Here is a 233,025-nt window from a genome sequence, read left to right as displayed (position 1 = left end):
TTAAGTAATTGCTTGAAATGTAAAGCTGTATGAAAGGATGGAGAGCTTGAGGGTCGTTCACGTGTCAAGGTTCTGAATCAGCTTCAATTTAATAATTATACGCAGAGTGTTTAGGTTGCAAAGTCTCATTCCCCCTACAGTTAGGAAGTGTCTGAGCTGCGCTGCTTACACAATCTTTAATTCAGTGGCTATCCTGCTCTTACCTAGTGTGTCCCTGGCAAAGTCAGGGCTGGAACCCAGTTCTTCTGGGCCCCTTGTCACTGCCTGAAATTTAAGAGAGCATGCTTTTCTTCAGTATCAAATGATGTTCAATGATATAATTAAAGGCTCTTATGTAATGAAGATGATATTTAATCTCATTGAATACTGTCATCTCTCCATCATTCAGGGAAATGGAGACCTGGGGTATCCTGAAGATCAGGGAGCTCAGTGGGAGTAGATGAGTGATTAAATTAAGCCTGGCTCTGATAAGATCAATGCTGGCTGAGATTGCTCTCTCAGATGGCAGGTAGCCCCCTTCCAAGCCTGCTTCCTGCATTGCCTTCCTGGTGTCAGGCTTTAGAAGAACACTTGCTAGTTAATACGCTGGGCCCTGGCTGACTCCATAGGGGTTTTGCAGCCTATGTTCCTGCAAAGAGCAGTGGAAGAATACCTCTGAACCCAAGCTGGCTGTCCATGTGCAAGCTGAGGAGTTCCCTTGGAAACATAAGAATAGAGAGGCACATTGAAGGGAGGACAGGGAAAGAAAAGCTGGAGAACAAAGAAGAGGACAAGTAAAGTGGCTTTCAGTGGGGCTTGTTAGCACTCTGGTGCTACCTGGTGCTGTAGAGGAGGCTACAGATGGCCAGCGTCATGCAGGGTTCACCAGCCAGGTCTGTGTGGTGCAGTCCCTGCAGTATAAACCTGGTGGCACCCAAAGGTCCTCAGCACAGAACTAGCTCCACATGCCTCTGTCTCTGGAGTCAATCTGCTACCCCAACCCAGATAGCAGCTGCACTTCACCAGACCCAGAGCAGGAGGATGGTTCCCATTTGGTGCTGTGAAAGACACTGCATCCAACACCGTCTCCCAGGCCTCGTCAGCAGACTGTGTCAGTAGTCAGAGCAGCAGGCAGAAACCAAGACCTTGTTAACTCTGCATCGTGTTCACACGTGTAACTAAATGAGTTGTCATCCCCAGAGAGCTCATACGCCGAGCAGAGGAAGTAGCTCATTAGTCCAGTGTTCACTCATTCATTTATTCATACAGTTTTCTTCCAGCATTGTTTTTCTGTGACTAACAAGCAATTATTTGAACCCTTTCCTTGTATGAGAATCATGGCCCTTCAACTCATCTGCTGTTACAATCCACCTGCCTCTCTCATGGGTTTCATGATTAGGAGATGAGTTTAGATAGCAAGTTATGCAACCTTTATAAATAATGTGTTTTGAGCTTTGCATTTTCAGTTCTTTCAGAGTCATATAAAAAAAATGATGATTTATAAAGTTGCTTTCTCATGTTTGACTATTTGGAAAGTGATTTTGTCAATGCACGGTTAAAGAAAGTCATAGTAAACTTTTTAAGCAAAACAGAAAATTTTGTATTATTTTCACTTTGCAAGTTACTGTTGTGGGTGTTGATGGAGAACATCTGCTTAAGATCCTTTTTACAGAAGAAGGTGGACGTGAAAGGAACATTCTTGATTTTTTTTTTTAATAGATTTATAGAAAATACTTGATTCAATGGGTTCTGTTGAATCTGCAGAATTTAGTCCCCAAACTTAATTTAGGTAGTTTTATTTCTGATAGATGCCTGGTTGTCTATGCTTAAGAGGCAGAGACAAAAAACCTGTATGAGCTGATAGTAAGATACTAAGTTTTTCATGTTAACTCTAATGATTTGTACTGGGAAGGTGATTGTTGTCCCAGACTGCAATTTTAAAGCATTAGTTATACCGTATCAGTGGGAAACAGAAAATGAGTTGATTACTATAAGTTACACTGAAACCCCAGTTCTTAGATTTATAATTTATATTGTCAAGAAGGAAAAAAGAAAGGAAAATAACCCACTGTGAACAATTGAATCAGTGTTCTGACTCCTGAGGCTAAATAAAAAACTCAAGTATAGTTATTATTTTCATTGGCTAGTTTAATAAAAAATACAAGAATTATAAAACTGTGTGAAACATATGGCATACATGAATTCTATTTTCTCTAGTGATGGGTCCATCTATCTAGAACCAAAAACTTCGAAATCCCTTTCTAACAAACAATCTCACCTTCTAGAAGGTGAGATTCAGGCAACATTCTGAAATTTTAATCTATTTTAAGAAAAAATAATTTTAAAATAAGGAAAGAAGATATTTGTTTTAAGCATGAATAATTATTTTAGCCAAATTATGTCTGTGTGGAAATGAACTACAGAGCTGAAACTTGATTGGTTTTGCAGTTTTTGCAAATTGTCCTAAAATCTTATTAACTGCATTACAGTTTGAATATTGAATTGTATGTTACTTTCATAAGAACTTTGTAATATATATAATATATATAATATATATAATATATATAATATATATTATATATATATATTATAATAATGCTTTGTAATAGCATTAAAGGCTGAAGCAATTTTGTCCTATGCAGAGGAGTGAGACAGAGTACCAGGAAAGCAACTACCTTCCATCTTTGTCCACTTTGGCCCAGCCTGAAGTGGTAATCCTAGACCAACTCTTTCAGCATCTACCAGCCAACACAAGCTGACCCATCTCATTTCTTCTGGGTTTATATACAGCCCTGTGTAACAGGCTACTGCTTGCTGCTGACTCGGTTCTTCTTGTTGTTGTTCAATAGGAGTGAGATTGCCAAAGTTGTAGTTGTTTAGGTTTGTAAAAAATGAGCTGCTCAGTTCTGTGTGCCAACACAAAGTTGCCAACTCTGTTGTCACAAGAGCTGATTCCGACTGTCTGTCAAGCACAGTGGGGAGGAGCAGAGGTGGGAGAGCAGTAGGTCCTGAGCTGGCCAGCTCTGAGGTGGGAGACTTCCTAATTCAAAGACAGACCTAGTGTAATGTGTCCTGCTGGGATCTGTGACCTGGCACCAGATTAAGACTTGGCATTGCCTCAAAGGGAAATAAAAAAAAGAAAAAAGTGTAAGCTAATGAAGCCCCTGGCTCTGGTGACAAGAGCAGGGATATGGCATTTGACAGCTCCTGGCCTCCCAACGAGCAAATAGTCGTGCAGGGCCAGCCCAGAGGTCTAAGGGGCATGGTGTCCACTTTTGACAGGGACCAGCAATGGGTGTTTGGAGAAAGGCTGGTGAGCACAAAGCATGTCCAACACCACGTGCAGCATCTCCAGTTCTCTGAAGGGCAGGGTAAGGATTTCCTCATGCTGTGGTTGCCCTCGTGCCAGCAGCCACCCAGGACAGCTGCAAGCTGTGACATCCAGTACTGGATGGGATCTCCCACAGGTCTTCTGGTTTGGCAGGTGCACAGGCTGGATCCTTATGCAGGATGGCATCTGAAGGTAGATAAAGAGAAAATTATTGCCTTGACTCATGGGTGCCTCCTGTAATTTGAAATGGGAAGTTGAAATACAACCTGTTTTGATGCTCTGCTCCTGGAAGCTCACTGAACCAGAGACTTTCCAGATGACTCACAGCAAGATGGTTGTTTGCTGAGAACTGCTGTATCAAGGATTTGGCAGGATTATATAACAAGCAGTTGTCCTTCACCCCTGATAACATGTCTTCTCTGCAAGACTGATGCTTACAATTGACCAGTTTTGAGGAAGAGCAGTAAAACAACATGGCAAGTGCCTGGAGACATCTTCAGGATGCAGCTGAGCTCCTGCCTGGAACAGATCTATTATTTGTTTCTAGGCATTGCACTGCAGTTGTTCAGGAAAAGATAATAAAATTTCACTATTACCCTCATAATGCCACCCATTCCTTTGCAGTGGTCCTGTTTAAGTTGTGCTTGGCATGGTGTACCTCAGTCTATTTAGCAGAGGCACTAAAACTAGATTTGGAGAATATACCTGTTTCTTTGCTAAGGTTCGGAGAGTGATCTTTTTGGGAGCTGGAGCAAGGCTGGCTTATTCTGAGTGCTTGAATTTCACCGTGTCTCTTTACATGGTAAAAATTGCTAGTGTATGTAGGTGAAGGTTAAGAAGATCCTTTCTAGCCTGCGTTGTCCCAGTTCAGGGAAAAAAATAACAAACAACTCCACACAAAAACCCTCCATGAAACAAAAATGAACATAAACCAACCAATCAACCAACCCAAAAAAAAACCCAAAACAAAACAAACCAAACAAACAAACAAAACAAAACCCCAAAACCCCAGAAGAAACAGGAATGATCCTTTTTGTTACTGTCTGATATCAACTTTTGCAGAAGATAATTGATTTTGTCAGGGAATTCCAAGAGTATTTTCAGTCCTTGGAACTGTGTTTGAGACTAATTAACTCTACCCCAGCCAAAACCAGCACAAGACCCCAGCTGGGAAATGCATTTATTTGCTGATGTTCATGTAACAAGAGATGAAGTGACCATGATGATTTTATTAAAACTGTAAGAGGCTCACCAGGAGGTTTTGTTGGTTTGCCCACGATCGCTAGAAGGAATGAGAGAATTGGCTTCCTTCCTTCTTGTTTGTAATGGTTTAAAGCAGAAAGGTCTTACTCTGACTTAACGAAGAGAGAGCCAGTTTTGCCACATGTGAAGCTGGTAGCTGAATCTGACTAAATGCACATCTGTCTTTATCCACGAGGTTGATAATATCCAGCTTTGTTTCCATCACATCAAATATGAATGGCCTCTTAATAGGAATATAATTGTGTCAGAAGTAATCTGGGCAAGTCACTGAGGCATAACACAGTCAGACCCAAGATTTGGTACAGCCACAGAGGTCAGTATTTCTACTGCTTGTACAAGTGCCAAAACTGCAAGTGCAGGTTAGTTTGGATACACAGCAAAGTTTGTATCCAGAGATATCCCACCAAGGTATTTCTAAGGCCCTATAAACATAATTTGGATCTCACACTGGTGTTTCAGGATTACACCCTTCTGCTTTCAATAGAGTTATTCCAGATTTATCTGGAATCTGAATTATTTTAAGAAGCATTGTGTACTTGCAAAATAGTTCGAATACCTCAGGTTTGTTTCTAGTAAGCTTTCACTCTTGCTACTAATGCCTTGCATAGGATTTTATGAGAGAAACTCCATTTGTTTTAACCGTTAAGTTTTTATAGCTGGAAGCAATTTTCTTTAGTGTAACATTTCAGGAGCCCTTTATGGCTAGCGATATTTCATTGAATGCCTGAAGATTGAGACCTAGTGCATGACTTTATCATGTATAAAGCTTATTATCTGACATAATTTGGTGCATAGCAGGCTTATTTATTTAAAAGGTCACACAATCATATTTCACCCCTGGTAATGGCATTTTTATCCATTTAATAGGTTTATCCTAAAGCATATTTATTCCTAATGCATTTTATTCAGAAGCCAGTTAATAACTTTAACTGTTCAGGCTCTTAGCAGAACACAGAAACTAGCTTTTCAAAACAAGAATTTGACCAGTTGAGCCTAATCCAGCAGCACAAAAGATGCTATACAGTGTCCTGTGTGTCATCTCTTGATTCAACTCAGCACCTTGAAGCATTAGGTCTTAAGTTATCTTTGGGCCTCCAAGTTAGCCAGGGTGAGACAATGATAGGGAAAAAACCACTGTACTGTATAGAGTCTGAAGCTGCCTTGACCCTTGAACTGCCAGCTATCCTTTGGTTAGTTACAGGTAATAATTCTGGGGATCAAAATTTGTTTTGGTTTATCCCGCAGAGAATTTGTTCAGATTTCACTATTGTTGCCTTTGTTTTGCCTGTATGTGTAAAGGCAGTTCTCACTCCCTGGGCCAATGCACAGGGACCAATGGCACCTGTAATGAAAGCTGTTCATTTTCTAAAAACTTGTGCTTTAAGGGCCCAGGTGCAAGTGGTATTTGCCTTTCTTCAGGACTGAGCTGAGTTTACTCTGGAATGTTCCTTGTAAATTACACCAGTAATTGCAACAAGCTTGTGCTGCTGCAGAGGAGAGAAGCAAGGGTGACACACAAAACCTTGCAAGAGCTGGGGCTGTCATTTCTAACTATGTGTCCCCTCCATACAACCTGCAGAGTTTTCCCAAAACAAAGAGAAGATATCATTTGCATCTCTGCTCTGCCCAGGATGAGCTTTGTGTTTGTGTTACACTATATCCCCCCAAGAATTAACATAGCTTATTAAGAGAAAAAGCAAGCTGGGTTTATGTTTTGGTGGCCTGGAGGGTTCAGAAGGGAAATGGTTGGTCTGAGCTACATGACTTCTGAAGCAATGGTTTTGATCTGGTGACAGCAGTGACACCACACCAGGGATATCCTGGCCTGCACCATGTCACACAGTGCCAGCATGATTGCTGGCAGCCTGCAGCTTAGCTAACTTCCTAGAGAGCATTGGTGCTTTCAAATAAGGCACTCTGCAGGACACCATGATAGAATTTTAAAAAGGCAGAGGAAAATCCAAAAATCCAGTCTTAGAAGGATATATATTACAGAAGACAGTCTTAGAAGGATATTTATTACAGAAGACACCAGAGGGAGAAATGCAGTTATCTCTGGAGAGGTTGGGTTGCTGGGGAAAAGGGACTGGCAGCTCTCAGAACATAAGGCAGCAGTTGTCTGGTGACTGTGCCTTCAATACAACACTGCTGATGCCTTCTCCAAGACAGGACAATGTGTCAGAAATCACCTGTAGCTAAGTCGCATGTTTTAAGACTCTCAGTGTTTTAGCAAAAGTAAAGGGTAGGTCTTTGTACATCCTTTGCACTATCCATTCTGCTTCTCTATAAAAATCACATTTGGCCCAATCAAGCAGTATATATTCTCATCTTTGTTTCATCAGCTGATGATTTTATTTCAAGATAAATAGATGACATACTGACAGATTAAGTAACTTACAGCACAGAAAGGAAAAGGTGGGCAGTGATATTGCTGTCATATAAGATAGGCTTAATTAATGTAGAATTAATGCTTTGTCTTTCTGGACTAAAGGTCCAAGTCATCACCTTCCATTAAAATCTGCAGGGGCAGCTGAAGCTAGTTGTAATACCTCACTATTGCATGAGATTATTTCCCATCATTTTGACCAGCCTAGGCAACCAATTGTATTACCAATATATGCGAATAAAAAGCACACTTGCAATAACACTAGATAAGAGAAAAAAGTGGCAGTGTTATGTGCTTCAGGCCATAAACTGACTGCTGAAGAGCTTTATCAGGAAGAGAGTTACCCTATGGGCAAGTTAGTATATAGCTGTCTAATATAAGCTTTTATATCTTCCTCCAAGGCTTTGGTACCAAGAGACAGGATGTGAGTGCAAGGGGATGGCTTGTGAGCCACATCCTCTGTTTCGGTCATACTTAGCTCTGTGACTACACCACTCCCTGTACCTAAGCTGGTTGCATTTGTGTCATGTAGGCATGCCCTTAATGGGTAGGCTTTAAATTATTCTATATTTAGCTTTTGTTTCTTCCTCAAGCATTCTGCACACATTCAGCCTATGAAGGGATGTGATGACAAGCTAAAGACCTCTGGGACCTCCTTATCAGGATTTCTCTTCAACAGAGAGAAAAATGTGCAACAATTGAAAGAGTTAGATATATATGTGAAATAGAAATGGAGAAAAAGTAGGGCAAGAGATCAGAAAACACTGTGTAGGGCTTGACCTAAGCTGACTCTAATCGATAGAAAAATTTCCACTGGCTTCCAGAGGCTAAGATTAGTTAGATGAGTTGTGGCTATTTATATCATTTAATGCATGAAAGAAGTCACAGTTATAGCTATCTTTAAAAAGACTTTTAGAGGGTAATATTTAAGGTAGTCACTGAAGATAGCAAGTGAATCTTTGCTTTAAAGAAACTGGAAAGGCAAGGATAGGTTTGTTATCAGTTGCCTCACCTAAGAGAAATGTACTTGTACGAACAAGTTCCACCCGCAACTGTGGAGCACAAACTATTCAAGACAGATAGATTACTGAGGGTTTCAGAAGGATCTTTTCAAATAGACTGACCAGAGAAAAAAAGAGTGAAAGAATTTTATACAAGGGGGAAAAAATAACTTCTGTTATATGTAAACCATTATAAGCTGTAAATGACCAGGAAAGAGAATTTGGACTTACTGTAGATCTGTGCAAATGTCAGAGCTGTTCTGAGCATCAGTCAAAAAGACAAATAAGAGGTTAGGAATTTTTTTCCTGAGGTAATAAGTTAAAAAGAAATAGAAAACATCAGGAGCTGTTGGGGCATGAAAAAATGCTGTTTCTTGGCACTCTTCAAGTAAACATTGTTTTTCTGTTCACAAAGTCTGTGTCTGGGTATCAAGCTAATATTATTGTAAATGTGCCAGGCACTGAAGAAATCCAACTCATCCAAAAGCAGACATATGTCTGCTGAGGGAAACTCCTGCATTCCTGGCTGGTGTGTGGATGTTTACCGGGATTAGGAGGGCCTCTTCATGGGGACAGAAAGGTGCAGGCATTCTGCTCCAACCTGAGGAACCACCAGCACTTCAGGCCCGAGGAAAAAGAGTCATCAGCCTCTACATACCTCTGCTGAGGTGGCCGAAGTGCATCCTATCCCACCGTCCAGCTGTCAGCCGCACTTAACATTTCAGTCAGCATTAGTTGGTGCAACACCGTTGTGCCATCTCCCACCCAGAGGTAGAGGAGTTTGTAGCACAGTGGAAGTCACTCTGCAACTTCTGAAATTTAAACATGCAGTTTGACCTGCTCCACGTGTGTGGGCTGGGAGGAAAGAGGCAGAAATATTTGTGTTCCCTCTCAGGGGTGGGAAGGGGTTTGAAGAAGCTTTCTGTCCCATCTTCTGTGCTTTTTCCCCTCTTGCTTCAATGCCTCACTTCAGTCTCTTCCCAGAACCACAAGTGTTCTGCAGAGAGCAGCACCCTCAGTAAACAGAGGCTGAAGGAGTCTAAGGACTGACCAAACACGTGGATTCCCAATTGCTCTTCCATGGATCATTCTAGTGCCTGCCCAACCTTTGGGTTGGAGAAGTGCCATGCCACTGTGAATGCCAGAAGTACACTGCCTTTCCATAATAAAAAGGATTTGTTTTGCCCTTCTTGGAAAGCTGAACAACATGGAGGGAATCACAATCCCTTGTGGGGATCAGGGAATATCCACAGAGAAATACATCTTTAAGGGAATGTTACTTGCAGCTCAGCAAGTAACACCAGAGCTTTAGCAGCCAAGCTACAGTCAAAGAGCAGCCCCTCGAGAAGAAGCCCAGGTACCATGACTTGGCCAGCACCCAGAGCCACAAGTTATTATGCCAGTTGTTTGTTTGTGTGGGTTTGGAAGAGATAGGTGGAAGGAGGCTCCAAGAAAAATTTGACCCTCACATTGCATTGGCAGAGTGGAGTCTTCTTTGAGGATACAGGGCAGAATAAAAACCTTAATGCTATCTGAGACAGTTTTCTCCTCCAAACAATGAAGTGCCTCTCATGGACTACTGTTGCAGTCCATAGCTTAGTGCTGAGCAGCAGACCTACAGCACAGGAGTGGACAGGGCCATTTCTGAGACCTCTTCCATTAGGAACGCCAGGACAGGAGTTACACTGCTTGCACCATCCTATGGCTACCCACAGCAGGCTCTACCTGCTGGACCTTCTAAGGAAACACATCTTTTGGTGTCCTCTGATGTGGACAAGGATCCTGAGTGCTAGGCTGGGTGGTGGGCCCATTAATTGTCTTTTGCCATACTCTCTCTCTAAGAGAAGTGCTTGGCTCTTTCAAACCATGTGTATGTGTGGATCCACCTCAGGGAAGGAAGCAGAAAGACTGTAGTATGGGAGCACACAGAGCAGTCCAAGGTCACTAAGGAATGGGCTGATCTGAGATAGGAGAGAGAAGCAAAATAAATGCATTCTTGAAGATGGGTGGGGGTTGGCTCCAGGGCTGCAAAGAGGCAAGAGCAGGCTGAAACTGCTGTAATGATCTTCAAGAGTCTCAGAAGCAGATGGTAGAAGATATTAGAGGCTGGAATCTCTCTGGGAGTGACAAAATCATGTCCTGACAGTAAATAAGAGAGACTGAGATTGGGAGCAATAATGTGGTGGCCTCTCCCTATAGCATCCTACAAACCTGCGTACATTGCCTTTCCTATTTGTCCTGCCAGGCAGGAGCAACAGCATTTATCTTTGCCCACAAAGGAAGTGAATGAGCAGTCCTTCCCTTTATTGGCCCCTCTCAGGAATGGAGTCCATGCACCCAAAAAACCTGGAGCTTCCCTTGAGCACCACAGCCTGCCTGCAGGCCAGGTGGACCTTTGGTCTGAGTGCCAGTGCTTCCATACTCATCTCTGAGTGCTTCCATCACCACCTGCAAAGTCTCCTGCCTTATCCAACAGCAAGAGCTCGACTTCTGTAGTTCTTTTTTAGCAGACTCAGTGAATATCTAGGGTTGGTGACCTGCTGGTTAATAAATATTACTAAAACATCTGCTTTGCTAAAATCCAAAAATAACATTAAAAATCCCAGAGACAAAGAATGCACAGAGAGGACTTGCTCTGCTTTTGTTCCTGATGTTCACCTAAGTTTCCTAACAGCATTTGATTAATTTTCTATCTTTTCCTTTGAGTTTGTAGGCCAATTTCATTTGTTGAGAAGTTTGACATGTCCCAACAGGCTAATATCAAATACATCACTGTCCACAGAAGACCAGAAGCCAGGCAGAGGAGTGAGGCAGAAACCCAGCCAGGTGCCTTGAGCATAGGAAGGGAGGATGGGACATCGTGTCCCGTACCTGGCCATGCCAGGGCAGGCAGCACTGTTTGGTATCCAGCTGAGCGGGCAGGGACAGTACAAGAGCCAGAGGGACATGTCAGGGCTTAGGAAATGTAGTTTGGAGTCGGTATGAGGAGGAAAACTGGGAATAAGAGGAGGACAAAAAGCTTTTGCTGTAGGAAATTGGAGTTGGGGGATAGAGGGTCTGGAGATAGTGGTGGACATTGTCTGTGGACCAAGAAGAAAGCTGTATGCCTCCCAACCACTGGGCCACAGACAGAAAAATGGGAAAACTCACCTGCTTACCTTATTCGAGAAGAGAGAAAGCTCACCCAAACTGACCTGTTTACCTCATTTGAGAGGAGAGGAAATTCACCCAAATTAGGAGGCAGTAAACTACATTTAGCTCCCTTTAACCTCTGCTTGTTAACCTCAGTTAACCCCACTGCCTCCCTCTCAGCCTAGAGGTCAAAACGCTCCATGAAGCCATGCATCTGTCTCTGCCTCCCAGGGGTCAAGGAGGGATAGAGCTTCATTTTGGGCTCTGCATTCCCTTAGTGGAGAGCCTTCCCCAATTTCACGTTCCCTTTATTGTTGTGGTGCATTTTCTTTGCGGGTTCCCTTTCGGGAGTGGGAGATGGGGATCCCAGCAGGGACACCCTTGCTCAGGTCCTCTAGGGGCGCATCCCTCTCCCGTTGCTGCGGCGCTGTGAACCAGAGACATCACTGCATGGTAGAAGGTATTAGAGGCTGGAATCTCTCTGGGAGTGACAAAATCATGTCCTGGCTGTAAATAGGAGAGACTAAGATTGGAAGCAATAGCGTGATGGCCTCTCCCTATGACTGCATAGGGAGAGACTATGTCTGCAGCAGTGTGTGTGCACTGCCGAAGGGGGTCTCTCCCGGATTTTCCTTTTCCCCGGCAAAGGGAAAACATGCGGCTGAAGGGGTCTCTCCTAGATATTCCTTTTCCCCGGCAACGAGAAAACACGCGGCTGACGGGGGACGGAGTGCTGACGGTTGGAACTGGGAGCTGTCAGATGCTCGTGTCGGGATGGGAGCGAGCAGCTCGCCAGCTGCGGCAATCAGAGCGGTGGCATTTCCTGCCAGTGCTCGGCGGCGGAGCGGCTGACACACACCGCCGCCCCTCGCCGTGCCCCGCGGTGGGCGAGCGGAGCGCCGATTGCGGCGGCGGCGGTGACTCCAGCGGGGCTCCCCTGCCGCACCGCCCGGCCGGGGGAGGACAGCCCCGCTCGGTGCGCTCCCCGCCGCCGCCGCAGTGCCCCCCCTCCCGCACGCTCCCGCCGCACGTGAGCGCTGCCGCCGGCGCGGAAAGTGTGTCACTGGGTGAGGGGGGCGGCCGGGGGCGGGGCGGGGCGGCCGCCGGGGCGGGGCGTGGCCGGGGCGGGGCGGGCGGCGGTGCCGCACTCGCTCTGCGCGGCTCCCCGAGAGCGCTTTTGTTGTAAAGGGGAGGGCGCCGCGGCGGGGACGTGCACCCGCCGCTCTGACAGGCGACAGCGCGGCCGCCTCCCGCTCTCCCTCCCTCCCGCCGGCTGCATGTAGGGCTGCGGCAGCGGGGACACGGAGCTGGGAGGACAACGACCGAGCGGAGCCGCGCCGCGCCGACCGGAGCCGAGGCGGGTCCGGTGGAACCCAGCGCGGCGCCGCCCGTACCCCTGCGGGAGGTGGCCGCCATGGAAGTCAGCGCGGGTAAGCGGGGGGCGGCCGCCGCGGGGGCAGTCGGGCGGGCTGCTCGGGGTGGTCCCGCAGGGCCGGGCGGGCGCGGGGGCGCGGGCGGGGTCGGTCCGGGGTGCGGTGGGGCGGGGGGAGCGCGGCGGGCGGCGGCGCTGCCCGGCCCCGGCCCCGCTGGTGGCCGGGACGGCCCCGCGCCGCCTCACATGGACCCGCCGGGCGAGCCATGTGCGCGCTGTGTTTACGTTCCGCGCGGCGCGCCCGCTCATTGGCCGCGCGGGGCGGTGACGCGCGCATTGCATAATAGCGGCGGGGCGGCGGCGCGGGGCAGCGGGCGGCGCGGACACGTGAGGCGCGCGGGCGGCCGCTGTTTTGGTGACCTACATTCGGGGCGGCGGCGGCGGCGGGGGCGCGCCGGGGACACGTGGGGCCGCGCCGCCGCTGCGGCGCCGGGCAGCCCCGCCCCCGCGGCTCCCGCGGCTCCGCCCCCGCCGCGGCGGAGCGCGGGGGGGTGGCCGGGGTCGGCGGCGCGGGGGCGGGGGGAGCGCTCGGGGTCGCGGGGGGACACGCGGTGCGGCCGTGTGCGGCGGCGGCGGCACGCGGCCCGTCCCGGTGCGCGGGGGCGGCGTTGTGTAATGGGGAGGGGGCGGCCCGGGGGCAGCGCAGGGCGGGCCCGGCGCTTCCAGCCCCGGCGCCGCGTGACCGCGGCAGGGAAAAGCCGCAGCCCGGTGCGGTGGGATGGGATGGGATGGGGCGGGAGGGCAGCTGCGGGCACGGGGGCCGCGGTCCTCGCTCCCTTCTCGCGTGGCTAACGAGGGAGATCGGCGGTGTCGGGGGTGCCTGCCGGGGAGCCCCCGCTGCCGCAGCGTCCTGGGGCCGGTTCATCGCCCAGCCAGCGCGTCCCTGCGGCGGTGCAGCTTCCCGGATGGCTGTGCAAATGAAATGCCGGCACGGCGCGGTGCCCCCGCCTCCCTTCCCAAGTAAATCCCGCCAGGTAGAGCCCGAAGGGTCCTCGTCACTCAGCCGAAGGTGCCTCCGCAGCGACGTTAGCAGCGCGGCCCCACGTAGCCCCAAGGACTCCTTTCACCGCCCTCCATCGGGTTCTCGAGGCAAAGCCCGGGCAATTCCCAGTCCCCACGCTGCCTTCCCCGCCGAACACCCCGGTATCCCCGTTCTGCAGAGCAGCGGCGTGCGTGTGCACGTGTACGGGCACGCACAGAGGTCACTGTGTCTGTGCTCTTTGTTCTGAGATGTCACCCTGCGCTGTGTGAGAGATTCAACTTTTGACTGCTGACCAAACAAAACCAGAGTTCATAGGGAAGTGCAGCTTCTGAAATAAAAATACGGGGAACCTAGACTGTGACGCAGGCAAGACTGCCGGGCTCTCTAGGGCGCAGGAGCAGCCCAGCTATCTGGGGCTCCTCCGGCTTTCAGAAGGAGAGGGGTGAAACTATAGACACACTCATTCTGTGCTTCCGTATGACATTGGTGTTACCCCTGAGGAAAAAGAGAATCTCTTTTATGAGTAGGGTTTAAAGATAACGGGGCGCGGTGGCAGTGTGGAGAAATATGGAGTTCCCTGCAGGAACTGTGCTGTGCTTGCGTGTCCTGGTCTGCCCCTTGCAGATAAGGATGGCGCCTGCTGAGAAACCGGGTGCCTCCCATGGACCAGGTGGACTGTGAGCTTTGACCTGGCACCTGGCAGAGGCGCGTGCAGCACCGGGGGATGGCACAGACCTTTGTCAAACAGGTGGTGTCTTAGCCTAGCAGGGGTGTCTGAGGATGTCTCATTTCTCATGCTGTTGCTGAACCCGTGACTCCATTGCCAATCCTCCTTTCTCCGAAAACCTGATCCGGAATGCGTGCTATGCCGTGTGGAGGATTTCTTAAAAAATCTGTGCGAGAACAGCGGCTGTGGCAGGGTGTAGGGGCACCAGTGTCTGGAAACGTGAGCAGTAGTCTGTGTAGTGCACGTGTCACACGGCCCCTTAGTCTGACTTCTGCTGTGAGGCAGCTCTTCCAGGAGCTCCTGGGCTGCATGCTCTGTAGGGAACCTTTTCACCAAGGGCTTCCTTGGTAGAAAAAAAGTTAAATGTTAAAGAGGAAAAGTTGCTGCAGAGATGCTAAGAGGATCATTACAGCTGATAGAAGTATTTAAAATTTGTAAGTCAGAATTTCTCCCTGCAAGCAGTGATGTGTCCAGGGTTGTATAACACCACTGCCTTTATGTGTGGAAGTGATGGCTGATGTAAGGGGCTACAGCCCCAACCTGTAATGCCAATTCAGTTGATTGAGGACTCCACAGACACCAATGCTTTTTATCTCTAAAGGAAAGCAGTGCCTGACCCTTTTTAAGTTTTTAGTTCTTACTGGCATGTGGAGTTCCTTGCTGCAATGTCATGGGTTGTCTGTGAAGAGACTCTACAGAGCAATAGAGGCATAAAACATAGAAGATACCGAGTCTAATTTATTTAAACGGTTGCATGGCTATGGCTGTTGAAATTTTTGTGTGAAATATCAAATGATTTTATATTGACTTTTGAAATGCTGAGTCTTGGAGACAAACTCAAATGAAGTGCAAACAATGTCTCTTGCTTACAAGCAAGAAGAAGCCTGTGAAAGGCCAGAACTGCTCCCAGGTCTGCCTGAGGACAAAAAGCTGTTTCATCTGAGGGATTTTCAAGTACCTCAGATTGCAAGACATGGCAGGACAGAGACTGTTTGCAATAGCAGCCTAGCAGTTGGAGTTCAGCTGCTGTTAGAAACACTACAAAGGCTTGCAATCGGACAAATGGCGTTCAGTAGGTTAACCAGGCTACAGTGCTATTTCTTTCTCTTGCCCCCTTCCCTTCTGCATCATGAGCACCTCCCAGCCCTTCCTTTCTGTGCCTCTGGCGCATAGCCTGCATGAAGGCTTTCTCTCTGCCCTATTTCTGTTGCTAACCTAGCTTGTTTGCATTCTGGCTCCACGGCGCTCTAAGATCCTGTCTTTGCTGTGGCTCCAGATGAGCTCTGCTCAGAGGGTGCCCAGGGAAACCTTCCCTGGGCAATCCCGTGCTCTCTCCCTGCTGCCCCATCCTTACAGCACCGTGGCTTGTTGCTCCATCTGTTGGTTCTGCCATTTCATCTTGGCTTGGATCACAGAAGGCTGATAAGACGGGAGAAGGGAATGGGGCAGACTGGGAGGTCAGCCATTGAAAACGAATGGAGACAAACAGACTTGAGGGAGGGAGGGAGGAAGGGAGAGGAGTGCTCCCAGGAGCACGTAATGGCTGATCTGGTGGTGCTGGGTCACGGCATGGCTCACATGGCAGCGGTGCATGTCTGCTGGTTATGTCACTACGTGCCGCCTTTTTTTTCTTGCCTTAGGGGGTGTGATAGCTTACATCAGCTCTTCGAGCTCGGCATCTAGCCCAGCCTCATGTCACAGTGAGAGCTCAGACAGCGGTTTCCAGTCATCCTCTTCGCCTGTACCATCTTCTCCGAACAGCTCCTCCTCAGAAAGCGGATGCAATGGCCGGAGCAGCGAAGGCTCTGATGGGGCACCGAAGAACGATCGGCTGGAGGAGACTGTTAAAACAAACCAGTCCAGTGTTGCTGGTTTGACAAAAGGCCATAATGGAGTCACAAGTATGTTTGGTGCTGGTTCCTTAAAACACCATTTCCCCCTTATGTATTACAACCTCATATGTTACAACAAGGTCTTCCGTGTGGCTTGTGGTGAAGGCACATAGCAAAGCCTCCATTTTTATCTTTTGGCATTATGTGTGTGGTAATACAACTGGTGTTGCCATACAAATGCTAATAAGATGGAGGTCCCATTGCTGCTGACTTCAGACAGTCCATAAATACAATCCGGCTTTACTTCAAATTTTCGTGAGGACTGATCTTAGTAAAATCAAGCAATTAAAAGGAAGTAATGAAACAAAGGTAATAGTAATCAGAAATTGCCATCAAGAGTATTTATGGAGCGGTCTTGGAAATCTGGTTTATCTGTTTTTTCATATGCTCTCCCTTGCCTCTTCACCTTTCCGCCCCCCCCAGTTTTGAGGAACAAAATAAATAAATTACCCGAACGTAATATTTACATAGCTGCAGTTGGAACAGTTATCTTTTTGATTCCAAGTCTTAATTTGTGGATGTAAAAAACAAAATACTTGTAAACTGGAACTAAAGGATAACCTTTTAAAATACATTTAACAATCTAACTTCACCTATTCGCTTCACACTTTTTTTGGTAATTGGAGAAGATCAACGGTAGAGAAGTATATTTGTACAGTTTTGGAAGGGTAGAAATCAAACTGAGCACTGGAATGAGTGATTCAGCAAACACTCGTCTGGAATTTAGTCTTTTGGAGGCTCAATTCTTTTATTGGCAGAATTGTTTTATTCTTTTGGATTGATACAAAGCTAGAATAAGTATATAGCAGTTCTACCTTAAAAGGTTTTTTTTTTTTTTTTTAAGGTGTTCCTACCCTAAGTTCATCAAGAACCTTTACTTCTTCTTAAAAATTCCCTAGTAACTGGGTTTCTTGGTATCAGGGCAGAAGTTCCTGAGATGAAACCTCTGGTAAACTGTTCAAATGGATAGACAGATAGATAACACTTCTAGCTCAGTACTAGTTGTGTTAAAAAAAAAATAAAAATTTTGCTTTAGTTCTTTTTGAAAACCTTAATGTTTTAGTTCTTCTTTACAAATGAAACTCAAATGTCAAATAAGTTACTTTTCTGGTAGAGTAGTGGGAGTATTTCCAGTTTTCTCTTGTGTTAAGGTAACTTTGTGGTTACTGAAGTCACTAGTAAAATTCCTATTGGCTTTGGTGAAACCAGTGTTAGACCAGGACTTAGGACTTGCAATAAAATCTTTATTGACAAACTGAAATAAAAAAGGTGGGGGAAAACTTAAAAAAGTCAAACCATGAGCATATTTACAGGACTGAGAAGGTATTTTTGAGTTCAAGTGTGGAAGCATGCCATTCTGGATATGCATTCAAATGAGTGGTCTTTACATATGTAGATGTGGCTGAGTTACTAGTCCTAAATTGTTATCAAGTAGGTAGAGTGTATGGCTTGTTTTTAATATATAATAAAGTGTCCTTTAATATTTCTGGTTTTTAAGAAAAGATGTTTATTCTCTGTTGGGGAAACTCTAGCCTTTTATAGGCTTACTTGTCCTGATGGAAAAAACAGATTGAGCCTGAACTTTAGTGGCCTAGTTAACTGAATGGTCCTTTTAAAAGTGCTTAAATGTAAGCAGACTTTCTTTTTCTACAGTTGAGTGCAGTGCTACTGTGATTGAAAGCCCATTGAATATGTGCTTTCTACCTATTCTGTTGAGTGCTTCATGTTTGTCTTTTCCCCCCTCCTTTGCCCTAGTACCTTCTGAACTGTTCGGTTTGGTACATTCTTGGTGTCTGTTCTTCTGCTGTACTTTTTCATATGTTGAGCTGACCTGATGTGTTTTGATTTAAGTCCAGGTTTTAAAAGGTGGAAACATGTTTCTGCAGTTGTCATTGGTTTTCTATATCCTTGACTTTTTTGTTCTGATTCTAGAATTTAATGGCATGGTTCTTCTTTGCAAAGTCTGTGGAGATGTCGCTTCAGGATTTCATTATGGTGTTCATGCCTGTGAGGGCTGCAAGGTGAGCTATATTTCTGCTCACCTTTCTGCTGCTGAAATGCTCAAGTTCTCCCCATTGGGTAAAAGGGGTGATACTGCCAAAAAAAGTCTGTGTATTTATCTGTTAAATATGAGAAATTTCAGAAGTTGTAGGGAAAAGGCAAACCACTTAGCAATACACAGTATTTTCCAATACACAGTATTTTCCAACCTCTGCAGTACTTTCTGTTCTCACCCCTTTTCCAATCCTGCCTGACCTGGAGCGCATGGCAGAGAACAAGGACTGGAGGCAGAGGTGGTAAGGACCATGTCACGCAAGACATGTGCATGTTAATTGCATTAAGAGATAGTGGGTGTGGGTTGTCACCTGGGCTGTGGCACAGAACAAAATAGCTTTGGAAAAGCAATTCTTTACCACAGGGAAAGCCGGAACTGGGTGCTTCCATGTTCATGCATCACTAAATGTGTATTTTTCTGAATCTGTAACACTGCAAATGTTATGTGCTTTGAAGGAGTTTATCAGCTTAAGCGTTGTGTGAAAGAACCACCTTTGAAGGTCATATGGTGCAGCAGGATGGTTTTGTTGCCAAACTGCAGAGATTGGTGTCAAAAGATCTGATTTTTGACTCCCATATTTGTACTTGATGTCAGAGGCATTTGAGAGCATCTTACAAACTGTTATTATAGTCTTAGAGGTAATACTGGAGATACTCGGTGCTGACTATGCGGGGAACAACTTAGCATTTTCTGTAATTAGAAATCATAACTAGTTAGCATTATATACAGATCACACACAAAGGGGAAGTAAGTCTTGAGGAGTATCAAGTTCTTTAAAATCACTTGGGGCTGATGGCTCTGAAGCAGCTGATGAGAGACAGTGAGGTTTTCTGCGCTTGCAGAGAAGTGAATCTTGGCAGAAGAATTTGACATGTGCTGTAATGATAGTTGTGGGGCTTTTTTGTTTGTTTGTTTACAGGGTTTTTTCAGAAGAAGCATTCAGCAAAACATCCAGTATAAGAAGTGCTTGAAGAATAACAACTGCTCTATAATGAGAATGAATAGGAACAGATGCCAGCAGTGTCGTTTCAAAAAATGCCTGTCTGTTGGGATGTCAAGAGATGGTACGTTCCTGTACTGAGCAGGGATCCTCTGAGAGGGAATCTGCTGCCCACTTCAAAACTGATTGCTGAAGGTCTTAATGGCAGATAATGCAGCTAGCCCTGTTCTCAAGAGCAGGTTCACTGTCTGAGAACATTTAGATCAGCTTGCCTTCTTGCTCCATGACTCTCCTGGACTGGTAATGTAATACTGCGGACAGCCGCAGAGCTGTTCTCCTGCCTGTGGAGGCTGATGCAGTGGGATATGCTGCAGTGGTCTGTTAGGGGGATGGTTGTAACAAGTGCCTCAATTTTGTGTATCCTGCCTGAAGCTGAACAAGACTCATATTTTTTTTTCCCCTCTTTTCTTTTGTTACTGTTACTTTTTCAATGAAAGGGAATTCTGCCTAAGCTGACAGCTTTAGAGTAATTGCTACAGAGCCTAAAGAGTTAGGTTTGGGTGCATAGGATGAGCATGTATCTGCTCAGTTCTTTTTCTTTCTTTTTTTCTTTCTTTCTTTTCTTGGAGGAAGAGGAAAGACAAAGGAGGAAATAGTAGTGTTGAGCTGTGTCTCTGACCACCTTGCTGGCTGTCCACTCCTTGTGACTTTTTAATATGTAATGCTGAAAGTGTAATTCATTTGTCTGCTACAACTTACTGACACAAACCAGAACTCTTCCTTCTGTTTCACTTTTTAATTTTCTCTGGCTGTTTATTTCACAAGAACTAGGAATCTTGGGCTGTTAATAATTTAGTGGGTGGAGTGTTAAAACTTATTTTAAATAATTGTTCTGAGTTCTTGTCGTGCATAGGAGTTATTTCATCCCCTAGGCACTTATTTGCGCATAAGGTTGCACCTGCTTTAATGAAAGAGACTTAGTTACATTAATGATGGACTACTGCATGAACATAATTACATCAGTCGAAACTGGTTATAAGCCCTTGTGCAGCTGTGGTTGGACAGGGTGGTAGAGGCAGTTATAGATTCCCTAGGACAGGGTCAAAAGTGCTGCAGCCACAATGATGCCCGTCCCCTTGCCAGCAGAAAATGTCCTTGTCAAGGCAAAGTTATCAAGGAAATTTGCCAAGGTAAGCTTTGTTCAGCATTGATTCTATTGTTTTGACAAGTTATATAATTAGTCCTTGAGGACCTGTCTTGTAGGACTTCTATTCAAATATGATATGGACTGTGTTTACATTCAGCTAATTGTCAGCTCACAAAGTTGTGCTGATTTAATAGATCCAATCTTAAACTTAAAGCCCAACACTTCATCAATTAACACAACTGCATGTATGCTCCATAGCCAGGTTTGAGGCAAAAGGGGACAAGGCTTTAGAGACTCTGTGCTTTAGAGCTGCCTTCTGTTTGTATGCAAACAATAGCATGCATTTCATACCTCACACCAGTCCTGTGCACTGGAAGCTCCTTGATTTCACTGGAATATCCCTGCTGTAGTATTGGTGAGAGCAGTTAAAACCTTTCCTTAAAAGGCAAGATTTTTGGTTGGGGTGTGTGTTTTGTGTGTGTGTGTGTGCCAACACTTTCAGGATTGATTTTTTTTTTTTTCCCTTCCCACCACTTTCTGTTTCTCCACCTTGGTAGCTGTTCGATTTGGCCGTATTCCCAAACGTGAAAAACAGAGGATGCTGATTGAAATGCAGAGTGCCATGAAGTCCATGATGAACAGTCAGTTCAGTGGCCATTTACCCAACGAAGCATTAACAGAACATCAAGACCAAGCACCTCAAGAAGACCTTTCTTCCAAGCCCAAACAAGAGCGGGATACCATCAAAAGCCCTTCTCCCCCTCCTACTGCTGACATGGCTAAGGAAGAAGTGATCGGGATGGTCACTAGAGCCCACAAAGACACTTTCATGTACAACCAGGAACAGTCCCAAAACCCTGCAGAGATGATGCAGCCCCAGAGTGGGGAGAGAGTGTCGAAGAACAGCGAGCAGTACATCTTGAGCAGTGAGCACTGTGTTGGAGGCCTCAGTGGCCCTCAGTACCCTGAAAGGGAGCAGCACCTTGGTGGACAGTACAAAGGGAGAAGCACAATGCATTATCCAAGTGGGCATGCCATGTGCTTCACAAATGGCCACTGCATGAACTTCACCAGCGGTTATACTCAGCGAATGTGTGACAGGATCCCAGAAGATGGCTTTTCTCCAAACAAGAATACCACTTACTCCTGTAGCACTGGAGGAAGAATGCATCTGGTATATTGATATTAATTGCTTGATTTGATTTAGTGAAAGGCTTAGTGGTGGGTGTGGTACAGCTGTGTCTTAGTAGTCAATGTAGCTCCACACAGTTGACAAAACTTCTGAGATTTAAAATATTGACATAAACTTGATAGTGCACATTGTCACAAAGGAGGTAGTAGCTCAAGTTGTGTGGAGAATTTGAAATCATACAAGTGATGGGATTTCTTGGCTCATTTTTTAGCTCACTGAAAGTAAGTGAACATCAGAGAGCATTGGTTGAAAAAAAATCAGGTTTTTTTAAAGTGAATTGACTTTGAAAAGAAAATAACACTTTATAAATGCCCCTGTTCACTCAATCCTTTTGAAGACTTTAAAATAATCTACACAGTCAGATGTACTGTATTTTCATTAAATGTGTTCAGAGCAAATTTCTGGGGTGAAACCCCAGGGCGAGGATTTCAAGCCAGCATACATGCTTAGCTAGTGTGTTCTAAAGTCTGTCTTGCTGGGTAGGCTGTTTTTTTGATGTTGGGGTTTTTTTGTTTGTTTTGTTTTAATGGGGTGCACAGGCTATGCATCCTTTTCACCCTAGAACATCTTCAGATACGAACAGAGGCAGGAGGAAGATGTGCAGCTATACCACTTGAGAGAAGTTCAGGGTCTTTTCTGTAGGTCTTTTCTTGAGGACCTTAGATGACTTTACTAGAGCATTTTTTTCACTGAATTCTTAACAAGGATGTTCCCTGGTTTTTTGCATATGGTTGTCGGGTTTTTTGATTGTTTGGTTTTTTTTTTTAGTCTTTCCTTAACAGATCCCTCTCATTTGCCTTGCACCTGCTGTTTCTCTGCTATTCAGGCAACCAGTTCTGTAAGCCCCTTAAAATAGATTGTCCTTCTCTTTATCACTGCAACCGCCTGGGATGAGAGAACATAACATCCTCGTTCTCATCCTGCACTCCTGTTGTGAAGCGCGAGACCCTGACCTTTCTGAAGTACTTGAGCTGCTGGTGGTTTTCTTCCCCCTAGTTTATAAAGATCCTTCTCAGGTTCTTGAAGACCCCTGAAAGTTTCCACAGTGAAAGTGTTTATTTGTTGATTTTGCTGTATTTTCATGACGGTTTTTCTGTTGGGGTTTTTTTTGTGTGTGTGGTTTTTTTTTTTTCCCCTTTTTGGCTACTGCATATATAGACTCTGCCATCCCTAGGAGGGTCTGACCTTAATTGCAGACTCTGGGCACTACACCATGGCAAATAATAATAATTGCCAGCCTTTCTTCCTTGCAGGGAAAGTATGTGGTGTCACTACGATGGCATTCTTGGCACTCCTGAGAAGCAGAGGTTAAACCCATCAGTATGGGCGGGCAGGGAGTGGTGCTGCCTTGCAGAGGCTCAACCAGTCAGTTTGACCTGTGCATGGCAGCTGCAGGGAGGCTTTACACAGCCAACGATGAGGAAACAAAACTGAATCCAACAGAGCACTGCAGCTCTCCCTCCCTGTCCCACATCTCTGACATGAATAAGGGTTTTGCCTCAGAACTCAGTGAGATCAGGATCCAACCAAAATGAGTCAGTAGCAATAAGGGCATGTAATTAGGCTCTGAACCAGTATGGAGACAGATGTTCAGGGGTTTGATATTTTTTACTCAATACCCCTGTAAGCAGAAAAGCAGAACTTGTCGTTTCTGAAGATGTTCTTCTAAAGAGAGCTGGTGACTGTATATCTGACAACTGCTTCCATAGGAAGCCTGTCAGAGTTCAAGGAGCACCTGGCAACACTCTTAATCATATGGCTTAGTTTTAGGTAGTTCTGCAAGCAGCAGAGTGTTGGACTCAGTCTTTATGAGTCTCTTCTAACCTGAGATACTCTGTGACTCTTGGGCACAGGTCTGTCAAGACAGTGTAAACACAATGCACAGGGTGGAGAAGTGGTAGTTTCCCTTTGGGACTGAGTGCCTGTGGGTTAAGCTAAACGATCGTAGGATTAGAAGTTAAGGTGATTTTTGTGTCCAATGAGGTGCAGGAGATTCCTTATTTTCAGTGAGTACTGTATTTTTAACAATATCTATGTGGACCACTGCAGTATCACAAGCAGAGCAGTGATTAGCATCTACCATCCTTCTGTTTGTATGCCTAGGCCTTTCCTTTTGCCAAAATATTATATTCTTGTAGTCTTAGAACCTTCCACACAAAGATTTGCTAGGCAATTACCATATTCAAGATGCCCTGCCAAAACAGCACAGCTCTGAGGAATTGCTAATCTATTTCACAGTTTTTTCTTTGTTTTGCTGACATTATGTAGGATTACATACACCATTTAGGATACTTGTGAGGAATACTTAAAAGGAATTCTCATCCTTGATGGTGACAGGTGAAATGAATATTAAAAGGTTTAAACTTCATTAAAAGATGTGAATTTTAGAAAGCAGAACTGAAAATATCTCAGAGCTTCCGGTTGGGTCTTGCAGAGGGAATTTATTGGCAGTCAGCCTCGACTGATATGTCTGATCTCATTGTAATGGATTCAGACTTTCCTACTAAAAAATTACTGTATATTTGTATAAAAGAAAGAGCATTTTCTCATCCTGTGGCTGAGAAAAATTGCAATACCAGTTCCTTGGTCATCCTCCTTCAGTGATACAAGTAAAAGAAAACTTGTAAAGGAAGGTTATCCTTGTAATGAGGGTGTAAACCTGTGACTCAGGAAACCAAGGCTCGCTTTCTTGCTCTAGTGTTGACACCTTTGTCATCTTGACTGAAGCACTTCAGTTGCCTGCAAAACAAGACAGATAGGAGAATGAATGTAGTCATGACTATGAGATTGCAATCAATTGATTTTGAAATCGTGATTAACTGTGAAATTAAAGGGATAACACAAATAAGAGAAATCCAGCTGTCAGACATCAGTTGAGATCAGGGACGAATCGCATAACATGGGTTCAGTCAGATCTTTTGCAATAAACACTGTTGTAGTTTCCAAAGTCAGCAAATTTATGAACAACTTGCTGACAATCCACCATGGATTTTTTTTTTGTTGGTTGGTTGTTTTAAAGGAAGGGGGAGAAATCCCATTGCTTTGGGAGATGACTGAGGAATACTGATCTTTTTTTCTCTATATGTCGTTATCACTAAGTTTTGTAGAAGAATAAAATTGTTTCTTCCAAGTATTTGTCAGGATTCGGAGTGATATCTTTAAAAGTTGTTTTCTATGTTTTGTAAACATCAGGTCTGCCCAATGAGTAAGACTCCCCATGTGGACCCAAACAAATCTGGCCATGAAGTCTGGGAAGAGTTTTCCCTGAGTTTTACCCCTGCAGTGAAGGAAGTGGTGGAGTTTGCCAAGCGCATCCCAGGATTCCGAGATCTCTCCCAGCATGACCAGGTCAATCTTCTGAAAGCTGGGACCTTTGAGGTGAGACCACTGTGTGTATATTGTGAATCTGACAAGCTCTGCATCGGTCTGACCCTGTAAGAACAAAACCAAATAGAACTGGGTTACATCAGGTGAAACCAGCATGTTCATGAGTGGTAGCTCTGAGCTTTCCTTAAGGTGGTGTCGAAGGGATCTGTTTTGTCAGATCTTGGTGAACTGTCCCTCTTCCATCTAGCTCAAAACTGCTCAGCCCTTCTACCCATTCTTCTTCCCTGGACATTAATAAATGGGTAATTAGGGTTTTTTTGGTTTTGTATAGCAGTGGTTACACTGATAGCTACCTTTGCTTACTCTGAAGAACTGTACTGCATCCGGAAGGGTGGATAGGTTAGAAAGCTGTCTGTCGACTTACAAGTTTTGTTGAGAAATGTTTAACGCTCTCTGTGTCTTTCCTTGTGCCGCTCTGCTTCCTGCCAAAGCCAGAGTATCTATCCTGACCAGTCACCACTAGCCTTTGGTGGCAGCTGGGGGTGTCTGAAGCTTCCATGTCTAATGCAGTAACAGTAGGAACGAGCTGTACTGCTGCAGCTCTGGAGGTGCTGTGTGCCAGCTGCAGCCTGACTTACTCTAGACTAATCCCTCTAGGTCCTTGTGGTTAATTTCATCCACTTGTGGTCATGACGTATATGTGCATTAGTGGTGTTAATTTGGAAATGATACCACAGAGCTTGGTGCTGTTTTATAATTAGTGACCTTCACAAGATGACCTTTACTTAAGGCTTTAGTTGTTCTTCCAGACCCTTGTGTCTGTTGGAGATCATACACATTTTATAAATATTCAAATGTGAAATTTGAATTCAAATGTGCAATTTGAATATAGAGGGCCAGAGGAGCTGATGTTACTGTGCTTTCCTGGAGAGGGTAGAGTTAGTGATGTCTTTGCTCTTGTTTACTTGATTTATTCTTTCAAAGAGGTGTGCTGGATTTTGGTTTTACCCGAACTGAAGACATTTCTTGTGTAGTGTGTTGGGCATTTACACGGCCCAGTTCTAAGATGGATAATTGTTGGGTTGGAAGGTACAAGTTATACTGGAAGACTTGATGCCTGGAGTGTGTCAGTTTCTTTGTTGCTTTCATTTTGCTGTCCTGTATTTTTTTCTGTTGTATGTATTCTTGACCTTTTAATATTCATCTACAACTCCTGCGGCATAGAGGCTGTATTTTCACTTCTTCAGCTACAGTCTCTTACATGGCTGTTCACATTACAGAAAAATGTTAGTTTCTTCCTCTGCTGTCCAGTACCCTCAAGGAGGGTGGAAAATTGGGCTTGAACTGTTCTTATAAAGTGAAGCCAAATCTTTCTGTTTTGCAAGTAAAATGTTTTGTCTTGGCCTCTCTTCACCTCGAGCTTTTCTCAGGCTTCATTCCTATGCTTTTTTTGCCAGTTACAAGCAGTGCTGATAAGAAGGTTTCTATATCCAGGGGAATTTATAATAATGTATGGCTGCATGCTTGTCACTATTCACTTATTTATAAGAAACATTAATGATTTCTGTTAGTGAGCTGGTACTTGTAGTTAAAGGCCTATGTGGCCTCTTAGCAACAGAAAACAAAAAAAGTGATGCTGGAGAGCAGTGGGGAAAAAAAAAACCCACCACAGGATTAATGAATCCATTGCAATAGAGGCAAAAAGCATCTTGAAAGCCTGGTGCATACAAGGTCATTTCTGTTTTGTGGGTAACTGAACTGGGATGTTCCAATGTGTGCATGTTAATAGAAGAACCTGAGTAAAAGTGCTGCCTCCAAGCCTGGTGTGGTTGGCTTGGCACTGTGTTTCTTAGCAGCCCTTATTCAAGGAGCTGTTCATTTGAGGATAAGAAGACACATGGAGACAATGTTGGTGCAGAAGCTGCATAGCTATATATATTCACACACGTGTAAGCTAAAAAGGTTTTTAGAACTGGGAGTACTGGGGAGCTCAGTGTGTTGTGCTGGCATTTGCATGGCTTCTATGACAGCCAGCTCAGAAAAAGCAGTGAGTGTAAAATAAGGAACTTGACTGGTTTTCAGTGGGCCCCCCCCCACCTTCCCTCCAAATGTAGTTGATGGTAGAGCTAGCAAGTCACTACTCAAATAGATCCATTTGAGTAGTGACTCAGCTTCTTGGCAGACTCACAAACCTGGTCATTTAACTACAGGTGGTAGGGAAGTGAGCAAGCAACCTTCAGGTGTGGAGGTTTTTATGTGCTTATGTTGCTGTGATTGAGTGATAGGATTGATCAGGTATATCCTAAGCATGCACAAATAGGAGTCTGGCTTGAAGTGAAACGGAATGAATCAATCCTGTGCTATGCCACAGTCAATTCTTCCTTAGGTTAGAATGGTGACATTGAAATCTATAGGTGAGCTCTTTGCCTTAGTATAAGTCAACACAACTTTATGAGCTTCAGTTTTGAATACTAGTGTTAATACTGGCTGTTCATTATTTAAAGTTTGTTTCTAAAGCCCAGTTCTGTAGGGAGAGTACCATTTTGAACTGAAAGGTTGTTGAATACTGGTGGGTCTGTGCTAATGCACAAGTTCAGCTTTGTCTGTCTGCCCTTTGTCTTTCTTTGTTGTATTCTGAGGGCTTCTGCATCTAGGTTTCTGCACTCTGTAGTTAATGTCAGCACAGGACATATAGCTTAGCTGACAAAAGTGAATAGTGCATAGTGCTCATGTGTCCATCAAGGTTGCTGCATGCCATTTGGCTGTTAAAATTTAGGTGCAGGTCATGGGATGTGCATGAATGGTATTTGAATTCTCAAACATTTTCATTTGGTTTGAACATTCCTGTTTTTAAGCTTGTCAAAGACACTAGGCTTTGAAACCCTGGTTCTCCTCTCACCTGTAGTAAACATTTAAATTAATGCAGTTATGTAGGTTAAGTGAGAAGAGACAGCTGTCACACCAGGAGATTACAGTGAGTCTGAAGTTTTAACCAATGCCAGTTGGTTCATTTTCTCCAAATAAGAAGACTGTTCTGTGTAACTTAAATCTTGAAAATGTAAATAAGGTTGTTGAACATGAGCAAATGGAACTTTACAAGCCATTCCAGAGGGAAACTTTTCACAGTACGACTGACAAACCACAGGAGAAATTTCAGCCCAGAGGGGTAAGTTTAGCTCACATCAGCTGCTCCAGCCCTGGTGCTTGTAGCAAAGGGGTATTCCCAGCTGCTACAGACCAGGTGCCATCTCAAGCTGTGCTTCCCTAGCCTTTCTAAAGCTGAAAGCCACACATGTGGCTCCTTTCTACCAGAGCTCATTAGCATTCCTGTGGGTACAGTGATGCGGCATGGTACTTTCCCAAAGAATGCCTAGGGGGCCTGATCATGAGGTGGTGAAAATCAGCATTATTTCTGTATAGCTACTCCAATTTGTGCCAAGTGAGAATCTGGTTCGGTACCTTCATTTTGCTCCTCATAAGTGTGGCCAAAAAAATGTTTCTTTTAACGCTCTGTATGCCTTTGGCTGTTGAGTAGCTTAAGCAAGTTGTCCTACTGGCATATTTATGAATGACATGGTCTGTGTGGCTCAGACTGTCTGAGGTTTAAATTTTAATTTTCCTCCCTTTCATGTGCTGTATCCCCTCCCCTGCATCCACTCGCTAATTTTGCCACTTGTTTGTTTCTCTTAGATTACTGGGCCAGAGCTTGCACTGTGTTTTACAACTCAACAGCATGCTGACAGTTTCTGTATAGAATGCTCGTAGAGCAGTTAATGAGACAGTTTGAATGATGTTAAAAGGTTTAGTATTTTTCTTTGGCTTTTCCAGAAATGCACTTGCATTTATCTGTTTTTGTTGGTGTTTTTTTTTTCTTTCACCAGGTTTTAATGGTACGATTTGCATCTTTGTTTGATGCAAAGGAACGTACAGTCACCTTCCTGAGTGGAAAGAAGTACAGTGTGGATGACTTGCATTCAATGGGAGCTGGTGATCTGCTCAACTCAATGTTTGAATTTAGTGAGAAATTAAATGCCCTGCAACTTAGCGATGAGGAAATGAGTTTGTTTACAGCGGTTGTCCTGGTATCTGCTGGTAAGGAGAGAAAGTTAACTTGCATCTTTGTCAAGATTTGAATGTGGCTCTCTATTAAAAGTTTTCTGTAAAATGTATAGCCTGTTATTTCATGTCAAAGTGCAATTGAGTAGGTTTTAAGCTATTAGCAGCCTGTAATCTACTTTCTACATACCTAGTCTTTCTAATATTGCCTTTTGAAAAAATGTGACAATGGGGTTATGTTTTCCTGCTGCATTCTATAGAATGCAAAACCACATCTCATAACTGCCCTGTGGCCATTTAGATGCTATTTGTCTGACCCCTCTAAGCTTCACAGGACAGCATTGCTGAAATTACTCCTGACTTGCACAGCATAAGTCTTTAGATAAGGGGGTATTTTTACATCCAAGTATTGTCATTTAAGTTTACTGTGTATTTTACTTAAGTCTAAATCCAGCAGTTTGATCTCTGCCTATGTCAGCAAGAAAGCCCTGTCATCTGCATCATGACCTCTTACCACTAAAGGCCTGCCAATCCACTGACATCTTCACCGGCCTCCTATCTTGTTTCAGTCGCTGGATATACAGAACACTCTGGCCCAGATTCAAAGAAGGATTAAGCACCTACTTCTGTAGTATTATCTCAAGCCTCAAATTAGGCACATTAGCTCTGCATATAATGCCTGGAATACAAGATGCAGAATCCCTGCTTGCAGTTTAAGAAGCTTTCTAGAGGTAGGTAGCAGGAGTGCTCCTAGGGCCTATTTAGACAGCAAGCCAGCAGTTGGGGAGCACTCAAGTCCTTGAAAAAGTGCACCTCTTTCACATGAGTGATTCAGACCCATGTCTTTCTTATCAGGCAGGGGCACCCCAGGCATGGTGCTGTAGGCACTTGAAGCCTCTGTAAACAAGGTAGGACAGTTCAGTCTAACAGCTTTGTGCGTGGCTGAACTGAAATGTTACAGCACAGGAGGGGGCAGCTGTTGCCTCTTCAGTCTGTAAGCCATGATAATGAGCGAAGGGTGGCACAGAGCTTGAAGAGCCAGAACAAATGTCAGTGTGAAGGAGGCGCTGGACTATAATCTGTTAGTGAAAATGTTCAGGTAGCAGAGAGAAACCTGGAGTATTAGTTACTATTCCAGACTCTACAGATTTTATCCTTTTTTGACAAGAACTGGAGGCAACCTTTAAAATAAGGACTTTTCCCTTCTTATGCAATGTAACTAGGCTTACAGCCACTCTTCTTACTTGCTCAGCTACTGGGTCCTGGAATATCACAATCTCTGTGCCAACTGTTTTTAATGTAAATGGCTGTATTTGTTCTGTTAAATGTTCTTTTAGCACAGAGTCAGGACCCCTAGCCTTTTAAGTAGTGCTCTGATTGCTGGCTCCCAGTAGGGATTAGCTTATGGATGGTATGTAACGTACAGCATGTAATGTCAGAGCTGTGCAACAGGTATTCAGGCTTCTTGCACAGATGCAAGATCATATTTTTTTAGGACATTATTGCTACCTATCTTAGCTGCCTCGTGATCTGCAGTCTAATCACAACCTTCCTGGACATCTTCACTAAATACTTCTAGGGTTTTATAAAGTACAACTTCATTAGTCGATGTTGGAGCTGTATTCCCGACACAACAGTAACCTTGATGTTTACTGTGAGGTCAGAAATCTCAGGTGAACTTTACTCTGTAGCTCGTGACTGGATTGAAATGCTGCAGTCATTCCTTTGTGCAAGTAAGTGAGCAAGCTTCGTGCTCGAGCAGGTACCAAAGAAGAAAAGAAGTGCCCCCAACAGAGCTCCTGGGGAAGATGCTCTCAGTGTGAGTGCTTACTAGGAGGAGAAGGCGCCTGTAGAACTGAAGGATTGTGGGCATTTGTTGATTAAACAGATCTTGAAAGACAAATCCCCTGCACCCCACTCCTCAAGGAGGGATGTAACGCAAAGAGTCATTTCCCGTAAGGGGAGGTGCAGCACAGTTAGAGATGGAGGAAGAATTGAAGAACAGGATCAGAGAGAATGACATGGAGATACAGGCAAAGGCAAAATATACCATAAATGTAAGAAGAACTGAAGGTGGAAGAAAAAGGCCATTAAGACTTCTTCATTTCAGAATAAAAGTTATTTAAGAGGAGATTGAAAGGGAAGAGAGCAGTCAAGATTTATGTCAGTTCCAAAAGCAAACAGGAGTGTGACTGTTGAATACTGATTAGGTGATCCAGAATACAAAGTAGCATGGTGCACAACTTAAAAATCTTCTTAAGACTTTCAGTTGCTTAAAATTAAGAAAAAAACCAAAACCACCAATGGAAAAAAAAAGTCTCTAAGTAGTGCTAGTGGGGAGAATGCCTGTCAGAAACATTTCCACATAACACTGGATGAATAACCACTCTTACGAGGGATATTTAGAATATGCAGAAGAAGCAGGGACAGTAGCAAGGACTGCGTGTGACTCTGTACATCCTCTTGTTTTCACGTCCTATGGAAAAGAAAGAAAAGGCAGGGTCCTGTTTGGGTGGTGCTAAGGAATTACTTTGGTACCATTCTAAAACTGAAAGAATGCTTCGCCTCTGGCTTCAGTGAGCTTGGTGTAGTGAAGAGGGAGGGGAGATAGCAAGGTGGATCATGGGCAATGAAGAAGGAAAAAGCAAGGTAGAAGCGAAGCTGAAAGAATGTGGTTCATGTGGGTCTAGAGACTAGATAAAACCTTAACTAAGGGTGATGCACTGTGGTAGAAGAATATAAAATACACACCCTCTCCTATTCTCTCTTGCTGGAGTAGTACTAACAAACTCTTCTGCTGGCCACTGAGAGCAACTGGAAGAAGTCTGAGAGGGAGAAGAAAGACTTGGACTAATTGAAGGAGAGGAGACTACATTAACTTGCCTGAGGCAGCCAGGAAAGGTTGGACTGCATTCTTCCACCTTCAGAAGCAAGGCAGTACCATTGTCACTGTACAGAGCTCTTGAGAAACTCCATCGGACACATTCTGTGCAAATGTTGTCATACCTGCTTGGAATAGAGCAACCTTTTGTAGAGCACAGGGCAAGCAGAAACAATTGTTTAATCAATAAAGGCAGAGAGATGTCTCTTCACTCATGTTACCTTGAACAGCAGCTATCAAACCTAACAGACAATCTTCACAGAGTGGAATTGTTTGGTAGTAATCAGAGCTCCTAATTGTTACGGTAGAAGATTCTAGAACAGTTTTCCTAAGGGAACAAAACACATTAACTGCTTCAAGATGCATCCTTAAGTGGATTATGTAATAATTTTTCCCATAGCAGTTGGGAAGTGTACTGAATAGTCCAGGAGGACTTCCTAGGCTCTGTTCACCGGAGCAGTCTGATTGGATTGACACTGACAGCATAAGGAAGGGATTCCCATTCTGACTGTACGATCTGACTCAGTGTTACTCCAGAAAACTGTTGTCATTCCATGTCCCAGTTCTGCAAAGTGCTTAAGTACATGTACACATCAAAGCACATTTCTGTTCCTGTCCGTCACGTGGGTATGTACGTGCCCTACTGAATTTACATAGCATTTAAGAAAAGAGGCTACAGCTTGGAAAAAATCAGCTGCTGTTCATGGTTATTAGGTGAGATGTTTTACTTAAAAATTCATCCTTTTAAGCTGCTTACTTAGGTTCCACCTAAGGATACCAGGTGTGTTCTTAAATACAGCTCTCTTGAAAGAGATGCTTCAGGCGTGGGGTGAGTGCAGTATGTGAAAGCATAATATTTATCTTGATGTTGACATTCTTCTTTTCCTCAGTTGGGAGTTTTTGGGTGCCTCATGTTTCAATTTGTAAGTGCTTCAGAACATGCTTGGAAATAGTGCCCACTTGTATCAAGGCTTGTACTCCCTTTGTCCCTGAGGATCCCACTGTGCAGATATGAGTGTGGCTTGTCCCGAGTGGGAATTTCCTCCTCAAACCTCCAATTTAAGTTTAGGATTCTATGTCCAGCTTTGAGAAATGTTTGAAATTTTTACTTTCATGTGCCCTGTCTCTCTCCTTATGTTGAAAGTTGTGATTCAGCAACATATTTAAGCGTGTGCTTCAATCTGTCCTTTTCTGGACATACGGATATGGGATTACAGAAGTGGTGATTGAATGCTGCCAGTTTGGCATGAGCTTCCTTAACTTGCAAAGATAATGCTAAATAATGTTTGAAAGACTTTTCAGTATATGGATTTGAAACTTCTGGCTTAAATATCTAATTTTTCTTGTGCTTGTTAATTGATGAGTGATTCTTGCAATGCCTTTATGTTGCGAACTACATCTGTTCAGTCTTTTTTTTGTTTCTTTGTTTTTTACCCCCACCCTCCTGTTTTTTAATTTCTCTCTCTCCCTCTCTCCTCCTCACCCTGCCCTTCTGTATAGATCGCTCCGGAATAGAAAATGTCAATTCTGTGGAGGCACTTCAGGAAACACTAATCCGTGCATTAAGGACCTTAATTATGAAAAATCACCCAAACGAAGCCTCTATTTTCACAAAACTTCTTTTGAAATTACCCGACTTGCGTTCCTTAAACAACATGCACTCTGAAGAACTGTTGGCCTTTAAAGTTCACCCATAGGCCTTTAGGTCTCAATTTGTACTTGGACTTGCCTCGTGTTAAACTGTTTTGTGCTAAAATATGTATTTATACAGTTGTACCACTTGTTGGAGAGAGTTCACAGACTGTGAACAGTTGATAGCTGTCCCATAACCATGCAATAAAGCTTTGGCAGGTGCTTTCAGCTAACGATGGCACAGCATTCGGAGTCCTCCAAGGCATCCAGACCCAGCTGTGCCACACTTCTGCAGAAGAGGTTGCAACGAGCCCACGTAAATATGGACTGTTCTTTCATTTAGGAAAAAAAGAACCACCACTGCCCTCTCACATAAACTGAACGCAAAATAACTATGTGCTTACGGAGCATGGAATGGGGTGGGAGCAATCCTGTGCTAATAGGAAAAAGGAAGAGCTGATTTAATTGGTCTTTCACTTATCTAATAGATGTATGTCTGTGTCTCTTGATAACTCACTCATGGTTTCACTGCTGTTATTCCATTAAATGCAATGGAATGATTTCAGCCTGCACCAACTCTTCACCGAGTGTGTGTTCATGCCATGTGTATATAATATAAATAGTTAAGTAGTGAGTGTTTATGGCTATATAAAGTACAGAGTTGTGTGTATATATGTGTATGTATATAAATAGTTCTATACATAAAGTATACATATAATTTCTTCACAATATTTTAAACTGTGAAGGAATTTAAACTTAAAACAGAAGGTGATCTATGGAAAGAACCAAATAGATGCACTTTGCATATTGCTGAACTAATTATCTGAGCATTTTTTAGAAAACATCGAATTTGCATTAATATGCTGTGTTTGTTAATTTAAAAAAAAACAAAACCAACCAAGAGTGGCACTAAAGAGTCAGAGTCGGATTCAACTTCCAAAAGGGGCTTGTAGAGAATCTCAAGTGGAGATGGTTGGTTGCGGCACTAATGAGATTGATTGTCCATTGCCACTGAGGTTCTTGCGTTCTGATAAAGGTTAAAGAAGCACTAGATGCTCTTCAAAAACTTCAGCACAGCCAGAAAGAAATTATCAGATGAATAACAGCATGTATCAGAGAAAAAAAAATGGGAAAAATGTATCCATGGTTGCGTTTGGGTGTATGTGTGTTCTGTGACTGTTTATTTCTTGCAATACATCATTTTGCTGCTTCATTGCTAAATGAGAATTGAAAAAAAAAAAGTGAGATTTCCCCATGTCTTTTCACCATTTGGGCTTTGTGGTTCTCATGCTTGTTCTTCTGGAGCTCTCTATTGGTGCGTGTGCATGTGAGTGTGTGTGATGTGCACAGAAGGTGCAATGGATGGTCTGGATTTTTTTTCTTAAAAAAACACCACAAAAATCAACCAAACAAATGGGACTTTTTTTTGTTGTTTATGCCAGTAGCAAATTACAAAGCAGATTCTCAAGGCTTAAGATTCTGCTGCTTTTCCATCTAGGAAAGTGGCTCTCTGTGTTTTGTTTTTTTTTTTTTTTTTTTTTTTCATTTGTAGCAAGACCTGGCACCAGAAAAGAGAGATTAAAAGAAGTCAAAGCAGTTGTGTTAATTAGTTATGTTTCTGTTTTGCTAATGTGGGAAGAAGATGCAGCATCACCCTTGTGTTTAGTTAAGTTGCCTTAGAGGTAGCTCTCTGGGTCTGTAGTGTTTGGTAACACTACTCTGGAGGGAGGGACCTCTCCGTGTGTTACTGCATCGAGATGTACGTGGTCGACGCCAGGACCCAGAAAGCCACCAGGCTGCGGAAGCTCCTGTTTGCACCACAGTGGGTTGATGGGAGCCCTCATGCCTGCAGTAGAGCTGGAGCAGGAGCAGACCTCTGCCTGTCCCTGAGCATCGGGAGTTGGGATGGATAGAGGGGTGGCTTGCACTCTGCTGTGCTCAGGTTGTCTTTGGGCTGGAGGTTCCCCCTCAGAAAGGAGTAAGGGGATGAGAGCAGGAAGAGGGCAGGTGCTTGAGTAAGAGGTGGGCAAAATTCAGCTGTAGCCTTGACTAAGGAACAGAAGATCCCACCCTTTCCCTTCCTCTGCAGCTGCTGCAGGGAGAGCTGTCCTGCTTCAAACTGCTTTAACCACTGGATAATGGCCCCTTAATACATACAGTTTTGCTACCCAAATGTACTACTGGGGCATGTTGTCCTAATTTCTGTTAACAGTCTGCATCCTACCAGTATTATTTGTTTGAGAGCTTCACTGAATTATGCATTGAACCATTCAGACTTTAGAAAGGACACAGTCACATGTTTTATATTATTTAGGAGTTGAAATTACTTCTTTGTAGATCCTGTTTCACACATGGAAAGTACAGTTAACCCTTGGTTGTTTTGGGAGGGAAGGAGGCTTCATACAGAGATTGCCACCCTACAACTATGTTTTGTTGTGTTTTGTTTTATTTTTTTTTTTCTTCTTAAAACTGTATTATTAAGCCTTTAGGAATGTATAACCAGGACTGAGTAATTACTGCTTATTAAATTTTTTAGTTAGATTGACCATGTATGCCTATAAGTAGATATTCTAACTTGTGCAATTTCATTGAAAATAATCTTCCTGTACATAATGGAAAAACTCACATAACAGAAAAAAAAAAGCCCCAAACAGATTGACTGAACAAAAAGCTGATTAAAGAATGGTTCAAAAGTGACCCATGTGTTACAAACACTAGCTGGACTCTTAGAAGAAAATCTAAACTTATTGTGTTAGCTGTGTATTGTGAGCTCTTCTTTTACTGTGTCACTGGTTATACACTTGTTAAATGCTGAGATAATAGACTTCATGCCAGGCATTTGAGTACTGTAGATTGGGTCATTGCTGAAAGATTAATGTACTGTATGACTTAAATGAAATTTTTATTCTCGATTTTATTCTTGATTTTGTTCTTGTTTTAAAAGATTAAATATGGGCATTATGTCAGCAAGCTAAACTTGTGTTCCTGTGTCCTTTCTGTTTCTCTGAACGAAATCTGGTGGGGAGGACAGCACGCTGAGATGAACAGAGCAGAAGTAATGGATGAGAACATCAGCTGCTGTAAGGTCACAGAGGCTGCGCTGGTACACAGTGGCAGGGAGCCGGCACCTCGGTCTGCCTGTGATCCTGGTCTGGCTTGCCAGGTGGTTGGATGGGGTTTTCTGGTGCACTTCATTTGCTACAAGTTACAGGACTTTTTTGGGTATAATTACTTAAAACACTGCATTAATTTGGAGAATATAACTTTGTAACTGAAAAAAGGGTATGGTAGAGGATAAAAACCCCCAATACTGTTTGATTAAGACAAGTCTTTAGGTTTTGAGAGAGAGAGATGGAAAACATAACATGAAGGGCAAAGATCTGTTTGATTTTTCCAGCTTGATTTTGTAATTTGGAGTGTGCACTGTTTTAGGAGATAAGAGAAGCTTCTCCAAGTAGTGTGGTATTGGTGTTTAAATAAAAAGCACACGCACAAAAACCAAAGTTATGACTGGCCAGCACTGGAAAAAATAACAGCTCAAAAATGCTTTCTTTTTTTCTTGGCATATTTTCTCTAGTGGCATGTTTGCATATGGTTTTCCTTGTTGCCACAAAGTCTGAGCCCTCTGAACAGTGCTGTGAGCCACAGAGGTTTCAGGGCCTGGGAGGTCCTTGGTCCTCTTTCCAGCTTTTGCTGGGATCCTCTGGATGGGCCACAAGTAACTTTTCCCTGTTTGGCTGTAAGAGCCTTACCACAGCAAATGGGGGGGGAACGGGGGACAGAAGGGACACTTCCCAGCAAAAACATGATCCTGTTCCTGCCACTCTCCCACCCTCCCAGTTTGGCAAGATAATCTGAGGATGGGGACATGAAGCGTATGTGCTTGTTCATGAGAAACTTGCTGGGCTGTGAGTTGCAGTGCCAGCTTGAGTGTGAATGTGCTCACAGCAGCAGCCTGGCCTGGCTCTGTTCTCACTCCACCAGGAAATGGTGAATGTCACAAGGAAAACAGAGGTATGAGTGTTGCTGTGTGAAAGTGTAAACTGAAAAGGGTGTGGGCAGCCAGCTACCTCTGGTTCTGGCTCATGACTGAGGAGCTGCATTGGGCGGGAGGGAATCAGCATTCGCAGCTCAACCACAGAGCACTTTGATTACAGAAACAGTTCCTACAAGGAAGTATTTGGCACTTCCTCTTCTTTGATGAGTACAGCGAGCAGCTGCTAGAGCCTTCATCAGTGAATACCTCCTTTTTTTTTTCCCCTTCTATTTGATTTCTTTTAAGGTTGAAGTTTCGAGTGGGGAGGGAGGAGCATGCAGGTGTGAGGAGAGCCTGGAGACACCCACCCCTGGCAGCTGACTGAGCTCCAATGGGCAGCTTGTTAAAAGCACAGTGGAGGTTATGCTTGCTGGGCAAGAAAGTTGGTCAAGGACACAGCCACATCACCAGCAAGAGAGAGGGAGAGAGAAGAGCTGAGCAGGTGTGCGCAGAAGCTGCAAGGCTGCACATTCCTGATTATTTGGAACAAACATGCCCACCCACGCCAAAAAAACTTCACTCCGTGCAGACACTGCTCTGCCACGCCAGGTCCCTTCACAGAACAGTTTATACTTGCTGTAAATGCTCACCCTAGTTCTCTGTGAAGGCAGAGTTTGCGGTGACAGGGGGCTGAACTCTTCTGTCTCCTTCCTGGCCTGAATCCCTATGGCAGGCTGCATTGTTATCCTTGACAGTTGCTCCCCTGCATTGCGCTCCAGGACTGCCTTTGCCTCTGGCTGGAGGAACACCCTCAGGGGATTACTTGTGAAGTTACATGCTTAAAACTTGACAGGTGGGGGGGTATCTTCTCAAAGGGCCCTTCTCTCTGCCCACCCACCCCCCTCCTCCCCTTTACCCCAGCTTAAGGAGATTGTGGCTCAGATTATTCCATGCAACGCCATTGAGGTCGTACTAAGGCGGAGAAAAACACAACATGGTAAAAGCTCATCTGCCCCAGAAGCTGCAGCTGAAAACGAAGCACATCTAGAGAGGTCTGCTGCTAGACTGCTGCTGTACAACAGCTCTTCTCCATCGTGTGTGATACTCCACAGACCTCATGCAGGCAGCCGTGGATTAGCTGCAGTGGTAATGTTGTATAAAATGAGGCTGCCACTAATGCCCTCTTATATGCCTCTTTGGCAGGTTCAGTTGCCAGAGCACAGCTGAAGATTGTGTCTGACCTAGGCTGGAGACTGACTTGGTTCTTGCACAGTCCCAGAGTAAAAGAGGATCTTGAGAACTTCAAGTACCCTTTAGTCCCCTTCCCTCTGCTTATGCAGAAGCCCCAGGAAGCAACCCAGATCTGTGCACATATAGGGCATTCTGGTAGCTGACTTCTCTTCTGCACAACACTCCCAGATAGAGAAAACACATGGATAAATGGTCAACCCAACGTGCACCTGGATCCCCAGTGGCAGATGGCACAAATTATTTAACAATGCTGCATTCCCAAGATGTCTAAACTAGTACCTCTCTGGCTGGTTAAGGGTGCAGAGCTCAGTCCATGGTGCATGAAGAATTTTTTCCTTTCACCTTCTTATCCTTGCCCAATAGCAACCTCTCCAGCCTCCTCTCATACTGCTTAACAGTGTGTGTGGCTTGGCAGCCCTGGTTCCTACTATGCAGTGTGCATTTGCCCTCTGTGGGCCCATGCACAGGCTTCCCCTTGTTGCTAGTTTGGCACAGGGTCAAACTGACTCCCCTCCACACACATCTGCAGGGGAGCATCTGTCCTCTTAGTCCCTTTATAAGAGTATAAACAAAACTGCTGAGTTAATACATCATGAAACTAACGCTGGTTCTTACATTTCACAAGGAGAATTCAGTCATGATTTCCATAATTCATGGAATTTGTGGGAAGCTCCCAGGTGGAACAGGTCCTGGGGCTGTTGGTTGATGGCTGTCTCAGCATGAGCCAACAGTGTGCCCAGGTGGCCAAGAAGGCCAGTGGCATCCTGGCCTGTATCAAAAATAGTGTAGCCAGCAGGAAGTGATTGTTCCCCTCTACTTGGCACTGGTGAGGCCACACCTCGAACCTTGTGTTTAGTTTTGGGCCCCTCACTATAAAACATTGAGGTGCTGTAGTAAGTCCAGGCAATGAAGCTGGTGAAGGGTCTGGAGCACAAGTGTGATGAGGAGCAGCTGAGGGAACTGGCATTGCTTAACCTGGAAAAAAGGAGGCTCAGGAGAGACCTCATCGCAACCTGAAAGGAGGTTATAGTGATGTGGAAGTCAGTCTCTTCTCCCAAGTAACAAGCGACAGGACAAGAGAAAATGACTTCAAGTTGTGCCAAGGGAGGTTGGATTGGATATTAGGAAAAATTTCTTCACTGAAAGGGTAGTCAAGCATTGGGATAGACTGCCCATGGAATTGGTATGGATGTGGCATTTGGGGACATGGTTTAGTGGTGGACTTGGCAGTGTTGAACTTGATGATCTTGGAGGTCTTTTCCAACATAAATGATTCTTTGATTCTATGATTCTATAATTATTTACAGTCATTTGCCATGTGCCTCGCAGAAGCACTGTGCTACAATAACGATACATCAGGAAACCCACTTCTGTCACTCAGTGGCTGCTTGCTTTTAATTTATCTGCACATAGTGAATGCTGTGATAAATCTGGGCATAAAAGTACCATTCTTCATATAGGTGCTTCACCATAGGAGAGGTCATTCCAATGTTTTCTGAGGCAAAGTGGGGTGTCACTTTTTAACTTCACTGTAAACAAAACTTTATTGGTAGCTAGATTCATGTAAGCTCTGCAAAGGGTTGTTCTTGCACAGGAGCCTTGCTTGAGCATAGGTGGGCTGAATTAAAGCACTGTTATGAATGGCGAGAAGGATTGCCTGCCAGCAATACCAGGAATTACCTGGCACCTGTGGCCAAAATTCCTTGGCATAAACGAGCAGGTTAGCCTTTTCTGCTTTGCAGGGGGGTCAATGTCCCCCCAGCTGTCCCAGGCACCACAACTCCTGAGCCACACTCAGACTGAAAATCTGGCCCTGAAAAGTCTCCTAATGCACTGAAGCCAAGACAAGAGAGTGTCACGTTTGGAGATGGAGGAGAAGACAAACATGGGATGGTCAGGGATAATAAGGCTTAGCAACTACATTCACAGCTAATAATTATTTCAAATCATGGAGAAGGTCCCTGTGTTTACTCCTTCCCACCTGATAGGTGTCTGCAGGTCTGTAACCAGGTCAGGATCTTTAAAAATTGGTTTGGGCCTGAAGAGCAAAGTGCTTGCAGGCCCTGATGTCCATGCTGTGTACTTGTCCGTGGTCCGGCTCTCCAGTTGTGTCTTGGCCTTCAAACATGCTCAGCTCAAACCCCGTATGGCTGCCGTGGTAAGCATTTCCTTTGCCTCTTCACCCACCTTAGCCAACAAAATGGCCAGAAACAGTGCTGTCTGAGTTATGACAGAGCTAAGTTTGCTTTATTGCCACAACAGTTTCCTTATTTAGTCCTAGCATTTCATTAGAAATAAATAAAACTATAAGACTCTCAGAACTGGGATACCGCTTCGTGTGCCTATTCACATATGTCTGCAGACATGCATATGTGTACCCTTGCTCTCATGTAGTTACTGATTGCAGAATCATAGAATGATCTGGGTTGGAAGGGACTTTAAAGATCATCTCATTGCAGAGGCAGAGACACCTCCCTCTAGACCAGGTTGCTCAAAGCCCATCTAACCTTGCCTTGAACACTTCCAGGGATGGGACATCCTGTTCCCGTACCTTACCACCCTAAGTAAAGAATTTCTTCCTCAAATCTAATCTAAAGTTGCCCTCTTCCAGTTTGAGGCCATTAACCCTTGTCCTATCACCACATACTCTCTTAAAAAAATCCCTTAAGGCCCCCTTAAGGTACTGGAAGGTTGCTATAAGGTCTCCCTGGAGTTTTCTCTTCTCCAGTGCTTCTCTTCTCCAGCCCCTCTCAGCCTGTCTTTGTAGGAGGGGTGCCCCAGCTCTCTTACCACCTTCATAGCCCCCTTCTGGACTCACTCCAACAGGTCCACATCCTTCTTATGTTGGGGGACCCAGAGCTGGACACAGTACTCCAGATGGGGGTCTCATGAGTGCTGAGTAGAGGGGCAGAACCACGTCCCTTGGTCATTCTGCTTTTGATGCAGCCCTGACTGCAATGACTGCCTCTTGGCTTACAAACTGGCATAATTTAGGCTCAGTTGCTAGTTCAGTCCAGTGACCTAACCACAGTACTTTGTACTTTACAGATCACCTGATGTCTACCAACTTCTGAGGTTTCCACAGAGGAGAGATCAGCTTCAGCCTTGTCCTGCTGGGGTGCAGCCATATTTCCACGCCCGTGCTCTCCCGCCGCAGCACATGCGTTCATTCGTGTATGCTCAGAGTCAGCAGTCATGGGCCTGGCTCATGGATGGAAAGGTGCCCTCAGTCAGGAGTGTGCAGCCCTCAGGAATGTGCACCTCCACCTGAGGAGCAGCATCAGCACCTCAGAGCTGTGGTGCTGCTCTAGCTGGCCAGCCTGGCAGTGGAAAGACCCGGATGAGTGCAAGTGCATGGCTGTGGGTCACATTCCCAGTGTTATTGCAGCTATGGCTTAAAATCATAAAGTGGTGTAGTGAAGGCAAGGCCTAGAGAGGAACAGGTGGGGTAGTCTAGTCTGTCTTTGACTCACTGTGTGCTCTTGGACATGTCATGTCTGCTCGATCTGCCTGAGCTTCCCTTTCTGCATAGCACAGCACTTACGATGTGTGAATACCATGGGCTTCCGTTCCTCTTCCATTAGCTGGCTTCTGGGAGAGCCTTGACAGGAGCCTATGTGTTTCCCAAAGTGCTGAAGAGCTGCCATATATTAGCAAGGGACCTTCCTGCACGGGAGCTTAAACACATAAGTCCCAGGGTATCTTAAAAGATATAAGAAAGGGCAAGACTCCAGTGATTCAACATGCTGATGTGCTAAGACTTTATTAAAAGTCTAAATGGAGTGCCTTGAAGGAAAATGATGTTTCCTATATATCAATGGATTTTAATAACAATAAGAACATAATTTAAAAATGATTAACTTCACCTTAAACCTGGTGCCACAGTTATGAATGAACCATATGCGTTCGTACCTCCCTCGAATGAATCATGGACAGTGTGTTCCATTCATGTTTCCTCTTGATACAGGCATGACCACAGCCTCCCCTGTGCTGAGAATAGTTTTAAAATGAAGGTGTGTCTTTGTGCCTGTGTTCTAACTTTGAATGGCCAAATGTCTCCAATACAAGCACTTTAGAAAGGTCTGTGTACACAGGGCTGCTGGAGCGAACTGACACATCAAACCACAGCTCAAGGTCTCAGTCATTATTGGTACAGAAACCAAACCATCTGTGAGGACCTTGCTTCAGAGAATGGTGACACTATTCAACCAAAAAAAACCCCGCAGGTTAAGAGAGTATCATACTCCTCTTCCCACTCACCTCTCTACCCAGCAGCTATCCATCCTGAGTCTACCCCAGAGACACTGGTCTGGAGCTGCCTTCTGTGCCACCCTGCTTCTGCACAAAGGCCAACAACTCACTCAAAACCCACTTTCATCCATCCCTTTAAACTGAGCTGCCAGATGTTGCTCCACAGCAGCTGGAGATGAGGCCCCTGAATTCATGCCACCCTGCTGGTCATAGAGTCATAAGAATCATAGAATCATAGAACCATTAAGGTTGGCAAAGACCTCTAAGGTCATCAAGTTCAGCCATTAACCTAACTCTGCCGCGTCCACCACTAAACCATGTCCCCAAGTGCCACATCTACACTTTTGTGAACACTGATTCTACCACTTCCCTGGGCAGCCTGTTCCAATGCCTGATCATCCTTTCCCAGTATCCAATCTAAACCTCTCCTGTTGCAACCTGAATCCATTTCCCCTCATTCTGTTGCTTGTTACTTGGGAGAAGAGACAAACTCTCACTTGCCCACAACTTCTTTTCAGGTAGTTGCAGAGAGTAATAAGGTCCTCCCTGAGCTTCCTTTTCTCCAATGATGCTGCGAGAGGGGCTTTCTTCCATAAGGAGGACTGGCCAGCTCGAAGCAGTCATACAGAGGAAAATTTGTCAGTGCCTGACAAAGCTCAAAGCCCAAAACCTTGACCAAACAGAACCTAGCTGCTTGGGGTGGAATCAGCTGCTGCAATGGGAAAACGTGCCCTCCCGCAGGAGGGCTGCCTTTCTACACAGAACCTGAGCACACAGGAGGAGACCTCCTTCCCCAGCCCACTACCAGTGTAGAGCTTCCTCTGAGCTCTTAGCTCGAGGGATCAGAATGCAAGTGTGACAGAGGAAAAAACAAGCACCTGAAGGGGAGAGGGAAGCGCAAAATCCAGCAGATAAAGGGCATTCCCTAAATCTGGAAATGTACTTCAAAAAACTTCACTTCCTTACACACCATTTTCAGCAATATCCTTTTAGCTAGTCTCATCTAAGCATCTGGATATTAGCCTGTGGCTAGACAATGATCTGTGGAGTCCTGCCTGGCTTTGCTTCTTCCCTTAAGAGAAGCTGTGTTATTCCCCAGTATTTCTGGAAGGGGGCACTCTGGCTCCAGGATTGCAGCCCAGCACGCTGCTCTGCTGCTGGTTGCTGCTCAGCCCAAAAGGGAAGCTGTTAGCAAAAAATAAACAGTTTATATCCAGCTTTGAGACAGAGACATTAGAAAGAGAGGGATAAACTGCAGCTCTAGGGACAAAGATAATGTAGCAGTGAATTTATTGAAATGTCAGGGCAAATGGGAATGACATAACCAAATAATCAAAAGGGGAAAAGAAAAGAAATAACTGAGATGATAAAAAATTAAAATGGCAAACACAGCACGACAAGGAGCAATTACCCTGGGCTGGAAGCAAAGAAAATGTACAGCACAGAGATATACAGTGAGTAGTGGCAGAGCACAGCTCAAAATGAAAACAATAAAACAAAAATATAATTAAGAGCAATCCAAGCCACCCAGATGCATTTGTAGTTCAGCTCGGATGCCAAATTTAGTTAATAACTGCTTCCAGCTGCTCAGCGATGCACAACCATTTCTCACTGCAGCCTCTGCGTCGGAGCCGGGGAGAGCATCAGCCGCGCGAAGAGGCACTGCACTTATGGCACAGGCCCTGGAAGAGGGCAAGGCAGCAGGAGGGAATTAAAAAATAGAAAGAGCCCTAAATCACTGCTGCGCATAATCGGGGTGCAACATAGTCTACTGAATTCCTCTTGATGCTGAGCACTTGGCAGGGACGGGGGGAGGTGCTGCAGCATTAGAGCTGGTGTATCAAAGTGATTCTTTTGTAGGGCCTCTGCCTTCACCTGAGGCTCCTGTCCCACCTCTCCCCTCTTGGCTGCAGTTTCTTCCAGTCAGAGACAGATGAGGGCATGAGCCTTAAGAGCAAGCAGCCATTTACAAAATAGGGCTCAACACCATCTGCTATGCTTCCTCTGGGGCCTGGAAATAATAATACCAGACACCTTTAATTGTCCTCCTTTTTGGTTGTTGGTATTTTTTTAATCTGTGTATTAGGATTCACCTTTTTCTGATTTTCTTTTTTTTTTTCTTCCCAAATCAGGAGGGTTCACAACTCAACTTTCTGATGTTTAAACACAGAGATTCCACTTGCCCAGCCACTATGTGAATGCATGCACACACACACACACACACACACACACACACACACACGTGCGCACACGTGCACGTTCACAAACAAACATGGTTCCAGCACCTGGAACTTGATGGGGACCATCAACTGAAGGCATACAGGCATGAACTTGCAGCACGAGCATCTCCTGTTTCCCAGGGGATGATGTTTGTCCTGTAAGACAAAACAGTCCTTGTATAATCAAATAACCTGTAAATCACTGCTGGGAGGCAGGGCATGGAGACTGTCAGCAAAACTGAGAACAAAACAAAGAGAAGAGGCACAAGGGGGAGCTGGAAAATGTTTCATTTTTTCTCTCCAACCCTTTTTTAATTAACAGCAAGTCTAGTCTGTGATGCTCGAAATGGCCTGTGTTTGTTAATCACAGCTCATTTGATTGTGTAGGAAGATATAAACAGAGTTTCATGTGTGACTGGTGGGAGCTGTGAGCCAGCCCCCTGGGTTGTTTGTACTGCTCCCATGAACAGCTCTCTTAATGTGTTTATATGCCAGGCCCCAACTTCGGAGGATGCTGCTGGAGCCTGCTGCGGTTGGACTTCAGCTGAGAGAAAGGAATCCAGCTGTGTTGTGCCTCTTCTCAAGTCCCATCTCCGGTAATACCTCTGGTCCTTGCCAGATGAGGTAACTGTATTTGTGTCATATCTTCTACGGCTTACTTTGTTCCTGCTCTGCCCACTTGCTGGTCAAAAAGCAGAGTTGTCTGTTCTGATCTTCTAGCACTTCCAGTCATCCTGAGGGGCTCTCCTTCCCTGAGACTCTCTCCTCACCTCTAGTAGCCAGCTGACAGGTGTGCAACCAGCTTCAGACTCCCTCTCACATCCTGCTGTGTCCTGCCTGTCTTGTCTAGCTGCCTTTTTCAGTTCATATTGCCTGACTCGGGGCTGTTGGATCTTCCTCTCTCACTGGCATTTGCCTGCTTGAAGCTGATCCCCTCCACCTCCCCCTCCTTAATGAACATGTTCCCCTGCAGGCTCTCCCATCCCACCACCCCCTGACAACAGTGAGATTTGGCAAAAAAGACAATTTGTGTTTGCACTCAGAGTCTGGCTTGTGTCTGGGAAGCCCAATAGCAATTGATAGTATTTTATTAAAGACAAAGTGACCAATGAAGGGAAAAGAATCAAGGGATGACTTGTCACAAGACCAAAAAATGTTTGCCAAGCACTGAACTATATATGACTGACAGCTCTGTAATGCCATAGACCCAGATGCAGATTTTAGGCTATTCAAGTTGTCAACTATTTGAAGTATCTTGGTTTCTCTGCCAAAATACATTGACTCAACACCAGGGTTCTGTACTAGAGATCTCAGAGATCATCTGTTGAGGTGGGAGGGCAAGAACCCAGTTTCTTTCCCTGTAACTCGTGCCAAGACAGCGCCTCTGAATGATGGCAGGCTTTTAAAGAAAGGGTTTAAGCGCTTTTTCAGGACCAGTCTTGCATTTGAAATCTTCAGCCTACATTGATCTTTTGCTGTGGGGAAACCCAGTTTACTTCCTTGTTTACACATAATACTGATACAGCTTTGAGATGAACAGTAAGGGCAGATAGGAAAGTCTCTCCCTCAGACACCCCATAACTCCAATATTGCCTCCTGGGACTGATCTGCAGTTCAGAAATTACTTCCATGGCAAGACACCATGTGCCTGTCACAGGGCAATGCTGGTGCTGGTAGTTCTGGGTAACCACAGCCTTTTCCTTCATCTGGAAAATAACGTAAGCCAAGAGAGGCTTTCAACCCAAATTTCTCTGAGACCCTGCCATAATTTTTGCCCACTTTCACCCCACATACAGGGACCTCCTGCCATTTCCCATTACTTCTATCTCTCTGTGGTCTGCAGCTCTTGGCTACTCAAAAATTTCTGGTGTGTGTATCACGAGGTCGAGAAGATTGGTCTCCAGCCTTCCCACCCTTGGACATTCAGGGGACAATAAAGATGATTCAAAATATCTGAGCCCACAAGAAAAAGTGTGGCTGGTATGGGAGAGTTGGGGAGCAACCACTGAATGACCAGTAGGTTATGAGTTTAATGACACACAAGGCAGTCTTTGCTGAGAGCTTTGCTAGTTGCACTGTTCTCTGCTGGCATGAGATCTACATCCTTCACTGCTGTCTCCCTGTGACTGCAGAAGCCTTCATGGTCTCTTGGAACCTGGTGGCTGCTGTGTGGCCAGGGGGATAGCATCCCATGGTAAGCAATGTGAGTTGTTATTAGAGGTTAGAAAGAGGATTACTTAAATTCATGCTCATTGAATGGCTGCAGATGAGTATGAGAAGTCACCAAATGTTTTGAGCCTATGGATTCTCCAGCTGCACTCTGCTGATTCACAGCATCATTCCCTAACCCTGTGCCTGAGAGAGATTTTACATCAACAGGAAGGATTTTTTTCCCCATCATGCCAAAACTATTGTGGACTACCTCAGACATTTCAACGCCCTCAGTGATAGATGGCCAAGTCAAGGAGATGTTGCTCATCTATTTAGCAATATATGTATGTGGCAATAAAATAGAACAAAGCTAAGAATTCCTGCCATGTACTTTTCATCAGTGTAATAGAAAGAATTATGAAGTCAATCAAGTCTAATAGTGATTATGCATCTAATTTTTGTTCAGCCAAAACAAGATCAAGAACAAGATTTTCAAGAGCTCTTGAGTATGGCAAAGAAGTGCTGGCTCCTTTTTTTTTTTTTTGGCTGCTACTCTTGTTAATTAAAGTGATTTGTGCTTCCATTGTGATGAGAAACACTTCAGAAAGATACCAAATATAAAAATTAACAGCAAAGTGATATCAGGCTAGAAGACACTGGTTGACGGAGACACAGTTAAGTTTTCCCACACCATCATTTTCTTGTATTCCTTTTTTTAGTTGTCCCCTCTCTAGGGAGAGCATAAATTCCTCAGAGAAGAGTAAGCCTTACTGCTAATGTGCATAAAAATTACTGAATCATCCCCCAGCCTTCTTACCTTTCTGCAGAATATCTAAAATACTTTGAGGTCTGGGGCAAATTACGAAAAAAACCCAAAACCAACACACCTGACTGTTTGGTTTTAAGCCTCTTCAAAGTTATTCTGTTTCTCTGAACTTTCTGAAACCACAAAACTGTGCAGGAATAATGTTAAAACATGGTTCAAAAGCATCCAAATCCCTCTTCAGACTCCAAAGTCTACCACTTGCATACCATACATCCCTCAAAACCACTACACAGCTGCACGAGATCACATGCCCCTTGGCATACCCTAGGGCTAATAGTTTTAACCTTTGGAGCTGTAGTTCATCCATGAAGCCCTCTTTTTTCTCAGCCTTCCTGGCAGCCCTCGTGTGTGGCACCTCTGAGTAATGTAAACAACCCTTATTATCCTTATCAAGAAGGAACATAAATAACAAATTTAATATGTGGTCTAAAGTATTAAAATAGCTTGCTAATCGCCTTTTCCTCTTCTCATTCTCTTCCCCCTCCAGAAATTCATATCTTGACCTCCTCAGTCCAACAGCCTTAGAATTAAATTATGTACATTTTTCAGACCTTATTCATGGCTGCAAAAGAACATATTTCGTGTTTGATAGTAAGAATACAACATGGGATGTAAAAGTGTTGAGCATAATAACTATTAGCTGTGGCTTCATGTAATCTTGAAATGAAGCACTTCCACAATCTGGGTATTCATCCACTTTCTCCCTTTTTCTCTCTCTCCCATGTGGAAGCCTTTCTGTCGAATAAGCACTAAGATTCTCTTTTGCCACAGTAAGGGGAACAGAACCTCTCCTTTAACTTAAGGCCTCTTGACCAGCACTTCTGAGTTCTCAGTTCCTCTAGAAAACACTGAGTCAAACCTTATTGATGAGGGAGAAGGGTAAAATCAATAGGGGTACACAAAAACAGAGAGAAAGAAAGGGAGCATGATTGCAAACATTTTCAGAAACTGTCACTTTAAAAAAATTAGTTTCTGTAGGTTTCCTTGTCCATCTTCATTCAATCATGATGCTTTCTTCATCTTCCTGGTACTTGCAGAGCAGAATTAATTTTACTGTACTTTGCTAGACACTAGTAGAGATCAGAGAATGGCTCTGAGCTGACATACACTCAATTCTCATCAACACTCAACCTATAGTATTTTTGCTTTCCACCATCTCCATGTGTTATGTCTCACATCAAGCATGAAGGTACCAGTCTCTTGAGGAGGCTAATCATTTCCTGAGATAAACCTGTGATCAGAATTTATCCAAGCTCTTGAATGGTAGAATAATTTCAGAGTGAACTGTAGAGTTTATTTTGCAGACTCTCAGACATCAGTTACTATAATGAGAAGTACATTCTGAACCTACAGCTCGTAAGCATTTCTTCCTCAATGTTAATACATGCCCAGTAATGCAACAGCCCAAGAAATCACAGGGAAAATGTTGGTGGAATTTACGTTACTTGACCTGTGAAAGAAAACACTGAGTGTAGCAGAGCAGGAGCAAACGTTCTGTTCCACATGGCTCAGTCGTGGCATTGAGACATGCCAGTAAGGTTGGAGCATGAAAAAGTAAATGGAGAACGAGGACCAGGCCATTCTCTGTCTGGAAAACAACAGTCTCTTTTACTCCATTGCTTCTGTTCCTCTGTCAGAACAGCACATCCACTTGCACAGTACCTGTGCTTGCCAGAAGGAAAGGTCTTGCTCTCCCTGGGATTCTTTTCACTCTGTTCAATTAATTTTATTAACGTCCTATAGACTCAGTCCTCAAGACTTCAGGTGAAAATGTTTCATCATTTCGAGTGTTTCAAAATATGAGCCATGCAAAACCTACCAATGCTGCATATATGCTGCTATTAATTACCCTAGAAAGGCTAGGAAAGCCTGATAAAATAAGCTGCATTTAATCCACCATCCAGAGAAATTCATTCAAACAAACAAAGCTGACTCAGGCAATTGCAGGGAGACTTGTTAACAATGTTGCATAAAAAGGGTGACATTCAATGTGACACACATGGAAGAGCCCAGGCCCTCCTACTCTGCTCTTAAAGATGTAAATATGACATTACTGTGCTATTTCTATATCATCAGTGCTCTAGGAAGGCAGGATTATGTTATTTCCATTTTGCAGACAGTTTAGCTAAAGACCCATGCCCAGGATCACACAAAGAATCCTGGGCTAAGGTGGGAATATACTTTGGACCTCCCGAGTTTCAGTTCCCATCATCATCAACGCCCTTCTTATCTCATTCTCGATGGTGAACATGTTCTATACCCAAATGGCATTCGTAGTGCACTGCATAACCCAAGCCACAACTCAAAGGGAGACAAGGGACAAGTAAGGACAAGGGTAAGAGGTGATGTAGGCTTCACCCCTGAGTGTGCCTCAAGAACTGCAGGCACAGAAGCTGGAGGTCTGGGAGCAGAATTCACTTGGAGTGGTTGAGTCAAAGGAACTGAATGAGAAACACAAGAAGAAAGCCCTATTCAAGGCTCCTTCCACTGAACTACACTCCTAGATTCCCATTTACAAACAATATGTTTGAGACAGGACAGCTCTGTCCTCCCCCTCCAGTGCCCATTCTGTGACAAGCAGATAAGCAGGGCAATAAACAAGATCAGCTCTCTTGAAATGGAGTGCTTTAAGGAGAATGCATGATATGGGGTGCAATAATGAACACAATATGTTGTAAGACCCACGTGCTCAGCTGACATTCAAAGTCCTTGTGGTATAGGACTCTGAATTTTTCATAGCTGTCTCGTACTAAAAAGTACTAGAAAGATATAAAAAATGCCATGGGAAATAATTCACTATTTAATCTAGCAAAACTTGTGAAATCAAAAGCAGAGGGGTAAATGTGAACAGGTACTTTCTGAATCCTGTTCACTAAGTAGTCTGGCAAGTTTGTTATCCTGGGGTTTGCTGTAATTTAGATTAGCTGGAGTCATGAAGATCTGAAGGAAACAACATTAAAACTACCTCAGCTTCTCAGTGCATTTCTGTCTGGAGTCCTCAAAGGGACAACTGCAGGCTTCATCCCACAGCCCCTGCCTGGAGGCTGTTGTTGCTCTCCCCATTACATCTTGGCTGAGAAACAAGAAACTTCCCAGGGTGTGTCAGTAAAACATACACAACATTTTGAAGGAGGGCAGTCAATCTGTTATGAAGTACGCAGTCAACATTTGTGTCACGAATAATGATGTTGGGCTGACAGAGAGATGTTGATACCATCAGGCCTGGAACAGATACCAACACAGTGATGCCGGCATGCTCAATTTGTCCATCCTGGGTGTTCTCTTGCTGGCAACTGAATGCACAGTGGGCTCGCTGACTCTGGAAACAAGTTAGACATGCATGGTATGATCACAACAACAGGTTTCCCTAATTGTCCTGCTCCAGGCTGTAGTGATAAAGAGCAGGTACCCATGGACAACTGTGCTTACATCATTTATATAAATTATATTAGCTCTTTTCCCGTGTTTCAATCCTCCTTTCTTCACCCTAGTCTCCTCCCAAATAAACAAGACAACCCTAATTACTTTTTCCTTCTCAATCAAAGTCTGGCTACATCCAAATCCAAATTCTGTACTTCTTATTACTGTATGTAGATATTCTTGACCTTGTATGACTCACCTTGAGTACTGTATGCAGTTTTGGGCACCACAATATAAAAAAGGTATTAAGATATTAGAGAGAGTCCAAAGGAGGGCAATAAGGATGGTGAATGGTCTGGAGGGGAAGCTTTGTGAGGAGTGGCTGAGGTCACTTGGTCTGTTCAACCCAGAGAAGAGGAGATTGAAGGGACACCTCATTGTGGTCTTCAACATCCTCATGAGGGGAAAGAGAGGGGCAGGTACCAATCTCTTCAGTCTCATGACCAGTGACAGGACTTGAGGAAACAGCATGAAGTTGAGTTAGGGGAGGTTTAGGTTGGGTATCAGGAAGAAGTTTTTCACTCAGAGGGTGATTGAGCACTGGAACGGGTTCCCAGGGAAGTGATCACAGTACCAAGCCTGACAGAGTTCAAGAAATGTTTGGACTATGCTCTCAGGCACACGGTGTGACTCTTGGAGTGTCCTGCGCAGGGGAAGGAGTTGGACTCAATGATCCTGATGGGTCCCTTCCTATTCAGTATAATCTATGATATTATGATTACTGGTACTCTTATGTAGGCACTGTAGGTCTTGCAAGATTCCACTCCTCAGAACATTCCCAACTCTCTCTTACAGTTATCTGTGAAGTCTGGCTGTTGCACACTTCTAACCATCTGTGAAATCCATCCATTCCTCAAGGTGCTGTATGTAGCTTTTGTTGGAATCTCACTCACACTGGTATTCTGTCATGTCTGGCAATTGCTCATGTGGTTTCTTATGACCTGTTCAGTCAGCTCAAAGGCAGGTCAGGGCATAGTCATCTGCTGGCAGATGTAAAAAATACTACATGATTTTCAGGCAACCTACAATGTTGCCATACAACCAGCTGTATGCTGCAAGAACCATGGACCAGTACAAAAAAGTCTGGACAGAATTGGACTAATATCACCCTAGACCTTACAGAAGCTCTGACAAAAGCTCAGGTGCATTAGGACTCAAAGCCAGGTTGTATTTCTCAGCTGGGAGACTTTAGATGATAAATGGTTCCCTGCATCCATATATTGGCAGGTCTGTCACAAAAGCTATTGTTTATGCTACATAGATGCACAAAAGTATTCACAGCACAATGAGCCAACTATTTCACAGAGAAGAACATTTTGAATGGTGAAAGTGAAAATGTTCTGCCCCATTGCTGTTATGGTCTGACCAAGCATCCAGCCTTCTAAGCACAAATCACAGCATTGTGCCAAGGGCAAAGTCAGGCTTCTCTAATATCCATACTTCCTCTTCTTTTGGCTTTTTTGTAAAAGTGACAGACAAACTTTACTTGACAAAGAACACAAATTTTCGCTAGTGCAGTACTTTTAGAGTGAGGATGGTTTTCAGGAAGGACATCGACCTGTTGGTACGAGTCCAGAGGGGGACCGTTAAGTTGATTAGAGGGACGGAGCACCACTCCTATCAGGACAGGCTGAGAGAATTAGGATTGTTCAGCCTGGAAAAGAGAAGGCTTCAGGGTGACCTAATTGCAGCCTTCTAGTACCTGAAGTGAGCCTATGGGAAAGATGGAGAGGGACTTTTTACAAGGGCATGTAGTGACAGGACAAGGGGGAATGGCTTCAAACTTGAAGATTAGATAGATATTAGATATTAGATAGATTAGATATCTTTAGATTAGATATTAGGAAAAAATGCTTTGCTGTGAGGGTGGTGAGGCATTGGAAAATATTGCTGAGAGCAGTTGTGGATGCCCCATCCCTGGAAGTGTTTAAGGGCAGATTGGATGGAGCTCTGAGCAACCTGGTCTAGAGAAAGGTGCCCCTGGCCATGCCAGGGGGTTGGAAATAGATGATCTTTAAGGTTCCTTCCAACCCAGGCTATTCTCTTATTTTGTGATGGTTCTGTGGAGAGCACTGGCATACACACAGAACAACTCCCTCTCTTACGAAACCTTGGCACTAAACTCCAATCCAAATATGGGGGCTACTGCACTTTACTAAGAAAGGAAATGCCCAGGTCATGCATGTGCATAAGATGTGTGTAAGGAAGGCTAAATGTTCGGTGAGGAAATGTATCTTCCTTACAGATGAATCTCTGCATAACATCCACATGAAGCAAGAGGAGAGTGTTTCCTTTGCAACAGACATGTCACAGAAAGGGAGTTCTCCCTTCCCAGTGCTGACTATTGCAAACCCCAAGAGCTGCTAGGGGCTCACCATTCAAAGTCAAACATCATCTAAGTCTTTTCCGCAAAAAGAAAAAAAAGAAATATTCTTTACTTTCTTAGTACAATCAGGGGAATTGCAAAAGTAGTCAGTAGTGAAAGTGCAGCACTGTAGTTGCTGTGCTCTGCTCTGCTGACCAAGTCAGTCTTCAGAATGTCCCAAGCCTCACAACACTTGCTGATGTCCCAGATTGCCCTTGTGGTCAAAAGAATCAAGTCTGGGACAGGACTAATTCTACTGTAAAACCTGATATAGACAATCCAAGTGCTAGCTGTAGTTCTTCCCCCACACTTTTACCAACCATCTCAAGTGCCTTTTTTTGCACACTGGTCTCGCAGCCCTGCTCTGATATGCTCTGGAAGGCCCTGCAAACATCTCCACACTGTTTTTTCAAAAACACAAACTTCACTGCTACAAATGAAGTCTGAAAATGGCACAGCCAGAGCACTGGTGTCTGTGGAAGCAGAATTATTTCTTCACAATGAGTAAACAAGTTGTTACAAGCCAAATCAATTCCTTACTCCAGGGCTGGTCCTCCGTGCAACCCCAGCAGAGGCTTTGGCAAGGCTTCCCCACTAAGGTATCTGAACGAGAGTGCTCAAAGGGATTCCATTTAAGGCAGAGCAGGGATTTCATGCTTTTCCTCCAGCTCCTCAGACAGAACTCCTGCTTTTGAAGGCAGCCCCTATTCCCAGGGGCCACAGTGGGAACAAACCCTTGAGGAATGTGGTAACAGAGATAACATCTGAATGAGGAGACCTTCGCCAACAGATAATATACCAGGAAACACATTTGGCAACACTGGAAGTCTACCTCTACTTGAACTCTTTTGTATTGCCCTTACCCAATCCTTCTGTAAATGTTTTAATTAAGGATGTATTTTTCATATCTAAATATCTTCCTCCAAGACTGCATTTAAAGATACCTTGATGCACTTACTTTTCAGCTTAATTTCACTAAGTAGCTTCCTTCAAGACTTGCATCTTGAGGTAGCAAGTGCACAATTCACAAGCATTTTGGAGCTGCTGGATCTTCGTTTTCTGGGACAATTATATGCATTCACCATGCTGTGATGATGAAACACTTTTGACAACACCAGAAAATGGCTCAAAAGTTTCTTCTTATATTCAAAAACATAAGGAATGCTGGATCATTATGCATTTAGGATGATTCAGGCCAATGCAGATCTTAAAGGACTATGTCTGTGAAGGTGCCAGACAGGAACTCCCAGCTGTATGTCATAGAGGAAACTTTCAAGTAAGATTAAATAAACATTTACACTGATCCTCTTAAGATCTATCAATTTGTCCTTCTGATTGCTTTATCCTGGATATATCTTGGAGAAATACTGGAATTATATTTTCTACAGTGCACTTCTTTAGACTTTCATATCCAATTTTGTCTGAGTTACAAAACTCTCCTGTTGAATTGTCTCTTAATGGTCCAAGTCACACACACAGAGCACATCCTGAGTTCTGCCTTTGAATTGTAATGCCCAGTGGACATGGATTTTGGTAACATACTGTAAAATGGCCTCTATTCACTTCAAAAAAAAGCACCTTCCAGCTCTGACACTATTTTGTTCAGACAAAAATCTGATGTATGCCTTTATAAATGAAAACAAATGAACAAACAAACATATTTGGAGCTCTGATCATATTTGAAACCTTTAAACAACTAGACTGATAGGAGCTTTCTAGAAAGACTTGCATGACCCAGTATATAGTTACCAAATCATAGAATCGCAGAATCATAAAATCAACTGGGTTGGAAAAGACCTCTGAGATCACCAAGTCCAACCCTTAATCCAACACTGCCATGGTTACTAGACCATGACACTTAGTGCCACATCCAATCTCATCTTAAAAACCTCCAGGGATGGTGAATTCACCACCTCCCTGGGCAGCCCATTCCAATATCTAATCACTCTCTCTGTAAAAAATTTCTTCCTAATATCCAACCTAAACTTCCCCTGGCAGAGCTTAAGATCATGCTCTCTTGTGCTACTGCTGGTTGCCTGGGAGATGAGACCAACTTCCACCTGGCTACAACCTATTTTCAGGGAGCTGCAGAGAGTGATGAGGTCTCCCCTGAGCCTCCTCTTCTCCAGGCTGAACAACTCCAGCTTCCTCAGCCTCTCCTCATAGGAATTGTGCTCCAGTCCCTTCACCAGCCTCGTTGCTCTTCTCTGGACCTGCTCCAGCACCTCAATATCCTTCCTGAACTGAGGGGCCCAGAACTGGACACAGCACTCCAGGCGTGGCCTCACCAGTGCTGAGTACAGGGGAAGAATCACTTCCCTGGACCTGTTGACCACACTGTTCCTGATCCAGGCCAGGATGCCATTGGCCTTCTTGCCCACCTGGGCACACTGCTGGCTCATGTTCAGCTTTCAGGTCCCTTTCTGCCTGGTTGCTCTCCAGCCACTCTGTCCCCGGTCTGTAGCACTGCAGGGGGTTGTTGTGGCCAAAGTGCAGGACCCGGCACTTGGCCTTGTTGAACCTCATCCTGTTGGAGCCAGACCATCTCTCCAGCTTGTCCAGCTCCCTCTGCAGAGCCCTCCTGTCTTCCAGCAGATCAACACTTGGTGTCATCTGCAAGTTGATCTGCAAATAATCTCTGTTTAAGCCATTCTCCAGAAAGCAACTCATAAATGTACTACTGATTAAGAATTCCTCTAAACTACTGCAGTTTGGGAATTTTAGCTGCAGGCCACATCTGTTTTTCTAAATAGGTTTTTTAAATCTTTCACTTCATAACAGTTGTTGATTACATAACTACTAATCGCACAACCAAACAATAGTTGTCTCTGTTGAACTTCCAGGTAGATAACGAAAATAGGCAGATATAAGAAAGCCCATCTTCAAAGTCTTCTTTTCTACTAGGCATCTCCATTCAAAAGGTTTATCCTTTACTGACATTAATGTACTCTTTTTATGATAATAAGTGAAAATTGCTTCACAATTACTTCAAAAGCAGTAATTATGTTGTAGAAACAATGCCTAATTTCTACTTAGATTTGTTTACTTTCGTCTGGAGCCATTTTCATTATGGAAATGGTATTGTCAGACTGTTGGCAGACTTCTGAAATAAAATGAGAAGGCTCATTTCTGTTACTATCAACTTCCATTTCACTTCCAAATATTTCACCATCTCCAGCAGCACATCGTGGAATTTCTCCAAGGGAAAAAGGTAGAATTTAATGACCAACATCATTTTTAGACAGCAAACAATTCCTACTATGTTAGGTTCCTTCTCTTTTTCAATCAGAAGAGTAAGTGTACTGTATAGAATTTTCAAATATAATACAGGTTAAAAAAAGTACTTACACAGAACACAGGAATATGGAATCATGGAATTATTTCAGTTGGAAGGGACTTTTAAAGATCATCAAGTCCAACTCTGCCATGGGTATGGACGTCTTTCAAACTGGAGAAGCCTTTTATAGATTGAGAATGCTATGTATCCATTTATGCATACCCACTCCTTGGAATGCTCTGTATTTTTTTGTTTTTCTTCAACTCAAAATCACTGACTTTTCTACATAGCTTTTAAAATGGTGTAAATCCATTTATTTTATTTAATTGATTCTTTATTTACATCAAAAAGTTGGGATTCACTTTCCTTCTGTCAATTAAGTTGCTGTGTGAACATGTTTCACTAATCTAGTGTAAAGATCCCTCTTTGAAATACATGATACCATAAACAGTCACAATCTCTTAGGCTTCAATATGAAAAATTATGAGCAAATTAGTTAATTAAAGCCTCTGCTTTAGTTCATAATGTCACAGAGAGCCAAGTCAGCATTTTAGTTTCTCTTCTTCTTCCTCTTTCTTCCTTTGCACACTCTCCTTTATGTACCCCTGCTCATTCTTCCTAGCTCCTCCAAACACCTACCAACCTCCTCCCAAACACACCTCAAAAAGTCCCCAAGGCTTCACAAGCTTGGAGAGAAAAGGAATTCTACTGAATGTTAAGGAACAAGTGCCCAACGCAGTAAAGGTTTTATGATTTTGTACAATTATCTTCATCCTAACACTCCACAAACCTTCCTCTCCTTTTTATCCCGTGAGTTAGGCATATCCCTCCATACAACAGGCACAAAGATCTTCACATATCCCCTTGCAAACAGCTGCCTCTAAAATTGCCAAGTGGATTCACAATTCAAATAGACTAAGCATTCTAGTTTTTCCAGCCAAACAGCAGCTGGTCTAACCAAAATAATACTTTTCCTTGTAAACTTTGCCTCACTTATGGCTAACACATTTTGCATTTGGCCAGCTAGCAGTTAGTGGTGTCTAGCAATGTTGATAAGGTCTCCTAGCCATTAGTCATTCTTTTGCTTGACACAAGTACACTAACTACAATTAAATGAACTGTATTTGATTATTTTCCTCTTGGCTATTCATGGGCAGTCCTAGTTTTTTCTCACAAAGTATACATATCAAGAAAAAATATTTTCTCATAATTTTTTCTTACTTCTGATATTAGTTGTACTTACAAATGATCACCAACTTGTGCTCATTTGGAGATTACTCATATCTAAAAATATTTGTATTTCTTTGATACTGTATTAACCAACCTGCAAGTCACCTCCTCTGAATTATTTGGTACTTTCACAATGAAACCTTCCAAGTAGTCCATAGTTCTAGCTCAAGTGACTCTCTACTGTAAATTGATGTTTTTCTGTATGAATATGATGCTATATTGTGGCTGGATTCGTTTATTGTAAGTAAGTGTATTCATTGGCAAAACAGTTGTTACAGTGACTGGAGTTGGTGGAGCATTAAAATATATAACCTCAACTCTGGTTTGATCATGTGGATAGAGATGCATCATATTAAAGGAATCAGACCTGTGATCCTGGCAGTATTCCAGACACTTCTCATCAGTTTGAAACTCATGCTACATGCTGTTGTCTGACATGAGGTGCTAAAGGTCTGTGTAGAGTGCTTTTAAGTCAGAAAGTAACCCTTTAAACTTACAGAATATCATTGTAGTTCTTATGGCTGAAATTATTCAGTACATTTTTTTTTTTACTTTTTATGTTTCTTCAGTGACACACTTGAGCATATTGATGACTGAAACAGCATATACAAAATAGCAGCAAACATGCATGAGTTAATTTAGCATAAGAAAACATATGTCTCATTAAGGTAAAGAGCATATGCTTTAAATTATCATAGCCACATTAATTGTATCGGTCTTTTTGAGATCCAGATTTATTCTAAAATGTTTTTAGTTGTTCACCAATTCAGTGTAAATAAGTAGGTAAAAGATGAATTAACATTTTGATCTATTTATGGAAGAAATTAAAAATAAGAAAATACATACAGTGATTATTATACAGATCAGATGCAGTTGTTTCTTCTACTACAGACATAATTTATTATTAATACTTTAACATGTCCTGGTCTAAATTCAGAAAAAAAATATATAATGTCACAGATATATCCTCATCTCATAGTACTGTTACAAAATATATACACCAATTAGCAACATTGATATTGTTAGTAATACAATAGTAACAGGTATAATGTTACTATATATATATATATGTATCATGAAGAGGGAAACATAGACAATAAATGTATATTTGCACTTCACTTTTTCTGAACTCCTCCATGGAGTGCATATCTTTAAATTATTCATCACGGACTCACACAGAAACCCGGATGCTGGTGGCACAGTGCAGTGTAACCAAGAAGAAGAATATTAGTGACAGTGCTCTGTGTCCACATTGGCATCATATGAGAAAAACAGCCTTTCTTCTAGATCAGAATACTCGCTGCTATTTCCTCAACACACAGCTTTCAGTTTGGTATAGTAAGGATTTTTAACCCTAGGGCTGTTGTCTTGATGGGCCCACGGAATGTGATGTCTTACTGTACTGCCTGAAATCCCAAGCATTGCCTTTCCCACTGACCAGCACTCCACCAGTCTCTAATCAAAATCAAATTTAACACCAGAGCATGCCAAGGACATATTTCTGGACTGAGTCTTGTAAAGAAGCAGGATAATACTCTCTTGGTTCTTCAGAGGCACAAAAAAAAAAAAAAAAAAAAAAAAAAAGCCCAAACCTGAGAATCCTCAGGTCTTGTCCTCTTGTACACCATATCTTAGCAGATGTCACTCCAGACAACACAGTGACTTTCTGAGAGGCCAAGTTTTCTGCCTAGCCCTGCCTGGGAAGTTCTTACCATCCTTTCTGAAGGTAGCTTGTTTACTCTTTCTTGTGGTTCTTCTGACTTTCATATCCCCTGAGAGTGCTGAGCAATTTCCCCTTCTCTTTCAGCTTGTGCAGTCTTTGCAAAGGAATGTGTAGCTGAGAACACAGCATACATTCTGATAGTCTCTTCTGTAGTGAGTGAGCATGACAGAGAGAAAGAACTATAATACCCAAGATGTTAAATTAATCTGTAATAGCCTATACATCTTTTGAGTGTGTTAAATGCATGTTGCTGTGCACCCATGCAGATCTATATGCATGGGTATGAAACAATTCATCTTGCAGCTAGCCCACATGCCTGGGACCAGTGCTGCCTATCAGTTTTGTTTGTCTCTTTGCTAGCTGTTCACTGAAGGAGAACTCTAGACGGAAAAAACGTGACTTGCTTCAACTCCACCATGGTCTCCATAATCCAAAATGACAAAAATACAAATAATAACGATAGTAAAGGAGATCCTACTGTTTAAAATTCCTGAAATGAAAGGAAATGAAAATTTGATGTACTGGCTTGTTGTGGTACCGTACCAGATTTATATTATTTTAACTGCAGGTATAGACTAGCAATCACAACAGTTGTCACTTGGTGGAGCTAGTTTACTCTGCAAATGGAATATGCCTTCTGAGTGGCTTACCGAAAAGCTCACCAAGTCAGGATTTTTAAATAACAGATAGAAGAAAGAAAGATGGGAATCAGGGTACTTAAATATTTTGAGAAATCAAAATTTTTACAATTTTTCTCTTAGTTACTCTGGCATAGCCTTACCAGCTGAGGGAACAGTCATTACCTTTCACTGGAATAGGACAGAAATGTGGTAGAGATGCATTTGGTAATTTATGTGGAAACGTGTAAGGTGCAACCAAAAGCTGTCACTTTTTGGTTTTGCACAATTTAAAGAAGTTCAGATTGTTGATGCTAAACTGAGACATCTTTTTACTGATTATATATTTTTAAACATATCTACCATTTTTCCATCTCTCTCTTAATTTCTCTTAAGACAAGTGAGAAAGGACCAGAAGTACTTACCATTTAAAATACAGAACATCCTAAGAAGAAAAAATGAGAAGATGCTGAACTGTAAACACTTTCTCTACGCTATGCTGACATTAGCAATAATTTCCCGTGTTTCTTTCTTTTTCTGACCACGTGTATGAGGCAATTTAATCAAATAAATGTTATTAGTAAAAGCTCCTCTGGCTTCTGATTTTGTGTTACATTTATTATAATTGGTCTAACAGAGCTCAGGGAACTTGCATCACTCTCTGCCATCTTGATCTTCAGTGAGGGATCATAGAGTCATAGAATGGTCTGAGTCAAAAGGGGCCCCAAAGATCATTTATTTCCAACCCCCCTGACATGGCCAGGGACACCTTCCTCTAGACTGGGTTGTTCAGAACTCCATCCGTCCTGGCCTTAAACACTCACAGGGATGAGGCATTCATAACTTCTCTCAACAACCTTTTCCAAAGTATATGTCCTCTCTACCACTTTGGTATCTTCTCATTACATATTTTTTCTCTGTATTGAATTGCTCCAAACCAACAAGATAAGGCTAGATGACAGATCTACTTCTATGGATCTGTCCTGACTGGCATACAAACAAAGCCTTACCAGTTCTTTCCATACCTTTTTTAGACCTGTCAGATCTCACACATTGGGACTATCAATTGGCTCCAACCTACTATTTTTCTTCAAAGAATATTGAAAGGAAGAAGAGAGCTCTTGGTCAGTGACCTCACATGTCAGAAAAGGTTGTCTGGTTCCGTCTGCAGTCTGTTGGGTACATCTTACAAGCAAGATAGAGAAGTCAGAATCCCCCACCAGAGCACTAGGGGACTGCAATTTAGTGCCCACTTGGAAGGTCATCCTCTTCCATGACACACTGGATCAGATGATGGTCATGATTTTCATGTTCTTAAGATATTGGCAAGCCTGGCACACAGTCTGGTTGTAAAAGGTGCTATCCTATCGTTCAAAAAGGTGAGAAAGAACAGGAACTACTTGTGTTACAGCTTTTAGATATGAAGTTTAAGTACAAAAACATATTGGACATTATTAAGTTCTACATTTGATTTCCTAAACAGTTAATTTACCCAATTATTTCTGCATAAATCCCTCTCTTTTAAGGCAGATGAGCACATGATCATAAAAACAAATTATATGTGATGAGCAATTTAGTTTTTTAGTGTGGGGAGCAACAGGACTTTTATGGAGAATTATAAATGACAGCATTATACCTGTCAAGGAAAGTAAATATAACAAGTGAAAATTATATCCATATGTAAACAACACACCATATTCTATAGAAAAGCAGAATTAAGTTACGGATAAAAATCAGCAAATATCAAACAGGAAAAATGGGACTATGTGAAAAGGAGTGACTTTCCCATGCATTGAAGGACAGCATTGTCTCTCTTAATGCCAGAAGATGGAGTTGGGGCAAGATGAAAACAGATCATTGCTTCTGCATACCTGGAATAGCTGGAAATAGCTGTGATGGCCCAGGCTAGGTAGGAATTAGTATTTTCAACCAGCAAGCTGATGTCTTTATTCTCCTGTCATGTGTGGCTGGAGCTGAGAACAGGGTTGGGATCTCTGTCCAGGACAGAAGGAACAGCCCCACAGTTGGCCATGGAGGGCAGGAAGCTCATAGAGTTGCTGTTCAGGCTGGAGAGGTCTCCTATTTGTCCTAGGTCAGTTTAGGCTCTTCCACATTTCTGGGGAAGGTATTTGTGTCTTAGTGGCAATTTCAGAATTAAGTTTGTTAAAGGGGGAGTGGTGAACTATGTTCTCATGTGGTCCCATGGAGGTGAACACATCAGGACCTGGTTCAGACTGTCTCTGTGTCTCTTAGATGCAGTAATCGGATGGGGTCAGTGGTGTCAGGTTGTATTGAGTTTGGGGTTCAGGTGGGCTCATCTGTTGGACTTGATGATCTTAGAGGCCTTTTCCAGCCTCAGTGATCCTATGACCCTGTGTCACTCTCTTCTCCCAGGTAACAAACAACAACTCAACAGGAGATGGCTTCAAGTTGCACTAGGGGGGGATTAGACTGGACAATAGGTAAAATTTCTTCACTGAAAGGGTGGTCAGGCATTGGAACAAGCTGCCTGGGGAAGTGGAATCACCAAGCCTGGAGGAGGCAAAAACCATGTATATGTAGCACTTTGGGATATAGATTAGTGATGGACTTGGCAGTGCTGGGTTAACAGTTGGATTCAATGATCTTAGAGGTATTTTGCAACCTTAGTAATTCTAAGATCAAAGGGCAGGAGAGCTCAGAATGGCTGTGTGCACCAGACTTCAACCTGACTTTGGAAGTTCTCTAAAACCCATGAAATAACGAAATGTGGCAGCCACTCCTTTCCCTAACTCTCCTGATACACCTGCCCATACCAGTCATCTTGACCAAGTAGGCCAAGTGCAAACCTTGTTGGTCCCAGGAAGGGCACAAGGGTGTTTCTCCTAGTCAGTGTGCTGCCAGATCCTTGCCTCCAGGCTGTTCAGGAACTTAGTAGGAGCCTCAGCTCCTGGAAACCAGAGCCTGCATCCTGACCCAGGGCCAGCCTCCTACTGAGCAGCCAGGTGGGCACTGGCCTGGGGCTGAGAGAAGAGCTCACTGGTGCCCACCACAAACATCAACCCTCATCTTAGCTCTGAGGGACGACCAGAGAGGAGGCAGCAAATTCTGGGGCTGTGACAGGTATTTGAAGTCTATTCTTGTGTCCAAAGGGTCTATCTGGTATTTAGAAGATAGTAAATGAACATTTTATGATCTTTATGGCATGACTTCAGCATCCTTTCAGAAGATTTAGAGTCCACATTAAACCTAGTATTCAGTGGAGTTCCTTAGCTTGTGAAGTCTTAGACAGTTTTCCCAGGGTTTTTGCATAGTTACAAAATTTTAGACTTCCTCTCTCAAAGAAGTGCAAAACAAGATTTTTAGCTGGACTACCCCCCTTTTTTTTTTGGTTTTGTTTTGATGGCTCTCACACCCTCTTTTCTAAACGTTTATCATTGTTATTGCCCTCAAGACAGTATTTTGCATTTTCCAATCAGTGAATCCTCTTTAAACTGAACATTCAGGATTCCTGTGGCATAGAAGTTTCCTGTTTTTCACTTTAGGCTCTCCGGTACTTTTTGCTACTGGTTTGGGCAAAGCTGCTCTCTTTAATCTACAATCTCCCTAGCAAAACTTGTGAAATCAAATGACTGAGGAGGCAGAAGGATAAATATAAGTAGGTAATTTGTAAAGTCTGGCAAGCTCCTTGATTTGAGGTTTGCTGTTGTTTAGATTAGCTGGATTTTTCTTCTTTCTGTGACTTCTGCAGTTTTGACAAAGTACTTTGGGAAAGAAAGTAGTTGAAAGAGAAGCTTTCAGTTGAGCTCCTGTAGTTATTTTATCAGGAATGGCAGAGATAATGCTATGTGTCCCCATTCTGCTGCAGAGGTGGGGTCATTGGAGTTTGGAGCTTGTTTGACAGTTTCTGGTACAGAGGCCAGGTGACAAGGAAGGAGAGAGGGAGCCTTGCTAGGGAGATAAGCTTCATTAGATCCTGTGGTCGTATTTCCAAAACCAGTTTTCACTTTGTTCCAGCTGAAGGTGTTAGTTTCTAAGTTTTCATGCCTGTACTGTGGTCCCAGGATAAACTGCAACACTATATCTGAGGAATATAGCCTGAGTCGTAGAATCAGAAAAGTTGCTGGAAAGAAGAATGAAGGAATGTTCTTACAAAATATCTAATTTAGTTGGAAAACCATCTTTGTCTCTAAACCAGTTTGAAATGCAATCTTCCAAATGGCCCAATGTGCATTTGCAAATGAAGAGCCAAAGGAAACAACTACCTGAGCTCTCAATGCACTTCTCTGCCCAGACTCCTCAAAGGGACAAGCTCAGCCTGTCTGCATGGCTCAGTTACAGAGCTTGTAACTGACGCTTGTGTTGTGAATATGATACGATTTTCAGGCAGCAAAAATTCCTACCTCCCTCACCCATGTCCTCACCAGCTGGGTGCAGTTCACCAGGCAGTGCAGTTCAAGGTAGACCGTGCAGAACCAGGCTAAACCCACCCTGCCCCTTACAAGCAATCCTGGTGCATCCAGATTCACAGCCAGGCAGTATTTCTCAGCAGAGACATTTTAGACGACAAAGGGCTCCCTGCATCTATTCATCAGTGTGTCTGTCACACAAGCTACCACTTATTGCCTAGGTGCAAAATCAACATTCACAGCATAATACACCATCTTTTCCATGTGGGAAGAGTCCTGACATTTTAAACAACAGAGTTGCCAACACTCTGCCCTGCTTTACAGCTGGCAGGGTTTGACCAGGTACCCAGTGTGCTAGGCATGCAATATAGCCTGCTGTCACAAAATCGGGGCTCAGTAAAAACAACTTTATTTTGTATCTTCATTTGTGTCTGTGATTTGGGCTGGTTGGAACATGATGTTTCAAACTGGGTTAGCTAGAAAGTTGGTTTTCCAAAAAAATTAGGATGTTTGGAAAAAGCCAGTTCCTTTAAGGTTTTGCCCCCTTACCCCGGCTCTGTGCAGAGTAAAACTGGTGAAAAAGGCCAAAGTTCTCTCACTTTTTGTTAGACAAACATATCACTTCTCAATGCTGTTAATCTCACTTTAGTAAAAAAATAGATGTTTCACTCAGAAAGATCTCCACTGAAATATATTTTGGGGATGACTGGCTGATGCAAGTAAGACTTTTTTCTACATCCACTTGATTTTTGAACAGCTTTAAGGCCTGAACCCAAACACATCATCATCAGTTAGATCATTTCTTTAAACTAGACAAACCTTAAGCTATACCTTATCTCTCTGCTTAGTTGTAACTGGTTGTAGTTGTCATTTATTGGTTACCATATTTGCACTTAAAAATCACTAAAATACTGATGCTCCAATGCAGAAGCAGAAGGAAACACTTCTGTATTAGAGAAGGCATTTCACATGAGGATATACACAGAGAAAGGAAAGAGATATTTTTTTTTCAACCTCTCCTTTCAAGAAGTGGAATTACAGAAAGAGCTTCAAGTCGTGGGTCTTATTATTAGTCACCAGTTAGTTTGAATTATGCAAAAGTTATTTCACCCAGTGGGTGCTGACGCCTAAAGTCTGTTCTGACACAGTTTTGTCTCTGAGGCCTCTCACTGGGTAGCTGCCTCTGGCTCTCTAGCCTGCCCACCTGTTTGGTTTCCCACAAGTGGGCTTGAAGTGACAGAGTCAAAAAACCAGGGAAATTCAGTACAAATCACTCAGCACCCATTTCAGGCACATGATGGATGCTTAGAGGGAAGACAACAAGCAGATTTCCTAATACAACAATATTACATCAACTTCTAAAGTTAGTGTCAAGTGAATCAAAGCTCAGAACATGCTCTTATGTTCAGTGATAGACTACTTCAAATCTGGTCCAAGAATAATGCAGTCCTGAGCTATCCCACAGCTTGTAAAAGCAAAGAACACCAAGGTTTTCATAACTGACCCTTAACTCATGCAACAGGAAAAATCTGCACCCTCTCACAAAGAACATAAGTTTTTGCAGTACTTTTATAGTGACAGCAGTTTCCAGTCTATGGAGAGCACTGGCATCCACCCAGAACAACTCTCCTTCTTACAAGACCTTGGCACCTGACCTCCAATCCAAGGGCATCAGCTACCACCACTATCTGAAAAAGAAAATACCCAGGAGTCAGCGTGTGCATATAGGTGATGTATGGGAGTGAAAATCAAGTGGCTAGTGCAGACAGGTGTTCCGTCTTACTGATCAAACTCTCTGCTTAAAATACACTTCAGGAAGGAGGAGAGCTTCATCTGCAACGGACACAAACGTCAACAGTTGAGAGGGGCTCACTTTACTTTGCAGAAGTCAAACATCTTGACTCTGAGGAAGGCAAACATCTCCTAAGAACTCTTCTGAAGCCCAGAAAAAGGGGAAAAAAAATCCTACTTACTTCCTTTATGAAAATGAAAATATTACTGGGATCAGTCTCCCGGCGCTGTGGATGGATAAAAGTGCGGCATCACAGCTCATGAAAGGAATTCTGAAACCTGGCTTATTAGTCCAGCCTCTTGTCCTGGCCAAGACACCTCTGTTGTCTTGACATCTCCTTGTTAAAATCCTTATTACCACCTTATTTTTCACCATAAAAAAAGAAATGGATATTGTGAGGTTTATTTTGAAGTTGAAACACTGTCATCATGCCCAGTTCGGGAAAAAACATGTGTGGGAATAATGGAGCGTAGGTGCATTCAACTGTCTGGAGCCAAGGCTAGAGGCAAATCAGATCAGCTCAGCTAGAAATGTGACAAGGTGTAATTAACATTAGATGATTACTTAATTTCACTACTGATTTTATTAATAGAACTTGAAATAAAAATAAAATTAGGAAGAATCCCGCACCTCACACCCTGAATAGTCTCCGTGTGTCCTTTCTGCCCTGAGTTCAGACCTGCAGCAATACCACGGTGACAGAGTTGGAGACAGAGTGCCTCTCTAACAGCTCCAGGCTCATGGAGCTGCATGCCTGCTGGCTGCTAGAAGCATGTAGTTATTTCACCACAGATACTCCCAGCCCAATGTGTTCCCATGTCCTCAGTGCAGGGCAGCCCGGGACTTGAAGCTGTTCTTGGCTCCCAAAATGAACCGTCAGCCCCAAAAGACCTTTGATTCAAAGGGCAATCAGTGCTTCATTTTTCAGGGCTTTAAGGATATAGCCTGGAAATGGATCAACCTAGTTTGTTTTTTTAGCCCTGTGTTGAGTGCAAAGTTGTGCATATGCAAAGAGTCTGCAGGAAGCTCAAACCCCTCTACTTCTGGCCAAAACAGCTTCCTTCCCCCATAATCTCTCATTTCTTCTATGGATCTTGACAGCAATATTCACAGCTTACAAACTCTGGTGATAGGAGACAAGTGAATGTGATTTTAAGACCATCAGATGCTCATTTGAATACTACAGACTCCTGACAAAGAACACCTTGCTCCTGAGCTTTGTACACAGGCTTCAGAGGCAGCAGACCTGTCCCTATTGCTACTGCCCATTTCATTCAAGCAGACCTTTGTGGTCATCATACCATCTCTGTAGTTCCTGATCCAGTGAGTAGAAATCTGTTCTGGTGCCCTTCGTCCCATCTCTGGTGTCAGCAGAACTTCCAGGGAAGGCTCAGGCCTCTAGATTATATTCCTTCTCCATGCATGCTGCACGGGAATGTAGGACTAATGTCAGGACCTTCACAGAGCATTAACAGGAGCTGAGGGTCTGTTTGTCCTCCTGCACTGCAAGGGCTGGGGTACCGGAAAAGAGAGATGTTCATGGTTATGCATCTTGCAGGCTCTTCGCTGCTCACATTCATTGATTCTGACCTGCTTCACCAAGATGTGCTGTTTTTAAAGTGTGGATTATGTTTCTGTGTCATAATTGCCAAACACTTTCTTGTGCCTTTTGTGAAAGCAACTGACAGTACCTGTGATCTCTCCTACACTTCACCAAGATCATAGCCTGGAACTCACCTTTTGCCATTATCTATAGCTCTGACTTCAAGGGGCACAAGATTTGGCCTCTCAGACCCATTAATTATTTCCAGCTTTGTTTTTTAAATATGACTGCACAGAACTCAACTTACTTCACTTTTCATCAAGTAATGGTCCCAGAGCATGCTGCCTAAGCATGCAGTAGGTGGTCAGAACCACGATCTTTGGCAAAGCTGCAAAGCCCATTACCTGCAGCTCTCACAACTCCTGTCTTACACCTTTAGCAAGCACTGATCCAAAGTGCAAGGTTAGCTTACCCTTTGCCCTTTTCCAAGAAGGCTAATTCTGGAGAAAGAATTCTAATCTAAAGCCAGCATGCATTTTTTTCACCATGAGAAAACAAATCTAGGATTATCTGGACCATGAGAGCCTCTGTGCACGCTGTATTGTTCATGGGCACACATTTTTTCCTGATCTTTCTCTTCCTCCAATACTGTTGTTTTATTTTTCTTTCTTTTTTCCTTCTTTGTTTTCTTTTTCTTTCTTTCTTTCTTTTTTTTCTTCTTTGTTTTCTTTTTCTTTCTTTATTTTTCTTTCTTTCTTTTTCTTTCTTTTTCTTTCTTTTTTTCTCTCTTTTCTTTCTTTCTTTTTTCTTTTCTTCTTTCTTTCTTTCTCTTTCTCTCTTTCTTTTTTTTTCTTTCTTTTATTCTTTTTTTTCCAGCCCTAGCCAACTCCTACTGCAACTTTATATACACACTAAGGTATGCTAAGCTTTCATTTCCATTTTAAACATTACAACAGGCAGTGAAGCTTTCTGCCTCTATAGCTATCCCAGCAAAGACAACTTCTTCCCCTTTTTGCTCCTACCTCTGATCAGGGATATAAAGACCTTGCAGCTAATATAATATATCTTTTTTTCCCTTTAGATACTACTTTCATCTGGATTTTGCAAAACTGCTTTTATTTCTCGTAACTAGAGCATTTCTGTTCAGAGAGATACTGCTTAAAGCTACCCCCATACCAACTCAGGTAGTCTCTTGCAAATTCAAATTCCAGTGGCATTTGCGAAATGACTTATTTGGGGTTTTGCTTTTGATTTGCTGATGTCCTTCTCTAATATTTTACAGTGTTTTCCAAATACAGTCCAGTAGGAATTGTCTTGTTTTCCCTGCAGGAGGCCACCCCGGTTCTGCACAGCAGGGTACCAAACTTGGACCACTTTTCCAAGTTTTTCCAAGTTTCCAAGGCACCACAAGGACAGGATGACCTAGGAACCTTCCTACTTCTCCCTTTGGGACTTCTGATTCAGGGATCCCACCAGTCTTTCGGTATTCCTTGATGTTAGGGTGTCAAGGCTCTCCTAAATGATTCAAAGGGTCTTCCTCCATTTTTATAATTCTAAATCTTCAGGCACATCTTTGTGTGTACCAAGGGAGCTTTGTTTTGAAACTATTGATGCTATGGGAATACCATACAGCACACATGACTATAAGACATATATCTGTCTGTTTATTCCTAAGTCCACAGAGAAAATCCTTAAGACGTGGGTCAGTTTTCAAGTAGAGAAAACCTTCACCCACTGTCACCAAGAGGATGAATAGACTTCAGCTTTGTTCACCAGTAGGCTCACGATGCATGAGGTGGCCCACAGTGGGTTGAGAACACACTCCTGCTGCAGTGCAGAGCTCTGAGGGGAGAACTGACCTTCTCTTACATCCTTCTCTGCAGTGACAAATAGACACTGAAGCAAATTCATGCAGCTGTCAAAACACTGCTCCTCTCAACAGACCTCATTCTACTTTTTCAAAAATACAGACTTCATCGCTACAAATTAAGCCTGAAAATGTGACAGCCAGAGCGCTGGCATCTGTGGAGTAGAATTATTTCTTCACATCAAGTAAACAAGTTGTTATGCACCAAATCAATTCCTCACTCCAGAGCTGGTCCTGTAGGGCCTGAGCAGCCCACATTGCTGCTCACTCAGTTCAACCCCAGTAGAGGCTTTGGCAAGACTTCCCCACTAAGGTGGCTGGAGTGCTCAAAGGGATTCCATTTAAGGCAGGGCAGGGATTTCATGCTTTCCCTCCAGCTCTTCAGATGGAGATCCTGCCTTTGAAGACAGCCCCTATTCCCAGGGGCCAGTGGGAACAAACCCTTGAGGTGCCAGCACCGCACTCCCTAAGGACACCAAGCCTGGTGTCAGGAAGTCCCACCAATGCCAGGCAGAGTAAGGGAGCTCAGCATCCTTTTGAAGGCTCCCAGCACCTCATGTGGAAGGGGACCGGGATCAGGAGCTGGCAGTCAGCCAGCAAACGCCTGTGGAAATCACCACGAAACAACAGCCTGAAATAGGTTTCCATCTGAGACAGGCCAAGGAACAACTCTGGATCCAGGCACTAGGTCTTGCTTTTCTTTCTGATGGGAATGAACAGACTAGAGGAGAAATCAAAACTTCAGTGGAATAGGAGACTAGAGAAAATATTTGAAGAGAATATCTTCTCCAATAGGTAAGAGACTGAGGTATGCAACATATGAAAAGATGGGAAGCTTGTTGCTCCTGTCAACCATCCCTGTTTAGGCTGGTAGTGGAGAAGGAAAAAAAGGGCGTTCCCTTAAAAAATGTAATTGAGTGAGACATAAATCATGAGTCAGTTCACTTGGAGTGAATTAATTTTGGCTGCTGTGAAGAGTGAGGAAGTGAAAAACTCCAGTTGGGTGCCCAAGGGAGGGGAGGAGAGGAGATAAGATATGAGGTAGGTGATGAAAGGGATGCAGAAGGATAGAAATGTGAGCAGGTTAGAGTTGATAAAACATTGTGCTCTAGGTCCTAATTTTCCCATTCTGGTGGCTTGGAAGTGTGCGACAGAGTTGATGAAACAGCCCACAACAAAGAGACAGAGACACCAGGCCACTTTTCAGTTATAAGCTTTTTCTTTTTTAGAATTCAAGCTTACACAGTTATCTATGCCCACTATATTCATAATTACATTTTAATATCTGCATACAAAAGCTATGTAAAAATTATTTTCTTCCCCCAAATATACAAATTTTCTCTTTAGATAGTTTAAAACATTTGTGATCACAGATTTTTTTTTAATATATTTTAGGCTGAAAAAATATTACCAATCTAGCATAACTCTTAACACTGTTTGCAAAAAAATACATCATCCAAGGTACTTTGTTTTTTTACTGTACGGTGTAATGTTTGCCTTACCCTCAGGGCATGAAATTGATATTAAAAAAATAAACCAAATAAGCAAAACCCAGAAACCTCATAGACAAAATAATAAGTCCTCCCAACCAACTTAATAAAAACAAATAAACAACCCAAACCACCCTTCTCTTCAAAAAAATTATGAATTACTAATTTGATGTATTTATGAGCAAACTAAAACTGAAGAGTGCTAAGGAAGTAGGAAAAAAGAAATTACAGTATGTCAGCTAGTTCATGCCCTGATACTATCTTTACCGACATTAAATGTGTAATTAAATAAAGTGTCTTTTAATGTTTTACATTGTGCTCAGTAATTTACATAAATTTAATCCACACCCGGGTGCTGATGTAGATTTACATTTGATTGTCTTGTGCATAAACAAGGTTAGCTTTTAAAGAAGGTAAACTGTGCAATGGACAGTCACAAACAACTTATTACCTGCACAATATTGCTTTTTGAAGGCGACATCAGTCAATGTGGATACACACAAATAATGCATACTCTTTGCATTTGCTAACATCTATACTAAAACTCTGTGATAAGGCCAAACCTTTTTTTTTTTGTTTTTAATTTTAAAGCAAAAATATACCATAGTAAAAAAAAAAAAAACAAAACCAAAAACGTGCTCACACCGTTTTGAGTCTGTAAGTGGAAAATAAATCTCTATCGCACTAGAATAAAATTCTCTCTATAAAATTTAAATACAGATCACTTCATTACTATATCAAAAGGAAACGTCTGGCAATCATTTCCAGATGATCACAATAACAAGACACATTAAGAGGTTCTGATGCCTCTTCCTTTGTGAAAAGATAAATGTTGAACACTTTCAATTGCTCTCACAGTGAGAGGAAAACGTTCCTTGGTTGTGGATTTTGATTCTGTCAATGAAAAAGGTTTAGCCTTAGGAATGCTGGCTACATCTCAAAACCATAAGATTGATTTTTATAATTTATGATTCATGCAGCAAGAAGTCAATATGACACATACAGATTAGAGTTCCATAGCATAAAAATACATCACTAGCAATGACATGCTCCGCTTGTGATCAACAGCCCTCTCTTGGCAGATTTCTGATATAAATGGTCTTTCTGGATAGTTTTTATCTCTTTCTGATGCCTGCCTCTGAAGATGCAAGCAGTCTGCTCAAGGATGATTTTCAACCTTGGAGGTCTAACTCTAACGTCTACATTTTGGCAGAATGTAAACAAAAATCATTATCACACGCTATATATGTCATTATAAATATCATAACTTAACTGAGATTACACATGAAATGAGTGTCTAAATGCACATGTTACTCAGGGCGAAACCATGAACGGTGACAATCAGGTTTGACAGGAAAAATCTTCTGTGTAAGACCCACACATAGACCACAAAGCAAACATAAGAGCTACGTGGCACCATCAGAAACGAGACTCTGGACTGCACTAGAATGTGTGTGCTTGTTATTTCACTCAGAAGGCCAGTTACTACAAAGGGTGCTGACTACAGTACTGTTGTCTGCCACTGAGGTGGTCACTCGCAGTGGCTCAATGCCGCGATGGCTTGAGACCACTGATATTTAAAAGCATGTATGTCTTGGCAGAACTAAGGTCAGTATCCACTGGCAAGAGTCTGCAAGAGCATCCTCATGTGGTCTAGTTTTGCTCTCATGATCACACAAATCAGCAGTTGTACTGAGGAAGTAAATGAAGTCACACAAAGTAAGACTGGTAGGAGATTAGAGGCCATTAGATGTCAGTACATCAAATCTGTCCAACTAAGAGCTTCGTCTTAGTTTTCAATTAAGGAATACTACTATCTCACTGTTAATCAGTGTCAGACTCCAATTTAATCTAAAAAGCTAGAAAAGGATGTTGATGTATGTCCTTTCTGCTAAGAGCACTGCCGAACCTGTCAAAGTTGGTTGCCTGATTTTAGGCACTTCAGTCCATCTGCACTCACCTAAGGAAGGAGGCCTGATTTTTCTGAACCCTGATTAAGCACAGCTCCAAACTGCATCAGCTTTTTTGGAACTAAGAGAAATATGACGTTTTTTCTCCTGGGTCTCATCCGTGGCACAGTCAAAAGCTGGAACACTAAATCAAGCTCACATTGAGCAAACGGGTGAGGTAATTGCACTGGCTGCAGGAGGAACAACAAGCTCAGATCTGTGGCAGAAGAGAACTCCAAAAGACATGCACATTTCTCTTTCCTTTACAAGCATAGACACAAGTAAGGGATCAGCTTCTTTTCTACATTTCCTATATCCTATCGGTTCCCTATCAAATCACCCCAAATCAGCTATCCAAAAAGCTAGTTTCTGACTCTGTCTCCAAGACAGTGCTCTACAAGGAATTTGGATAGAGACTGGTGTTGCTTAGATGCATACTTCAAAATGGAGTAAGAGGTTCTTCAACCTCAGCAAATACGTAAGAATTAATCCCCACTGGCCTGTCTTCCCCGCTATCTGCAAAAAAACCCTAAACACCCCATTGTGTTTTATGTTCTGACAAAAACCCCCTAAGTGATAACATCAGTGCTCACAGCTCATCACAGGTGCATATAGTATCAAAGAACAGGGAGAACAAGATTCTGCATCCCTGCAAACATGGTCAATAGCACTCCAATGCCTTCTCAATGATGTAGGGAAAGGGGGGTGGAAAGAATTTAACCCCTGACACACATATACTGTGTTCCACCTATAAGTTTTCCTGAGTATCATGTTTTTGTGAAGGGATAAACACAAAACATATGGGTTGAGATTTGGGCCATGAGCTTTGAAAGTCAACACGTCCACCCTAACAATGCCCACTGACTTGCCAGGCAAATAGGTCAATAAATAGCAGAGAAAGAAACTGGTACAAATGAATGCACAACATGAAAGAACGTAGGGTATGAGGAAGTGCAAAATACGTGAGCTAAGTCTCTGGTTCCCAGGAAGAACAGAAGGAGGGTTTTGATGTATCATACAAATTCAGAGAATGGTTTAATATCAAGTTTATAAAACACAGGGATAACAACCCTGAATGGAGATGGATGACAGAGAGGAACCTCTACCTATAATGTCCTCACCACTGGCCTCCAAACATTCCAGGACTGTGAGTACTGGCTTGCGAATTTCGGCAGCAGGACATTTTGTCATTGCTCAGTTTGGTTCCTGCTAGTGCAGTTAGTGGAAATAAATTAAAAGAATCAAGAGAGCATCTAGCCAAACAAAACATGAACAGACACCAAGGAGGAAGAACCTAGCTGATCCACATGCATCCACACGCACACGCACACGCATGTAGAGAGTGAGAGAAGGGGAGAGAGAAGGTAAAAACATGGAAATATGTTTAAGACACCTGCTGAAGATTTGTAATTATATATATATAAAATTAAATATATATGTGCATATAAACTTTATATATATATATAAAACAAAGCATTACTGCTGAGCAACACTATTTGGATTACTGGGATAAAGCTGTACAGTCTTGAGTGTCGTTAATAACACAGTTGGCTTCTGTCCCATCTGAACGTCACCCAATATGTTTCATTCTCCTTTTCCTCATTTCGTGAGCCCTCATATCCCTGAATAACTCTGAGGAACTGCCTGCTATCCTGACAGAGAGTCTTCTCCCTCAGAGTGATGGATTTTCCATGCATCTCAGAAAAAGCAGATCTCTTCACTCTCAGAAAAAGTACCTCAGAGGATCAAATTCCCCTTCTTACTCCAACAGACCTTCCAGAGAAGTTACCTGGAGTTCAACTTTAGTAATTGAAGATCTTAATATCTTATACACATGGAAAAAAAATAGAGTCAGTCCCTTCTAAACATTCTGCATTATTTTAAGTAATTGGGGCACAGTTAAACTGTATCTGCTGGAACAATCCTCAAAGAATTATGGGATCATGATGATGATGAAGACCCTAGATCATAATGTTAATTGTTACAATAGCAATAATCATGAAAACTAGAAATTTCATATTACGAATTGGTCACCTGTACCCTGCAAAAGGGGGTAATACTAGACAGAATTGCCAGGGTCAAATTAACAATAGCTGTTTTAACTTGAAGGTCAATTTATTTTCTGCCACTTCAATTTCTCTCCCATATTTTTCAAGCAATGATGTGTGTGAGCTGGTGACCACACAAGTGCTGGTGAATGAGATTGGTCTGTTCGTATTTTCACTGTTAAGCTGTCAAAGCACTCACACCAAAGGACTGAAGAACAAATTGCAATAGTCACAAGTACCCGCATTAAAGGGATGTTTTCATCCATGTGTATACAACTGCCCCCTAGCAACCCAAAAAGAAAACCCAAACAAAAACCCAACCCCGTCTCAAGAAACAGAAGAGCATGAAAGAAGAACAGAGGTGAGAAGAGCTGGGCAACGGGATGAAATGACAGCCAGTAGTGCGACGGGGGTGCGGAGAACCGCTCCAGTCTCTCTAATCCTCAAACACTTCCAGGAACAACGGAGGGAACAGTTCTGTGGGGCACTCCACCTTCATGTGCAGGAAGCGGCTGGCATGGCAGGCTCCAATCATTCGCAGGTCTGTCACTTTCATCAGCAGTTTTGGCCAAAAGTGTGCAACATGGTGTTTTCTGTAATTGATGTAGTGTTCGAATGCCAGGAGGAATCCCTCTTGACACTTTTCTATTCTCTCGACGCAAACAAGGCCTGGGCGATCTGTGGATACAAAGCAGCAGAATTATCGTTACTACTTATCTGCTTTAACAAGGTCCTGATTATAAATCAGGAAAAATAGGATGATTCCATTGCTAGGAAAGAAAGAAGAGAGACCATGGACATTTGGCTCTGCCAACTTCTTTCACCCTGGACACCTCACTTATCAGTACTGTCCCCATTGAAACAAGGAGATAATCCTTCTTTTCTTCATCCTTTGCCTGTTTTGCCCTTTTAGAGTATAGATGTTTGGGATGTGTCGCCTTAACAGTGACTAGAGCAACAGATCCCTGATTTCAGCTAAGGCTTCTACCTATATATTTCAGTAAAACAACTGATAAAGAAACAAAAAAATTACTTATCAGTTACGTAAACTACAGTTCCCTTCTATCTGTTTCTCTACAGTCTGACCAATGCTTTGATCATGCTTTGATCCCAGGTGAGCTGCAAAGGAAACTGTTATGGAGCACCAAGGTACAACAAAGGCCAAATATTTGCCTAACTATCTCAGCTGGCACCCAGCCCCTTCACAAGTCACTTCTCCGGAGACAGTTCTGGAAAAGCAGGTCCTTTGAACTGCCTTCTGAAACCACTACTCATGTATCACTGTATATGGAACTAAAAAGAAATCAAAATGTTTTGATTGGCAAGATCAAGTGCTGTGTTGTAATTTATGTGGAAACCTTTTCTGTCTCAGATGCAGTTATGCTTGCAAATCACTGACTGTATATTGTTTTCAGTGCCCAATCTTCAAAGCGGTTTTAAAATCTTGCCAAATCTGCCACTGCCCAAGAATGGAATTTCCTCTTTGGGCTGGCACAATCAGTGGAAGCATATTTGAAAATATACCCAAATTGAGAAGGTTATAAACTCTTTGAAAATCATATGATGCTGCTTCTGTATTATGCCAGCAAGTGACCATTTGCAAATGGTCCCAGTGTAGGAAAACAGCACAACTCTCAAATGCCCATTAGGGCACAGTGGTGCTGCTAATTAGGGAAACCAGGACAGGTCAAACTAAACATATGAGACTGATGGAAATATATATAACTGCCCAGTGCATGACAGTATCCAGGGGAAAAGGGAACTAACTTATTGTAAGGACCAATGTTGCTAAATCATCTGTTTTTCATTCAAGACACACTGGCTCTGAACCAGAACTGAGTTCTTTCTGATGATCATCCCTGCCTAATCTGTAAGTACCAAATTGAGCAAGGTGTGTTACCAAAGCCACTTTATGTCCATGTTTTTGAATACCCTGAATTTTTTTCCTAGTGCTTACCAAACTAAGTCTAAGCTGCATTGGGATTCTGAGAGAAAATTTCTCCCACTTTAGGCAGCACTACAAGATCTAACATATCTTATTTCTTTTAAAAAGAGGCTTATGACAAAGGCCAAAGAGTTTAAAAATAATTAGGATCCCAATATATTTCTATTCTCACCTGATGACATGAGCAGAACAGCCTGAAGAAGGGCAACCTCGGTGTCATCCAAGTTAAATGAAGAAAGAGACATGCCCAGGTCAAAAATGGCATCAGACACTACGCCAAGACCCCCATTTTTCAGCTGGCCCCTTGTCACCGCCATCTCCCCATTTAGTGTTAAAGTCTCACTCTCGGGGTCATAGCGAACTGCTGCTCGGAGGGACATTATCTCCATACAGCAGCCTTTCAGAAGGATGATCTGGTCTTCACATGGCAGCTGCAGAAATTATAAATGGTAAAGAAAAATATATGTTTGTCAGACTGAGTTGCTTTTACAACTACAATAAATCCATGAGCATGAAGTTGCAATTCACACCCCAGAACACTACCTCTCATGGTGCAGCTATGCTCCAAACACACTGCTGACTGACTGCACCACAAAAACCTCAGAGATTTGCATTCTTGCCTTCAGGAACTGCCAGCAGGTTAACATCCCCTCTTGAGCTCCCTCAGCTTACAACTTATAACAGAATAAACTATAATTGGGGCTGGTACAGACCTTGGCCATCCCATTTAATTCATGCCAGCCATGCTTATTTCTTACCTGACCAGAGATAAAGAAAGACATTTGGGAGGGTCTGTGAGAGTGGACTGTGTTTTAAGTAAAAGGAATGAAATAAATGTTTATATGTAGAGGAGATACCTGAATAGGTGGGGTAGTAATTCTCACTGCCCATTTAAACAACAGAGAACTTACTAATCTATACTTAGCCTAGTAAGGCTGTTCTCCCTAGACTCCCTATATTATCTATGGTACAGATACAGCTTTTACACTGGTGTCTAAGCTGTGATCTTCAAGGTATGGGGCTAAACATGTCTTTTCCATGACATTAACAAAGGCAAGTTGTCCAGATTGTTGGAGGCAGGTTCTGTATTTACAGAGTATAACCAGAATGCTGACACATGGGCAGAATGTGTTTCTGTAAATCATGTCTTTATGTTTTCATAGGTAATTCAATGATAGCAAAAACCACAGGGACTATGTTGAGACTGTTCATATATGTGAGCAGCAAGGGTGACGCATAAGAAAAAGCAACTCACTTCTACTTGGCTTTAAAGGAGGCAAAAAGCCACCCGTATCTGATTCATATAAAATTACTATATTTACCTGTTTTGCAATTCAAAATGAAACCGCCATGAACTACAAGTCTACATGGCAACCGTGTGCTCGCAAAGTACATTGATTTGGTGCAAAATGATGCAGAGTGGATGCCAGACAGTTACCTAATGCAAGTGGAAAGCAGTTCCCTGTTAGAGTTTTAAGCACAAGCCAGCCATGGTCAGGAAAATGAGTTGAATCACGCAATCACTTTCCCAGCAATATCAGCTTCAGGTGTGAAGTGTTTGATACAGAAGAAAATTGACTCATCCTGTTCCGGGCAAATCACTTTCCCTGCTCGGCTCAGCGGCACCCTCAGCTCAGCAGCAGTGTGGGGAAGACTGCACAGGCACAGTGGCAGTCTCCCTACCCAATGACAATGCCACTGTTTGGCTGCCGAGATTGAAAAAGGGAAAGGCACAGAGTAAAAAAAAATTAAAAGAATAGATCTGTGAGAGGAATCGTGCAGAGATATCAGAATAAACAACTACAGTGAAAAAAGGGACATGAAAGAAAGGAAGAGAGAAGAGAAAAAAAGAGAAATTAAAAAAACCCAAACCTCTAAGGAGAAGGAAGAACAGTGGAAAAGAAAGAGATAACAGTAGAGGAGATATTGTGTGATGCTTTGCCTGTTTTATTATGAGCCATTAAACTAATGAGAAGTTCTCTTCCTACTTGAACTTTTTAAAAACTTTTTTCTGGTAGATGTGATTTGACTATGCCTGCCCTTCACTTGCTTCCTAATTCTGAAGGATACATGGGACATCCATTTCACAGATGCCAAGCCTCAGGTCTTATCTGCCAGTAGCAGGAGTTACCAAAGACAGGAGGCTGGAACGTCAGCTCTACTCTCAACTGTGCAGATTTTAACTCTACCTACACTCATCACTTGAGTGTTGCTACCAGAGCATCTTTCAGAAGTTGGGTCAACAAATATGACTGAATCTCTGTCACATGTTGACCCTTCCTCCTCTCTCTGCAGAGACAGGCAGGGAGAAAAAACAAAAGGCAGGAACCTGAGGTGCTCACCTCTAGAGGCAGGATGTGCAATGCAGCACCATGGAACTGAGCTGAGCTACCTTGAAGGGTATTGACATAGCTTCACCCACTGTGGAACCAGTGATGCCTGAGACACTTAAAACTCACATCACTAAATTCTCCTCAATCTTCATCTTCTAAGCAGAAGGAAATGCAAGAAGGAAACAACAGCAGAAATGCTGAAAAGTAAATGAAGTTTTCCTTATACTTCAATTACTCTGGGATGGGATTCTTGTTTTGAGGCAGGGGCCAATGGAGGTACACAAACTAAGCTGGGCACTCACAGTGCTTCTGCATGTGTCCAAAGATGAAATAAAGAAGGAAAAGCAGCCATGAATATATAAGTGGCTATGGATGTTCCCTGTCATGTCCCTCTTTCATAGAGATTTACTACATTCTCAGCCTTAGCCTCTGTAGAATTAAGAATTGACATAATGTATAAATGGTCTCCTATGGGAGAAAGGACGGTTTTTTTCTCATAAACAAATCCATAGCTCACACAGTGTTTCTTCTATGAAAAAGATATGGGTTAAAAACCATAACTGAAATAAAGTTAACGTGATGGTGCCCCTTCAAAAAGAAGCAAATATTTGTCATTTTCTTCATGCTGCAGCAAGAGCTATACAAACAACTCAGAGGACAACTGTCCCGTTCCTTTGTGTTCATGAGGAGTTGTCCCTCACTCTGCCATCAGACCTTGCCATCTATGGGTGTTAGGTTTACACAGGGGCTCAGCTGTAAACAAAGCTTGTCCAGCTGAGCCATGTAATGTACAAAGGTCATTCCCAATGATGCCTTGACTTCTTCATCCATGTTTCCTGCCTAGCTCTGACACAAGTGGGCCCATGGTAGTCAGGAGGGGTAGGAGATGTCAGATGGGCACGGACGTCTGTGTGTGACTGGCAAAGTTTTCCAAATTAAAAAGACTACCTTGGTATGTCACTGCAACTTCCCACCAACAAATGCCAAATTAGAGGAGACAGATTTCCTCAGACACTAAATGCTGCAGGGGCCTCTTGATCTATGGACACATTCCTCGTATTTTAGGATCTTCACGCTTGGCCACCATTTCATTCTTTCTTGACTGATGGAGCCAATGATGAGGCTAGCCAGGATAACCTATTTACACAATGACAACTATTGATATTTACCTCTTCTTGTTCTGTAGGTGCTAGAGGACATACATAGCTCTCCATGACTGACCTTAAGGAAAAGTTGCCAGCCTCAGAAGAGTAAAATGCTGTGGGGCTGCCTTGCATTTCCTTCCTGACTGAAGCTATTAGGACAAAACACTGTTCCTGAGTCAGGGAGCCCCATGAACTCACTGACCACAGTCACTCCCATTTTGAATGCCATTCACTTGGCATTTCAGCAGCAGAGTAAAGTGCTGCTTTGAAGTGTGGGTGAACAGGCAGGCATCCTTCCATGGCTGGATTGGGGATATTCCCATGTTAAAACTCCCATGACTGGGAATCCTAAGGGGCTCACAAGACTTAAAATTATTCAAATAACAATATATTACTCTTAACCATATTCTAATTAATTATACATTACTTTATATTATTATTTATTATTACATTATATTATATTATTATCATCCCTGCAGGGCCATGCCAACCCCCACCTGTAGAAAAGCCACCTCCAGTGAGTGCAAGCGACCAGGAGTGCAGTGATCAGTGTGGGTGAACAGTGCGTGGCACGTCAGCTGGGGCATGGCATGGCACTTCGTGCAGGCAGGGTGAGGATACACTACCAGCTCCAGAGCTCAACTGGCATCACTGCCCTCTTGGGGGGAGCTCAGGTATGGTACCCACTCAGCAAGGAGCCAAGTTGCCTACCTCGCCAAAAAGAACGTAGCGACCTAGACAGAGCTCCCCAAAAAAATCACATGGCTGGCCAGGTTTCAGGCTGTAGGGAGTGCCTAAGCCTTTCACTGGATTGTAGCAGAGACAGCATCTGCGTCAGATGTGATCACCATGCTGCTAGAAAACTATGACCTTGTTGCCATTATAGAAACTTGGTGGGATGAATCTCAGATTGGAGTGTGACTATTGATGGCTACAGGCTCTTCAGAAGTGGCAGGGGAGGAAGCAGAAGCAGAGTGATTGCTTTCTACATCAAGAGGTGGACTGAGTGTGAAGTGTTGTCTCTGAAGAACATCCATGAGCTGGTCGAAAGCCTTCTGGGTAGGAATCAGAGACCAAGGAAACAAAGGGAACCTCATGGCTGGTGTCTACTACAGGCCACCTGATCAAGGGGAGCCCACCGACAAAGCCTTCTTTCTCCAGCTACAGGAGGCATCATGCTGGCAGGGTCTTGTACTGCTGGGGGACTTCAATCATCCTGATATCTGCTGGAAAAATAGCACAGCAAACTGTAGGCAATCCAGAAGACTCCTGGAATGGAGGATAAATTCTTGAGCCAGCTAATAGACAGCCCTACCAGAGGGGATGTGATACTAGATCTGATGGTCAGCAACGTAGCGACCCAATTGGGGATGTCAAAATTGGAGGGAGCATGGGTTGCAGTGGTCATGCATTGGTGGAATTTAGAGTCCTGAGGTATATGGGTCAGTAAAGTTAGGCCACTGAACTTCAGGAAAGTGAAATTCCAGCTCTCCAAGGTGATGGTCAATAGGATCCCCTGGGAGACTTCCCTCAGGGACAAGGCAGTGGAACAGAGTTGGCAGATCTTTAAGAAAGTGTTCCACAGAGCATAAGAGCTAGCAAATCTCCAGAAGCAAGAAATTGGACAAGGAAGGCTAGTGGACAGCATGGCTGAGTAGGGAACTGGTGGTAACACTAAAGGGAAAGGTACTGGAAACAAGGACAGGTAACTGGGAAGAATATAGAGAGGAAGTTCAGTTGTGTAGGGATGGAGTGAGGAAGGCCAAGGTGAAGCTGGAACTGAACCTGGCAAGACATGCAAAGAATAACAAGAAGGGCTTCTACAGGTCTGTTAACCAGAAAAGGCAAAAAAGGAAGGTCAAAGAAGGTGCACCCCCCTCATAAACAATACTGGTAAACTCATAACAACGAATGAGGAGAAGGTTGAGGTGCTCAACAACTTTTTTGCCTGTCTTCAATGGCAACCTCTCTTGAATGGACAGCAGGATGGGGACTGAGGGACTAAAGTCCTCCCACTGTAAGTAAAGACCACCTGAGGAACCTGAACGCACATAAGCCTATGGGACTGTCAGAGTCCAAGCCACTCTCCATGATATTTGAAAAGTCATGGCAAAGTACCACGTGACTGGAAGAAGGAAAACATTGCACCCACCTTTAAAAAGGGTAGAAGGGAGGACTCTGGGAACTACTGGCCTGTCAGCCTCACTTCTGTGCCTGGGAAGATCATGGAACAGATCCTCCTAGAAGCTATGCTAAGGCAGATGGAGGCCAGGGACTGTGATTTCAGACAGCCAGCACAGCTTCACCAAGGGCAAGTCCTGCCTCACCAACTTAGTGGTCCTCTATGATGGAGTGACTACATCAGCAGACGAAGGAAGGGCTACAGATGTCATCTATCTGGACTTCTGTAAAGCCTTTGACACAATTCCCCACAACATCCCTTTCTTTAAATTGGAGAGAGATGGATTTGATGGGTGGACCGTTAGGTCCAGATGGAAGTGGTCAACAGCTCCATGGACACCAGTGACAAGTGGTGTCCCTCAGGGGTCTGTGCAGGACCAGTGCTATTTAATATATACATTAATGGCAAAGATGAAGGGATTGAGTGTACTCGCAGCAAATTTGCAGATGACACCAATTTGAGTGGTGTGGTTGACCCACCTGAACAACAGGATGCCACCCAGATGGATCTGGACAACTTTTAGAAGTGGGTGTGTGGGAATCTCATGAAGTTTAACAAGACCAAGTGCAAAAGTGCTGCACCTCGGTCAGGGCAACCCCCAGTATCAATACAGGCTGGGGGATGAAGATCGAGAGCAGCCCTACTGAGAAGGACTTGAGGGTGCTGGTGGATGAGAGGCTGGACACGAGCTGGCAACGGGGGCTTGCAGCCCAGAAAGCCAACCTTATCCTGGGCTGCATTCAAAGCAGCGTGGCCAGCAGGTCGAGGGACGTGATTCTGCCCCTCTACTCCACTCTGGTGACATCCATCTGGAGTGCTGAACCCAGTTCTGGGGTCCCCAGCACAGGAAAGACACGGATCTGTTGGACTGAGTCCAGAGGAGGGCCACCAAGATGATTAAAGAGATGGAACACCTCTCCTATCAGGAAAGGCTGAGACAAATGGGATTGTTCACTCTGGAAAAGAGAAGGCTTCAGGATGACCTAATTGAGGCCTTTCAGTACCTCAAGCGAGCCTACAAGAAAGATGGAGAGAGGGACCATTTAAAAGGGTATGTGGTGACAGGACAAGGGGTGATGGCTTCAATCTGAAAGACAGTAAGTTTAGATTAGATATTACGAAGAAATTATTTCCTGTGAGGGTGGTAAGGCACTGGAATAGGTTGCCCAGAGAATTTGTGGATGCCCCATCCCTGGAAGTGTTCAAGGCCACCCTGGATGGGGCTCTGAGCAAACTCCAAGTAGTGGAAGGTGTCCCTGCCAATGGCAGGAGGGTTGGAACTAGATGATCTTTAAGGTACCTTTCAACCCAAACCATTCTATGATTCTATGAAAATTATTTAGATTATTAAGACTGAAATATTATTTCAGGATGCAGCTCTGATAACATTTTTTAAATTAGGAAAAAAAATATAATTAGGCATTGCATCTAGTCCTTCAATAAAAATGATACCTCAGTGTAAATTAGATCAGCTTAGGACCTCTGCATTCCTAATGTGCAACCAAGTATATTTACTGTATATTTTTGCATGTGAGTATCTACCTAAAATGACAATCCATTACTTTTGTAGACTCTTTTATGCACAACCTCCCTGTTCAGGAAAAGCATGTCTAAGGAACCCAGTGAGGCAAGTGTCACTCCTGGATAGGGGTGCTTTCCTGAATTTGAAGAATTTTTTACTGTGTAGACCCAACTCTACAATACTGTACCTGCCAAGGAGCCAGAAGGACATAAGGAACTGTGTGCTGTAAGATTTTATTACACATATCAACAATGCTTCTAGACAGTCATTTTTTGTTCACTTGCTTTGTTCAAGGCCACCTCTAAAGACACATCTGAGTCCCTAATGAACCACAATAACCTCTAGAAAAAACCCTAATGAAATCAGGGTTTCAGTAATCATAAGAAAATGCATAAAATTCCAAATGATTCTAGTCCCATCTATTTTGAGTCTCTTTAATTTTAAACATACTGAGTTTTTTAATTTCATGCCAGAGTATTTTGAATAGTTTTTAACAACAGGTGTATAAATGAGGAGTGCAAGGAAGTCTTCTTACCTCACAAAACATAGGCAACTTTTTGGCAAAATCCACCACTCTTGTAATCGCTGGTGTGATAATTTTTGTAAACTGGCTGAAGGCTTCTAAATCCACTTTCCCACCTTCTGGGGCATTAACTATTGGTGCCTGCCCAATATCTTCTGGCTAAGAATATAAATAAAGATATTTAAAAGAACAATCTATCTTAGAGCAATTACTTTAAAATTAAAGTCCTGCTTGGTGGTGGAAGATATGCTAAAATAAAGAGTAACACTACTGGATTTATAAGTAATGTCCATTATATCACAAAATGTAATTTATTTGTAAGGCATTTGTGAAAGATGTGACTGCACAGAGAAATGGGTGACTGGTATGCTGCTACCCATCCTTTGTGGGCAGCTGCATTGTTGTGCACATGCAGTTTCTTCCTTGTGCTTGTATCTGAGTATTTTATGGGTGCAGCACATGTTACTTTTTCTTAAAAACATAGGTGTGTTGTTTCTTACAGCTGCTGAAAACTCTCAAGTTTCTCTAAAAGCAAAGAGAGTTGAGATGACGTGTTACCCCTCAGAAGATCCTGCGGGCTTTGCAGAATTGGGCACTTTCACCTATTCAAAGTCTCCACAAAACAGGTGGCCAGGTATCACAGAGCCCCAGGCAACTGCCAAGGCCAGTTTCCAAAACTGGGCTAAAACAAGTGATGAGCAGGAATGGGATAACACAAAGCTGGTCTGGATAATGTGACCAGAATTTGAACTCATCTGGGTAAAATTTTGGTTGAAAATCACCTGTTGCATGGCTTCAGCCCAAGGCTTCTCCAAATGAGAAAAAAAAAATCACATTTTGAGCATTTCAATAGGAATATGCAATGAAACAGTTTCAAGCAAAATCTGCAATGAGTGTGTTTTCATTCCAACAGCACTTGAACTTGTTTACCTGATTTTTATGACAGCTGGTCAACATCATCATGTATTTTAAAAACAGGCATATCAAAGCTTTTTTGGTTTCTAAGTGTGGCTTTGCAATAGTAAAAGACCTGTCAAGGTTTCATTTTGTTCATATTAGAGTCAAAAACTAAATAAAACTCAGTGAAGAAAACTTTTAAGACTGACAGACTCCATGACATTTACATAAGACACTTAAACAGGGGAGGTGCTGAAAGTGCTGTCTCTAATAAAAACATGTGCTCAGCCATTTTTTTAAAGTAACTCATAATAAAAGATCCTTCCACAGTTCTGTCACCAATCTGAATCCAAATCCAACTTCTTACAAGAAAAATCTCAGCAATGTGTTAATAAAGCAAGCACCAATTGTCAAGAAACAATGAAGAGGACTGGACTCAATTATCTGATGGTTTCTACTAAAAAACTCAAACCCAGTTCTAGGCTCCCTCCCTCCCTGAATCTTGGGTAACTAAACCACATTGTCTGTGTACTCATGATAAACAACCTTCATCACTTCCAAACAAGAAGACCAGATACTTAAAACCACACATAACTTTGTCAGGGAGAAAAAAAAAGAACACAGCATTTTCTTGGGAAAGGCAAAAGAAGCCAGGATCACTAGCTAAAGCTAACACACTGGAGAGCCCTTGCCACCTAACGCAACAGGAGAAGAGGTCCAGACCTCAAAGGAGCTCCTGTTGTCAAAGAACCAGCCTTAGCTACATAAGGACGGACCCACAGCTACTGGGGCATGCAATCAGCTTCTCTTGCTCTTCAATAGCTTGTGGCAGGGGCTTTCAAAGTCCTCCACCTGGGGTTGTCATGCCATCCCAGACCTTCCCTTCTGTGCTCACTGCAAAGTGTCGGTGAGCTTCCTATGCTTGCCTTGAAACCACCAGACTTCAGCATCAGGAGTGAAAGTCACAGCTGGTTCATGAACTACACCTTACAGCTGTCAGCCCTATTTCTGCCCCATCCCTCCCCTCTCCCAGTAGCCCTGTCATTACACCACCTCATGCCCTGTCTCTGGGCACCTTTTGCTGGAGCTTCTCCCTCCACAGAGACAGTTTCCAGAGCCTGAAGTCCTGCAATGACCACATTTTACATGGTCCAGCCTGCTCATTCCCAGCCCCAACCTCAAGCTCTCTATGCTTTATCCCAAACTTGGTGATACCCAAAGAACAGCACTCCTGTCTAAGCAACAAAAAGCACTATTGCAGCTGCTTCTTGGTCTGCTAAAACCAGTACCTCAAACTTTGCTCTGCAGCACCCCTAGAAAGTACCCTCTTGCTTCTTGCCAGTGACCACTGGCTGTGGTTTTTCTGACTACACACCAGTATGAACACAAGCCATTCATATAGAAATTTAGATGGTGTCACTGGAATCTTTAAAAAAAGTCATTATAAAAGAGATCAGTTGCTTTGAATACATAATTTCTCTTACCAATTCAACCATGAGTTGAAATTCCCATGGTGAATTATGCAGCAGGAGCCCAGGCTTGCAAAAAGATGAGTATTCTCTATCTGATTTGCTATACACAGACTGTTAAAGACCCCTGTGTATTCCTGAAATGCAGTCGATAATCTCTCTTTTGTGCTGTATAAGCATTCTGCATTCTGCATTTTTCCCTTAAAAATCCATTTAGAAAAATCAAATAAATCCTTTTTTAAGGTTGAGCATCACAAATCACCCTTTATTTTCTAATCCTTAGTTACAGGATGAAAATGAAAGTTGTTCTGTAGCCTGTAGTCCCAGTGCTATAGTGTATGTATCATCCTGTTCTCATTAATTTTTCTTTGCCTAATTTATTTTAATAATGTATTCACCATTAACAAAAAGAAGGAAAGCCCACAAGTCATTAACAAAAATTACCAGCTTTCACCTAAAACTTTACATTGTTTTAACACTTACAATACATTGTATGCTAGTCCATAATAAAGACAACTATTCCTAGATATAATATATTAAATAAAATACAGTATGCATTATAGACTGCTACTGTTCTTAATCAGGAGTGAAACAATTTTTCTACCTTTTCTTATCATCGCACAATAAAAGTATCCAGTTGAGTTAGGGTTAACTCAGCAACATGCTGTTAATCTTTTGAAATATGTGATCCGATCAAACCTGAGGTTCAGGCAAGAAAAAGCAAGTAGTAACTACACAAAAATCATCCCTTTATCATAAACATGAACACACTGGCAGATAAAATCTCTCTGGGGTTGCAAGGCTGGGAAGGCACTTCAGAAGAAAGAATGGAACCTGGTTCCAAGGCTACAGCCCTTACCAGAAATTTCCTTTTCTGCTTCCAGTGGCTTCCTTGTGCATTGGTGGCCACATGTGCTTCAGTAACAATTTTGATCAGCTCCCATTCCTCATCCGTTGGCTCTGGTTTGTGCCCAATGGTTTTCTGCAGCTCTTCCCGACGTCTCTTCTCTCGATTTTCTTCTATCAGCTTCCTCTTTGCCAACCGCTTGCTGTCATCCAACACCACTAGCAGGGGAAAAAACATACAAAAATGGCAGGAAGCTCTTAATGCTGTTTGAACTTTGGTCTTTTCTCTGCCTGAGGTACTAATTGATTACAAACACTGTAACTAATCAGTAAAGAAGTACCCTGGGAAGACCCACAGTTGAGACAGTTCTCTTATTTCTCCCTTCCAACTTCTCAGAAGTCTAGATGGCAAAGAATGACTTCCCCTCCTGGCAATGTTTTGTATACTGCCATTGTCTTCAGGGGGTTATTCCACCAACAAAATTAACATGTAAAAGCTTTGTGAGGTGTCAAAGTGCTCCTATAATGGACTTGGAGTAATCAATGTTGGGAAATATGCACTTCTGTTTTCTCTGAAGCAGTATCAGCATGCTCACTGCTCTGTAGTGTAGAATGTGTTCTTGGGAGCCAGCAGAAGGTAACATGGATTGAAGAAAGTGGGAGTATTTATTCACAGGAGGCTCAACTGCCTGTTGCATGACACAAGCAGAAAAAACGTGCCTATTGTTTTGTCTTTCTTTAATCCCTAGAAATGGTGTTGTTATGCAATGTTCCTGTAGAGTCTCATGACTTTCAGTGATGCCAGATAGGCAGGCCCTGAGGCTGCACATCTCTGATCACCATCTCCCTCCTGACCCAGGGAGATCCAGCCCCTCTCCTGCAGGTCTACCTGGCTACAATGAAATTGTCTCTTTTATTCTATTTCCCTTTGGACAGAAGGCACTGTTATGCACTACATTAACAATGAAAATACTGTTAGACTATTTTTCTGTTGTTTACTGGGCCTGTTTTCCTGTCAGTTCTTCTGCAAAGGATTACACTGGTGACAGCCATGAAGGCACAGGGGAATTTATGTGACTTCTGGGGGTTTTACATGACTTCTTCCCATTTGCACTAATTGAAGTTATTGGTGTAAATTCCTGTGCAACGGCAGGAAAAGAAGACCCCTAAGGGTTAATCTTACAGCCATATTTTCTAGTTCTTTAGAATGAGATTCGAATTCTTTGCAGCAGATAACTTCTTCAGGGCTAAAAATAAAACAAACAACTGCAGGATGACTCATACAATGACATTCAATTTCACATCCTCCAGAATTTTCTAAACAAGATGTTTTTATCTCAAGCAAAGTGTCCATCCAGATGCATTTCTCCCTCCTCTCCTCCAAAGAGTGAACATTCCTACTGTTACTCAGCTTGGTAAGGCCAGGAGAAGGTGGAGCCTTATGAAGGATAAACAAAAAATTACAGCCTTATGAAAGTGGCTTGATGCAATGAGTGCAATTCACTGCTACAAGTTATTAAAACCAGAAAAGTGCTGGCAGTTCTGTTCTACTTTAACGACCTTCATCAATCAACATACTTTAAGCAAACACAGACATTGAAAAAAAAGGTACAAGAAAGAAAACCAGAAAAATATACTTACAATCTGTTGCCATGCCAACAAAGATACATTTTTTGAAGCGACATTCCTGGCACTGATTTCTTGTTACTTTGTCTATCACACATTTTCCTTCATATTTACAGGAATAGGTTGGATGGAGGTTCTTCTGAATGGTTCTTCTAAAAAAACCCTAAGTGCAAAAAATTAATATATTAGAAAGTATTAGCATTGAGCAATTTTATCAAACTGGGAGCCATTTTGCTTTGTTAGGAATGTACCTAAGTATGCAAGATAACATATTTCATTCCATGAAGCTCTCAAAGGGGAAAAGAACAAATCAGTTTTATAGCGTATGGCATTTCTTTGAGTTAAATTAAAAATTAAAAACATATAGACATCTTAGGTAAATAAAGGTGTAAATAATGCTGTCTTGAGGCACAAATACTGTCTACCTTCTTCTTGTAGCCTTATGTTTTAATGTTTTAAATTTTTTTTGTATATAAAGTAGGATGTTTATTTTTGATCCCCTTTCCAAATTCTGTAATCGTTTTGAAGGATATTAGGAGGCATATACATACTTTTAATTGAAGAGCAGCTTCTGCAAATGATAAGAATGGTGGTGTGTATGTGCTAACAAAGGATGAAGAACAAAGAGTTCTACTCCTTTCTTTCCACAAAAGCCAAATAACCAACCAACCAACCAAATCTGGGCAAGACTAAGAATTTTGCAAATACAAACTACACAATCTCCGTGTTTGGCTCTAAATAGTGGATCCATAATTTATAAATTTAATTTGTATTTACCACACAATTAAAATAAAATCCCCATCACCACTAAAGATTCCTCTCTATATAAATCCATTCTATCTATCTATCTATCTATCTATCTATCTATCTATCTATCTATCTATCTATCTATCTATCTATCATAATCTAGACCTATACTGCCAATTGCAATAGATCCTAAGTTCGCGTGAACTAATGCAGTTCTGCCGAATTCACTGATTTATACATTACATAAAGCCTGGCCCTAGGTAAAGAAATCAGATAAAATTTATCTCTGAACATCATGTATATAATCCTGGTATTAATTTCAACATGACTTTTCTCACTGACTTCCAAAAGAGCTGGATAAACTCCCCAAGACTGCAAGACATTGACAAGATAGCCTGTAAAGCAAGAAATTCAGACTTCACTTTAATTTCAAGTTTCACCATTATTTGAGACTCTCTCATTCAGCAATGCAGCTTGGGATGACCTTGACATAGAGAACACACGGACACCCTGGTCCCGTTTGACTGAGGCTGCTGAGAATGGCTTTGGTTTCAGTCAAAACAATGGTAAAATTCAAGTGAGATTTTACCTAATGAATAGTCTCTTCAGCTGGGATTTTATCTAATGAATAGTCTCTTCACTTCAGTAGGTGAAAGGTCTGTTTTTAATCATGTTAAATAACACCCAGTAAAATCTTACAGCAGTACGCAATACCTTTTAACACAGAATGTTGAATTAATATGTACAGATAAGTCTGTATTTCAGCTTGAGCTCCTAACTCCTGTGAAGACAATAAAGAACCTTGTCCTCATTAGAGTTTTATCTTACAAGATTCAGGTTGAGCTAAGAGTACAACTCTTTATTCCATTATTACGTTAAGATTTGAAATGTTAATTAAACTGAACGGCATAAAGCTTGTGTGTGAGCCTTTGCAAGACCGGGACCAGTTCTGTTGAGACAAAATCCAGGAAATCACAGGCAAGATATCCTTATGTGGGGTTTGGAACAAGTCTCAAACTCTCATCTACACGACAATTGGTTTTAGTTCCATTCTCAACCCTGTGATGAATTCCTAGGATCTGCCACTCTCCTCCCTGAAGTCCAAAGATGGCTGTGGACAACCAGAGTCCCAGGGTTATCTCTGGTTACAGCAAGAGACAGAAAAGCCTCTGATGAATCTCAGCAAGTGGTACTGAACTTCTGTTTTCCAAACCTTGCACGAGACTTAATGTAGCTCTAGCTTCACAATGGCAAGGCTCTTCATCAGCTCTGTTGGGACCAGCTCATTTCATATTCTCGTTTCATTGCATTGATCAGAAACTTTTGCGAAAAAACTTCTTTGTCCATCCTTAGAAACATGTATTAAAGAAGCTGCTCTCTACATTTGCCCAAACAGTTCATCACAAGAGTGTTATTTTCATCAATAAAAGAAATCACATTTTATTGGTAGGCAACAACTCTTTCTAAATTTCTTTACTATGCACCTATATAGCAGTAGATGCAATGGGTAAAATCTGAAAAAACATTTCAGTGATGTCAGAACTTGCTGTTTGTTTATTTGGGTTTAAATTCCTTACACTTTACTCTTCAGAAATCACGGGTGAGGATGTTTTTTTCATGAAAGCACTTGCCAAAGCAAATCTTTGGCTGTCAGCCCTGATTAATCTTGTTACAAAACTAAGGTGACTTTGAGTGGAAGTAACTAGTAAATGTAAAATTAATTGGAAGTTGATTATATATATATAGTATATTGATATATATAACTTCGCTGATAAATCACACAACTTGAAATGCGTATGCAGCTCCTCACAGAATTTAAGTACTTTTTGCAAATTGTTAGCTCAGTTCCTTGTGCACACAAGCATTATTTTAAATTATGCGCCAGACAGAAGTACTGTATCTGAATATAAAAGTAGAGTTGTATGGTATGTCTCTAAAGTAGTTGGTAGGTATAAAAAGAAGTACTTCAGTTGGAGTAACAAAAACCTTAGTAGGAAAGCTGGCAAGAGGTACAGTTGTTCAGCTGGGAGCAAAAGATATGTCATAATGCCACAGTGCTGTTTACTTCCCATTATATCTGAATTAAATCATATCCATGTTATCATTTGTTATATGGAATGCAAATATGTAGGAATCACTTGTTAAGCTCCACAGTTCTTTTCAGATATAAATATTTTTTCATACCTAGTATGTATGTATAAAACCATTATGAATATTAACACCTATCTGCTATACATAGGATATTTAGGTCTCCGTGCATTTCATAAATGTAACTTAGGGCAATGCTATACAAACAGAGCAACTACTTCACCACAAGAGTTACTGCAATGAGGGGCTCTAAAATCAATCCAAGCCCAAAATCTCGGATCAAAATGTTCCAGACGTTGGGGATGAACAGAATGAGAGTTTTGTGGCTTAGTCTCATTACACTAGTCCAAGGCATGTGTGGTCCTATTTGTTCAGAAAAACAATAATTTTTTATTTTCTGCAGGAAAGAATAGCTTTCTTACAGGATCTCAAGCTATTCATGCAAATTGATGGCAGTGAAATCATGTGAGATGTGCCTGATTCTGTTACTCATTTTTTTTTATTTACTTGCCCAAAGCAATCTCTTTTTTAATTTAATTTTGCATGTAGTTTTGGAGATGCAATTTAGGGTTGAAAGCACATTTCAGTATGCTTATGTTAAAGAAGTCAAAATCTTTTTGAAACTATTTTAATTGGGTGTCAATGCTTTGATGGATGTTACTGTTGTATGAGCATGTGGAAGGGATTTTGATTTTTGCCTTTTCACAGTGATGGTGAGAGGCATTGGAACACTGTTAATTGCTACAGACTCTTCATGGCCATAGGCAGAACCTCAGCTATTGCATAAACAGTTTCAGTGGAGTTGCTGGGAGCATGCTGATGTACTCTGGCTGAGAACATGGCTAAAGGAACATTAAAAAATGGAAATTCAAAAGCTAACTGTTAAAACAGCAACAGCAACAATCTAAATTTCTTGTTTTCTTTTCAGAAGCAAACACGGCAAAAATCAACGATATTCCTTATGCATATGAAGAGCAGCAGCATAGCCAGATATGGCTTATCGGATACGGTACTGGATGTTCTTATTCGCTTCTAATCTGTCTTTTATTTGACAGCACAGTCCAGGAAGTCTGTATAATGGAGGAGCTGGAGAGCTATTTCTGATTCCCACTTTCCCACTGTGCCATTTACCTTGCAACCTTCGCAAGTGATGCAGCGATAATGATATCCGGTGGCTTTGTCCCCACATACTACACATAGCTCATCCTTGTCTAAGTAACTGGGTATATACCCTGCAAAGAAAAAGAGGATGTGGCATGTAAACTCGATATGATACATTTGATATAAAAAGCTTATATTAAAATCCACTGTAGATCTTGTCTACCAGTCCCATACTTCTGAACTCACTGAATTTCCTGAATAAAAGTTCATACTATGTTACAGACTTATTTAAACACAGTCTTTAGTATCTTCTACTCTTCAGGCTGTTTCAGCATCGACTGGTCAAGAGGGAGAAGTCAGAACATGATTGCTCTCTCCTGAGTGAAATACTACCTCAAAAAAATATTTATTGTTACCTCAAAAGGTTTGGTGTGAGATAATAAGGTAGCAGGGAGACATACAACATATTTCTCTTCTATATTTCAGAAAAAAACTGATATACTTTTACACTGCAGAAGAGATCCCAGGTTTCAGCATGACTCAGGGACTTGGTAGCAAGAAATATTTACTGACAGATTGTTTGTTTTAAAACAGAGGAGTACTAGCAACAGATAGCCCAAGCTGTATTGATCATGCCTGACCTGGACGTGTTCCACAGGAACATTTAATATAGTCTGAATTTAGGGCAAAATATGTGGGCTTTCAAATATATGTATGTGTGTATATGCATGTGTTAGAATGAAATCTTCTCTTCTGAAGTGGTTTACCAGATCCAGCAAGTGAAATCAAATATTACTACTGTGAAAAACATTGGCAATGCTTGGTTCTTTTCCCACAATGGCATTTGCTTTGATAACATAAACATATTTTCAATTTGAGTAAAAAACCAAAGCAATTCTGATGGCAACCAAAAAGTAATTTTAAACTAAACACAACTTTTAAACAGGGAAAAATACAAACCTTTCAAAATCAGTGTTCCTTTCAAAATCAGTGTTCATATGACTCATAACTAATGGAGTTACGGTACATAACTTTTTCTTCTGAAAAATCTCCCTGTGAAGATGTAACACAGAGATCTCAGATTCCCTTTGAGGGGAGAGAGGAAAGTGCAGCTATTTATATAACTGCATAAGATCACTGAAGTGTTGTAAACTTTTCACAGATTCCCAGAATGGCTGAGGTTGGAAGTCACCTCTGGAGGTCATCTAGTCCAACACCCCCGCTCAAGCAGGGCCACCTAGAGCCAGCTGTTCAGAGCCATGCTCAGATGGCTTTTGAGTACCTCTAAGGATGGAGACTCCACAAACTTTCTGGGTAATCCGTGCAGTGCTCTGTCACCCTCACAGTGAAAAGAAAATATTATTTTATTGTTCTCAGAAGGAATTCCTTGTATTTCTATTTGTGCTCATTGCCCCTTGTCCTGTCACTGGGTACCACTGAGAAGAGTCTGTCTCTGTCTTCTACTGTATGGGAGATCAGGTATTTACACAAACTGATATCCCCTGCCGAGCCTTCTCTGCTCCAGGCTGAACGGTCCCACCTCTCTTAGTCTCTCCTCCTAGAACAGATGCTCCAGTTCACCATCTCTGCGGCCCTTTGCTGGACTTGTTCCAATATGTCCACTGCAATGTATTCCACTAGAGCTGAACAGAAGGGAAGAATCACATCCCTCAACCTGCTGGTGATGATTTTCCTAATGCAGACCAGGATGCCGTTGACACTCCTTGCCTCCAGGGCACACTGCTGGCCCATGTTTAACTTGCTGCCACCCGGAGCCACCAAGTACTTCAACCAAAAGCACTTTCCTGCCAGTCAGGACCCAGCCTGTACTGCTGCGTTTATTATTCCTCCCCCAGTGCAGAATTTGGCATTTCCCTTTGATGGAACTTCAAAAGATTCGTCTCATTCCATTTCTCCAGCCCGCCTAGGTTGCTCTGAATGGCAGCACATCCATCTGGTGTCCCAGCCACTCCTCCCAGTTTTGCATCACCTGCCAACTGTCTGAGTGCAATTTATGAGTGCAATGAGGGAGACTCCTTTGGATGTGGCTGCTTGTAACACTATCCATTGCCACTGGTTTGCTGAACCCATCTGTAGCACCACACATTAGGCCAGACTTCAAGTTTGCTGTCTTTATGCAGCCCCCACACCAGTACAGTTCCATACAGCTTGGGGCCTTGCGACACCGGTCACAAGGAAGGCAACCAGCAACAAGACTCAGGGCAGCAGAAGGCTTTTGGAGGATGCTGCAAGAGGGGTGGCCATCATCTTCCTGCAACTAACATGCCAGAGCATCAGATCAGTAACAGACAGCTTAAATTAAAGTGCCTTCCTAAGACTATACTTCCAGAGGTTCTCCAGAAAGGAAAGCCCAAATCAGAGAGAAAACAGTTGAAATTAACTGAGCTTAAAACATTTAAACATTATGGAGGCTGGTGAATAGATTAGGCGAAAGTAAAGAAGGCAGAAAATATTTGTATGGCCTAGTTTGAGCATAATTATGAGAACCTCAAATTATAGAGGAACATATATCCCTCTTTTGTAAAGCCAGGAAGTAGTAGCACTCTGAAGCCATGCCTAGGTATGGGTTTCTCAGATCTGCCGATACTGGCATCTGAAAGGGGAGTGGGGGAATGAGCTTAGATCTTACTGATGTACCATAGCAGTCTACAATACAGCAAGAGATCAGATTTACATTCAGGTTGCATTTCTTCAGGATGAACAGGTTATGCTTGGATAGACTGGTGGCCATGTGGAGCTGGTTCTGTGACCTTGAGGGTTGAGAGACAGCAGGGTTTCGACTCCAATTTACATCACTGACTCCTAATGGACATTATGCCAGTGGGGGATTAGCAGAGGCTATTATCTTCATCCTGCCCCCACTTTGCTCACACCTGCCTCTGCACATGCAACACATACACATCATAGAGCTGATAGAGGAGGCAGAAGAGGCAGCAAAGGGATGCAGAATTTTCCCCTAAATTTCTCACAAAGATCGATGGCTTCTTGTTATTGCTGGCTACTGCTATTCATGAAATGCAGACTTTATGTAGCATAAACTATGTCATCCAAAATTCAGTATCCCTGGTTTGCTTTCTTAAGAATTGTTTCTGAATTAAATGTCTTGATATTCCATTAAGTATATGATCTGGTTAATACTGTTCATGTAATGGCAACTTTGTTCTGCTGGAGGAGCAGAAGACCACTTGTCTAAACCACTTCCTTAAATATATAGAGTAGCTCATGCACATGACCACTGCTGTCCACCTCCTTCTTGGAGTTTCAGGACTTTATCCAACCCAGGAAACAGTTTCCAGTCTGGCAGAAAAGACAATCTCCTATAAGCACTCCTAGTCAGAGATTAAAAATGGTATCCTCACATGAAACCACTCCCTGTTTTCCTGCATCAGAAGTGCTAAGTGCCACCTACTTAAGCTACTTAAATATTATGTTCAGTACTTCTGCAGGACTGCGCCCCTGTCACAAGGGAAGCACACATTTGGAACTCTTCTACCGATTCAACAGGAAACATGAATAGAAAAACCTTATCCCAAGAAATCACTGACAATAAAAGTGTGCAATACACATATCTTTTCTTTCTATTACAGATCTACACTTTTGTATATTTTTAACACTCTTTCCAACAGCTAATGGGGTCAGAAACAGCTAGAAAGCAGGAAAATTGAACCTTCAGTAGGTTCAATTTTTAAAAGATATAATTCAGACAAACAGATATCACTCTAAAAGGAATAAGGGGATTTATATTCAGTTCTTACAAACTGGAATGTCCACTGCAAATAATTTCTAGTAGTGGCAAATATTCTGTATAACCTCCGTATAAATTCTACGCAATTTCATTTGAAAGATGTGTAGATAAGCAGCCTCACTGCATTTTTGCTGCTTCTCAGAGTTAGAAACAGTCTCAGCAGGAAGAAATTCAACACTGTTTTTCTAAACATGGTACCAGCATGAAAGAAATGAATAGTGCAAATGGAGATTCTTGAGGAAGCTGTGGATGACAGCAGAGTTATCTGTTAAATGGTTTGAGGAAAAAGCAGAGCAACAGGCTTGTCTCACTCCTTGCACCACTAATAGGAACTTGTCTCTCACATTGGCAAGTACTTTTGCTTCATGTGTGCATAACTCTGAACCAAAAATAAAAAATCCTACATGGGAAAGCAGATGCTGGACAGAGTAACTCAGGTGTTCTCCTGCGAAAGAAGAATGTCTGATAAGAAATCTCATGGGAACATTGGGTAGGTTCCTACTTCTGGTGTTCATATTTCATCCTTTATTTCTTGGTCAAAACCTGCTAAGTAAATAGCTATGAGGAACCATTCAAGAGCAACATCAACCTCATTGAACTGTACAATAACAACCAACATCATTCCTTGCTCTTTCAAGCCTCTGTCTGCTGCATTTCAGCATCCTCATGGACCATCATTTGGAGCATCCTGTATGATCCTGAAAGTTAACTGTCTGTCAAGTCATACTTGACAATGTTTATCCCAATGCCCATCTTGGATCTTTGCTTTGAGTGGAGAATAACAATGAATGATCTTGATCTGCCGTGCCTGGTGTTTCCCCTGCAGCCTAAAGCAACATCTTTGCTCCCCAGACTCCCACCTGCCACTCTGCCTAATCTTACTGTCTTGGCAAAGCTAAGTACTCAGCAGGACCAGTTGAACCTATCTAGATGAGTATGTCATATAATCCACTATAGTCAATCATGATGGCGATTTACAATACCTTTTAAAATTGTAACTGTAGCTTTCTAGAGGTACAGCAAGGAACAATTCCCTTCGATAGGAAAACACGCAATGAGTTTGCCTCAAGCAGACATAAGAACAGAAGGAGATCTGCTAACCTACGCAGTCATCTGAGGTACTCTTTCATTAATACTGTATGGATACACTCTTGAATCACCATTTGCAGGAACGACACCTTAAAGCAGCATACGTGACCCTGCGCAGCGTAAGAGGTTAGAGAGACACAAATGAGACACTTGGTGGCTATTCATCCATGTAACAGGGCAAAGAAATCTATTTAAACTAAAACAAACCATGAAAAATTATAGTGGTTGGTTTTCTTTTTCCTCTGTACCTGGCACACATTACCAGAAAAAAAAAAAAAAAAAGGCAGCATGTTTTGAGAAAAGTAAAGAACCAATTTCAGTTTTGTTAAAGCATCATTGCACAGACTTTATATTGCCATGTCTCTGTCTGTACAGATAACGTGATATTGGGTTAGGGAATTAACTCACACCTTAAAAAAATATTAGAACCAAACCATACTTGACTGTTAAACAGGGATGTGAGTAACACTAATGCAAACAAATTATGCCTGTATACCAGATGTTCCTTACTAGCTTGTTCCTGATCCACCACAGACTTACACATTGTAGGCAGAAAACGCCATTTGCAGCTATTGCACAAAGACACTTGTGTTTTAAGACCATTATTCAGTATTTTAATTTCGCCCGTATACTACCAGAGTTATTAATTAAAATATATTCCCTGAAATCTTTCTTTCCCCCATCTGTTATGGTTTGCATGCCTACAGACCACACACTAAAATGAGGAGTTTAGGACTTATCAGTAAGCTGGTATTCACTTACTAGACACTGCAGTACAAAAATTAAAAAGATGAAAGTAATTACTACCTTGAGAATCCCCAGTTGTATTAAAACTGAAATGAAAATTCATATTGCTGTTTTACTGCTTCCATAGTCACCTTGAACTCTTTGCAAATTATAAAAAATTACAAGGACCATCCAGATATCATCCTTGACATACTTGTGTACAAAAAGCTTAAGTAGACTGATGGTGAAAGCATAGAGCTGAGAGAGAAAAAGCATACTCCACTCTTGTTTGTGCTCTTATCAGTATTGATCTGAAAGGCTGGGCTGATACACTGATCCTTGTTTCCCGCTTCCTTTAAATTACTCCCACTGAGAAAAATGGCTTATTTCTCTGAGAATATTGTTGAACAGGTTCATATACGTCTTGTTAGCTAGCTGGCTTGCTTTTCCTCAATTTTGATCTTTGTTGGCATTCTTTGATTTATGGAATTACTAAAATTTGGCAAGAGATTCTGCAAAGATCGAATCTGAAACATTTTTATAGCCCCTTTTCCCTTAATGACTTTTCAATGTACTAACTGTGTTCTTTGGGCTGATTCAGAAACCTTATCAGCAACAGTGCTTTTTGCATAGATGTGATGAAAACATTTTAGCTCAAACTGTGTTATCACTTAACTGCTGCAATCAGTACTGTACTTGCAGCCATTAACAACTACAGGTAAAAAATACACCACTGTAAGTCAGACCATGCCATTTCCCCCTGTCCCACCCAAATTTAAATGTTTTATCAACAAAGTTTTGTACTGCAAGAAAGCGATTTATTTAGAAATCTAAGTCTCACTGAACAAAGAGAAGTATGACTTAGTTCACTTTCCCATCCTTCATCTGTTTATGGAAAGGTACTGTAAAGTAGAAGAAAACATGTTCCCATCGACTTTATTACAAAAGAAACATATAATTCTAAACGCATAATGATTTGCTGAATTATTCAATTTTTCTTACCAGTGCTATCTCCTTAGAGTGGTGGTCAAGAGCAAAATTAACATTTTTAAGCTTCAAATAATTGTCAACATTCTTGGAGCTGCTCTGCCACAAAGGCCAAGACGACAAATGCTCAGTGTTTCTGTAAGTTGATTACATGTACACATACTCCCTGCACTGATGAAGTGACATTTTGACACAACCTCCGTGTTCCATTTTCTTAGCTATTCAGAAAGTACTCTAATATTTTCACACCGCTGAGAACGCAGTTTGGACTAAATTCAGGCACATACTCTAGCACTCACACAGTACGCATTCTCAGCTGCACATAAATTGCCTGAAAAAATATAAGGAGAAATAATTACGACAATTACAATTATAACAACAACAACAACAAAAATAACCTTAAAAGACCCTTTCTCCCACCATACCAACAGCCCTACAAAAGACGGCATTAACCCCACCTGGTATCTGGGAAGCAAAGTGAGACGCAGGGCTGAGGAGCCGGCGCTGCTACAGCCCGACTCGAGAATTCCCACCCGCAGACCCTCGGTGTGGGGAGCAGCCTTTGCTTACTGCTGTCCACTCCCACAGAACCCGAAGTTAAAACCTGACTTCATAGACACCTGCAGGCATCGTTCATTAACTTTGCCCGGGAAATGACCATTCAAAGGAAAGCAAAAGCCAACTCTCATCCTGTTTTAACTTTGCAGACCTGTTTCCCACGTTGTCCAAATGTCCAAAACACTGTGCACACACCAAATGTGGCGAGACTGAAGTTTCCGGACTCTTGTACATATTTCTTTTGCACTTTCCTAACTGCATTATCTCTGCCCTGTCACTGGGCACTTCTCCTCACAGTACGGGTGGTGTGAGGAGATCCAGGGACATTTTTGCCTCTCTGCTCAGCCTCTGCACAAGGGTGGGGTGGCACAGGCTCACCCAGAGCATCACCCACCCAGCATGCAGCACTGCAAGTCCACTGTGGCTAGAAGTACCGTAAGAGACGAAAAATATTCCAGTTTAAGCTCTCTGGGACAAAACTGAGAATAGCATCTCGTTCTCACCATGATGAGCCCTGTTCTGCTTATCAGATTTCACAGCATTATGCAGAAAACAGCAGAAAACAAAGTGTTTCTGGCTGCCTGTTTCCTAGGGTAGGATCAGGTCCAAAAGAGTTTCCTCAATAAAACAGTAAGCTCTTGCACAAATGTTGTGCTACCACCTTTTAACAGCATGCATTAGAGCACAAAAGGTAATGGAGCAACAAGCAGATGCAAAGCTAAAACTACACCTCCACCTCATGATTTTCTGGACTACAATTCTTTTCTTTCAAAGTCAATTCTTTCATCAGAATTTCTGACAGACAGTCAGGAAATAATAGTTTTTAATGTACTGTAATAACTGAAGTAGCTTTCTTATATTTTACAATAACTAGCTTTACTTTCTAAATACCTTTTTTTTCCTTTAGTGACACATTTTGGGGGTCTTGGTTTCTTGTTTTTCAAGTTATTTTCTGAATTCTTTTGAAGGAACATAAAGATAGAGAAGTAATTAAATACTCCTTCATAAATGAAAAGCTTTTCAGCATATAAAATGTTGATTTTTTTTTCTTCTCAGAGGGGAAACAAGACTTCAACCATTTAGTAACTTGCAAAAGTTTTGATAGAAGAGGAGTCCGTGTGCTGCTGTAAAGTACAATCTGATTTGAACAGCATATTATTGAGATTACGACAAATTTCAAGGGACTAACAAAAATACCAACTGCAACAATCAAGACTCCTCATGAACACCTGCTTTGGGACTTAATTTTGTTTTAATGGGCTATTACCAAGGCTTCTCTAACAAACTGCCTTGCCCCCCCAATCAATTCTGGATCAATACAGACACACATGCCCCGTGAAAAGCCTTCTGTTCTTAGGACAGGATTAAAAGATTCGTTAGTTTTACGATAGCTTGGTTAAAAGATGGAAATTAAAAAAAAAAAAAATGCACATGTTCCACGCAGTTTAGATCTCTTCTGCTTAACAAACTCAGCATTTGCAAAGGTTTGACAGAAGGGAGGCAACTTTTTATTGATTATCACAGTAATAAGGATCTAAAAAATCCCAAAGCACATTGTTCTGCCTCTGTGAATGATCAATTAAAAGCCTGCTTGAGATTCAGCTTCCTCCAAAATTCACCACCATTTCTTAGTGAAACGGAGGTGGTAGGAAACAAAGGTAGACACACAGTTTTTAAGAACAATTCTGTACTCTTTCAACCAAACAAGTACGAAAACTTTAAACAGAGCAGATGTCAGATGTCTGAGTACCGAAAAAACTTAAAGCTCTGACCTAAGTCTATCGATTATTATTTATAACCTTTAAACTTACGAAAAATATATTCCTTCACTGACTTTGCATTAACAAATCTTTATTTTTTCTAAGTTAATCCTGAGATAAACTTTTTCTTTAACTGAAAATAAGACATGGGAAAAGTCTACAAAGAGTCGTGAATTCATTTATACAAAACACAACAGCAGATAGACTTAAAAAGCACCTAAAATGTTGCAAAACATAAAAACATGCATTATCCACAACTACATTTAGTCTACAATTTGATGATGTTGTTACAGCTTCCCAGAAAACGATTTAAAAAACCATTTCCTTATTATGAAATATGATGCTGTTTGAAGTATAAAATTAAGACATTTTTCTACTGACCATACAGATTTATTGCACCAAGTACTAATTAATATTGCCTGCCCAAAGGAAAATATTTCAGTTTTCCATGTAGTTAATAAAATTACACAGTCTACTTTTCACTACAAAGCTACCTTAAAAGTAGTAAATGGTGTTTTCCCTATCCACCTAATTACATCAGATTCATCTGGTTTTTGGATAACTGCATGCAGAAAATCTGGTCTTAACAGAAAAAAAAGATTATTGTGGTATAATAGACTGTTTATTTTTATTCTTTAATAATGTGATTTTAAAGAAACACGGAGGACATATACTCTGTATGCGTCAGTTTGGCTGAGTTCAGAAAAAAACACACCGAAAACATTTCTAAGTGTTTGTTGGTATTTTGGGGCTCTTTTTAAATCCCCTTTACATACTTGAAGGCAAAAGAGTAAATTCCAAAACAATTTAACCCCGAGAGGGAGTAGACATTGCACTCTAATTGCCCTTCACAAACATATTGATTATATCAACTTTCTGGATGCAGAGTAGTCTTTCTTACACAGGCATATTCTTGAATTCTCAGTCTTTTTTGCTCTGCATAATCAGAAACTACATGGTTTTCACTTAGAAGACAGTAACTCATTTCCCCCTACATATTTACAGTTCTATTTTCAAAACCTTTTGCCTGAGTTGTTGAGTAAACAGAGTTCACATTTACTGAAAACGAGGACTTATACTATTTGTATGTAATCAGAAACACAGCTTTAAGACATAGAATATATAATGACGACATTTCAGAAGAGAAACTTTCTTATCTAGCTCACTGGTGAATAGCAAACAAACTTAATAGCCCCAGAAAGAAGAAAATAAGCAATGTATTTGCAAATGTCTCTTATAGATTAAGAAAAAGTGCTTGGAAATACTCATCGCTCACAGAAAACCTTACGATCACCTAGCAACCTACATTACTGCTGCTTTCAATTTTGAACAGGCAGCCTTCACATTCAAAGATGCATCTGAGCCAACTGATGCAACTGTAAGTTTAAAGCAAAACAAAAACAAAAACAGAGATTATTTTTTTTTTGTTATTTAAATAAAATGCCCCTACCTTTCTTCTGAGAGTACGATGGCGACTGCACTTGAGAAAAAGTAGGTTTTTCTTCTGTGAAATATTCAGGTTGGTTGTACTGATTCAGGGCCATGTCCATGTCAGAGTACTCGCTTTTAAACACGTTTCCAGGGTAACTACAGGTATAAGGCTGATTCACCGCCCAGGCCTGTTCCATATATATGTTGTTACTGTGCAGGACCTGAGCATCACAACTGCTGTAACCCTGATTCTCTTCAATATATGTGCAATAATCAGTGGACTGCATGTAGCAATTGCTACCAGCAGCTGGGTGCACTTCATATATTTCTTGCATACAGTAGTTCATTTTGTTAGCCTATCTCAGCTTCTACTTTACGTACACACACACATGCATACACACGCAGGCATGCATACACATGGGTCGGGAGAGGAGCGATGAATATACACCAACAAAGTCGACTGCAAAACAGCCCGTTTTACTTCGGAGCGGCACCTGATGTGCTAAAATCCTATTTATATTGGGACGGCTTGTGAACTCCCCTGCCAGTCAAACATATTGGGAAGCAGATTTATGACAGTCAAAGGTCTTAATCTGTGACTGTAAGTTAATTCCAAGGGAAGATGGCAGGCAGGTAGCAATGACCACCAGACAAAGAAGCGACATCCCGACAACCCTCCTGTTCCCCTGTTTGTCCGGAATAATCATTTTATAAACCATTTCCAGTCTTTTCCAATATGATTAGAAAATGATTACTAAGGCGAGGACACAGTTATGTCACTGTAGTTGTCAACTTAAGTGTGAAGAATTATAAAGACTGCTTAAGAACTCCCAGAGGGGATACGCTGAAAATCCTAAAATCAATAATCCTGTTTTTCAGCATTAAACCATAGAAAATCCAATAGTGCTGTGCTGATGACCCGAACAGTAGTCTAGTTTTACAAAATTTAGCAACTTAATCTGTCATCAGCTTTATTGATTTTGTTTTACAGAATTACACGCATGAATCTCCCCAGCCTTCCACACGTACACAATCCACCCCACTGCCTGGTAATGCATTTATGAGAAAGAAGCTTTGCTGAACTTCAGTCATTTCAAGAAGTAATTTCTATTGAGTTCAACAGGTGGGAAAATTCAAAATAATATAATCAGTAAAAAGAACACTGCTTATATATTATCAATAAGCTAATTGCTTTGCTATTTTGCTTTGTTATCTTTTCTGTTTCAGTAACAGAGTACTTTTAGAAGAGTATCTTTTTTGACAACAGACGCAGCAGAAGAAGGAGGGTTTCTGCTCAATTTGGCTCACCTATGAACAAGTCAATGCCACTACAACAAAAACTGTATGATCTTTTAATTGCTTAATGCACCCTAAACCTCAATATGGTCAATATACCTTCTTTAATAAGCCATTCTTTTTTGATCTAAAATAAATTATTTTATTTTTAACTTATATTAACTGCTATTTTTTTTCGAGGTAAAATGTGCTTTTTCTTTACAGCACAGCTAAAATACGGTAAAACTTCTGAAGTCAGTAACAAGATAGTAACCCTTTCTAATATCTGTTCTTATTACTGGGAAGCAGAATTATTACTGATTTCATAATGAGATCTTAGTTTTCTTATTTCACTCATTTTAAACTAAAGGACTGCCAAAATTACCACGTAACTTGGCCCTTTTTCTTCCAAGATCTTAAGTATACATCAAACAACTTTGATGAACATACACCTAAATGGTCCTAAAAAGTTCAGAGCAATAGGTAAGAACTGGGCATGACATGTACATACTTCTCCCTATCTGATATCATGAATATTTGAGACTAATGCAAAGAGCCAACAGAGAAACATTTTCCCTTCCAACGTACAACTGTAATTAACCTATCTGAATAAGAAGGTTGCCAATCAGTGCCTAATTATTACCAAATTCAGGACAAGTGCTTTCGAAGATCAGAGAAGTTTAAATTGCTGATTGGATTTTTTTCCCCCTCTAACTATAAAAGAAGCATCTTTAACACACATTTCTTATTAACTTGCTCAGAAAATAATAATATATTTGGTAAGTCAAAATGAACTCTACCAAGATCAATCCTACTGAAGTCAATAAAGTTGCTTCCAAACAAACTTATTCTTCTAAGACTCTAACAATTTAAAGTAACATTTTACTTCATTAAGAGCACTAATAGTTACTGAAATTCCAGAAGTAAAACCCAAATGAACCCTCATTCACTTACCATTATCTAACTCAACAAATACCACCATGAAATACAATGTGAAAAAGCAATGAAAAAGTTAATTTTTCATTTTAGCTCAGGCCCATCATCTAGATTTTACAAACAGTGACTTTGTGATAAAAAGCATGTCTCAGGCGGGATGTGATTTTTCACGAATGGATGTTCAACACTTCATAAAAAATGCCTGTGTTTCGTAAGAAATTCTGCAATAGTTGTTTGCACAGAAACCCCCAAACCATGCCCATTTAGGTGATCGGTTGGTAATAGCGTAGCACATACAAATGTAATGCACACAGTTTGCTGACCTTACTTCTCCACACTCCTCAGAGAGAAAACATTCTGCAAGTGCAAGTACATGGGTTGTTCCTTTACCACAAAACTATCTCCTGTGCAGCTAACAGGAATTTATGTTAGAGCTTGCACAGAGGTGAGGCTGTGTTTCACAGGTTGGCAGAGCAGAATACCTGAATATTTCTACACCACCCTGAAAAGCCTTAGGGAACTAGGCTTTAAATTTTTATTGGGAATTTCTCCCCCATGTAGACTTGTTTTGCCAGCAGAGTCAAAATTCCCACAAATTTTCTCTTCTCTTGGTTTTTTACCCCGATTTGATTTAGGTTTGTTACTGAAAAACTAAACAGAACTGAGACTGTGTGTTGGCAGAGCTGTTCCAGCCAGGATGGCACCTGAGGAAATAGTACATCAACATGGCACAGCCTGTGACTTACTCTCTGTTCCAAAATAAATCCCTCAAAAATTTCTTATTTTCTATTGCTATGTCAATAATGCTTAGAAATGTGTCATGTTCTATTTTTGTCAAGAGTTACTGTAATACTGCAAGGAAATTAAATTATATGAAACTGTGAAGGACAAGGAGAAAAAGAAAATGGATGGAAACCTTTTCCAACAACAAAAAAAAGAATGATAAACACTGTCAGGGAATGTGGGTTCCTTACCTGTAAAGTGCTAACATTATAGAGGTTTATAGCACTGCAGATTGTTGTTCTCTTGGAAACGAGTCAGTTCATTGATCATCCTTGCAAGAACTTTGCAAAGTCTTAACATCCTTATTAAAACTGAAATAATCCTAAAATATTTTAATTTCTTAGGGTCCAATCCTGCAGGTCCCTGTCATGTATTCCTTTGAATTGTCTGATAAAAGAGAGTCAGACAGGGTCTTTATCAAAAGTCTGAAAATGGAGTAGAATAATATTAACAGTTTTTCTTTGTCTTGTATTACAGTTTGAATATTAGAGTCTTCATGTCATGTTGAGCTTTCACTGCCTTCAGCAATATAGTATTGCACTTGGAATTTTATTAGTTCACAAGTGCCTGATTATGTGAACACATGGAAATTAATAACCATCAGAATAAAATCTTCAATTTAAGCAAACAGGCCAGTGATAAAACAGAAACTTTGATACTGTGACAGCAAAGGATCCAGAGCTCAAACTTCTCACAGTCTGAGATGTCAGCTCATTGTACTAAAAAAGGCAGAAATTACTTGTTAAACATGGGCCTTGAATGCTCCAAAGGTTTTTATATACTCACCCTGGTGTAAATCAGAAGTAAGTGCAGCGCAGTCAGTGATGTTACACTGGGTGGGCAGAAATCAGGCTGAGAATGCCTGAAAAGAGGTGTCTGCAGAAGAGACTACTTTACACTAGACCATTCAGCTCTTCATCAACTCCTGTTTTACAGTTATGACTAAGACTTTTAATTACAAACAATTAAACACCCCACTAAGCTGCAGTTCTCTTCTTAACTTGGTTACGAAACCCACCAAAATGAACCCATAGATATGTTAAGGAAAGCCAGCAATCCTGTGGAGGATCCTCTGGATGCTACAGCCCAAGCAACTGCCTGACACAGAAAAGAAGAACTGTTCAGTGAAATCCACTCCGCTGTGCACCTCAGCTACCTGTGTGATGCGCAGGTGGCATATTACCCGCAGGAGTCCTATTCTCCTGACCTTTTCCAAACTGTGCATCCCTGGGCCAGAGTCCTGAGTATCTCAGTGCAGCACTTAGGGCCCCTACATGCTACTTCTAAAAGATTTGGCAATGTCAGTACGTGGGAAGCATTGCAGAGCATTCAAATTAGTCAGGGCAGAGTGCCACTACTAAAGGACCAAAAGGAAGGCTCTTACATTGGTTGTGTTCACACTTCACGTGTGAATAGAGATAAATAAAAATCCAGTATTTGGTAAAAAAATTTTGCACATTTGAACATGTAGTTGCAAGGATTAAACATACCTTTCTGAACTCTTCACAGTTTTGTACACTTATATTATCAGCTCCTGGTTTTGTAATACAAATTTTTACACATTACAAAATAACTGTTATATTTCCTATTTATAGATTTTCTTGTTGCCTGCATTCTCTCAGCCACCTCTGATGATGGTTTTGGGAAAAAAAAATTAGACCACTGCTTTTCCCAGAGAACACAAATCTGTGCTTTCATAACATGGGCCACATCCTAGACAGGTCTTTTCACATTGTAAGGAAAATGTATTGAAAACTGTAACAACTTTTGAGCAGAAATACTAATGTAGCCTCTGCAACACACATAATTTGTCACATACATCTATCTCCATGCCCACACGAGTTACCATCTCTTTTAACATATGTATTTGCATCACCTTATTCATTCACTTTACATACTATGATCAAAGACTCAAAATGGTCCCTCAAAAATGTGACTATGCAAACTTATTGTTAGACATTAAACTAAGAAAACTTCAAACATCAGAATCAAAAGTAATAACAAGCATTTACAAAACCAGAAAATTAAGTCTTTATAGTGTTTATTTTAGTTTGAAAACGCTATTTGTGACTAAATCATAAAGCAGGTAGAATTATGGAATTCCAGCGTTGAAAAGTTATAACAGCAATTGACAGTTCCTGAAGTATGTCTCAGTGGAATTGAAGATATTATAAATCACCATTTTGTTTATGCTACAGTTATTATAGCAAGTGATACAATTGAAGGAAAAAGAACCAAATCCTTCCAGCATAAAATAATTTCTTTGGGTTTGTAACAGATGTGGCAAGATTCAAACTAGCTGCCCCTGGTATAAACCAAGGAAAACCTCACTTAGACAGCAGCACACCTCTCTTCTCCACATGTACTAAGTTACTTATTTCTCTAAAACTGCTCCTCTCACAAAACTCACTCACTGTACTTCGGTTATGACATGCCAATAAATTTGTATGTGACTCATAATGTGCCAGTGTGATGCACCTTTTAATGAAACACTTCAATAGTCTGTTTGGATAACAAAGAATGTCATAGTTTATATGTAAATGTTCAGATTCACTACAATTCCAGTTATCCCTCAAAATATTTTCGACATCTTGAATAAATTTGGTTAAAAGAGAAAGGAGATTGCTCTTTCCTTATCAGGACTCCTCGAGGCTTTGTGCTTGCTTTTTCTTGCAGTATTCACAACATGTAGGTAGCACATGGTCTTTCAGAAATTGTTTGCTCCTTGAGAGGTCTGCCGACATGCGGGCTAACGAAATTCTTGAATAGTGTTTGACAACTTTTGAGATGGTCTCTGAGCAAATATTACTAAGAGTAATTATAGACCTGTGACCCAGACAACCCAATTTGTTAAGCCTCCCCATATATCATAATTGGAAGACCCTGTTAGCAGACATCAGTTAATTACAGAGCTTATCTCCTGAGAAAGTAACCACCAATACTTATAACATGTACCTTTTCTGAGTCATTCCCTACCCCAACTCCTCCTGAAAACTTCAAGGTGAAAAGTTTTATTTGTTCAAAAATAAAACTAAGCAGAAAGCAGGCTAATTTAGCTTGACACAACATAATTAACAGACTCCTGGATGGGACTGTCTGGGTTTGGAAGCCTCCTGACAGCCCTTAGTAAGACGTTAAAGCGATCAACACCTGACATCTGTTAGCAAAGAGGCATTCTGAGGTAAAGCACAACTAAATCTAAAGAAATCAGGTACTTAGACCAGTTTAACTTTTTCATGAGGTGATATCCTGCCTGACACTGTAATCTTTCTTCCTGGAGTGACGCAAGACTTAAGTAAAAGAAAACAACTTGTAATCCCCCCCCCCCAATATGCAGTAATTATTTTTTAGGCAAAGAACAATGAAGAACTATTTATCCAAGTTTAAAAAGGAATAAAAATAACTTAAGCACTAAATTCGTGCTAATACCTAAGCAACTGTGATTCTGAAAAGGAATTCCTTCAATGCTGCACTGATGAGAACAAAACAACCTACATGAAAGAAAATGGTTTATTCTCCTGACTAGTAAGGCAAAGAATAATCCTAACAACAAGTTCCATTTAAGTTCTGTACATGCACTTATTGAGGTTTTGGGGATGGCTAATAATAAGAAAGACGGTAAACAACACAGTCACAGGTGAGAGATGAATACACTGAAAGTAGTAAAAGAATGCTTTCTTTTGCCTTTGCATTTTTCATGTATCAAAGATATGCTTCATTAAAAAAGGCCAGGTTCAGAAAAGATTTTTGATCAGCTTACCAAGACCATAAAGAGAAAGATGAATACTTTTTAAAAGCTCTAAAAGAACAGGTATTATTTTGTATTAGGTATCACACAGAAACCCCCAGTAAGTACTCATCACATTGTCATCAGGGCTCGTCACTAAGCTACTAAATTAAATAGAAAGGAAAACTAAAAATCACAATTATCCTGATGAAAAAAAAAAGTTGGTAACAAGAAAACACCCCTCCCCATAATAATGCTTTTACCAATGGCCAAATCCCTGATAATTAACAATGACATAACAACTTGGTTTTGCTTGAGGTTTTTGGATTTTTTTAATACAGCATTTGCTGTGCTCTGCATGATAATGCCAGTTACCTTTACACTTTTTTTCTTCTTTTTGGTAATCCTGGGCACTTGACATGACTTGAAAGTTTGCTTTTGTATGGCCTGGTTGTAAAATTGTGCTAGTCCAGGTTGAAGTACGTAGACATTGCGAAAGCTGCTGTCCATTCCTCTGGATTTCATAATTTTTGAAGTGTCTTTTCCTACAGAAACGGTTTTCTGCTATGCCCACTAAATTCCATTTTTGATTTCTGTCAGGAAGGTGAATCAGTCTGTCCCACAACAGGAGGCCACGTCCTGGATGTTTGGCAAATACTGCAGGACTACAAAGTGTTGGCTTTGCCAAAATCTTGCTCAGGTGTGGAGTTTTGGAAAGCAAGTGGTTCCCCAGCTCTCCTGATGCTGTGGTATTCCCGTGCATCTCCACTGGACTGCACTGATACGATGCAGAACCTTTCAGCCATGCCCATTCAGCCACCATTGTTCCCCTTCGGTACAAGTAAATATAAATTTTTCAGTCTGAGAAGCCTGAACAAGTAGGCAGATCTATGTGGACAGGCTAACACTAGATGCAACTTTCACAACATCACAACTACAACATGGGCCCCTGGGCAAGTTACCACCGATTTATTGCCTTGCTCATATGATCATTTGAGGTCTTGTAGGTCGAGGCTGGTCGTGAACAATTTTCAGATACTTAAAACACAAAACATCAAGGATTCAGCCTTGTTTGACTTTGCTCTTATCGTAGGCTGACCTGAGGGACACTCTGTTACCTAAGTGTGACATTCTTATGTGGGCATGCTTAGCAGTTCCGCTTTTGCTACCTACTGCCTTTCTCTACTTGTCGTTACAGCAGAGTATCAGAGATGCTAATTTTATCACAGGAGCATGGACACTCGGGTCTGGTGTAGATAATGAACAATACTAAAGCTGCATGATTTGGTCTAAGTGGTCATAATTTATTTATTCCTTGGTATAGAAGAAATGGAGATACCACTAGTTGATAAATTTGTAAAACTAAATATAGCCCACTTTCTCTTTCTTGGCAGCAAAACTAAATGCTGTAGAAATGATACATTACAGATCACATTCCATATTTATTTATATTATATGTAGCAAAATTCAAATACAAAATAGCTGTCTAACTTGCATATAGAAAATAGCAAATTCCAGACATTTGATGACTGATACCCACGGTGGTTTTAATCATAGCAAGATTCTGCTGTTTTAATCAACCTAAGAGTTAATTTTACATACATTTCACTCAGTAAAGTAACATATTAGTAAATAAGTGAATACTAAGTCAGTAATTTCTAGATAAAAATGATTCAAGATAACTTTGGATTTCAGTCTCCAGATCTATCATAATATTGCTGTTTCTGAAAGTTTTGTCCTAAGACTTCCATTAAGTGGAACATTTCCAACCAAGGACACATTCAGGAAACTTAATTATAGTTAGTACTAAATACTGTTATCCTGTGTTAGTCCCTGATAGCATTATAGCTTTTCTCAAGATGTTATTTAATTTTAAATGTAAATGCATACCTTTTTTTCTGCTGGGAATACAAGCTCACCTGATATTTGCAGTTACAAGTCCATTCCTTCTACTCACTGTATTCAGTTGGACATCAGTAACATGAATTTGTGTGAGAAACTACCTAGCATCATGGAATCAATGCACAGGGCAGGTAAGTTACCTACAGAATTTGCCCCTACTTACTTACTTCTGGCTTTATAGATCTACTCTAGTTCAGACTTGATTTTCTTGGTAAAATTAAAAACTAACTCTAAATGCAGGTAATACGGCAAGAGAATATCACTTGTAGGAGGATAATCAGGTTTAAAATAGAATAGTGAAAGTAACCCAGAGAACACTAGGCAATTAAAAAAAAAAGAACAGAATATGATTTTTTTTTTTATAAATCAAACACTTTTATATTCTCTTGACTTCATAAATTTAAGCCCAGAGGAAGAGACTGGATTGTTTTGACAAGACTCACTGGGAGCTGCACAGAACTGCTCTGTAAGATCTGAACTGAACTTATCCTCTTCACTCTTCATGCACGAAGAGGAACTGTGCACTATAACCCACCCTTCCTCTATACTTTGTATAATCTCAGACAATGTACCTGGTTCAGTACAAAGCTACTCTCCCTTGTCTTCCTTCACACGTCAGTTATCTCCCTTCATGGATAATATTGCATCTTTACATAAATGCAAAAGTCAAGCATGTGCAATATATGTGTTAAAAATACAGACATTTCTATAAGTCACTCATAAATAGATCCTTGCTTTGTTGGTTTCTTGAGCAGACCACTGACACCACGCAATTCTTGACCTCATTTAAAAAAGTTATATCCTCAGTTACTCAGGTCTTGCTATTAGTCCTTGAGATCAGTAATTCATAATCCAGGTTGTTCAATTTCATTAGGCAAAAATTTCTATACTTTTTCACCTAAATTTATCTTTGATATTAAAGGTCATCTTTGCCGTCTTTTAGCCTATAAGGACTTGTTTTACCTCTCATTTTAATCAAAAACCATACATTCACTACAATGGTAAAACTTGTTTCCCAAGGATTCAGATAGGGTGTCGCACAGGGCTTACAGATTTTTAACTTTAACAAAGAACTCTAAACCCCTTCATAACTTAAAAAAAAAAAATTAAAACATATTTTCCAATTTCTGTGTTTGCAAAGCATCTGTGGGATTTTGAAATATGATTCTAGACACATTTAAACTATGAGAAGAAACTGATTCTATTACCTCTTCCATCATTTGGAATTTGCCCAGGTAGAGTTCACAAAGGCTAACCCAGCACCCTCTCTTTTCCTTTCAGTTCCCTCTGAAATTTGTCTCACTATTCTGACTCTCATGTTAGCTACAGTTTATTTAATTTAACAAGTTTGCACTTTATTTCACAAATTCTCTTCAGTCACCAGGGACATTTCACATTCAAATTTTTCTAGACAAGGATTAAGTTGTAAGGAACTACCACTGAGAGGTCTCATATTTTGTCTCCTTTTCTTGTACTTTCTACACTGTGGCACAGCAGATATGTCTTAAATTACCATTCACCTTTTTATGTTAAATTTATTCAACTCCATTTTTTCTAACATATCTTGCCTGGATTTCTCAAAGGCTTTTTTTTCTTTTTTTTCTCCCCCCAACAAAGAACACAGTTGAAATCTCCTACATCTACTCTTGATCTTGTCAAACCAAAATCTTTGATAAAGGATGATAATGTAATTTTGTCTGAGGTCCCTACTTGTAAGAGAAGCACCTCTCTCTCCCTCCAGCTACTGCTAAAATGGCTATAATTAAGGCAGGAAGCAGTACAGCCTACTGGGATGAACCATGACTGAAAACACAGGCCCTATTTCAGAGTCAAGAGTGACTAATAAGCAGGGCCTAGAGCTCTTCTTGTCAACATAAGCAAAGGAATCATCGAGAATTTCATAAAGCACATCGTAGCAATAACTGGCATTTGAGCAGTCAACAAGTCAAAAGACTTCCTCAGAAGCTCTTTAAAGGTTTGTTTTATAGAAGTAGAAAAAGTTTTAGCAAATGAACTGCTCACTGAGCTAAACTATAAGCATAGGCAAGGAGAATCCCTCCAAATTTTTTTATTATGGGCCCAGACAAAGACTCCTAATGGGTGATTGTGAAGGTAAACCTGTTCTCAGATATGCAGTGTTATCTGAATGTCAGTATATAAAGAACTATAAAAACAATGGGACAATTTATTTGTTTTCATCTCAGTTCTATGGGTTTTTTCCTACTTCTCCACTAGTATCCACCAACAGTAGTCAAGGAAGGGATACAAAAAACCTCTCCTTTTTTTAGTACAACTGAAGAGAGTCATAAGTTGTTTCTTCCAGAAAGACTGGAGATGGTAGCCAGCCAGCCAGGCGGGAGGATAGTGTTTCCTGCTGCAACGAGCTGTATACAAATCGTGACAGAATCTCAGAGTGACAGCATAGGACCACAAAACACACTGAAAGAGTGCCTGTTCTCTGTACTCACAACAACCTTAGAGGCACTGCATTAAATTCCCCCAGCTGTGCCCTGAGAATTACTCTATTTTTCCTAGCTTGGGATCTTCCCTGTTACACTCAAGGCTGGCATTTGCATTCCTGTTATTACTATTAGTGCTTTATACCACAGTAGCTCCGGCTGATGGCTAGATCCATTGGTGATGAAAGCTGCTATGACCACACAGGCAATCAGTCCTTGCTCCTCAGAGGCTGATTACATTGCTCACACTCTTTTGGGGAGTGTAAACATTTATTTTTCACCCTCAGCAACAGGTTGTCGCTTAGTTGCAAGGCAAAAGGTAAATCAGCAGTTCTAGGATGTCAGAGGATTGCTGTTTCTACAGTTACAAAGACACTTCCTCTCATGACAAAAAGTTATTTTACATTCCGAAACTGCTCAGAGGAGAATCTCTCAGAAAATTTTCTCTACACAATATTTCACTGTGCAGCTAATCAAAATAGTAGCAGTAGGAGAACATCTTAGCAATCTCTGAATTGTCATTAACTTACTTGGTTGCAAAAATTTTATATGTCTTGCCTTTTCTCATACTTCATGTTTATTGAAAACAGAGCAGCAAGGGAACAGCACTTCATTGGTTTGGGGTTTTTTTTTGACATTGAAGTATGCAAGCATCTAAGGACACTGAAGTGGGTTGGCTTCAGAGAGATCAACTAAGGCAAATGCATCAGGATTAGGACTGACAGGTGCACAGTAGGTTGATGAAGTAGCCTAGCTTTGTATGGACCCAGTCTGATAACACTAGATGATTTTTACTTGATGACTTGAGATAAAAAAAAAGCAACCAAGTTACAATTAAAGGACACTTCCCTGACAAAATTAACACCCAATTCGTATTTTGTTCAAGCATTTTAAACCACACAAAATAACTACAAGTAAAAGCATGTAAAGTTTTCATGCATGTTTGTGCCAGGAAAGATAAAACTATCTGTGCCATACAAGGCTTAGGTTTCATTTCTTCTCATTAATCTTGCTGTCAGTTCACAGTATTTTATTTTCCCTCCTTTATTTTGCTTCTCCTCTTTCCTTTTCTTTTCTTGTCCTTCCCTCTTCTTCCAAATAATACAATGGCATTTTCTTCTTATGCTTCCTTATAAAATAGGGAAACACTTCACAATTGAGTTTCTCAACTTTTAAACTAGGTTCATGTGATCGTTGAATAAGCAGAAGGATGGAGCACAGATAACATAGACTAGTCAGACTCTTTTTCATAAACATGTAAATCCTGCCTATGTGCTAAATAAAATCTTTGAGAACATGTCATTTCTTTCCTAAATTTTAAAATATAAAAGTGACAATGCTTATAAGAAAAAATTTGTAGAGTGAGAGAAAGGGACTAACAGATAGAAGTAGTGATGTCTACTGAAACCATCATGTGGTTTTCAGTATTTCAGAAACATGTGTATGTATGTTTCTGGAAGTACACAGAGTCAGGATTATTTAATCCAGGACTGTTGTACTGTTACGTGCTTTAACAGTGGTAATATTATAAAATATTTAAGTATTACATTTTAAAATATGAATTTCAAGACACATTAAATTTCAATATTTTCAATCTTTTGGACAAAGATTACATCACCATGAAAGAAGAGTGCGCAGATAATTACAATAAAGTTATAAAAGTCTCTGATGTGTAAGAAAAGGCAACATTAAGAAACTCATAATATACAGTGTAATATCTTTATCCTTGTTCTTGATGTATTTTAACGAGCTCCTCTGTGAATCAATGCAATCACTTTTCAAAAACACACTGAATTTCTATTAACTATTAAAGTAATATTACACATATATTTATCTCATCAAGAATCTGAGCTTGACATTATGTGCAAATTTCTAAACATGAGAAAAAATTAATCAGAGAAAAAGAATATTCAGAAGAACATGACAGCTCATCTGTAAATTAATCTGTAAGAGGCAGATTCTGAGCACAGAGAAGCAAATGGTTCAGGGTTCGGGGTTTTGGTATGTAATAAAGAGCTGTCTGAAATCCTGTCCTTTGAGAAATGAACAGGACTTGTGTACACCAATATGGAATCTTGTAACAGCTACAGATAAAACAAACATACAGAAAGAAATGAATGACCAAAGCTATAATGGAAAAAGCAGTAAGATATCAGGATACGCAATGGAACTAGAAACGTGGTGCTAACCAATACAGCCACGTAGATGCTACATGCATTTTCCCCTCTCATAGCTCTGTACGACACATGGAAGTTTTTCTGAGAAGATGGTATATCTGAGTACAACAGTTCTGTTCAAACCACAGGGCTCACCTGGCTGCTGTTCTCCAGCAGGAGCCATAAGTGGATACCCAGGGAAGAGTAAGAACAAAGCAAGTATATCTGAGAATTTCCACCAAGTCTCACAATCCCCACCTACTTGTCAGCCCAAAGGATTGCTTGAGCCTTTCTAAAATGTAGCAACACCCAATGGATGTCTCTTTCAAGTGCAGCCCAGTCTCCCCTTGTGTACACTTGCATTCAAAACACACTCTGGCAAGGAGTCCCAGTGTCTGTCTCTAACGTGCACAACCACCTCCCTGTTTGTTTTAAAGCAAGACTGATTTAATGCCCAACAGGCAGCGATCCACCTCTCCCGGACTCATTTTGCAGACTACTGTTTGTGTGAATATGGGGATGTTAATGGATGTTTACTCTCTTGATATTGTGTTAGATAATTCTTTTAATGCCTGGGAATCTACCAAAGTAAAAGTGAGAAGCCAAAACACCATTTTCAGACTATGGATCAAAATACATAAAATAGATCTTTAAAAACATATAAGTTACAGTGAAGCCATTTAGAAAATCACTTAAATCACTTCCACAAATCACTTCAGATCACTATCACCTTTTTCTAAAATCCAGAGTACTGCTTTCCTTGAGCTTTTTTCTTGAGCTTTCAAATCAGTTCACATGCTCTTTCCCCAGTCCCCATCAGATCTTCCACTCCTTCCCACTGGAGAATGGACAGTAGATTTGGTGATTGCTTACTAACAGCAAAGCCTGTGGAAATGTGCACATAATTGAAGCTCTTTCTTTTTTCAAGATCATAAAACAGTTCAAGTTATTTTAGTTCTAGAATTCCTTAAAGAGATACCAGGTATCTTGAAATAACACCTCCTGTTGAAGGACTGAGGTTTGAGCAATGGTCAGGTAAAAAAAACAGAAGTACTAAAACTAGCGGTCTTGACAAATATGTAATTTGTCAAAGGAAAAAAAAAAAATAAATCAAGTTTGCCCAAGCAATGGAGTCAAAGGTTTCTTCAGTAAGAAAGACAGACTGGGATGTAAGGAGAAAATTCTTCAAAACTTGAAATAAACTCAAGCTTGGTACAAGTCTAAACCATTTTCAGACGCAGAACAAAGCAGAAGTGAAAGTCTGGCCTTCATATGCTGCAACATTTACGCACTTCCTTGAACATTCATTTTCTTTTATGGTAAGTAGTGTAGAAATTCTGATGCTTTTAAAGAACACAATTAGAAGTGCAGTAAGGGAATGTCAATGGTATTTTGTTTATATGGAAATAACTGAACAGTGCCTGATTGCATCGATCCTGTAGTTTACCAACAGCTTTACAATTGGCACAAAAAATTACAGTTCCCTCTCTCTCTCTAGAACTCAATATAAAGGAGAAGCAGTGTAAGTTCATTGCTCTGACATACAGTTATCAGAAGAACTAAACAGCAGTCTGTGGTCAGACTTTTGAAGATCATAAAATGGCAGGCTGCAACTCCTGTGGCAGGGAGTGAAGAAGACTTAAAAAACATAGAAGGACATTTTGTGTCCTTTTATTAACTACTTTAAAAGGTTTTTGCCTGCAAAATTAACAGTTATGTTTTTATATTGACACTATGCACTCCTTCTAAAGTGATGGTAGTTGTGAAACAGAGTAACACAGTCTAAGAATTATACTCAAAATTTCAAACACAGCAATCTGCTTCCACTAGAAATAAGTTTCAGAAAGATGAGTTAGCACAAGAAACAGTTGTGGTTTAAATAAAATTGCTATAGAAAGGGACCGAGTATACTGATCGATTATTAAAAACAAAATAGAAAAGGAAAAAAATAGCAGCATTAACATAATGAAATGTATTTCAGAAAATGACTAGCAAATGCTGCAAAACTAAAAAAAATAACACATTTGTTTTCTCTGTTCCTCATGAAATCTAAACCAATCTTGGTTTTTTTTAACCCTCTTGAAAACATCTTATCTGGAAAAAACAGCAGGTATTCCTAAGTTGAAAATACCAAATTTAAACACGTTTAGAAACACAGAGACATAAGATCTTCATGTTTCTCCAAAGAAAAAACCCACTGTTTAGAGAACCTTTTCTTCCCCCATGACGAAAAAGAAAACACCAACATATAGAACTGCATAAAAAATTGAAACATTGCAAAATGTTTTACAGACTACTTGGCTTTTGTATTGATATAGCACTTTTAAAAACATTAAAATTTAAACAAAGAAGGTAAAATTACACCAGAGTGTCTGCAACCTAGAACTTATGAAGTGTGATATTTTTAACTGCATATTCAAAAATATGCTTCTAAGTAATAAGAGCCATCATGGAGTGATTCATAGCTTCATGCAAAAACATCCCACAATATAAATCTTGTTAACCTTTTGAAAATCCCCAAAAGCTCATTACAAAGCTGCTGAATCCTAGTGTAACAAAACCTTATATTAAAGTATTTACTGTCCTTCTAAAATGTCCATTACTTAAAAGAAATAATACACTTGAGTTGTTGGATTTTATAGTGGTCTGGCAGGCAAAGAAGTGTCAGACAGTGATGTATGTCAAATTAAATTATCCTAGAAAAACCATAATAGAAATTCAGGATAAATAATTTCTCAGTTGATGTTAAACAATAAACTATTCTCCATCTGAATTAATATCAAGTTTATAGGGTAATGAGCATTACAGTGAAAAGACTCATGAAGAAAATGTGGTACCTTTCCTATCCTATTACTTTTCCCAGTTCTTGGAAACTACATGCAACACCCTTGGACACACTGGTTTTCAAATGGATTTGTTGCACGAAAGCTGATTAAATTTCTTCTCCAAATGAGAGACCTGTTACAAGAAATGTTGCATATTAAATTCTACTTACTGAAAATATGCATTTATGACATTTAAATTATATTCCCCAATGTAAGCACTTAATTTCATTATAATTCCTATCTTGATCTAACTTTACAGTCATTACCGAATAGAACAGTGTTGAGCATAGAAGCACAATGACTGAGTTGATTATGAAACCCTTGAGTAAAAGCAGAGTAAAACGCTGGCCTTGCTGAAGTCAGAGAAAGAGCTGCTGCAGATTTCACTGGCACTACTATTATATTCTTTACATTCACTCTTCATCTGCCATGAAGGTGAAAATAATGAGATTTACTGCATTCTACAAATATTTTCTAGGTTTTAAAAGCCACTTTTTAATTTCTTCTTCAGTTCTCACTCCAGTAAATAAAGTAAGATGAAGACACGCCTCAGAGGTTGTCCTGCATTTTGGGAGAAAATGTACACAAGGAAGCCTTCAACATTAGATTATTGCCAGTGAATAGTGATGCTAAAGCCAGAAGCTTCACTACAGTATTAACACAGAAAGAATGTTTTCAATTTACTATGTTACATATTTATTTGAAAGTACTATCTTCTCAATGAGAAAATAATACTTTCCAACTTTTTAATTTTTCTATTCTATCGTGCAAATGTATGACAGAAAGACTTGCAGTTATTGCTAAGATAGTACTGATTTTTAAAATGCTTATATCATTTTCTTTCCCATATATTACTCTGTGGGCAGTAATTGTTGGTGCCAACCGTAAAGCTGCGGATGAACAGCTGTTGTTAGAGCCCAGAAAGCCAATCATACCCTGGGCTGCACCAAAAGCAGTGTTACCAGCAGGTTGAGGGAGATGATTCTGCCCCTCTACTCTGCTCTCATGAGACCCCACCCGGAGTGCTGCATCTAGCTCTGGGGTCCTCAGCACAGGAAAGACCCAGACCTGTTGGAGTGAGTCCAGAGGAGGACCACCAAGATGATCACAGGGATTGAACACCTCTCCTATGAGGAAAGTTTGAGAATTGAGATTGTTCAGCCTGGAGAAGGGAAAGCTCTGTGGAGACTTTATTGCGGCCTTTCAGCACCTAAAGGGGGCCTATAAGAAAGATGGGAACAAACTTTTTAGCCTGTTGCAATAGGCTAAAAGGGGTAATGGTTTTAAGCTGAAAGAGGGTCGAATTACATTAGATGTAAGGAAGAAGATTTTACAATGAGGGTGTTAAACACTGGAACAGCTTGTCCAGAGAAGTTGTGGATGCCCCATCCCTGGAAGCATTAACGATGAGGTTGGACGGGGCTCTGAGAAACCTAATCTAGTTGATGTCCCTGCTTATTGCAGGGGGGTTAGACAAGATAACCTTTAAAGGTCCCTTCCAACCCAAACCATTCTGTGATTTTGTGATTCTATAGAAGACAACGCATACTTAAAAAAATCGTGTTTCAAAACAGGAAAGTTAAACTTTCAGGTTTGTTATGTAACATTTTTTGTGTGATCCCTCATCTGAAAACTATTTATTTTATCAAGCTTCAGTTAATGGGAACAGAATGCATCTATCTCAGACATAGTACCCAAAGATATGCTATGTCCAGCTCTCCACCTCCTGAAGAATCCCTTTATCTCAATGTTTGGTCATCATCTGAGTTATGTGTAAATAAAACTGGTTAGGCAAGTTTTGACACCTAGAGTAGCAAAAGTATACTAACAAACACTGTTTACAAAACCTGCAGATCCAGCTTTTCACTTGTCAGCTTCTAATGGCACCAAGTACCCAATATTAGGTGTTAATTAACTCCATCTGTATTGCTGGGTAAACTCTGCATTCTAAGGAAAAGGAAGAGTAGTTTGGACTTCACTTTGAACATCAGCTTTTCAGTTTATCTTTTTGCATGCAAATATTTTACCTGGTACATTAATTTTGCTTTTTATTTTTAATTTTATTCACTCTTAAGTAAGGGCTTCTACACTTCTGAAATCCTTAGATGATACTAATAACTTTGAAGTTCCCAAATAATTTTGACAAACTTGAACTCTCTCTATTAAAAGCAATAACTACATAAAATAATCACACTAGTATGTGTTTTTAAAGCTGAGATGCCAAAATATTTGAAATATTTTTCTTATGGAAACTGCAAATGTAGTACAGCCTAGCTTTACTGTCAAGGCCAAATTCTACAACCTTCTGTCAGAAAAACTTCTCTAGATTGCACTAAAACCTGAAGGCTTTTGGGCAGTGCCTACAACAGGAAAATACATACTGCAGTAAAAATATAACATATGGGCAGAGAAATTAGCTATCAAAAATTCAGAATACAGCCCATTATTTTAGTCAAATGGTTTGGTTTTGGATTAGATTCTGTTCTTATTCCAGTGACTCAGTAACAGAATCTAAAATTCCATTTTCATTCATTAGGAAAGGACACCTGTCTGGCTCTGGATGGTGGCATTTATGAAGTTTTTATAGAGTTTGAAAGATTTTCATTTCATCCATGCTTCTTTTCACATTCAGACTCATGTAGGGAATGTCATTCCTATAGTCAGAAACAGAAAATAAGAACTGCTCATAAAGAAAAGTGATGGACATCTACAGCTGTACCAATAGTCATCTTATGATTATTTTCTTTGCACGTTATTTGCTCTGCCCACTTCTTTCAAAAGAAATGTAGAAAATGTAGGTCCTTCCAATTAGGCTTTGTGTTTCACTGAGCTTAGCTGAGCTGCCCTGCCAGGGACAAGTCCAGTGAGACAGGGCTGGTTACAGTGCTAGTGGAAAATCTCCATAAAACTGCCCTCCACAGGAAGCCACAGACCCAACAGAAAAAGTGGGCACGCTGCATTTCCTTCCTCATCTCTTGCCATCACATAGCACAAGCTACTAACTGCTCTCTCCAAAACCACAGCAACATTAAGACCTGACGTAAAATGCCATAAAACACAGTTTAGCATGAGACAGAAGAGAGCACAACGGAGAGCTGGAAGACACCAAGTTATGTGGCAATGATTTAAATTCTTCCAAAACAGGTATTTGCCAAATGAAATCATCATGCCTAGAATGCCTGCAGAACAATGCAAAAACACTCTACCAGGCCCTGCCAATATAGCCTAAGGATACTAACTCCTTCCTGATCCTCATGCAGTGGTGATGCTAATTCAGAGCCTGACACATCAACTGAGGGTCAGGTTACTCCACTTCATTGCACAAACTGCCTCAATGCCCTATGCCTCCTTCTTATATTCACCTCCCCTTCAACAGGCAGCAAAGAAACCATAAAAAACCACACCTTTGCACATTATAAAATAATACATTTTACTGTAAAAGCATAGATTTAAATAATACTCTGCATCTCCCCATGAATTTTACCCTCTATCTATCTCATATCTAGAATCCTAAAGTTAGAAGACCAGCTTTGTTGATGAATGAAGCCATTACCACTTGCTGGCCAATGTGAAAGGACGGGAGCCTTCTAGGGGAAAGGAAAGGATATTTGATATGCACAGTCAGTAAAAATAAACTGTCCCTTGAGCATAACACCAGGAATTCAGTCTTGTTAGTTATGACTTTTCCTACGTAGCACATGCTGCATTTTACAAACAAGCTTTTAAAAGGTCCCATTTATGCATTTGGCTCTTGAAATACACGTTGACAAATGGTATCAGCAGAACATTTTCTTAGGCAATTTCATGAATGCTAAAACGAATTCTGGAAGTCTGAAATTCTTTGGCTTTCTAGATGATCTCCACATTGTAAGTACATCTTTCTAGACACCCTGTTCTGGGATTAGATACATGGGGGTTTTGACACAGCTAATTTATGCGTAGCCCTCAAATGCTTTGCAACTGGCAGGCATAAGATGGCTAAGCAGGATTAAAATGGTTAATGGTCATTTCAACTCTGGATCTTCAGCCCACCTACAGATCTAGTCAATAATTCTCTGAAGAGTACTTGGTAATCTATGTAACATGAGTTTGACTGTCTCACTGTGAAGCTCAGGGGATATATCCATGTTACAAAATAACTTAGGTCAATGTAGTCAGCAGAAACTGTTGGTGTCCTGGCAGTTTCAGTCGGAATGCTGAAGTTGGAATGTGTGTTTAGAACAAAACATAACTACATTCCTGAAGGAAAATCAAGGAAAAAGAGAGTTTCAACATAAAAATGTTGGGGAAGGTGTGTCCCACATCTCTATACTCTGGGTCAAGGAAGGATTTCTATTCCCAGTACCAATGCATTCAGAATTTGTTAAAGAAGTATTTTGCAGGATGTATTTAATAATAATCACTCCAGCAAAGCAAGAAATATTGCATAGATGCTCTTACAAAATATGATTACCTGACATACTGCTGGGAATTATGGATATGTAATCATTCTTGTCCTTCTTCCGTCACCAATGTCAGCTGCCAAAAAAAAAAGAAAAAAACCCCATGTAATATGTCCATAAATGCACATCTGCAGAATACCATTAGCATTTAAACAGGATGGAATATTTTGGATCTTGAATACCATGTTCCATGTTCAATGGCTTAACACATTCAATTCAAAGCACCTTGCTTAGCTGCATGAGGCAACGAATGCAAATCAAGTCCAAAACACGGTAAACTGGAGGATCTGTGGATAACAGGGATTTTTGGAAGCAAGGTCTAAAAGTTGGTGGCTACTGATACAGAAAAAAAAATGCTTCTGCCCACTTCATGGAACACTATCTGTTAGGTTTTTTTCAGAATCTCCTGTAAGTATTATATGTCACCTTCGGAGCTAACTGGTTTTTACTTTACAGTTGCTAATGATACATGCCCATTACTCTCAGGTTCAGTAAGAACAGAGAATTCAAAGGAATTAGAAATCCTGTGTCTACAGTTACACCGATTCTTCTTCAATCATTTGAAATCCAAAAATCTATAAACTTTTACAAAGTTCTGAGACTTAAATAGTAATTTTACTCATTTGGTAGAAAACTAATTTATATGTACTTACTACTTTTGCACAGCATCATCATCTCTTTTATTAAGAAGACAACTGCAGCTGTGAAGAACTGAATTTAGCATTTTATAGTCTTGGTTTTAATATTTAGATCGTGTCCCCCATTCATATGACCATACACACAGAGTGGCATTAACTTTTTGTCTGTTTGGTAGCAAAGATTGAAGCCCTGCAAGCTCATTTAGTGTCAGGAGAGAAAGTCATGGATATAAGTTACAACATCTTCCTTCAGCAGTATTGGTATTTATACCAGACATCACGTTTTTCACACAGAGGTATAGCAGGCAGCATGCCCTTGTTCTGCCCAAAACAGAGTGCCCAGCTGGATGATCCCGGCTCGCTCCCTAGTTTAAGCACCAACAATCCAATCCAAGTGGAGACAATCCTGAAGGTATTACTCCAGAATAGAGACAAGATCTCATTAGAATTTTTAAGTAAGAAATCCCAGGCCTACAAGTGACCCTACTAATGCCTGTGGAAAATTAGCCTGAGAACAGTCACGTTCTCTGGAATATCATCCCCCTGTATTCGGAACTTGTGAGGCTGCACCTTGAGTTCTGTGTTCAGTTTTGGGCCCCTCACTTTAAGAAAGACATTGAGGTGCCAGGGTGCGTCCAGAGAAGGGCAACAAGGCTCATGAAAGGTCTACAAAACATGTCCTATGAGGAATGGCTGAGGGAGCTGTGTTTGTTTATCCTTGAGAAGGGGGGTCTCTGAGGGGCCTTACTACTCTCTACAACTGCCTGAAAGGAGGTTGTAGTGAGGTGGGGGTTGGTCTCTCTTCTATCCTGCCTGCAGTGAGAGGACCAGAGGAAATGACTTTAAGCTAAGACAGGGGAGATTCAGATTAGATATTTAGATATTAGAAAAATTTTTTTCCTGTTAGGGTGGCCAGGCATTGGAATGGGTTGCCCAGGGAGGTGGTGGAGTCACCATCTCTGGAGGCATTTACGAGGTGTCTGAATCTAGCACTGAGTGATGTGGTTTACGGTTTACAGGGGGAGTGCAGGGTGGACGGTCGGACTGGATGATCTTAAAGGTCTCTTCCAACCTTGATGATTCTATGATCAGGAAAGACCTGCCTTTTAATGTTAGCGTATTTCCACATTTGACAGTGGAAACAGAACCTCTCCTAGATTGTCCCAGTCACCATCTTATGGTAAGAAACTGTCCTTTGGTCTTGTTAATGAGCTTACGGGTTTTATTTCTCTCCGTCCGTTCAGTGCCACAGCCCTGCCTGTATTTCCTCTTGGTCACTGCCTCCTCACACGAGGAGCCTTTCCCTGCCTTGTCCTTAAAATAAATATCCTCCCCCAACAGCAGGCTGAAAGAACATCGAGTGCATCTGTTCTATTTAGGCAGGGACTACATCACCAACAGAATGGGAAAGCAGGTGAGCTGCAGTCCCGGGTAATTAATGTATCTGGGACGCAGCCCCGCCTTTTCACCTAAGCCCATCACCCCCGCCCCCGGCACCGAGAGTCCTCTCGGGCGCTCCCACACCCGGGGCTCCGCACAGGCTACACAAGGTGTTGTCCCTCGCTCGCCCCAGGTGCTGCTTCGCTCCCCGCTACTCGAGACGGAGTGGAAACCAGCGCCATAGCCCGCGCCCACAACACCCCAGCTGCCTGGCCGGGAGGCGCAGGGAAGCGCCGGGAAGCGCCGCAGCTTCCCCGCCCTCCCGGCGGCAGAAGGAACGCGCCCCGCCGGGCCCCGCGGCGCGGAGCGGCAGCGCGCTCTGGCGGCAGCGGCACAGCCGGAGCGCTGCTCCCTGTCTGCATCACTCGATACCTCGTGTCCTTAACTGGACACGTCTGGATAGATCTTTAAACTAAATTAATTGCTACTCCGAAAGTCGGAATTGTTCATGATTAAAAAAAACCAAGCACAACACACACACACACACACACACACGGCCTCCGCTCTCCTCCAATAAACCCCAAACACATCCCTCCTGTCCCGTAAATAAAAAAAGAAGAAAGGGGGGGGAAAAAACCACCCCAAACCCACAATCATAGAATATCCTGGGTTGGAATAGACCCACAAGGACCATTGAAGTTGATCTCCTTGATCTCCTGGCCCTGCACAGGACAACCCCAGGAATATGATCCTGATGGGTTTCTTCCAACTCAGCATATTCTATGATTCAGTGAATCACAGCATTTGCCTGAGAACGTTGCCTCAGGCTCCTTGAGCTCTGGCAGCCTCAGGGCTGTGACCATTTCCCTGGGGAGCCTGTTCCAGTGCCCGACCACCCGCTGGGTGAAGAACCTTTTCCTGATATCCAACCTAAAACTCCCAATACAGCTTCATGCCATTCCCTCAGGTCCTGTCACAGGTCACCAGAGAGGAAAAAGAAAAAAATATGCACCGATTTCTTTTTTCCTTTCTCTATTTCCTAATCATCTGAAATTATTTCTCTCTACAATATGTTATACTTAATGGAAATTACTGATTTCAGTACATAATGTTCACTCTATTTTCAAGAACTGTTGTTCAGTACAAACAACAGAACCAGAGGGGATGATACAAGGTCTTTCTTTTTGCTACTGACATCTTGTGGAACTTCAGAATTCTTCACAGTCTGTCAATCAAGAGATACAAGGATACAAATTTAGATCAGGCCTCCAATTAAAATCAGACCCATCCCGCCATGCCATGGGATGCTGTGAACCTCAACAATAAGCCATTTCCCAGAATTTAATTGTGGTTTGGTGACTCAGTGACATATAAGTGCTCTTGAAGTAAACAATTGAATGTTTTAAACAAAAATTCTGTCCCTCCTGTAAATAATTAGTTACTAAACCTAAAATTATTGGATTTGCACCAATCTGTTAGAAAGGAGGATTAAAAAATTGAGAAATACAATGTTCTTCAATGAATTCTGCATAAAAATTCCAGCTATCCTGGGAGTTTTGCCATTTTCCCTGATGAGACTAGAACTTGGCATAAAGGCAGCTGTCACTTGTATAAAAAAACTAATTACAAAATGACTGTAAGAAAAGATAGTCTTTTGTTTAAAGCATTACACTAACGTATCTAGCTTTGGCAGTCTTCTTGTGTGCCACAGTTTAAAACGGAGAGTTTGCATCCTCTTTTTCCCCTCATAACTGTCTAGAATTTAAGTTTCTTGGAGCAGGTCTTGATGCTGCTATGTGAATGTATATCATCTCCCTCATCTAGCATCTCCGCTAGGTAAATTTAGCAACTGCCAAAGGATACACAGTAACTGAGCCCATTTGTAATACCTGCTTAATACCTGCTTTGTACCTGACAGTGATTTTAATAACCTTCCCAAGTGTACTGGGATGTTTTCAAAAAGATGCTTTTATACCACACTTTATATGCCAGAAGTAATTCCCATTTTTCATTCCAAGGAATGTGGCACACAGATGGAAACATTGTGGAAGTACAGTAGTATTTATCCATTCTGGCACCCAAAACCTTGTCTTCTGAAGGTGCAACACAGTTGCTACTTCAAATGAGCGAGATTAAGTGGTGTCTATGTTAATTATAGCCAGTTCCTCTTGAAGGCATAGTTGTGGAAGATGTTTGGAGTAAATCAGATTCTTTTTCAGCGTCTGCAGCTAAAAAGCACATGACCAGGCACAAGTGGGAAAGATGTGCATGAGTCACAGACGATACTCCGCTACATCAGGCCAATAATGTCTGGTAGTCTTCCCGGACATTGCAGAGTAAGTTTCTTTCTTGCCAGAAGTGACACAATTTTCATGGCTAAGCTTTGCTAACGTCACAGAGATGAGGGAACAAGCTTTGTTAGATTATCTGCTGTGTGTTGAGCACTTATTTGCCCAAAAAGAGATACCCAAGGTCTCATGGCTCTGAGTCACAAACCCTATGCACGCAGCACCAATTCAGAGGCTGCTATCTCACATCCCACGTGATCTCCCTTCTAGAGAGTTGAGGCAGCAGAGTGGACAGTGTGCTCCTTCTCCATCGCTGGAGCTCAACTCTACTTCTTTTTCTTTCTTTTTTTTTTTTTTAACAAGGTAGTCTTTACATTAATATTGGATACAACTAATAAAGGTAGCAAAATGTTTACTCTGCCTTGATACTGAGTTGTGCCTCAGATCTACAGCCCCGCACCAGGAAAAGAATATTTTATACTGCCTCAAAATAAAAAGATAAAAGACATCTTTGGGATCTGCAGATCCTCTGGCCTGAAAAGGTGATATTTGGAATTAATTCTCAGGCTTTGATCTCCAGTCTAGAAAAACTGTCCAGCCACAGTGCCAGTTACTGCACCTACTTACTTTTTCCATAATGAGAGGTGATAAACCAATTAGCATTAATCAATATGGTTAAGTGTTCTCCCATGCTCACCAAGTGCCTCCTCCTTCACGCAACTGCACTGGATTAACCAATGGCTGTACAAAAGGAGTTCGCTGCTCAGGGGATGAAGGTGTTTTTGACCTTATTCTGATGCTTCAGGTTTAGATGGTGGCTGCCAGTCTCCTCTAAACCAGGGGCATGGTAATTTTGTGGTTTGAATCCTGGTTCCTGTCCATACCACGAATTGCACACTTCTTCACAAGCCTCAGGCTTCCCTTCCCACTCACCAAGCGGCTGCACAGAAAGGACAAGCACTGCTGCCTCCTGTCTCTTCTCAAGGCAGGAACAGGTGGGAAAAGGGATTTTGCACCTTTCAGAAGCACTGACAAACCACCTGCCTCTTTGCTGGACTGCCCCTTGACATCCCTTTTTAAAAGCCAGAGGGAGGGCCATGGGGCAACCTGGCTCATTCACTCAAGTCCCTCCTGTAACCCTACCTGCAACAGCCAATGCCTCTGGCTTATCCCTGGTACTCTTATACAACACTCTTACACAACATTTGCCGCTTTGCTTCTGGCTCACCAGGAGCTGGGCTGCCTCCAGGGAGGGGAGCCTGGTGCCGAGAAGAGGGGAGGGCTGCTGGCAGACCCGGGGATGGGTGGGAGCCTGCCCAGGTCCTGGGATGCGGGAGGGAGCTGGCGAGGGCACAGAGCAGGATAGCAAAGCATGTAGCTTTTGTAACAGGGTGCAGAGGGAAAGCTCCATCACAGTCAGAGTAAGCACCCCAGGACTCCAGTCCCTCATGCCCTTCCTTCCACAAATTATGGCACTTCTGTTTTTCTTGAGGGCTATCTTGGCTTGGGGGCGATGAATTATGGGATGAATCATCTGAATATTTTGTTCTGCAAACTCTCTCCATGAAAGCTGCTCTCACTTTGAACTTCATCTTTAGTGAAAAACCCAGAGTAGCAACTTCACATCAGGAAAAATTAGAAGGTACCCATATACAGGTTGTATTGATGCCTAACTGAACTTTAAAGTTTATTTCAATATTTAATGGGAAAGCAAAATTACTATTTTAGAGCAAGATATAGAGAGGATTTTGTACTAATATATATTCAGTGAAAAAATGTACGAGACTATGGCTTATGGTACACAATATCTATATAATGAGCCAGTGGTATTCGCTCCCTTGCAAAACATAATGAATAACTTGCACTGTATGAGAAATAAAAATCTCTCTAGTTTTCCAGATACATTTAATGAAAAGCCCCCATCAGAACTGGCTTGTAGGCACAAGCTCAGAAGTGGACTTTGACTCATGCTTTTTATTGCTAGTCTAGCTCAATTCATGAGGACACAAAAACATGCAATAAAGCAAAAAATGAAAACCACAGTGCACTATTTGTATAGGCATTTGCAGTCTATTCTGAAACGCAAGAACAAAAAGGCAAAGAGCTTTCTAATAGGAACGTCCAGTAGTTCTGTGTAACATCCTCCTCACACAGACTCAACACGTGCTTAGCTCTGTGCAGGCATCAGCAGATTTTTTACAGCATGAAAGCCAGAAAATTTTTATATGCAGACAAGAAGTCTCACAAAAGATAACACTAACTTCACTGCTTTACAGGTTTTTGAAAGCTCTCGTGTTCAATAAGCAGATCTGCAGGATGAACAATACTAATTTAGATGGACAAACTAATTCTTCCCATAGCCCCATTGTGAGGCTTTGGATCTGGCATATGGTTTGTAGGACAGGCTGAATGATAAAGCTGTTGATTTCAACCTAGCTACAAAAAAATAGACCCAGCACCACAAAATGAAGTAATGCAAGACAAAAACAAGATAAAAGTTGTTTTTATGATTTCATCAGAACTTATTGGCTTACTGTATTGGGGAAAATATATCTTTTTATAAGATAATGGAAAATATAATAATGCATTTCTTCATAGCCAAAAAGAAAAGGAGTTTTAGTATTTCTGTCTGTTTCCCAGTAGCCTGAACAGATTAGAAAGGAGGTTTCATTGAAAGAATGTGGAGGAAGACTGTAACATTACCTTTAAACCATCTGGTCATCAAGTAGAAAACAGAACATGTAATTCTTCTCTCTCCCAGTACTCACAGAAATGAGTAATGTTATCTCAGAGTATCTCAAATCACTTACTATTATGACCTGGAGCTGCTGACTGGCCCTAAGATGTAAAGGCTCTAAGAAATCTACTTATATGAAGCTTAAAATTCGGTCAGCATAATGGGCTTCAGCCTTCTCTTCCTTTACTTCATCCCCTTACACAAATGTCAGCTCCTCTAGCACTTTGCTTTGGCCTACTACATGTGTACACAGGAGGGCATGAGAGGAGCACAGAACTGGAGGCAGCCCTGTTTAGCCACTATTTTGATAGTCAGGGATTTATTCCCTGTGAGAGACTTCCTTAAGATGAAGCATTATGGTGCAAACTAGCCAGATTTGCCAAAGAGTAGTTGATCGGTAACTGTGAATTAAGTGATGTTTATATCATTAAAGATTTAAGCCTTAATTCACAAAGACCTCTACAGACTTGAATAAATATCCAGCTGAGCAAGGATCCTGGAGGGCCGAGAATGATAGAAAACTAAAGGAGATAATATAAAAGATCTCTAATTTGAGTCAGTATTCCAGTGGTTTTTTGAGACATTTCATAGCTTATGTGTTCGTTCCCCAGCATATGTGTATTCAGACAATAGCTTTGACATAAAACTTTTCTTGTTTATCTGTTTTGTTCCATAGTCTCAGGAAACATTAGCTCTCCCTGAAATTTCAACAAGGGGCAGTTTATCTTCAATGCTAATTTCTCTTATTAACTACTTTCAAGTGTGTATTAGACAAAGGCTGTCTTGAATTACCTACCCAGTAAGTCTCTGCAACTAAGTAACATCAGATAATCTCAGAGATAACAAATTTCAAAAACTTTCCTTGAACTGATTCCCCCCCCTTATGATGAAATTGATCCAGAAAAAGAATACTTTCTAAATGTCAAGAGGGGAGGTACCTGGATGAATCTTTTTAGCACGAATGCATTTTGTCAATGCATCTTATATACGCTGTGCCTAAAAAATCAGTGAAGCAGAAATGAATATGTTCTAATCTACAAATGTCACTCTGAATAGGGATAAATATTACCCTAAAGATTGGTACTGGCATTTGTTTGAGCTATTTTCAGGGATTCAAATATGAACAGCAGAATTAATGCAGCTTTAGGCTTTCTGCTATTCTTAAACAGAGCTTCAGAAAGCCACCACTTAGTTGAAAAATAAATTCTCAATACTGAAAAATTGTTATCTACATTTCAGGCTTTGATTTACAGTGTGAAAGAAAGTACATCAAACTTTGCAGAAAACCTTGGAAAAGAAAACAAGAGATGCTGTTACAGCTACGGATTTATCCTCATGGGTTTTGTATATTGTGTGACTTGATGAGTTTCCAAACCTGATTCTATTTTTCCTAAAAACTGATAGCTGAATTGCCAAACTACTAAATTCTGAAATGTATGGCTTAAGTTCAATTATAACTGGGGGAAAATTTTGAAGATGGTGATTTTCAGCAAAATTGAAGTAACAGACCAGAACAAGAAGTTAGTTGTTTTCTGAAATCTGTATCCCTAGCTAGCAAAAGCTATGGTGTGTGAATAAAGACTAGCTAAAAATCTGTGCAGAACCTTTCTACAAGTTGAACTGGCAGTCCTGGAGCCTCTGCCTGCTGCTGCAGAAGCAGCTCAAGGGAAATGGGCATCAGAGTTGATGACAGTTGATGACGCACCAAAAGAGGACAGTGCATTTCTGCATGTGTAGGTTCAGGCCTTACGTCGAGCAGTAAAGCAGAAAATATCCCTGATGGCATGTTGAAGGCACACCAGAGACACAAAAAAGTATGACTAATAGAAAGGGAGGGACAGATAAGTTAAATGATTAAGGGGCTGGACTGACATATCTCTGTTGAGAGTTAACTACGGCATGGTGAAGTGACAGGGAAGTGAGCACAGGATAACCACGCCCAAAAGAGAGCAAGGAATGATAGGAGAATGTGACTGTTAGGGAAATTTTGGTTAAATTACGCTAATGCTTACTGGTGGACATGTAATTATGTTAGAGAGTAGCTATATTTGAAAATAAAAATTCCTGCCTGGTTTTAATTGATATTTTGAAATGGAGAACTCCATATTGCTGTTTCTGAGGTTTACCCAAAAGCTTATTTTTCAAAAGAAAAAATTCAATGACTTCAGTAACAATTAGGCTCAAATTGGAGAAAGTTTTCTGCAAATGACCCCTCTGAAAATAAAACCCATAAGTTTTATAGATACATATATTTATAATTATTATAAATAATTTAAGAGTTTCAAGTTACCTTGCAATAAGCTAGTGATCATAAAATATAACTGTATTAAAACTATCTAAAAGCCCTTTGCTTCTGGTTTTGGGCAGACAAGAGTCATGGAGAGAAGGAATAATACTTGTGAAAATGAAGTAGAAGCTCTTATTTTGCTTATTTTAACAGAAAATGGCCTGCATCCTCTGTAATGGCTTTGTCTATATAACCAGCACCACATGAAGTTAACTGGATTTGAGCTGAGGATTTTCACAGCTCAGAAGTTACCTTATTCAAAGTCCTGTTCCTTTTTAACCTCTTTTTTTTTTTTTTTTGAGAATAAACACATTACGGAATTTTCCCAACGAAACAATTCACTGATTTACTCTTTAAGGCAGGCAGGGTTTCCTAAGAGGTGTGTTCTGACCTCTTATCACTTCTTATATCCTTTTTCCTGATCTCCTTGGGGCTCCAGTGCAGACAGAGGAGAGGACAACTACTTCTTCTCAGAAGACGTATATATCCTCATATTAAGTACAAACATTATAGATGGATACCTACTTTTGTGAGCAGACTGGAAACAAATCACATAGCCTTAGTGTTAACAATGGCCTTTCATACGTCCAATAAACCGTGATTTCTCTTCTTTGTTTTTTTTAGACCTGTCTTCTTGTTTGCTGCCTCATTTACAGCTAACAATAATAGAATTAAGCCCCGAAATTAAAAGAAAAAGTTTAATCGCTGATGATTTCGCTATCTCTCCCAAGCAAACAACAAAAGTCCACAACCTTTTAACCTTTTCCATCCTATTTACTAATTACTTATTTTCTAATTAACCCATTATGCATCTGTCAGTGTGTTTTAAATTAAATCACTTTAATTGCTAGTAAGTAGGGTTTATTTAGTTCCTGGTATGGCTGTACGGGGTCATGAGTGTGGGGAGCTGTTGAACCACTCTGAGTTACAGGTGGCTCTGCAAAACTGCTGAAGTTGCTGAAGATAAAGAGGAGTTAAGCTGCTTTCCTTAGGTGATTTGATTTTAATGTCTACTGGCATATTTCTAATGGATGAAAGTTTACTGCAAATACGGAAGGGCATTTTTATTCCTAGTATATAGATCACATCAGACATTGTTTCTTGAAATAATTTTTAATAAAGGAATAATTATGCTAATAGTTTTAGGAAACGCCTATAACCACGTTTACTTTGCTGTATAGTAGAACTCTTTGAAATGCAACACAACTTCAAATAAAGAGAATAGAAAAAACCTAACGTGGGACACAGGGTGTTTTAAGTATGAGGCTAACACTCAACTCACTTGAATATCTTCATGTAAAACACTATAAAAACTGATGACAGTTTTAAGGAAAGACATAATGATTAATGAGGACAGACATAAAAGATTTTGTTCTCTGTAGCACAGTCCCCTTCTACCCCTTGCATGACCCGACTCGCTTTGCTGACCCTGCAGAAAATACCCACTTTTTTGCTGGGTTAGTGAGTTGAATTACCCCTGCAAGGCGGCTGGTGAGCACCACAGCTGGCACCGAGTAAGTGGTAAGAGACCACAGCTGCTAGGAGGGAAGGGGAGGGAGATGAGGTTCACCCTGTCTCATGAAATGGCATGCCAGAGGAATGCAGTACAGGTTTATGCCTTCTGTAATAAACTAGAGTATTTATGACTCTGTGCATTGAAATTACTTTTTAACTGTTAAAATTATTTCAGAAGTTTTCTGAAATACCTTTGAAGATTATAAGTCTTGCACTGGGGAAAAAAACCTATGGACAACACAATTCATTATACCTTTTTCTTGTATTTAGACCCTAATACACTGAAGAAAGTCACTAAAAAGTGCTTTTTGTATGTCCTAGAGAATGGCAATATGATTTGGTAAGGTCGGTCTTTCCTTTTGTACTGAGTAAAGTCACGAATCTAGTACTATTGAGACATGAGAATAAATTTCCAGCAAGAACTCAAGTCCATATCTTTGCTAAATTACCTTAGCAGGGAGGTCAGTATGGAAGCAGCACCCTCCCAGGACATCTGAAGGAAAACTCTGGTATGAGCAGAAAGCACACCAAAAATCACATGGAGAAATCTTACCTACTCCTATTAAGTACTATAGTGTTTCATGATGGCTATGTGACTGAGATAACACCAAGGTATCAATCCGTGTTTCTTTGCTCTCCTGAGTTAGTTGGACTGGCCAGGCTTTTCTTTTAATGCATTATTCTCTCCTCTCTTCTTTCTCCTCCTTTCCAATTTTCCAATTTATCTCCCTTTCTGTTCTAATTTCTAATCTTGTATGTGTGACCGTGCAACAGGAAAACTAGATGTTGCATTTCATTCCTGAGGATCTCAGATTCAGGGGCTCCACTGCCAAACCCTGGCAGTGGAGCCCTGATGACTTCACTTCTGTCTACTGGTCCTGTGTGTCCGCTATCCGAAGAACAAACAGATCCTCGAGGAATGTAGCTGCAAGGAGGGGCAATTACCATTCAAGGAAAACTTTGTTTTAAGACACTCAGCACAGATGACTTCAAAGGTTAGCAGGAAGATACTGAATCAGACCTGGTATGGAGCCCCAGGGGCAAGACAGTGATAAAACGGGGAGTGCTTCCAGTGGTGCAGCATTTTGAACAGCTTCGAAGAACTGGAGAGTTTTCTGGTCTAAAGCTCTACGTAAATGCACTGCACCGGTAAGGGATGGAAGACACAAATGTGAGGATTATCCAAGTCAAGTTACCAGATTAATTTCTCTTGCTTATCTCAGGAAATATTGCCTTGAAAAAGACGACAATAAAGAAGCCAAAGAGAGTCAAGGGACAAGCCACAAGCAAAATGACTCCTGAATGCAAGACAAGACGGAAATTGCTACTTTTTCAGTAGATTTCAGTCCTCCATTTAGCACCATTTCTATTTAACTAATATACAGTTTGATTTTAGCCAGACACTGAAAGACAGTTTTTATGGCACTCACATCAATCAGGAGAAGCAGAACAGGACGTCATCCTTGTATTGCTGATACTGAGGCCTTCCATGATTTATCTCAGCAGCATCACATGGATACTGGTCAGTGGAAATACACGATCTTAGAAGTGATATTCCACATACTTCCCACCAGGCCTATCCAGAAACATGCTAATAAAGCATCAGAGACAGTCTTTTCCTGTTGCTTTCCACAGTGTCTCAAGCAGTAAAATATTGTCAAAAGAGACACACCACTCTAAATTAAGGATGTGGGCATCTTCCCATAACAGTGATGAGAAGGAGCTAATCTATCAGAACAATTTAAAATTAATAAATTTCATAAGTATTAATATATGGATCTAATCTACATTCAGTGTTATCCAAATTACCTTGTGCTGAAAGAACAAGTTCTGTATAATGAAGGAAAACAAACGAAGCTCACAGAAAAATAATTAAAGTTGGGAGTTGCAATGGGAATTGGAGTCAGCACTGCCTCATGTTCTGTGTTTAAAATTTGTTCTTACAGTTACCCAGCTTCCTCATCCATAAGGTGGAGATGATAATAATTGCTTCAGTTCCAACAGTATGCCAGTAAGATCTACAGATAAGCCATCAGAACTGTTATTATTAATATTATATATGCTTGGCATGCATTTTTTACTTCAAAACACTTTTATAGATTGCATTTCTGGTCTACTCTCGGTGTTTAGGGAATCACTTTTTTAGACTTTATAAAAGTTATTCTCAATTTATTTACGACATTTGGGCATATTCTTTGCCATTGACTTAAATTCTATCTTACAGCTCATTAGTTTTATGGGATTTTGTTCTCTGTACGATGTGGGAACACAGGAGCGCAATGATTCAACAAACACCAGTTTTACCAACCAGCCAGATTTAACAGGCTATTTCTTGTTGTATCCTATAAACACAGTGAGAAGCCAATCTGATATTTAATGATGCAAACCATAAGCAGAGGTAGTGTTTTGTGCCAAGATACAATATGTGGAGATTGCAAAAGCTCATAGTGAAATTTCTGGGGAAAAAAAATACAGCATGGAGGTTTTTGAGTTGTTATTTCGTGCAAATCAAAACAGAGTATCTTTACTGTGATAAACATAGAGATTAATTAGAAAAAAAAAGATACTGACAGCATGAGAAAACACCTCATATTGTCTATGGAAGGTATCTGCAACCAACTGTGCTTTTTATGTGAAAACTTTATCAGAATAGGATTCCCAGATTTACTTTCATGTTCTGCCATCCACTAAGAGACTGGCCTGAACGAAAAAGCAGTTTGCTTATATGGGAAGCACAAAATGTACTAGCTTCTAAAGAGGGCTTATTTTTTAGTATCTGTGAAGTTGTTGGAAGAATCTTACATAAGAAGATATTTATAAAGACTTAAAATTAGAATTTTCTTTGAGGTATCCTAACCAAATTACAGAAAAAAAAAAAGATTTGTGAAACAGTATGAGGTATGTTTTTAAACCAGCCATTTGTTTTTGTAAAAACATTTTGTAGATCTCTCAAAAGGGAGACTGATATACTATCAGCATCTGCTGAACTGGCACAGAAGCTACAGGATACAGTGGACTATAAAGTGCTGCTGTTAACCACATATAGATAATAATATGAAAAAAAAAGTCTTAAACATTCAGAATGAAATTGCAGAATTGCCAGTAATGACCTGATCCACAGTTCCTGAGTGCTGGAAGCTAACAGTACTGGATCACTGGAAATGCTTTAGTAACACAGAACAAACTGACATCACTACAATCCATCAATTTGCTGGAATTTCGTAACCACACTAGGCTTTATTTCTCAGCTATTGTGGTCAACAATTATAGCCAAAATACCTGTCCTCTTTTCCAGTTATCTTTTTTTTAAATCATATATCCTTTGGCTAAATTTTACATGTATTTCTTCATTTTAGTTTCATTCATCCTTACACTTTTTATGGAATAATGGGCTACAATTCATGAAAACCCTCCTCAACTGGAGAAATAAATATTCTGTTCAATCCCCCAGGACAGATTTAAGATGTCACTGTTAGCTTTAGGATATCTGTCCGTGTTAGTCATCCTGCCAGCACTGAGATAGTAAGAGAAAAGATAAGGGTCTGCTGGAAGGCCCATGAAGCCAAGGGAGTCTTTCTTTGACGTCAGCTATTTTGTAGCACGTTCCTCTAGTAGGGATTAGGACACAAAGAAGAGCTTCTCATGCAAAATTCTGTACTTAATTTCTTCATTTGCACTCATTTTTATTGAGCAGGTTCAGTAAAATCTACTGGGACTGTCATTCCTGCAACCTTTATACAACTGTCACTGATTTCACTGATGGGTGAATGAGAGCTTGGCAAGAAATGGCCAGGTGTCACAGATGGGGAAAGGGGAGGGCAGAGGACCTTCTGGGGAGTACAGCCACATAGGCCAGCAGGACCTATCATGTCACCTGAGGCCTGAGTTGAGATGGATGTGGAAAAAATGGGATCAAGGACGAAAGAAGCAATTAAGGGAGGGTTGTTTATTAGGGAGGAGACTGCAGTGGAGAAAAGAGGTACATGGGCAGCAAAAAGGAGGGTCAAGAAATGGTAGAAGTAGTAACAGCGAATGCAAATTATTTTAACCAGATCTGCTGGGGTAACTATCAGGTGGTCATGCCCTTGAGTGCTGCAGCCTGTTGTCCTAAATTGGAATGACCAACCAAGCCTGTTCTGAGCATGTCATGTGTGCTGACCTGCTGGCGTGGTCTGGAGGTTTGAGTGGGATGGGCACAGGGTAACATCCAAAGCGTATGGATCAAGCATTCCGTGTTGCTGTCGTGCTGCATGTACCAAGCCTGACAGCCTCAGCCTCTTCCTGACCTTCTCCTCACAAGCACACCAGCAGAAGGAAACCCTCTCCCACCAACGCGGTGTCATCTCCCCAAAATGGCTTCAGCTAAACTGATAAAGGCAGTGGCATTTTTCCATTGGCATAGCTTCATATGTATTAGGGACTTTGCCAGGATAATTTCACTGGCTAGGAGGGGATGATTATTTTTAGATGCCTCTACACAACATATGTATGCTGGAAAAATCATCTGAAGTCATTTCACTGCTTGCCTAGTTTCGAAGAAGGAGTTAAAGCCTTCAAATTCAGTAAGTGGAAGAGCATGTAATGAAACTGAATTGCCCATATTTCTTTACAAAAATGCTACATGAAATTATTGCATTCTTACATTGAAAACATTATTTTTCTGACAATAGTGACTAGGTGAAAACTAGTCAAAAGTCTCTTCCTTTCAAATAGTTTTTTCCACTGCTACTGTTCTAAAATAACCCTTAGATCTTTTTTCAGTTCATTTCATAGAGACACAAATTTCCTATAAGTATTACTGCCTTTAGATACTGCACAAATTATCCTGTAGTGTATTATCCTCACAGATATCAAATCCAAACACCCCCACTCAGGGTGTAAACTACTGATGCTGATGGGTGAAATAACTAAGGCTTAGTCTTCCAGCAGACAGATGCGCTGCCTTCGGGTGCCAGCTATGCTTCTGAAGTTTCCTTCAAATTATGAACTGAGATACCACAGAGCAAAAAGAAATCATCTACAGGAGTCAATATCCTCAAAAATAAAAGGGGAGTTCTACAGCTCTCAATGAGAGATAGACAAGAAGAAGAAGAAAAAGGGCTTGATCATTAAGGAGAAGACTTAATAAAATCTAGAGACCAGCTTGCGGAGAGAAATCTGACTGGTACCACACCAAGACAACTACAGTAGATACGAACCCAGAAACCTCACTAAATATATTAACTCTTACTCATTACAAGGTGTTTTTATTAAAACCTGTTCAATTTTTTCAGAGGTAGTGACTGAATGTCCACTGAATAGCACCTCCTGCATTCACAGCACATTTACAACTAAGCAAAGCACCATTCAGTGCTACAAAATGCAAACAGTTGCACAAAGCAGGATAACACTGGAGAATCCAGACTCTCCTAGGAAGAAAGCTGGGATTTGGGATGGTAGTCATTGCCAGCATTTTTCCTGTTTGGTTTAGCTACTAGAATATTTAACAGTACCATACATTCTTTTTTAAACGTTCTCTCAGGAAGAGGGATATTTTAGACATAGTGTGTTTTTTAATAGGAATAAGATTTTAAGCTGCTAAATAAAAAGTTCTATTTGTTGGGATTTGTGCATCACTGAAACAGCCCATAGTTTGGAAGTAGATCAACCTACATGCAGTGTCAAAAATCACATTTACAAGATAAATAATGAAATAAACTGTATGCTTTTTTGTTGTTACTGCTCTGTGGGGAAAGCTTCTAACATGCAGGTAAAATGTTCTTCCCCTTAATTATAAACTATTGAAACTCCCAACAAATTTTAAAGTAATGAAATCAGATGGAAAGACTTGAATTAATTTCATTTTTTAAAAAATCATGATGACTATATATGTGGCAAATGCCTTTCCATAATTCTTAGGCAGCACTAATCCCAGTTCTCCAGGTCTTTGATATAAAACTCAGATTTTATTTGGGGCCCAGATATAGCATTTGGCAGCTGTACACAAGAATGATCACAAGTGAAGCTCCTCTTTACAATGACTGTCAGTTCCCTGTTTCAGGTGGGTTGAATAAAGATGACATTCACCTGAAATACTTCAACTTGGCAAAACCAAAAAACCAACAGTCAATCTGCCCCTAAATCATAACCTGATCCTGTTCCCATTTAAATCAGGAGAATTTTTTCTACTCACTGCTTATGTTCTTTCACAGAAAAGCAGAGATAGCTCATGGCAGCAGGCAAGGTAGGCAGCAGCCTAGAGCAGAAAGCTGCCTACACCACCCAGGAGAAGAGGAGCGCGGTACTCATTTGCAATTCCACAGCCCTCACTAGTGCACTGTCTCACAACACAAATGCACTGACTGAGATCAAGGCCTTCAGATGAAATTTTACCAGGCTATGAGCACCTACTGTCTATAAGTCTCAGCTGCTCTGGAACTGGACATCTGATTTCTGAAACATTCTTCTGTCTTACAAAATTAGTATTACCATGTAAATCATATCCGGAAGAAACCTATGTTTCTTCATACTCACCAAATGAACCCTCAGTTGATGCTGGGAAATGTTTGTTTCTCTCAGTACTTTTTCACAGCTGGTGGATATTTTGTTTTGTTTTGTTCTGTTTTTTAAATCCATGTAAAACAACTCCAGGCTGATTTCTGTTCTACGCTGCACAGATTGCTCCCAGAAAAGACATTTTTCTTTCTGTGTTTTCAGAGAATATTTAAGTATTTTATATAAAAAGAGGAACAGCTTCATCAGGGATGACAAGAGACCCCCACTGCGGCCAATGCTACCTGCCTGGCAAGGAAGATCACAGCCAGAGATCAAATCAGACAAGATGAAAGATTGGAACAGGAAAGCCTCAGTACTGCAAACCTGATCTGTTGTGCATCAGGCATTTCCTCCTGCTTTTGGGAGACGGGGATGGATATGACTTGCCTGGCTCCAGAACTGAATGCTGTCAGCCCAAATTACCTCAGGGGTAAGACTTCACTTCCATTCCTCTCCAAATCATCTCTCATTACAGGCAGTGGAAGCAGGTTTGTGTATAAGCGCCATAAGGAACCCCAAGAATTAAGCCAGAAATTCAGACTCTTGAGAAATAGGTGTCACAAAGCAAAACCTTCATGCATTTACCACAAAGGACTCCTGTACTGCACTTAGCTTTTTGATCTCAAATAAAGTCACTGGTCCCTTTAGTGTACAGGTGCTCAGCTCCTTGAAGAAAGGTAGGATAAAGCACATATTCAGTTTGTTAGTCTTTTTTCATCCCCCTTCATATAGACTCCTAGTGTTCCATCTTTACGGTCTTCCTTAAGAGTCAAGAAATATAAGAAATCAGTGGGTGTTTTAAAGCACTTTAGTTGCCAAAGTATGACTTGAATGGTTATAATATGTGATTCAACTCAAATGAGTCTCTCTACATCCTCACCATTTCAAGATTACCCAAAAGATTACACTTCCGTAGAGCTGTCTGTATCACCAGATCAGAAACTTCAGATGAAAAGCAGGTTTTTCAAATTCTTAGTCAGAAACTATTGGAAGTGTCATTAGCTTTCCAAACTAAAGCATTTAGAAAACAATTTCACCAATATAGAGGAAAACTTAGCAGGAATCCATTGATTAGAAAACACCAGAATTACTATTATTTCATTCAGGGTTTATGTGATAATAATTTCCTGTTAAAATGAAGAGAGGTTGTTAAAGATGTTGCAAAAGTACTGTCAGGGACTTCAACAAAGAAAAAATATCTTTTGATGTTGCCAAGAGAACCAGGAACAGTTTTTGGAGGGGAGTGTATTCTGATCTGTTTTGCCACATGGGAATACTTTCCCAAAATAAGGTCAGCAGCAGATTCCCCCTTTAGGGCTTCGGTCTGTTAACAATGGTCAATCCCCAACCACTTGCATGCCTTCTGATTTGCGAATAGAAACCTCTAGTTTTGTCATATTCCTGTGGCTGGTAGCAAAGGATTTTCATATCAGTATAATGCTATATTACTGACTGTGCAAATGCTCTCACTCCTTCTCTATACTGCTATTACAAGTCAGTGTGCTGGTAAGGAAATCTGGGTTTCTTAATCTTGCCAATACTCTGCACCATGTCATGCACTGCTCATTAGGAACCACGGGCAACCAGACTGTCTCAGTCGATCAGTTATAAAAGTTACAGGAGCCTTTCTCATCTTGCTGGTAATAAAAGACATGAAGTCTCCAACTGTCACAATTCTCCTCAGAAGAAGAAAAGCAGCAAGTGCTAATTAAAGAAGGTGCCCCAGTAGGCTGTGCATTAAATGTCTTTCAGAATGAACACTGGGGTGTGAAGGATGGAAAGTTTGCTTCCTTTTTCCACGACACATAGCTGAAAGTTAAACACCGAAAAGCTTCTCTGAAATAGTACAATCTCCAGCTATTTTTCCAATTTCTGTATGGTAATGAAACATCCTTAAGCCTTGTGTTAAGAACTTAACTGCAGCATTCAGTGGGCTTTTAGCATTTCAACAAGTCTAAAGTTTATTCTTTCAATGCAGGAGTTGGCTCCAGTCCAGCAGTGGATTTACTTCATCTGTCCATACAGACATGCTAGCAGGGTGGGTACTGCTGTAATTTGTGACTGGATTTGGAGAAGTGCAGGGTGAAGTAGTAAAGGACAGCAATGATTGAAAGGAGTTTCAACTTATAGGATTTTATATAAATTCTGATATACTGAGGCTACCTATTGGGACTACTACAGCATGTCTCACATGAGACAAAGTGAACACCTCACCAGTTGTGTGACTGAGGGAAATTTGCCAGTTGATGTATCTCTCTTGTAAACCCACTCCCATTTGTCCTATCTTCAAATGCCACACCAACCCTAGGAAATATCTTAAATTTCTCATCTCTTCCTTTCATTAGAGTGTTTTTCCCAATACAGAGTTCTCTTACTGTAGATTCAACTGTCAGTGTCCTGCTACATCCACAAACAATGCTGGCGCTTCTTTGCAGCTAACCTTTATGCATTTCATGAGAACTATTAACATGGTATTCCCACTCACCTTATTGCAAAACTAAGCAGCTGTGCTTTGCTAAACCTTTACTTAGAACTCAAGCTTCCCACACCTTCGGTATTTCTTGATACTCCTGCTAGACTGTCTCTTGTTGCTAACTCTCTCTCCTACAATACTAAACTGGAGTGTGTACTCCACCCGGGACCTCAGAAGGTCAACATATTTCTGTACATATTTTTCAGTCGTTACTTAGGGCAATCTACACATTAACTATTTGAGATTATTTTCTCTGAACTAAGTCTGCTTTCAGTAGCTCACCTGGAGCAGTTGCCCTGTCTCAAGTTTTTAGCTGACGTTTTTGCAAATTAATATCTTCAGCATATGCGCACACGCAAATGTATTGCCCCATTTCAAATCTGATGTCTACATCCATCCTGCATAAGATCGTTAAACTTTCAACAGTTCTGCACTTTAGTGACAGCTACCAAAGACAGACAGAGAATGTCAGTGAGCATTTCTGAAAACAAGACTTAGCTTCCTAAGACCATCTTTTTCAGCTATCTGGAAGCAGTCTAGATTTATTTTTATCGTTGTAATGGACATTTTTATTATTGTAAGGGATTAGATGTCATTACTCTTCACAAAACAATATATTTAAATGAAGTCTTAAATGTTATTTTACAGGATTAATCAACACATCACAGCACCAATTTTCATTCACAGTGCAGAAAAGGTCAGTATGCAAATTACAATATGTTAAAAATGGATACGTTCTGAGTAATGCCCAATCAAGTTAGTGAAACCACATCCTGAAGATGAAGTTTAGCTTTTTCTTTTACCTCTGATATTTTGAATCTGTTCTACACACTAATGCGGGATTCAAAATGTCAGAGAGAAAAATGAGAAACTAAGTAACGTAGAAATAACATTTTCTGTCATTATGCACTACCTATTTATTCAGTACCAATCTTTGCATTACTGTTTCCATGAAAAAACACATTTGACTATCAATCACAGTTTATTCTGCTTTTCATCAACTTCAATCTTTTTCTATTTAAATTTGAGTAAATTTTAAAATTATTTACTACTTCTATATAAATATTAGATGAATATTAGAACAACGTAAGCACAACCTATCTTTTTTTTTTAATCAGGGAAGCAATGATAATAATCTTTTAAGCTATTTGAATGCAACTATATAATGCTGTAATGTCCAGTATGATCTCTATCCTTTTGTAGGTGACAAAGAATTTTGCAATTTTTTTTTGTTAGAAATTGGGAACTTTTAACATCATATAAAGCCATACGCGAAATGATCCAAAGACCAATGACTTTCATGAATGCATGATTAGAATATTTTTCTTCTATAAATATCTGAGATCTTCAGATGGATGGGGAGGGAAAAGCAGAAATCATTATGTGTAGTGTGGGTCCCACACTTCACATGCAAATTTGTAATGAAGAGAACAACTAAAATATATATAAAATTTGTAACAGTTATTGTACCTACAAAGTACCTACAGCAAACTTGTTCATTTTGCATATTTATGGGCATGATACTGGTGCTTAACACCTAACAGGCATAAGTTTTGCTGGGCAAGATTTCTCCAGAATAAATATAGGATTTGATAGGAATAGCAGTTGTATGCACATACATCTGAATACATACATTCAAAAAGTCCTTTGAGACTAACACATTCTGGAATAGAACATAATGGAAGACAGGCATGATATAGCAAAGTACACATAACTTTCCCCAGCTGAACTATCTTTATTTATTAAGGAGGGCTTCTGTTCAGCATAAAGCTGCTTATATTTGCAATTTTTCTCAGCCTCAGATTTCATGTAGATAGGCCTTCACACCTTTTATTTTTCAGATATGCTCTTCATGTTTTTCTTTCTTAATCACCACTAAGAAACTGCTGGATGCAATGTTGTAAAACTTCGAAGTTTTACAACACTGGTAATTAATACTGGAAAAATAGAAAGGAATAATATTCAGAGCCTATCTTCATTTGTTCTTCATTATTACAGGGTTTCTAGATCATGTCAGAAAAAGAAGGATATAAGGATGGAAAACACTGTGCTGTTACATATGTTTTAAGAATACAGACATGAAAATCTGACAGGTCAGAATAAGGATTGCATTACTTGGATGCAGTCCTATGTAGAGTGAAACACGGAGAATACAGCAATTTTCCCTGTTCCCTTCCTAAAAGTTCTCAAAGTTTGTTTTTGACATATGATGGACATTCAGTTGTTATCTTTATAAAAGCATCTATTAAACACTAGCACTTTTGTCCTAAGTGGCCATAAGTCCACTATGACAACAATTCTTCTTTAAGAAATATTAACGTTTACTGTTACCAAATTCCCTCTGCCATCTTATTATTTGGTCACACTTAGTACTGTCAGATCCTTCTACAACTCTTCTCAGTTGACTCAAGCACCTCCAGCAGACTTTATTATTTCTCATTTAACCCTTTATTCCATATGTTGAACCACCCAGATGCTTGGACTGATGTCTTGCAGCAGGACTCTCTTGGTGATTTCCCTCCATTGCAAAACTTCATCATTTACTTCTTGTTGCTTCCTAACTTTTAACCTGCTATTAATTCATGACAGGAGTTTCCCTTTCATTGCACAGCAGCTTTAATTCTTTATAAGCCTTTGGGAAAGAATCTTATCAAAAAATATTAGAAATCCAAGTAGATTATAGCTGGATCACATTTTTTTCCCAAATCATGGCCTGCCCTGGAGAACTGGGTTGACTTGCAAATTTTGACCTCTCCTTGTTAAGCCAAGCTGTTTAGCCTGCATGATGAACAACACAATACTAAATTATAATTGACTCCCTGTTCCCATTCATTTCATGCTGCAGCACTACACTGTAGCTGTGGTTTGAGAGCACACATCCTGATCAGCTCCCTACGCACATGTCAGAGTTTAGCTGTCAGAAAATGAAAAGTTATGAATTAAGGAATTTTTTTTACAAGATTGTTATTACCCATATCCATTTTTTTATTTTCTTTTTTCTCCAATGCAATAAAAATGAATGGAGGTGTGTGAGAGAGGAGAAAGCATTCCTAGAGTTCACTGCAAAGGAAGCTAACAAGCCTAATAACAACAGAGTAGCCCAAATTGAGGGCTTCAAAGCTCAGAGGTGATTTCAAAGCTTTGGGGGACAGAGGAGAAAGACATCTCCAAAGCAATTCCCTAAGAAAATAAGGTTATTGGAGTGGCTGTTCACCACTCCACCATCACCTTTCCCCCCTCTGTCCTGTTCTACCTGTTGGATGGTTTTCACTCAGCTCAACAGGGTCAGAAAACATGCAAGTTCTGGCAAGCGCCACGGCAAGGTGGGAGCCAGATGTCAGGGAAGAGAAGCCAGCAGTGCCTCCCTCAAACAGGGAGCTGGAAGGACTGGAAAACTCCTTGGCTGCAACCAGACACCCAGAGGAGGAGCAGGAGGACACTGTGGCGGCACCCAGCCTGGAGAGACACACAGCACAGCAAGGAGGGAACTGCATGCTGTTTGGTGGTTTTGTGCACAGTTTCTCTCCACATCTGTCAAAAATCTTTCCTGCTGATGTTAAATTTGTTGCTGATGTCTCATTAGCCAAAGTTTAAAGAAAACCCAGGTTGGGGAACAGGGGTCATGCACACCCTGGACCTGCAGCCTCTCAGAGAAGGTGAAACACAGGTGCAGAGAGGGACCTGGGATATCCAGGCACAGCTGAGGGGTGTGGAGCCACCAGCTCCCAGTAGTCAGTGAGCATGTCCTACCCACTGGCTTGGGCAACATCAGGCACCTTACTATGGAACAGTCTGCCAGGATGAAAACAAGGTCATCAGGGAACTGTCTCTTGGGTCTAGCCCAGGCTCACCTAACCCAAGAGGTTTTGAATTGAACTTTTCATTCAGAAAGTTGAAATTTTCCAGTTAAAACTGTGACACTGTTAACAGAGCTGTAATATATTTTCACATGGTGCTCCTGCACAGCTATAAAGCAATATTGTCACTGCGTATCTGACACTGGAGCAGTAGGTATGGGCTGATGATTTAATATTGAGCTTCATGTCTAAAGAATTTTGGCTGTCCGGTAAAATGGATAGCAGACATAAGCCAAAGTACAGTTATTCACACCCTGGTTTATGGTTTGTTTTTTCTCATGTTATGACACGAGACACAAAGAACACAGCAGAAAGGTTGCTATGTGCTTGAACTGAGAAATGCAGGATTCCTAACATAAGAAGAAAAATTCATGGTGATATTCCCATAAGTATTACAGTGCTTATCTCTTGAAATAACTATTCGAATATATTCATAGATACAGGTATATGTATAGACACACAACCAGAAAAAGCTTATGTCTTACTCGATAACAACTGCAACACACTGAAAATGGTTCACTTGCAACATACTATATCAAACTACAATATCCTGTTAAGTGACTATATTGCTACAGATTCATATTCATCCAAATAAATTATAAATAAATATGTTAGTACTACTAGAAGGGGTGTTTTCCCTAGTTTTATAATAATAATTTTACAGTACAATTCTTAGGGATCAAATTTTGGTAAAAACACTTTAAAGCAGGAATATAAGAGCCACAGCCACCTTTCCTAAAGACATTTTTCAAGCAAAATCCAGGTTCCCATTCCCTGGGTTCTAATGCTGGCAGCCAGTTACTTTTCCTGTAACAGGTTGAACAAGATCTTGAATATGAAAACATACCAAGCTCTAAGAATATTCAGGTCTAGAAATGCATGTTCCATGAAAACTTTTACTCTAAACTAAACTTCTGCAATTGTATATACATTTTTAAAAAAAGTAAAGGAAAGGTCTGAGGGAATCAAAGTACAGAATTGGAAGTGGAGGGGGAAGGGAAAAGCTTCCACAAATTGAACTATTATGCACTACAGAATTTTGCATAGACCCCACAAATAGGCAGGTTAGAAAACAAAAGAACATGAAAGAGTTAGAAAGAGAAACAATATAGGTTTAAAGAGCCAAGATTAATCATCTCTCTTTCCTTTGAAAAAGAACATTCCAAAAAAGCATCACCAAAATGCAAGTAAGACACCACAATAAAAAGATGTATTATGTACCAACAAATACTTAGTGTTTGAAGAGACATCACAAAAACTTCATCACAGCCTTGAAATAGATACTGAATTCCACAGACAATCCTTAGTTTAACTGGGTACAAAGACAAGTGGTTTACATGTCATTTTCTCTGTTTGGCTCACAAAAACAGGCATTTCCCTAAAATATTTTTTTTTCTTTTTTGCTGCTGGTAAGAAATTCAGAAGAAATAGGATTTTTGTACATTAATGCATACCTTTGCTACATTAACCTGAAAGAATTTTTTATTCTGTATCTTTGAGCTACACAAATATCAGAGAGGCAAATATCACAGATAAAATGAACCTGGTTTAGAAACAGACTTTCTGCCATGAAGGACCACAAAGAGAGGTAACTTTTTACTTTGCAAATAAAAAAAAAATTAAATACTGAAACACTCTTTGAAATGTTAATATTTAATTCTTTAATAGCATCCTCAGAGACTTCACAACTCTCACCTAATTTGAGGGTAATGGATTACAGCAATTTTTATTGCTGCACTGGACATAATTCTTTTTTGTGTGTGCTTTTATGTTATGCCAAAATTGCCTAAGTGCATATGAGTAAGTTTAGGCGAGGGGGGGGAGAGGTTGGAGTGTGTGTTGGTTTGTTGGTTTTTTGGGTTTTTTTTAAGAATGTGTATACATTTAAAGGAATTCTTTTGCTTTCTGCTTCAGTTTTTAACAAGCAGAATTTCTGATCATGCACTGTTTCACTATTGTTCCTGTCTGTACCCGCTGCATCTGCTCCACAGAACTTTCCAATTTTATTTTTTTTTCTGTAAAACACATTGTATTCTGTATGTAAACCTTACACAGAACTGAAAACAACTTAATGAAATGTGCTTCACAGCCCAACACAGAGCCCTGCTCTGCATATGAGAAGGTGGCAGTGATCTGACCCCGGCTAGGCTCTGTGTTTGCCTCTCCCTGCCTTGTTCTGGCAGAGGAGAGCCCACCAGAAAACTGCTGGCTTCTCTCTTTTGAAAAGCTCTCTAAGTGCCACATCTTGAAAAGCGTAAGGAGGAAACATACATTTAGAAACACAGCCACTGGCTGAAGCAAAGCCTGCAAAGCAGCAATGGAGAAAAAAGAAAAGAGAGAACTCACCAAAATACATCCTGATGTAGGGGAACAGTTTTGGTAGCAATTCTCTGCTTCTCTCTTCTTTTCCTTTCTCAGTCCCCCCCACTCCTAATTTCCCCATTTAAGGGAGAAAATAACAAGGCAGAAGACGCCAAGAGACTTTCATGACATAAACAATAAGGCCTTCCTGTGCCAATATTTCCTTTAAAAACACTTGCCAATAAAGCTCCTGGAGGCCAGCAAGAGAAAGAAATGCCGAAACAGCCATGACATGAACTTGGCATATTTTCTGACTCACTCACTTCCCTTGAGACAATCTCTCCAAGAGAATGCTGAAGGATAATGGGAAAAGAAAATTTCTTCCAGCGAAAAGGACTTCAGCTGCCCATGCTATACAAGAAAACTGCCAATTAACTTTATTTCTGTTTACCTACAGCCTTGCTCACACAGCCACCTCTGCTGACATGTTTCCTGACTCACACACACACTCATGTTTGTATATTCATCTTGCAATCCTGGTGTCTGAGAAAGACAAGGAGATTTGTCTCCTCTGAGAATCCTCAACTCCAAATAATTTCTGAACAACAGAGAAAATGATCAATAAACAATAAAGGGCAGCCAAACATTTGGCTACTTCACATATTAAATCCAAATTTCCCTTTTGCTTATCCCTCCTATTTATACTTCATAACTTTTTAGTGCCAGACACACTAGTCTATAAGACACTAAAAATGCTCATATACCTTGAGCTATCTCTAATGAAAGATTGTCAAGATTATTGTGCCTCATCAATCTATCTCATTTTGAGTAATACCATGTTTTCAAAACTAAACGGCATGTTAAGAACTAGAAATTAAAATCTCTTTGGAAATCAGAATCTTATATGCACAAACATGCATTTACTCACTCACTCACTCATTCCTGGGGTATGGCTGTCCCCCACCAGAAGTCCCTCGTGGGCAGGCACACAGGGGTTCAGCTCTCTTCTCTCATCTGTGCCTTCGTCTTCACCTCCAGGGCAGGGGACCCTCCCCAGCAGGCTGGAGCCCAGCTCCTCTGGGAGAGGACAGGCCACTGCTGTACTGATGGCAGGGGGCAATGTGGCTGCTCCTTCACGATGGGGTTGCAGTGGCTCCTGCTTTTCCAAGGGCAGGGGCAGGCAGGCTAAATGTGTCTCCAGCCAGGCTCCGCTCCAGGGCAGCCACCCTGCTGCAGTCCTCTCTAACAGCAGACTGGGCAGCAAGCCCCCACCCTATTTCAAGACAGACAAAGCAGAAATTGCTGCTTTGGGGGAACTGTTTGGTTACCAGTCTCAGTCTTGCAATGAGGAGACACCACCTCTTCCTTCCACATGTGCCCGATTCAGTGGACCATGCACGGATCCATCCATCCCTCTATGTGAACCCTGCACCCTGTCGCTTGTGCTCACTCTCTTTTTCTAAGAAGGCAGCAAGCACTGCCAAGTGCTCCTCACTCAGCTCAGGGCTCTTACTATTGCTGGGGTTTCTTTGGTTTTGCATTCAACTCCTTAGATTAGCATCAGAGTATCACATATCAAAATAACCACTAGTGAGGATTTGCTGGCCTGCTGAGAAGAGAGGGCTCACCATACCTAAAGTTGCATAATTTTACTGTAATGTAGTTTGATATCATACATCACTGGCTTCTACTTTCTAATAACTTGCTTGCTGCTTTAGCATTTGGGCTTATGTCACACTCACCAAGCCCCCAGACTCTCCTCTAAGAGCCTGCCTACCCCTGAAGACCCTCAGCAATCATACCTAAACCAGTGCCACCAGACTGGACAAATATGGAGGTTTTTAAAATTTTATTAATTTTTTGGGCAATCCCAGCTAGTATGGCTCTTCTGGTAAAATGTATAAATGGTATAGTATGCTATAATGATTACAATCTGCATTAGGAGTTATCTACTAGCTCACTATCATGACTGCTGGGCACCTTGTCAAGACACACACACACACACACACACACGCACACACACACACTCTGTATGATTCTTTTTTCTTAACCATCTTTTTCTGCCCACTTGCAAAGCCAACACTGGTTTGTTTTTAGGTTTGTTTTCATCAAAACCTGAGAAAATATGTGTTTTTTTGTAACACCACCGAGGCAAGCCATCTGTGGTTGGCTGGCAAACTCTGAAATTCAGGGCTGGGGCAGAAATATTTAGGAGTCAAAAAAAGCTGACTTGCTCAAGAAATTAAAGCCCTTCTGACAATCTTCCAGAGAGCCCCTGAGGAAAAGGGAGGGAACCAGAGAGACTCAAGGAAAATGGATGGGAGCCCAGCGTTGAGATTCACGCCAGAACGGTTCCTGGCCAAGAAGGAAGGTTGGCAAGTAGACAAATACAGGCTTTCATAGGCAGCATTGTAAACAAGACATTAAAAATATTAATCCATTTAGATTTCAAGCACTGAGATGAGATTTACTTAAGAAGCAGAATTATGCTGGTAATGGCTCCTCAAACATTTCAGCTGAATGTCAAAACTTTTGCTCAACCATATCAAGTGAAAATACAAGGAGCTGTTGACACTACAATATTCAAACATTCAATCGTATGGCAGGGCTGGAAAAACACAGGGGAAGGCAAAGGAATGCAAAAACTCAAGCCCTCTCAAGGAAACGGCATTCACAAATTATTTTTACCTTTATTTCTACACCAAATTAATAAACTGAAGGGATGAAATGGTTTCTCAAAACCAAACTTCCTTTCAGAAATAATTTCAAATAAAATGTAAGTTACTTCCACCAAAATACTTTCTTTTCAAGTAGAAGCACTCATTTAGAACAGAATGGCATTCATGTGAAAGAAAGTTTAAGTAAATCTTGAACACCTAGGACTTTTAAAAAAGTTTCTTCTCTTGTGCAGGAATCAGCATGTCACCCCTTTTTGGTTTAGAAAACATACACTTATTCTAAACGGTTGAATATTTTAATTTTCTTTTTAAATGTATTGGAAAAGTCATGTCTCAGCAAAGCAAACAGGTGTTCAGGAAAACTGAAGTACAGAAATACGTGCTTTTTTGGTGCACGTGGGAAGTGTCATGTGACTGTAAGCCCGATGCCACCAGAAGACTCAGAGATTTTCTTCTACACATTGGTGAACAGAGTTCACAAGCTCCTCTACAAAGGGGCGTGTCAGGGGAGGCCCACAGGGAAGATCAAGTGCCTTAAACAACAAGAAAAACATGATCTGCAATAACTATATGGGATTCAGTAACTCAGTCAGGAATTGGAAGATTCCTGTATTGGGTTAAAGGAAAGACTAATATTTGTCGAATTAATGAGGTTGATCCCGCACAGAAGTCCATGTGCACAGCCTGTGCTCAAGAGAGGTCTTTTTTCCACTCTCAGTAGCACTGACAATCATTGTAAAATGCCACAGATGGAAGAACTGAGGTATCTCCATTCAAAGCATTCTAAAGCATTCTAAAGAAAAGGTTCATATTGTCCATTATCTTCAGTCACTTAAAAAACCCCATTAACTTAGTAAAAAGGACAGGATAGAAAGCATCCCAACTTTTGCAACCTAGGATATACAATACACCCCTCAGAATTATATTTCTGATCAGGTTCCTTAAAAAAAGAACAAAAATTAAAAGATTAAAAAAACCAAACCACTAAGCTCTTCCTTGCTTGCATCTGTAGCCATTCATAAAATTATCTTAAGATTTCTACAGTATGCGAAATGGAAGATCTGATCAAAGGAATACCTCAAAACAAAGTTAAAGAAGGAACAACTTTGTTCTGCTTAGGAGTGAAAAAAAATAAAGTTTAAAGAATCCAAAATTTTATAACAGTTCAAACATTTAAATGCAAATTAAAGCAGCAACATATGAATTATAGAAATTCTGTAGCACTCCTGATCTTATGAATCATACCATGAAATTTGCTTTCTGCTCTCTCAATGGAACCAAAATGAAATACTGGCATCTCAGGTATTTTGAAATGATACACAAGCGGCACATTTAATAGCATTAATTTTAATAAGTTAGCATTCTATCTCAGATGCATGTTTCAAAATGTTCTAGCTGAAGGTATTTTTATGAAAGTTATTTGCCTATTACATACCACAACTGGTGCAATTTCACCGTCCAGGGTGGCATTTTCATCCCACGAAAGGAGAAGCCATTAGCAAAACGCTGCTTGGCAAACAGCAGCTCACACACTGAAGCTGCAACATTATCCTGGTTTTCCTACATATTAAGCATAGGACTATGTTCAAAGTAAACATGTGGTCATAATTAAATAATAATTATGACTAACATTTGTGTAACACCATTCATCCAAATAGTTTAAAGCATTAGGTAAATCTGTAAACAAAAGGTCTAATCCTGCACCCTTTACTCACATAATACCATGCAGTTCAAACGGGCTATGTAGATCTTGTCTACACACAGACCTAATTGTTCTCAATTAACTCCATGTGTTAACACTTATTCCAGTGCATCTTGTTCCTGTTTAGCTTAATTCTCTCACTGCTTACTACAGGTGAATGTACTGTTTCTCTGATTTAATATCACTTCTACAGACACTTTTGGACACTTTCCTACATGGATCCCACAGGGATTTTAAAATCTTAATGCAGCCTCACCTCTCCCACATACTTCTAATAATACAAATATTCTTTTATAGATGAAGAAGTTCATTTGTTGCTACTATGTTTAAGGGACTGACCATCACATCTGACTTGCAACTGTAAACCCAGTTTCTATTCTCATACCTTAATCACACAAATAGCCTTCTTCATCCATCATGCTCCAGAGTAAAACCACAGGAAATGGTAAGAACGGGAAAATTCTGCAGTTTCTAAAAATAAAATATATTCAGAAGCAGACATGCCCAAACCACTTTTATGCATCTGCAGTACAAACGTTGTCTGTTACAACCAAATCAGTTAGAACCAAAGTATCTAACTGCTAAAAACCCCCCAAAAAATCAAGAACAATTTGTAGACCTTCCTGACAATTTTGCGTCAGTCTGCCTGTCAAGCAGACAGTCAAGCAACTGGACAACATGGGGAAAAATCAGGAATTCTTGAGTCAGATTTCATTTTGGCTATGCTACAGACAGCTACTTAACTTCTTAACTTTGACTGCAGTATCTGCGAGTCAAGTCAAATCATCTCTTCCACTTACGGATCTTTTGAAATTCATGAAAATCCCTATGGTTCTTTGAAGACAAATACTGTTTACCAGTGCTAGCTGCTGTTAGCTTTTAGCATTTTTTATCTTTTATTTTAAATTTTGCATAGAAGAAAGTCACTCCCACAACCCACTTGAACCACAATTTAGTGTATTTTCCTTCTAATTTTAATTCGGCTTTGCAAGAGGTATACTCAATTTTAGTTCTTATATGTATTCCATGTAACTTTGGTATACATCAGAAAACATTGTTTTTTAGCACCAGAGAAAAGCACAAACTGTCATCTCCTACCAAATTGCCAGCAAAGCTCACACTAAGCATGGCAGTGAAATAGGGTGGAGTTTTCCCCTTAAAATCTTCAGATGGGTTCAGGCATTTCTCTGATGTGTTCATTCAAAAGAAAAATCCAACAAAACAATAACTGTCTCACCTAAGCACAATGTGATCGAACCTGAAAAGAATCTGGTGTGACAACAGCAATCCCTACTACAGAAAAAATCCTGCAACTGTTTACATACTGTCAAGGATTTCTCATGAATTCGGAAGAAGCTGCATGGCTGTTAGCTCCTTGTTCACTGATAACACCTACAGCTCTGTACTCTTAATCCCATATATAGATAGGGTTTGTGGACCCTCTACGAGTGAATATGTGAATATTAATGGTTTAATCCACTATATGTTAATGGCTTTGTTTTAATAAGCAATGAAAAGGACATGTTATATTGAAGTGCATTGTCTTTACATGTGAGGATGGGGTTGGACAGGTTTGCTTCTCTTGTCAGTTGTACAAGCAGCATTTGTTGGCAGCACACACAGGAAGCAGACAGGGGAGTTCTTTCGCCCTGTCCAGTCGAAAAACCAGTAGAGGTGCTATGCTGTGTCCTTCCAGGACACCCAGAGCAGTGCTCCTTCTCAACAGCACCTCCACATTTGTTTTTGCAGTGCCTAGGACAGGACTGCAGCAGTATGAGCCAAGCAGTCTCTCTCCCTTCCCATGGACCAGATCTTGACAGCTGTGCAGAGACCACAGCTAAACATTGAGCCGAGACAGAAACCAACAGCAACTCCATTCAGAACTAGGCTGTAGTCTCCTCTGTTCCTTATCTGTTGCTCTTGTTCTCGGGTTAGGCCAAAATGAGCCCATAACCCTGCTGGCAAGAGCACCTCTGGCACTGCTCCACATCTTCATTTATAACAGGGGCAGGCATTACAGGCAAAAGATCCTGTGGGAAAATGAGTGTCACGCTGATGGGCACCACAGAGCTGCCTATAAATACAGAGACTCTCGACACTATCTCTTAGCAAATCTATAATCCTGGAGAATTTGTTCACAGTAAGCTGTAAATCATACCACGCAGGATACAATTCACTGATGCACCACTAAGCACAGCACTGGAACAATTCATGCAAGGCTTTGACAAGGGTTTCTCGTGGCACTGAATTTTGGCCACGAGGGCTAAGAAACTATATGAAGTGAAAAGGAGCAGTGTGTTACAGGAAAGCACACAGGACAAACAGGCTTGGTAGTTTGGACTTCCAGAGCTGCTTATGTGTGAAAAGCAATTATCAGATTTGACACAATGGCAGGCTAGTCCATGCTTTCAATTCCCTTGCAGTGGTAACTGGTATTTGCTTGGAAAGCTTTTATGTTAAATGCTAGAAATCCAGAATTAACTCTGCCTGAGATACAAGGTATGATAGTCAAAATAGCCAAAAAATTTAGTTAACATTATCATAGGTTATAAACTGCAATATCTCAGGAGTGTTCCTGTTAGGAAAACCAGCAGCTCCAGAGGATAATAACCATTTTGGGCATTTAAGCTGAATACCCATGAGTCATGTTGGCTGTAAGTGCATCTAGAAAAGATAAGAAAAAATGTTCAGGGGCAGAAAGCAAAGTCAAAACCTTTTCTGAATCTAATCAGGACAATCAAAAGTACAAACTTCAATTTTTCTTTCATTTTAAACCAGTCCCTTCTTACTTCTATAACTGCCTCTCACTATCACTTCCATCATTTATTTATCACATGACTCACTTATAAACACACTCTGGTACTATCCGAGTTTATCATACCACTGATTTTAAAATTTCACACACTGCTATTTTGGGGCTCTTGCATCCCTGATGATGTATATTCCAAATCTCTGCAAGTACAACATTAACATCCCAATAGTAGATTTCTAACATGGAAGTAAATAAAAGACACAGTAAAAATGCAACTAATATCAAAGCAGTTCTTCAGACCTGACCAAAGTGTTGGTCACATTTAACACTGAACAATGAACAGGCAGAAGCCACTCTTTTAAGAGAGATGACCTTCCTGAGTGCAAAACACAGGAGAGATACTGATGAGATCCTTTTGTTAGTCTAATTTCACTGGCTCTGACAGATTTTCTCTAGGCTGAATAGAAAATGACTACAGAGATTTCTACAGATCTCATATCTGAGCAGAGCAGATTACATACTCTTCTCAATATAACCTTTGAAGCCTTCCTTGTTCTGGGGTGCAGCAATCAAGAAAAAAAATCCACCAGTGTCCTCAGGCAATTTCTACCTCATTAGGGTGCAGCAGAGACCATTGTCCATATAGAAATGGCAATTCTTGGCTATTTGTCTTTGAAATGCTGTATATCATGACACCTCAAACTTTCACACTGTGACACATCTGATCAGCCTCTTTTTCACTGTATGAGTATACTTCAACTTGAAGCTAATAATAAACTTACCTCCCATTGAGATCTCTCTTTTTTTTAGAAGTACATAATCTAAAAAGGAAACCTGAAAATAAGCCTAAATTTTAAAATAAAATATAAAATGTGGCTTCCTACCTTATACCTGCATCACCTTCTAATAAATGCCATGCAGCTGTGGGGGGGCATTTTCAGAAGGGAGGAAAGTCCTAGGAAACAAAATGCTTTTAGTAGAATTCTGAATGGTTTCATTGAGTATTTTTAGCCTGGCCTCTTGAGAAGCTCTGCAAACATTTGCAAAACTCTAAAACAGAGCCAGGGTTATGTCACTATCTTTGGTACAAATAATTTGCTAGGAACTATTTTATTCTGGCACAGGGATATATCAAGAGAGAATGCGTGAACTGGATTGTTTTCTTTTGGATTAATGTTGTTTGTCAACTGAAGGCTGTCTTTATGTGGAAAGAGCAAGGAGCCAAGAAGTACATTTCACCATGCCAAAATTAAAGGGAGGAGCTCAGAAATAGTCTTTTATTACCTAATTAGTTTTATCAAATGACACAGATCAACTAACAGGAGATAACTAATAGGAAAAAGGGCTCTAATGAAAAAGTAAGTTATCAGCTGGATGGTCTCCAGAAAACAATTATCTCTCTAGGTAAACAAGTACTACTGTTGGGAGGTCAGACACAAAACACAATGAATGGAGGTCTTCTCAGGATACCAGCCCTCAGTGGAGTTGAAATAGATGAAAAAAGTAGTGGGATAAACTACACTGAGAAGAAGGGATGACTTGTTATTGAAGAAGCTAGTAACTTTAGATAAAATTATTCCTGGCCTATAGATATTACACCAGCTGGTTGTTTTTTGGGTTTCTTTTTTTTTTTTTTTTTGAAATACAAATCAAGTACAGCTTTCCAGATTAATATCTCTATTCAAAATGAAAATTAGGACTACAATAAGAACAGCCACATTCACCTACTCAAGAACAAATTACCAGAGTAAGTTTTTTACAGCTTATGAGAAAAATGGTAGTTCACAGATCTTATTTTATCTTGATTGCCCTCCTAAGACTGGAAAGGATTATCACAAAAAGGAATACATAATTTTAGATTATATTCTGCTTTATCCAGAATAACAAAGTGTTGTATCTGGAAAGTCACATGTACTTACGTTTCCTTTCAACTACTTTCACAGTTGCATGAACTAAACTAGTCAAACAATTCAAACTCATGTGGCTCACTTTCAGATTACATCAACTTTTAATTCCTAATATGAACCATATTTTCATGTTTCCCATTATTATTTGCTTATCTAGTATACCCAAAATACAAAAAACTTATCCAATTATTTTAGCTAGTAAAATGACACTAGACACATGTAACAGCAGAAAGACGTTTAAGAAGCCTTGCTTAAAAAAAAAAATATCCAAAAATGAGAATTTAATTGACTAAAGACTTGTGCCCCCCAGCAGCTTGAAGAGAAGCAACAGCAATTTTTACAAACATCCTTTGAAAATTGGGAGTCATGCAACAGGGGAGCTTTATTATGCTATTCATTCTCTTCATCTTCCCCCTCATCCATCCTCAGTTAATTTGAAAACAGACAGGGTAAAAAATTTATGGGAAAATGCTCTGTCTCTTGGGATTCTGCAGTTCCACCTTTACTGCAGAGCTGTGGGGACCACAGGAAAATTTCATATATACTTACAGTATGCTGTAGCCAGGACTTCTAGATGCAGAACTATGAAAGGAACCTAAAAATTAGTCACTCTAAATGGAAATACCAACCACTGCCATCTTAGAACTACGTCAAGAGTGGGCATAAGATGTTAACGAGGACTTGACATGTCCTGGAAAGGGCAGAGTAGCACTGCTGGGAAACAGTGGTCCTGTTAGCATGCCTTTCCCTGCCTGGAAATGCAGAGTTACAGACCAAGTCCTAGTTCAGTTAAAATGTCTTGATGACTCTGCATCCAGCTGAGAGCACCTGCAGCGACAGAGGATTCATCCTAGACTGTTGCTCATCCAGACTGTCACAACCCTTTCCAAGGGAGTGCTGACATTCCCATCAGCCTGCAAATGGAACAGGTATCACCATTCCTCTGCGTCTCAACAAACTCAGTGGGGTATTGGATTTTGGGGACTCTACAGTAAGATAGTCCAGGAAAAATAAAAGAAAAGAGAAAGAGCACATTACAAGAACGCAAATCAGTGAGCTCATGCAGGCACAAATAGAAAGCAGATTTATTTGAGGAATGAAATAACCAGTGGATGAACTTATTTCATCTGCCATCCACCTTTAAAGCCCTGCAAAGAAAAGACTGTAAGATTCATGGCCTTCACAAGATTCCAAATGACTCCACAAAGAGTGGGGATTCTCTGCCAAAAACAGCCAGTCTTCACTTTCCTCCAGAGAGTCAGTCCTTGGCAGGCAAACCTTAATCACTGCAATATCCAGGCCTGCACATGGATGAGGTCACTGGTCATGATCAGCACATCAGCATGTGTGGTACAGATCCCTATGCATATGAGAGCCAGTTTTTCTCTAATATATGATCATCCTTCATTCCCACAGAACAGGGCATTACCACTGTACTCTTTTCTTGTCTCCCTGCCCCACAACTACCTTCTTCTTGTTGTTTTTTCTGTTATTTCCCCTTACACTGGAACTGACTGCAAGGCATGGTGCCATCATACTGCAGCAAAATCCTCCTCAGCTCTGCCCACCTTGAAAAGACTGACAAAGGAGGAAAAAGTGGCCAAGCCATGACAGTGAGCAGGTCCAGAAAAGTAACCACTGCCATTCTCACCACGATCACCTGGATATTCAGTCAACCACCTTCCTTCTACCAAAAGAACTTGCCTAAACAACAAATTACCATTTTAACTGCACATCCTTTCTCTCACAGAAGGTTTCTAGCAGGGTTTGATCATATGTGCTGTGCATATACGCTGAATTTCAAAATGCTTTGCTTACTCTTTTTCTTTTAACCCTTTCCCTCCTGTGTCCCTTAAGCAGCAAGTATCTACTGTATCTACCAGAGAACTAAGCAGCAGAGATTCCTGTACTCAAATTCCAAAATCCAACTTCTTAATGCTGGCCCATTCAAATTTATACAGCTCTACCTATAGCATTGTGAGAAGACTCTTCCCATAAATGGGTATACATCCCAGGGTGCAGCCCGAGCAACCTCCTGAGATCATCATTCCTCCACGCCTACAGCATTCCTGCAGACAGCTCCTCTGAAAATTATAAGCTTTAAGGCAATGGTCTCTGCACACCACCTTCCTTTTTTGTGTCTCCCTGGGAAGGTTCAGCCTTCCTGCCCCAGCATACCCAACACCAGACTTGTTCTGATGGCACAACGTGAACCCATCAAAACAAACAACCTGAAGGAAAGGTGTTCATGTTTACTGCTGTTTTTCCATAGCACACTGGTATTTTCAGTCTGGTCCTAGGAGTACTAAGGCTAGATGCGCTGCATCGCCAACCCATAGTCACAGTAAATACCAAGACTTCTCCACAGGGACTGAGTTGGTTTAGAAAGCATACCTCAATATAGGAAAAAAATTATTATAAGGAATATGGGCAAGAGAGGCCACCCAAACAAACAAGCCTCACTTGACCAGATCACTGACCTTGCCTAGGAACACAGGTACTGTACGCAGGAAGAAAGTTATCTGTGCTCAAGTTGCAGTTAACACCCAGATTCATAAGCTGTTTTCCACAAGAAAAAGCTGTCTGTAAGGTCAGAAGGCAATAAATCACGCTGCATAATGGATCAGCTTATTGTTTAGGACACACACACACAGAAATATCAAAGGCTTTTTGAAATTAACAGTGAGTGATTATGTGAGGCAAATGTACTGAAAACAGAGCAGAGTCTCAGCTAGGGGTAGAGAATATTCAGCTAAAGGCTTCCTTTGACTCCCACTGCAAATAACGTGGTAGAAAATAAACAAAAGGATGTATTAGAAGAATGAAGACTGAAGGCTTTCCACTAACTTATTGTTTTTCTGAACCATTAATTGCTAGACAGCTTTCTATGTCACAATAGCATTTCAATTACTGAGCTTTTATATGATAAATTCCCTGTACATTTTTGAGCATGGGCAAAAATTTTCTAATTATTCAAACATGTCTAATAGAAACAGTTATAAAGGATAACTGAGCAGTTGGTCCTCCATTTGCTGTTATAAAACGCAATCTATGCAAACAGATGATAAGCAATTAACAGGTTTAACAACACATGCGATTAGCTGCAGTCACATTTAGATAGACTGATTCTTGTGCACATTAAGTGGATTATTTAATTAAGTGATATGCATTTCAGCAGAATACACTGGATGAGAGTGTGTGCAAGTTGCATGCATGTTGAAAAGAAAGTGTCCTTGCGAATTCGTTACACACACAGGTGGGAACTGTGACATAGACTGTTACTAAGGATTATCCAATACTTCCCATAAAATCTGATTTTCACTTGCTTATAATTTTGTCAGACTAATTTTTTGGGCTGAAACTTTCCATGTTGGATGTGTGCTTCAGGCTATTTTTTTTTACTATAACCAAAATGGTTTAATTATTTCCAAGATAAAAGCCAGGAGAAAAAAAAAGACATCATTTCACAAGTGAGAAACTATTACCTGGTACCTCCTCCTTCAAGAATTCAAATATTTCTCTTATTTTAAATAGGCAGAGAGTGCATTTTAGTCAGGGAAGTGGCTCTTGCCAGGCCAGTTAAAATCAGTTCAAATTTCATAATACTCTGAACCTCAGCAAATTTGTGAGAGGTGCTGGTTATTTGGTTTAATGTCGGGTACCAGTGACAAGCGCCATTCCCCTGCCATTGCTGCTGCCCATCCTGCAGCCCAGGATGGAGGTCAAGGAAAACCTGCTGGAAAGAGGAGGAGAAAGGAGGTACATTTGGCCCATATAGACCATTTCCACAGAAGAAGAAACTAGAATCCCATGAAGAAGAGGTTAAAAAGAAGAGGATTTAGCTGACTGAAGTGACCTGGATAATGAGTTTATAATGAAAAAAACCTGCCAGACAAGGTCACGGGTGGGGTACAGTGCCTGACTTTGCAAACTCTGTGTGTTATGTGTGTGCAGCACTTAAGCAAGAATAAAATGCAATTAAAAGGATATAATACCTTGATACCTCAGAAATGTACAACGCAAAGCTAATGTTATCAGATACTGACTATAACATGCTGCTCCTAAATATTTAGGCCACTCCATGCAGGTACACTGTTATTGAGACACTAAGCATACCCACAACTGCAGTCAGAAATAAACCTTTTTATCAGGAGAAGATCCCTCTTTTAAAAGCATATATAAAAATACACTCCTGTTTCCATGATTAGAAATGCATATATAAAAAAAATGAGAAACATGATTTGAAGTGCCTCCAACAGTAATCAGCTGGATAGTTCTTACTGAGTCTTTTAAGGAAACATGCCTTGGAAAATCTTTCCTGTTTCCTTACAAATCCAGCTATAGACAACTTCATTTCATCAGTCCCGGGGAAAGGACACAGGAGTTACAAATCATGACTGAGAACAAAACATTAAAACAAAACCCTCCGGAAGGTCAAACAGTGTGTTTACTCTATAGCTACTGTGTAGGCTGGTGCACACCTCCTTAGGCACCTATTAGCCAGTCGTACTAGCAGCAGAGACTCTGTGGGGGCAAAATCCCCGTGTCTCTGCCTTCAGAGCAGCTATAGCTCAGACCAAGCTCCGGTGTGTTTGCTCCACCACAGCTGTGACATTCCAGCCCTCAGGGTCACCCTGCCAGAAGGCAGTGGCAAGGATAGGGCAGTCCTGAACTGCTGTCCTCTGCAGGCAGAAAGTGGGATGGGAAATCCGCCTCAGCACAGGAGAATTTCTGATGTTTTGCAGTGATTTTTGATCAGTAGCCAAGTGTTGGTTAATCATTGACCTTTCTTGTGTTTGTTGCTCAATATAGAGAGGGCATTGCACGTGCAACTACACCACAGTCCAGAGTCGAAATGGGACAAAGTAAGGCAGAAATTTTCTTTGACTGGGGGTTCAAGGTTGTATCCAAAGATTAGTCTTAGAAATATACAGATTCTTTTTTCTTTCAATCGTCAGCTCACTTTCTACACAGTTCAGCTGTTCTCATTTCAGCAGTGAATTCCACTTTTCATAACTAGTTGATTATGTGATGAATTAGTCTTAAAGGCAGAAGATGAAAAGCAATGATAACTGTGCACTTGAACACTGCTTTTCTTCCTACCCCCTACAATACTATTTATTCCCACAGGTAGAAACTTCAATACTCATTTATGACAAAACTATTTTCATGGATTATGTGCTTATTAATGCTAACTTTCCTTCAGCAAAGAAAATCACCTTCTCCCAGGAGAGAGAAGATTTGCAATTTCATAATAAGTGCAGCATCTCTTAAGTAGTTCTAATTTTAACAGGATGAAGTACATTTTTTTTTACAAGGATGATGGAACCATTACACAGCAAAGTGCTGCAACCTTTTCAGAATGCAAGCATTTCCTTAGATAGAAGAAAAACAAATCTCATTTTTGGTGAATTATTATTTTCTTATTATTTAAGAATACAGACATATTGGGACTTTGCATACTGTGCATTTAAGAAGAAAAATACACAAAAACCAAGAGATTCAGAAAAGTTAGGACCTTGAATAATTTTCTTCCATCATTGTAGTATAAACTATTAGTTAACATTTGAAGAATTTAGGTGATGAAAAGGAACACAAGTGGAACTTCACAAGAGATGTATTTGTCAAAGACATGATCTACTCTCCAGGTCCCATTTCTCCATTGTATAAAATTATCTCCAGTAGTACTGGCTGATGTGGCTTATGCTCCCAATAATGTGGCAGAAAAGTGGCCTTGGTGGATACATAGGTTCTCCTCCCCTCCGATTTCGGATGCACTCAGTCTTAATACTTGTAACTGTGATTATTTCTTCCCTACAAAACTAACTCTAGACATAGTAGAGGAATTAAAATATAACTTATACAGCAACTTCTTGATTTATATTTGATCTAACTGCTAAACTGCCGACTAGAAACTCGCTAGATCTGGCCCAAAAGTCACCATCAACAAACTATGGCAAAATGTGTGTTGGTGCACATAAAGAGAAAAGAATTGCCTCAGAAAAGCAACACAAAGCACCAAGTGAATCGGAAAGAGAATGTGAAAGGCAGAGGGCATGCACTGTAGCTCTTTCATGCTCTGGTTGGTTTTAGTGAGCTTGATTTATGTATAATTAACCATTTTTTCCCCTGCAAACAATTTCATTTGAAGCTGTGCTATCATTTTTACCCCCCATCCTCCTGCTACAGCCACATAAAGCAGTTCAGCCTAACATGGTGACAACTGAAATACATTGCCACAGCAAGACTCCAAACTCTCTATGTTTGCATAAAATCTGACTCTCTTGTCTTCCTCCTGCTCCTTCTATCATCACAAGAATGAAAGAAGTTCATAAACTGTAACTCTCAGTCTAATAGAACCTTGGCCAAAATTCAAGCTTGATAATTAATTACATTCTGTCTCTCCAAATTCCCACACTAGGCTGACTAAAAGAAATAACTCTTCTTCCCCCCCCCCAGACAACAATGTTTTATATGGCTAATGGACACAGCAATTCACCTCTGAGAGAGCTAGGAAGTTAACTGGAAAGAAACAAGAGATACTTAAAATACCTGGATAAGACAATGGCAGCAGATGAAAGACTATTGTAGTAAGTTTTAAGTGTATGTCAACACAGAGGCTAAATTATTATTCTCTAATTACCCTTTCATCAGAGAATAAAAGCACAGACAATCATACAGGACAGGCAGCTGTGAGGACTTGGTGTCTGAGGGACTATAACAGACAGAATGATTTGGGATAGGAGGGTATTTGAGACAATTCAGACATGGTTATGAAAAGCTGATAAATCAGTAAGGTAAAATACATTTAAATATAGCACCAGATCTCAATAAAACACAGAAGGCATCCAAACCATTTCAGTCTGAAGAATATGAAGCACTAACACTATACCATGATCTTAGACAGCTGTAAAAGAAATCACTACCTCATGCCACTATTCAGTAAATTACCAATATATCAAGAGAAGGAAAACTATTATGATATCTGTACTGTGCACATAACACAAACCACTCATCGCGTGGGGATTGTAATCAGAATTTTCTTCCGAGGCTGACATATGAACACTATAACCTTAAGCAGCACTCTTACAAGATTTTATTGATTGAGTATTTCACACATATTTGTAAAGGACTTAATTAACTTCTTTCCCTTCTGGGACAAAATGGTGTGCATCATCACTGAAAAAGATCACAAGGCAGGGCTGACATGAACGGTCTTGCTAACACCGCATGTATTTCACACTGACAAAACCCAGTGCAATTCTTTCTAAATACTGGAGACATCATCAATAAAACCTGTGTTGTTCCTTCCTTAATCTGTCATATTTGATGTCCACATCACTGTTTTTATAGATGCTGTGTAACCTAGAGGTTGCATCCATTCAAGAACAAGACACTAATATATGGTGATAAACTATTTTTACATTTCTCATATTACTATGGAGAATATATGCAGTGGATGTTGCCAAAAGCATAGGATTGTTCTGTTTCCGTTTAGATCCTGTTTCTGTTTAGTTTAGGTTTCTAAAAAGTCTTCAAGTTCTAAATGAGAAACAGGGTAATTTCAATCCAGCTTCAGTTGAAAGCTAGTATTTGAAGAACTAATTCAACTCCCATCCAATTCTTCATTCATTGCACTCATATTCAATCTGTAGGGCATAAACTTCCAATATTATTATACAAATAAGGTCCAGGATACTACAAGTATAACATCCACTGCATACTGCACCCATGTGCTGAGGCTCATGAGGGGAAGAGGAGGGGCAGACACTGATGTCTTCTCTGTGGTGACCAGTGACAGGATCTGAGGGAATGGCCTGAAGTTGTGTCAGGGGATGTTTTGGGTTGAATATTAGGAAGAGGTTTTTCACACAGAGAGTGTTTGCGCACTGGAACAGGCTCCCCAGGGGAGTGGTCACAGCACCAAGCCTGACAGAGTTCAAGAAGAGTTTGGACAATACTCTCGGGCACATGGTGTGACTCGTGGGGATGGTCCTGTGCAAGGCCAGGAGTTGGACTCAATGATCCTTGTGGGTCCCTTCCAACTCACCAGATTCTGTGATTCAGTGAGATTTACTGCAACCAATTCAGGCATCTAAGGCTTGGAACCGTACCCCGGTATCAACAATACATGGACTGGGCAGAGATACAAGAAAACAGCTCAGGTAGAATAATTAGTATCATCAGTTTTCCAAAACAAATCAATCTTGTTCAGCAGCAGAAATGCTGGGTCATTATATAATGGTTGAGCTGAGAGAAGCAATAAAAAATCAAATCTTTCTGAGCATAGAAATGGTAAGCAGAATGTTTGCATGAGTGTTTCATTTATTATACTTGATGACTTGTTAGTAAGTAGAGAGTTTAACATCAATTCTGAAAGAAAAAATATTTCAATAGTTTTATATCTTTGTGCCTTAGATTTCATAAGAAAATTCCAAACCAATAACATATATACAAACTTGTACAATATATGATTTGCATATATTTAATATATAAAAGTATCAAACATTCTGTGCATGCAAACACACATAAAAACTATGACAAAAAAATACTTGTCTAAATATACTGTTTTCTATTACAAAGTGGAAAGGATGGAGCCATGAGACAAAGATTACCTCTATGCCAGTGTTTGCTTTAAACTGAACTGTTCTAGAACTATCATCCCCAACGTGTATTGGAACTTTCAAGTCTCCAGTAAACATGTAGCATGAGTTAATTCCTATCTTTTATAGAGCTGTAATGGAATTTCACCAATTTAGGTGCAATTATTTTCAATTTATACATATGACAATCAAGGAAATGAAGTATCATAAAAAGGGTATTTAAGTTTTATTTTTCACTCAAGTTTAGATATCCCAGTGCCTTTTTTTGTTGTGCTAGCTGGATATTTATACATTTGATTTAGAATGTATTATCACACAACACTGATCATCAATATTATAGTTTTCTTGCTTTCTCCTTATTACTCTCACGTAGGGAAGATTGGCAGTACACAATAAAATAGCTCTAATACTGTTTCAGTGTCAAAACTAATGGAAAGCACCACAAATCCCAATACTGTAAATCACGCTTCCTTCCTCCTCTTGGTCACAAAATGTCATTACAGCTGAATCCAAGCACAACACACAAAATGTTTTCACAGTGTTCTGCATGGGCATCGAGCCTTTTATCTACAGATCCTAACAGAATGAATGTAGAATTTCAGTCTACAGACTCCTCACAATACATAGCTAAAATATAATACAGAATAGATTATATATATACAGAAGATATAATACAGAAAAGATACAATACAGAACTAGATTAGCTGCCTATCGTTGCATCAGGGCACATAAAAGAAGTGCTTTACTTGAAATGCACTTCCCAGTTTGAAGAGGATTCATATATCTGCTTTTTCAGATGATGCACTGAACAGCCCCCTCAGTCTCATCTGGCAGCTCAGACAGATCCCAAGGGGAATTTATGCTCCTATACTCTTGATGATCAAAACAGTCTCAAAATAAAATGAAGAAGTTGCTAATTCACCAAAGCTACTCTTAGCTCTAGCTGGGTATCCTAAGCAGGAGGAAGACAGGCAACAGCAGCAATATATGGACTTCCTCAAACAAAGGCATTTAGGGTAAGTCTGCTCAGGATCAGACCTATTCTCAGGGCTCATGCCCTCTACAGAGGGGGAAATCTTGTTTATCAACTCTCATCCAGGTGGCCTCTTAGGAATGTTGGACTTTTCCAAATAGAACATTTAAAAGAATGAGGGACTGGATTATCATTTAACATGTTATGCAGGGTACACCTCTTAAATAATCAACTCACACATAGATCCTGAATATACAGATACAAAATAGATATACTATAGAGATATAGTCACAATATCGATACTCATCTACTGATCCTGACTGACTGATCTTCACCTTCAGCACATATCCCAAATCAATGCAGAATCCAGGACTTTCTGTAGCGGTTCTCTCTGCATCTTTGAAGTCTTTGGTCACAGGTGCTAATTCTTCCCAGAGCTGGTGATAACCCTTGAAATGCCTCACACACTTGAGGAACAAAGACCAAACTACAGCATATCTTTTGGGTCTTAGAAGAACTTTTCCTAACTACTAAATGCAATATAGCTGTCTCCTTGCAATGCCTCCTTTTTTTTTTAATTCAGTAATGGTAATCACGGAGGTTATAGCACTTGAGCTTAATTTTTTTCATCTCTTTACAAGCTTTACAAAACACTGAAGATCCTCTACCTTTCTCTGAAGGTCATGGGATTACAAATGAATATGCTGATAATTAGGACAATACTACAAAGCATTAATCTGAAATAAAGACCGAGACTTTAAAACTTTGTAAGGAAATGTATAAAAAAAGCCCAAAACCTCACAATGCTAACAATGAAATTCATTACAGTAAAATGGCCAGTCCGCTTTTCTAAGACTTCCAGAACATCTGAGACACTGCTGAATCTTAGCAACCTAACTAGCAACAGTCTGATGTAATACAGGTAGGATTAAAAAGCTTTCTTGATTTCAAAGAATATACTGGAACATCACCGGGAAAAGTGACTCTTTGGTAATGTAAATCTACTGATGATTTTCATTTACTACATATAATGTGTATGATTCAGTTCTCCATTTCCCCATTAATTTTATATCAGTTGTCATGGACTGTTGCTGGTTACCCTGACTGACTGGTACCACTGCAAAGCAAGAAGAGAATCAGTTTTGCAGATTTTAAGTCCAAGACAGCTAGTAATAAAAGAAAATATATGGACATCTGGATCAAGAATATCTTGAACAGGAATTTAAAAATGACTCATACAATGGAGCCATTAAATTGCAGAATTACTGAACATTACATACATTACAGAAATGCTGCTTATATTTTGTTTTATTGACACGGTAAATTACCAGCTTGTTCAGTGTAACACATACTTTTAAATGATCTGCTCAGATTTATCAGCATAACTGGATTTATTACACACATGTACACACCTGCTTTATAAAACATATCAACTGTGCCAAAACGACCACATTGGAATCCTCTGGCGCTCATCCAAGAGGAAATGCATTGAAAGCATCACTGAACTGCCCTAAGAAGCCTCCAGTTGTTAATGAAGAGATCACCAGTCAAAGTAGAAAATATTATTTGCTAATCTCCATGTCAAAAAGATTAAAGAAAATTTACTATATTTTGGTCATTTGGCCATTATTACACAAGGTGAAGACCAAGACTAAGAATTCTTTTCTTGTGAGAAGTGACTGGTATCTTTACTGTCACCCTAGTTCCTTTTTGCATAAACACTTAAGTTTTATTTATAACAGAGGTAAAAGACAAAGGCCTTGCAATACATAGATCGCTTTAGAAAGCTACAATATAAGAATGAAATAGTACCATTATTAATAAATTTAGCAATGAATAATCACAGGTCTAAGAATTATCATTATCTGGTTGTGATTGTGCTAACAAGTAGGAGTACAACACATCTCATTTTTGAATGGCACTGTCAAACAATTTTAAGAAAATATTTTCATGTGAGTGTTCCTTTCAAGATTTTCGTGGAAACTGGAAATGGGAGGGTTTTCTTGTCAAGATTTTTGCTCTGTTGTGTATACGCAGTAATGGTGTCAGAGTAGTTCTGCTGAAGAGTTTCAAATCTGATATTTGCTATAAAACTTCAAACGCAAATCTGTGAACTTCTCAAAACATAAGAAGAAATAAGAAAATTGAAACTTGATACTCCAAGGATATCTTTTCCTATCCTAACATTGCACCTTACACATATCATTATAGTCACAATATAATTACTGCTCAGTTTGCACTTTTACAAATAAGGGATAATGTCAGAAGTCAGCATCCCTCACTCCCAATATATTTTCTGACATTCATAATGCTTATAAACCTATATAAGATCCTTAGGGCTTCCTCAAGCCTATTCACGTAGCAAAAACGACATGAATACCTATTAAACTAAGTAACTAAGTTCTAATCACAACAAAGGTTTTATACATTTTCATAGAAATTTATACAATTTCATAGAAACCAGATTTTTTTAAAGCAAACTGTCAAAAGTTCACTGACAATAGACTCCTACAGTTATTTTTTTTCTTTTCATTCAAAAAGTAATGTTTTGCATTAAATAACAAGATAATACTACACTAATCTGCATTACTCAGTTAATTTACAAAGGGTTGTTCAGCTATTTGTTGTGCACTCGATCTACATCTTCATGGCTATCCAAGAGTCGTGCACAATCTTGACACCTAGGAATGGTGAATCCACTCTCCAATATACTGGAAAAAAAACAGCAAGATGTGCCACATTTCCAACAGCATCTGGGAAACTTTATGTAGTCACAGCAAGTTCAAATATGCTCATTGTCCAAACCAGCAATTTAAACAGCCCTGATCTACATGTGTGGAAAAGGAAATCACTAAACACTGATTCTTTAACCATTTAGGGGAAAAAAAATATTATTAAGTTGTGTTCCTGTTTAATCTCATTTTTACATAGCTCAGTCTCAAAAAATTGATCTCCATTTCAGTAAAATCAATTTGATTACATCCACGATGACAGCGAAAGTATTTTTGTCAGCTGCAACTGAAATGGCTAAAATCCAAATACCTTCAGAGATCACTAAAAACTTCAGTAAAAAAATTCAATTTTTATATTCAATTACCTGGCAACTATCTCAAGAGTAATAGTAGTCTATTTCTTGCTATAGGATGCAGAAAATTTAGATCTGTATAACACTATAAAAAAATCATGTGTATAATTATTACCATATATATCACAAAGTGGCTTTCAGATCACTGAAAATTTTTATTAAAATAATGAAATTGCTTGTAGAAGTGCCAACAGATAACAGTGTAACGTTACCCTACTGATGTATAATTTGAATGCTATGCAACCAAAAGAAATCTGTCATAACACCCCACACAATACAGAATAGTCAAATGCTTTATTCTTCCTGTCAAACAATTAACTGCTGCTTTTTTAGATCTGAAAGTGAGCATATAAATATTATGCTAACTTGCAACAAAATGACCTGGAATTCAAATTTGGATTCACAGTTAACATACATAACTTAAACAATCTTCTCCTGTAGAATACATAGTAAGTAATTAATTGAGGGAAAAAACTAAAAATCACGTGCCCAAGTAGAGGACAGAGTCTTTATATTGCTTGCATTGGACTTATTTTAGCCTTGTTCACCTTTTATGAAACAGTACAGCTTTAAATGGTAACATCAGGAAACCTCTGAGCTTCAAGAAGAAAGGTTGGCATCAAGGAATTAAATGCAAAAGCAGTATTTTAGTTTCAGATGTGCTTTGCAAGAACTGAGTTTGCTCTGTGTTTCTGTTACAAGTGGCTGACACCCTGCACAGGAAACACAGTTATTTTCAACTACTCCTGCAGGAAACAGCTCTGGTGGTTCCCTCTGAGGTGCTGTCGCTGCACTGGGATGGCCTCTCCCTTTTCTCAAAAGGAAGCATGAATATTGTATACAGTCATCATCTTTCCAGTGGTGTCAGAGGTTGCCTCCTCTCAGCGCAGCCAGCAGAACCGCATGCAAGTTTTGAGGAATTCCACAAAAGGAGGAGGACTTGGTACCACATCTGCTCCCCATCCTGCCTCATCAGGGACAAGCACCCCAACTGTTCTGTGCACCAAGTGAGGAGATCACACAAGGATGCTCCCCTGGGGGGAAAGGTCTGAAGCACAACATGCCTTGGTTTCAGCCTGGATTACCCAGTTGTAAAGGAGACAAATCCCATCCATATTGTAGCAGGAAGCCTAAAACACTGGTCATGGTTCCACCACAAAGTGTAATCATCTTGCTGTAGGAGATGATCACCTTGTACCACAGGGTTTTCAAAACAGTTATTGTAGGGAAATAAACATTGTTTTAATAAAAAAAATTACAGGTAAATTTTAAAATTATTTTGATTCCAAACACTAAAAAAATGCTGTGTTTTTCTTCCTTTCCTGAAACAAAATGACTGCATATGCAAAGACAGAACATCTCTTACATGATCATGAGCAACAAAACACTCTTGGCAGTATTTACCCAGTTTTAATCAGCAGACAAGAGTTTAAAAAAAACAACCCACAAAACCAAAAGACAACAGACTAAAAATCAAATAAATAACCTACCTCAGGAACCATAGGAAGCAGTACCATCTCAATGAAAGTCATGATCAAAGCTTTTAACTCAACTATGAACCTTCCCAATTATTTCCAGCACTGAGTAACATCCTGAAGTTAGCAGCACTGACCCTCACTCTTGGTTCCCTGCTGCAATGCTGTTTTCTGGCAGAGAAAGAATCTGCAAATCGGAAGTATAGCCCATATACAAGGCAGACTTCAAACAAAGGACCATTGTCACAACGAGGAGCCTACTATGAATAATCTCGTTATTGCAATCATGAATGATCTGACTCATGAAGTGTCTGCAGCGATGTTTCAGGCTACAATCACTCACTTATACACTTATACACAAAGCACACCTGGCTATTTCACACTCCCCCAGCAAATAGATGCTTAGTAATGCTATGTGGTTTTATAAAAAGCCTGGAGACAGTACAGCTGGAGTTAAGAGGAAATTAATTCTCCTACCATTATGTATTTATCTTTCCCTTCTTTAGGAAAGGGGAAGAACGCCTACTCCTACCTAGCATATTCTGCTTTTCACATTAAGATAAAACACTTCAAATCATTCAGGATACAACCAAAGAAGCCTTAGGCAGCTCTAAGTACCCCATACTCAACTCGCACTGATCTATGCCCTGAGGAAGCCAGCCAGGGTGGCCAGCACACACAGGTCACCTGCACCCACCCACCCCAGCACACGGGTGCCCAGCAGCACACCTGCCTTCGCCATCCTCATGACCACCTCAGGCTCCGCAACACCCGCCTGTGTGCGCACGGCACCGGGATGCAGGGACACACGCGAGGTGAGGCTGCACTGTGCTTCAAGGGTGCCCAGCCAAAAGATCTTGCAGTCTCTTAGAACAGCCCTGTTTAAAAAAAATGCTGGTGACACAGCACGGCACAGGTACAAAGCTGAATGAACCCTGCAGGGATAACGCCGCTTTTGGTGGTTCTTCCACCTTTAGTGGGAAAACTGTCATTGTCAAGCCACTAAGGATTAATACTAGAAAATAAACATTACAGAAAATATTCACAGAAGGCAAAAAGAAAGGTGCAAGTAAATCAATCTACATTCTTTATAAACAAGAAACCAACTCAATTTAACTGCAAAACTCAACTTACCGATCTTTTGGCAGCCCTAGCAGGCAGGAGTCCATAATGTGATAAAATGATTATTAAAAAAAAATAAAGAATTGAAACTTAAGAGAATACATAAGTGTTTCTTAGTAAGGCAAATTAAGTTTCTTTATGAGCATATTTCCAAGCTGAACACACATTTTAACTTGAAATAGAGGGATTGTTTTGTTAAAGCATTATGTAGATGTGAAGCTGCTTTTATGTAACTCAATTTATCAGAGAAACATGTTGTATCATGTTGTTAGAATATTATAGAGATAAAAGGATAATAACTGAAATATTTGCATATTTTTAGTACAAAGAAATAATGAATGCTAACAGACTATTTGTTGTCACATTAGCTTCAAACAAATAAGAAAACAAGTGTTGATTTATTACTATGTGTCTTGGGCTGTAGGATGCTAAAATTCCACTGACTGTAGTTTAAATAAAGGTCTAGAAAACTAATGGAAAAAAATCCTATCAAGCTCATAATTGAGGACAAATCGGTACAATGTGAGGTGTTTAACTTTATTAAAACAATTAATGAATTTACCTTGTTTATTCATAGTAAACTGCAATTTCTTACATCTGCACTTTAAAGAAGTGTTGACATGTTGAGGGTTGCATGCCTGTCATAGTTTGAAATTGGCCCCCCTTGAAAGTTCGAGGGGCTCAGAGGTGATTGGGTGCCAGGACAGTGTTCCCTGGAGAGCCAGTCACCACTCATGTCGTTCGCTTCTGCTCAAAAATCTTATATCACGGCACTGGAAATGGTTGGCATTGCAGTCTTGGTTGTTTTGCTGTTGGTGTCTGCAGTGTGTAGGTGGACAAGGCCAGGGGATGGCTGGGCTCCCTCTCTTCCCCTCCAGGGTGGGGAGAGGGGAGCCCTGCAACCCCCCAGCTCAGCCTTTGGCTAGAGTTAGAGTCAGCATTTGGAGTGTGTGGTGTGAAGGAAGAGATTCACAGCACCTGAGATAAGAGGGAGGATGCTAGGCCTTCTTTCCCCCACCCTGCAGCTGCGGGATGCTTGGGACAGTGCATAACTGAACCGAGCTGCCTGTGGCCAAGGCTAGGGGGCTTTTTCCCCCCACTGCATTTAGGCTGGTGGGGGGTGGATTTTGAGGCTCAGCACTTGAGCAGAGCCAAGTGGACGGGCTGGTAAAATCAGCTCGGTGCTTGGGAGAAGAATCCCAGGCGAAATTGGAGACGGGCCAAGAGAGGCTCGGGAGTTGCCTGTCGAAGCTGACCAGAGGCAGCCAAAAACTAACTTGGAGGTATGAAGATTCCAGGACGCGTACGCTTGATAAGCTACACTGCAGCAGCTTATGAACCGAGGTGGGACACCGAGAGGGAGAGATCACCAGCAGCAGGAGAGCAAGGACTCGAAGCTATCTTCTCGGACTTCATGAGGAGGAGAGACTACAACAAGCAACTGCTGGACTTGGTGAGGAGGGAGTGTTCAGGAGCCCAGAATACTCCCACGGCAGACTGTGTTACACATCAGGCTCCTCCTGGACTAAAGTTAAAGGAGGGGCTTGAAAGGACTGACTGATAGTAATGTAATATATATATATATATATATATATATATATATAGTTGCCTTTAGTTCGTATAGTATTTATTTGTGTAAGTAAATGTATATACTTCCCCCTTCCCCTACAGAAGCCTCTGGCCTGAAAGTTTCTCTCTGGTGTTAGGATAAGTTGTTGAAAAGGGGTGGGGGAAGCTTGGAAGTTGGATTTTAGATTTTTAATGTGGCTCAAACTGCTACAATGCCATACCCTTCAAAAATAACAAACCCACTGAATCTGTCCTGCAAAACTTGGCATCACCTCTGCCTCTGGAGTCCAGGTTCCCAGCCTGGGGTCCTGCTGCTGCAGGCAGACACATCCCTGGTACTTTTCAGCCACCATTGTCACTGTGACCATTTCCAGAATCTGATAATTTTAATTGTTACCTCCCAATCTCTACACTTAATAAACTGCAGATGAGTTTGTAGACCCTCCCTCAGTCAGTTAAAAGAGTTTTCTCCCCTCCCTTTGCCTCACTGCAGCAGGCAAGGCAAGGAAAGAGAGGAGAAGGAGGAAGGGTAAAAATAAACTTGAGCTTGCACATACACACATATGTTTACACACACATGCATACATGCATGTACAAATACATAGTTACATGTATACAGTACACATACAAATACAGGATGTATATATAATTAGAAATTAAAAGTGGAGCCCTGAATTCACATACTTAGCAGCTGCTTTAGCTAATGATTCCAGGTTTTGCTCCCATTTTATACTGTAGCTCAGTGGCAAACCAAATCCAACAGCTGGTGTTTGATTCAGCAGGTTGGTTGCACCAAAAAAATTCTTCTGAAAATTCTCTCCATTACACCTGATACCCATGAAGGGTACCTGGAAGGTGTGTGCTCACACCACTGCAGGGGTAAGTGCTAGGCAGCAAATGAAATGAGATGTAAAAAAATCATCATATACCCTTAATCGCATGCAGCAGTAGGATCACATTTGAGAGTACTTAAAGGATTTAAGAAATCAATTTTAAAATAGTTTCAGCTTTTTTCAGAGATGGCAAGTAGATTAAAAGAGTGTTTATTTCAAGTAGTATAGCTAAGGTCCTACAACTCCATGTGGAGATATCCCTTAGAGAAAGAATTCCCTTCCATAGCTAAAACCAATTCTACTGTAAACAGATCAGATTAAACCAAAATGAGACATTCTGAATGTAGTATTAGATTGTCAGCATATTCCTTTGTAATTCCACAGGTATTTTGGAATGGCACAGATCAACCACAGATAAATAAAAGAAAGAGCAATTCCCAACTATGTATTTGTAACTATTTTCTCATTCCCTCACAATAATAAAGTATTCTCCCGTAAATGTCATGGAATTACAGCATCTTAGACTTCATCTTAGAAATAACAGAGATGTTTCTGGGAAAGAATACTTTTGGAAGTATTAGCAGGCTATTGTTCTGTTTATGTGTAACTTGAAAATTTTGAAATTTTAAAACTTGTAGAAGCTTTAGACTAAAGTTTCTTAATGTCATTCTACTAAGAAAAAAATAAATACAGTAGAAGCATAACTCCAAATAAAATTGCTGACATAGTCTTAAATACCAAGAAGTAGTGAAAAGTCCTGAATCTGAATTAAAAAATAAATTTTAAAAAATCAAGTTGTGATGAGATTTCTTAACCTAAGTCATTAGTTGTCTTAAAATTTGCAGCATATTATGGTTATTAAGCAGAACACATTTTTATGTGAGTGCAAAAGTTTGGGACTTTCCTCATATGACCTTCCTGGCATACTGCCAAGGCTCAGCTCTTGTTGACATTTAATCTGAACATAATCCCTGAAATCTCTGCGCCATTACTGGGTTGCATGGGAATGATTCCCTGACAACATACACGGAATTGTGCTGTAAATTTTATTTTCAGCTCATAGCTGTTCCTCTTCCTTACCAGCTGTTGCAAATTACTTGTTTGAAAAAATATAAATTATCTATACCTTATTTTGTTATAGAATCATATAATACCTAAAAGATAAAACAAGTCCAACATTTCTTATTTTAGTTGTTTTTCTACTGATGGCTACCATATTGTTAAGGGAGTAAACTCCAGAAAACAAATAATGTTCAGCAGCTGATGAAAAGCCTGGGTAACGAGCTGCAGTGGCGCAAACAACCCCATTGACTCTAAACAGGAGCAAGACCACACTGCAGCAGAGGGACCAGGGTTCCAGCTGAGGGTACTCACACTTGAGACTGTGGTCTGAATGAGCAACTGCCTTTACAAAACAAGCATAGACTTAAAAGAGCTTTTTTTATATTCAAAGATGCCTCTGATCTCTGAAGCCAACTGCCTTTTTGTCATGAATGCTGTGAAAAATCAGTGCCCAAGATTTCCACATCTGTGATTTTTGGCACTTGTGCAAGGGTAGGAACTGAATAACTGATGTCTGAACAACACTAACGAAAATGAGACAACACAGCAATTTGTCCCACAGGAAAACATGGAAAAGCCTCAGAATCACTGCAATAAGTGTGGATCTCTCACTGTTTTCTGTGTGCTCAAGATTTCACAAGTATTTCCCCCCTGTATTCCCTGTAGGAAGGATCTAGGTAGGCAAAGCAGCACTGACTTTAATCTTACTAATGCAGGTCCTAAAAGCACTGAATCATACAGCAGTAAGAGCTCCAGTATGGGACGCAAAGACCTACCCATTGACCTGCATATTTAGTTCAGCAACAATCTAAGTGTCATTACAGTTCATGGGAGCTAGCGCCAGTCTACCTACATTTGGTGACATCCAATTTCTGCCTGAAGCAATTGAGACTTATTTACTGAGTGATCCCAACATTTTCCCTTTCCTATGCAAATTAAGTAAATAAAGTGAAAAAGAAAGATTAATTATTCCCTGCAAAAGATGAACTCAATTTAAGAAAGTATAAAACTATGACATATAAACTCCTAATTTTCAGCAGAAAGCTTGCTTTATTCAGCAGGCTCTTCTCCCTGTGCATTAACCCCTTCCCCGAAAGACTTTTCCTACACAAAGTTGACCAAAGACCATAATTCTGTGGGAAGAGAGAAAGTGCTCTGAAGCACTCATAAAGGCTTATTTTATTACCTCTAAGTTACTTCTAATGCTAATCTCTTCATACATGTAAACAAGTATCCTATTTCAAAGGTTTTCCTTCGGGTTGGGGTGCAGAGGACCTTTCAGTTCTTCTGCTCTTTAAGGAAGCTAAACTCCAACGAAAAATAGGAGCTACTTCTCCAGTCCTGTTTCCTACATCGGAGTGGCTTGATCCAACCAAGAGAGAGCCACTCAAGTCAATGGGGAGCTGTTAATGTTTGGTTTAAGCCATGTAACAGTGAGAAATTGAGAAACATGTTTTCACCTGGCCTTCAGCCACGCACAATGCCACCACTAATGAGTGGCTGATATAACGAGACCTTTTGCAAGAGTCATATGTGAGATGAATTAACAAACACAATGCACACCTCACCCCCATCTCACAGAGGGGAAATATCATTGCAGCTTTATCATAAGTGTGTTTAGGTGTTCTGATGCCAGCCTACTGCCAAAGGAATTCACCGATAGGGAAGGGCTAGGTCTGTTTGCAATGCAGTCCTCCCTTGGGAGATGCATTTCACGGCTTCCAGCCAAAGCCTCCAAAACGCCTCCAGGGTAGCAGTTGGGCTGGAGCTGCCCCATCACGCCCTTCCACTGCAGCCAGATTTGCCTATTTTTGCAGTTGGCACCACCAAAGGCTACAAAAACTTGTAGTCAGCACAATCCCTTCCAGACTTCAGTCTCTTCAGCTAATAAATACTGAGAGCAGTGCATAGACTGGCAACAACTGTAAACATAGTTTAGATGGGAGACTCTGCACCTCTCTCAGTCTTTCTTTTTCATAACAATTTCTGTGTGACTTTTACCATCATGTCCCTCACTAGCCTCAAAAGAAAACTGCCTACCACACCAGCTTGTAAAAACATCATTTCACCTAGCACTGCCATAACAAAATCCTTTTTGTTCAGTGTTTCTAATCCCCATGATAACAGTGCTGGACACAGTGTGTCATGATGAAGAAAATAATACTGGTTTTAATATGACTCAGCAGTGGTTTCTTCCTTTGCTGCTCCAGCAGCACCTAGAACAGGCTCAGGAGCTTAAATCTTGATGCTAAATACATGCTCACTGAGTAGCCAATCCTATCATTTTCAAGACAAAAGAACAAGTCTGTGCAGCCCACAGCTACCATTGATGTACATCCTACAAACAGTACACCACATACTACCTAAATGAAAAATGCTTTCAACAGTGAGTGAGGAAGACTATGGTTTTAGTAATGTCTCCATTTGTAATTAAAAATTCAGACGAGAGGAAAAATGTCAGAAAGACAGCAATCAAGGATTATAAAGAATATTGCATATACAGGTGCACCTTGTACAAACAATTTTTGGAACACATTCAGTCAAAGCACCATCAGTGCTCAGGAATTCAATGTTCCTTTCCAACAGAGAACTGCAGATGGCTTCACAAACTAGAAGTCCTACAGAGGAAAGTAAACACTACCTATTTTCACATAAAGTGCTCCAAAGCAAGCCTGAAGAGTGAAGTTAAAAAAAACAAAATCTATGTGTGCAAGCAAATGTAAAACTGTATGTGCAATTACCATGACCCTGTGTGATAAGTAAATATATACATACCAGAACAGTAATTACTTATCTAACTTGCTTTTGTGGGCCTGTGATGACACTGGCTTTGTGAGCTACTGCTGTATCTCTGCTTGCAAATGAGCTGCATGATGGAAGACCACTCTCTGGAAAGCTCATTCAAGCTCAGAGGGACTGGGTTTGTTGTGATGCTAGCGTGACATAAAACTTGAGTTGTGCTCCTAACCTGACTCTTATTCAAAGAGAAAAGATCTTAGCACTATGAGGTGCTGTAAACTTGAGCAGATGGCCCACAGGGAAGAGGAGGAGGTCGCTTGATGTTGTTGTGCATAACAGCACCTAGTGATGCAGTGAGGACGTAAACATTTGTATTTCAGTATCCTCTGCAAATGTTAAGCCTGAGAGAGGCTGGTCTAGTCTATAAAATGCATCAGAGGCTCAGGGAGAAAAGGCAGAGCCAGTTCAAATCCGCATCTCTACACTGTCTTCCCCCGCAAAACATTGTTACCTCTTCAATAAATGCCTGCTGAGAACAGTCCCTCTCCCACGCCATCCTGCCACAGGTGTCATCTGGGAATGCGCTAGTTGGCATGGACCAAAATCATGTCACAGAATGTGCTAGAAATTAAACAATATGGACAACCATAAGATACAAGTCCTGGCCCTGATTAACTTACTCATGCAGACAAAGCAGTGGTGGAGCAAAGCATAAGTGGAGTCTTTAAAGCCCATAGCTGTGGTTAAAATACAAACATCAGAAACAGGGCGGTACAGCAGGACCAAACACTAAGATTCCGAAGTTTAGCCCTGTAGCCACAACATGACCCAGCTAATGCCACAAGAAAGCAGGAAGCACAAAGAAGTTCCAAACACAAAGTCAAACTTTTCTCTGGAAATAAAGAGGCCAGAAGATGAGCGCTACAATAGATATCAGGGCGCTGGCAAAGGCAAAGTGTGAAATGGATCCTTTCCAGCATTCAGTTTAGGAAGACAAACATTGTTCACAAATTCACTGTAGCCCTGCTTATTTTCCAAGCTCCTTAACTCATGCCAAAGGGCCTGGACTTTCTGAACATCCTGTTCTGTTTCCTCCACCGCTAGTCTTAGTTGTCAGTACTAAATGTCTTTATTTCAGAGTCACATTTTCTATCATTTTATTCCAAACTCCTCCCTCTGTAGCTTTTGTATTTTACCTCTGGGTAAGAGTGAAGACACGCAGATTAATGAGAAGTCTGAACAGCACATTAAGTTACACCTATTGTAAGAACCCTCCTCTGTAAGCACCCCAAGGCACTGCATAAAAATAAAACTACACCAATCACATTTAAAACTGACAAAAAGCTTGCAGATAGGGGCATGCCTTGAAGCATAAAGACTGATGGTTAAATGAATTTATGATTCCCCAAAGTCTCAGAGCCACATGAACACAGACCATTTCCCCTGTCATTGCCTGCGTGCATTAGTGATCTACTTGGATGTAAAGCTAAAGAATTTTCATGATGGCCTACTGGCAGGAAAAATATTCACACCTGACAAGGACAGGAAAACAGTTCTAGTCCATGAGTAGTAGCTGGTCATTTCAGGGATTTCCTATCTGATGAGCAGCAATTCCTCCTGTGCCTCTCAAAGGTGGCTGCAGAACACATTTCTGCTCCTGTCTTTGCTCCTCCACAGCTGGGAGAAGTCCAAGGTACAAGTGGACTACAGCAGCACAGGCTTGGGCAGAGACAGGAATGTCATGTGTCACCCTACTGACTTAAGCTCCCAGATCCACCGCTCTTGGGACCCCACTAATGCCACAGGAAATGATAGCAAAGACCTTGATGTGGCTGAGGTGCACCCTGGGTCTGGCTCGCCCACCTGCACAGGCACACCACCTGGCCACTAGGTGTGTGGGAGAAGGTGCTTCCCTTGGTACAAGAGTGAACTGCTGCTGTCACGGAAGTGCCAGGAAGCCTGTCACATGGACACAAAACAGTCCACCTCACTGCTCTGCCATAAGACTTCCTATCTTGCTTCCTTCCTTGTCTTTCCCACGGCAGGCAAGGCTGAGACCAAAGCATGCAGTCAGAGTTACAAGGAACCAACTGGTGATCTTATTTGCCTTAAAACAACTGCATTTCTACACTGGCCAGTTCCAGTGCTCAAGCAGCCATGGGGCACAGCAGATGCTCCCACAGGAACCTTAGATCTCAATGGCACCTTCAAAGCACCCCAGAAAGGAATATGGATGACCCTGAACTTGGTCTCAAGGTCATCAGGAGCTGCTGCTGGCTGTCAGTACCTACATCATGAGACTGAGCAGCAAAGCTACAAGCAGCAGGCAAAATCCCACTGTGCTACAATCCCCCATGCCCTCCATATAACCCTTTTATTGGAATCCTTCTGTGCAGCTCCTCATTCGTAGCTACTGGGCTGATCATGCTGTTGTCTGGAAAGCATCACTCGTGTGTAAAGTTCCCATGTAACTACTTCATCTTGCCCTGCCATTTTGAGGCAGAAGTGGTTAAAGCAATATACAGATAATCAGCTGGTCCTTGTGGAGATTTACTTCCCTTTCTTGAGATAATTCAGGAGAACAGAACTATGTGATGCACTTGCAGCCTCTTCAAACAAGTAGCGTTGGAAAACAGCTGTGGCCTGCAAACCTTAACAAACAGTAGTGTGTCTTACATTACATTCAATCCTACTTTAAAATTATGTCCTTATTAACACACACACAAAAGAGGAAAAGGATGTAGTACAAATTAAAAGTGAACAGGAGGCTGCAGTTTCAGTAGTGAAGTCAAGTTAAGGCCTGAGTACCATCAAAACTTATATCTGTTCCCAATTACTTTGTGTGCAGCTGAGGTGACCACCAGCACATGAACATTCTAAAAATTGTGGAATTAAAAAAACACAATTAAAAATTCTTATGTCTGCCAACATAGTGACAATTTGTGAAGAGCATTGACTTTAGTAAGTTAGCTAAAACGGAGCTACAAATTTATGAGGGGGACAGAATAACATCAAGAAGAACATCAAGAAAGAACAGGAGGTCCTCAACAATGCTGCAATCAGATTTTGAAACCAACTTAGGCCTGTGTATTTGAAATCAACCAAACAAACAAAGCTTATGTATCAGTTAAGAAGGTCTGTACGGACAAGATTTCAGGCTCACACTGCTCAAATAAGGAACACTCTCTTTACTATCTGGCTTAGAAATCACTTGGATTCCAAAGTGGCCATCTAATGGCCAACAGGAAAGCAGAGGAACTATTTTAAGTAAGCATCACTAAAAATAAAATAGGAGATGCAATGAAAGGAAAAAAGAGAAAGTGGTCAGTGATAAATACAGTAAAAAGATTTTTCTATTTATACTTTTAAGGCTATTTATATTTGAAAGTTTTCCTTTTGAGACACTGACAGGCGGGCTTCCACATTCATCAGTCTGGAATTCATTCAACGACACAGTATTTACAGAAACATGTAAAGGTCAACAGAAATAAAAAAGACATTAAAATTAAGTTCTGTCACAATTTGGGGTTACAATTATCACTTCATATTCAAGTTCAGCCACACATAAACAAAACATTTCCCAATGTTACACTGATATGCATTTTGAATGCTCTCCATGAAATCCTGCTCCAGTAACAGGGCACATGTGAAAAAACTAATGCAACAGTTTGACATAGTCTGACACAACTTAATGTTGCCTGGAGATAAGCTCTTTCAGGTGAACTTCCTGTGTGGGCTTGATTTCCCTAACAGCTGAATCAGGAAACCAGCACAGCATCTATGATGGTAGGTCCATGGAGAACCTATACAACATCAACTCACAACAGAACAAATCTAAACGACAGAACTGAAGAGGAATCCGGAGACCCCTCAGAGCATCTTTCAGTACTTAAAGGGGGCCTAAGAGAGTTGGAGAGGGACTTTTTAGAAGAACATGCGTGGCAGGACAAGGGATGATATCTTCAAACCGTAAGAGGGTAGGTTTAGATTGGGAAGAAGTTCTTTACTGTGAGGGTGGTGAGACAATGGAACAGGTTGAACAGAGAGACTGTGAATGCCCCATCCCCTGGAAGTGTTCAAGGTCAGCTTGACTGGGGTTCTGAGCAACCTGGTCCAGCGGAAGGTGTCCCTGCCCAAGGAAGAGGGGTTGGAACTGGATGATCTTTAAGGTCCCTTCCAAACCATTCTATGATTCTATAACTGAAGAGGAAAGGATCCATGAGTGTGGGATGAGTGCTGAAAGACTGATCATATGCTGGAGGAGAACTGCCAAACTACCCTGCACAGTTTTCTCCAAAAATGTTGCATTTGGCTTTTCAGAATATAAGGCGTTTGAAAGGAAAGTGCAACTCCTCTTGCTCATCTCTAAAGTTCTTCACAAAACACCAACAGTGCATCTGGTTATGAACAGGTCACATTCATGAACTCATTTAGAAAATGTGAGCTAAGATGCATGCTGCTTCTAGTAACCTGGATGATCTAACTTTAGTTTCAGAGTCAACTGACTGCTTTCGGCTAAAATTAAAATCCGTTATTAACTTTGCTCAAGTGTCAACACTGTTTAGCTTAATTACCTAGCTTTCCTCTCTACCAGTCCCTTCCCTGATGTATTTATTAAGGAACTATCTTATTGTGCCTCAGGTTTTACTTTACTAGCCTGCTCTGCTAAGATAAAGGCTCTCAGAAACGCTTTTCTTGCTGTACCTGTTCCAGTTTGAAATCGTTCCTGAATTCAAAATTCAGAACAACACATGAAATTTGATTTTGTGCCTCTTTCTACACTGGCCATAAAATTTCCATGTCTCCATCACCTTCAAGTTACATTTATTCCATTCGAGATCCACATTTATCTTATCCATTTAGGTCTAGATATTTGCCTTGTTTTGATACAAGTTTCAAGAAGTTTTTAAAATATTTTCTGTACTTTTAAATGTTTGGGCTTTTTAGTCCAGCCAACTTAACTACCTACCAACCTCACAACCTTATTTCCTTAATTTCACAGCCTGGTCTTCTGTTGGAAGGAGTGTTATTTACGGACCTATGTTTGCTTATGCTTCTATTACATTTAAATGGAACTATCTAAATGCATGCTTCATACAAACTTACTTCGTATAATCAACTCTTCTATAATGTGCACCATGCTACATAAAAACAATATTTGAGAGCACATCAACATCTTAGTTGAGCAACATTTTTAAGAAGAAATCATATTCACTGCCTGTCACAGCTTGCACCAAAGACCGTCAATGTCCTAAGTTTCCATGGGATTGCATCTACTGAGCCATTTACAGCTGTATTTCTACAAGCAAAATAAACACGTCCAAGAATGTTGAGGTCAACTGGCACAGAAAGGTGCCATGTTAGTAAAGTCTATCCCCTTCAAAACAGGGTGGTTGCTTTCAAATTGCATACTGGGAACAATCCCAAGATAACTTTCAAACTCTACCTGGGAATAGTTCAGGTGAGTTCCTGTAAGTATAAACCAAAACTAGGCCAGCGACAGTCAACAGTAGATACATTCAATTTCTAGGGCCTGGGAGTGCTTCTAGGCACCATTTCAGACATGCCCATTGCATGAAGACCTTTTCATGCCTGCATGACCCTGAGTTCTTCATGAGTCTTTGTACATCTTCACTAGCTTGTCACTCTCTCACCTTTCTTCTCAGAGACCACACCAGCCACAGCTTTTAGGAGACTTTTCTCTGGTTGGACATAACAATCTTCATTTTGTTCCAAAAGGGATGCTGAGATCTTTGTCTCAAGTTTCTTCTCCAGGACTGCTTTTAGCTTTATGTTCGCATAATGTTTCTTTGGTCCTAGAAAATAAAACACTGCTCTCCCCCCAGATGAACTCTTCTGACAGATGTGTCTTTTCACCTAAAGAAAACGAGTCTTCAGACACATACATCTGCATCTTCCTCGAACCGCCAGGAAACCCAGATCTTCATGGTTTCTGGGTTTCTTATTTTCCTTTTTCCCCTGATGCTGCCCAACTATCTTATACTTTCTGTCCCTAGTTCTGTAATCACATCCTTCTTCTTCCCCAGCCAAAAATCCTTACTTATCTCCATCTTATCCTCCTTCTTTTCTGGTGCCACTCTTCTTTGGTGTCATCTATTTCTCACTTTTCATTTCGAGTTCTCCATCATAACAGATCAGTCTTTCACTTGATTTCTCCACTACCAATTAGTGCCAGCCTCTACACTATGATTATAACCACATGCATCTGTGGTCAGCTCCCTCAAAGACCTCTCCCTTCCAACTACTATTTTTATATACAGCTGTGCATTCAGATCACCTCAACTGCCTCTTCTATTCCCTCGTGTCTTTAGCTCCCTGCCTTTAGCTGCATCTAAACTACTTGGATATTCTCTCTCCTGACTTCTGTCAGGTGACATTTCTATATAAAAATAGATCCTATCAGGTAACATCGAAGAAAGTAAATCTCCTTCTGTTCCTACATCCAGTCTCGGTGTCTTCTCTGCTATCCTTCATTCAGTGCTGCATCATTGCACATCCTTCCTCATCTCTGCCTTCAAGGAAAAATAAATAGCCCAGACAAAATGCATCCAGACTCTAAATTTTCATTAAATGCTGGCTTCCTCTGGCCACTGACTTTTGAAATTTTTGGCCACATTTGAAAGGCAGGTTATCTGCCCAGCCTAAATTAAGCTCTCCTAGGTGAAAAGATTTAGTTATTATCAAAGACATAAGAACTCCTTCATCTCCTTCAGCTACTAGTTTAATCCACCAAAAACTGCAAAAACTGTTCTTGCAAACAGCAGAAAACAAAAAAAAAAAGAAAAAGAGAAAGAGTAATTACAATGTAGAGCAGGAATTCTTGAGCATGAAGCTTTATTACAATATAAAGAAAAGTGGATGCCTACCTAAGTAGAAGAAAATGAAAGAAGTAGTGGGAGGAATTTCATGTCAGAGATCATAAATCCAGTTTGAGTAATCTTAATTTTCTGAGAAGAGGCTAGGTACTAACAGATGACTCCTCATGCTTATGATATAGGAAATATAAGTTTACATGAACCTCAGATACAGAATATAATTACTGAAGTTTTCTTCAAAATTGGAGATGATTGCAGAAGCATGTGGCTAAAAAGAAAATACAGTTCAAGGATTTAACAAAGATATCTTTTTGTAAACCAAAGTACAGACTCCAACCCTTGATTATTCCCATCAAATCGTGATATCATATTAAGGACTTGTATCACACAAACTAAAATGAACTTTATTCTTTTTTTCCCTTTAAACAACACCGATTTTATAGGACAGATAATAAGGACAGAGCTTCAAAGTGCATGTGGATGTGTAGGTACAGAGCACAAAGCAGAGTGTCATCTCAAGTCTTTTATTATATAATAAAAATAGCACTTTGTTTGAGATTTGGGCACTTATCTGTCTCGCCTTCAGTGCAAGGCTTTCCTGCATATCCAGGCATGCAAGAAAGGACAAGCGATGAACAGCAGGAAAGCCTTGTGCCCCCAATGCTTTGGTTTATCTCCAGAACTCAAAATCCAGCAATACTGCTAAATGAATAAGGCACACTGAGACACAAACAGAAAGAGCATGCCAATTGCTTTCATGTAAACAAGCAACAAGGCATCAAATTTAATTGTCAATAACTGGGAGGATTTTCTAAGATGCAAATGGACAGTAAATGCAGAGTTCAAAAGGCATTCAGGGTTGGCCTAAGTGATCTAATTGCTGTTGTAAATCTGCAGTTCCTGAAAGCTATGACATCTCCTTCACTGTTGTTAAAGATTTTGGAACATCTATCCACTATAAACACTATACTAATTATAATTAATTACATTAATTTTCACTTATAATTTCCACAGAGATTCTCCTAAAATGAAGCAAGCCAAGAATACATCCAAAGAAGCATTTCCTCTGCCAAGGCACTGAACATACCTGGCCTCCTGATCTTGGAAAAAACCTATTAACATCTTTCTGGCAGATCACATTTATCTGTGGCCTCTGTTACAAAGTACAATGCAGAGTCTGCCCCATAGACCCTGTCAAAACAAACAAACAAACAAACAAACAAACAAAACCAAACAAAAACATTTTAGCTGGCTTTAAATTAGGGTAATTTTTTCCATTAACAAAAGAAGGCAAAAGTGCAGTCCCTGCCTCTGACCAGTGCTGCCATAAATATCTTTTAGAAACATGACTTAGAGTAAAACAAACAAGAGGATGTATCAGAGTAAAAGTCTACAACATTAAATCCATATTTGACATAACATGTATGGAGCTAAAAGAAAGCAAAAGTCTTTCACAGTTCCTTCTAAAACTTTAGAAATCTTCCTCTGAATTCCCAGTGTTGCTTTGACTTGCTTTGAAGACTAATCCTTTGCCAGAGGTGCTGTATAATTGTTTACATCTCATCTAACCTGAAGTGGAAGTTGAAATTCAACAAATAAATATGCAAATATCTCCTAGTGATTTGTACTTGCAAAATATAACCCAAAGGTTTATTGAGATCCTATTTAACAATTTCCCAATGGACACATTTCTAGCAATGGATTAAATGCGAATATGATCAGATTTCCTGAAAGCCAATCGTAAAGGACTAGGAAATCCGCGTAAAGAAATTTCTGAACAAGATCCCTAAGATAAATCCTTTTGTTATGAAAAATATGGAAGAAGTATGGTTAACAGGGAAATGTGATAGACTGGTTTAGTATTCAGCTACTTGCCACACATTTACATCAAGGAAAAGCATTTTTCCCACCAGTGGAAGAATTTAATTACGTGGGGGGGGTACAGGAAAAAGAAAAAAAATCCATTGTGAAAGGGCTCTTTCACTGTTTTAGTCAAAGTGGATGTCTTAGAATATATCAGCTGGACAAACTGAAAATACAAAAATAAAATATGATTAAAGATAGTGTATCTTCACCTAGCAATTGGTAACTATGTGTTCCAGCCAGAGAAAACACTGGGAAAGCTACTGGAGGAGTTTTCCTTTGGCTCAGGGAACAGATGAGCAAGAGTTCTCCTAAGGCATTACTTACAAAGCCAAAAGCTGTTAAATTCAGTGGCGACTAAAGCAAGTTACAACACAGTCTGCTCCAGACTATGTGGACAGAGCCAAACTGCAGTATAATAACATTTAGGGGAAAAAGAGAGTGAGCAGAGAAAACATACCTTATGGTTTTATCCCAAGCCTGAACCAGATTCATGGAGCTGTCTCAAGCAAGTCAGAATATGGAGACAGAAAAGGCTTTCTGCTTGAAGACTGCTCACCTAAAGAAGCACAGGTTCTATAGTGGTGTTTTCTAGTGTTTATTCAACCAAGTTTTCAATTACCAAGTAATAGAGAACTTTCTTTGGAAAATTATGCCACTTGCTGTTGTCGAGGAAGACTTTTCCAGTCCAATAAATTGCATCTTTCCTGCCATGCATTCTTTCTCATTTAATTAAATTTTTCTCTATGTCACTTTACCATCCCAAGCATTTGGATCAAACAGTTTTTACAGAACTGCTTTCTCCATGCCCCATTCCTACAGAAAACCTCTCTCTTCATCTGTTCTTTTACATTTCTCCAAGTCCATGGTTCATTTTCCTTTATTTTCTCAGAATTTCAGTTAAACCACATAAAATGCATAAAGACTAGAGGGAAGTTTAAAAAGCCACTGAAGTGAAAAAACAGGCTGGAATTGTGAATTAAGGACTGTTTTTTGGTCAGCTGTGCAGTTCTAGCTCATTGCATAAGCATGAGTGTAAAATCGTTCTGCAGCTTCAAATAACTCCTATTTGTATAATTTCCACTTCATTTAAGAATTTGTTGGAGCAAACTGTACTCTAAGGAAGGCAGATAAAGTTAAGAGGATCTAAATGGTTTTATACAATGGTTGCAATACTGTGTCAATCAGAACCAGGATTTAGGAAGTGGTTTGGATTCTTTGTTGTGGGGGTGATGAGGCACTGGAATAGGTTGCCCAGAGATGCCCCATCCCTGGGAGTGTTAAAGGCCAGGTTGGATGGAGTTTTGAGCAACCTGGTCTAGTGAAAGGTGTCCTTGTCCAAGGTGGGGGGGTTGGAACTAGATGATCTTTAAGATCCCTTCTAACACAAGCCATTCTATGATTCTATGATCCAGTAAGAACAGGAAGTGACTTTTCTCTCTTCTGTTATTATTTTATGTTCTGTTAATTATTTTATTTCAAGGAAGCAAGGAATAATAAAATTTAAATGTAATTATGAATGCTAGTACATTTTTACAGCAGTCTTGTGTCTAACCACAGTCTCTTCCCATACGTGAAAGCTGCAACCATAACCAACTTTTGGAAACACAGAATATCAAATCCACCCATGCAGAACAGGAATACACCAGGGTCAGCCTGCCATTTTCCCACTGAGGACAGAACTTGCTGAAAGAAGTGAACACTCCCTGTCATTTTCACTTAGCTTTTGCTGCCAGCAAAGCTGGAGCTCTTCCTATAAATCTAAGTATTTTCCAATCAGTTAGTTCTCAGAAATGGAATTTTGGACCGGAAAAAGCACAACCCCCTATATCTCAAGAAAATCAGAGCTGGTGAACATGTGGATGGGCTAATACTGTCATTGTATTTTAAAGAGGTTGTACACTAAAATTTTTACTACCCTGTATTAAACCCACCCTGTAACTGAAAAGTAAGGCTCTCTGAATCAGCCCCAATCAGGGGGTGAGACTAATGGTATCTATGGTTAGCATCTTAACACAAAGTCAGAAATGTCAAAACTTGTCATAACTGCTCAATAGTATTCTCCTTCTGTACCGTACATCTACTGTAACTAAAGGACTATGACAAACTGACATCCTCACAGTCAGCAAAAATTCAGTACTACTTTTCCTTGGTTACAGTCAGACATGGCAGGGAACATCTTCCTTGTTTTCTGGGTGACCTTTATAGAAACCTGCTGCCTTTCGGTGAGGTGCATATGCACTTCAAGTCTCAGTTCAGAACATACAATTTCCCTCCTGAAATTGTATTATTTTACCTTTACTTCTGGGCTTTTTCTGTGATAATTATATCACAGAAGGGATGACTGGTTTCTAAATTAATTTGTGAAAGGACAATGAAAGATGCTGGTGGCTAGAAGGACGGGAATAAGTTTCTAATGGATCAAAAGAGAGAGAGCACTAATGAACAGATGTGTCTTGAAAGGTTTTCTTAAATGCAGGCATGATGACTGTCTCAAGACTGATCCATTACAAATACAGGTCTGCCCACCATGGTACCAGGGAAGAGCTCTTACTGTCTCTTGAGCAGAAAGGGAAAACAGCAGAAGAAGCCTCAGTCAGCGGTTCACATCTGAAGGAAAAATAAGGTGGACTCCATTCAGTCCTTGCTCCCTCGCAAACACAGGAGGAGCACAAAATTTAAGTGCTTGTCTCCCATCCTTCTGTCTGATTAGGATCATGGGAGCTGCAGCTTTCATAGGAAGCCCACAGGAGTTCCTGTCCTCTAAGGGCCAAACTCTGCCGCTGTGCTTGACAGAGCAGCTCAGATAAGAAATATTCCCTGCTCACAATGTTCTTTTGTACTACAAAGTGAGCCCCTGAATAAAGAGCCCAGTAGATCACATAAGATCAACGAATTAGAAACTAACCAGTAAGTGTGACTCTACTCTAGAGCCACTAGACTGTTCCTTTCAGTCATTGAGTTGGGTTGGCATGGTCGAGGCAGCTTTGTGACTGAAAAGCAAAGCATTTCAGGCTGCAATTCTTCTTCTTCTTCTTCTTTTTTTTTTTAATGTAATTGTAACTGATCTAGTTCATCATACAGCTCAAGTCGATCAAACACAGATGCTAGCTTGAAGTTAGTTTTACATTTATCTTTTTGGGTTCTTTTCCTTTTTCAGCGAGAGGGACTTTTTAACTTTGCGGTAAAGTGTTTTCTGTCAGGAACAAAATCAGCCATCAGTCCTGGCTGGCTGCACCTATAGTCCATTAAAAAAAATCTCTAGGATATACATGCATTTTACTTTGAACCTCCTCCTAGATTGCATTGCACTTACTTGAGTAAAAAGTTAGAACTTCTCTCCCTGCCTAAGGGAACCAAAAATATTAGCACTGATTAAATATTTATTTTGTAGCAACATGAAATCTATCATGCTACAGAAAACTATTTTGAATTATATGTCTTGAGAAAGGCTGCTACTTACAGCTTTTCTTTTTACTAAGCTAAACATTAAAAAAAAAATAAAAAATTGCTGGGCCAAGAAAACTCTGTTTTGCTTTGGCAAAGCATCAGACGGCACCTTCTGGTTTGCCAACATAGGCAAAATCTTATCTAACTGTGGGATGTGCTTGGATTTACTACCTATTAGCGAAACTATTAAGAAGCACTGAAAGGTTCCAGCCCCTTTTACGTATTCGCAGTCAAATCTCATTAGCTTGCATGCTCTCAGTTTGCACACAAAAATACAGCAGTCTTTTTCCAATTCTCAGGGAAAAATTAATAGGACAGTGTTAAATCTCATATTACAAGGACTTCATCACTTTTACAGGCTACGATAAATAATTAAACTGTGCTTGTCAAATAACTGATTAGAGAACATTTTGTGCTGTGGTGTATGTTTTTACTGTTTGTTTACCTCAACTGACAAAATTAAATCACTTACAGAGTTTCCTGCACAACACTGCAAACTGAGACCCTAAACTTGGAGTGAAGAAGAGCTATGGGACTCAAAGGACAAGTGTATATAGGATGTGATTAAAGAAAGAGAACAGGATTAAAGGCATAGATGGGGAAACTGAAACAACAGAACCAAAGCTTGCTCTGAGGATGCTGCTGAATGAGAACAACCTAGAAGCAAATCTAGCTAACATCATCTAGATCTCTAACAGCTTCTACACAGGCTTTTACCCCTTACAATGAGCAAGAAAACAGAAAATGGATACATATTGCTTTGAGAGATTAGTACTTATAATATTGAGCCAACATTGACTTTCCCGACCTTTAATTTACCTTCTTATCCACATTTTCACAGTAATATATTAGTGGGGGTGGGGTGGAGGCAGGGAGAGGCTTTGACTAGTGCCAGTAGCATGGTACAGCAATCTGAAATATTCTTTCAGGGCTGAAATAGAGGCTGAAATATGTGAAAAATGGAAAAGGTCGAAAAATTAGACTAGCAACCTACCCCTCCACCACATCTGTAAGACAAGGCTATTTCTGTAATGCCAAAAGACGAACAGAACTTCTGACTCAGTGCATGTTGTCCTACCTGCCTCTCTTCTCCACAGGCAGATCTCTGGAGCCCACTTCATCCAGTGGGACAATTCACATAGCCAAATGAAGGAGATGTAGTCAAATGAACAGCTGTCTCTCCTGCTGATGGGAATTGATCTGTTTGACCAACCTGGCAATTTTTCCAATTTACTCTTCTAAAGGTTACTCAAAACCAAAAACTATCTGGCTGTAAATCTCCTCTGGTAGCAGTCAGACATATGCTATACCAGCTTGCTGCTACCGGAGCCTCATCCGCCCTCCCAGGGCTGCAAAAACCAGCACGATCTGCTGTCCTGAACATCATTATGATGTTCAAGTTGGATTCTGTCAACAAGACCATACACACAATTTTTTAAACGTACTAGTCACCAAAAGCCACATTTCCATTAAGCGGGAGAGAACATTCCCGATGCTCCCATTCTCTCACGGCAGCAGAATTTCCCTGAATCAACACTTTTTGCAGAGTTATGTAACAGTGAGCACAGCACGCTTGACTCTCATCTAAGCAGACACTGCGAGCAGAGTAGAAGCACCAGGGCACTTCTTTACACCAAACTGTGCTCCAAGCCAGCATGTGGATTTAAAAAATTTGAAAAATGGTGTATTTATTTCTTGGAAGAGAGCAGCAAGTTACCCAGGCAAAATCATGGATTCTTGTAGAGGGGTTAATAAGTAAACGAAGTGCAAGAAACAAGATTGAAAAGCTTTCAAATGAAGTCAAACTGAGCTTTTAAAGCAAGTGCAGTTCTTCAATACAAACAACGAATTTGGGACTACCAGTGTGCTGGAAATGCACCAAAGGAACTCCCCAGACCTCAACGTAACTCCTCCTTTCTGTAATCTGGAATGCCTTTACAGCATTGCCTGAACAGAAAGGCAGGCCAAGGAAACCCTCAGCCGCAACCAAAGTCAATTCTGCAGGCTTGTGTACCACCGTCCAGTAGAGGCATTTCTTCTGTGGTAGGAAAGACTATTTTCCTTTACATTAATAATTTAGCCATGAACTTTCACACAGAAGAAAATAGCAGCAATGTGATGTCTCAAATACACTTATGTAAATACACTAATGGAGACAGCAATTTTCTTTAGTGGCACAGCCTCCTCCACTCCTTTTCAGAACTGAAGTACCCATGAAGAGTGACTCAGTGGTAGCAAAAACATGTGAAAAAAGGACATACTGAAGTTTGTTTTTAAATACTCTCCACAGTCAGTATTATGGTTATCAGGAATTTGTGAAAACCATGGGTATGTAATATATTTTCTTGAGACATGGTGCTTAAGAAACTTCATACTGAAATATCACAACTAGTGCATAGTAACCAGCTAAACATGTTTGATTCCTAACTAACCAAAGTCTTCTTTCTACTTCACCACAGCCACAAATCCCTAACCTACTAGCAAGGGTAATTAATCTCTTTTTTCTTTCTCCAACATCTTGCCCTTCCTGTCCTTTCTCTCTTTCTTAGATGTCCACGAAAGCAGATGGAACTTTCACATGGAGAGACACACTCTTACTTAACTATCTTACTTTGGGTTATCAAACACAAGGGTGTTTCTTTTCTCTACTTTAGTTTTCCTATTGCTTTAGTCTAATAATTTTTCCAATTCAGGTTTAGACCACCCTGTGTAAACCATATGTACACATTAGTCTGAAGAGGGAGAGCAGTAGGGATGGTCAGGTACCAAGTGCCCAACACTTGCTGTCAGGTTGGGTATCAGGTATACTGGAACACAAAATCCTCTGATATGCCTGTGCTCACCCTTGAATTACCCTGGATAATTTTACAGAAGAGCTTTTTTACAGGTCTTTCTACATAGCCAGAATTACACGAAACTCCCCTGAATAATTTTTTATGCACACATATAGCCAGCACAACTCTTAGCTGTTCTCCCTGTCATGCTGCTGCGGAGTTACACTGAACATTCCTGTAAGAGAAGCTATGCAACCTAAGTGCAGTAGGGTGACATAATTCTGAGCTCAAGTTGATGGATTTTTCCATTGCAAGATTTTGCACAGTAACTCCTAATTAATTTTGAACACTGAAATTAATGAGCTTATCAAAGTAACAAGAAAGACCCACTGCTATCCTTGGTTCACCACAGTGTTTTGTGTTTCTTCTGGTATAAAATTACTTTTTGACCAACCATTTTAATCTATTTTCTGTTAAGAAGATTTTGCCTCTTACCCAGTAAGACAAGGATGCAGCTGAAGCTGCAGCTGAAGAGAACTGAAAAATTACTATCCTCCACTCTCTCTCAGTAGTCCATGCAGGTCCCAGAGCAAACATATAAGCTACTACTTCCTCAGTTTTGGGGAAAGCAGATTATTTTATATTAGGAATTCTACAAAACTGGTTAAAAATATACCCTGCCCTTTCTACTCATATGGATATTAAGACTGGCTATAGAAGATCTTATGTGAAAGACGACAGCATTATGCTCACTGAATAACTGAGCAAAATTCTGAATTCATTCAGGACCTTACTTGTATCACAGAAGGGATTCAATATGCATCACAGAAAAATTATTACTTTTCATTGAACTCAATACAAAGCAAGCTACTAAGTAAATCAGGTGAAATGTTAGATTATGCAGAAGGATGTGTCTATGGACTGATCAGGTAAGAACAGAAACTGGCTCAGGACTGGTCTGTATGACTGGAGCACACAAAAACTGCAAGGTCAGCAGCACTGAGTATCCACCACTGCGTCTCTGCAAGGATCTGCTCAAAGACTTTTCAACCTTTCACTGCCAAAACAAGAGTGACCTGCTCCAGCTCTGATTTTAGAAATTCTGTGGCTGCCTGTACCACATAAGAGCCTTTGTTGGTGGAGATGTGGATTTAAAAGGCCTGAAGGAATTCTTATGATAATCTGGTCTGACTTCCTGCCTGGCACTGCCCATAATACCTCACGCAGCAATTTCTTTACAAAGCACAAGAACTTGTAACTCTACTAGAAGATATTTCAGAAGGAGATCTAATCTTGATTTAATTAGTCCAAGTGATCTACCGCATTCCTTTCTAAGCTTTTCCAGTGGTTAATTACACCCACAGTATCATAATTCCAGTGTGAACTCCTCTTCCTTATCTTGCCATGTTTTTGTCTGTTGGAGCCTATTCTATCACCCTACACTGATATTTTTAGATACTAACCACATTACACCTCAAAATTCTCTTACCTGAGATTAATAGTTTGCCTGCTTGGCAAATCAAAACAGGGATTCCTGAATCCAACATACAGCAGCTGCAGTGGAGTAGTATATGTAGTGTTTGACTACAGAGACTAAAAGAGAAAATTCAATTCAAGTGCAAAGGAAAGGCACCAAGCATCTTCTTTAACAAGCTTTTCCAGCTTTCACAGCACTCACCCACTTTTAGGACCCAGAAATCTGGGATAAATAGCACCGCGATCTGCATAGCTTCATTTTTAACCTAACTGATAAATTCTAGCTCAAACAGGATCAGTAGTTACTAAATACTATAGTTAATTCATAAATAAAAAGTTGGTTGATGGATGGTGGTTTTCTACTACCCATATGTCAAATCACACAAAAATTATGCTAACAGAATTACCTGGTACTTCTCTAGGCACTGCCAAGGCAGAAATCCAGGAGTGACCAATATATACCTCAAATACTTCCAGCTGTGATTCTAGTAAACAAAATAAGTAAATTTCCACTACTGCCGTCACGCCATATTACTTGGGCATATTACTTAGATATTTATATTACTGTGGCATTCAGAGGCTCCACATAAGACACTCTTGTGTTAGGCGATCAACTACAAACACAGCAAGTTTAATTCATTTTTGCAATGTTTGCCCAGCTCTTGTATGACTGAATCCTGGTAAGGAGACAGAAGGAGGACTTGTGTCCTCCCTGGATCACAGATGCTGATGAGCTCAGTATACAAAGACTGCTTAGAACTAGAATTTCTTCTGGCATTTGCTAAATCCCTGTACTACCCATGTGGTTCTCAACACATTATAAAGTTCCTTAGCTTCCTTAGCCTTATTCCAGAAAGGTTTTCAGTCCTTCACACTAATTTGGTACAAAGAGCAGCATCTGGCCGTCTAGGACATATACCATATATGCACACATCTTTGCAAACTCTCCATGTACTAATACAAAGTAAGAACTGCGAAGCTAGATAGTCTGCTATTTACAACATCATTTGTCATGACACCTCATTACTTTTTCACAACACTACTGTTTTCTCCATTAATATTTCACATTTCTACTCACTTGTGGTTTCTAACAGTTTACATTTTGCATAGCTTAACTGCTTTTTTTTTAGCCTTCCTCTTCCCTATTTCAAGGATATCCCTTTGCAAATCAGGAACACAGTTTACGTAGATGTATCAACTTCTACTGGTTTAAGATGTCAAGGTTTTAGAAACATTCCTTTTAAACACACTTTCATTTGGAAGGCTTTTGACTTAAAACAGATGCACGAAATCCAGCTAAAAACTCTGCAAACTTTTACTTTAACCACCGATAAAAAAACAAAACAGGCAAATACAGGAGGAAAGGACAACACTAACCAACAATGCTCCCCTTCCTTGGTAACCTCTGAATGGCTATTAAAATTGAAACTATTACCTGTGACTGAAAAGCAATTATATATTTCTGTAATGCTCTGAATAGGTTCATTCTGCAGCTGCCTGTCAGAACAACTTTCTATCATATGCCTAGTTATGTTATTTGACATAGATGCTTCATTTTCTAGAAAACACACTACATGAATGTCCTCACTAGCATCTTCACTAGCAGTGGACAAAAGGAAAAGATAAACCCAATTTTTTAACATCCCTTGCAGTTGGTAATATTTTGAAAGACCTTCTTCTGCCTTTTGGCCATCTAGCAGATGCATACAGAATCCATTTCCAGAATGCAGCCTGAATTATATTAGATATAACAGGAAATATTCACTGCTAGAAGAATTCACCCCTCCTTTATTTATTTAACTATGTAACTCATAAACTCCTACCAGCACATCTCAAAACCCAAAAATCTATGACCCAAAAATCTATTTTAACAGCATATACTCTAAAATTTCATTTTCAAACTGCAAAAAAAGTGAAGATTTTCACTGACTGAGAAGTGAAAACTATAACATCTGCTGAAAAATAATTACCTGTAAATTCCTTATAGGTAAAAAGTTTTCAAATCTATGCAAGTATCTTATTTTGTTTAAAAGACCAAAGAGTAGCTTAGTAACAACAACAAAAAAAAGTTCAGTGTTAGACTCATTCTTTGATACTGCATCCTTTCCTATTTGTGCTTTGACATACTGACCCACACTATGTCTAGGGTCTACTCTGAAATGCCGAGCATATTTGTTAAAATTACCTCAAATTAACTTGAATATCTTACTAAAGTTGAATTAAAAAAAATTCTTACCTTATTAGAGCTTCATTTTCTGTTCATTCACTGAAAAGAGTAAAGAAATCTGTATTAAAGATCCATTTGATAAGAAGTACTTTATTAAGTTATTATTTTAGTTTCACTTCAATTAACACCAAAACTATGGAGTTCTTTTTAAATAACTGGAATAAGTCTCCATTATTTTGGAGAGCTGATCATTCTCAATACTCTGGGGTGGAGGCCTTTATTTACTTGCCATCTTACTATGCTGAAAAAAACATTTAAAATGCTTTGAGAATATCAATACAAACAACTGATCTCACCAATTCATCATCCAAACTGCAGGCTGATTAGGCACACTCTATAGGTTTATTTTCACTGCAAGCTGTATTTTATGACCAGCATTTGTATTGCCATTATTTTTATTGGACATTTCATATTTTTTATTATAAGATGGGTTTACATAGCAGTATGCCCATTCACAGAGTTTCTCAGCCTGGAAAGTTTTTTTAAAAGTAGCTATTTTCTGCCTAACTCCCAAACACGTAAGGTCAGTGGTGGTTTAGAAGAATGAAAGCATCAAGCCATTTCATTAAACACCTGCTTCAGCTAAGCCACTCTATATGACACATTTGTCAACAACTTACCAACGTACATCACAAAATCAAAAAAACCAAAAAAAGCTTTAAGACTATTCTGAAAAAGTTCAGGCATGACTCAGAACAATCAATGAATGCTGAGGCCTGCACAAATATTAATTAACCTTTCATTTTCTTGTGAGTTTTGTTCAGTCCTTTACAACTGGGGAGAACTATTTGCAGGCATCGGTGTTATAATTGGGAATTGGATTCTGGTAATTCTGAAGCAAATGGGTATTTTTGCCACTAATGTATGCAAGAACAAAATCACAGTTTTTCTTATTTCATTTTCTAAATTAGCATAATACACAGCATGAAATAGAAAACAAAAAGCCAAGTCTAATAAAATCTGACAATTATTAGCAGTATTTGTTGTAAAGCAGAGAAAATCATGCTGAGTCACAGGCGAAGCATCTCAACCTCTAGCACTTTCTGTACACTTCATTAGCCATCAGTCAGTATGGTTAGAGATTTACAGATGAAGGGAAAACAAGGAGAGACCTTGTTCATCTTTGCCAAGGACGAATTCGAAGCTTGACCTCAAAGCATGTGATCAACACAATGGTTGAAGAGATTAATTCTTTGCTCTGCAATGAAAATACTGTGATTTGAGGGACAGAGGGGTTAATAATAGTCTTCTAGAAATGAATCTGTCAATCTGAGGGAAGCGAAGCTTAAGTCAATAGCAGAAGTGCCTCTTCCCTCAATTTACAGTATGGTCACCTGATATTTTATGAGAGACCTACCAAATGAGACTATTTCAGAAATGTAACAGGTGAGCTGAAAGAGGGACATTCCTGGAGTGCAGAAAATCATGAGATAAATGACCCGTTTCGAGAAAAGGCATGAGATCCCATTTTTATGAGTCAGTTCATGAGAGCTGATTGACATTTACAATGTCTGATTTCCCATAACGGAGTATCTGCACATGTGCACCTTTAAAGGAAAAAGAATAACTGTAAGGTCATTTAATTACTTAGTAAAATATATAAAACCCTCATGGGTTTAATTTTCTACAGCTCCTTCTAATAATCAGCTATTAAAAACATTCATCAGCACCAGATTCGTTCACATTTACCTATCTGGCTTTAGGTGTGGGTAACCCACAAGAGGTAATTTAAGAAAGATTTTGCTGTAATCAAGGGACAGAATCAGTAGGTATTTTATCACTGGATGCTACGAAGGGTTTCAATAGGATTGAGTGGGATTTATTACAGCACGGGCTAAATCCTTCTTACTTTTCTCATGCAAAACACCCATTGAAGCAAGACAGAGTGCAACTGAGGACATATTACATCTCTGATTCTTTATTACTCACCTGCCACAATACTACAGTGGTCCACAGCACAAAATTTATGGGACCAGAATGGTTCTTTCTGGGAAGGGAAAGGAGTATCTTACAGGAGAGTCTGTTTTAATCATAAAGCAGGTACAGAGGGAAGTCTGAAGAAGACTAAAAGTCATTCTGGATTTGTGACAAGATCCACAGCTTTTAAAGCACAGTATTTCCATGCTACAAACACAGCACAAGACGCTTTGAAGCATATTTAGTGCATCCTACATACTTTTAAAGAAGAATGAAAGCTTACTTTGGCAGGGTTTGTGACTCCCATAAAGAAAAAACCCCTAGCATGCTTCAAGAAACGATTTGCATAAGTTTTCCTTATCTGATCTAGCTGTTGATAACAGGACAAGCTATAATGAGGGCCATCAGCACCTCCCATCATAGGTTCTCACGGGCCCTGCTGCCTCTCTAGCTTGATGGTCTCAGCAGACATTTGCTCATGAGGACCCACTACTGTTCTCCATCAGGTAGCAGGAAGCTTCTGTCTTCAGATGATCTGGCTTCTACCCAAGTGGAGATAACCCCCAGCCCAGTGTGCCCAAAACCACAGTGGGTAAGTGAGGTTCCAAGAGTTCAATGGTCCCTGCAGAAGACTTGTCCGGTTTCCTGTTTATCCACCTCTGACACCTTCGCAAAGAGTTTCACTCTTTCAAAAGTGTGGGCTCTACACTTTCAAATAAAAATATGATACTTCCTGTTTATTGTTTGTACTTCATGCTTAATGCCTCCTTGCTTAGATGGAGGGGGAGAGCATTACCAAAAAAAAAAAAAAAATCAAGACATTTTCATTGCAATATTCAGATGTGTCATTTTTCTAAGCATATGCCTCTTTACAGTAAAATCTATACTTGCTGCCAGTCACCAAATGTGTTAACTCTGGACAGACTCTGGAAGGATTCTAGCAGACTGCCTCAAAGGCACATCAGTACCATTAAGTTAAACTAAGTAGACAACTGTCCACACTCAGTGAAAACAGGCTGTGTAAATTCAGCAAGGTATTTACCACTGTCCTTTGAATTCAGGTAAAAAAAGAATAAATAAAATCTTTCTGCAATAAATAAAATCTTTCTGCAAGCTCCAACTTCTCATGAACCAATCTTGTAAATACTAAAACTAACACTAAAAAAATCTACTGACAGAGATTGTTTTTATGATGTACTTTGCTATTGATGCTATTCATGATTTTTCTCAAAGAAGATTCACCACTGACTCATCGGACCACAGAAAATCAATATTGCCAAAATGATCGGACAGCGGAATAAACTTCCTCCTTTGCCACATTTAGAAAATTCCTGACTGCGTGGAGTTGTACACATAAAAATGTTCCTTTTTGTTTCAGTCATCATTATTTCACCTCTTCTGTTTAGTGGAAACTGCAAAACTGAAGATACAGAAACACATCTTGCCATTAACTAAAATAGGGGGTTGATCCCTATAATGAATACACCCAATTAGCTAAAACAAGTTATTTCCAAATGATCCAGCACTTATCCAGTATGCAGTAGGAGAAAAGACATCCAAGTGCACTTGAGAAAATTTAAACTACATATTCTGCCTACGTCTTTGAGCAGATATCAGATCAGGGATGAGAGTACTGCTTTTCTTAACATTTTCTTCTTATTCAACAAAATCCTATTCATCCTATTAAGACTTATTTTCAGGCTCCTGACACCCATCACAGACATCTTCATTTAGAAAAAAACAACCTAAAGTTACCAAAAGACGAAAATCTATTCACTTCTCTAGACCGATTCACAACCACCCAGAATTTGTTTCAGTTTACTTTTGTAGTCCCTGCAGAATCCTCTGACATGCAGTGGTCCACAAAGAGACTGACTGAGCAAAGTAACTACAATTTCCTTTTTCACAAAAGATGACAAAAAGCCACCCAGACCTGAAAAAGCCACAGAGTTCTCATTCCCTCAGCGCCAAGGAAGGAAAAAGAAAGGGGTGGGGAACCAACAATCCTGACTAGGAGATAAATTCATTCTTAAAGACATACCAGTAAGTTTGGTTTTCAGTTCTGCTGTTTAGAAGCTCCCAGTAAGAATTAAAATGCATGTGAGGGGGGAAAAAGAAAAAAAAAATCAGAGAAAATCTCACTGACCTCCCTCAGCAAAGCTCTTCCTCAAGATGCAATGAACTCTGCTGGCACAGAAAGGTAACTTAATTCTTCCTGCCACACCAGTCTTGACTCAAGGCCATTTGATTTCACAGTTCCAGTACTTGCAGTAGTTAGCAAGTTGTGCCATGCACTCTGTAGAGTGAAAAGCCATGACTGCAGCATGCCAAAGTCTAATCTGTGACAGGCATTCTCATTTCTGGAGCTCTGCAAAGCATGCCTTGGACTGGGCAGTGCTGCAAGGCAGCAGACAGGCCTGTGTGCATAGCCTAAACTCTGAGACCTAGGGATGCATCCTGAGAATGTTTACTACCAGCACAATGCTAATCACAATCGTGATGCGGGTATATGCTCTCTGCAGGATAAAAGAGTAGAAGAAAGCCAGTGTTTAGATTGGACAGCAAAGACAAGATCATAGCTGGAAGGCAGAAAACTCATAAAATAGTTCCAGATAAAGCATACATACAGATTAAAAATTAACCACTGTTGCCAAAAAAACGCACATAACCCCACCCACAGCTATACATGCCTATGTATGACTGCCAAATGCAAGAGGAATATGTGCTCTGTTCCCTGCTGCCCCATCACCATGACCAGTCACAGAGCCACCATCTCACATCTGTCCTGCTCCCCAAGAAAATGCCCAAAAAAGCATCACTATTTATTATTGCTCTTAATGACTGGTTGTCCTAGAAATCAGGAACTTCAATGATTTTTTGGAAGCTAGTCCTCCTTCTGGGTCTAAGAAGTCCTAAATTTTAGCCAGGTAGCTTGGCCCAACTGTGCAGAGGTGAAATAATGAGGAAACAAAAATCACCATTGCTACTGCTGTATGCTTGTTGAGACCATTCTAGAGAATAAAAACTCACAGCTGCTTTACCGAAAATGCTACAAATAAGCTGTCCAGAAGCTATTATCTTCTCCAGTAAATGATGAGTCCACAGACAGTAATGTCTGCAGTCCTGTTTTGCCAGCATTTCCATTACAATTCTCTGTTTTAATGAAGAATTAACAAGATTAAAATACACTTTGGCAAGTACACCTTCAAGTTCTATTACAGTACATTGTATTAACATTATCAATGTTAATGCCATAATTCTCCTTGACTTCAAAAAGGACAAAGATAAATTAATTTACTTTTAAAATAAAAACTGTACCAAACATAATTGTTTAACATCTTCAAACTTATTTCTCTAATTTTTATAAAAAAATACATTATTTAAGCCAGTAAAAGGAAAACCTTATTGTTGCAATGAAAGAGTTTATTGAATTCAAGAGAACTAAAGCAGATTCCAGAAAAGGGCAGCTATTCTCTCTGTGTATAACATAATCATATGCCCTAAACCCAATTATTTTCTTCCTCTGAAAGATATTTAAGGATTTCATCTCTGTAGGGCCTGGTCCAGTGCCACTGAAAGTAAAACGATCCACACCGTAGCCACCAAGAAACCTTGCACTCATGTTAGACTTGAAAACCTTGCCTAGGACCAAAAACTCAATTGCAAAAAGCATCAGGACGTTGAAAACAGGCCTTCATACATATTTTTGAACTACTGATGTTCATCACCTTTCTGACTATTGCCCAAAACTTAAAAGAACCCTAACTAACAGTCAAATCTGAGGGGAACCTTCAGGCTTTACATGCAACGTATAGCGAACTCAGAGGTATACACCCCACCCGTGTTTATCCATATACTGCAGTTATCAGTGGAAGTCACTACTTCTGAGATTGATGGTATAAACAGCACCCTGGAATTTTCTTGTCTCTTCCTCCAGTTTACTGAAGAGGAATCCAGGGAGCAAACAAGCTGAGACAGCCAAACAAGGTTTCATCATCCATTCAATCATCCTTAGATTTAGATTGTTTTACACCAGATGCCTGATTTTAATCATTGTCTGTATGTCTGAGTAAGCATAAACTACAGCAGAGATCAGACTTTGGACCTTCAAACCTTTTATCAGAAAACACATATTTTTCTGCTTATAATTACCCCACTAACATGAGAATGATTATTGTTGTCTTAATTGTCCCTAGTTTTCTTCTACTGGATGGCTGAACTAAGAAAAACTAGTATCTTCAAGGACAAATGTACAGTAAGTATTACTGCATAATATCCCCAGCCAGTGAAGTTCATTATTGATTCTTGGAATAAAACATGACAGACTTTGTTATGTTATCTTTTTCAGGGTGTCAGTACCAATCCAACACATCCCAGAACATAATAAAGGCAGGCTGTCACCAACTCACGACACACTCAGAATATGTATTTTTTTTCCACTCTGCTTTTTCTAATAACTAAGTTGGTGGTGCCTCTGTTGTCCTTGGGATGGTGGATGACAACCATCATACCTGCACATAGGAGTGCAGCTGTCATGGTAATTCCACCCAAAATTAAAGCAAATTCTATAAAAGGTTTAATACACGTTTCTAACGATGGAAAAATATAGTGAACTGGTCTGTAGTGTATTGCTTTGTCTTTGATTTTAGGATCTTTTTTTGTTACATTTCTTTCTTCTACTTTTTTCCTACCTGTATGGTCTTCATTTAAGTCCTAAGTATAGCACATGTCCCAGTAAATTGTCCCAAAGTAGTTGAGAACTGTAGCACAGACTGTATGATTTGAGGAAGAAATACGTCCTTAAGCTCACATACATTTTGAAAGATATGATAAATACCCAAAGAATAAATAAAATGGAAATCTGACATTTGAAAGTCAGTGGAAGCAAGCTTAAAGAGAAGAGTAATTTCTTCTTATTTATGGTTCTGTAAAGATTTTAAGGTATATTGTACAAAAATATGTTCATCAGGCAGCAATTCTGCTGGGAAGTGCTTTTCTCATGGTAGTTTTGGTTTCCTATATAAGAAACAGACAATGAAACAGAAACTGGTATTTCTAATACTAATATTTCTAAAACTGGAAATGGTCTCCCTATGCCCAGTATATAGAGCAAACATAAACCTTCACTGAAACAAAGGTATATTTCAGTAGTGTCTGCAGCTGCCTAACTTCATCTTCTGTGAAGACGTGGTGGAAAACACTGTTAGTGACAATGACATTATTTGCTAGTGATAACCAACTATGACTAAATACAAAATATTGTTGAATCAAGGTTTTCTGGCTAAGCTAGCAGGATAAAAGCCTTAAGAAATTATATTTGCGTTATTTTGTGGAGCTAAGGTCAAACATGCTGAAGCTCCCAGTTTTTTTTTGAAAGGTGGATTTGGGCTAAACTCCAATTAAGAGACAAACTGACAGATTTAGACATTTGTTTAGGAACTATGTAGCAATGCATCAAAGCCAATCCACTGGAATTGTCTTTTATGTTTATTTCTACCAAATGAAATCAGAATTAAAAAAATCTATCAAAGTACTCAAATTCAAAACTGCTTTCATGCACATTGAAAACCTTTGAATGCACAACCAGCAGGAAAGGGGAAAGTGGTATTTTCCCCACTTTGGATGCTCCATAAAAAAAGGCTTCATTTACACGTCTGTATTTTTAGAAAGATGGTGGTATTTGCTGCTTTCTTCCCCCAGTATAAGACGGATAATATTCAGCTGCCAGGTTTATGAGGTATTTCCAATTGTAACTTAACAGACAAATCCTTTGTTATAAAGAGAGAACAAATAATGGGGATTTACAAAGCTGTAATTACAGCAAGAGGGTTTATGCATAAGGATATGTTAAAAGAAATACTATACTCAAAATAACTTTTTAAAAGAAATCCTCTGAGCATTATCACCACTTACACTAAGGACCCTTTTATAATGTAACCATAAAAAGGATTCAAAATGCTTGTCATCCCTAAAGGATGCCTGAAGACTCTGCCAAGCCCTCCTACGTAGGCTGAAGTTGATAGCATATACCTGTTTTACGGTCAGCAAATTATGATGAACGAGCACAGCAAACTTTGAGCCCAAAACAAAACACACTAAAGGTAGACGATGTACTCCAGCAACCAGCCAAAGCACGTCAGCTGCTGCAAACCTTGGCAGTGAAATGGGAGCAGAGACCAAAAGGTGGTGCGTGCCGTCCCCACCAGCCAACACCAAGAAGCTGCACAGTTTGTTGCACAACAAGCACAGGCAGAACCACTGATCGATGAGCCCACTTCAGCTGTGGATCAGGCTACCATAAGGACACCTGCACACGAAGGACAATGTAAGTAACACACCACTGAGGACATATTCTTGCCTTTGCACTGGTCCATCTAGTCATGAAAGGCACTTGGACGCGCAGGAGTGGGATGCCTCAGTGTATGGGGGATGCAGCCAGTATTTTGGATCTCCCGTTCTACCAGCAGCTTCCTGAGGACAGGTGTTCCCTGTGCACCAGAGACCTGTGGCTGGTTGCACAGCATTCCCCAGGGGACGCATACCAGTTAAAGTTGTGCCCTGAGGATGCTTTGAACCACGCTGCCAGCCAGTTTGTCCCAGCAGTGAGGAAACACAAAAAAGATGACTTCAAGCATCCCACCATCTGAATTAAAGAGGATGTTAGGTTAGGTTTCACTTCAATATATTCCCTGAGCAGAATGTGGTTGAGAAGTTATTTTACAATATGGTGCACACTGGTTATTTAGTTATCAATTACCACTATAGTTTCTGTTCTTGTTAAGTCAGGAAGATTTCTACATCTCCTCAAAATAAAACATTGAGCTGAGAATCACAAATAAAGTCAAAACATTTTGTATAAATTTATCCTGAGATCCTTTTGATCCTACTGGCTTCTTGGTAAATTAGAATGGGAGAATCTGACCATTATTCAAGAAACTACAGTAAAAAAACCTGGAATTACTTTCCCAAACATATTCTCTAAGATCAGTAATTCATTATCATAGATTTTGATAAATCTATGATAGATTTTGTAAACAACTGATTTTGTAAACAATTTAGATTTTGTAAACAATTGATTATTGGTGTAATAGCAAGCAATTCTGTATTGGATTTTTAGGGTTACAGCTGAACACACTGAAACAGTTACTAGTGCAATATATGCAAAAAAAAAAAGTCCAACTCAGGATATTCTATGATTCTATGACAAAGTAAGTGAAAATTGCAGCAAAGCTACAATGAATCATAAATCTGCATTTTTAATTTTAAAAAAACAGAAGAGCTTTTGTTATATATAATATTTCAACTTTTGTGTTTGATCCTGAAATTAAAAAAAAACAATCTATGACTTTTGTATTTGGGATTGGTCATATGGACTACGTAATGGAAAAGCTCTATAACTTATCCGAATCATTATTTTATTTTGTTCTTCTGTGGTTCCAATTGTTCATTGTTAATTAGATCCAGCCATAACAACTCGTTGTGCAAAAGGCATACTCTTTTTTAATCAAAATCTTGGATGGCATTTTGGATGGCATCTTTAAAAACTTGGACAGAATACTCTGTGGTTTCCTCACCGATGAAGAATCAAAATTATTAACTATGAACACATCTTCCACTGAATGCTGACAGTTATTATCAGGTTATTTTGATGAGCAGCTGCTTGTTTCATGGAACTATTCTAGATTTCTTCCTATTCTGTACCTGCTTTCTTCACTCAAAACAATAATGAAGTGAAAACCTGTCCCACAGGATACATCCATGGTGAATTCCTAAATAATTTTTTAATTTCCATTTTATGCTATGCTGAAAACGATGCATTAAACACAAAATACGACTGTGATAGTCTCATCTATTTGAAATCAGACCTTTTTATTTATGATGTTCAAATTATTTTCCCCATTGTTTTAGCAGTGAAGAGAAATGGCCAGTGTTTGGGAATGAAACACACCAACAGGGTCATGCTTAGGGACTGTCTTCGTACATGCATTTTGGTGACAAGGTACTGATTCGGATTATCCTCACTGATGCCAAAAACCTGAAAAATGTTTCTTTGCCAGGAATAAACACAGCACTCCCGGTTTTTTTCTATCAATACATAAATTGTCATTCGATGGCACTTTTGATTTTGGTGCTGCTGTTTTGAGAACCCTTGCTAGGTTTTACATTTTGCTCCATAAGATTCAGTTATTTCTTTTAAGTCAGGCCATTCAGCAACTTCTTTCCTGCTGCCTTGCCCCACTGCAGCCCCAAGGAATCACAGACTCAGAAACCATCGTTTGCTCTTGCCTAATCACCTCTTTGTAATGGAAAAAGCAACATTGTTTAGCATGTTTATTGCGATTGAGCGGACCCTCAGCAAACCTGCTGATGACACCAAACTGTGTGGTGTAATCAACACACTGGAGGGAAGAGATACCACCCAAAGGGACCTTGAGAGGCTTGAGAGGTGGGCCTGTGCAATACTTATCAAGTTTAACAAGGCCATGTGCAAGATCCTGCACTAGTGTTGGCGCATTCCCAAGCTCAAATACAGGGTGGGCGGAGAAAGGATAGAGAGCAGCCCTGAGGAGAAAGATTTGGAGGTGTTGGTGGCTGAAGAGCTGGACACAAGTCAGCAATGTGCACTTGCAGCCCAGAAAGCCAATTGTATCCTTGGCTGCATCCAAAGCAGTGTGACCAGCAAGTCAAGGGAGGTGATTCTCTTTCCCTACTCTGCTGTTGTGAGACCCCACCTGGAGTACTGCATCCAGCTCTGGGGCCCCCAGCAGAAGGACATGGACCTGCTGGAGCAAGTCCAGAGGAGGGCCATGAAGGCAATCACAGGGCTGGAGCACCTCTCCTATGAAGACAGAGGGAATTGAGGTCGTTCAGCCAAGAAAAGAGAAGGCTCCAGCGTGACCTTAGAGCACCTTCCAGCACCTGAAGAGAGCCTACAAGAGACCTGGAGAAGGACTTTTACATGGACATGCAGTGACAGGATAAGGTGGAATGGCCTTAAACTGAAAGACAGCAGACTTTGGTTAGATATTAGGAAGAAATTCTTTACTGTGGGGGTGGTGAGGCACTGGAAAAGGTTGCCCAGAGAAGTTCTGGGTGCCCCATCCCTGGACATATTCAAGGCAAGGCTGGATGAGGACTTGAGCAACCTGGTCTAGTGGAAGGTATCTTTACCCACAACAGCTCCTTTCCAACCCAAACCATTCTCTAATTTTGTTCTTCTATCAAATACCCACAAAATCAGTGTTTTAAGGGCTGTAAAGAGAAAATTACAGAGGGTTCTAACATGTTCTTTAGCCATCAGTTATTCCTGCTTGCCTTCCCCTTGCAATAATACAGGCAGTAATACATTTGTTTTATAATAAATTACATTATATCATAAATTATAGTATCATCACATTACATTGTATTATATAACTACAGATAGATGTAAAAATTTGTCTTGATTTTAATCTTTTCACCTTTTTGAATTATGAAAATCTTTCAAACACAGTCTGAAAGGAAATCTAATAAGCTCTGTTTGCACATACAGCTGGTGATTTTGGATGCCTGGCCATTTCTCTGACAAACCAAAATGTCTTTAATAAAACCTTGTTTCCAGCAAGAACTGAATACCATCTTTCTCATGTTTTAGGTTATGCACTCTAAAATGGCCTTATGCCAAATCATGAGTCATTTTTGAAAGTCTAAGATCCTACATATAGTATCAAAACACAGAAAAAAATAAATTCCTTAACTATTATCAGAGTAGCACCATAGTTTGGAAAAAATGAAAGCTCACTTTGGCTGGTTTCTTTTGTAAAACAAAACGAAACACCACAGGCAAGGCTTTCAACTGACAAGTTAAAAACCAAACAAACAAAAACCCACAAAAATAACCCTTCTTCATAAATGGAGGAAATAAAAAGTATTTTTGATTTCTCACAAACAACTTCTGCCTGTATTTTAGAAGAAAAATCTAATAGCAGTAACAAAAAGAAATGAGCACTAATGGGATCCCTCAATCTGCCTCACGCAGGGTTGGCTTCAAGGTACCTACCACACCTGAAACGTTTCTACACTAATGCACGCAGCATGAGGAACAAACAAGAGGAGCTCAAACCTTTGGCCCAGTCCCAGAGATTTGACATCACTGGCATAAGTGAAACCTGGTGGGATGAGACCTGTGACTGCAGTGCCCCGTTGGATGATTACAGGCACTTCAGGAGAGATAGGCAGGGCAGAAGAGACAGAGGGGCGGCACAGCATGTAAGAGAAGGCTTAGAATGTATGGAGCTCACAGTTGGCAATGGAACAGTTGAGAGTCTCTGGGTAAGAATCAAGGGGCAAACAAATAATGGGGATGTCATTGTGGGAGTCTGCTATAGACCTCCCAGCCAGGATGATGACACCAACAAACTGTTCTCTGAGGAACTAAGAGATACTTCTAAATCAAGTGCTCTTGCCCTTATGGGGGACTTCAACTTGCCAGAAATCAACTGGGAGCATCACACAGGTGGTACAACCTGGGCCAGAAGATTCCTAAAAAACCTGGATGACAACTTTATGGAACAGGTCCTAAGGGAGCTGACTCAGAAAGATGCTCTTCTTGATTTGCTGCATGTCAACAGAGTGGATTTCATGAGCAAACTGGAGATTGGTGGCCGTCTTGGTCACAGCGACCACAAAGCAATCGAGTTTAAAATCTCTATTGGCAGGAGGAAAAGTGCCAGCAAAACCTCAACTCTGGACATAAGTAGAGTACACGTCCGGCTGCTCAGGGAATTGGTAAATAAGGTCCCCTACAAAAAGGTTTTTGCAGGTGCGTGGGTCCATCAATGCTGGTCACTTTTCAAACATCACCTGCTGAGGGCACAGGAACAGCATTTCCCAAATGTTGGAAGTCAAGCAGGTGAGGCAGAAGGCTGACCTAGCTGAGTAGGGATCTTCTCTTGGAAATAAGACAAAAAACGAAGGTGCATGCCCAGTGCAAGCAAGGTCAGGTGACATGGGAAGAATTCAGAGATGCTCCTTGCTGCTGTACAGAGAAAATTCATCTGGCCAAAGCTCAGCTGGAGTTGAAGTTAGACAGAAATGTGGGGGACAGTAGAAAGAGTATTTTTCAAATACATTAATGGCAGTAGGCATTATAGAAATATCATTGGCCTCTTACAGGATGGGAATGGTCACCTCGCAAACAGGGACAAAGACAAGGCAGAGGTGTTTAACACATTCTTTACCTCTGTCTTCAACATGGATGATGGACCAAGGGAGTCTCTGTGCCCTGAGCTGGAGGACCATGATTGCAAGAAGGATCAACTCCCAGTCAACTCTGACATCGTGCAGGATCTGCTGCTCCTGCTGGATCCCTACAAATCTAGGGGGTCTGATGGAATTCATCCCAGAATCCTCAAACAGCTAACTGATGTCATTGCAAAACCTCAATGATTTTTGAGCAGTCTTGGGAATCCAGAGAAGTCCCAGCTGACTGGAAGCTGGCAAACACTGTCCCAATTTTCGAGAAGGGCAAGCAGGACCGTGGAAACTACAGGCCTGTCAGTCTCACTTCAGTGCCTGGTAAAGTTACGGAGAAGATTATTCTGGGAGGTATTGAAAAACATCTGAAAGACAACATAGTCACTGATCACAGCCAGCATGGCTTCATGAGAGGAAATTCCTGCTTATCATCACCTGGTCTGTTCAGCCTGGAGAAGAGACTGAGAGGAGACCTCATTGCAGTTACAACTTCCTCATAAGGGGAAGAGGAGGGGCAGACACTGATCTCTTCTCTCTGGTGACCAGTGACAGGACTCAAGGGAATGGCCTGAAGTTGTGTCACTGAGGTTTAGGTTGGATAGTAGAAAAAGGTTCTTCACCTACAGCATGGTTGGACACTGGAACAGGCTCCCCAGGGTCACAGCACCAAGCCTGACAGAGTTCAAGAAGCATTTGGACAATACTCTCAGGCACATGGTGTGATTCTTGGACCATGAGTTGGACTCGATGATCCTTGTGGGTCCCTTGCAATCCCTTGTGATTCTGTGAAAAGCTTGTCTACTTTTTTGACATGGTGGTTTATATGCCACATCAGCCCACGTGAAGCACTGTGCCTCTAAGAGTTTAAACTAAACATATCATATTTCTACCACTGAATATAAATGCTAAGGGTCAAAATCACAAAAAATGTACCCAGTAAAACTATCATACATGGCAGTTTGCCTGTACAACACTTGAAGAATTGACATTTCAAAATTCTTAAATTCTGCTTTGCCCTGAGAAGAGACATCGAAAAGCAAAGACTGGTGGGACAGCAGCCTGCTTCCTTGTCACACAACTTTTATATATGTAATTCCAAGCAAGTTCTGTAAAGTGACTGACAGACATAAATTTTCAGAGGGGAAAAAAATCAGCATAGCTGAAATTGTGTTGGTTGAATGCTACAGCACGGCAGACAGCAACACTATATGCCAGCCCAGCAGGAAAAAAACCTCAATTGCTTTTAATAGACAAGCATTTAGTGCAACTAATATAATCTGGAGTGACATTTCCCCCTGTCTATTATGTAAGATGAAAGCTAAACTTGTGCTTTTATACAGTATATAGCCTATCTTCAACACACTGCCTAATCAGCTTTCTTTCCACTTTTAAGGTATTTTAGTAGCAAAAAAGGGGGGACTTATCACATCCTTGTGATTCCTTCTTAAACTCTTATTTTCTTCCACTCTGAGCTCATGTTGCCACACAGACAGACTTCAATAGGAACTGTTCTTTGTTTAGTTAGCATGGTTCATATTCTATGTCTAACAACCTCTCAAAGAATTTTAACTCTCCACAGAAAATAATTTAAAAGGTGAAGAAAAATTCAGGAAACTCCACAGAGAAAACATGGAATTTCAAAAATCACTAACAGTCAATCCATTTTACCAGCATTATTGCCTAACACCTCTTTTTCTAAATTTCAGGAAAAGAAGTGAAAAAGAAAGGAAATGGGTAGTTAGAGACATTATCATTTTTATAACTCAGGCATCATCCAGAATGTGTGATATCTATCTACCTTTGTGACAGCAATTATCCTTGACAAGATTTTCAAAATGGCATTCAGCAGCAGACTTAGAGAGATCAGGAACTGTCCACAAAAAGAGCAAAACAGATAATGACAGACTTGCTCTGTTAAAACATTCGTTTATAACTCCAAGATACTTAAATTAATAGCTAATTCTTTCCCAGTCTTTCTGTTCATCTATGGCTATTCACCTCTGTGCTGCCACTGGATAAAGCTGATATCTTAACTGTAATCCCTTCAAGATAGCCAGCTCCGATAGACTGACTGTTTTTAATGTATTTTGATAGACAAATAAAGCTGTCTAAGTGCCAAGAAGTCTGCATATTTAAGATTCAGTACTCAAAGAAGTGAGTGATTAAAATCTAGTGATTTTGCAAGACAAGTTCATAAGGCCTATAAATACAGCACATAGCATCAAAAGACCTCATCAGCCAGACATCTGAGTACCAGAAGGAGACACAAGCCATAAAAGAAATCAAACCTTCAAAAACAACGTACCAAATTGATTAGGCAACACTGAAAGAATGAGTTGTACAGGAGACATTTTATTGTGCATATATGCCAAACATGTTTATGATTCCTCTTAAAAGACCGGTCTTGCATTATTCTGGTAGTACCAGATAGTTCATGCCCCACCTGCCTTCCCAAACTTTGTATCCCACAGTAAACAATGCTGCCTGCATTAGAAGAATGCCTCTTCCAGGTACATATCACCTCCTGAAAGGGCACTAAAAATGTCCTACCCTGATGCTTTCAGAGCCAGATCATGAGCAGGAATCTCTGACTTTCCCAGTCTGAGGCAAGAGCATTCAGCATACATGCACAGACAACACTGCAGAGCTTGTTGGACTACCTACAGGTACAAGAGAGATGCTGACCATTGAACCAGCTCTGCACACCATGTTGTAGTCTGTAAGTCTCCTGCTCTCTCTCAGAGCTGCACATCTGCTGAACCATGCCACTGATGAACCATGCCACTGATGCTACCCTATGCATCTGATGGAAAGCCTCCTCCACGTGAAGCCTTCTTTTGGGAGCACCGTGGTGGATGTAAGACACAGCAGCTGCTGTGCTACTGCACTGACCACCCCGGGGTGCCGTGCCCAGGAGGTACCGATGCCCGGCTCTCCACAAACATAAAACTTTTCCACAGATAGAGCAGAACCCATGAGTTTGCCTGTGAGCTCTGCAGAGACAGGATCAGAAAAAAGTCTGTAAAAGCCTTACAAGAGGAAGACAGAAATCTATGAAACTGCTAACAAACTCACTCAGAAACCTCAAGATGCTCATGCAGGGAGCAGTGATTGGAATTTCAAATATAAAATATACCATCTACCCCATACCAGACAACACTCTTCACTTTCCATTGAAATTTAGTACAGGGGCTGAGAAGACTGCCTATGCCCACTATCTGGAAAGGACTGTGAACCCAGCAACAGCCCATGCTCCGTCCTTTTTCAGAAAATAGATGTTGAATGAGACAAGCAATGGGAAAAAACAACCTTAAGTTGTCTCAGAGCAAAGAGATTGTTCTCCTCATTACAGCACAAAAAACACGTGGTAAGGCATATTTCCAATTAGTTTTCTTCGGGTTTGCTTCCTTCTTTTGTATCCGATAGGTCTCGAGTTAGTAAGGTTGAGAGCCATATTCATCTAGCTGGCAGAACCCAGCTGCAGGTAAGGTCTTCACATCACAACAGCACTACCAACATTTTTCCCTCTAATTATTCTTGCTCACTATTCTATTCTTCAGGTCAAAAAGGAAGGAAGAGCTTCAAACACTTAGGAGAGATGTCTCCTCTTGAAGAGAATTATCCAGAAAAAGCACAATTCAGAATTAATAAAGCCACTTTTCTTCAGAGGAGTTTTGAGTCCTATATATGCAGAGGAAAGTTTTGCATTTATCAGGCAGCAGAAGGGGAAGGGCTTTCTACAGGGAGATTTTGAAATTCTTGGTCAAAGGTTAACTTGGTTTTTAACTTCAAAGTGCAGAAAATCTTGGAGGTTGAAAAAATACTGTAAAACTTCAGAGGGATGTTACCAATCTGAAACCAGGCTATGAAGGCACATAAAGCTGCCTTCTGTGCTACACCTTTCCTCACTCTTGGTTTCAGACAGTTCCTAAGAAATGAAAAGACAAAGTCCGTTTGGGAAAGTTTAAAATATAATCAGATTCTTCTGGCTGGCAGCACTGAAGGAGGAAAGGCAGTTTCATTAATTAAGATCTGAACTCCTGCTTCAACTTCAGTTTTTCATGATGTTACTAGATATTTTAAAATATGGTACTCATTCATTGCAGGGTGCAGCACCCGCAGGGCAGTGAGTAATGGCTTTACTCTTGCTTCAGTACTGGCAGCAGCATGTTGGACTGGAAAATGAACCTCTATTTCCTATCTATTTTTATAATCAGTTTATCTATCATCTCCTTAATTCTTACCCCTATATACACACAAGAAACAAAACATTAAAGACTCAGTACTACGCTGAAATACATTCACAACACTGCTATTGACAGCTCAATGGCGACGCTGACTTGTAACCGAGGACAGAGTTTGGCCCCAACCAGTATATCTGCAGTCTGTACGAAAAATTCATGAACTAAATCTTTTAACTTCTTTTATAAATAGGAGACAAAATGAGAGAGTCATCACTTAGTCAGCCAAGGAATGATTCAAAATCTAAACCCAGGATATAATTTTAAGGAAAGTAATTGGTAATAGATACAAAGTATATTTCCTCATTGTAACAGAAAAATGACAAAATTAAGGTGCTCTGGTTTATACCAATTTTTTCTTGTTTTCATTAATTGAAAAAGTATAAAATACCAACTAAACATAGCAGTAAGATATCAGACACAGAACAGAAATCTGTAGTATTATATGCCCAGGTATATTTTACTGCAGCCCTGAAGTCATACGTGTTACTGAGTTCCAGGTTATTTGCAAGCTTTCCTGTTTCTCTAAACACAAACATTACTTCTGGTATTTTGTAACTAGCTCTATATTATGAGGTGATATTAAACTGCGGAGGTGACAGCTGGCAGAAACTTTTGAATCGAAGGGTCTCTTTCTAAATGATACACACAAAGCTCTGTATTAGCTCTCACAAGATGCACTGTTTACTAGCGATGATTACCCATGAGTAAATAATGAGTCATGATATCCTTAAAAAAGCAAACACATAGAGTTAAAGAATAATTTCTAACATGGGCAAACAGACAGTACTGAAAAATTGAATCACTTATGTGCATTTGTCCTAATAAAGTGTTAAAAATGAGAAAAACTAGAAAAAATAGCCGTAATTATATAAAAATATGTTAGAAGATCTTGGCAAGACTGCATCTCTTTTCAGATGACTGTAAAGCACCCTTTACAGGCATACAAATAGGTAAATGCCGTCTTAAATATATGCAGGAACAAATGGAAAAGGGATTTTTATTTGGTTGACACAACACAGACCATGGTAGTTTTGTCATTCTTGATAGGTTACTACTCTATCCTTACAAACAATGCAGACCACTGAAATGCCATATATTAAAATTCAGGCAGGAAAGCAGCACTGTAATTATAATAGGGATGCAAACTGCTCATTTTTATTTTATGTTATCAGATGACTTCCTAGCATTTTGGGAATTTACTGTTGGGGAATTCATTTCCGGATGATCGTCAGCGATGGTGAAATACTCTCTTCTTCATTATTGCTACTTCAATAGGCATCTTACTTCTAATGCTACCTTGTACATTTCTAAAATCAGCACTAGGCTCCAAAAATTCCTCAGGGGAGTACAATGGCAGACTGAAGATTATGAAAAATATGCTTATATTATGTCCATTCAAAACACTATTCAGCTGTAAGGATTTTGCCTAAAACAGTTTGCTCCTAGCCATTTTGCAGAGCCTTCCAGACACCTGCGAAGCTTGTCAGCAGTTTTACAAGAAAAATTAAATGGAATCTAGTGATCCTTATAACTTTGAACCATGACATTTCATATAACCTTCTAAAATGTTTCCTTGTGAGAACTAAAGTAGAACAAGCTGGACTCTAAACAAAATTTAAAATAATTTAATAAATTATTTAAGGACAATAAGGAATTATGTGAAGACAGGAAAAAACAGGCACCTAACTTGCTTTTTTTGTGAACACCACTGTATTATAAAAAACATGCAGACTGAAAGTTTAAATGGGTGTTGACCAAATGTTAGGAGTAATGCTCTTGACTTGACATGCTACATCCTGAAATTAGGGATGCCAGGATATATTTGAAGATTTCATGAGGATGAAATAGTCAAATTAGATTTCTTTGGAAAGAGCACTGACACCTTCATTCAAGACTGGGTATGATCATCACATTTTGGGGACTGATGCCCAGCTGGGGTACCAAGCAACTAGAGGAACATACACCAAACCTGGTAATTCTGACATGGAGACAGGGGTGCTTTTCCCCCCTTCTTCCCTGTGTACTCCTCATACTATATTTGTCCTGAATTGTAATCTCTCATGCTTTGACCAATCCACAACCTCCATATAGTTAGTCACAGTTCACTTTTTGAGATTGTGTGATTTTAAATCACAAGTTTCTCAAAAGTTGTTGTAACATTTTAAACAGATATTTTTGAGAAGCCCCAGACAGCCAGTGAGATGGCCAACCACAGCACAGATCTCACAACCTGTCCTTCAAGTTTCTTAAACTACAGACACAGTTCTGAAACAGGGTCACACATAATGTGCAATTCTGCGAGATCCTCCTCATTTTTTGGCTGACTGGTGATTGCTAAGATCACTGAAAAGGCACCAAGAAACTTTAGCTACCAATGTTCCTAACAGGAAAGACGGCATTGCTTCCCCCACAACCCACAAAACTTAAAATACTACCAAAAAGAAAAGGAAGAAAAGATCAGTGCAATCAGAGCACTTCAACTAGAATAAAGACCCCTTTGGGGCACTTTAACTTCCAGTCAGAAGCTTAAAGGGAAAATTAAATAAAATCTAAAATGGCACACAGGGTTTACAAGATTACATATGCTTACATTAAGCAAATACAACAGAAACCTATTTTTGCTGTATCTTGCTTTATATTATTGTGAACGTTTAATTAAGAAAAAATAATACACTAAAAATAGGAAATAATTTAACATATTTTCCTTTTTTCTTTCCATGATGTAAATGGCCCGTATTCTCAGTGTTGTTATACTAGAGTTAAATTAGGTCAAAGGCATTTAGTGTTCAAAAGCAGGACATGTCACTACTATCAAAAATTATCATACAAGAGCAGAATTCAGTAGCTGCCTATCCCTCATTGTACCAAAGTTGTACCATTTCATAACATAAAGCTGCTGGTGCTTTATACAACTTAGATTCCTATCAATCAATTACAAGGTGATACCACCATCACACACAGACCAAACTCTTAGATCCTTCCCTTCTAACAAGTAGATCTCTTCATTAAAATTTAAAAAAACACACTTTTTGCAGTTACCTTTTACAACCACTTTCAGACAATTCAAACATGGTCGCTAATAGACATGTGCAGACACCTTGCAGTCTTTGCTAATGTAATTTTCTTTCCCACTTTATTATTTTTCCAAATCCTGCCTGGACTCTCTCCTGTTTAATCTCTTCTGGTTAGAAAAAACCCCCAATAAATGACCAGTACACAAAAGGGAATGCAATGTTCTAGGACTGGGCTTGTATGAGCCATAGGAAAATGATATAAAACTGAGAAGAGCAGTGAAAGCTGTAGCATGATGTCATGACCTCTGTTTACAGCAATAAATTACATCAACAAAGTGTCAGTGTTCTGCGTGACCCTGCATTGTTTAATTTTTTCTCTCTTTTTTAATTATTTTTCCTCTCTTTTTTCATTATTACTGTGCCTGTCTTCATTTACCAATTCTAGTTACTTCCTCCAATTTGATAACGGTCTAACCAAACACATATTTCTCCTACACGTCCAAGCAGAAGACCCAATTTTACTGTCAACACAGCCAGATCAAAGCAGCTAACCTGTTATGGAAACATCAAGGCCAACACCCTAATAATGTCCCAATTTCTTCTGTTAACCAAAGAGATAAAATTATTCTTAATTAACAATGGGTAATTCAGCAGAAACATAACTTCAACGTAAGTGTTGACAGAAAGCAAAATGTATAGACTCAAAAATACAATTCATTTGCTTCCAAAAATTCACCTTCTGATCTACAAAAGGTTCAAAAGATACAAAAATACATGCTGTGCTGCACATTCAGAGATAACAGAAGAGTACAGTATTTAAATTCAGTAGGTTTTGCTCTATTTGCTGAATTACGTAATGTTGATTAGACGACATTAGCTTGGATTACAAAGGGAAGAACATTAATTACTTTCAATAGCAACACCACAGGCTAGCTGAAATATAAGGGTATAAGGACTCTTGAGTTATCACAAACTTTCACCAAGTTTTTCATGAAGATATCAGTAAACAAAATACAACAAAATTCAACAATGAGATTCCATGCTATATCACAAAACCAAAACAAAACCAAACAAAACAAAACCAAAACCCAAGGTAAAAGTCTGAAGAAACAAACAAGAGCATGGTATAATTTTAATCCCTATTAGACTTGCCACATACATAGATGCAGATGGCTGAGTATACTGATTCCAAATATAGCACTGTAGATAAAATTACTTCCATCATAAAAACACACCGTAATCAGATCATTTTGTTCACAAAACTGTTGAGCTTTGGAAAATAGTAAGCTTGTATCACCTATCTTTATTTTTGCCTTTCTCAGTTCTCCAGCAGTAATAACCACTGAAGGCAATCGCATATTAAATTTCATTTTCGAGTCCTGAACCTTGATTTCAAATATTGCAGGAATATGTGCATTTATTTAACGTAAATAATGTTGATGGAATTGCAAAAATCACTTTTGGGATCGTAACCTTTTCTTTCAGACATATCACTTCTGGGCACTATTTAAGGTTATAATCTGCCTGTGATACTCACCAAGCCTTTTTCACATCAAAATGAGACAGTAATTCCACCACTTTGATATAATTAAAAAGGTAGCTTGTATCACCACTAGGAAAATCACTGAAGAAAACACATTGAAGTAAATTAACAGTAAAGTACCACAAAGACTGCTGGCATCTGCTGGCTATAACCTAATAGCTCAGATTTGCTGTGCTGAGACAGTGCGTAAAAGGAGCAACACCAGACATCATTTTTTCTGATTTAAAATGCTTCCACTCAAAAATACAAAGAGCGTGCAATAAATACGAATGGCCAACGATCCTCCTCAATACAGATAAGCTCAGCAAAAGTAAGCGCTTAAACTGTAACTTCTGATCTGCCCATCTGCCTTCCCCACTTTGCCCTGCTCTCTAGATGAGAAAACAGGTGAGGTCTTGAATTACTCATATGTCGCTCTGTAGTTTTGCCCACACCCTTCTTCCTGTTACACCATCACCCAAGTGTTGTGAAATTTGGATCTCCTAATAGAGATTGCAGATCTTAACCTTCACATGGCAACAGGTAAAGCTCAGTCCTATTCTATTCCATGCCTTGCAATATCTGCCAGGTTGAATCTCTCAAATTCTTCCTGCCTGGTGCTCTTTCTGGATTTAAATACTTGTTCTCTTAAAGAACTAAAAATGACATTGAGGTTTTCACAATCCTAATTTGCAAATTGTTTCAAGCTCTTTTAGATTAGATTACTTTCCAAGCAAATACAGTAATGCCCTACTACTCTCATTTCCCAAACACAGACCGCCTTACGACTGTGCAGGGCTCAGAACGCCTTTGCTTCTCTCAGCTGCCCACGTTCACACAAATGGCTTTCACTAACTCCAGGAGATCTTTGCAAAAGTACAGGATGTTCCACTCATCCAAAGCTATTTAAAGGAGAAAGACCTATGGAAATATTGACAATATTAGGCATGATGTATCAGAAACCCTTAGCAGCAAAACATTTAAAAAATATTAGACCGTAGATTTGATCTTGTAGATCTGGACTCCAGTGGTAAAGGTCTGCCTTTACATATCTTTCTTGCACCATCAATTCAGCTGCAGACTTATGATCATCAAAACGGACTATGGCTGTATCTACACAGACAGGTTTCGAAGAAGCTGAGCTCAAGTTATAACTTGGCTTGGCGTTGAACTTCACAAAGAGGAGTCCAGGCTTTTCATCTTCTTGCATGCTATGCTTGCCCAGACAGCAAGCAATATCCTCTCAGCAATCCACTTGCCCTTTTCCTTCTATCTCCAACATAAATTGCGGATAAGCCTTACTGCTAGTCCTTAGTTGAGAAAATAAAGTATGTTAAAAATATTGAGAAATAGAAATTTTTCAGAAAAAAGGTCGCCTGCACTGTTGTTGCAAAATACAGGTTACAGTGATGTGAGCTTATATTATGGGTATGAACTTCCAGCTGCCATTTGTGGACGAGCTCCATCTACGAGCAAAGGTGTCTGGTACATGCCTGGCTACCAGCCAGTGTCCACACTGGTCCCCACAGGGCTGCCTCATGAGTAGGTGGAGCAGTAATGGGAGAGGCAACACTGCTTGAGTTCAGGTTTTGTGGCTGCAATTCTACCACTTTCTTGCTTACAGAACTTGGGTTTCTTGCTGGAGCAACACGTAACCCACAAAAGAGATCTCTAAAAAGCACTGGGAGCCAAACGGGGCAGCAAAAGTCAAGAGTGAGGGGAGGGCAAAGGTTCACAGAGCCTGCTTATGTAAATGTGATTTTTTACATTTAAATTCCTATCAGCAAAGCATGATCAGAAAATTACTCCTAAACAGCCAGCAAGTCCTGGATACTTTTTATGCACACATGATTCTTTCTAAGAGATCAAAGGCAATGATGCTGAGAATTGGCCTATTATGCTCAAAGGTGAGAGCATGATTTCTCTTTCTAAGTTTTAAGTAAGCTCAGAACTCCGATCTGTGCATAGAAAATGCATTTAGGGCACTTTTTAAAGTTACAGAGATACTTCAGTTGTTTGTATAGACAGAACTAATATGATTTGCTCTCTGTTATTTTGGTATGAATTCATAACGTTTTTATTGACTCCTCAGAATTTATTATGGGCAAGTCTGGCAGAGCAGCTTAATTTGAAAGTGTGCTCTACAGTTCCCATTAAATTAATCTATTTTAATTTATTTTTTGCTTCCCTCCTCTATAACCAAGTGAACTTCAATTCTTTTTCAAAACCTTTTCAGAAAGTTTCAGTCATGGAATGGCTAAAGCTGGAGAGGACCTCTGCAGACTGTCTAGTCTACCACCCTGCTCAAGCAGGGTCACCACGAGCAGGTTGCCCAGGACCATGGCCACCTCTTTCTTTAGTGGATGAAGATGCCATAACACCTCTGGGCAACCAGTGCAAAGAGTCTTGCTATTTCTGCAGAAGTAGCAAAGGAAATGTTTGGGGTTGGGGGTTTTTTTGAGTTCTACTACTTGGAACAGAACCTGTAACTTGGCAAGAAAGGCCCTTATGACAAGGATGAATCCTGCTGTCCTGTGAAAATCTAGTCAGAAGGGGAAAACGGGGGAGAGGGCTTTGCCTAAGTTTATTTGTGCTCCACAAATATTTGTTATAGTATTTGGAGAAAAAAAAACATATTTCATTCAGATTCTGGAATTTACCAGCTATCAGGTATTTAAGATGTGAATACATCTGGAAGTAGAAGGAAGCATGCTCTGTATTCATATACAAGGCTCCATGCAAGGAACCTGGCACTCTAAAGCTCATCCAGAGCCAAAGCAAGGAGTCTTATCCATGTCACTGCAGGTAGGACAGAGAGATCAGGATGGCTAGTTCAGGGAACAGCTCTACAGAGACAGGGCTCTATAGAGCCCTCCCTCCCTTGGGAATTATGGAATACAGCACTTTCCCATCCCCCAGGTCATGCCATTCCCACTCACACCTGCCCTCCAAGCAGAGAAAGCACTTCTACCTTCATCAAACTGAGGAGTGTTTTGATATGAGGCCTCTTGAAGAGATCACAGTAGAAGATCCTTCTGCCTCGCAAAACACACTCCCACCATCCACGCACTGGGAAGTCATGGCCAGAATGGCTGCAAGCACATTCCCTGCATCCTACTGTGAGAGTGACACCGGGTGAGATTCATCTTCCCTGGGCAGAGGATGAAAGTAAATAGGCTTCTTAGGAGGCCTGACTACCAGAGCAGTTTCTGGGTTCTCCCAAAGTTCAATGCAAATGAAGACAGCTGCCATCAAGATGGTATCTTGTGCAACCACCTACTCGGCAAGAAAGAAGGCTTCCTACATTTCAGAGGCTATAGAGCCTATCACCATTCCTGTCCAAGTCTCACAGCACATGTCAGTGGTCACATACATACACAGCAGAACTGCCAAGTAGGGGGGGGCAGGGAGGGCCAAATGGCAGTGGGACTGGGGACAAAGAAAACTCCCCACCAACCAAAGAACTCAACACTCAGTAATGCAGAAAGACGAGAAGATGAAAGCATAGGGTTTGGTCAAAACAGTGGCAAGCAGGACTCTTGTCATTGGCTTATACCTTCAGGTGGCAAGAAGACCCTGTCAGAAGCAACTAGGTAGCAGATGACTCCACGTGCAACCCACTCTGCCAACATCAAGAGCCTGGCAGCTGCCTTTAACACCTGCCAGATTAAGCAACTAGAGCTTAAACTGACAGGACATCCTATGGGGAAAAAAGATTGAGGATGCTATCTCCATGCATAAGACTCTTCAAGAAAATAAAATGTCTCTAGCAGCCCTGCCCCATTTCTGGCAAAGGAAAAAAGCATGAAGTATCAGAGGCAGGGGACTGGAGGTGGTGGGGGTGGGAAATGAGATGGGCAAGAGAGAAAAAAGAGAGCTTAACAGTTTGCAACAATTGAATGCTAAGCTAGATAATCAGGTTAGATGCCTTCATGGTGCAGAGCTAAGTGATTTTCAAGTCAAAATTAACAATAACCAGTGACAAATTACTGTTACATGCATATAATTCACAGGCAAGGACCACATGCTCACAATATGCTACGTAACCAACTGCATTCTCTGTGATCTGATGTTCCCAAGTTTCCTGGTTTCAAATAAATTTAAGAGGAACTGTAGTTTTCATGCACAACTATTACTACATGTGGCTAAGCACCCTGAAAAGTGAAGCGGTACCATCCATGGACTCTAAACCTTAGTTTATCTGCATATACTCAAAGATACCTGAATTAAGGCTGCATAATCAACCTTAGTTCTGGTATTTCTTTTCCTCAGTACTTGACATTATAATCTTAATATCAGCAACTTCTGCAGTTAAACAGTTGATCCAAGTCCTCTGGCCCAAAGCTGTTATATTCTGGTCACATAGAAGATTTCAATAAATTAATCATTTCAGTAAGCCACAGTGAAACGGGAACAACATAAAATGCATGCGGTTCAATGCTGCATAGGAAGTACTCTTTGTTCCAGATATAATTTTCTTTGTATTTGTAGAAATAAAATTATACTTTCATATTTAATGGAAGCAATTAATTTTCCTTAAAAATGAAATTTGTCAAAAATACTTTATAGGTGAATATTCTTTTAATGCATATGTGCATGGGCATGTATATTCTGGATTTACATGATTACAACTCTGTACAGACTCTTTCCATGTTTATCTAACTGCATAATGTGTTTCACCTTATCCTTTTTTGGAACAAATGAAACATACAAAGTAAGACATCTTACTTATAAAAGAAGGCTCAAGAGAAACACTTCCATTTCCTGAAGTGATGAACGAAGTCATTCTAAGCCTTATACAAAAATGCTACAGATCTTAGTTACACTTTGAAGCACCTTGTGCACAAACACACCACGTTTTTAAATAAGATGTATGAAATACTGAAAAAAAACCAAGCAAAAATCATACCCAAACCAAAAGCAGGGATAAGTTAATAAATCATGGAAATAAAATTATTTTAATGTAAAGACGGAAAACAGTTTGAAGTCACATGAAGGCAATCCTACCTGTCAAGAGTTCCAAGGAGCTAGGCAAATGGACAAGGAATGATACAATTTTGCTAAGGTCAAAGGAAAAAAACAACGATAAAGAAGAAATATTATCATTTTATTAGTGTTCATTCTTTCTACTGGTAGGAAACCAAGCAGCAGCAGCAGCATTCCATACCTGTTGAAGTACAGCTTGGCTGGAGCACATGGTAAATAGCTGGCATAGCCAAGTCAAGAGAAATAATGCAAAGTCATGAGTGGAAGGTGTCGAGTTAACAGGATACTAAAGGAGGCAAAGGTGCAAGACCTTTCATGGGTATAAACCCATGAAAACATAAGAAAGGAAAAGGCCCAGAGTTCAAGACCATTGCACAGATGTGAATAATGAGAGCAAACAAGACACATGACTCAAGGAAGGCAACTTGCAGTGGGGATGAAAACAGGTCTTCTTACCCGCACATTTTTCTCGTGAATGTTTTAAAAATGGTTCACCCATTTGCATGTCACTAAGATATTGGTTAGTGAAGAATTGTTCAAGGATCCAACTACTTATGTAGTTGACAGCTATTTCTGATTATCTTCAAAGAGCTCCTTTATTTTCCTACACCACAGCTGTTGCAAAGAACATCTACTGTCAAGCAACATTGTTGCCGTATCTGCAGCATACAGTTCATTCCTACCAAGTCTCATGAAGTAATCCAGAAGACAGTCAAACACCAGGATCGAAACAGGCCAAAAAAATGTAGCAGGTGAGCAGAAATAATGATCTTCTACCCCAGATAAAACAGTAAGCATTGTGTATGCATACTGAGAAGCAATTTGGTTCTATGTGTACCAACTTCATCCAGTAAAAGAAAGACTTACATTTTGTTTGACTTTAAATTCACCTGATCAGACATTGATCTTCTTGCTCTGTTTTCTACCTTACTATTAGGCAGCTCGACAATCAGTCCTTTTATTTCTTCCAATGGAAAAACAGAACCCTAATTTATTGGGTTAGGTTCACCAGAGGACACAGAACAGTTCTGTAGTCTAGAATGATCACACTGCTTTCATGCGTATAATCTAATTATAACATAAGAGTATTTGCCCTTTTAGTTCATCAGTAAAAATTATTACAGCTCTGTATATTTAAGACACATGAGGATATACAGGTTTTTTTTAAAAAACTGCAATTTATTCCTGTACTCTTTGACTAGTTCACTGGTTTCACAGGATATTTAATTTCTAATAAGCTACAATAGGTCAGAGTAAAATGAGAATTTTTATGACCAAAGCATTCAGAACGGAATACACAATTTAATTTTCATATTTCAAAAAGGCATTTTATTTGCTTTCAATTTCCTCCTCTCTAGTTGCAGGCTATTACACACACTTTGGCAGTGTGACCATAAACCAAAAAGGCTAACAACAGAATCAACTTTTCCAAACAATTCTTTTACTTGCATTGTCCCCCTACCATAATCACATTTAAAGTAAAGTAGTTGGGATGAATAATGGAAACAATCTCATTCACGTGTTGTAAATTAAATGAGAGAAACAACTTGTGCAAGATTCAATCTCTTTATTCAAAATGTCCTCTTGGACCACATACAACCAATGAAATAACACAGAACTGAAGGAATACAATTCTTTAATCTTTACACAGAAATGTATAGTCTGCCCTTGATTTTGATTATAAAGGTTCTCATAACACATGCATTGTTTGTTTAGTTATCCCTGTACAATATGTAAAATCCTAGCTCACCCCTGAGAAGGGAGAGTAGTTCTCCACTGCACAATGACAAGTTCAAAAAACATCAGAAGCAGTACTGCCATCCTAATGGCCATGTGAATTATTCTGGTAACTTTTTTGATGAGATAAATTAAGCCAAGCAGACCCTTGGACTAACATACTGCATTTCAAGTACAGACTTCCTCACTCACCTGGAGGCCTTACTTAAGTTAAACAGATAGGAGAAGGAAAGCACCTTTGTGACCTGGCAGAATTCCGCTGTCATACACCCAAAGAGCTACCGAACAGCACCTATTTATTTATTTATTTGCTTATTTGAATGGGGCCATGCAGGAGAGAATCTAGGACTACATACATTGCTATTTGTGAAATTTGGAAAGGAGGGGACAACAAACTGTGAAAATATTAAGAAAATCTTTCCTGATGGATCCTCTGACCCTGGCTGACAAAAAATTCACAAATTTATACCCTGACCATACTCTCTGTAAAAGCCCATGGTATGAACGTGCTGCCTTGTTTCCTGCAGGCAGGTGGACGGTGCCCCAGCAGTATCTCCACCCTTCCTCCAGAGGCCAGATTCCCATGTGCTTTGGAAACCCTGCATGCAAAAGGACAATATGCAGGAAATATGCAGCTCTGTATTGCTACCCTGCACCCTGCAGTACAGCTCTGCTTTCTGCCATGACAGCCATCTCCTATTTAAGACAAAATTAGTTTGGCTGGAAAAATTAGCACTTCCCAAGTCCTAGAAGGAAATCCAAGACACAAGGGCTCATAGTAATTGTGCTTCTCCTGCCTTGCCTCATCTCAGGCTATTTATCTGAGCTTCTTTCACATGCATACCTCTTTTGCCTTCTTCAACTTTTAGTAATAAGCAAACCCCAAATCAGTAAACCAGAATATGATAGAGGAGAGATAATGAGCATCAGAATTTCCTTTTCCAAGGAGCCAAAATTCCTGATCTCACCCTTCCGGTGGCAAACGAGATTCTTGCTGGAGGATGTCCTGCCTCAGATCAGGTGGGGTTTTTTTGAGGTTTCATCTCTTGATTCCCTTCCAAATGGAATCAAATTTCAAGACAGGCTACACAAACTCTGACAAACTTCCATGATTTAAGTTTAGCAATCCTTCTCCTCCCTACTTTCTCTTGGCTGGGTTTTTATTTATAGCCAAGAGGAAAAATCCTGCTCATCATCAGCAACATGGAAGCCAGGAGAGGATATATGCCTATCACAGGTATGTGTTATTCTGCAAGCTTTTTTACAGAACACCAGTATCTGTTATCACTAACAGCTTTCTCCCCTTCATCTTCAAAAAAAAAAAAAAAGGTAGCAAACAACCATATACTGAACAAAGGAAGTACAACATGCACCTCAGAGAAAGCATGTCTTTCAACTTCACATGTCCCACTACTGTAAACTCTTTGAAAAACACCTGAAGAAACCTGTCTTCAGGGTAAGCAGCCTTCAGCAAAAGCAGATTCACTTTTACTTTTTCCAAATCCCCCATATGTTGTCCTCACATAGCAGGAAATGATCAGATAATAAAATTAATGCTACAGTATATAAAAGAGTGAACAAAAACACTACCACCACTTTTTACTAAGCAAAAGAACATTCCCACACAGGTGACAGCACAAAAAAAAAATTGACTTTACATAATGACTTGGATATGCAAAGAATTTCAAAAGCATTGAACAATTTGGAGTAGCCATGATGTGCTCAACTCCAGCTCATAGAAGCCTTTATCCAAAACCAGTAAAAATCAATGGGAGATTTTCCACCGACTCTAACAGACTTTGGTTTGAGCCCTTTCAGATCTGAATTATTATATTCCACACAGTTAGAAGCATATAAAAACCACAGCTAAATCCTCCCTTTTCCAACATGGAGCCATGAGACGTTTAAATTTCCTCAGGACCATCCAGCAGCAGTGTCCCCGGTTTCACAACTGGTACGTCAGGACTAGATTATTCCATCATTAGCAAGTAACAATGGAACATACCAGCTCATCCAAAGGTCACCAATTCAAATAAACTGGAAGAAGGTTGAGACTAATTTAAAGGTCCTGGGACTAATATGAAGGGTGATTTCATGCCAGTTAGTAGAAAAGAAAAAAAAGTCTTGTGAGGAAGGAAGTAGGCATATACAGTTTCACAAAACTTTTGTTTTTATTGTGCCCTAAACAGCTGTTCTATGAGAAAGTGAACAGCTATACTTTCAAGTGATTTAGTCCAGCTTCTTCTCTTTAAAAAAGGCTATACATTCATATAGCTATATTATTTACAGTTCAAAGTAAGGGAGAGAAGTCAAGCCTCTCACTGTAAGGCAATACAGCTAACCAATGCAACTGAATTGATCATGGTAAGGTCTTCTGAAAATTACCTTGTTACTATTTCTTATAAAGAACAAATTTCTTATAAAGAGCAAACCCTTTGCTCTGTTGTTTTGGTTTTTCTTCTCAAATGTTTATTCAGAAGTTGGAGCTGGGAAAACAGGAATCAGAAAATCTAGTAAACTGTCTCAACATACGACTAGTACTGAACTGTAAAAGGAAAACATACCATTTTTTATAAAAAAAAATCTAGTCTATCAATTAAGCAAACATATATTTACGACAGACTAAGTTTTGTAAATAAATGCCAAATATGTTACTGTAACTAGCAGATGGCTCAGTTGGAATGCATGAATTTTGTGTTAAGTTAAAATAATAAAGGGAACACGGCTTATACTGTAGAAAAAACATCCCGTCTGCCTTCCTGGTCAGAGCTGGTATTTATTACAGCATTTTTAACCTGTGTTTCGCCTTCCTCCGTTCAGATTCACAGGAGGGCAAACAAGGTTTCTGGGGCCACGGGGCTATGGGGCTCCTGCCACTCACCAGAACAGGTGCGATCCTTCCTACCGGCAACTGGCTTCGTAGGGCTGACAATTTTCCCTTTTCCTTTTTACTCATACGCTGCCTGATCAATCCACCCACTACAGCTTCCAAGCCTTCTTCTTCTATATTTAGTTAACAATTAACACATTTGACTTTTTTAACTTCGCGGATTTCTGTCGCTGCTGTTGTCGTCGCCGCTTTAGAAAGTCAAACAGAACTTCAATGCATAAACTCTTTAACGGGGAAATACCACCTATGCTGCAAACATAAATAAATCAGGAAGCGCCGGCAGCCGCGCGCGCCGCCGCTCCCCCCGCCCGGCACCGCCGCCCCCCGCGGTGATGAATACCGGCGGGGCCGCGGCTCCGTCCCTGCCCTCCCCGCCGGGCCGCGCCGCCGCTCGCCCCCCGCCGCCCCCGGATGCTGCTGCGGGCGGGCGGCGCCCCGACGGGCCGGCGAATCTCCCTCCCCGACAGCGTTTGCGCGCCTCTGCTACCGCTCTCCCCGCCGGTGACAGCTAAATATAGTGAGCGGCCGGGGAGCGCGGCTCGGCTCCCCCGCGCCCGCCCCGCAGCGCCGGGCGGACGGCGGGCAGCGCGGCGCTCCGCGGGGCCGCGCCGGGACTCCCAGCCTGAGGAGCCGGCACCCCCTGCCCGCCCACGCCCGCGGCCAGGCGCGCTGCCCGCCGAGCGGGTGCGCGGGTGACTTACCGGCGGAGCGGAGTGGCCCGCCTGCCCCGCGCCCCTCGCCACCCGGCCGGGCGCGGTGCGGTGCCTCTCGCCGCGTCCCTCCCGCCAGCCGCCGTCTGGCTGCGGACGTGACCTGGATTCCCCCCGCCTGCGCCGCCGCCTCCCGCGGGGCCGCGCACACGCCGCGCCGCGCTGCGCCCCCCCGGCCCGGCCCGGCCCCGCCCGCGCCGCCGCCGCCGCCGCTCACCTCCGGCCGCGGCGACCCGCCTCGCCTCGCTGCCTGCGCGCCTCCCGCCGCCCCGAGCGACGCGCGGCGGAGCGGAGCCCAGCGCGGCGTTACGCAACGCGCCCCGCGGCCCCTCCGCACCGCGGAGAGGGTCGCCGGGAGGCGGGAGCGGGGCGGAGGGAAACCGCGGCGGAGCCGGAGCCGAAACCGCCCCCGGCGGCCACTTGTAGCGCCGCTGGAGCCGGGATGCCCCCGGCTCAGCTGCGGCCCCGCGGGCGGCGCCCGGCCGGGCGGGCAGGGCGGGCCCCGGGGCGCCGCCGAGTCACCGCTTCGCCCCGGGGCTCGGGCGGAGAGGTGCGGGGACGGGCCGCGGGGGAACCACTGCGCGGGCACCGCGGCGCGTTTCTGCCGCGGATAGTAGATCCCGCGGCCGTGGGTCGCCCTGCCAGAGGAGCA

At 40.7% G+C, this 233,025-nt stretch overlaps 2 protein-coding genes and 1 long non-coding RNA gene across 25 annotated transcripts; 2 read left to right on the top strand and 1 right to left on the bottom strand.

Moving 5' to 3' along the window:
- Positions 1–2,945: 2,945 nt before the first annotated feature.
- LOC127480355 (uncharacterized) lies at positions 2,946–3,982 on the top strand. Its single transcript, XR_007907843.1, has 3 exons — positions 2,946–3,007; positions 3,262–3,350; positions 3,447–3,982. It is a non-coding gene; the product is annotated as an uncharacterized LOC127480355 (long non-coding RNA).
- Positions 3,983–12,227: 8,245 nt separating this feature from the next.
- Positions 12,228–36,332, top strand: NR1D2 (nuclear receptor subfamily 1 group D member 2). 2 transcript variants are annotated; one of them, XM_051808376.1, is made up of 8 exons: positions 12,228–12,522; positions 15,874–16,134; positions 18,058–18,146; positions 19,101–19,245; positions 20,826–21,442; positions 24,653–24,838; positions 28,669–28,879; positions 33,225–36,332. In XM_051808376.1, the coding sequence occupies exons 1-8, from the start codon at positions 12,507–12,509 to the stop codon at positions 33,419–33,421; spliced, it is 1,722 nt and encodes a 573-aa protein (XP_051664336.1). In that variant the 5' UTR covers positions 12,228–12,506; the 3' UTR covers positions 33,422–36,332. The 2 variants fall into 2 exon arrangements, with proteins under 2 accessions (XP_051664336.1, XP_051664335.1); XM_051808375.1 differs by lacking the exon at positions 12,228–12,522 and adding an exon at positions 12,676–12,879.
- A 35,120-nt stretch (positions 36,333–71,452) lies between these two features.
- THRB (thyroid hormone receptor beta) lies at positions 71,453–232,753 on the bottom strand. Of its 22 annotated transcripts, none has more exons than XM_051808410.1 (12): positions 232,365–232,526; positions 200,131–200,160; positions 190,655–190,753; positions 189,419–189,522; positions 174,900–175,048; positions 124,997–125,061; positions 94,194–94,294; positions 90,243–90,390; positions 88,615–88,820; positions 85,402–85,548; positions 77,857–78,115; positions 71,453–76,417 (listed from the first exon to the last, which is right to left on the bottom strand). In XM_051808410.1, exons 6-12 carry the CDS (start codon positions 125,001–125,003, stop codon positions 76,176–76,178), a joined length of 1,110 nt encoding a protein of 369 aa, XP_051664370.1. In that variant the 5' UTR covers positions 125,004–125,061; positions 174,900–175,048; positions 189,419–189,522; positions 190,655–190,753; positions 200,131–200,160; positions 232,365–232,526; the 3' UTR covers positions 71,453–76,175. The 22 variants fall into 22 exon arrangements, with proteins under 22 accessions (XP_051664370.1, XP_051664376.1, XP_051664368.1 ...); XM_051808416.1 differs by lacking the exon at positions 174,900–175,048 and adding an exon at positions 159,012–159,082; XM_051808408.1 differs by lacking the exons at positions 190,655–190,753; positions 232,365–232,526 and adding an exon at positions 232,591–232,743.
- Between the last annotated feature and the right edge of the window lie 272 nt (positions 232,754–233,025).

Source organism: Manacus candei, unplaced genomic scaffold, assembly GCF_025592945.1.
Source record: "Manacus candei isolate 608988 ecotype Guabito, Panama unplaced genomic scaffold, ASM2559294v1 h1tg000072l, whole genome shotgun sequence".
Taxonomy (NCBI): domain Eukaryota; kingdom Metazoa; phylum Chordata; class Aves; order Passeriformes; family Pipridae; genus Manacus; species Manacus candei.
The sequence above is the reverse complement of the archived record's forward strand: the minus strand, read 5'-3'. Positions and strand labels throughout refer to the sequence as shown.

Excerpts from the sequence above, each read along its gene's own strand:
- THRB (XM_051808398.1), bottom strand. The coding sequence starts at position 104,827 with ATGAACTACTGTATGCAAGAAATATATGAAGTGCACCCAGCTGCTGGT. Across the intron at positions 94,295-104,499 it reads ATCGTACTCTCAGAAGAAAG|GGTATATACCCAGTTACTTA; the intron begins GTAGGGGCATTT and ends TTTTCTTTGCAG. Across the intron at positions 76,418-77,856 it reads TGTTCTGCTCATGTCATCAG|ATCGCCCAGGCCTTGTTTGC; the intron begins GTGAGAATAGAA and ends TTGTATCCACAG.
- NR1D2 (XM_051808375.1), top strand. The coding sequence starts at position 12,711 with ATGGACCCGCCGGGCGAGCCATGTGCGCGCTGTGTTTACGTTCCGCGC. Across the intron at positions 24,839-28,668 it reads TGAAAGCTGGGACCTTTGAG|GTTTTAATGGTACGATTTGC; the intron begins GTGAGACCACTG and ends TTCTTTCACCAG. Across the intron at positions 28,880-33,224 it reads GGTTGTCCTGGTATCTGCTG|ATCGCTCCGGAATAGAAAAT; the intron begins GTAAGGAGAGAA and ends CCTTCTGTATAG.